Raw genomic sequence first — 284,319 nt, forward strand, 5'->3', positions numbered from 1 at the left:
CTGTAAGGCGTGGAAACATGGAAGTGCTGTTGGAAGGGGCCTCTGGAGGTCTCCAGTCTAACCTCCTGTTCCAAGTGGGTGAACTGTTGGCATTAGATCCCTGGGGCTCTGTCTGGCTGAGTCTTGAAAGCCTCAATTGACAGAGATTCATTCCTCCAGCTCTTCAGGTGACCTGGCGCTGCACAACCCTCCTTATGAAAAAGCTTCTTCCAAAGTCCTGACTGCACTTCCCAACCTGCATTTTATGCCATCAGCTCTAACTTCTGCTCTGGCTGTACAATTTTAGCCTCTTGTGCATTTCTTCCAGCTGTACCAGGCCAATGAGCTGCAGCTCCTTGAAAAAAAGACCCTCTGAAAAGTTGGGTCCTGGAGAATTTCTGCCTGTCCTGAAGGCCCAAAGCAGTGGTGATGGGCAAATGTCAACAGATACAAGAAGGGTAGGAGTCCATAAGAGCCCAGAAGGCTTGGACCTGACTCAGTGTTTGCCATGACTGCAGAAAGCTGCGTCAGCTGTTGCCTGGTGAGTACTGTTCTTAATTTGTTTTGCACATGTCTGGGCTTTAGGCTGGGCAGAAAGGGACACTAACATAGAGCTTGTTTAGGTTTCCTTTGTGAGATGCGGTGGATGTTCCCAATGTGACACAAAGCTGTGTGACTGCAGGCTTTTGCAGTGGGAGCTGGTGGCATCTCTTGGAACAGGCTAAGGTCTCATAAAACATAGCAGGGCTGCCAGGAGAGAGAGGGCATTTCAGGTCAGTAGGAGACTGTGCTGTAGCCAGAAGCGTACCTGCAGAATTTTTTTATTTTTATTTTTTTTTCTCCTCAAAGGACAGCAGTATTCAGCCTTCTTGGAGAATCTTTGGTTTAATCCTTCTTGCTCAGGTGTGGCAGCTACACAGACTTGCTCTGTCTTTAACAAGAGAGCAAACAAGCAGGACGGTAGCGTTGCCAACCCAGCGAAGCTCCTTTCATACACAAATGGCTCTAATAGCTCCTAGCTGGTGGTTACAAGCAATCCCTGCTGCTCATCACCCTGCACACCTTGCTCTTTGCCTAGCTGGCTGCTGCCATCATGCGGCCAGCTCATTCCTTCACAGTCACAGAAATATTTTCCCTCATTTCTTCTTTGGCTTCTCTTCTTTGCTCCTACAGGGTTTTCTTCCCCCATGTGGTGTCTGCTAACACAGAAAGCACCAGGATGGCTCTAGCATCTTGCTGGAAAGAAAGGTCTCCCTACCCGTAGGCCAGGAGCAGTATCTCACGTTTGGGTTTGCTCTGGTTGAAGAGCCTGATCCTTATGATGAGTTTGGAAAGCTCAGGATGTTCTGCTGCAGGTAAGAGACCCCATGAGGGGGTCAAGGAGGAATAAGAATACAACAGGCTTGAGGGCGTGGGAGCACCCAACTCGTGCATCTGGACTTGCCTCTCTAGAAATGTCCCCGTGTGTGTCTGAACAAGCGAGCAGGTGGCTCCTGTGCAACCACTAGCCCTGGTCAGGCTGCCCATTGGGAAATGGAAAGCTTTTGCCAGCAAAATGCTGCCACTTTTGCAAATGCAAAACTGATTATAAATAGTTAATGTTTCAGTCTGCAAGGAGCTGGGACAACCAGGATGCCAGGGGTGGAAGGAACATGAGTGCACGCTCTGGCCTCCTTGAAAGCTGCAGAACAGTCTGGCAAGGATCACTTGTCCCCACATAATTCAAGCAAGTAGACATAAAAATAAGCCATTTTCTTTAATTACTTTCTTTATTCTTTCATTACTTTTGTCAAAAGATACAGAAATTGTGCATCACACATTGCCACAATACTGCTACTGTCTACAGAAGCTGAGATGTACTCATGTACTCTTAGGATAACGCTGTCCTGTCCCAGCTGAAAGGGCCGTTTTCCCAATTGGTTTTGTTTTGTTTTTCCTGCAGACGAAGCAAATGCCTACCACAGTGAGCTGTAACAACACCCCCAACAAAGAATATTTTCAGGTTTCACAAGCTCAAGGCGCATTCACCAAGGATCGGCCAGGAATTCCTGATGGCACTGGGGATGCTCGCAGGGAAACTGAACGGTCAGAGTCAACAGCCTGAAACCCTGCTGAGCCTTCGGTTAGCCCAGCTCCCTTCTCCCACCCTGTTTTCAACAAGCTTTGTGAACTGCTTGCTGTGGGGGTGCTGTGCTTTGTGATCGGCAGTGAGGATAATGGAGCAACTTTTGAACTGACACCTGTGAAGTGACCTGTGTGGGGCCGTGACCGTACGATGGAATGGCTGGGGTTGGAAGGGACCTCAGAGATCATGAAGTTCCATGGGCAGGGACAAGATGCCCGGGGGCTTCCTCCTCCACCATCCTCCATTGCCCCCACAGGAGTTGCCCTCAGCGGGCAGCTTCCTGAGGGGACGGAGGAAGCCATGACAGAGACAGAAGAGCCCTAGGGAGGTGTGCGACGTGTATTGTGCGACACAACCCCTTGAGGGGGTTGGTTTCCTCATGCCCCCCTTCTCGGGGTGGTTTCCTCATGGGCAGCGCACTGCCACCCCGAGGGGCATCTCGGCGCCATGCCCCCCTCAGGCCGCCATAACAACGGGAGCCTCCCCCCTCCCTCCCCGCTGTGCGCTTGCGCGCGGCCCCGCGCACCTCGTCGGGGGCGCGCCCCGCCCTTTCCCCTCCCCTTCCCTCTGCCGAGCGCGGTCTCGGCGCGCACCCGCGGCGGGCACGCGCGGCCGTGGCCGCCATGAGGCGCGGCGAGCGCCGAGGCCCCGGCGGGGCGCTGGGCAAGGCCGCCCTGGAGGAGCAGCCCGACGGCCCCGGCCCCCGCCGCAGCACCGAGTCCGAGGTGTACGACGACGGCACCAACACTTTCTTCTGGTGAGGAGACAAAAAGCGGGGGGGATGTCGCGATAGGGGGGTGCCCGCTGCAGCCCTGCGGGTGCTGAGGAGGGCGTTTTGGGGCAGCAAGGAGCCGGGCACAGCCCCTGTGGAGGGTTTGGCTCTGGCATTGGGGAGCAGCGGGAGGAGGACGCTTGGCTCTGCCCCTGCCAATCTGGGCAGCAGCAGGGCTGTGGGGGGTGGATCTCGGTGAAGCCGCCGAGACCTTGAGGTATTTCTGCGAGCAGGAGCCGCTGAGAGCCTGCAGCACCTCGGGGAGGGCTCTTCAGGGGCTGATCTGTGAGCACAGCGGAGGGACAGCCTCGCCTCAAGGACGGCAGGAACTTTCTTGCAGAGCACAGGAGGGCTGAGTGCATGAGGGAGCCGCTGGAGCCCGCCGAGGTCTGCAGGAGTGCCTCCTGATAAATGGAAAATGGGTAAAACGCCGCCGCTTTTGCATCGTCTTCCTAACAGAGTTCTTTTCTGGGGTCTTGTGATGCCTACAGAACACCTGATGCTGTTGTGTAATCTCGCCTTCCTGCACCTTTTTGTTGTGTGGGGGGGCAGCACGTAGTCTGCCGCTTTTATGGATTCATTACCCAAAAATACTCTATCTGCAGTTCATTTGCCTAGGTGAACTTTTCCCTTGGACGTGCAAATGTGCAAACCCTTTAAGGCTTCTGCTTTACCAGCTAGTTCTTTCCAGGAGGAAAGTAGGGACAAGTGTACCAGCGTCTTATAAAAAGGTGTAACTTACCTATTTTCAGGTGACTTTATTTTTTTATTACCCAATTCTGCACGTTGCTTGCGCTGGTATCCAGGAGTGTAAATGCTTGTAAAAGTTGATAAGTTTTCCCTTCTGTTACTTTTGCCCCATGCGCGATGGCATTGCGTGTCTGAGCGTCATTTACCAAAAGACAAGCTAAATTTTCTATTGTGTGCAAGAAGAAAAATTATTCAGAGGAGCTGTTTTCTTCCCGTGGCCCTTGACAGTGCTCTTGTGCTGGTTACAGAAAATATAAACCTAAAAGAGTAGGTGCCTGCTGCCTTTGCCCATGTGAGCTACACAGAGAGTACCTTTTCTCCTTGAAGTTCAGAAGCTGTTGGATAAGGTTACTGACATGGCCCGCTCGGTTTGGAAATGTTAAATAACACGGGACTTGTGGACACAGGCAGGAATCAGTCTAAAGTAGTTCAGTTTGCAAAGGTAACTTTACTGCTGTAAATATAATGCTTTGGAAAGGTGGTAGTTCTTAGCCGTAGTCTCTTTTTAAATCTTTTAAAAACGTTGAAGAACAAGTTTAGGTGCTGTATAATTGCCCGTATTCTTATTCAGTCCTAATGATTTTAACCTGGAAAATACAGTATTTTAATTACATCCTGGGAACCTGCTTGGTCAGTACCTCGACAGCTCTTTTTGCCACTGGGAAATGTCAAGGAAAGGAAATGGGAAGGAGCTTTATGAAGCAGATTGGCTGGATCTCTTATCCCTGAACTAATTTCAGAACACCTACTGCTACCGAGTGCTGGAAATATTCAGGCCTGCCTGGCAAGCTGCTGTCCTAGGAAACGTGTTTGCGCTTCTTTCCAGTACCTGTGACTGTTTCTTGCCCGTCTGCTTACAGAATTAGCTCTCTGAATACAAACAAAGGACCCCTTTGTGGCTGAGGTTTTGACTTTTTGTTTTGTCTTGTTTTCTGTACAGTTCGAAGCACAGTAGATCTTACATTTGTATTGAGCTCGCCTGAAAAAAACAATTTATTTTTTCTTAATGTCCCCACGTGTATTCTGTGGCATCACTGTGGCTTCATTTCTGTGACCAGCAGAAGAGCAAATGCTGATGTGTCTTAGAGGTTTTTGGTAGCAGGGATTTTGTTGGTATTTGGTTGTTTTTTTTTTTGTTACCTGTGAGCAGGCAACAAAATCCAATGGAAGTTGGCTTTCTGTTACCTGTGGCAGATGCCTACTGATACTTGAAACTGGAAAAGAGGAGCAACATCTTTTTGTTGGGCAGCAGGGAAGCTTAGTAAAATACTGTAATTTATCTCCGCTGAGTGATCGATGTAGAGGTTTGCAGCAACTCTTTTGAAGAGGAAACCTTCCTCCAACCTTCCTCCCCTTCTGGTAGCCAGTGTGGTCGCTCTTTTCGTGCCAGTCCTTGCGTCTTGGATGCTCTTTGATTACCAGTTTGGGATCCTCTGGTTACATCTTATGTATAATTTTATCCTGAAAGTTCTGCGTGGTGTAAAAAGCATAGAAATTGCAGCTAAGAAAAGAAAGCCCGTCTGCTGCTTATTTTATTCTGAGGAAAACATTAAGAGAAATCTTTCCTGATGGCTGGCACACCAATCTTTCTTTGGAAAGGTAGATTTGTGTGGAAATGCAGCATTGTTATTCAAGCTAAAATATTACTTATCCGCTTGTACATAGTTCTTATCTCTTAAAAACTAAATTTACAGCAGCACGAGATTTCCTAACAGGCCATTTGGAGGAAGAGATGAGTGATTTATCTTGGGAATCTCTCAGATAAAAGAGCTGCAGATTGGGTTGAACCTTTCTGTCCCCTCTTGTGAGGTCTGACTTCAGTGCTTTCAAGGGAATGTTCTTCAAGCCTGTTGGAAACTTGACATTTGCTGGACTTTTTTTTTTTTTCTTATTCTTAAAAACTGGACGCTTTAAATTGGGCCCTGGTGAGGTTCTCTATTTGCTGATCGACGCTTCTGATTCTCTACCTGCCCAGAAGTTACCAAGTTTAATCCTATTGCATACGGAACTGATGCGTAGCTCAGCCTGTCTTTTTTTAATATTTAGGTATGCCCTGGCAGTGTCTGGCTGCTAGAACATCCAGGAGGTCGTTGTGCAATCTGACCAAGTCCTGCTGACTGCATTAACTCTTCTTGCAGCTGAGGGTATGCGCATTGACAGAGAGTTGCATTGTTATGGCTCTGGCCCTCCCCGAAAGGAAAGAGTCGCCTAGTTCCTGCAAGCAAGCTGGAGGAGCAGAAGAAAAATCTCTGTACAGAGACCTTGTGAGAGTTTAATGCCCCATGGAGGCTTTAAGTCTAGTATTAATTCCCTATATCAATTTATTTTTTTTGTAGATGTGCTCCAGCACTACTTGAGGAAGATGGGGAGAATTTGGGAGCCAACAGAGGGGTCCCCAGGGGTACTTTCCAGGGGAGAGAGTGCAAGGACAGGCCACTGTGCCACAAGCAATGCAGCATGCCAGGAGTGCACAGGATTAGCCTCATCCTGGGAAAACTGCTTTCCTTTTAGTGGTGTATCCTGTGCACAGCAAGACTTTGTGGTCGGAGCTCTCTGCGCAGAGCTTCCTCAATGCTCTTGTTTGAACTCATCAAAGCGCCATCATATGACTTGATTCCTAGAACAGTTTACAGAACAAATGATCAGCCCAAAGAACTAGCTCCGTGCTTCTATGCAGTTTCATTTGGCAGAAGGGCACCTCCCTCTCATTCCCTTCTGTTGTCCTTTTTAAAAACGTGCTTCTTAAAGTGTTTCTTGGGCTCCTACTTGAGTATTGCACCTTATCTGTCATGCAAAATGACACTGTCTCAGTGGAATAGCTTTAAACTAAAACCTGAAATGGAGATTTCAGGTTCTATTTATTTATCCTTAGACAGGTTTAAGAATAAAAATATTCAGTACTTGAAAATGAGTATTTTGGGAACCTTGATTAACTTGCTAGCTGTGTAGAAATGATGAATGGAGATTTTTTTTTTTTCTTTCTCATTCAGAGGCAAATGACTAATTTGCTGAAGCATGGTTTGCTTTTTAATCCATTGTTCTGGTTTCTCTATGGGAGTACGTGCTATTGTACTGCTCTTATCGGGTGATCTGATCGTTTTACGAGAGGCACTGACTTGTAAAAGCAGAAAGACTTAGGGAAGGAAAAGGGACGTTCCTGTTTAGTAGCACAAATACATACAGAAGTTTAACCAGCATCATTTACCTTTACAGATGTGCTGAAGACATGTTACTGGTCTAAGAATAGGTACTTCTTGATTATCTCTGAGTTTAAACACTTTAAAACAGGCTGCAGCTTAAAAGCCCCAGCTGTGTCCCTGTTACATTGCAGATGTGGGTGCGTGGAGCTTTCGGGCAGTGTCACAGGACAAAGTACGTCCTCTGGTTGCTGCCGATTATTTTTTGTGATCTGGGTGGATGAGAAAGGTCTCATGTCATCATGTCATGATCTTTTTTTTTTTTTTTTTTTTTTTTTTTTTTAAATGCTGAGGCCTGACCACTTCCTTTGGCCCTGTGCACCGTGAACATCTGAATTTCATGTCGCTCATTTTGGATGTCTAACCAAGTTACAACCAAAGGTTAAACTGTTGAAGGTTCCAAAAGCCTCTCTCTTTATCCAGATGGAATTGTTTCCCTCCTCGTTACAGTTTTGGTTTTGAATGTCAAAAGGTTGGTCAATGTTACATTGTGATTAATTTTTTCTTGTATGTTCCCATAACATATTCCTCATGGGAACTCACTGAAATGCTATACTGTTGCTGAAATACTGTTACTTGTCCTACTGTCCATTTGTCATGTTTCCTTGAAATTCACCTGTTGTGTAGCTATGAGGGAGGTGGAGAGCTTGGACATTGCTTCATCTTTTAAAATCACTTTCAGAAACGTTTTTAGGACTTCACCGTTAGTTGGAATAAAGGAAGAAAAATATTTGCAAAAAAGTTGATGGTAGGCTGAGTTGGGAATAGTTTCTGGTGGCATTCTTTGCCAGCAGTAACTATGAACATAACTTCTTACATTGGGGGCAAACCACGCAGCCTGTTCTTTGGAATTTTGTTCCAGCAGAGAGCTGACAAAAAGATTAACACATCGATCCTTGGCGTGTTCTCAGCGGTCGGTTTTAAGGCAGTTATTGCATCATTTCTGACAAACAAGAACATTAATGCAGAGAAATGGGTGCTAAGGGTGTGGTCGCGTACACTTAAGCCCCTTTTAGTTTGTGTTGGAGTTGGAAGGAGGTGATGCTGGGGTATTACTGCCTCCCTTCAGTCCTGGGAGCTGATCTGTCTGAACCTGCTGAAAGGAAGAGATTCGTACGGTTTTGTCTTACCTCATCCTTGTCATATACTTTATTTGGGAAAATAAAAGCTCTGGTAGTCGTTGTGTTGAAAAAACTAGTTTCTAAGTGTGACAGAAAAATGAGTTACTATGACAAAAGAACTTTGGGTTGAATGTATTTGCTGGCAAAGCTCCTACTTCATAAGATTCAGTGAGGGAGTGGTGTAGTTACTGATGCTGTCTGTTGGACTGACTTAATTGCCCTCGATTGGCATTTAGCTAAATTACGATGGGAAGTATTTTAATTGAAGTAGAACTGGAAATATTTCACCTAAATGCTTCCTTTAACTTAAATGGGGAAAGAGCTAGATGTAAGGTATGGAAAGGCAGAAAAATGCTAGTGCAGAAAAAATAAGCTCCGACTTTTTGGTAGTTGAATTCTCTTTGACCTTCCTGACCTTACATACTTTTGTGAGTCTGTCTTCTTAGGTACTGTTTTCTGAGATTTTTGGCATAAAACCTGGCACTGAAAGCAATCTGTACCCCTGCTTCTTACGTAGAGCCCAAACTCTTGTGTAATGCTGAGGGGAAGGCTTGCGGTCTGCTTAGCTTAGCTCTTTTCCTTCTCCAAAGGCTCTAGGCTAACTAGGAGAACATAAGCCTTTCTGCATAATTCCTGTAATGCTTACCTTGCTCTGGATGTTCTTAGCTGGGCTGTCTTCGTCTTGAAGAGTTATTTCAGAGCGTACGTGGAGACTTAATCCCTCTTTATGCCGGCTAAGTCATCTTGACTGATTCTTCACAAGCACTTCTGCGTGCTCTCCCTTTTACTGGCTGCCATAGATGCTTAACACTTTGTCTTGTTCCATGTGACTGGGTTTCTTTCTTTCTTTTTAACTTCCAGACTGGGAAGTTAAGGAAGCAAGCATAAATACATCCCTGAGCTTGTTTGATCAGGCAGGTAGGTTTGCAAGATGCCCTGCTACCTGTAGCAGCTGCTGTTGCTTTGTCACTACTGGCGATTTTTTGCTGGGAGCTGTCGACTTGCTCTTTCCAGAAGACAAACCAAGCCAGAAAGCCTTTCATCCAGGTCTTTGGATTTCCTGCTGGACTGAAAACATGTGTATGTGCTTATCCGTCTCTAAGATGTGCTACGAGACCATCTCGCTTCAGCTGGAAGTGAAGGCGCAGCTAAAAGGGGAGATGAGATAATACGAGGGATAGAGCTGCTTGTTCCGTGTTAAACACGGGGGCTTGTTGAAATTCAAGTTGGTGGTAGACCAAAATAAACCAAAGGCAGGGGGACACGGAGCTCTCAGCCACTGACCGTTTGCTTGGCTACAGACTCCCCGCAGGGCTGAATGAAACTAGATCTTTGTTTTTCTACTTGACGAGTTTCTAGGTGCATTTATCTAAATGAGGACTTGCTCACAGCTGATTTTTATATTTTTTTTTCAATTTTTGTGACACTGCACATTGGAAAAGTAACCAACTTCATATTCGTATTCAGACTGGGATGTGGTGAGATGACAGAAGACAGCGTTTAGAGATTTTTATATCCTCTTAGATACTCCTTTCAAAAATACGCAATAAAACCAGGCATAAAATATAATGCACAGCCTTGCAATTAAAGTAACTCTGTTGTGAACAAAATATAGGTTGTTTTTGTGTCAATTACATGCATGTATACGTGCAGTGACTGACACCGTGCTCCGGTGTGAATGAACTGGGGCGTTTCCTTCAGCCCCGCGCTGTCCTGTAGCCTTTGAGAAGGCTGTGTCTGGTTTTTTAAACTCGTGGAGGTTACAAAATAGGCCCCGAGTCACATGGCTGGTAAATGAATATTAATCTGTGGTGCCTGAATCACCTGTTAGGTGGCATCCTGCGAGACAACTTGCCGGGAAAATGCATCGGCTGTGCTGCTGTGGAGCCTTTGCGTGTTTATTTTGACATCTTGATGCCTTGCTAGTTTTGAAAATACTCCTACATCCTTCTTTTTTTTTTCTGGAGCTGGTTAATTTGTGTCCTCTGGACCGCAAGGAGGGATAGAGTTAAATACTGAACACCTTTCTAACAGTGGCAGAAGAGGATTTCATCTGCTTATGAGGTATTGCATGTTTTCCAGTGGGATTAAAAGGATGCTGTGAGAAGTGGCCGTGTTTTGGACTAGGATGAACTTCAGATTGTGGTTCAAAATAATGCTTGCCTTCACTTTTTAGAGCACTTGTAGGTTGGTTACTGGGTTTGGTGTTTAAAGGTAAGTCAATAGAGTTCTTGGAAATCTGTGGTGATCTCCAGTTTCTCATGCACTGTACAATATAAATATGTTTAACTTTGGTGATTTTTAATACAAAATGGAAATGTAACACTACAAAAAGAAAATGTAACATCCGAAGGTGCATATATATACATCAGATACAGTACTTCTCATTTACTGTTTCTCTCTTCTCTAAGCTTGATGTTTTACGTGATATTGTTTTAATGGTTTGTACTAGAAGACATTATTTTAGAGGACTGTACAACTTGTGTCTTTATGATTTGGTCTTAAATGGCTTCGCTTCCCATGCTTCTGCTTGCGAGCAAAGGTCAGAGAAGTTTGCCACTGAAAATAAGGAATGGCTTTTCATTAGGAAATGAATTTTTGACTTCAAAAAAAAAAAAAAAGCAGCATGCATTATGTAAGAATATTATGTGTGTTATACTCAGTAGGTATGTGGGTATACATGTCAACCAGCTCCACGCAGTTCTCTCAGCTGCTGGGTCTGCCCATGCTTAGCTCTTCTTTCTTTCACATATGAATTTCTTAATAAAATTTGGGTGGGAGGGTGGCCCTTTATGGAAGGGGAAGTGAACAGCGCATGAGCGGGATCTGCCTTTGCCAGTAGGTTACACCAGCCAGGTCGCATCTTTAGCAGTGCAAAAGAGCAGCCACCTGCCTTTGCTGGGCACCTTTGCTCGTCTAGTTATTCCAGCAGAAACTCCTCGCAGAGAGATGGCTGCGTGGGGTTTTGCGGGCATGAATCTCTGCTCCTCCTGTTCGCTGCTAAGATGAAACGAAACTGTGAGCATCACTAGAAATACGGCAGCCAGAGGGAGCATCGGAACTTGTACAGTTGCAGCTGTTCTCATCCAGAGATGCTGTTTTGTAATATATTTTTTTGTTTTTATGGGAGTTTTGTCTGGCTTGAGCACCCTTTGGTTTTGTCTTGAGTCTGTTTGATTAGCTGCTGTTTTTATTGCTGCTTTATTGACAGTGGTACAGCAGCACCAAGTGTGTACCTGACTAAGCAGGAGAGAAATCTGTTGTGTGTTTTTTTTTTTTTTTTTTTTTTTTTTCAGTAATGTTGGTATTAGCACAGTTGGTGCTATTTTTGTTCCAGCTACCGTTGTTCCCATAGGACAAGTTAGCCCAAACCTTCCTTAACTTGAAACGCCAAGGGAAAATGAGCAAGACCTGTTGTGGTGATAGGCTTCTCTTGCATGCTGATGCACAACAGCCTGGTGGCTGAATTCCATGCAAATGCTAAATTCCTTTTCCTGTGCAGTACAATGCAAAAAATTTCCTTCAGTAGAATTGACTGCTGTCGACACGTGAGCCTTACTGAGGGCTCACTCAAAGGCAGCAACTGGGGTTTTTCTGCTTTCTGATGTCAGTTTTCTCTCTTCTCGATTTTAGGAGAGCTCATACCCTAACAGTCTTGTTCATCCTCACGTGTGCGCTGGGATACGTAACCTTGCTTGAAGAAACACCGCAGGATACAGCTTACAATACAAAGAGGTAAATGTTTGAGAAAGCGTTTCTATCTGGCATGTATTCCTGGAGGGAAGCTGTGTGAACAAGTTGCCTTCCGTGCTTTAATCTTACGGATAAGATACCTCAAATGCTCTTTTGTATTAACTTGTTTGCATGGCCCAAATGCCCAAACCCTTAGCAAGTGACAAAAGCAAACATAACTCTCTAATTTCTGTTGGTGCTGGTCATTGAATTTAATTGCTAATCAGTTCGGTGTTGCTCCCTGTCATACCTGGTGGCTGCCCCTCGTGTATGATTTAAACCAAATCCCCAAACTCTTCTAAAGCCTCAAAGTATGCACTGTGTTCCTTTGGCAAGGATTTTGCTTTTTTCTTAAAATAACCTAACTTTCTGAACATGTGAACTGTGACTAAATTTCTCTCACTTAAGTACTTTTTTAATAAAATTATACTTGAGATTTTAATAGGTGCTCATTTGTTATTAAAAATAAACATGAGAACTTCTAGCCCAAAGGGAGACTCTTGGAAATTAAGGATGATTAAACCACAGTTTAAACTGACTATGTGTAGCTGAATTTCTCTTCTTTAAAAAAAAAAAAAAAAAAGAGAGAGAGAGAGAGAGAAAAGAAATACAGTAGGGAACAAAAAAAGGGTAAGTAAAGTGGTCTTTTAAAATCTGACTGTATTCTAAGAATTAAAGCAGTGCTTACAAATTGCAAAGCATCCTTGTTATAAGCATTAAAATCATTGTTTCCTGCCTGTCTGGCTTCTTAAATATAACACTTCGTTTCTCCCCTTTGCTATGAAAGGATTTCTTTCCTACTTTTTTTTTTTTTTTTTTCCATTTTCTATAGTGAATATGGATATGGCATTTGTTGTCATGGAGATGCAGGAATTGGGGTATTTCCTGAGACAGTTGTTATTCTATGTTACACAATAGTTGTAGTTAATGTGGTTCACGCTCACATGTGTGCAGAGCTGAGGGTTTGTATTTTTATGCGTGGGGGTGAAATGGAACAAGCTGGAACAGAGTGGCCCGTCTGGGTCTGGGAAAATTTCTGCAAGGCTCTGGTGTGAACAAATGCCACTTTACTCCCAGTTACAACAATGTGCGAGTTCAGCGAATGGATGGAGGTGGGACATCCTCTGGAAGGGTAGTTCAGAATAAAGAAGTGGAAAAGCTGAAAGAGAAGTGATGACACATGGTTAGGGGATAAGACAGACAGAAGGTGACTCAGTGGAATATCTTATTATTGAGATTAGAGCCCTTACTGCTTTAACAAAAACAAAACCAAAGAAGATTAATCATCAGATTAACCTTTCTTTCATGAAATAGATGTTGCTTTCTTCAAATTCAGTGCAGAGTAATGTTTGCAGTTGTTAAAAATCAACATAATAGTCCCAGACCAAGCAATGAGTAGGGAATGTTCTTTGATCACTTTCACATCTGTGTTTGTGGAGGACTGCCTGCAATGTCTAGCTGTAAAAATACTTGAAAACAAGCATCTGAGAATTATATAAGGTCTTTCAAATATTGTTTTTGAAGGATACCTCTCTGTTTCCAATCAGGCTTCATCCTTATGCTGTTACCATAGCCATGCCAGCTACATGCTGGATTCTGAGATTGCAGTTAACTCAGTCAAAGCGTTACTTTATGCTAAGCTAAAATTCAGCGCAGAAATGACATCAGCCCTATTGGGCCTTTCCAAAGCTTTTCTTCTGTTGCCTTGGACCTGATTTAAGGGATGGAAGTGAGTGTCTGTTGCATTGTGTCAGTTTTCTGTGAACTCCTATTTGGTCTCATAAATCTCTTTTCTAAGGTCTTTGAGGCAAGCGCTTTGCCAAATCTAGCACTGCTAAACACAAAGGGTTCAAGCTCAAATCATGTTCCTGACAGTGCTCTTAACCTCCTTTAGCCTCCGTGCACTTATTTGTGTTGTATTGTTCCTGGCCAGTTTTGTGTGGCTCTCCAGGGGCATACTTGAATAAAGAGAGGCAGGGGCGAGATGGGCACAACATACTCAGGTATATCCACATCCCCAGTTCTCACAGTTTCGTTTTACCTTCATAGCTTAAAATACTTCATCCTACCCTGAGAACTTTTTCAGTCTCCTTAAAGAGCTGCTATGTGTTCTGATCAAAAATTTTGGCCCGGCGTGAGACTGTCACTTTGCAAATATCTCGTAGGAGCACTTGCCTGCTTAATGAACAGTGGCAATTTTACTACCAGCAAGCAGTGGCTCTGGCTGTCATACTTTTTTATTTCCAACTGCTGCACAATGACAGTGGAGCAGTGTTTTTGTCCGGAGGTGCAAAGTCTAACTACGTGCTTGCAGACACTTAAATCTCTTTTGTTTTCAAGCTCATGCTAAGAGATGCCAGACTGCTTGCAAACCGCATTAGGGGCTGTGAGCAAACCATGAAATTGAAGCAAAGTACACAAATTGCTGTGCTGTCTGCTGTTGCTGTTTCCTGGACTGGGTAAAGCAGCAGGAAGTCGTGCGAAGCTCCCATATTTCTCCCTTGTAAAAGTGCTTCACCCAGGCACTTGCAGCAGCAGGTGAGGGCAGGGTGAGAGGTGGTAAGTCACGGGGAGAAATGAGGCACAAAATACGCCGTGGAGCATGAGCCTGTGAGATCATGGGGTGTGGTATCTGGAGCTGGGATTCATACTTGCATCTGTTTGTGTGCTGGTATTTGAGTGCCATTTGCCTTCCTGCTATGTGTTAGAGCAGTTAAAGGAGGATTTTATCTTTTTATTTGTACTGTAAGTTATGTAGGAATGTTTTATACATAAATCTAGTCAAAGTTCATTAGGATCATACACAAAGACATTGATATGCTCATGCAATATACATGATCAGATTGGCTAAGTAAAGTCTCAGCTCTCTTTACAATAGATACAAAGAGAGATTGCGTTGCAAAACCTGTCTGATCGATAAGGCTTTTTATTCACACAGTTCTTCCAGCATTCAGAGCGGCCTTGACACAGCCCGTCCCGCCTGGCAGCTGGCAGCTTCCCCTCTCCCGTTAAGCAGGAGCCGACAGGACCGCACTCCAGCTCTGATGAGGACAGCTAAATAAATCCTCAGCGGCCTCCTTCGTGTACCATGGCTGTGGAAGAAATCCACTAATGCTTTGAGTGCTGAGCAAGGGATCTTTAGGGGAAAAAAACCACACGTAAATGCATTCAGGTTTTAAAAATTCCTGCAGGCATCAGGGCTTTATATTGAATTTCAAGCTGTAAATCAGTCTCTCTTCTAAGATGCCCGTCTATGCTGGCTTCTGGCGTAACTGATCATTGCTCAGCCGTGGTAATGAGACTGGGGGTGTGTGTGTTTGCAAGCTGCTGATGAACACCTACCAAGAAAGCAAGGTAAGAGAGAGGCTAGGCCTCTGTCTGCCACTTCTTCATCTGGTCAGAGCCGTAAGGGGACTGTACCAGTCGTGCCAGGACAGAGAGCGGGAGCTGTCTGCTTAAACGCATGGAACAGAGGGTGGTACACAGCAACTCATAGGCTTCGTTGTCTTGTGTTTCTGAATTGACTCTTTTAAAACAACAGAAACAATAGCCTGTTTGTACTAATGAAGCTGTTGCTGTGTTTTCCCTTTCTTTTTTGGTTAAGCACTGAAACGATTTTTGTAGGCACTGCTATTTAGTGCCTTCCTGATCTGCTGCTCAGGGGAATTTATAAACTTTGTCCCTCTAGGCTACCTTCATGGATGTAGTTTGAGGCAAACCCTGTACCCCTCTTAAATGCTAGAGAAATTCTTACATGGAGCTGTGCTGAGCCAGGAGGAGAAGCTGCTGCTTAGGCTTTGAAAGCTTCGTAAGGAGGCAGTATGTTGATATGAATTTGGTCACTGAGGAAAAAAAGGTAATGGAGCTGGCATGGCTGTTACACAGATTTGTGATTTTTCTTTGAAACTTCCCATGGTGAACTTGAAGTAAAAAAAAAAAAAAAAATAAATAAAAATTGCACAGCTTATTTCGGTGCTGCTGCTGCATCTACTGTTTGGCTGAGGGTGGATTTTAGAAAGAAACATAACTAAGATCATGTGGTGATTTAGATTCAGGTTGTCTCCAGCTTTGGGAAAAATACCCTACAAGGCCTAAAAATCTTGGACATGGTGGTTCACGACTGAGCGTGATGATAGTGAGCAAAGCAGCGTGCATTGTTACATGCTACAGAATGCAAAAAATACAAATCTCTTCTTGGAGCCATGTGGCTGCTTTTAAAGCTTTGCATCTGCAATGGTTTAAGCTAGCAGTTCAGCCTCAAATGGGGGCTGCTGTGTTCCTTCCTTGTGTGAGGGGTGAGTTGACCCAACTTAAAACAAATTGTTCTGCTCCTAGGTTAGTTTTCAGCTGAACCAGTCTCATCCCTCTCCTTCTGCTGCCTCTTGGAAGGAGAAGGATGGCAGAGCCATGGCAGTCCTCCCTTAGGTCTTATGTTGCTGAGGATGAGAGAAAACCTTGTGCACTGCGGCTTGGGGTTTTGGGATAAGGTGGATCTTTGGTATACCTGGTTTTATGTTCTGATATAGTAACATTTCTATTGTGTTATGTAGGTTCTATATTATGGTTCCTGCTCTTGGAATAGCAACAGTGCTGGTTTAATTTTATAAGCTTCTCCTCGTCTTCAGTTGATGGAGAAAATGTTTTTGGAGTAGAGACAACCCAGGAAATGGCATTTCAGTGGTTCCTCATGAGCTTTCATTGAAATTTTACTGGAGTGAGGAGAAGATGCTCCTCAAAATTTGACAGGAAGAAATTTATCCAGTTAAGTGTCTTGCTGATGTAGTATGGGTGAAAGTCAGAGACATAGGGAAGCATTTGACTGTGCATGTCACGATCATTTAAAGCCTAAGACTCGTGTGGATCAAGGAATTGTTCTTTTTTGCTTTGTTATTGATCTCACTGAAAACTCATCCAGCAGACTCCTGGACTGCCTGAGGAACGGAAGCATGCAGTTAGTTGAGAGGAAGGGAGAAGGCTAGAAGGGTGGGCATGGGGATTTGAGACAGTCTTTTGTGAAACCACAAGTAAAATGTAGGAATTGGTACCTATTTCCTATACCTGTTACCTGTAGGCAGTCTTTGTAAGTCCTTTCTAAAACATTCTATACTATTTCCCTGAAACATTATTCTCCAAAAGGGATCTGTTTAATGGCTGACATATTTAGAGGTTAAGAAATAAAGACCAGATATTTTTGACATCTAAGAATACAATTTCCAACTTCATTGGGAAGATGCAGCAATATAAATAGTCTGTTCTGTTTTTTACTTTCAGAGGCATTGTTGCCAGTATTTTGGTTTTTCTATGTTTTGGAGTTACACAAGCTAAAGATGGACCATTCTCAAGACCTCATCCAGGTAACTTAAGTCATTTAAATTAAGCAAATATTTCTGAAAAAATGCATTTTATGATGAATGTAAGTACTTGTGTTACTTGCTGAGAAGGTAAGTCATAATTTAACTAATAATATAGGCACACTAATGCTGCATAGTTCTTATATAGCCTCCCAGCATCCTTCCAGCCTCCTCAAGTACCCAGGTATTCCAAACAGCACAGTGATCCTTCAGTGTAAGACTGTAAGTCTTGAGAGTGTTTGAGACCATAACATAAAACCTCTTCTTTGTACTGCTATATCGAGTGAAGAATTTTAACATGTTTGATCTCTTTGCCTATGTTTAGACGTTGTGAATCACTGAGAAACAGCTAAGGGAATTTATATAGGCTTACATAATGTCCGTGAAATATTTCTTATGCCAAAAAATTAACTTTTCAGTTTAGGAATCTTATTTCATATGAGAAATGGCAGACAGTTTAAAAACACTGATAAAAGCAGAAGTTGTTCTAGAGCAATGCACACAGCACATCTCTGTAAACTTAAGGTTTTGATAAGAAGTTGGTGTGTTTTGAGGTCTTTTTAATTAAAGTTGCAATTAATTCTTGTACCTTATGTAAGAGAAATTACTCCCTTTAAGTGATATTTGGCTGCTTTCCTGTCATAGCTTTCAGTTTGGGAACATCCAGTGGTTTTGTCTGGGAAAGCAGTCATTTTTATTCTCTAGAACAAAGTAGGACAAGTGGGATGGGGAATGTCCAAAGGTCGTAGATGTGTACAGCAAACTGCTAGTGTGGACTGTTCTGGGGTTTCTGAGACGGTAACATACACAGGTGGTAGATGGCACTTGGGGGAATGAGGATGATTATCTTCTGACAAGCAAATTTTTCATATATTCAGTCACTTTATTTACTGGGTTTAGAAATTTTATAGATAGATAAAATTTGGTATTAATTCACCTTTCTTGTAGCTTGTTAGATGAGGTGATCTTCTGAAGAGTGGTTTTCAAGGGCTATACCAGTTCACCAGATCAGCAGATACGTCCATGCTCGCAGCCAGACACCTGGGTGCCAGTTTAAATGAGAACAGTAATCTTGCAGGCAGCAGAGGCTTGGTGCTGCAGCCCCCGAGACGCCGTGTCAGCTCTCCCATTACGGAGGGCTGTGGAGGGTGTACTGGGAAGTGTCCCTCAGGCAGCTGAGTCTGACCTTAGCTTCACGGTGCTGTTCCAAGAGAAAGATCTCATCTCAAAGGAACTGGGAGTACAGGCTGCTGGTGTTCGCAGCTTCCATTTATAGGACAGAAGAAAGCCTGTGGGTCAGATTCAGGTCACTACGATCACATACAGCCCCATCAGACCTGTTACACCAAATCTCTGAGCTGTGTATGAGAAGAGGCTAGAGGTTATGGTAGCTGAGTGATTTTGGAGGCCTACTGCTCATTATGTCTGTACCTATTTACGGTCAGCTCGGAGGTGTTTTATATTTTGGTTTGGGTTTTGTGCCAGTGTTGCTTTTCTGTTTAAATAGCTCTTCTTACTCGGTGTTTATCCACCTGATTTATATATACACAGTTCATGCCATCTCACCATTGGTTTTGCTAAAGCAAACAAGTCTTGCCTTTAGTTTCCCCCTCAACATAAGCTTGTTTACCCCATAACATTTTAGTAGCCCTCTGTGTGTGTTTTGGGTTTTCCTCTTGGAAAACGGCTATCCAGACCTGGCAGTGCTCATGTTTTTCGTGACAGCATTAAAGCTTCACAGTATCTCTTTGGGAGCACGCTGATGGCAGACTTCATGCTACTTGTGCTTTTTTCACAGCTGTATTACAGTAGCAGCTCAGAGTCTGACAGGTGACACTAATCCTTCAGTTACTAAGCTGATGAGCTAACATCGTGTATGAAAATTTACTGGTTCCTAAGTGTGAAATTGTACTCTGAGTTCTTCTGTTACTCTGGTTTTTTTGAGGTCATCTCCTCTGAGGTCATCTGGTTTTTCTCCCTGCTGTTGCTGCCTTCCCTACTGCTGCTGTTTGTGTGTTTTGTGTTGTTAATCTACTTTCCACTAAGGTTATTAACAAAATTGATCTTAGCCACTATGTGAGCGTTTAAGATTTCCAGACTTAGCCACTTCTACGCTTAGCCTTCCAGACTGACTTTTTTCCCCTTTCAGCGTTACTGGCTATGTCAGTTCTAGTTGATTGCCCATTCAGCTTTACCATTCTTCTACTGATTTTTCTGCCCCATTTTCTCTAGGTAATAATTTGCCATGTGGACCCATACCAATTGTTTTAGCATAATTCAGAAATGTAGGGCTATTACACAAAGAAATATGTATGGTTATTTAGGGAAGGCTGATGTTCTTAACACTCTTCCCCCGCTTTTTATCCAATTTTCCATTTTGTTCCTGTAAACCATTAGCTTCAAAGCCTCCGTTTGGTTTGTAGTGCCTCTAGCATGCTCAACAAAATGCAAACCACTTCCAAGCCATCTAGCAAAAGATGAATATGTCCTTATCCCTAAGGAACAATATTTCACAGGGGTGAAATCTCTGCCTGCAGGTCCATTTATTGGTGGGTGAACACCTAAATGCGGAGAGCGTAATGCATTTCATGCTAAAATGATATGGATATGGGTCATGGATATAGGTCATCAGTATGCCGACTTCTTAGCATTTGCAGCTAAAAGATTTTCTTGATTCTTGTTGTCAATTCCCCTTATGGAGCCTTGAGCATACAAATGATGTAATGTTGCAAGGGTCCAGTGATGCTTTGTCGTCTTTGTTAAGACAACGTGCCCATATTGTAATTTTAATGCAACTTTCTGAGATGGTTATTACTGCCCCAAGGAAACACAGTATTCCCAACTTTTGTCAACAGTTACTTGATGTAATACATCGTTCCTAATGGCATAAGCAGTTTGGAGAGTTAACCATGATATTCCCACCTAAGCCGTAGGCTGAAGTAGCTAGAAAAATGAGCAGGCAAAAACTGGGTCTCTTCTGTACCCGTTGCAGGTGAGAAAGCACTGGCAGAGCAGGCTGCTGGTAAAACCAGGTGCAGCAGCTGGTTGCCTTGTAATTCTGCAGTGAAGAAATCCTTCTGTTAGAGAATAGTTTGTGATCTGCCCTTTTCTGACAGCTCCTTTACTAATTCAGGAATCTGGCTGCTCACTACTGTCTGTACATAAATTCATTGGACTGTTGGGATAGCTGTAGTTCCACTGACTGGGTGAAATAAATTACCCTGTATCTAGGGGATTGGACAAGCTGAGCTTTTAACTCCTACTTTTATATCCTAACTTAGCCACTTAATATTTTGAAGCCTTACATTTAGCAATGAAATACTGTGCACACTGAGCTAGGACTGCTCTGAAGGCTTGCGTTCCCTCTGCTGTTCCCTCGGTCACTCCATCACATTGCTGCTCTCAGGTCACGAGGTGGTGCTTCTGAACCTGAGCTCGCTATGGAAAACCTTGTGCTAAGTAATTTGAGCAGGCATGTGGCAGCCCAGAGCAGACACTTCTCCCTCTTCGTGTCCTGTGCAACTTCTGATTAGCGCTTATGAAGTGCTTCCACCCACTTAACAGCTCTAAGATAAGTGCCTTGTTCAGGCACATACCTTTTTTTTAATTATTATTATTTTTAAACTCAGCCTTTCAGGTTGCATAGGTTAAACTCAAACCTGTGATGGTAACTAGGGGTAAGTGGCCGGTTGTGCACTCGGCCAGGCAGCACTCCTGTTAAATATTCTCAAGTCTCCCAAGGATGACAGCAGTTCAGTGTTTGAGCATAGTAATCACTAAACCCTCAGGTATGTAAATGATTAGTTGAGACCTGTTTAATCAGGCAGATAATCCTAATTTGAGGGAGGTTCACGGTGACAGTGCATTTAAGGAAAACAAATAATAGGGGTATGCCAAAAATAACTTTATAGCTGAGGCTGGTCCAGGAAGAGAGAGAACACAATGTTTTCGTACCGCTTTGAAAACATCTTGTTTCTGCTGTGCTTGTACAGATAGAAAGTAGTCTTCAAAACCTCCTGGGTGCTTATGTCTGCTGGGGAGAAAGCACACTAAATTGCAACCAGATCTTAATCTTTTATTAATTATTTTGCTTTATTGAGCATTGCTGAGTGTATTCAGCAGCTGCAGTTCACCTGTTGCCAGAACTCTATGTACATAGGAGAAGAAAAGCTCAGCTGCAGGTTTAGATTTTTCTGCTATCTGAACATTGGTTTCAGAGTTAGTCTGCCACATTTATGGCTGCGAGGAGAATAAAATCTGTCATACAAGGCTTCGTAGGTCAGAAAAAAGCAGCATTGCCAAGGCTGGTAGTCTGAAGGTGATGTATAAAGGAAATAATTTTTGTAGAAATGTAAATGAAAACTTAATTCTTACTTATGGTGTGAACACGGGGTTTACTCTTCAAGGTTTGCAGTCATGGGAAGGGGTAGAAAATGTTATCAAACACAAAACACATTTTAAATATAAATATGGTGGTGTTTTTTTTCCCCTCCGTGAGATATCCTGCAGATTTGCTTGCAAAACCAGAAGTATTTTTCATTACAGTGGTGCTAGTGTGGGGAGAAGTTTGTCTCTCCCGAATACATCTTTGACCAGTGGACGTTTTTGTTTGTTTTCCCTAAGCAGCATTCTAGGAAAGACAAGAGGGTGCACACTCTCAGTCAGTCCTTCCAAGTGAAATTTGCCAATGGATTTTCAAGTTTATGAAATCTGGAAGGAGGGACAGAAGTATTAAATAACCATTTCTGCAATGTCTAGGTGAAGACAGCTGGCAGGAGGCACTAGTTGTTGCCTTTCAGAGAAGGCAGGCTGAACTCTGCTTTTGCTTCTCTTAAGGTGACCAAGGGACAAAAAAAAGTCATAAAACACCTCATAGCATATGCTAGAGTTGGTTTTGTATTGTTGTTTTTTTAACTGACGCCTAGGAAAAGGCTTCATATTATTGCGTAATTAAATAAGTACAATTATGTTTGTGAATTTCAAGTAAAAATCTTAAAAATTCAGGATTTCCAGTGAAATCTGTTGCAGAGTCCTAAACTTTCTGCTATCCATGCCTGCTTTTTTCTTTTCTTTTTTTTTTTTTTTTCTTTTTTCCTCTGAAAGTATAAAGTAAGCCATTTTGATTAATTTAAATTCAGCAGTTTTGCTGAAAAAAGGTCACGCCTTCTCACATTTCAATCTATTTTAATGATTGTGTCTTTAGCAGGCTGTCAGATAAGAGGCTTCTTTTTAAAATGTATATATACATTTTTTTTTGTATATATACATTTTTTGTATATATACAATTTTTTTTTTTGCTACTTATGATTCAACAGGGCAACGATGACATTTATTTTTGTTTCGGGGCAAACAAGCCTATAAAAAGTCCTGTCACACCACAGCTAGATGATTTGAGGTTCTGAGCTGATAAACAAATTTGCAAGCCTATACTTGATGTTGAGTTCTTGCATTATTTATGTCATGGTCCTGACTATGAAGCATTAACATACCTAAGTTCCCTTGGAGTTAATAGAGAGAAATGCCCAAATTGTGCCTGAAGGTGCTTGTTTGTTTTTTTTTTTTTATTTTATTTATTTCATGGTGAACCATGAACGTGGAGGTGGAATTGCTTGCTGTCTCTGCTCAACCTTACCAATGACTGTTTTGATTCCTCTTTGCCCCAGTCCAATTGTAACCATCACCTCTATGTAGCCATGGAAGGAGAGCTTGGTTTTGTAAGTGTAAACAGGAAACACCTGAAGGAAAGTCTATTAAAATCATTCCTAAGTGATTAGTACGTGACGTTACTGTGAGATTTAAATATCCACTTAGAATGAGTCAAGTTTTGCTGAACTACCTTGGATAAATTTTTGTATGTGATTAGGAAAAAACGCTGGAGTGCTCTGTCTGCACACATGCTGGTTCTGCATTAACCTGCTTCCTCCCTTGTAGGAGTTAACAAAAAGCTGGATGAGATTCCAGAGCCCAGAAATGACTGTACGGAATGGAGGCCAAAGCAGTCTTGTGGTTGGAGTAGGATGAATTAAGGGCATGAATGCAGCCCATGGACCACAAAGCTGGTATCCAAGACAGTCAGAGAGCCTGTTACGTGGGGAGTGAGTCTTACAGCAGAACAGAGGTGACAATGACAGAGCAGAAAGTGCACAAACACTTTAATTTATGTACCCTTTAGCTTCAGGTGTTGCTTCAGTCTGAGAAGAGCTGGAATCACACATCTTGTGAGGGTAAAAAATGACAGCAGGTTCTGAAACAGATGAGTTCTGCCTGACGTTTCTTATTATGGAGAGCATCAGATGATTTCATCGGTCTTGCATCTAGCACCTGCTGAGCCTTTCATACTTCTTTTTGTATTGACTTCCCAGTAAAAGTGAGAACATCTTTTGGTATTTTTGAAATGCTTCCTGCCTGTCAAGGAAAAAAACTTATCTTCAGAGAAGAAGATGGGCTTACAAACAAAAGCAGAGGTGTCCCCCCTGCTGTTGTTACTTTTGTCCGTTTTAGCAATAAATAGGTAGAAGTTGGCCAAGCTGCTTAGCCACGATAATGCTAGGAAAACCAAAGCTGGGCAGATCAGGTTATGTGACGTTGTGGAGGAAGAAATAAGATCAGTTCAGGATGGATACAGCTCCATTCCAAGGAGAGCTAGAAGCATTGTAAGTGGCAAATATTCCTTCTACTTCTTAAATATTTAGTTCATCAGGTTGAAGCGTTTTTGTTGATCCTGGTCATTGCCAGAGTAATCCTGGCATATTTGCATAGCAGCCTTTCTAGTAGTTGAACGAGCCTTTCTGGCTTTACCCTTCAGGAAGGACAGCAAATACTTTGAGTTATTATAATATCTTGGTGAGAGCATCTCTTCTTGAAATGTTAAGTTGCAACAGATGCATAATTGACAACAATTCTTGAAGCTTTTGCTGACATCCTGTTTGTCTGTTTCTGTAGCTTACTGGAGGTTCTGGCTGTGTGTCAGTGTTGTGTATGAACTCTTCCTCATCTTTATACTGTTCCAGGTAAGTACCTTAAACTGCTGTTTAGTAGCTAGATGTCTAACATGGGTGTAAAATCATTTGTGTTGTTTTTTTTTTGGGGATCCTCACTGATTGCAGAAGGTGCTCTACTTCATTCTTGTGTTCATTGCTTTATTTAATGAGACTTCTAGGTTGAAGAAAACTTAATTATATTCTCAAAATATTTCACCCTGTTGTCTCTCCTGATCTCCAGTTAATCTCAGCCCAGGTTAGACACCACAGTGAAGTGATCTTAAATGAGTTAATAAAAAAGTCAGTATTCTTGGTTACATCAAATGACCAGGAGTTAGTGCTTCTGACATCTAGTCTCTGCTTTGCTGGATTTGATTGCACTGATGAAGTTGCATAGCAGCTGTTAGTTTCTTAGACCCTACAGATTGTGGAGTGAATTCATCTTGTTTAATATCTTGAAATACTTTTTTTTTTTTTTAAAAAAAAAAAAAAGCAAAAAAAAGCTCTATGTTTTGAAGGAGACTTACCCTCTCCTCAGTTACACAATTCAGTTGTAGTCATCTCCTCAGGCAGCAGTATAACTTGAAGCCACAGCAAATGTAGAGATACTGGACAATGGGAGTTAAACATTCTGCTCTGTCAGACCTTGGCTGCGTTTTGGTGTTAAGCTTTGGAGTTGCCAGTGGATCTTTCTCAACCAGTACCTTCCTGCTGATGTCCCAACATCCCAGTAGCATTTGGTGCTCTGCATCTTAATAGGGTTGCGGAGTACCATTGTGTACTCATCAAGTAACATTAAACTGATCATTTTAGATAAGAAGATGATGAGGAACATATTTTAAAATACAATGTTTTGCCTCTAGAGGCCAAAGAGCTTTAAGAAGTGGGACTAGAATTCAGAAGGGTCACAACCTGTCAGCTGCCTTCGTGTTGGAGTAGGACATGTGCTTTGCAAACAAGTTCTTGATATTGATCAGACCCTTTCCGGTTAATCAAATATTTCCTTTGGCTTCAGCATTTCTTGTTCTTCTTGATCTTCCTGGAGTCTTCTCAAAAGTTGATGCCAAGTTCTTTTTAAGAGTGAAAAAGTCTGGTGTGGGTTTTTTGGTATGGTTTGGTTTTTGGCTGGCTTGTTGTGTCAGTGGGCAGCTGGAATGTGTCCGCAGTAGGTCAGTAAAGAACAAGATGTTTTTTCTGTCCTGTTGGCATAACTTGGGGGTTCAGTGTAAACCCTTATGCAGGGCCCTAATGTCTCATTAGGGTTTCTTTCAGGCTGCCTGTCCTGCTTGGAGGGAGTGGAGTTCTGACCCTTTCACAAGCATGAACAGGTCTGTCTTGCCTTTTTTGTTGTTATTCCTCAACACTGAGGAATATTTATTCAGTTCCAATTTATTCTTATGCTCTTACTGTTTGTTTCATGTCACCCTCTATTTTTTCCAGGCATCCTTGTAAATGATACTCATGACTAGCTGCAACCAAACTGAATAATGTGTTTCATTTTTATTTGATAGCACTGTTGGAGTTCTGAATTCTCAAAGGAAAGCCTAGAACTGCTTTGCTTTCCTCTGGCAGTATGTTGCGTTACCAGCCTTGTAGTTGTTAAGGACACTCACTAGCTGGTGCCCAGCTCCTTACTAAAAATACATTATGACTTCTGCGCAGGTTTAAGTAAGGTTAAAATTCTGCAGAGTCAGTCAGTGACTAAACTACTTGAAAAGTAAATACAAGTTCGCTCATAGTTGAAACTTGTCTTACAGTTAATCTGACTTTATTGGTTTCATTCTATAACTTCATTATTGTTACTAACTAATCTTGGTGTTGCTCAGTTTTTTAATATCTGCTAGCTCATTCGCCTGTCTGTCATTGATGATTCTGCTGTAAAACATTGACCACAGGAGTGATCGATTTCATTGGGAAATGCCCATTCAGTAAATGTTTGTGTGAGTGACCAGTAAATTAGTTCAGGTCGTGGTCACCTTCTATAACAAATAGTTGGGTAATTCTTCTCCTTGCAGTTTGCTTCAGGGTTTATTACCTGAGCTGCTAGTGGGACGCTATTGAAAATGGCTGTTTATTCAACAGGCAGTGCTAATTCTTTTCAGCCGTGAAACTTGGTGCAGGTCTCAATTTTCTGTAGCTGAACTGAGCTGAGCACACATGCAAGACAAATCCTGCTACCAGAGCATGTGATCTGCATGCTCCATCTACTGATGCTTGTATGTGCTGTATTTTGTTGGAGCTGCGTTTCCAGCAGCTGTATCTTTCCCATCCTAGGAAACCAGGAGGCCACTAGTGTAGGAGATGCAGACGTTAAATGAACCTTTCCTTGTTTGCTGACTGCTTTTTGTTTACCCTCATGAAGAGAGGAAGGGCAAAAGGATCAGAAAGAAGAAGGATGAATTGTGTATCAGTTCAAGTACTAAGCTTTTAGGGGAGGGGGGGCATAGAGGAGTAGCTTAGGAAACTTGAGTTAAAGATCTGTTGTTTTTTTTATATATTTAAGAAATCTTAAGTTCATATTTTAGTCATTTCTGTCTGCAGTACTAGGCATTAGAGGTCTGGAAACTCAGGTGTGTGTGCTATGTGATGCTCCGAGGTCTAGATGTATTTTAAAAATTGTTTTGCAACATGTTAAAAAACACCCATTTGAAGATAGGCTGTTGATATAAGTTATCCTTGTATTTTTCTGTCCATTAGCACTTACTAAGAGGAAAACCTGGGTTTTGTGTTCCTTTTGCAGACTGTACAAGATGGGAGACAATTTATGAAGTACATCGATCCAAATTTAGGTGTTCCTTTGCCAGAAAGAGACTACGGTGGCAACTGCCTTATTTATGATCCTGGCAATGAAACGGATCCGTTTCACAACATCTGGGTAAGAAACAAAGTTATTTGCTAGTGGGTCTGACTTTTTTTTTTTTGGTAACGGTTGCTTAATTAAAAACTTGGAAGTGCAGTCCTCAGTCTTTCTGAGCGCTGAATCAGAAAGCAGGTCATGACTGATTCAAGCTTCTCTGTTTCTCTTCCTTGCACTTCCCTGGCAGATGGAGATGTGCTTCTTTGTATCTTAATTACACTGCCCAAGAAAGGGGGTAAACTTGAACAATCCTTGTTTCTCAGATTACTGATGAAAACCTGTTTCCCCTAAGAGTCTGGATTTATTAGTGTGCCTAAGGAATCTTCTAATCCCAGTCACTTTGAGGCACAAAGTTCAAAAGTTGCATGTTGTAGGCAACCCCTAAGTTGGACTTTTCTGTATACCACAAACCGGCAGGTTATTGTTTCTTGCTGGCTACCAGAGAACTCGAAAATCAAGGGCAGTGGAATTGTGATTGCTTTCAACTCCACAACTGCAGAGCACTAAATTCTTTGGGTCTACCATATAAGTCTTCAGTGCAACAGGAAGCATAATAACTGAGAGCAATAATAGCTTTCCTCTCCTAGTGTTCCACTGGCAGTAGGTGGAGGAGAGCCACTCTTTGCCCATGCTTTTTGTTGTCAGGAATGGTAAGATGTAAGAAGCTTTCCTAGATACAAGATTGGGGTATGGTGAAGAAATGCATTTTCTGTATTATGTCTGGTTTGAATGCATCGTTCCTTCCCCTTGGAAGGCAAAGAACATGACATTTTGCATTAAGAAGGTAGTTTCTACTTTATCAGTAAACCTGATCCCAGTTTCTGCCCTTGAAGCTTCCTGACTTTGCTTTAAAGGTTTCTTGTATGTTCACTGTACTTGAGAACAAAGAATCTCTTAAAATGCGTCTAGAATGTGGAACAACTGAAGTTTATTGCTGCATCTTTTCCTGGAAAAATGTAAGCTTCAAAGTTGAGTAATTGTTTATAGTACAAAGTGACCTACACTCTCTTCTTGGTTTGTAGGACAAGCTGGATGGATTTGTTCCTGCTCACTTTTTTGGCTGGTACCTGAAAGTAAGAATGAACCTTCTGTTACATTTCTCTTACAGTACTATTCTTCTTTCATAGCTTGGCTGCTTCTGTTTCAGTGATGCCAGTCTTAATGATCAATTATATTAGGCAGTCATCTGTGAACTAGACCGTGTTTGTAAAACATGAAAGGCTTTTTTTCCTGTTCAGTCATCTCATTTCTTTCCAAAGTAACATTACACTGACAAGCTCCTTCCTTCTCTATAATTCATTCTGAGGTGAGATCAATGAAAGTAAAATCCTTTACTTCTGTAGCAAGATAAATCTTTGAATGACCTTTGAATGTAGAGTGTGGGGAAGAAGACCATATTCAGAAAAGGCAGCAAAAGTTTATTGTTATCCAAAATAGATGCATGGTGATACGCTAGGATTATTCCAAGACACGCTTTTCCCAGTGGCTTCCAAATCAGGAATTTCAATTTTAAGTGGGTAGGTGCTGTTTTAGTTCTTGTTGACGTTTACTATAAAGTAACCAACTGTCAAAGAAATTAAGTTTGTGCTTGTTTGTGCTTGTCTCTGGCAGAACACATTCAGCCCATCTTTTACTGAACACTTTGGTCTAAATATTACTTTTAAAAAAACACAACTGTGCAAGTGCAGACCTCCTCTTTTTTTGTCTGTTTTTGTTAGCTTTTGTTCCAATCTACGAGACCACCAGAAATAATAAGCTGAAAAAAGCTCAGTCTACTTTAAAAATAAGTTATAACTGCTGTGTTGTTTTTCATCTTCAGAAGTGCAGATGTATTGCTCTTCTTGTTTGTTTGTTTTTCCCCCCATAACCAAAAGATGAGAATGGTAGGCACGGGGAGACTTTGACCTCACATCAATGTGTCTGTGGCTTGTTCTGTTAGTATACAAAATCGTAAATATGGAGAAACTTGGATCTCTTTCGTCTGAGAGAATTCCATTAAAAGCTTAAATATCAAAATAACGTTTCAATTACAATCTGTATTTGTACCAATAATGTCATTCTGAGAACAAATGCCTAAATAGGCAGAACATGATTAAAAGACATAAGGGAGTAGTAACACATTCCTGAAGAACTTGTCTGGGATATAATTCAAGCTGCCTGTCTGCTCATTCAAGCTATTATCTGTCTTGGTCTGGAAGAAAGCTAGTTTTGATTAAAATGACTTGGGAGAACGTTTCTGCAGAAATGCTTGAGATGATATGTCAACTTGTCAGCCTGCAGGCTGATCTGGAGAGCTCAGCATGCCCCACGAGGTGTTCATTTCTCTGCTGCTAAGCCAGAAGGAAGCTGGCAGCTATAATTCTTATTTGTCAGTTAACATATTTTTCTATAAAAAGCTGGAAGTTGGGTGTGTTGTCTTCATAAACAGCAAGGAGCATGTGGTGTGTGTGTGTTGTTGTTTTCCTGTTCCCCCTGTTTTGAGTACCAGATTCTTAAGTTACCTCGTGAAGCACCAGAACAACAATACTGGAAACGAATGTACCTCATTCATCAGAAATTACTGGGGGCCTCATTTACTCTGGAGTCATTTAGATCATCTTTTCAGACTAATGCTTGATAATCCATATCTAAATCCTCATATTCCCTAAGTGATGAGTTTTGAAATTAGAAAATAACATAATTTGTCCGTACACCGTAGCAAAACTGTAAATCTAAGCAGCGTCTTTACGGTATTTCTGGAGTTCTTCTTTTAGATTTCTGAAGGACATCTGTGTAAGTGGTGTCTGGTACTGCTCAGTACAGTGTGCAAATATTTATTTTTGTAATGACTTTAGTATGTTGTACAACTGCTGTTGTTGATATTTGAAAGATTTCTCTCCCTTGTTGCAGACACTGATGATTCGAGACTGGTGGATGTGTATGATCATCAGTGTGATGTTTGAATTTCTGGAGTACAGTCTGGAGCACCAGCTTCCAAACTTCAGTGAATGTTGGTGGGATCACGTACGTACTGCATAAATCATTATACTTGTGTCTAAACTGAGGTATATATTTTAAAGGGAGGGGGCAGGAAATTGTGAAAACTAAATTACATGATGTGCACGACCACAAATGTATGTATGGCCACTGCAGCTCAGGAGCTTTGGCATGTCTCCATATTGAGCTTGTTATATGTTTGTCACAGTTTGTATAACTTTGAAGATTTTCAGACTTCTCTGTGGAATGGTAACTTTTATTTTGTGCGGTTAAATACTTGTTGTGATTCATTCCACACCAGAGAGAGACTAAGGCTTTAGCTGAGCGTTTTGAAATATTTGATGATGCAACAAACCACAGAGTCCAAAATTAAGAGAGAGGCAAAACTTTGTGTGTAGAGTTTCACGTGGCAATTTTTCTTGTCTGTTAAGAAAACAGGCTCAGTGCAATTTACGTCCAGCTCTTCCTTCAGCGTAGACCTATCTTTACTGTTTTCTGAAGAGAGTCAATATTGCTGTGTTTAGAAGTCCTGATATGGTATATAAAAAGCTGCTTGGAAAGAGAAAAGTTTGGCCTTACTGAAAAGCTTTATGGTTTTTATACTTTGTAGTGTATAACCATTCTTGTCCTAAAACACTGCTTGTGTGTGTTTTTTAAAGCCAGAGGGGCTAACTGCTATTATCTAGTTTCTCTATGGAAAAAGTAAGCTCTGTAGCTTAAAGTGTCATACTTTATTTTCTATTATATATTTTTCCTATTCCTGTGAAATGTAAATTGGCTACAGGAGCAATCAAAACTGTCTACGTTCAGGGCACACAGCTCTGGTTCTTACATTATTTCAGCTTGTACAGTCCAGGTTCTTTCCCAAGCTTGTGATGATTTGCTATGTGGTTCTGTTTATGAAAATAAATGCAGTTTGCATAAAGACATCAAGCAAAGGCATTTTGCCTTCAATAAACTTCTAATGAAATGAACACTGCGCTCTCCTTCTTCAAATGAAGAGGACAGCCAGTTTTTTTCTCAGCTCGAGAGCTCTGTCTCCAGAATGGGAGAGTAAGGCAGAGCATGAGGAGAAATCACAAGTTTAATTTCACATCCTGGAGATAAGTCATTTCTTTAGGAGGCAGTCTGAAGTCTAGACAGCATGTTAGGAACACATTCAGACTTATTTTGCTGTGTTTCAAGTTACCGCTTAACAGAGCAGAGATGAATAGTAAATAGGAAGAGATCTATTCTGTAGCAGAAGGAATACAGCAACAGAGGAGTTAAAGCACAAGTATTTTACAGCTGTTGGCTGTAGCAGACCTGGGCAGTTCAGATTCTCTTTCCTGATGGTTCATACACCACTCTTCTGGGGATGTCCAGTCCTTGTGACAGTGTCTGCACGTAAATGTATTTATAGTATTTTCCTTTTTTACAAGCTTTATGGTTTCTTCACCAGCATCACTGTTTTTTCTCCTTTCAGTGGATAATGGATGTGATCTTATGTAATGGATTAGGAATTTACTGTGGGATGAAGACTCTCTCTTGGCTTTCTTTGAAAACATACAAATGGCAAGGACTTTGGAACATTCCTACATACAAGTAAGTTGGTGTAGAAAGTTAACTCTGCAAGCAGTAGCACCGCACAAAGTTTGGGACCTTGCTTTAAGACCTTGCTTGCTGATGGATTATCCTGTTAATGTGATCTAAAGAATCCATGTGTGTTTAAATGATTCAGTTATCTAATAACTTTACACAGCATGGAAGCTTGTATATGATCATTTTATTTAACTTGCACACAAAATTGTTAGAAAACATACCTGTCTGTCATGAGCACTGCCTGATGTCTAGGAACTGAGGGTGTCTTGTGGAAATTAGGTTGTGTAATGAAATTGTAACTGGAGATTCAGGAAACCCAAGTCCAGGATCAGGCTTTCATTCACAGCAAAGATCTGTTCACAAATAATGTGTTCCCCAGTAATCAAAACTTCATAGTAATCGGGATGCTGAAACTTTTAATTGAATAAATCCCTTGTAGTGTTCTACCAGTAGGGAATTATTCTTGTCTGTAGTGTTTCCTTGCTTAGCAAAGCAGAACCGAGGAACTGCTCACAATGGGTGTGATCTATTAAAAGTTAAAATGATATTCCAATAAGGGGCTTCTCTTTAAAAGAAAGCTAACTTGAAATGTTAAATCCCATTAAGTAGGATTTTTAATGCAGTAAATGGAGGCATTTCACATACATGGATTGATGTCTGAAATAGAAATGTAGATGGATGTCTCTTATCTGCCCTTTCTTATAACAATGCGCTCTGTTTTCCTTTCAGAGGCAAAATGAAGAGAATTGTCTTCCAGTTCACCCCGTATAGCTGGGTTAAATTTGAGTGGAAGCCAGCATCCAGCTTACGCAGATGGCTAGCAGTTTGTGGCATTATCTTTGTAGTAAGGAAACATCTCTGTCTTGTCTTTTCTCTATTATCTGATTTGATGTTTTGTAACACTTGACTATGCAGAAGGTAACTTAGGCTGAAACACTGGCCTGGTGGTTTCTTTAGTTGAGGCCAGAAGAGATTGCTCCCGAATCCTGCAGAAAAGATTTCCATGTCTCTGATACAGCCTTACAGATTCATTACATAAACACTTTTTTTCTTGCTGAACATCACTGATTGGCAATGTGAATGATTTAAACTGTGATCTACACAATTCAGTGAGTAACTGTTGCTACCAAAGACATCGGTCTTGGATAAAAGGGGCTTGTTTCTCTCTGCCTCAAGCAGCTAACACATTCCAACTGGAGAGGGCTGTGGTCAAAATCTCAGGCTGCCGAATGTTAGCTCTGGGCAGTATGGCTCCTGATGCCTGCAGTTTTGCCTTGGATAATGCTTTTATACAGACTTAAATAATTCTGCTCTCCTATTTTTTCTGACGTTTCACTGCTAATGGTATCCAGCTTGACCAGTGCAGTTAAACTCACCCCATTTAGACAAAATAAAATATGTTTCTCCAGCAGTTGTAATACATTGGAAGTTTGCCTCCTTGATTTAGCCATCTGAGTGGCTACATTGTGGGAAAGCATCATCTTGAGTTCATACCTTCCATTTCACAGTCATAGGTGTAGCACGTGGAGGAAAAATTTGGCATTTTTAAATGCTTTTTCCCCACTCCTGCCTCTTCTCAGTTAGGAGACTTTGGGCTTTGTGGTGTCCATGGGATGTCAGTCGGCTCAGTTTTGAGCAACTTGAGTTTATTTCAATTCAGTAACTGTCAAGTTTAACTTAATAACAAAAAGCCCTTTGTGGTACTTTTAGTGATTCCAAAGACAATGGGCGTTAACTGGCTTCTGCTATGGTACAGGATATAACTGGTCATGGTACAGGATATAACTGGTCTGTGTATTTTGTAACAGTTGCTAGCACAGCATATTTAATCATCCTGAAATATGTGTAATATGAAGTTCAGTGGTGGCTTATTTTGGGGTGAAGTTCCTTATCCCAGCTTGCTGAGTGGCACACAGCTCATAAGCCACCACCTCTGTCTCACTTTATGTTAACATCACGTTGCAGATTGAGTGTGCTGCAGGAGCAATATGCTGTCTGCAACAAAGCGAGCAACATAAAGCAGTGGCAGCAGGGATGCATCAGGCAGTTTGCAAACCCAGTTGAAAAGAACTTCAAATCACCTATTTCTGCTACATAAAACATTTGCCCAGTTAGCATAGCATAACAGACTTGCTGAGGTTTCCATAGCTGATGGGAGAATTAACGTGAATGTGCCTGTATAAATAACATTTGTGTTTGCTTTAATGGTTACTGGGTGCATACTCCATTTTTTTTTTGCACTCTGAAGAAATCATTTTTAGGTGCAGGAGTAGATTCTGCAGCTGAGAGGTTCCACTGAGTTTATACTAGTTTTTGGTATAATAATGTTTCTTGTAGCAAAACATAGCTGCTGCTGATTTCCAGTTTATAAACAGCTTCACGTATTGGCATATACTTCTGTATTAAGCAACACTTAATGCCTTTTAATATGATTTCTTCTGAAATGAGAAACCTGTGTCTACTTGCTCACTTAATCGCTTTGTTAGGGCAGCTCACTTGAGAACATTTGCTATAAATGTGTAACCAGTGCTCCTAAGTTGGCTTTGGCAGTGGTGTTTGCACAACTGTTTAAAAAAAAAAAAAAAAAAAAGGGAGGGGGGCAAAAAAAGGCAAGTGAAAACACCAACCGGGATTCATTGCTACCGCATCTTGTCATTTTGGGTTCCCTTGGTGAGATTTTTAAATACTTGAAAGGAGAAGCTTTTTGCTTTTAGGATTTGCTATTAGTAGTTCTGAAGGTACTTCAAACTCCTGATAAACTTGCAATGCTTGGCCAGGTTTCTTTTGTGTCCTGTGCTATGCACAAACATGTACATGTTTTTTTCAACCTCTTCCAACGCACTCAGCAACTGGGGGGGATGTCAAAAACTAAAAATAAAACAACCCACCGCGTGTTCTTGGTCATTATTGCAGCCGATGATGGTGGGTTTAGTGATAACACAGGACATTGTGGAGTCAGTGAATAATTGGGCGGGGGTAGGGGTGGTCATGCATGGGTGCAGGGAGATTCCAGGCTTCATTCAGTGAAGTCTTCTGAATGTAATTAAAATGTCCTTTTTCTCAGTTTTTATTGGCAGAGCTGAACACATTTTACTTGAAGTTTGTCCTTTGGATGCCACCAGAACACTACTTGGTCCTGTTACGACTTGTCTTTTTTGTTAATGTGGGAGGTGTGGCTATGAGGGAGATCTACGACTTCATGGATGACCCGTAAGCCAGTCCTCTTGTGTATATTACCATGTCAAGCTTCACTTGCTTTATTCTGTATTTGCTCCAGTTTGCTCCAGCTCGTTGGCATCCATCTCAGCTTGCTGGGGACAACATGATCTAACCCCAGAGCATCTGCTTTGTTTTCTTTTGGTTTGGAAGTAAAATTCTCACTGCATCTGGATGGAGAACAGCTGTTAAGGGCATTCCATGTGCACTGTTTTGAACCTCAGATTTTAATAAATGATCACTCTTTTGAGCATGTAACGTGTAAATTAGCTGGAGTGCCACTGGCTTGTGGGCAGGGGAGTACTTAACTCCATTTTCAGATCGATAGCCAGGAACTATAGTCCTTAGTAGTACCTTCTAAGGACAACAGGGCCCAAACTAAAAAATCTGTTTCTTAAAGGTGCTTCTTTTCTTGACCTGTCTTCGAACTGGTTCCTGGTCCCCTGAAGCTCTCATGGCACCCTCTTGCACATCAGCAGACCCTGCAGTAAAGTATACTGAAGGCAAAGTGCACCTATACACAACAGTGCATGTACTTTCAGACTGTTCCTACTTAAGCATCATATTTGTCCTTGCTGCTTTTGTTTCTGCAGACCATGTAAGATCAGAGAATGCTTTGTTCTCAAAATCGCGTTTTCTTTTAAGTTTTAGTAGTAATGTCACAAATTGCCTGAGCCCACATCTTAAGTCTAAGACAACGCCTGGCTTCAGGGGGTGCTCATTGTCTGTCACTGACCAACGCGAAAAGTGTCTGTGTTCAGAATTTAGGGTTCCACCATTCTCTGAAGATCAGTTTCCATTGCAAGGCTTTGACTCCTAGAGCTGGGAAGAAGGGCCAGCCCACAGTGCTTAGGCGGATTGCAGGACATTCAGCAGTGGCAGGCTGCCCCTGCCTTTGGTGTCGGACCTACTGGTTTGGGACGTGCCTCCAACTCAAAGGTAAGAAGAGGTCTCTACCTCTCACTGGTGAGCTCCTCTCCTTAGCACCACTCCCCCATCTTCTGGTCCTTTTGTTTGGGTTAGAAAAAAACCAGCTCCTTTGCCCCTCTGTTCAACCACATGGCATGACATTGAAATTTAGGAGAATCATCAGTCACCAGCGCCTCACTGCTAATTCTTTCCATTCTTTCAATGAGCTGGAGAACTTCATCAAGCAAGCAGAGACTCTCATCCTGAACTGCATGTCTTCATCACTGCCACCACCACCTACTGGTCTGTTTCTCTTGGTGGGTAAGGTGATTAACTCCCTTTCTTCTGAGGTTCATGGCTCTGCTTGATGCACCACAGACCTGACCTCACCAGATTGTTCATGAAAAATGGTGGAACCTAGCATCTGGTCTTACCTGACACCTGCTCTGTAAAGATTCTTGCAACTGGATTTTGATTCCTTCATGCATTTCATGTCATCCAAGCAGAGATCATCTGTCCCCATTTGGGTGTATTTTCAATTGCACATCATTTTGAGGCAAGGAACTTAGTGGAGTTCCTTGATGGGTTCTTCCTGTTGTGTTCAACATTTTTTGTCATTCAACAACTTTATGGACAAAGGTTGGAGTATTCCACTGACCTTCCTCGTCAGAATCGTGGCACAATGCCTTGTCTGTTACTGATGGGATTGTCTGAGATAAACTGATTAGGTCTCTTCAGCTAACGTTTCTACTTTCTGGACTAAATGTTGTGAAGTTCAAATACGAAAACTTTTTTCTCATTCACAATTCTTAGTATCAGCAGAGAGTTGTAGGACTACTTGCAGGAACTTGGTCTGAGCATGGTGACAAAAAAGTAACTAGAAGGGAATAGTCCAAGAGAGAGGTGGTTCTTGAAGTTGTTCTCCAACTCTTAGATATTCTGTGCTCCTATTCCAGCTGATATGCTCTGCCTCTGGAGTTCTTGAGGACTGGCTAATGAAATGTTCCTGACCAGAAATGCCATAATGTAAGAGGACCTGTAGCAGCTGACCTTGCCATGCCTTCCTGGTTTCTAGTCTTCATGTCTCTTCCGAGGGGTCTGCATTAAGGCCATGAATTTTAAACTCATTCATCAAATTAAAAAAAAAAAAAAAAAAAAAAAACAGGATTTTCTTTAAAACCTTTCATGAGAGAAGAACCAACTCTCTTCTTTGGCAGCCTTAGGGTCTGTGCAGCTCTCTGTTGGGGTTACCTTGATTCTTCTGTCAGTGTGCTCTCATAAGCTAGTGAAAGAAAATGGCAAATCAGGATGCAGATCAGCAAAGCAGAAAGCTGACCCAGTCATCTGAACAGCTTGAGTTCACAGTGAGAGATGTTTCTTTTTAATCTGTCCATGTGTTATGGCTCGTTTGTGCCTTGTTGATCTCAGGTAAATCACCTGGAGCAGTTTCTGAAGTCCTTTCACCATGAGTTGGTCTAGGCAGAATATTTTTTAAAGTGGAATGCACTCATCCCATCTGCATCAGCAATAATCCACACTTGGTTTCCTGTATCATATTTTTTCCAGTGTATTTGGTCAATGTTGTGTAGTTTGAACTTATGTATTGGTGTTAAATATGGCTCTCGGGCCTCTTGTTAAAGAAAATGTGTGTTTTGTGTGCTTGACTTGCTGTGACTCCCCTAGATTCAGGAAAGCATCACAGGAGAGTGAAGAGAAGCTCTGTTTGCTTCCCATGCTTAGATCTTTTTCCAGATACAGAGACTCCAAGGGGATTCGATGGAGTATGTATTCCATGTGTATGAGCAGCAGCAAAATGCCTGCTAAAGGAAGGCTGCTCTCAATGCAGCTGCTGGCAACAGATGAAAAGAAGGGAAGAGAAGTTGGGAGCAAATGTGCAGTCGCAGCTCCCTCTCCCCGGCACTACTGGGGATGCCTGGGGGTCTGTTCTGACGTGAGCAAGCTGGGCATTATATTAGCTGGAGGTGGCAGGCTTGTTTCTCTGCCTCACAGAGAGAAGCATTAGCTGAGCAGCCCCTCTCCAAGGGTAATCCTAACCAGGGATTTGTTAGGTGGCTTCTCTTTTGTCTGTTTTGTGGCAAAACTGGGAAGGAAATACAGCCCCAAGGTTTTACGTGGCCGCTGAGTATTGCAGCATTTACTAAGCCAGTGCCTAAGCCATAGTGTACAGGCCCAGCAAGCATTTCCTGTTGCTGCAATGCTTTAGAAGTACTGCAGAGGTCATCTTAACGTGTCCATTTCTCTCTTCCTAGCCCACTGAAGGTTGTTAAAACACTTTGCTCCCCATCTCCTTTGTCCTGCCCTGGTAATTCTGCCACTTTACACTGAGGTCCTCCTGGATGTGATTCACTCCGCATCTTACGCTGCGGTAGGAGCGGAGTAATGCAGTAAGCTGGACAAAAGAGAAATGGCCTGGTAGGAAAATCTCTGTCAGAACATGTTATGATAAGTGAGAGGGCAAGGTCCCTCTGCAGACAAGATTCAGAGGGTTGGTGATAGAAGAACAAAGCTTTAGTCTACCAAGTGGAAGTCACCAACTTGGCTGTGCTGTTGGGCAGCAAATGTGCATGTACCAGTGGTGCTGCGGTGGGCAGGATGCCAGTGCAACCCTGGGCAGAGAAAAGGTCTTGTGCTGCCCAAACAGCTATATGAATCAGCTGGTCTGACAGGTTAGTAAAAGGGAAAAATGTCAAGTCTAGAAATGACGTTAACAGACAGGATCAAGAAATGCAGGATCTGGCTAGTTGAGATCAAGCAACTTACAGTCAGACTGTTGCTAGAAACCTGGGTGAGGATACTGATGTTTCTTGAAGGGCAGTCAATAGGTATTTTATTTTTATGTATTTCCCATGCAGGAGTAGGTGGCCCAAAAGATAGCTTATCTCCAATCTCTCGTTCTGCCAGTAGAGCCTCTAAATAGATGTCTTGGTTGTACTGCAGTTTAATTCCTAGCAGTAGTGATTGATTAGTACACTCCTTCGCTAGGCTTGTACAGAACAGTGCAGTTTCTAAATTGCTTGTCCGCTCCTGCTTAAAAACAAACCCTGGGGATTAAATATTAAGCGTGTTTTTGCTTAAAGTTTGTCTTAGAAGTAGAACACCCTGTGTCTCCCAGTGACTTACCCTGTTGTTATTAAGCTTTCTTCTTTTAAAATCCCTTTAGAGGTCATTAGTGACAGCTCACTGAACACCTACTTGGGAAGAGTAAATTTCAGAATGCTATTAATGATCTAGGTGTTAAATACAGGTATGGCAGTGTGACTTGGTATTTGCAGGAGTAATCTAGGAGTAGTGCTCCTGCTCCATACCTTACCCTGAACCTCAGCTAATCTCAAGCTGGTTGAATAATTATTTTTTACTTGGATTTACTAATACTCTGAAAGTAGAGGTACTTCCTTGCATCATGAAATGTTGGAGTTTAACTTCTGAAGTGTTTTCAGGGTCTCTGAGAGGAAATTAATACCAATGCAGAAGTTGTCAGCCCGCATGTGTGTGTGTAATCCAGACCAGACTTAGAGAATTGTGCAAAGCTAAATGAAATTATTACCCCAGCTGTCTTTTTATGAATGAATATTTCTCCAAATGCTTAGTTTGGTAGTAATGGCTTTGCTTTATCTCTGCATTTGTTTTGCAGGAAGTTCCATAAGAAGTTGGGTCAGCAGGCCTGGCTGGTTGCTGCTATTACTGCCACAGAGTTCCTGATCGTCGTGAAGTATGATCCCTACACGCTCACCCTGTCGCTTCCTTTCTACATTACCCAGTGCTGGATCTTGGGGATTATACTTGTGCTCACCTGGACAGCCTGGCGTTTCTTCATTCGGTGAGAAGGGGTTGTGCTATGTCCAGATCTGGTCTGGATCTTAGGGGTGGACTGTTCCAGGCTTCTGTTCAACAGCGTGTTGAATGTCAGATGTATGCTTCAGTGCCTCCTGAAGAGGGACTACAGCTCTTTTAAATGCTGTGATTTAGACAAGACTAAGATGTTTACAGCTTCACTGCAAGAGCCGTACTGCACTGCAATTGTCCAAGCTGTCCTAGTGTTAGCAACAAGTGAGGCAACTTAAATCCCTTGGGTTTTGATGCTGCTCTGTGCAGGTTTAAAAAAAAAAAATAGCAGCAATACAAGGCTGACAGAATTACAGTGTTATCTGTGGAGCAGGTCCTGTGCAACAGGTTGCTGTTGAACTTGCTGTTGTGTTATGCTTCTGAAAAGAAGTGAAAACAGCCAGACTACTAGCAAGAAACACAAATCTCAAATGAATTAATGCCATCAGCAATTTCAGAAATTTCCAGCCAAAATACTCGGATGGGTTAAGTTATCCCAAGGGCGCTTGCATTCAGAACAGAACTGGTTTATTGTTTTTATTGTATATTGAAACTGTTTATTCACATCACTGGTATACATCTGTTTGTTTTTCTTTTTAGCGACATCACCTTGAGGTATAAAGAAATACGAAGACAGAAGCAAGAACATAAATATGAAAAGGACAAGTGCTTGAGCAATGGTGATGGACATTCTTCAATACTGGATGAACAAAATGGGAACAAACTAAGGGAAAGGAAACTTTGAGCAACGGACAAAGGGCTAAAAAGAACTCGTTGTGCTCAAGTTGGCCTGGTGGACAGTTTCAACCTTATCCTACCTAACTTGTTTCGTTGTTAGTTTTCCACCGTGTGAAAGTCCTCTTGGGGGAAAAGATGTCGCATTGACATGCGCGCCCTTTCTCCTCGTGTACACCTAGTCAGAGTCAGAGAAAGTCTGTGTAGAGGGAAGTCAGAACCAACACCATTGCAACGAGGTGGGATCTTCGTCCAAGCGTGTTGTATGTCTTCCTTGCAAACAAGGTTTGGAGACAAGGGGCTTTAAAACAAAGCCCAAAGGGAATCTAGCTGACCTATTTCCAGTAAACTGTGAGATCTTGATTTTGACATTTGGGCATTAGGAGCACTTGTTTTGGAGTGTGCAGATACTGGCACAGGAAATGAATTTTGTTTCTTCTGCTTGAAAATACCTTGAGGTGTGGAGTCAGATCGTGTAACGTGTTCAGCCACCAATTAACAGAAGTGCAGCGAGATAAAACATAGATAAGCTGAAGCTTGTGAACAAGTTGCGTAACTTGCACAGAATGTGATACAGTACACTACTGTTACAGCCCCTGTAATGCAGGGGTTATTGCCTTTCTCTAAACTGACTTTCAATATCCTGGAATAGCTTACAATAATTTTATGTTATGTCACAGCTCTGGGGAGACAGAAGGACGTTTTTTAATCTCAGTCATCTCTTAAATGTAAGAGAGGGTTAAATAAGAAAGGTCAGCCCGCCTTTCATTTGCTTCATGGAGTGAAATCTATTACAAACAGAAAACTGGGAGTTACTCCATCAATCTTAAGTTATTTGCCTTATTCTCAGCTCTTTTACTTTGCTTGCCAAGAGGATTTAATTCTTGGTGTCTGCTGTACAAGGCATGTCCTGTTCTGCCACCTTCTCCTCCCAAGGTAGCTCCAGGCTGAGCAATCTCCCTCCTGAGTCCAACTGGAAGAGGTGTTCTCTGCAATCACGCACAAAATAGCTGTTACCATGCTGCCATCCCTGCCAAAACGAACAAGCGGGAGGAACACGCGTTGTTCTCACTGAGCAGTGCGTAGTGGAGGTTTGCAGGCCAAACTAAACAGCTTTTTTTTTTTTTTTTTTTTTTGCTCATGACTCAGCATCTAGGAAAATAAATTAGAAACCTGGGCTGCGTTTTTTCAGGTCGTTATTCCAAAATGTAAGTGCTACAACTAAGCATCAATTTGGTAAACCCAGCTCTAAGCCTTTGCATTGGCCCCTGAGGCACTGATGTAACCGTATCACTTTTTAGATACAATGATCTAATCTGGCTCTTAAAGGATATTTTTCAGGGAAGTGTTTATCCAGAAGAAAAGTACATAAACAACCCCAGTAACATTTAAAGAGCACAGCCCCAAACTTTTGAAGTGGCAGGAGACTTGCAGAGCTGCTGGCTAGCAAACATCCTCATTTCTGAGCGGTTTTGGTCCTGTGCATGAACCAACCAAATTCTGCATTTCTCTAGGTTTACAGGGTGACCCAAATATTTTCCACCCCTAAAGAATGGACAGCTAGCAGTAGGGCGCTCTTCAAGTAATGGAGCATTAATTAATTAACGGGTTGCATCAGAAGAGCTCAACAAATGAAGCAGAGTTTGAGGGCCCTGGGGCCTGCCCCAGTCGCTTAGCAGACAGCGAGGAGGATGACCAGTGTGAGAGGTAGCATCCATCTTCTTCCTCGAGTACATACAACGTACTGTGGCTCAGTGGCTGCTTTAGATCCTAGTCTTTTGCTGCTCTGAGGTAGTGAGGAATAAATGGCTGTGCAGCTAGATGCTGGCAAGTTTGTAAACGGGCAGACGGTGCTGAGTTGAGCGAGTATTTATTTCCATGCCTTTCCACCCCGAGTCGTTCTAATTTCCAGCTTTCTACCAGTCCTAAGAACTGTTAACTGATCGTTTGGTAGCTCGTACCAGTGCGTTGTGCTTGTGTAGTCCCAGCTGAGCGAGGCTCAGGTCGGTGTATCTCCATTCCGTCTGTGCTGGTTATCACTGTGCTGCCCTGCTGATCTCTGCCCTACAACCACCTCGAGGCTGTCTCAGGAGCTGGGTGGTAGCAGGCACACCTGGGAGGGGTCTCTCGCTGCACCTCCCTCCTCCCTGCCCCGCCGAAGGGCCACACGTGTACATCTGAAGCAGCTGGTGAAGCGTACCCCTTCCCAGTAACAGTTCTGGAGCTTCGACCTCGTACGTAAGACACTGACTTGTGTTTGTCTACATCCATCTACATGGCTCTTATGGTTAGTCTGGATAACTGAACCGGTGTAATAAAGTGATGTTTGCTGGTGTGTCCTTTGGTACAACGTGTCTGTGCTCCCTGTTTGTCTTCCTCATCACCTCAGAAGTGCTTTGAATTGCTTTGAATTCCCCTTGCTGCGAAAACTGCCAAATGCATCAGTGCCGTTTGTGACGGGTCTTGGGCCTTAAGATAATCACCGTGTCCCGATTTTCAGGGAAATGGATGGTACAAGCCCTTGGTCAGCTGTTGCAATTCAGAAACTTCTTGCAGGACGTTTACACGGGTGATCTTTGCACGGTCAAGTGGACGTGAGCGGTGCACACAACGCATTGAGTAGCGTTGCAGTCTCGGTTCTTCCTTTCTAGATTCCATGTCCAGCGTTGCAGGTGGGCTCTAATCATTGAAATCTTGCCTGGTTTTAGAAATCCTTTTGTCATCATCTTTGATAAGCAGGCAAAGCAACCTCATATGGAGATGATGAAAGGACGGCTGAGAAGCTTTACTTAAATGTTATTTGCAGTGGCATAAGATGAGACCACCGCTGTGGAGATGAGAGGTGACTCTCCCACGTCCATGCGCATCCTTCTCTTACTGCACACTTCCTTAGGTCACCTTCCTTCTCAAAACTGGAACGAGGTAGCTTCCTCATGTGGGTACGCCCTAATATCTGTAGTGAAGTTCACCAATGGTAAGTTTTTGGGTTTAAAAAGGGAAAATGCAGGGAGATTGTTCAGGTGAGTGAAAACATACTCAGCTAATGCTGAATCACCTCCTGCATGGGCTCTGGTCAATGAGAATGGATCCCCCAAAGTCCGATACCCCAAAATACCAGCAATGAGCACACGCATCTCGTGCCAGACCCGGTGACAGTGGCATTGACTCCTCACTGCCAGTCTGTGCTGTGACGGGGCAGGAGACCACTGAGCAGCCACCAGGCTCTGGCTGTGAAAGCAGGGAAGTCCCAGAGGGTTCCTCTTGGTGTGTTCAGTGCAGTACCTACACATGGGATGGGATTTTTTTTCCCAGATGGGAAAGCAATAGGGATACCCTCGCTTTTGAAGCTTTTGAAGCTCTGAGTCTCATCCGCCTCTGTCATTAACAGCTTCTGACACAGCTACTGCCTTATTTTATATATATATTTTTAAGCTGGATTTTAAAGAAGCAGGCAATGGCCCATTCCCCCCTGCATGGGTCTGCCAGGTGAAGGAGCAGCAGCCATTTAGTTCCTGCAAGGAGGCAAGCCTGGGGAGGACACATCTCTTGGTGCTCTTCTGCAGTGCTCCATCCTCTGAGGTACCTCCATGTGCTGGTGGGAGCCTTCAGCGGGCAGAGATTTTGGGTGCTGGCCTTCCAGAACGCTTTTTGCCTTCTGTTCATCCATCCCTGCCTGTTTGTCCTTTAGGCTCAAGCATGTTCATTGCGTGCGTGGTGGTGGTTTGCTTGTGTGTTTGTGTAGGTATTTATTTCTTAAAAGGCTAAGTGGTCTATTATTATTATTATTAGACTTAAAACTCTGCAGAGCACTGCTCTGGGTGGTATTTCCTATGGGAATTCAGATGGGGCAGGGGTGAATGAATAAGGTAAATCGGCAGAGGCTGAAGAAGCACATAAAGGGTGAGGCCCTCCGGAGGTGAAGGTGTAAGAACAGCAGCACAGGGGGGTGGGTGATGGTTTAACCACCTGGAAAATGCCTGACATACGGCTGGCTGCTGCTGGAGGGCTTTTCCAGGAGGGTTTTGACCAGAAATAAAGAGCTCTTTACTTCCCAGCGAGCTGGCTGAGCATGCTGCTGCAAGCAGAAGCTGCTTGAGCTACCTTGGCTGTGTCCCCGTGGCATTAAAAAATGTTTTTATAGGGCCGCTTGGGTGCCTTACATTGCTCTCTGATGGCCGTGAAATATTGGCCAAACCGAATTTGGCTAAACCCAGCTTTCTGGGGGTCAGCTGTGGACAGGGCTGAGCCCAAGGAGGCCCCACAAGAGGGTGCTGGTGTCCGGGGCTGAGGAGATGGATGGCTGCCGGCCCCTGGGAACACTTCTCTCCTAGGTTTGGGATCTGTGGAGGGAAGAAGCCCTGGCCAGCTCCATTTCCAGCTGCCTTTTGTACGTCTGGAGGAAGGGCTGCTTTTGGTGGAACCCGCGCTCCTGGAGAAGGCTCTCAGCTGGGGGATGAGGCTCAGCTCCCACCCAAAATGGGTCTGCAGTCAAAATTCAGTCTATTGTTGAGTTTTGTTTCTTTTTTAACTATGAGAAAGTTAAAACCCATCTCTCCCTAAAGATGAGTTCTCCGACAGGAAGGATTTGGTGGGTTTTCCTGGGAAGCAAAGCTCCTGGAGCATCGCGCTGCTGTGCACCAGGTGAGCTGGCATTTTCCTTGGGGCAAAAGGTTTTCTTTCCTCCCCAAATTGCGTTTATTATTTTTTTTCCTAATTTGAGCAAATTGAATCTTTCTGTTTGGAATTACTTCTCACTCCTACGGAGCGGTGGCCTGGCATTCGGGGTAGGAAAGAGGCTGACCACGGGGCTCTGAGGCTCTCCATCCCCACCCCACAGGAGCACCTGGGGGAGGTTTGGCTGCTGACCAGTTCCTTTGCCACAGCAGATGGCGCCTGCCAGGGGGTGCTGAGCTTTTGCTCTCCGATCAAAGGGCTTTTTGGGGACAAATCCCACGGAATTGGCGCTTTCAGGATGAGCCTTTGACTTGTGCTGTGTTGAGGGAGAGGAGGACCGGTTTTGTGGCCGAAGGGGTAGAGTCCAGGGGTGAAAAGGGGACGAGGATCGTGGTGGTTTCTGTCCTGCAGTGTTGGGAAGGTACAAGAAGCCCCGGAGCCTGCATTAAGGACAGGAGAGGAGCCAAACCTTTGGCTCTGGGGTAATGATTTCAAGCCGAAGCCCGTAAAAAGCCTTATGGAGGAGAGCATCACCCCTGCGGGAGGGAAGAGGAGGGGATACGGCTCCTGAAGCAGCAGAAGGATGAGCTGAAGGATGTGACAAGAGGGGAGCAGAGGGCTGGGGATGGAGCTGGGGGTCCCTGGGGGGCAGAAGGGGGGGCGGGAGGATTTGGGTTTTCACTGCATCTCTCTCATCCCATCCCTTATCTAACGCAGGACCCCAGGGCTGAAGGATGCCGGGGGAAACCCAAACCCGGGGAAGGGGCTTTGGGGGTGGGGGGAGCAGCTGATCCCAAACCCGGCCGGCGGGGCCGGGGGCTGCAGGGGGCGGGCGGCGGCTGGGGCCGCACCTGGGGGGCGGGAGGGGGCGGCCCCTCCCGCAGTCCCCGCTCCAGCCGCCCGCTGCCAGCACCCCCCCGGCCGCAAAATGAGCTTTTTCTCCCTTTTCTCCCCAAAGGAGCGGTGAGTCCGAGACGCGGGGTTGCTGGTGGTGGTGGTGGTGATAGGGGGGAGAGGGGGGAAGCAGGGGGGGAAAACCCCCGTCGGGTCCGTGCCACCCCCCCCCACAGGCAGGGGGTGCGACCTCTGCAGAGCATCTTCTCGCCCCCTTGCAGTGTTTTGGGGTGGCAGTTTTATTTTTCATTTATTTTTTTTTTTTTTACTGATTTATTTATTTTGGGGGGTTCGCCGGTGCAGCTCTCTGAGCTTATTGCAATGCGCGTCGCCTCCTGCACACGGGTCCTGAAGCAGAAAAATACCTTGGGGGGGGGCAAAGGCAGAGCCGAAAGGTGCTACGAGGGGGGAGCAGAGGGTGCTGGGGGGACCTAGGGGTCCCTGGGCGGCAGGAGGGGGCGATTTTGGGGTACCCCGGGGCTGAGCGATGCCCTGGCTGTGGTGCCGCGGGGATGAACCAGGAGGGCAACGCTTTTCCAGAGAAACCCTACAGAAACGTGGCGTGACTGGGGCCCCTGCTCCCCGGTCGGGGATTTGGGCTGCTTTAGGGCCAAACCTTTAGGGCAAAAAACCTCCTGGCGCTGGGTGATGCGGGGCAGAGGCTGCCCAGCTCGTTGCACTTGTGAGCAGGCGCTGCGCCCCGCAGCCGGCGCGAGGAGCCCAGGCTGGCATCGCGCTGGGAATTCCTGCTGGGGAAGGAGCTCAGCCTGGCACCCCTCGGAGGAGCTGGGGGCTGCTTCGACCCCAAAGCCACCTCCTGGGCTCAGCATCGTCCCCTGGGCTCAGCACCGGCTTCCCCGGCTCGCTGGGCTGGGCACTGCTGCATTCCCAGGCACTGCCGGGGATGCAAACGCTGCTGCTGCCCTGCTAAGGATGGAGGTGAGGAGGGTCCCGAGGATTTCCTTCTTCCCTGCTTTTAAAGCAAAATAAAAATTAAAAAAAAATACCCAGCAATTGGTGTTGGGACAGATCCAGGCCTGTGCCCGCTGTGGCTCCGTAGTCCCTCGGAGCGCCGGTGCCACCGAGTGCGGCCTTGGGGCTGCGGGAGGCGTGGGGTGCTGCAGGGTCCTCTTTGGGTGAAAAAACGGGGAGATAGGGGCATGGTTTGGTGCCTGGAGTGGGGTCTGCCGCGGAGGTGGCTGCTGCCCTCACCTCCTGCAGCAGTAACTGTGGGAGGGGGAGCACGGTGGGATCGCGTTCAAGGCTCAGGATGGTGAGGGGCAGAGGCCAACCTCTTGGGTCAGGTCTTGGATTTATTTATTTATTTATTTATTTATTTATTAACAAACTCACCATTAGCAACCTCCATCCTACTTTTCTGCCTTGTGGATCGAGGCTTTCACCTTCTGGCAGGAGGCTGGGGATGGACTGGGGGGGATGGAGAAGCCCCGCTCCCAGCCCAGGATGTGGGGTTGGTGCTGGAGGGTGAAGGGGACAGAGCTCGCCCATGCTGGGTGACCAGGGGCAGCAGACAAGGTTTGCACAGAGATCACTGCTGCCATTTATAACTTGGGTTATGACTTTTGGGGGCTGCAGCTTGCTCTGGGGGGCGTCCTAGATTTACCCACGGTGCTTGATACGTGCTGGGACCACAACGACCCCTTGTGCAAGTGTCTTCTAGCCTCGGCTGGGCACAGCAGTGAGGGCCAGCGGGGTGTCAGCCCTCTTAATTTTGAGGGAATTGCCCCCCCTCTCCCAGCAGACACGTGGCTTCAGTGCCAGGTCTCCCCCTTTGAGCCGTTTTATCCCCCCGAGCAGGAGCTGCCCCACATCCCATCGCAGCAGCTCTGAAGGAGCGCAGAGCTGCCCTGAACCTATTGCAATACCTGGATCCTGATTGTCCCACCAAGCAAAAAAAAAAAAAAAAAAACCAAACAACAAACCAAACAAACAAACAAAAAAAAACAGGTGGGGAAAGCCTGGCTTGACACAGAAAGCTGTAAATCTCCTGAGCTCTGGTTGCACCTTCGTTTGCGTGCCCAGAAAAGGCTGATGTCGTCTCGCTGCTGGGGGAAATACCAGCTCGTTTAATTCCTCCGCTGAACGCTGCAGTCAGCCGGCGGCTCTCTTGGGGATGCCTCGGAAAGCTGCTGGAGCTGCTGCCTGTCCTCACAGCTCCTCAGAAAAGGCTGTCACGGGGGGCACGGCTTTGAAGGAAATAGAGCATTTTGACGGGGGATATTTGCGCTTTTGCAGGGAAACTCATTCCTCTAAACTTATTTTATTTGCATAGTTTCAAAAAGCCAGAAAGGGAAACCTTTTAGGAGGTGGTTTTCCAGCAGATAAAAGGGGCTGCTTTGGGTGAGCCCCTGTGGTGCTCAGCCCGGGGGTGACACGAGGTCCCCATTCTCAGCCAAGCATGAGGTGGGGACAAGGTGGGCATCTCTGAGCCCTGCTGCTGTTTCGGGATGCTTTGTGACTCTGTTACTTTCAGAAAACCCTTCTGCTGGACCCTGTTGCCCTTAGCGGAGGTCTGCCAGCCACATCAGGCTACCAGGGCCTGATACCCAAATTGATCGATAGCCCAGCTGAGCTGGAAGGTGGTGCCCACACTTTCAGCCACCAGGCAAATCCAGCTCTTCCTCCCTGGCCATGAGCGTGGTTCAGGTCTAGTTTGGAAAATTGCTCGTGTTTAAGCTGTCTCTCACGTAGAATTCACCTGGGGAAACCCCTCTGGGTGAGGAAGGTAAGAGGGAAAAGTCACCAAGTGGCTATTCAGCATCCCTGCTTAGAAAAAAATAAAAAAATATATATATTTTTTCCTCTTACCCTAACTGCTTTTCCCTGTGCCCTGCAGGCTGTCCCGCTAGCGGGGAGTGCTTGCCATGGACAGTGACCACGCGGGCAGGTACCGCCTGAGCGGTGAGTGCTTTAAGGAGCTCGGGGAAGGGATTTGGGGGACGGGCTGGGCCCTCGGTGCTGGCACACACAGCCCCACAGGAGGGCTGCTGGTCCCTGCTGCTTTCAGCAGCAGCCCCTCAGTGTCGCACGTGAGCATGGAGTTAAATCTTCTGACTTTTTTTTTTAATTGAAAAAGGAAAATGAGTAAACTTTGCAATATTAGGCACTCTGCCCTAAAAAACGGGCAGGTACTGGTAGGAAGTGGGTTTAGAGCACAGCTGGGTTTGTATGTGGAGTTATTCAGAAGCAGGAGGCAGAAAGGGTTGGGTTTTGCCCTGGGCTATAGTGGGATGTTGTGGATTTGTCGAGGCTGGCTGCCACTGAGCACCTCTGTGCTTGGGGGTGTGCCAGGAAGAGGGGAGCCACAGCGCTTCCCCCAGCGCCATCACCCCTGGGGATGCAGGGGGATGCACCGCAGCCCTCCACAAACATAAACCCTGTTTGGGTGGGGATGGAGGAAGCCGGACCTGGCTCCTGCCCTTAGCTTTTATCCCCCGAAGTCCCTCTGGGCTGCTCGTGGTCCTTTCCAGGGACCAGAATTCACTGCTTGGGTTACAGACAGCCCTCCTGCCAGAGCAGGTCGGGGGCACAAAGCTGCAGTGGGACGCAGGCACCAGCCTGGCTTCAGCTCCTGCCTCCGAAGCCGCCGCCGAAGGCAGGAGCACGGCGGCGTGACGCAGGAGGCAGCGCTGGGGAGCCCCCGGCAGCGCTCAGTAATCACAAATCTCTTCCCCCCCTCTCTCAGCTCCCCTCCTGTTCTTCTTGTTAGGCTGAGCCACCGGCGCTGCTCGAATCGCTCGGGCGATGGAGGCTGCTGCAATGCAGCACCGACGGCTCCTGTGCCATCGCAGCCGACCCAGTTCGCAGCCTCCAGCCGGGCTTTTTCCTCTGCATCCCCCATCACTTACCCTTAGGGTTCTTTTTCCCCCGTTTCCATTTTTTTTTCCCATTCCTATTTTTTTTTCCTTTTCTTTTTTTTGGCATCCCGAGCAGTTCCCTTCAGCATGAAGGCGATGCGGGACTGCTGCGAGCTGCCAGGGGCTCCCTGCGTCCTGGGGGTGCTGCAGCCACTCCCCGACATTACCTGTGGGGAGCGGGGCAGATATTCACCCGCACCTCACCTCCCAGGGGCTGCCTGGCCAAAACTCTGCCACTTTAGGCTTGCCCACCACCCTTTTTCAACCCGCGGGCAGCCTCAATTAATTCCCAGCCTCTATAGCTGATCCTATATCAAGGGGATGAGGAGCTCCTGGCGGGGACGTGGCCGAAGCCCCCTGCATAGGTGGCTCACGGTGCCTCTGTCCCCTTGCAGTGGCCGCCAGCCCGCCGCGCTGGGAGGTCGGCATCTACGCCGCGGGCGCGCTGGCGCTGCTGGGGATCGCGGCCCTCAACCTGTGGAAGCTCTGGCGCTCCGGCAGCTACCCGGCACCGTCCCCCTTCCCCAACTATGACTACCGCTACCTGGAGCAGAAATACGGGGCGGCGTGCTCGGATGTCAAGCACAAGGTAAAAAATGAATAAATTGGGGGTGGAGAGCCGGGCTCAGCGCTGCTCCTGAGGTGAACTCGGACCAAGTGGTGGTGATCGCTTCTCCTTCGCAGCGTGGGGTCACCATGGGCTCACAGCGGGGGCTGGAGAAGATGTCGCCCGTCCGCCAAGCCAGCCTGCGGGCGGCTGACACCTTTGAGAGCATCAACGAGCTGGGGAGCCTGGAGCTGATGAGCAAAGACCTGGGGCTGGCCCCCTACGGCCCCTTGAAGAAATCTATCTCGGCCGACTCGCTCAGCTCCATCTCCTCCATCGGGAACAACTTCGGGCAGGACGTCACCGTGGGGCAGGTGGAGGTGTCCATGGAGTACGACGGGAAGGCGGCCACCTTGCACGTGACGCTGCTGCAGGGCAAGGACCTGCTGGAGAAGGAGGACACGCGCTTTGAGTCCTGCTTCATGCGCATCAGCCTGCTGCCGGCCGAGCAGATCGTCGGCATCTCCCGGGTGAGCGGTTTCTTCCCCAAAAACCCCGCACGGGCAATATGGGTGTGTAGGGTGGTGACGGGTCCTGGGGTGGAAAGGGGTCCGGGCTCACCTGTGCTGAGTTTGGGGCTGGTTGTGGGGTTTTTGGGTGGTGGGGGTCCCGGATGGGGTACTGGAGGGGAAAGAGTCCTGGAGTCCCTCTCTGCATGTGATGGGGTGGCCAAAAATTTTGCACAGACAGATAAAAAAAAAAGCAACGGGGCTGCCTTGGCGTTCCTGCCTCCTTCTTGCAGGCATGATCAGAGCTGGTTTTGGGGGAAAAAAACCTCCTTTATTATTTTTTTTTTAGAACACCCCAGAAGGTGCTCTGGGAAAGCAGGAGCCCCCAGTTGCCTCTTGGTAACTTGGCTTTTTGCAGAGGGATTTTGGAAAGCCTCTGAGTCCGCCAGCTTGATTTTATCAGGCTGTTCCAGAAAGGAGCAGAAATCTCCATCCCACCGAAGAACCCCAATTCCCTGGGGGTGGAGGCGCACAAAAAGACAGCGAAATATTTTCCCAGTGCTCGTTTAAGCCCATTTTTCCATCCTAAGATCAGGTTCTGTATTTACGCTCCGGAGATATTTATTATTTAGCATCATTATTCATAATTTACCAGCCCTATTTACCCTCTTTTGCAATCCTGAGACAAGTCATAAAGTCTTTTTTTTCCCTTTAATGCTCTGCAGTACCTGCTTTTTTGTTGTTTTTGCTTTACTTTTAAATGATGGCTACAATATCTTACAGTAGCTTTCATCCAGACGTCCCTCAAATACAACGTAGGCTGCAGACCGAGAGCGATCAGTGCTATAAAGCCAATTTTCTGCAGCTCTGCCTTTCCCTCAGAGGCACTTCAATCCCCTGGGGACTGCAGAGGTTGGGCAGAGCTGATGGGGGAGCGCGGGGAAGTCTCCTTAGGAGGTCTCGGGGGCGGTGAGGTGGGCAGAGGGGATGGTGGTGGTGGTATGGGGGGCTCCTCTCCATCCAGTCCCTCGGCTCTCCCCGTGGCAGATCCAGCGGAGCGCCTACGCCGTGGCCTTCGACGAGCGCTTCTCCATCCCGCTGGACCCGGCGGCGCTGGAGGAGAACAGCCTGCGCTTCTCTGTCTTCGGCATCGACGAGGACGAGAGGAACGTCAGCACCGGTGTGGCTGAGCTCAAGCTCTCCGACCTGGACCTGGCCCTGCGCCCCTTCAACGCCTGGCTCTACCTGCAGGACATGAACAAGGTGAGCAGGGTGGCGGCGAGGCTCTGCGTGCCCGGGTTTGGGGTGTTTCGGGGTTTTTGTGTCCCTCTCCTGGAGGGCTGGTGTGTCCCGCAGGCGGTGGACACGGTGGGGGAGATCCTGCTGTCGCTGAGCTACCTGCCCACAGCCGAGCGGCTGACGGTGGTGGTGGTCAAAGCCAAAAACCTGGTGTGGTCCAACGGCAAAGTGACCGCAGGTGAGCAGGGTGCTCATCCCCGTGTGTCCCCGTGCTCCCTCGGGGTGGCAGAGCCACCCAGGGAGGTCGCTGGCTCCACGTTGAGGCTGTTCTCTCCTGAGCAGATCCCTTCGTCAAGGTCTACCTGCTGCAGGACGGGAGGAAGATCAGCAAGAAGAAGACGGCGGTGAAGAGGGACGACAACAACCCCGTGTTCAACGAGGCCATGATCTTCTCGGTGCCGGCCATCGTGCTCCAGGTCCGTCCCAGCCTGGGGGTCCTGCTCCACGGGGCCCCAAATCCCTGTGCTAGGAGGGGAGAGGGAATCGTAGGGGGTGTGGGGTGGGTGTATGGTTCAGCAGGGAGCGTATGGATGGGGTGGGGGTACAGATGTGCAGGAATCGGGTGAGGTTGTGTGTGTAGGGATGGGCATTTATGATTTTGGGGTGGGGGGGGATGTGTATGGATGGGGTATGGCTGTAGGAGGGCACGTGTACGCGCAGGGTATGGCTGCTGGTGGGATGTGTTGTGTGGGGTGTGTGGGGTAGGGAATTCATATAGGTTGTAGGTGGGTGCATTTATGGGTTCAGGGGGTGTGGGGTGAGGTAAGGTGATGAGTACATGTGGGGTGGGAGGTATTGGGGGTATGTAAAGGGTAAGGCTGTGTGTGGGGATGGGCACACGTGGTTTCCCAGCATGTATGGGGGAGGATGTAGGGATATGTGCACGAGGGGGGCGGGGGTGTAGGGGAATGCACGGGGCTTGGGTGGATGTACATTTATGGGGTGGGATGTATATGGGATGGTATTGGGGGGGGCACATTTCTACCTGCACGTGTGGTTGGTGGTGTGGGGATACGTACACACGGCGGGTTCTGCCCCCCCCCCAGGACCTGTCCCTGCGGGTGACGGTGGCGGAGAGCGGCGAGGACGGCCGCGCCGACAACACGGGCCACGTCCTCATCGGCCCGGCGGCCAGCGGCATGGGCATCACCCACTGGAACCAGATGCTGGCCACGCTGAGGAAGCCCGTGTCCATGTGGCACCCGCTGCGGAGGAACTAAAGCTGCCGGCGGGGGGGAGCCCCGCGTGCCCCCGGGACCCTGCGCCCCGACGGCGGCTGAGGGCCATGCCCAGAGGTCTGGGGCTGGCCCCAAAGGGCAGAGCTGCCGGCACGCCTCGGCCCCAGCATCCCGCTGCCGAAAGCCTGGACGGGGAGGAGGATGGAGAAACTCCTGTCCGCGTCTCTCTCGCCATCCGCATGCGCTGGGAGCTGCCAAGGGACCCGCCGAGGAAGGACCAAAACCAGCAAAATCCTCCCCAAACTGCTGCCCGGCTGCCTGCCAGGCTCCCGAGCATCCTGCATGCCCTCCCCCCCCAGCCGGGCTCCTCGGACCGGTGGGGACCCCAAACGTGGCCTCTGGGGACCGCTGGGGGGAACGCGACGGGCTGCTTCGGAAGGCGCTTTTGGGGCAAGCGAGGGGAAAATGCCGAGGGGGGCGACCAAGGCCGGCACCGCGCGGTTTCTCTCGGCACGTGGGGACTTTCTGTTGGATTTTGGAGGGGTTTCGGTGCACTGCGCCAGGGCTGAACCACTTCAAATTGCAAGGAAGAAGGGAGAAATAACAGCAGAAAAAAAAAAAAACACCACGCGGTTGTTATCTATCTTTTCTTTCCTTCCATCGCCTTTCCAGCAGCATAAATCAAGGCAGATGCTGCTGAGGGGTGTCAGGACTTGACGAGTGGTCTTTAAACCCCTTGGGTTTGAGGTCGAGTCCAGCCTGAGTCACCCCCTGAAGGTTAAATGTGAGCAGGGGCACCTGTCCCCACCCCAGCCCTTTTCCCAGCTGAGATAACCCCTGAGCTGCCCCTACAGCAGGGCCAAGTTCAGCAGGCACCAGAGACCCCTCCCCAGTTCCTAATTTTTAAGCCCATCTCCTGTTTCAGGGAGAAAAGAGGGGAAAAATCCTCTTTGGGCACTGTCTGCTTGTGGGCTCCTGTCCCCAGCAAGGTCCCCTGCGTGAAGTTAGCTTTTTTGGGGAGCTGATTCCCCCCCTGTTTTTTGGAGGCTGACAGATGGAGGGAGCTGGCAGGCAGAGGATGCTCTGGGGACGCGTCCCATGCTCGCAGCAGAGCCTCGGCTGGTCTCTGCCTGCAGAAAACCAGGCAGGGAAACCTGTGTGTGTGTGTTGGGGGGGCTGTTTGCCACGGAGCTGCCTCTACAGGGTGGGCTAGGTGAGGGATTGGGTTGCTTGAATGATTTGAGCTGGGAAAAAAAAAAGAATATAAAAGTGTGAATGAGCCATTTCGCCCTGATTAAAGATAATACCACGGTGGTACCCTGAGCTGGCAGTGATCTTTGCTCCTCTCTCTTCCCTGTCTGCCCGCTGTTTTGGCACGAGGCTGCGATTTCTCTCCCCCACGCAACCCCTCGCGTGCGCTGCGCTGGCTCCTTCCCCCGTGCGCACCCAGCGCTGCTCGCAGAGGCACAGATTTTCTCTCTCCCACGCTCTCCCTCCTCCCCACCTCTCCCCCCAGGAGTCCTCCCGGTCCCATCTGCTGCCACCACGCCGCTGCCACGTGAGCCGGCGCCGTCCCTCAGCGAGCTGACACATGGCTGGCCCTGGGGACCGGGGCACGAGCCAAGGGATGCTCAGCATCACTTCTTGTTGTGTTTATTTTCACGTAGCCGGTACTGACAGGCAGCGAGATTTGAGGGGAAAAACGTGCTTATTAGCTACTTTGCCTAGTGTTTGGGAAGAAAGAAAGAGAAAGGTTTGCCTAATGTGCAGCCCCTGCAAATTGCTGAGCTTCTTTTTTTTTTGGGTCAGGATGAGATGAGTGCCTTCCCCAGGTGTTCAGTGAGGCTGAAATCGCCGGTGGGCAAGAGCTGCAAAGCTCTGAAATGCCAAGGCATGTATGGTTTGGTGGTTTTGCTGCTCCTCTTCCAGGCCCTCCTCTGTGCAGGCTTCTCAGCAGCTCTCCCTTCCTCCTAGAATGACTTGTTTGCTGCCCTGGGGACAGTAAGTGGCTTTCTGAGCCACTTCTTGGGGGTGGTTCAAGAACTGTGGTTCATCAGGACCTCCTTGAGCCATCGAGGAGAGGGGCCAACGGCGCTGGGGGCTGTGGAGGAGATGCTACGGAGCTGAGGCTCAGCAGGCAGCAAGTGGGGTGGGGGATGGATTATTTCGGGGGGTACAGGGCCAGGTAATGGGTCCAGGAGGAACAGGAGCTGGGAGGGCAGAGCTGGAAGCATCCATTTCCTTAGTCATCCTCCCGAGAGGAAAGGAGAGGGTCACCCGGGGCCTTTCAGTTCCCCCCCCCCCCACTGCCCACAGGCATTTATCTTTTTGCTGGAGCAGGAGAAATGTCACAGTGACAGCTGATTGCTTTAGGTGTTTTAATATCCCTCTTTATTGGCACGCTGCAGCCTCTCTGTGTACATCCATTACTTTGTCAATAAGGGTAGCTGGGGCAAAGGAAAGTGCTCTCCTTCCTCCGTAGCAGCTCCGGGGTTTCCAGAGGCCCGGTGACTCTTTATTCAGCAGTCTATGGCACGCTGGCTCCAAGCTGTCTGCCACCCAGAACGAGCTCCCCTTTCCCTCTGGGGCTCAGCACCACCCTTTAGTGCATCTTTGGTGTTCGTAGCCTGAGCTGTTAACCCAAGAAAAGACCTCGGTTGCTGGAGAGAAGTAACCAGCACCTTCATTTCTCCTTGTCTTTCTTTTTGCTCTTTCTCTGGCTGGTCAGCTCGCTGAGCTTCTTGTCCAGGCGGCGCTGGAGGTGGGCCCTCTTGATGGGGTCCAGGGATTTGTCTTTGGAGCCACTCCCAGGGTAGAGAACCCCTTCCCTGCTGATCCTCTGCCGTGCGTGCGCCTTGGCCTTCTCCCCGCAGCCGTGAACCTGGGGAGAGAGAGGAGGGACACGGGTGGGAAATAGGGCACGTGTGGGAGCCTGGTGTTTCTGTGGCTGGAGCCTCGAGGTGCTCTCCCACCTGCTTTGTGCTCCCTGAGACCGCTTCCTATTTATTTATAGCTCCCCTAACAAGAAACAAAAAGGAAAAGGTGATTTCTTTCCTTGCGGGATCGGCACAGCAGGGAAATCGCCCTTTTGGCCAGCTGAAGTATGGCTTTCACGAAACTCCCAATGTTTGGGGGAGACTCCTGCTCATCACGTGAGGAGCTGGATCTTTTATGGTTCCTACGTGAGAGTTGGGAACAAAACTGAGCTCCCGTTCCCTGATGTTCTCAGTACAGGAAAAGGAGTGAAGCAGGACAGGTGACTTGGGAAATGAGAAGAGCTCTTTTCAGCCACGTTATGTGCCTCGCTAGGGTAGTTTGGGCTGTGCGATGATAGAAAAGGCATCAGAAGGCTCGCTCTGTGCAGGTGAACCTTTTACAAAACCGGCCTGCACTGAAGCACAGGATGTGTTTAAGGTGACCCAACCACGTGTTAAGCTCAACACCAGCTTGAATCACCTCCACCGGGTCTAAATTGGCTCTGAAAAGTTCATCCCTTCTGCTCAGTCGACCCCCAAATCATTTGATGTTTTCGGGAACACAGACAGAAGACAGCAGCTGGTTCTCTCTGTGTCCTGATAAAAGATTTCTGGCCCTGCTGCTGGGGCAGGTCAGTGGTAGAGAAGAGCTGTGGGCAGTGCCTGGCAAGCTGCTCCTGACCCTGCTGATCCCCCCCGAGGGTCAGGCATGGGTAGAAGGTCCCAGGCTATTTGCCAGACGACCTCTAGAAAAAGGGCTGAGCTTTGAAAGGGAAGAAAAACTCACTGAAGGGGATTTTATCCTTCCAATTGTTTCTCACTGGAGTTCTCATTACAATTCAACAGGAAGAGGCGATTCTGCAAGAAATAAATTCCCATCCCACCCGGATTGTGAATGACCATAAATACAACTACTCTTTGCCATGGAAACAGATAGCAGTTGACAAGGGGAAAATCTCTGCTGATGATTTATAGGTCGGCTTGCTGAATGTTGCTAAGCCCTGGGAGGCTCCACGTGGCCAAGAGCTACGCTTGGGTGGTGCAGGAGGGGAGCACAAGGCTGTGGATGAATGGAAAATCATCACCTCTCAGCCCCAGTACTTCTCACAGCCTCCAACCAGCCACATCAGCTCTGCCTCAGGGGCTCAAAGCCCAGGGCTGGCTGATCACAAAGCATCACGCTGCCAGCCCTGGAGGTTTAAACCTACCTGTCTGCCTCGGCACCAAAACTAAAAGATAAAGCCTGATAACGGTTTAAGCTTTGTCTTCTTCCTTTCTTTCTACCCAGATCTGAGGAGGAAGGGGCTTTCAAGCAGCTGTGGAAGTACGGCAAGGAAGAAGACTAAAGAAGGTCAGAGGTTAGGAGGAAATTCTTCACTCAGAGGGGGGTGAGGCACTGGCACAGGCTGCCCAGAGAGGTTGTGGGTGCCCCATCCCTGGAGGTGTTCAAGGCCTGGCTAAACCTGGGCAACCTGGGCTGGTGGGTGGCATCCCTGCCGTGGCAGGGGGTTGGAGTTGGATGATCTTTGATCTTTGGCCATCACCAGCCTACTCTTGAGCTGGTTCTGCTTTAACCTCCCTGCAAGGAAATCTTTCCTGGGGAGCTTAACAGGGACGACCCTCTGGTTGAAGCCGTGCTGCTGGGCACGTCCTACTCTGCTCAAGGCTCTGGGCAGCTGCCCGGCCCCAGGCGTACCTCGGGGACGTGATGGCTGAGGCAGTAGCGCCTGTTGCAGTAGAGGCAGAGCTGGCCCAGGGTTGTAACGCTGGCTTTGCAGCGGGGGAAGCCACAGGTGTTGTCAGCTTTAATGGCAGCAGAAATCAGAGCATCAATATCTTCTTCCGTTGCGCCCTCCGCCCCGGTTTTGACTGCTGGCTTTCCTACAGACAGGGCAGAAGAGACACGGGGAGTTAGGCACCCACTTGGAAGCAGAGAACAAACCCCAAAAAAACCCTTGTGATGCAGCTGCTATGAAGCAGCACAGCTCCGGGGAGCCCCTTTTGCAGATTTCCAGGAGCCACATCCCAAGCGCCCCACGCACGTGAGGTCTGGAGGCAAAGCCAAGGGGCTTAAGCAGCAAGACCCAGCCAAGCAGGATCATAAATGGTGCTGGTTGTGAAGCAAGGACCTACCTTTGGCCTCACTCTTGTCTTTCTTCTTGCTGCCGCCTTGAAGGCCAGCACCGGGCTCCTGAAGCTTCCTTGCCATCTCCTCCCGTCTTGCTTTCTCCCTTTGAACTCTCTCCAGGTGCAGGCTTTTCAGGTCCACTTTTCCCGAGCCCTCGCTGCTTCCTCCTGTCTTGACAGGGGCAGGACCTTCCCCAGGAGGTTCCTGCAGCTGAGGAAGGGGACGCTGAAGGCTGGGGGTGGCAGCTGAGGGGGCTGGAGGCTGCCCAGGCTCTTTCTTACGGACAGTAATGTATCGCTCCTTGCCTTCCCCGCTGCTCCCGTGCTGCAGCCCGTGCTCCTCCGCCAGGAGGTGCACCAGCATCCGATCGTGCGAACTGAGGGACGGGGGGAAATCCAGCTGGGCCTCGCTGCTCTCCAGGAAGGCCAGTAGCATGCTTTTAAACGTGTTTGTAGCATCTTTTGTCCTTGGGCTCTCTCCCCCAGGCCCACTGGTGCTTGGGGAGAAAGGCGTTTCTCGCTTCCGCGGAGCTGCTTTGGCAGCTGCTGCTGCTTTGGGCTTCCTCCCTGTGGCCGGCCGCGCCTCGGGGGGCTTCGTGCCCTGCCGCCGCTCGCCCTGGCTCTCGTGGGAGTAGTTCTCGGGCACGAGGCCGTCGAGGTACTCGAAGGCCGTGCGCACCTCCCCGTGCTGGCTGAAGTAGGCCACGAGGCGCTGCAGGAAGCCGTGGCTGCTGACGGTGTGCGTGTCGCAGATGACGGCCACGTGGCGCCGGGCGCGGGTCACCGCCACGTTTATCCGCCGGTCCTCGGCCAGGAAGCCCACCTCACCTGGCAGGGAGAAAGCAAAAGGCCCCCCCAGGTCACTCACCAGGTGTCTGCTCAGCACTGTCCGTGGGTGCAGGGCTCCTGACTCTGGTCTGTGGCCTGAAAGCCACACCCTGGGGTCCCTGCTCCTCCCCTGGGGTGGGGAGAGGGCTGGGTGACACCCGTAGCACACGGGGAGGAGAAATATCTCCTGGGTAGCCCAGGATGTGAGCTCAGGCTGGGATGAGGAAGGAAACGCCTAGGGAGTGATGTGGAAGAGGCTCCCCTTGCACCAGGAGAGCTGCAGGTGAAGAAATCCGAAATTCACCACCCCAGAGGAGCTCCCCCTGCCTGCCCCCAGGCACGCGGTGCACGCAGGGCTGACAGCGCCAGGCGTTTAGGCAGCTCTGCAAAATTTGGGTCTGCTGTCTGGCTACTTTGTCGGAGAGAAGTGAAGAGCTGGCAAACACCAGGATGACTCAGTGAGGATCTGCTAGGGAGAAGGGCAGCGTGGGCAGCTCTCGAGTTCCCAGCTCCTGAGGATGAAGAGGAGGCCGGCAGGGAAGTTTTTCCCTGACTACAGGGGCAAGGTCAGCCCCTCTGATCCAGCACGAGGGCTTCCTGCTGGCTCCGGGATGGCCACGCAGGGATGGGCACTGCTGGGCACCGTGCCTGGCTTCCCCTGAGCTGAGAAACATGGTCACAAAATAGGGGAGCTTTTCTCCCCTGGGTCTCACAGGGTGCTAACGGCATCTCTCACGTCCCGTGCAGACCAGAGCCATGCCCAGACACCACGAAAAGCTGCTCGTGCCCCTGGAAAGGGACTGGGCTGAGCTTTGTCCGCTCGCTGTGCACCAGAATGGGGCTGGGGGCCACATCCTTGGGAGAGGACACCAGCTCCCGCTGAGCCACTAAGCAAAGGCGAGGTGAGTCACTCGTGAATAGAGACTATTCTTAGTCCTGCACCCCACCTCCATCCTCCCCCCGGTGCTGCTTTTCTTGCTCCAGGCTTTCTTTAAAAACACCAAACCACCTCCCCCTTCCATGCAGCCTTTCCCCTTTTTTTCCTTCCAGACATCAGCCCCCCGCAGCACACGCTGGCTGTCTCGGCGTCAGCAGCATTAGCAGCCAAGTCAGTGCAGTGAGGGCTGTGCCTTGTTTGGGGTTTGAAAAGGGCAGCAAACCCCTCGGGGGAGAGAGGTGGCTCAGGGGGCGATCCTACACGTGCTCTCTGCTTGAGCTGGCTGCCACAAAACTCCGTGGCACGGGCTGATGGCTCTGCACAGGAGCCTGGTGGCTCCGGGGCTGCGGCTTTTTTCCAGCTATTAACTTCCCCTGCAGCCACCCATAAGAAGAACTCGATTTTCCGCTCCAGATTTCGCTTCCAAAAGGAGCATTTTCTGTGCGTGACTTGCGATGCCAGCTCCTACTTTCTTCGAGCGAGCGACCTGAAGCGGTCTCCAAGCCCCACGGATTTCCACCTTCTGCATGAAGCACTCAGCACTCCAGCAAGCGTGGTGCTAACCTGATAGGTGCCACAGCTGGGACTCCAGTTTAATCATTTCTGAGGCCTCGATTCTGGAAAACTAAGCAGTCCTGGCTGCCTTTTTACCTGCTGCCTGGCATGGGAGCCTTCCTCTACAATTGTGACAGCAAATGTGTTCATTTAAAAAAAAAAAAAAAAAAAAAAGCCGAAATGGAAGCTTCTTGCCAGTAAACTGGTGCAGAGCGAAGTGCTAGAGACAGAATTGAAATTAAACCACAGCACTTGGCAACGAGACCGGTGACCTTTCAGCAATCACAGTTCCCATTTCTTCCCCGTTCCCCACGGAGTTGCTCTCCAGCAGCAAACTCTTACCCTTCCTGTTGGATCTCACGAACGACAGGATCACTGCCTCCTTCTCTCTCCCTTGGAAACCATCAACTGATTTAATTTCCAGCTCTGGGTACCTGTGGCAAAGGTGTTCTCTTAGCATGTCCACCTGGAAAAGACAAGATACATCACGTTTAAAGAAAAGCCTCGGGTGAAAGGCATTAAAATGACGTTGCTCTGGAGAAGTGCCTTCCTCTCAAATCCACAAGGACGAGTGCTTGCATCTCCCAAGTGCTGGCTTTTGATGCTGGGAGTGGAAAATAACCCAGCTCTCTGACAACACCTCCGTGGCCTTGAGTTGCTTAAATTTTGAGAAGTTGGCCATAAAAGCCTATTATGAAATTTGGCTTCTGCTTCTGACTTCCACCTTCCTCCCTCTGAGGATATTTTGGGATCCCTCCTCGAAGTGTCAAGGTTTGAATCCAGTACGGTGCACGTGGGGAAAGAAAGCATCATCTCACCTGGAGGTTGTAGGGAGCTACAACAGCGATGTCTCGTGCCTTCACACCAGCTTCCACCAGAGCCTGGATGTGCAAACCGGCCAGCTGCACCTCTCCTAGGGCACAAAGCAGAAGGGACAGTGACGGGAATGGTTTCAGGCTGCTGAAACCAACAGCTTGGGAGTGCTGTGGCTTGGAGAAGCTTGCCCACCTCCTCTTAAACAGGGAGGAAAGACCAAGACAAGAATTGCCTGGGGTTCAGCACTGCATGGGAGCAACAATTCCCAGCCTGGCCTGCTTGGACAGATGGTGATGTGCTACGCAGCCCCACTCCTGGAGCTGCACCCTGTCTGCTTCTTGCCTTGCCAAGCCACCAGCTGTCTATGCTTATGCTTAGGAAGAGAGCTTTCTGAACAGCCCCTGGCTTTCCTGGCCCTCCTGCCTTAATCCAAGAGATAACAATAATCCAGGCAGGGGCTTAGTCTCCCTCTGAAGTGGACCTCACTGCAAATTCACGTCTCTAGTCTGTGGCTGAAAGAAGCCCAGCTTTGTTTTATTTTAGTTTTCAGCTCCTGCATTTCTCACACCCCCGTGGTCACAGAAACAACCCTCGTGCTCAGACCTGTGGGCTCAGAGCTTCCAGACTCTGCAGACAGCCTGCCACAAACAGCTGACTACTCAGGCTGGTGGCTGCCTCAGAGAGATCTAACAAGGCCAAGCTAAATATGAGTGTAAGCTACTTCACTCTTTTATCTGCCAGCCTGCCTTTTTTACCATCTTTTGCAGCAAAACACGTCTAAAAATCCAGCACCTGCAGTCTGCCAAATTTTGGGAGACTTGCATTTAATCCCCTGCTTAGAATGCTTGAACAATCCCGCAGAAGTTTTTCTAGATCTCCGTTTGGGGGCAAGAGCCTTTCTCTGTCTCAGTGGGGCCATGGGAATTGGTGCATGGGAAAACGAGAGGCACTGAAACCAGTGGATTTTCATGAGAAAGATAATCAAACTGGTAATAATCTGCCTTTGTATTTTACAGTTTGTTTTCCATGTCTTGTCGGAGAGGGACTTGGAGCCTCAGAAATCTGTCACTGGTGTTAGGTCTGCACCAGCAGGGAAACCAAATGAATCCCTGAAGCACGCAGCAGTGTTGCCAAATGCTCTCTTTGGCCACATGAGAGGGACTGGCCAGAGAAGCCTGTGGCTCAGCCACTGGGGGAAAAGTTTGTCGTGTGGTGGGCAGGGGTGGCCAAGGCCCTCCACGAGCCTCTTAAGCACTATCAAGCCAGACTAAGCGTAGAGGAGCACGAGCAGCATCCCCGAAGAGCAGATCACATCCATTCAGCCTGCTGTGAATGCAGGGACGCAAAGGAGGCAGCATCTTCATTTTCATATTTTCTCCTGCTTTATGAGAATGGCTATGGAGCCCGACTTCACACTCAATCTTTATAATGAAACCTATTTTTTAAGCCAGAAAAACACATGGAGCTCGGTGTCTCGGGAAGATTCATGGAGAACAGCCACGTGGGACTTTATGAAAGCAGCTGATGAATGGGAGGCAATTCTGAGCCACATCCACAGCCTCTCTGAAACAGCCTCGTGCCGTGCTCAGTATTATTTCTCTTGTGTGAGGTATCTGCTGCAGGGATTCCCCACCCTGCCCTAGCCCTCAGCTCTGCCTCCAGTGCCTGGCTCCTTGGGGACCCTACCTGCATCTCAGGGGGAGCATCTCAGCACCGTGACTGAGCCGTGAGGCTGAGGACCTCGATGAATTCTTGCAATTTGCCCAGAACAGTGGTACCTGGATTGCCCTTGGACTGTTCGTCTTCCACTTCCAGCTCAAGCAGGCCACAGCCGGCGGTGTCGATGAGCAGTAAGGGGATCGTGGTCTCTTCCGTGGAGGTGACTCCCGGTAGGTCCCTGCAAAAAAAGGGTGTTGGGAAAGGGCCAGCTGACAGCACTGAAATTGGGCCAGAAGGGCCCTCGTTTGTCTGGTCGCTTACTCCTCTCAGCAACACAGCAAGGGCAAAGGGGGAAAACACAGCTGGGTATTGCTTTCCAGGGACAAGGCTGTGGGGCAACCACAGCCATCTGAGAACTGAGATCCCCCCACTTTGAGTCTCTCCAAACTCTGGTCCTTTTAGTGCTGGCAGTGATGCTACCAAAAAGCCTACCACGTACAGTGATAACTGGGCAGGGCCCTTTAGCTCTGGGGGGAGTCTCGGGCTTTTATCTCCAGACTTCCTGGGTTCAGTGCCAGGACTGCAACCACAGCCACCAGCAGAGGAAGTCCCAAAGCCCCAGGGAAGTCTGGCAATGCCAGGAAGCCACAGCTGAGGAGCCTTTATCGCTCTGCGCTGGGGGATCGTGCTTTAAATTACTCCCTGAACGAGGAGCTGGGTCAGCCAGCAGCACTGCGAGCTTTCTCAGTGCCTCTGCTGCACAGCCCAGCTGCTGTAGGCAGGGGTGTGTGTGGGTGGCAGCATCTCACTCAAATGACCTCAAACAGGAAAGCTACGCAGGCCTAGGGAGACGTGGCAGCTGCTCTCAGAGGGAAAAGAAGCATTACTGGAAATTTGACAGCAGTGCTGTTGGGCAAGACAAGAAAGTGCAGCCCAGGGAGCCACAGAGGAATTGGATTTTCACATCCTTTCTACATCTAAAGCTTCTGCATTCACAAGAAAATAATGAAATTTAATAAGCCGCGTTTTATTATTCGAGAAAGCTGCTTGCTGAATTCACAGCCTAGGAAGAGGACTGGGGATGGAGGGCAGGAAGAGAAAGCCCAGAGATGGCAAGAGAGCTCTGAAACAAGGTGTTATGGTGCTTCACGTGCTAGTCAAGGAGAGTTGTGCCTCTGGAGAGCCTTGCAAATAAGAATGGCAGACAGCAAGCCATCGAAGAGGAGGATTACCTCCAAATGACAGGCAGGGAAGTGAAGGCAAAGCCAGTTTGCAGTTCCACCTGCAGCCTCTCCTCCTGAGGACTCCCAGCACTGCATTTGTATGCCTCCGACTGCCCCGTTTCCCATGGACTCCGGACATTATTCATTGCAGTGACAACAAGAGTCTCCTCTCCTGACTGAAACTCATTTTTCTGCTGTCTCGAAGCTAGTGCTGTTGTGATGCATGGCTGGGAAGTACAGAGACCAGCACAGCTATGCTGGGGAGCCAAAGCCCTGCAAAAGTACCCGGGGTGCACGCTCCCCACTCCTACAGTGAGCAGAAAGTTGAGGTCTCCACATAGAAAATCCTGGTTCTTTATCTGCTTGTAGTGGCCACAGGAAGACCTCGTAGCATCTCTCGATGCCAGGAACAACCTCAACCCTGGGAATGCTGCTTCAGAGGACTAACTACCTGCATAAATCTTGCAGGGGAGAGAAGAATTGACTCTTTTTTAAGAGATTGCAGCAGAGCCAGCTGTTACCTTGGAGAAAAGATCTCTGGTGCTGTTGTGGTTTAACCCAGGGATGGATTTTTGCTCCTGGAGGGACTCTTGCCCTCCAAGGATAAACTCAGTCATCCATGCAGCCAGACACTTGGTCCAGGCTCAGTGTGCTGCCCTGGGGCATCTGGGGACCCAGTGCTTTGTCTGGGAGGAGCTGGTCCCAGCTGGGTGAGTTGGGGCACTCTGGCTTCTGAGGGTCCTACTAGGAGGGGTTCCCCCATTTTCCCCATCAGTGAGAGGGTGCTGGCCCCCAAAAATGTGCTAAGAGAAAGGACACCCAGCGCTTTAAAAAACTGACAGCAGAAGCTGCTGGTGATTTTCAAACCAGTTCCTCACAGATTGAGTCACAAATGTTTTGAATGTTGGAAAATACTGCTTGCAGTCTCTTGGACTTTATTCCGGAGATGTGTGGGGGTTTCTGATGTGCTTTGTCACCCATTTCAGAAGGAAGGGGGATGTGGGAAGAAGGTTTTGCTCCCTTGGAAATATTCCTCCCCCCCTCAAAAAGACACTGCAGGAAAACAAAGTTCCCTTCTGTGAGAAAAGATGGTGCTGGAGAAATCCCTAGCAGATGGCAGACAAAGTGCCTCTGAAGTCAGAGCAGAAGTTGGTAAGGAAATAGGAAGCCATTCAGAGCAGAGCTGCAGGTCTTTCAAAGCCTCGTGTCTGTGTTTCAGGTAGAGGAGACGAGACTTGCATCAACGATGCTCTTCAGAGAAAGGCCACGGTGATTATGGTCTAGATCACCTCGGATCTTTCTTCAAAGGAATACCTCAAAATGTGTTTGGCAGAGATGGGAACCCAGCTCTTCGCACCGTGTTTCAGGACTGCTCAGGTTCCTCAAGCATTGGCCACCAGCCCTTAGGAAGGAGGTAACAAAAAGCCCCAAAGCCAGAGTTTGGGTAAAGGCTATTGCAGCTGCAGTCCGGGGTTTGACTGCTCTTCAGCAGGAGCAGGTAACTCCTGTGGGCACTCCTGAGCCTTCCCTAGGATGCTTCTGCTTGTAAGAGAGGTTTTCTGTGAACTACCCGAGTCAAAAAACTTGCTTATTTCTCACTCAGGCACTGCATTAAGCAAATCATTTGGCCTAAGTCAACAAAAGACACGAGGTGGTCACAAATATCATGAAAGAATTTGTACTAGCAACCCAAATATAAGAGGATTGTGGTCCAGTATCAAGGCCCTGCCTTATCTGTCTTCTACAAAAGCACAGAAATAATTTTATGTGCTCTAGTGCCTGAGCTGAAGACTGCTGTATTCATGCGATATGTCAGCAGGGCTGTGGGCTGGCAGATTTGATTACAGGTTTAGACATCGATATCTGCAGGAAAGGGCCCTGAGCAGGGACAAAGCTGTCCTGTGGGCTGAAAAGAAAGACATTCACTCCTTTATCAACCATAAAAATTAGCCAGCTCATCAGAATAACAGTCCGCTAACTTCAACTTTTCAATTAGCTCCTATTTTAACGGTTTCAAACCATTTTGCCTGGGGTTTCTCATTAGCTGCTATTTTTAATTTGTGAAGCTAAACGGGAAAATCGGCATGTCAAGGAACAAGAACAACTGAGAAGTGCATTTTGTATGGCACCAGTCCTGGAATTAGATCCTTGTGGCTAAAACATTGCTGAATGAGTCCTGTCCATCTCAGCTGAGCTCCTGGCAGAGATGAACCATCAGAAAGAAGCCTTTTTACTTAAAGACCTCACTGCACAACACCTATATAATTACATATATATATATATATACATACAAAATATATATAAACCATGACATTATTCAGCATAGCTTCTCTGCTGTAAGTAGAGCTGAAGCCCTGCTGCAGAGCATGCTGACACATGCAGAAATCCCCACGCTGGCTGCAGCAGATGAAGATGGGGGTGTCGGGGCTGTCTCAAACACAAAGCTTGTTCTTCTTGTCTGGGCACAGGTTCCTATCTCACAGCATTGTTCACATTGTTCACAAGTAAGATAATTATGAAACGAGCACAACAAGATGGCCTCTCCAGCTGTCTCTGTCCAAAACTACTCCTGCTATCTCTTTCTATTTCCACTGTGAGATGAAGAGATTCTAGGGGAATTTCAATTTTTCTAACTCCTACATATCTGCATTAAAAAAAAAGCATTGCTAAAAATACAAAAGCACAATGCAGACAGGCACTGTGGTATTTTGTGCTTCTCCAAGTCCAACAGAGAGAATTAATGTTTTCCCATTCACCTCCCAAGAATTCTGCTGAGTGCAGTTTTAAAAAGCACCAATTATTGACAGTCACAGCATGTGTTGGCAAACAATTGCTGGTCCCAGGATGCAATGGAAAAGAAACGCTAGTCATTTCCTCTGAATTACCAAAGGAATGGTAAAATGTTGCAGACAAGGAGTGTTGCAGACAAGGATCTGATGCTGTTGGACCTGCCTCAGGTGCTGGCTTGGCAGTAAAACTATCCAAGCCAGAAAGGGAATCTTGCTTTCTCATCTTTCTGATGTCAATTCTGGGACATGGTGGTCCACATAATTGCTTGGACATGTGGAAAAACAGTAAAAGTCAGCATCTGGCCCTACCCCCAGTGAAAGCCTGAGGCAGAGAAACGCTGCTTGGGGTCATCCCACTGCAGGTCAGGTCTTTGTATTTTGTCAGCAGGTGCAAGAGGATTTTATTTAACCATTTATCATACCAATGATAATAATCATTTATCATACCAACGGAGGAAATGGAAGATAACTCTGCATAGCTTCTTGTTACAAAGAATGTTTCCTCAGTGAAATACAGGACGAAAGAGAAATGCCATCACAGGGAGGAATGGAAAACTCCATCACAGGGAAAGGGACAAACCCCACATGCACTGGGATAAAAAAGACATCTCTGCTCAGTTACACCACCAAGGAATAAGTCACTTACTTGAGCAAATGCTGGGCTACTGATGGGTGAGCAGTGAGCCGGCCGCTGTACATCTCTGAGGAAGCCCACTGCATGATGGCCTCGTGCATCCGGTACTGCACCGTCAGCATCTTCATGATCTTCTCCCCGTACCTCTCGATAAGACGCTCCATCAAACTGAGTGAAAGGCCGCTGGCAGCAGCCCTGCAAGGGAAAAGCAAGTCAGAAGTGGAGTCTAGATGTCTGTATGAATCTAACCCTGTTTGCACTAAAGAATCAATAAGCGTCTTCTTGGTACGGACACGGCTGTGGTAGTGATGCAGCTGGAACTGAACACAGTGCCCAGCAGTGCTAAAAGTGTGAGGCAGAAATGCTGTCAGAGTACCCTGGATGCATGTTCTAGACCCTGCTGAGCACCCTTGTGTGTCTCTGCCCCTTGCTGTGATGGTTTTACCTCCCTGGCCTTCCTCGTGTGTTCCACTTGGGTCCCAGTGGGGAGTGGAGAGGGAGCAGAAGAAGGCTACAGCATCCCCAGCATGAGGTCCCCAGCAGGATGAAGCCCTCAGGGATAGACTTTCACAGATACCAGATCGGTCTGAATGTGTCGGGATGGAGAGATGCCTGCTTCCCTTTCCCACAGGGCAATGTCTGCTGGCATTGCCACCATCATGTGGGAGACACAAATGGTTTAGGAGCCATCCCTGCCTGGAGCAGCCACTTCTCACACCCAGATTCACTCTGCGTGGTTTGAGTAAGAGGAGTCAGGATGCCCAGCATGGGTAAACAACTCCAGAACAAAATACTCTTAACCTGTAAGCTCATCTCCTCAACATCCTTGAGCTCCTCATACAAGCTGTGTGTAGCACATCGGTCAGCCTAACGCTGTACTTACATTACCCCTAGCTCAGCAGTGGCATCAAGATCACCTCATGCATTATTACTACAGCTTGACCCTACAAGCATCTTAAAACACTTGGTGTCAGCACAGCCAGATCTTACTGGTGTTTTATGGAGACACTTGACATGCAAGCGTTCTCATTACCCCTTGGCTGCTCAACCCAGACCAAGGTTGCTTTATGGCCCATCAAGAAAACCAACACTCCCTCACTTATGGCAGAGTTCCCGGCGACACAAATTAATAAACCTGCTAATGAAGTAAGCCTTCCAGGAGCCTTATTGCTTTCTCTTTGCCGTACAGAAAGGGTTTGTCAGACACATCTCATCGCAGCGCTGTCTGAGGAAGGAGGAGAGGAATCGCGGTGTGAGAGTTACTCGTTTTGAGCATTTTGAGCCTTGTCCTGGACTCGTCGTTGCTCCCAGAACACACAGAACAAGCACGGCAATGGTGAAATGATGACAGGGAACAGCTCGAGAAAATTGTTTCTGTTGAGGCCGAGGGGCACAGCATGCATCCAATTACTGCTGTGGGGAAGCGCGGCAACAATACGCGGCCCCATGGCGAGCGCCGTGTTTGCTGCGCTGGCCAGCTCTGTCACGTTAATGGTCAGCTTGGTAAATGTATCAAGAGACTGCAAATTCATTAAAACTGCAGAAGGGAAAATTGAGGGGAGATTTTTCTGAGGAGAGAAGTCGAGTCTCATTAGCCCTCCTCCTTGCGAGATTGCAGAATGCAGTACACAGGGGGTAAAAAAAAAAAAAAAAAAAGGATCATAAGCTGCAAACGGTCACGGCTGCAGGATTTTGGAGACAGCGCTGCTTTTTCAAAGGCTGTTTTAACATAATGAGCACTAAACAGCGTACACAGCCACAGAGGCCAGGAGAAGGGCTGGCAGGGGTGCAGTGAGGATATTCGGGGTTATGTGACAGCAGCTTCCAGCTGTGTTGTGTGTTCTGCTGCTGACCATGGCCCCTGCTGAGGGTGGCCGTGAATCCTTTACAGCTTCCCAGCCCCTGGGCTGCTCCTGAAACATGGCAATTTAGGAAGCAGTGCGGCTCTCCTGCTGTCCCCCAGCAGGAAAGCAAGGAAAAGCACTGGCACAGAGCTGCGAGCTGCCTTCACTTCCTACTGAGTTATGTCCTGTCTCTGCCGGCTGGACGAACCTTGTAGGTCACTTGGATCCCGTGTTTTTTTGCTGGATGGATGCTGGACCTGTGTTGTGGCCTTGTGTCCAGCCTACATGCTGATAGGACTCCCTGCAGAGACCCCAGACTTCGTTCATCCCACGCTGGTATCTCCCCAGGTATCTCCCCTTTGCTTTTATCCTTTACTCTCCTCCCCTGGCTCACAAGTTCTTGCAGGTCTAAAGCTGACTATTCTGCAGAACCAGCAGGAAAAAAAAAAAAGCAGTGGTTTTTAACAACAAACGTTCTGAAGGGTGTCTTCTAATGATATACAATAATGCATGGGGGAGGCATTAAAATCTCACAGTAAGCCCTGGAAATAGCACTCTTCTATACACTAACAGCACAGGTTTCACCGCAGGGATCTACATGAGGTTATATGTTGAATTAATAATGAGGATATTAAGCTGCTCACGAATATTTCACCTGTTAATAAGTTTCCTATTATTTACAGCTCAGTTAATTCCTGCAACGGTTGCTCCCTATGCCAACAAAATAATGCAGCACAGAGCAAAAGCTTTTAAGTGTTGCTTAAGATATGAAACTGGGATAGGAAGGTGGAGAGACGGAACCATATTCTCGATGCTCAGAAAACATCTGCTTTAAAATACATTAAGATAGAAACACCAAGATTACCCAAACAAGCCCACAGAAGCCAGTGTTTGCTCTTAACCTGGTTTTGCCTTGGTTCATATGCAGGAAAAGGCTGCACTTGGCTTGAATATGCCTTCGTGTGGGTACCTGGATGGATCCCAAAGAGGAAGGATGAGGCCCTGGTGCTGTGTGCTGCTCTTTACAGGTAAGGCTAACAGTGACAGCTGCAGCCAAGTGGAACCAAGTAGTTCAAAGGCTCTTGTGCCCACCGTGGTGTGAAATATCCTTTATGGGCTGGGCGTGAGGAGCCAGCCTGCCACATCGATGTAAAGAATGATCTTTATCGGGGGAGTAAATGGGAAGTGTTTCCCACGGGGGGATGGAGCTGTACCTTCAGTCATGTTAGATCATTCCTTATTCACTCTCTGGGTAGTTGGTCTCCTGTGTAAGACACTCTGATTCCCAGCGTATATCACCAAGTTCAGACAGCGAAGTCTGGAGAAGGATAAATAACAGGATTTTATTGTGTGTGCCTACCTCAAGAGCTCTAGGATGTCAAAAACAGGCCGAGGCTGCTGTGGACATGCAGAGTATTAGCTGTCCTCTGGTTTGTGCCCTGAGATTTTCTATCGTGGTATAGATTTAAGAGGTTTCACAAACAGAAGTAAAGTAGTAGTAGTAAGTGAGGCTGTTCAGAACTCCCCTTTTCTCTGGATATTGTGGATTTCTTTTTTTTTTTTTTTTTTAATCCTTGCAAATACGAGGGAGCAGGGTAGCTTGTTATTTCCAGCTGCAGAGGCTAGCAAAGAAAACCTAGGCCTGACATTTGCTCTTCTGTGAGAAATTGAAAGCAAATCCATTTTGACCTTGATGTGCAATTCAGCAAAGTTATTCCGAAGGTCTAGCACAGGGGTTTTGGATGGTGGAGGCACCCAGGCTGACTGCTAACAAACACGAAAGCAAAATATCCCTGGGCTTGTCTAAGACACTAGCTGAGAACAAGAGGTCTGATAAGTATCTGCAGGTATCTGAAGAGAGTAAAAACAAATAAATAAGTCAAAGCCCTGACATGGAGACAAATTAACTAGGATGTCAGAAAAGGAAGGAATGAGGACTAAAATGAAAACAAGGAAAACAAATGTTCCTGCCAGACAGCAGAAAGTGTCTAGAAATTGAGATGCACCCTGGGACCAGGCCAAAAAAACGGTGTGAGGCCTGAAGCTGTCGTCAGTGAGCTTTGAGGAAGGCTGCTGAGAGGGGGACAGGCAGGGATGGGTATTTGCCATTGCTGGGAGCCCTCTCAGAGGAAATACATCCAACGTGGACAAGATCTAGGTATAAGGTTTGTAAAGTGTGAGTGGGGGAGACAAGACAACCCAACAGGAGCAAAACATCTCCTGCTCTGCATCCTGAGCTACCTCAAAAAGCATGAAAGAAGCGCATCCCACAGACCCCCCACCGAAAATCCCTTCTCCTCAAATGGAAAAAAATTAATAATAATTGAATGAATGATAAACATGTGGAAGAAAAAGCAGGTAATAAAAAAGTAGTTGCACCGGACAGGGCCCAGCTCCCAGCGCTGAGCACAAGCTGGGGGGCAGCCTGCTCATCTGCTCGTGCTTGCAGTATGGCATCTAGAAAGTCTAAAAGCCCTCCTGTTTCACAGAGACTTCCCACTTGGGCAGGACTGACTTCACACCCGGTAGTAACAGATGATCCTTCTGGCAGCCCAGATTCATCCCGGCTAACTTTAGACCCTGCATTGAGGCCCCGAAAATAGGAGTCCACCCACTGCGGGTCTACTGTCATCAATGGAGGAGAAGAGGAAGGTAGGTGGAAGGATTTGAGTCCTCGGCATGAATCATCCCTGGAAACAGCTTATCTATTTCCATTAACCAAAGGGGGAGCTGGCGGATGATTGGGCTCCTTAATTAATCCTTGGAAATACCCAACAGCATGGAGGTAGAAGGGAGCCGCCTTCGTGCTGCGTCTCGCAGCCTGCAGGGGCCACAGCTGGGAAAAGCACAAAGCGATGCTCTCCAGCCTCTGCTTTGTTCGGGTTGGGAAGGGGCTGTGCTGCAAAGAGGAGAGCTGTAATCCGCACCCTGGTCAATAAAGCAAATGCTTTCACTCAGGCAGCAATTAAAAACAAGGCTGGAGTTCAGATGCATAAAGGAAAAGAGCTGCTCATTTTTAAAGGCGTTTGTTTGAAAAGTAATTGGATTTCTCAAAGTAAGTTGTTCTAATTGATCAAGATTTGTTAGCTTTTGCATTTCACAAGGAGGTTCACAGAGTGCAGCCAAATTCTGTCATCTGCTCCAGCTGGACTTCACTGCACATCCTCTCCATCACAGGCTTGTTGGGGGCTTTCAGGACACAACAGAGCTTGAAAGAAAAACTCCTTTCGCTGAGCATTACACAGCTTTGCTTTCCACCAGCATGACATGTGCCATCCCATGTTGTTTTTTGTGTTTTTTTGTCCACAGGACAAATACTCTATACCACGCTATTTAAACCCTCTGCAGATTCAGTCTGTCCAAGAGCCCTCTGTTCTACAGAGACCGCAGAGATGAAGGACGTGATGGTACTCTGGGTAGAAAAGAGGCAAATTTTGCTGTTTCCAAGCAGTGGCAAGGTCTGGAAGGAAGGCTGCAGATCAGTGCCTGCCTGAGGAGCACCCACTCTGATTTCTATATGGAAGCTGATACCTACGAGTGTACCCATCTGCAATTAATATCTATGGAGTTGCTACCAGGGGCTCCCACTGAGATGAAAGGTAAAGCCATAAATAGTTCAGAAAGCTTTATTTTCCAGTTGAAATTCATTTTCCACTTATTTTTCTGCATTCTCAGTCTTCCCAGTTGATCATCTGATCAACGATCAAAGCTTTAAAATGCCCAATTTAAAATCATTTTATTTAATGAGATGCCAGCTTTTAGCAGTGAGGGGAAGGGCAGGAAAGACACACAGACAAATGCCAGGCTGGGGCTCAAGAGACCTTGCTCAGGTCTTGAAGCCATCACAGATTTCCTGTATCAAGTGGGGAAAATAATTCTTCTTGTCCCTTTAAACTGTTTCTTCACATCATAACACGGGCTGTCTTTCATTATATACCATGCCTGACACAGTGGAATATTAGCTGGAGTCCTTCAATACTTAAATTAATGTCCTAAAAAGTAATTAATACAGGAAGCTGAACAAGCAGCTTAATTCAGAAAGCTGTGTTTCCTCTGGCTCACTCCTGTACGGTTTCTCTTGTGGCCAACTACTCTGGTTGAGTTCATATGATGGCTTTCCTCAGGGTGCAGGCATAAACCCAGGTTTCAGCTTTGCTACCTACTTGTACAGAGCTGAAGATCTCCAGGACTTCCACGCCTTGATGGATTTCCTTCACATTAGCTAAAGGATTTCAGGAGTTATTTGGAAAACTGAGAGAAGACTGGCTTGCACTGCCAGCAGCGCTGCAGCAGCTTTGCCTTTTAACCTAAGCACAGAGAGGCTTGCCTGGAGCGTGGCAGCATTTACAAGCCCAGCCTGTATTTCTTCTGTGTAAGCTGAAGTCAGCTTGGCTTTTTGCACTTTATCTTCCAAAATACAACTGTCTACAAGGCTGAGCTGGGGACTGGTGTCATGTCTGAGCAGCACTTGGGTCATGGACGTGCCGATGCCCTGCGCAATAATGTTTTCTGCATAGCAAGTTTTTCAGATCATAATTCATTGGTAAGTCAGGCTGAAATACAGAACTGCTAACGCTGTTGACTCAGACCCACGGTCTCTCTGTCCTATTTTATTTTAAATCTATTTAACTTAGGTAGGGCACAGAGCGACAGTGTCTAAACATCGCTGAGGTCCAAAAGGGATTACTCCACGAGATGGGAGCTGACCTAACAACTGGCTTCCCTGCACAGTTGTTAACCTTGACAAGGTTGAAAAGCCAGAAGATCTGACTTCTGCCAGCACCCTCTCTTAATTTTACAAATACCAGTTCTTTGTGCAGCTGGGGTTTAAAAATACAGAAGGAAAGCAAAACCTTTAAGCTCTTCTTAAAGAACAAGAACGGGAACAGCAAGGTTAAACAGCATGGTCTAAGTCGTAACCGTAGGATCGAAGGGGCAAAACAGTTTCTGATGGAGAAAAGAGGACGTTAAGCTCACTTGTGAATGCAGGAGAGATGCAAACTAGTGGCAGCTTTCCACTGCACAGTCAAATGAACTCAAAATTGAGTTAAAGAAAAGTGCAGCAGATCTGCAGCAGATGGGTCCTACCAAACACAAGAGCTCCCTGCTGTCAGTTCCATGAAGCAGCACCAGCAAAGGCTCCTGACATCAGCCATTGTGAGTGAGAGGCCAGAAGAAAGCAGCTGGGCAGGTGGTATAATGTTTTCTGAGCTTTTCTGAAAAAAATCTGCTTCGTTTCAAAGAGCAGGCAAAACTGTCATCAGTCAAGTGCTAGAGACACTCAGCCGCAGCAGCAGGATTGGTATTTCTACTACATTTTGCCTCACTCTTGGGGAAGAAAGTCTCTAGGCTCTGTTCCTGGGGCTGGGCAGCCCTGTCTGCTTCACTAGCACATGGCAATTCCAATAGCTGTTGCTTTGGGACCACAGTGAGTGTTTGGTAATTGTTTTCATCCAATTCAAACTTCTGATTTAATAAATAAGCATTACTGTGGCAGGAGCACTGGGCCCAGAACAAGTGAACACAGCACTTAAAAACAACAATCAAAAAAAACAACATCCACCCCTCTAAGAAAAACAACAAAAAGCCAACAACAAAAAAAACCACTGAAATTGGAAGGACCAAACTGTAAATTTCTTCTTCTTAGTAAATAGAAACTTCCTCCAAGCAGTACCTTGTACATTATACAGGGAGCTCTTCTCTGCTGGGCATGGTTTTGTTATCTGATTCCAAAGAAACCAAATCCCTCCTCCAGCAAGCAAGCAAGGATCTACCAGGAGCTAAGCTTGCACTAGCCTTCATCTAGTCCATGACTATTAACCTCTTTTCAAGATGAGGTTAAGAACAACTCAGTTCACTCAGCACAGACTGCAGCCTTCCTGCAGCTCCCTGGCCTTGGCCAGCCATTTGGCTGCTGCTTGTTCCCAGCTTACAGATGGGGAAAACCTGGGCTCGGAGAGACAGCCTGCAAAGCCACAGCAAATAAACACCAAACCAAGAAGGTTAGGGGGTACCAGACGGGCATTTTTGTGCAGATCACCAACCTAGATAACTCTGCTAGACTGTGTAGGAGTGTGCTTATCACTTGCAAAGATTTAAAAACATTGAGCATTTGTGCATCACGTAAAAACCAGGCCTTTGTCTCCAGATTGATACAGCTCCTTATCATTATTTGCACTGTCTCTCAGGCACCTGCTGAGCTGTTGCCTCCTGTGGATGTTTCATTTCTCTTGTTCAAAATTCAAGTGAGGTTATAGATACGTATCTGGCTAATTATTTTTTGGAAGCAGGAGAAAGTTTATGAAGTCAGAACTATTTCTCTGCTTGTGCACAAAGCCAGTTCAGTAATTCCAGATCTAGAGCAAGATAAACATGCCTGCATTTATATTTTAAACTACCAGAAAGCTCCCAAGTACTGCTCAGAGTATCCCCCTCAAAGCACAGGCAATTTACAGTAGCCACAGATCTTTTCCACAAACTACTTGTTCTTAATGTGTGTGTTATACATATTGCAGTTTTATAATCAGTGTGGTGCGTGTGATAATGTGGTGCAGCATCTCAGCGGGCCAAGTCCCACATTAATATGTTAAATGAATAAATGCAGAACCATAGAGGCAGAATTTAATAAAGGAAAGAGAAGACTTGGATTAATCTGAGCAGGAGCCTAAATTCACTCTACAGAGCCTGTAGTCAGCAAAGAGAAGGTAAACTAGGCCACCCTTCTTGCCAGGTGGAAGAAAACCTCACACAGAAAAACAGATTATTTTTCTTAAAAACAATCATTTGAAAATCTACAAATTTTTGGCTTTTATTCACCTTCTGTTTGCTGACCATTTTACTAACTTCAGTGGCTGACATGCAGTATTTTAAACTCTTTTTTAAACAACTTTTCCAACCAGTCTGAAAATTTCAGTGCAAAACAGAGAAAACCAAGAATTCAAACACAGTGCTCATAAACAAGCAGAATCAAAAAAAAAAAAACTCAACTAATGACACATCTCTCAGGAAAAACATCTATTAATGTATACACAATTTTGAGTAATCCTGTATTAGCACAGTACTCCTTCTCACTAAAGGCAAAAACTAAATCAAATAATGCAAGCTCAACACCTTTAATTCTTCAGAGCTGGGGGACGTTTCAGCTGGCTGATGGAAGGATGCAGATAAGCATGCTTGAAGGCACCATCAGTTCCCTAGCAGTACCAGTCAGGACAGTATCCTCTCATCTCATGCTCTTTATCTCACAAGTACCTGCCCCTTGTACAAATGCCCTCATTGCATTCATCCTCCCTGTCTGCCTTGCTTTTTGCATGGAGGATCCTCTCTTGTGGATACACAAGCTTTAATTGCATGCAGAACATGGACAAACAGCAATCTCAGAGAAGGCAGGCAATCTAGCAGCCAGATCATGCCCCTGCAGCTTAGAAGCCCTATGCAGAATGGGCACGGCAGTATTTCAAAAGCTCACATGTCCCTGTCACTCTGTGACAACTACATTCCCACTACAAACAGCTGGATCTGGCACAGAATTGCCTTCAGTTTCTCAGGTTTCCTTTAGTGCCTCTACCAGGGCAACCCTCCTATGCTCAAGCCTAAAAACTTGATCTGGTATGCAGGCTCCTGTAAGCCACATCTCAGCTCCTGCACATCTGAGAGCCTCGTGGGCAAGGTGCTCGCGCCTTGGAGAACTCACAAAAGCTCCTGAGCGGGGCCAAAGGCTGCCTGTCAAATCGCTCTCCCTGTCTGCAATCTCAAAACCCTTACAAGCCCTTGAGCAGTTGCCCAGCATGCAATTATCAGCACAAAAGGAGGCTCTCCAGCGCCATGCTGACTACCAATGCTGTGCTATTATGTGAGTCAGCAGCAGGTAACACAACTGTCACGTCCTTGTGCTGTAAGAAAGCCTGCTCAGATGGAGGTGCATTAAACTTTAAGCAGTGGCTCTGGGTAGAACAGGTCTGATGTAATTCTGGCTGTGTGACCAAGCCCAGCCAATGGAGGACACTGCTAAATAATTGCATTAATGAAATGTGTTGAAACTTGAGGTGTCCAGAAGCACAAACAACAGAACCTGTGGCCACAAACTGCTCCTTACTTGTGAGAGATGATGGTGGGGGGAAGCTGCTTGTGATCCCCAGCCAGGATGCACTTGGGAGCTTTCAGCAGAGGTATCCAGCAGCTGGCTTCCACAGCCTGTGCACACTCGTCTATCACCACAAGATCAAAGTGATCTTCAGGAAGCAGCTTCAGTGGACCATCCGAGGAAGCACCTAGTGAAAGGACAAGGTGCACAGCTTAGCAGGGAAAAACAGAAGGGCAAACAACATGTTTTTAAAGCAAAGCCTACATGCTTTAATTGTGATTGAGGGAGGTAGAATGATGTTTCTCTGCAGAGATTTAGAGATTCAGCTCTGCAGTCGATGACAAATAAATATACATTTACATGTATGTGTCAGAGTTGTTTTTGCCAATTTCTGTTTGTCCTTTTTTGCCCTGGCATCTGGGGCCAAAAGCTTCCAAAGCATCTTTGAAAACAGCAGTGAAACACAGCTGATAAACAGAACAATATGCTCGAATACTTCACCAGAGCAAAAGTAGAGCAAAAGCAGTAATGAACACCCACTTTCCTTCTGCCCTCAAATGCAAACAAAAGTTCTCACCAACCAGAACTGGAAGGATGACAGATTTGAGATTGCTTAGTATACTGAGGGATACCCCAAAGGGGAAAGATCAGTTGAGACCCAGACTCCTCGACCCTGCTGACCCTGGCTATGCTCCCCTGTCTTTCCTCATGAGAGGAGGAGAAGGAAAACACAAGAGACTGTAGTCAGCCAGGGCATGAGCTGTTTTTTATGTCAGACATTCATTTTGTATTGTCAACCACATAACCCTCACCCGGGTCCTGCTATAATCCAGACATGAAACGATATTGATCCATGCATCAATCAGAACAGTGAGTTTCCCAGGCATCAAAATACCACTGCAATTCAAAAGAAAAAGAAGATGCAAAAGGAGCAAAGAATGATGAAGAAGCCAGGGTGCTAGACAAGGAGATTTTAGTCACAGCGTTTACAGAAATGTTTTTCAAAAGCTCCTGTGCTATTGCAATGTAGCACTAAAAGCAACTGATTAGGAATGATTTTGCTTTGACACTGCAAACCCTGCTGCCTCTACGGCTCTGTATCACATCTGATGTTACAGTTTGTCAACTGAGATGCTGTGTTTTCCTTAAAAAAATAAAATAAAATCCAGCCTATGTCAGTCCATGCTGATAACAAGGGGCATACAGTTGGAACTTGACTTTTGCAGTTTTACCACGCTGCAGGTGGAAGGAAAAGAAAAATAACCAGAAAGGTTCTGTCTAAAACTGTCCCTATGTGGTGTGCAGCTGTGCAGATGGTTTCCTTCCCCTCCAGTGTTGCAGCTCAACTTATTGAACTCCCATTAACTAAAGGTCACTGCTGTCCCTCTGTGTTGCCATGATTAAATTCCCCGTCCGCTGAACCTAGCAACAGCAGTTTGGCTTGCATAAATAATTCCCATCAAACTAGATGGTATGAGACAAATACCAAGATTACTTAACCGAGGAAAAGAAAGTTCAAACCCTTTGTTTTTCCATTGCCTTTCACTGAAACAGAATTGCATAGACCTCCAAACAGGCTAGCAAGCCCCAGGAGATAATCAAATCTGATCATCGCAATGCCTAGTACAAAATAACAGTTTTATTGAAAAAAAGAAAGCTTCCCCCATTTTTTTTTACACAAAGCTACAAGAAGTGAAAGCTCAATTCCCAGCAAATAATTACTGGAAAGAATTTTCTTCCATTTTACCTTCATGTTAGTAACTTGTGAATACCCCATGAGGTTCTTTTTTATAACCTAAAATTACTGATATTTTCCTTCAGCAAGTAATCTCTGAGCAACCAAATTTGAAGATTATAAGTGGGCTCTGGAGCATTACACATCTGATCTAGAAAAGCACTTGTTAAAAGTATGTTTTAAAGTATGTGTTAAATTTAAACACCGTGTTTCCCTTTGATTTCAAGGGATTTTGTAGATGTGCCTACATGTGCTGCCTGACCAACACCTGGAACAGTTCCCTAAATCACATGTGGTTTATTCCACTTGGGTGATTTACAAAACTAACCAAACACACAGACTGAGACCAGGCTACAGAAACACATGTTGTATTTCATCAGCCATGGAAATTATCCAAGCAGGAAAGCAAATCCATGTGATTTATGAAATCAATTAGCAGACTGCACACTTCCAATAGCCCTTGTTTACTCGCTAGAAGCTGTGCTCCTACTCAGAACTGACAGAGATGGGCCACGCTAGCTCCCACCAAAGACTCTTCTAAGTTCCATACTCTAGATCCACGAGGTGGTCTACACCTTCTCTTCATTGCAGAGTGGAACAATGTGCCAGGGTGTAAGCAGTGGGGATCCCACTGGGGAGGGGTTTGACAGCATGCAGCAAACTTGACTGAACTCCCAGGAGCAGGAAATCTAAGCCTCCCTCCTATCCTGGCAAGATGCAGCATTGCATGGCACGTGGTTTATGTCAGTCTTGCCAAGTGAGGCACAATATTGCAAACAAAGAGGATCTTGCACCTGTATTTGTAGCAAGGACAACACTGGCGCGAGTAAGGGCTGCAGTCATGGCAGTTTCTTCTCGTTGCTTCAGCTCCTTTTTCAGTGCCTTAATCTCACTGAGAAAATGGCTCCGTTCGCCCTTGTCTTGGGCCTTTTTGGTTTTTGCCTGTAAAATAAAAAACCCAGATAGACCAAACAGGGTTATATTCAGCTTCTCAGATGACCAAAGCAGTCAAATTCAACACGGCTCCTCTATGTTCACCACGGTCCACTGGCTTATCAGAATCAGCTCCATAAAACTTTGGTTTCTCTTCCCTCTCCCTGCCAGCAAGCCCCTTCTGCAATCAGCACTGCCTGAAACATAACAAGGATGTCTGTCTGTGCAAAAGATGAACTGGATCAATACAACCCCAGGCTTGGTGCGTGGAGCAGCAAAATGAGAACATCACTCACTGCCTATCCGACCGTCTGGGAGCATCAGCACTAGCACCATCACTCATGCTCCAGACAGTGATTTCCCAGACTTAGCTGGTCCATACTTAAAAACCCTCTTAAAAACGTCCTTAATTATGAGCATGAAGGATTGTTAAAGAGTAACTCCCTGACCTTAAATCCTCTGTTCAGCCCTCCTGCTCTGCCCTGTACTTTCCCTGTGCCCCGAAGATCAGCAGAAGGTCAGATGCTTGAGTCCAGCCAACAGCCAACTCTGTGCATAAGCAGAAGCACCTTAGCACATGGAGGGGTGTAATATGTAGTGGTGTTTAGGCTTGCTGGGAAGAGTTCTGTGCCTTTACTGGGTGAGGAACATCACAAATGCTCTCCCAGTCTCAGCCTGCTCCCTTGCTCAGGGGAAGCAGGGACCCTTGGGCTCCAAGCGCCCTGGAAGCAGGAGGGCTCCCTGCGCCATGGCCAGCCACAGCAGCAGCTCTGCATTTTTAAAGAGGCGTCTCTGAGTTGTTGTAAATGATTCACAGCAATATCTAGACAGGCTCGTGGCTTTTTTTAGCAACGCCTATTAAATATATCTAAAACATCAACTCATCACCACTGGTTGCTGGCGCTTCCCCGGCTGCAGGCCGGCAGCTACAAGACAACGGGCAAGCTGTCGCTCACTGCAGGTCACCTTGAGAAAGCTGCCCGGGCTCTCAAGCTGAAATTTGGGCTGTTTCCTTGGAGGGAAGGCTAATGACACGAGAAACCTGAAAAGGCTACAAACATGGGCTTTCAAAAGCAGCCAAGCCAATAAGAGTTGATGGTTCCTATAGGCATCTTCTGCATGGATGGGTTGTCTGGTGTGTAAGGCCATACCACAGCTCGTACCACAGCATTTCCGCCAGGAACATTTCCCCTTGTGTCTCTCTCATCTCCCCAGCCACCTGTTTTTGTTAAGCTTCTAGGTATTTAATATCTGTGAGGCCTCTATATGTCTGTCAAACATAGTCAAATAGGTGGATGGGTTTGGAAGTTACAGGGGAGGGATCACATAGGAGGGATCATCTTTTCCTGAGCTAAAAGGACAGAAGATCTTTTCCTTGGCCTAAAGGGAGAGAGTGAGTGCTGTTACTGGTACTCATTTAGTTGAAGGAACAAAACAGACTAGTGTCAACTTCCCCTCCACCTGAAACATGGGAAAATTAGAGAGCAAAATTGCTGGTGCCAGTACTACAAGTTTCATGTCTGTTTTGCAAAAAAAGATCTAGTTACTGAATTAACAACAGCGACTGGCTGATGACATTAAGACCCAAACATCTGGCTGAATGTCAAATCTGAAAGCAGCTGAGGGAGCAGGGAGCCCAGCCCAGCCCTAACAGCACAGTCAGCCCCAAGGATATTGATTGGCACAGAGACCACTCCTCGTTAGGGCTTCACGGATGCCAGCAGGCTCTAGTTACCCTAATCTGCCTTGTTTGGGTCCCCACCCATGTGCCCTTCACCCCTGGCTCTGGGAAATGCATTTAAGGCCAGACCTTGCTCCCTTACCCTTTTATGAACCCTGGGGGGGGGGGGGGCTTGCACCAAACTCAGTTGGGTTCTGCTTTTTTCTTGGGCTGTCTGCAGCCTTGTTTCATTGCTTGTTTGGTGATGTGGATGCATAGCTGACCTTTTTTTGATGTTCCTGGACCTATCTGCCTTTCTTGCTTGGGTGCCATGGAATTGCACTTTTGTTGGTGCAAACAAGATCCAGAAGATGATGTCCTGGAAAGCTCCCAGCCTAAACAGGTGTGTGTGTGTTTGGGGGGGGGGGGGGGAATTGGGTAGAAAAATGTGTGCAAAGAACATGGATTTTCATTTACTAGTCCTTCTATGACTGAAGGTAGTGGTAAAGGGGAGAGTGAAGAGTCAAAATAGAAGTGAATGAAGGAAGAAATAATTAAAAGGGCAATTAGGGGACAGTGAGAGGGAGGCCAGGACCTCAGAGGTGAGCTCTCTGCAGCCCAGAGAGAGAAAGGGAGGTAATAGGAGTTGTACTCAACGATCCTTATGGGTCCCTTCCAACTCAGGATATTCTATGATAAGAAGTCAGGTGCATCTTTTGTGAAAGAGCTAGTCATAGGCATCTCAAAGCACTGCCATGCGAGCTGAATTGCAGCAGTATGTTAGATAGTGTTTTTTCTCTGGTGTTATGAAGTGGAACAAGCTCTGGTGGCTAGTCCGTATCTCCCATTCCCTTGTACCCTTTTCTCTAGGGAAGAAGCAGATGGAGATCTTAGTACTGAAGACTGCTTTCTTCCATTTTCTCCCACTTTTCCCAGGTGAAATCTCTTCCCACCTTTCAAAGTGCTTCCCAAGAAGAGGGCAGGGCAAAAAATGAGCCATTAGTGAGGAAGATGCAAAATATATTCAGTAAAAAAGACTTGGTATCTAGCTGTGATTATAACTGGGTCCTGCTTCTGGGGGAAAAAATGAAGCTGCTGCCACAGCAGTAGTTGCAGACTGATGTTCATGGTGCTGAACTCCACATTCAGCCTGCATCATTCAAAAAAGTAAATGTGTGGTGCCCTACCAAAGGGCATGGCAGTGTACTTGGGCAAGTATGATGCAACGTGCAGGGGTATGAAGATGCTTTCCTGTGTCTTCTACTGAGACACAGCAAATCTTGCCTACGTTGGACACATCTGCAGAATGGCTTTTGGACAATGCAGTTACCAGAAGGGGGAGGAAAAAAGTTCTAATTATCATCAAAATCTATTATCTCAAGTAGAAGAGCTACTCAGTAAATTAAGTTTAAAAAATTAAGTTGTGAAAAGAAATTAAGGATGCATTTTTATGGTGTACTCTGCTTTCTACTTGAGGTGGCTGAGAGTGGGAGGGAGTGTTAGGACAGCCAGATATCTCATTAGGAAGTGAATTAATGATGTGAATGTTTCCCTTCCCCTCTGGTGAAGAGGACTGCATGAACAATGCCAGACAGAAAATCTGGAGAGCAGGGCACTGCAGCATCTCCCCCCTGCACAGCAGTAATGACTATGATTTTTCTCTCTTCAGAGAGGAATTTGTCTAGGAGGGGTTTTGCCCTCAGCTGCCTCTACAGCAGATGAAGATGAGTAGTGCTGGCAAATGTATTTGGCTCAGGCATACCCTAGTAGAGAGGCTGTCTCTCTGTAAGATGCTGCTTCAGGCTGGAAGCTTCCCCCATTTTTGATGACCAGGCTTGCACCCCAATTCCTCTCCTCCAAGTTAAATGATCTCCAGGCAGAGGGATGAATGCAGGCTATGTACACCTCCAGCTGTCACTGTGAGACTTTTCAGCTATGCTTTTTTTTAACCTTTCCCCTCTCCTAAAGTGACCTTCTGCTGATTCCCTCCACATGAAGAGGCCAGTGGTTCAGAGCTAGTCACTGGGACTTGCTTCCAGCCACTCTTCATAGGGCAACCCACAGCACCTGCCTGAAGTCATTGCTTTCCTTGGATACCCCTAAATATCCAAGAAGTGGTGGAATTACTCCTCACTTACAGAGTAACTTGGCTAACAGATTGGGTGCTGCTAACAGAGAGCTGGCGTTCAGGCTACCCACGTGGGGCCTGTTGCAGGGACACGTACGAAGGCCTGGTCGATGTCCTTCCTGATATCTGCCACGATCTGAGCGCTGTCGCTGCAGGCCAGGACCGCGTCCAAGGAATGCCGCTGGATGGGCTCCAGCAGGCGAGCAGGGTGCCCCAGCCGTAGGATGTGGGCTTTGTAGCCAGCCAGCCTCTCCACCAGGTTATCCACTGCGATGTTGGAAGGGGCACAGCACAGGACCTGTGAGGGGAGAAAGCAAGTGCTTGTCATTGCTGATTGTGAGACTGCCAAGGCCAGCAAAGCACTGGAGCAATGGGGTCTGAGCAACAGGAGGGCACTCAGCAGAGCAGAGAGGAGGATATCAGCTGTTAGGAATAAACCACTGACACCTCCATAGCCTCCAGACACCAAAGACAACTCAAATTCTCTTCCTGCTTTCAAGCACCAGGGCAGGATCTTCTATAGTTAGCAAATCTGAGCTTTGAAGCTCCTATTTGCACCTCATTTCGGCTGGTAGGGGAAACTGCCCAGCCTGTGCAAGTCAAGCCAGGCTCTACTGTGTAACACAGCTGCTGCTGGATCTGCTCCAGCTGCCATGAACCCCAGTGACTTTGCAAAACAAATCAGCATGCTTGCTGCCACTACAGTCCTGTCACTGATTACTCACTTTCAGGCCTTGCTGTACAGCTTGCAGGATGATCTCTACTATCGTCGTGGTCTTCCCTGTGCCAGGTGGTCCATGGATGATGGCAAGCTCCCTCTGTGCCAGTGAGAAGGAGACGGCCTCCCTCTGTGATGTGTCCAGCGAGTCATTGTAAAACTTTAAAGGCTCTGGGGAGACAGCAAGAGATTTCTCAGCCCTAACTTGGGTTCTTGCTGAGAAACAAATCCATGAATATAAACCAGATGCTCCCAGTGGCTGGGCCATGTATATTAGATAATGAGAGTAACTTGACTGGGGAGTGAGGCATGCTGTTTCCCACCTAGGTGGCTGAGAGACCACAAACTGGTAAAAGTAAGGATTTTTGTACTTCTAGAACAAACAGGCTACCTGTGCTGCATCAGTCTCTCCCCCCCACCTGGTGATATTTCCAAAGGAGCCAGCATTCAGGTGTGAATACAGCTAGTCTATATATGGACACTTTACAGTGTTTGAAGAGGCATCTGCTTGCCACAATAAAAAACATTTAGGACAGGGATGATGCTTTGGGGATATTTTGGAGGTGAGCCAGCATATTTAGTAAGCATTCAGTGAAAAGAGGGAAGAAAATCATAGAACGGCTTGGGTTGGAAGGGACCTTAAAGATCATCCAGTTCTAATCCCCCTGCCAGGGGCAGGGATGCCACCCACCAGATCAGGTTGTCCAGGGCCTCATCCAGCCTGGTTCTGAACATCTCCAGGGATGGGACATCCACAGCTTCCCTGAGCAGCCTGTGCCAGTGCCTTGCTGCCCTCTTAGTGAAGAATTTTCCTCCTAACCTTTGAAATCTCCCATCTTCTAGTTTAAAACCTTTCCCCCTTGTCCTGTCATTATCTGTATGAGCAAAATGTTGCTCTCCATTTTTATTTTTTTTTTTTTATAAGCCACCTTTAAGTATAGAAAAGCTGCAATGAGTTCTCCCTGGGGCCTTCTCCAGGCTGAAGATCCCCAGCTTTCTCAGCCTTTCTCCATAGGAGAGGTGCTCCAGCCCTCTGAGCATCTCTGTGGCCAGAGCAGAGTGAGACAATCCCCTCCCTGCCCTGCTGCCACCCCTCTGGTGATGCAGCCCAGGAAAAATATAAAAGCAGCCCATATAAATGATGAGAACTGTTAGTTTGGATTTTAATCATCAGAAAGGAGAGAAGAGTGTTTAAATTGTGTTATAAGAGGATTGGTTTCACTGCAGAAGATAGAATTCTCACAAGCTACTCTTTACCTCCCAGATTTATCTAATTTAAACCCATTATTTATTCTCATCCCACTTAATCCTGCTGCTAATCTCCTTGTTCATTATGGAAGTTAATTACAGCAGAGATGATGACTCATCTGAGGTTTACCGAAAATAATGTTCCCACGAAAGCTTATATAAGGCAAATCTCTGGGCATCATTCCCTGCAGGGCATCATCAGTTTTATCTCTACCTTTGCATTAAGGTAGGGATGCATCAAAGGCATAAAAGTTTCCTCTGGCCTCATAGAAGTGAACTTCTGTGCAACTCCCAGGCAACCTGTGGCACTGACTTTTGAAGCAGCACAAGCAAGTGAGGCACCCAGGTTAAACAAAGAGCATAGTGAGGTTAAAAAGGCTTGGTGGGGAAGTCGTGGTGATTTTTCCTACTAGCCTGCCTCTTGCTTTGTTTATTTTTGAGTTAGTATGGCAGTGACTAAGAACAGCAAGCTTCCATGGGCCAGGGAAAAATAAAGAATAGCTTAAAAACTGAAAGCGACTTCCCACAACGAGGAACAAGTCAGGGTGGAGGAGTCATTGATATTTCCTTGCTCAAAGAATGAGATCAGAAACAGTCTTCTCCACACACACGCACACCCTCTTCGCTTTTAATCACATGCTGCCAAGAGTTGCTGTGGGGGCAGGCTGGGAAATGTGCCTCTCTTTTGGGCTGGGCTCATCAGCAAAGTTTGAGGAGCAGGACAGAGCCTCTTAAGAGGCTCCTCTGATTTTCCATTTATCAGCTGGGCTCTGAGCAGGCTCACCTGAAGAAATGCTGCTTATCTACTCCAGCAGGATTGGCCCGAGTCCTCTCTAAAAGCAATCAGTTTAGGATTTGCACAGATAGTCCCAAAAGAGGGCCATTAACTCCAAAAACTTTTGCAGGAACCAAGGCCCTTTTCTGCACAGTATCAGCAGTTCAGGGAGCAGGAGTGGGCTGGAAGGTGATGTTCAAGTCCAGGACAGGGATCTTTGTTCCCATCTCTGTTGGGTGCATACCTATGAAGGAACAGTCTCTTCAGGGAGGAAGAAATCCAGTTTTCTAGAGCTGGAGGGTTCTTGCACTTCAATGTACCTTCCAAGGTATGCTCCTCGCCTCCTGTGTGTATGGGTACCAAGAACAAGCCAGATCCCACAATCAGCACCTCTGCAGCCAAACAGTGCTAGACAAAACCCAGGTGGGTAATTCAGCCTGAAACAGGGAACTTCCGCTGCCCTCTTCCTTAGGTATTTGGCAGCTGAGTTGTCCACACTGCTTAGTTTTCCTCATAAATTTCAGGGCCCTCTTCCTGGCCTCTGTGTTGACAGGAGGCTCACAGCAGAGGGACAAGGAGCATTTAAGGTTTTCAAGTGACGCAGCACAAGCCCAATGCACGGGGCAAGAAGCAGAGGAAACTTTGGTATAAATGCCTGGTGTTTCCCCAGTCCTTTGTCTGCTGGGTCAACTTTTTACTGCTTGCACCCCTACCTTTTAAATAGGCTTTTTTCTTCCTTGTTTATCTTTTCAAGTATCTTTTTAGTGCAATAAGCAGAATTAGATATAAGCAATGCCTTTTGCACTCCACGTGGCCAGGGAAGCCAGCACTGGCTGACTGTATCTAGACCCAGATTAATACCCCCTCACTTTTTCTTGACCTGCTCCAGGATTAACAGCTACTAGCTCTCTCCTGTCATGATCTGCACTGGGTTAGGCCTGCAACAGGGAGTTCTCTGAAAGAAAAGAGATGGTGTGCACCCAGCCTGGCTGGCCCTGAGGTGCACAGCAAGCAGAGAAATGCTGGCCTCTGCTGGCTAGCAAAGCCTCTCTGTACATCCACCACAACGTACGGGTACAGGAATCCCTGCATATGTGCTTTGAGACAGCAGCTGTGAGCAGGGAAGGCTTTCTTACAGGAGGCTTCCAGCAGGGAAGCCCTAAATGCTCTGGGTTACAGGCGCAGGTTAAAGTGGAGGAGAGCCAAGCAAAGTATTTCTCATAGATGGGCTTCTGGATTTTGTTTTTCATCAAGTCTGGTGAACAGAAACCCTGTTCTGCTCAAAGTTTGCCTTTTGGAAAGCCTGTTTTTCTGCTTGGTACTTTTCTGGAGGTAACAAGATAAGGGTTGGAAATGTTTTGTGGTTGGGAGCAGTCCCAGTCTTAGCTGCAAATCATGTCTACCCATAGGTTTTACTTTCATTTGCTCTATGGGTTGTTTTTTCCTGAAGCTTGTCTAGTGTTTTTGTGTTACTCCAAGATATGTATTCAGAGTTAGTTTTTAATGTTTTGCAAGGACTTGGACTCCATCATGCACTCCCATGGAAGGGGCTTGTGAGTGTGCCCTAGCATTCTGTTAGCTTCAAGAGCATTGCAGCTTTGCCCTTCATGCAGAGGAGACAGCTTCCAACATATCCCCACCACTTAGCATCAGACAGGGAGCCACCAGCTTTCTGAATGGAACCTGAAGCCCCTAGCTGTCTCTCACAGTTCAGATCTCCAAACATACTCCTGGCTAGATGCTGAAGGGCAACCCAAGCATCTCACAGTAGCAGTGGTGTGAGAGCTTTGAGACTGTTGCCTGTAAAGATCATGGGGTGAGAAGGCTGGTACAAATTAATTTTAGGCTTCTCAGGGTCAAAAGCCTGGCATCTTTCTCCTGAGTTACTGACAACCATCTTATACAAACCCGATCCCAAAACAAACATGCTCCAGAGCCATTTTCCCAGTGGGAGTCATGCCTACACCCATTACTAGCGGGAAGGACTCATCCCCAGGTAGTGAGCAGGATTTTCCACATATGGTGGGAAATAGCTGCATGCAAATTAGCAACTCTGGGGGTCATCAGCAGTTGGGTAAAAAGGCATTAATTTGTGTTTTTTTTTGTCATTATTACCCTTCTGTGCATACTGGTGCTTTTTTAGCAGGCATATATCATGCACTGGTCAGATGCCAGCAGCCATTAACTACTTTAAAAACATGTTTCAATTGGCTTTATCTGACTCCTTGTCCATCTAATCAGTCAGTGCCTGGATTTAGATACCCTCCTGGGATGCCACAGGCTTTAATATAGATCCTCCAGGCACAGTGTTTGGCAGCACACTCTGCCATAATAAGGCAGCTGTGATCCATTCATGAATAAATCACAACACAGGAGAGTAAAACAACAACAACAACAAACAAGCATCTCGAAATTATTTACCAGATAGGCCATAATATGCCACCAGGCTGGTGCAACTCTATTAGAGTATGCCCTAAAGAAACCCTTTATGACCAACCTTTTTGAAAAAAGGTTGCTTTTCCCTCCAGGCTGAGAGGCTCCATGTCACTAAACACCAGAAAGCACCAACGAAGCACAGGATGGCATTAGTACTCTGCCAAGCTTTGCTGCAGGAATGGAGAACTACAAAGCAGCTGACAAATTTCAAACCAAGCTGGCATGAAGTCCCTATGTGTTTTATGAAAATGGACAGTGGTGTTAGACCTCTTATAACCCAGCTAATAGACCCAAGACTCCTATCCTTGAGAAATTAGTTTTCTAATCTACTCCCCACCATCACGTGCATCTTAAAAAATTAGAACATTCTTGAATATCTATCTGGGCACAGAGATGGGTGCTTATTCTCCCCAGTGACCCTTCTACTTCTCTATTTCCTTGTAATTTGGTTTATATCTTGTCAGAGAAGACAATGACAAAGGCTGTCCCTCTGGGCACAGGCCTAATCTACTCTTTTCCTAGACTAGTGTCGGTTTTAGTTTTTCCTTGGGATGGGTATTTATATGGTCTTATTCCTACTGCTGGCTTTCTGAGCTTCTGATTGAAGTGGAGTGTAAATTGCATCCCAGAGTGGTGTTAACATAGATCACAGAAGGCTTGGATTGGAAGGGATCTTAAAGATCACCTAATTCCACCCCCCCCGCCAGGGCAACCCACTAGATCAGGTTCCTCAGGGCCCTATCCTACCTGGCCTGTAGAGACATCCAGTTCTATGAGCTGTACAGAACTTATTAACTCTGGGACTCCTGACGGGTTTGTTTGAAATCAGATAACGGATGGGATGAGACAGATGCAGAGAAACATTCCTTTAAGAAACCAGACTAAAAGATGTTTGATCGTGAAAGGAGGTGCTGTGCCATAGAAGAGAAACAGCCTGAAATGCTGGGAGCTTTTTCTATCCTTCCATGTCAGATCACGCACCTGGGTAATACTTCTTGCCTTTGGCAGATAATCCACACATTGCATGTTTCTATGCTATTTGCAGAAACCCATCTATATATGAACTCTATGGGACACCTGGGGAACTGTGTGTGCCATCTTAGAGGTGTAAGAGAGAGGATTGACCCAGCTAGCTGCTGAGTGCCCTCCCATTGAACTCATTGGAGGCTGGGAGTTGAAGGCACCTTGCAGGACCTATTTAAACTTAAGAGTTGTTATTATTTAATGCCTGGCTAGTATCACATCTTCCTAGCTGGCATGAAAGGAGCTATACAGTGAAAATGTGAACAGAAGGCCATTCTACCCTGCCACAGTGTTTTGATGTTCTCAGGTGATATGCTGACTTCTTGTATTGCATCTCCTGTCTATTGTGACTGAATGTTTCCATCAATCCATATTCTCAGTGCTGGGGAGATGTAAAATTCATTTCTGTACTTAGTTCACATCTAGTTCACATGTAATAGTTCACATCTGAGCTATTCAGTGAAAAGGAATTTTTTTCTTTATTAGGGAGGCAGTTCTGCCACCATGGGGAAAAGGCACAGTTGAAGCTGCTAAGAAAGTGAGTTCATTAAAATTTAATTTTTATCTAATATTAAAAACCTGAGTACACCAAAGTCCCCGGGTAGCCAAAAGGCTAAGAGGTTTAACTCAGGCTAAGCTCAGTGCTCAGAACTACAGAGGTCTGACTCACACTAGCATTAACTCTTCATCTCTGATATATCAGAAACCTAGCCTGAATGTAATAGAAGTGTGCATGTGAAAAAAGGGAACCACTGTGGACAACTAAATGCAGTAATCAAGGTAACAGGAAAAAAAACCTGCAACAGCAAGCACTGAGCACAGCCCTGGCCAGCAAGGAGACCAGGGATGGATGGCATAATGTGTGATATGCTGCTGACAGGTGAGCCTGGGCCTCAGGAGAGAGCTAAGATAGACTGCTTGCCCAATCCTCTTAGGCAACTTAATCTACCTTCTGCCTTTCTTCCCTGACTTTTGCAGCCCAGATGATATTTCCCTTCTGTTAACGGATGCCCGGCCCTCATATTCTGCTGATCAGGGGCTTTGGTTTCTTCACGGTTGCTCTTAAAGGGTAATTTCATCTTTAGTTTCCCAAAAATTCAAATCAAGAAAGATCAGTATAAAAGGGGATTCTACTTGCACGCATTTTCTTGGACAGCTGTTGATAAAACCTAGTTGTGATGTTTTAAGTATTTGATGAAAAGCAGTCTGCATATCTCCAACTTGACTAAACATAATCAGAAGGCTGTAAAAATAAAAATACAAGCCAATAGAATACACCCCATGCTGTTTCAAACTGCAGTAGTTCCACAGTAACTTAACTCCCATGAAGGCTGAGTTACTGGATTTTCAGTACAGAAACAGAGCTGGTAGTTTCTTATCTTTGAAGTTTATGGATGGGTTTGGGGCAGGATGCAAGTAAGAAATGCCTCATAGTCTAAACTGAATTTCAGAATCATGAATGTGTGCAAAGAAATTCCCCCATAATGGATCCTGTTTGTTTTATGCCACAATTCAGCTTTCCTTGGTACACCCTGAGGAAAGTGAGTATTAGCTAACTGAACAGTCTGGGTAATTCTGGCTCTTTTTCAGCAATGACAAGGGTTTTTACACCAGGTTAGCATGTCCAGTGACCCATTAACCAGTAAGAAAAGTAGGTGTTTAATGTTGCCAGCTGCAACAGCACCTATTACTGATATTCAGCTGAGATCCTTCCTAGAGCAAAGTGAGCTGCACTTTTGGCATGGCCCAGAACTGCACAAAGATCTGAGTCTGAGTAATTTGTTCCTATCGGCAGTTTCAAAGAACAAGTAATGAACTGACAGACCATAAGCACTCTTCTCAGAGGGTCAGCCCCAGAGATGTATCTTGGTGGACTGGAAGAGGAGTAATAGCAGCATAGTGTGTGGAAAAACCTGTACAACCCTCACTTAGGACTCCAACTCTGTCAGATTTAATGGGGCATCTGAAGATGTGAAAATCCTCATAACTGGTGCAGAGCCTGTGGATAGGAAACTTCAGGCTTCACTGACTGCTCTGGAGACTGAAGATTTTACCTCCTTCCCCACAATAACTTACCGTAATCTTTGCTTATAACCTGTGTGAGTAGCAACATCTGCTTTTACTGATACATTCAAAAGAGCTCTCCACCTGCCTAGCTCTCAGCCCTGCATACCAAGGCAGATCAAACACAGCAGCAGTCTCAGTGTACACACTGGGCTGTAAAGTGCTAGGGGCTCTCACCCTGAGGGTCCAGAAAATTCATTTAGAGAGACCAGCCCAGCACTTGCCATCAGGATGATATGAAGTCTTAGAAAGAAAGGTCCTTACTTGTTTCACTGAATGAGGTTGGATCAGACGAAAAGAAGAGGACATCGATCAGACCAGAGGCTGGACCACCACGATATTGCTTTAGTGTGTTTAAAGCTCTGCCAAAGAAGAAAACACGGGTTATATGCACAGCATAAATTCCTCCAGAGATTCCCAGTGCAAATTAGGGACCAGGGCAATGTACCCCAGTGAAAGACGTCTGTGGGCACAACAGGCTAATTCTAATTGCTGCATCTCCTACCCCTCATGTACTCATATCCCCTGTACGTTTCTCCTTTCTACTATTGCTTTGGTTTGATGCATTCAGACCCTGTGCTGAGCCTTTTCAGTGCATTAATTCATCAAATTGCTACTCCGTTCTACTGCCTGGATGGAAAAGGTGCTACACAGAATCCAGTGGGCACCAGAGCTGGCGCAGTGTGGGACCAAAACAGATAACTGAGTGTGGAATGTGGGGCAGGGGACAAACGAGCAGGACTGCACCAGCCAGCTGGTAAATAAATTTAGGCTGTTGTGATGTTTCAATGTAAGATACCCAGTTGAGTTATCTCATTAAGGAGTACAGGTTCCCTCAGTAGTCAACAGAAAGAGAAAGGCACATCCTGAAGGTGGATACCTCTCCTAAGTGCAGCTGCCATAGGAGTAAGAGGAGTAAGATGGGAAGGAAGAGAAGCTGAGACTAGTGAAGCAGACTGAGATCAGTCACAGAAGAGTTCTCCCAAAATAAGCCTGGCAATTTTCAATTGGCCGTTGCACTCCTGAGCAGTGATCCCAGGCGAACTGCACCCTCACAGCCCTTACTTTTTTAGCCTGTTGTAGGTGACATCGTTGGCTAATTTCAGCAGGCGGTAAGAGCTCTCACGGTCCAAGCTCAGCATGCCATCTCGAGATTCCTCAAAGGCAACGGTGATTGCTTTGGAGGTGACACGTGTTACAATGCCGGTGGAGAGTGGATCGCCCTGGCCGACTGAATCATAAAGCCCCAAAATGTCACCTGCAAAGACAAGTTAAAGACAGAGTAAAGTGGAGTAAATATTTTGAAAAGCAGTTTTTTGGAGGAGACCAGCATGGCCCACTGGACACTGGGCTCACCTACATCAGCCACAGGACTAGTTCCATGTTATCTGCCAAGGTCAGAATTTGTACCAAGCCTAAAAAGGAGGAAAATATCCTTCTCTTTCATAGTAGTGCATGCAGCAAGAGGCAAGGGAAAAAACTATTAGCAGTGAGAAGACACCAGGTAACAACTAACCAGCTGCCTTTTGATCTCCATGCACCACATGACTTGGAGAGGACACCAACAGTGCTCCCCAAGATGCTTTCACATGGACCTTGGAAAGACCTAACTTCTCCAAACTTTCGAACTGTTTTAAGTTCATTTTATCATTCAGTAATAGCTAAGGAGGCTGCACAACGTGTGCCTCCCAGATGACTGCTCTACACCAGTCAGCAGAACTAAGAAAGATGAGATCCATAAGGACTCACTGTGGCCTTTCTGTTCTTCACAGTCACATTGAGATGGGACCAGTCAAATTATGCAGTGCAGCGGTCAAATGGAGATTTTAAGCAGGATGTCTGACAAGTGGATACCTTAGCTGAGGCTCACACTCATCGAGGACTAAATGTCAGATTTGCAAAATAAGGGAAGCTTGCCTCAGTAGTCTCCATCAGCTCTTACATTAAAATGTTTGTCTCTGAGAACAATTTAGTGCTACAGTAATGTTATTTCTATTTGAAGAGCCCTGAGAGATGCTGTTTCTTAGACCTCAAGGTTGAGACCCCGACCTGCAATGAGTCATTTTAATTTCACAGGTCAGCAGCTTGGAGGCCTGGCTGGCAAAGAATGCATCAACAAATTGAACTGTGACACTTCGAAACAGTACCACAGATGAGAAACAGTCCAGTTCCAATGCATCTGCTTAGCAAACTAATTGATCGAGCAAACAAAACCAAGTAAAGGACTAAGCTAAACCAGCAAACTATCTGGTGCACCCAGCTTCACTCTTGTAGACCAGTTTTGGAGAGTGCAAGGCAATATCATTATTGCATAAGGAAAAGAGAAAAAAGGTCTCTGCAGGAGGAAAAAAAAAAAAAAAAAAGCAGAGGGCTTTCCCTGCGGAGTCACTTGGAACTATTTCAAGGTCAAACTCAACTTTTTTCAAGGGATAAGTCTGTGTAGCTGGCCCCAGCATGGCAGACTGGGTCCTTACTTTCCTCAGATACTGGCAGGAGCTCAGATCTTTTCAAGGAAATGATGGCAGAAGGTGAGACAAGTCAAAAGGGCACTGGCTGATGTGCTGGTGAGTCAGTATTTCTCTATTTTATTTCTCTATATTTTATTCCTAACAGAAATCCAGGCGCATCAACTAATACACGTGGCACACTTCATCTCTTTTTGACCAAAAATAACAGTACAGGGAAGGGAGAAAATATGGCAGCTCAGGAAGGAAAAGGAAAATCCACTTTGCGTTTTGAAATTAAAATGTAAATAACAGAAGCTCCTTACCTACCCCAAGATGTAAGCTCATACAAAGAGTGCCACAACATCTTTAATGACAGGAGACCAGGGCTTTATTTTTAAGGATTCAGAATGAGGAAAGCCAACTCTTTAATCACTGTCACTCTTCCCTGTTGCAACATACATGCTTATAAAAAACTGAGGGAGAAAGAAGACATTTTTCTTTAGATTCATCTTCTAGCCATAGCCTTTTTCTCCCTTTTTGCATCAATTGCTCAGTCTTCACAAGTGTCACATTAGAAAGATGTTACGAAGAATACATTGGTCATCTCTCACCTTACCTACTTCCCATGAAGAGGAATAGCACTTACCAGGCCCAAAACTGTTATAGGGCAGCTCAGCATCTGAATCATATTTTCTAGGCTGAAAGGTCACGAGCAGCCGCCCGTAGAGGCCAGTCCTCTGGTTGGTAGCTTGGAGCTTTAGCAAGCAGACACCTCTGCGCTGCAGTTCCTTTAGGGAGACGTTTTCCTGCCAGGCCCTGGAAACCACACACAGGCATGAACACCATTTGCCAGACTGAGGCAAATTCAAGGCTTCAGAAGACAAAACAGAAAAAGACAAAGGGATGGAAAAAGAGGATGACAGCAAAAGATACGTTAGCTTCCTGAAGTGTTGGCTTACGTGACCGCTTGGTAGTGATTTAACTGGATTGGCTTCTGCATTATTTTGGGCAATGGGATGATGCTCACTGATCTTGAAGAAGAGGTTTATATGATTTTCCTCTCTCCTGTCTGGGTGTGAAAAGGAAGCTGCTGCCCAGTTAACCCAGTCCTATGAGCCACGAGAGAATAACCCAAGTTTTCTCCTACTACATATAAACTCTAAAATGGAAGATTTGCTCTTTTTCACATGAAGCTCTGCTAATCCCCAACAAATACTTCACATGTGCAGCTGCACAGGGAAAAGGAGTGGATATCTTGTGCTGATGTGCAGGCTACAAGCAACTAAGACACAAAATATGGGCAGCAGCTTTGCAGCCTGCTGTCCTTTGGGCCCAACGCCTGCCACAGCAGCGGGGTTCACCCCGCAGTCTTACTTGGGGGCCTTGGTGGGTTCTTTACTTTTGTATGGATTGACACAAAAAATAAAATCCTGCAAATTTATCCCCTTCAGTATCCCAATTTGTTTCGTTGTGCAGGGAATTTTAAGCATCTGGGCAGGGCAGCGTGGGGGTCATGGGACCACTGGGTCCCAGCGGCTGCTAGGGTCTGGGGAAGAGAAGAGGAGCCCCAAGATGTTGCTGGAGCTAGCTTTGATCCTATAGATGACAGCAAGCCCTAAAGGGTGAGTCTAACAAGGATCTATAAGAGTGAGCTAGTGGTATGGGTGAATCCTATATGTGAGAGCAGCTGCTATAGGGTGATTGTAGCAGGGTTTCCCATTAAGAGGGCTGTACATAGTGAGTACAGCAGCATTTCCTATAAGTGCCTGTAAGACCACTGCCAGCCAGGCTTCCCATAGAAGACAAGAGACCCTATAGGAACCAGCAGGGTTTTCTATATGTGGCAGCAAGTCCTACAGAGGTAAGTCTGGCAGGGATCCCCATGGGTGCCAGCAGACCCTATAGGGGTGACTCCAGCTCATTTTCCTATGGGGTGAGTCTTTCCTAGGGGTGCCAGCAGAACCTATAGGGGCAAGCACAGCAGGGTTTCCTATCGAGACAAGTCTTTCCTGGACGTGCCAGCAGACCTTACAGGGGTGACTCCAGCTCGGTCCCCTATATGGACGGCTCAAGAAGGTTTCGTAGGGATGCCAACAGACCCTATAAGAGCGACCCCAGCTCGGTTTCCTATGGGGTGAGTCTTCCCTAGGGCTGCCAGCAGACCCTATAGGGCCGATCCCAGCAGAGATTCCCCACGAGCGACGGCAGGGCTCGGGGACCAGCGATGGGGCCGGTGCTACCTGCTCTCGGCGAGCTCTGCCTCCCGCTCGTCCCGCAGCAGCTCCAACTGCCGCTCCGCCGCCGCCTCCACCGCGGCCGCCGCCATCATGGCTCCGCGGCCGCCCCTTCCGCTACCGGGGCAGGAGCCGGGGGGGGGCAGCGAGATGGCGGCGGCGGCAGCTGCCCGGCGGAGGGCGGCAGGTGAGGGGCAACGGGGACGGGATCAGCCACAGCGGATCCCGGCTTCTCGACCCATCGCAGGGCGGCTGCTGCCCCCCGGGGGTGCTCGGCTGAGGGGTGGGAAGGAGGAGCCGGGGCGGGTTTGTAGGCAGGTGGTGGTGGGGTTTGGTATATAGGGGTTGTGCGGTGGGCTGCTGGTGCACTCGTCCTGTGGAGGGTTGTTGTCTCGGGTTATTCGTGTGCTCGCGAATTTTATAACCTCATTAAACGCTGCCTTTGCTCGTGGGTCCACGTGCGTTTGGATTTAAGAGGTCTTCCCAAGCCCCTCTGCCATGCGTGTGGTGGCTGGGGGGTGAGAAAGCTGATGTTCCCGCAGAGTGTGCATGGGCTGGTGTTGCATTTAATTAAACAAATTGTGCCAAAAAGCGTGTTGTTACCCCTGAGGTGACATGGGGACGAATCCCTGAGTCTGTGTTTCTAGGCCTCCATCTCTTTTTGTGAATTAACAGGGTGTAGACAGGTCGATCTCCTTTCCAAAAATGCAGAAGCTGCACTTAAAGTGCAACTTAAGTTGTGTTAAACCACCAATTCTTTCAATATTTGTGTTCTGACAGCAGTACCAACTTTACTGTTTAGGTGAACACTACTAACTCATATATACATAGCTCTGAAAAGCATGAATAAATCTTCTTAAATTCATCTCCTGTTGTTCTTCCATAGCTCGCTCATTTCTTTCTGGAATAAAAAGCCTGTCAGGGACAGTGAAAATCCAGGTGTGGGAGCAGTAAACCCAAACCTGTCGCACCTTCCAGGTTTCCCTCAGTGTTGTGGCATCTGCATGGAGGCCACGTGGCTACTGAGCTCCTGGCAGAACACCTCCTGCGTGTTTTTGGATGGAAACTTTCTAAGGCTCAGTAAGAGTTGCTGAGAATCACCTGATAAATGCCATGCAACAGTTTCTCTCCATGTTTTTCGGGCTGAGGGGGCCAAGAAGGATCCTTTTAGCAACACCAGTTAGCACTCAGAATTAAGGGAGTGCAGTGCAGGGTTCAGACCACCTGCTCCCGTGCCTTTTGGTCAAACTGTCCTTTAAAAGAGGTGGAGTGCTCGGAGTGTGTCTTTGTGAAATTATTGTGTCCAGCTGGATGTGTCACTTGCAGGAGGAGACCTTTCCCCTGCTGTCATACAATGCTACACACAACTGACAAGTCCTTTGTTTGTGTATTTTCTTTTTCCTTCCATCTATCTTTGCTTGTTGTGATAAAACTGAAAAAAGATTACAGGCAGAAAATGGTGCCAGCACTGTGATGTTGCCTTTGACGTTGCTCTGCTGTTTCTCACTAAGGCCTAAGAATCCAACAGATGCTGCTTGTTTTTAATTCTTTCTCTCTCTCCTTTTCAGCTTTCTTGTTTTCATCTGCAGTTCGGCACCAGAGTTCCCAGAGCACGGCAGCGCAGGAAGGGTAATGTCAAATGACTCTCTGCTTGGATTTTTGCCCCCTGAAATGCTGACCTTCTGTGGGACAGTGGGGAAATGGGGCAGGAAGGGCTGGGGGGCAGCTTATTTTTCCTTTGAAAGAGAGACTATTCAGGTCCCATTGTCTGTCTGTCACTTCCTGGAAAGGTTTAGACACTCTGCCTACCCTCAGTCATCTTTTCTGGAAGGCCAGTTCTATTGATTCGTGAAATTAAGCAGCTGAGTAGAGAGACAGGTAACTAAATCCTCCATTTAGCAAAGGGCTGCATTGTGGCTTAGTCCATAATAAACAGCAGGGAAGCTGCTCAAGTCAGGACATTGCAGACTCCTCAGCTGCAGAAGGGGCCTCAGCTGCCACTCATCTTTTTTGGTACAGGTGGTCTATTACTCAGGCAAGGTTTATCTCCTGGCCAGTCTTTTCAGTATCTGATAAATATTGAACTTTCACTGCACTCTTTATGAATTGTAATTAAGAGAAGTTTCTGTAAGATACCAAACCAGAAAACTTTAGGCTTCATTAATTTCAGCGCTTTTAGAACTGCTTGTTTGTATCTTTATTTTATTTCTTCTGCTGGAATCTAACACCAAAATACCTGGATAGAGCTGCAGGCTGTGCTGCTTCTTGCTTTAACCAGAAGGGGACACTGCAGAAATAAAGAAATCATGTAAGCAGCATTTGGGAGAAATGACACGATTCATTGCCACTCACTCTGCCCTGATAAAGAGTGCAGGGGGTGGTCTCTTCCCGCTGGTCCTCAGTGTGTGGGAACACAGTTTGGATCTCTGCCTCTGTGACACAGCATACAATGTTATTACTAAACTCTGCAACAAACCCACAAAGCCTTGGGACTAGCAATTTTTTATATAGAAAGTGCGGATCTCAGCCCACAGGAAATTCCCAGCTTTCCATTTGTGTTGGAGATGGTATTTACTGAGCGACACCTTTCTCTTCAAACTACAGAAACCAGGAGCTCTCTGATCATCTCAATGAAATCCAGGGTGAATCTTCCTGCCACTGACTAAATCTGAGATTGGCTCCACGGTATCGTAGGTCCTTGCCTAAAAAAGAACTATAATCTGGTGCCTTTCAGCCGTGTGTCCTGTTCTGAGTAAAGGCATTTGGCACCTCTCAGGATAATCTGTAAATGTAGCTGTATTGGCACCGTGCCTCCTTTCCCTGCCCACTGAGGTGTATGCCACGGTTCTGATGAAAGCACTGCATGTGCAAAGTGCTGTCCCTGGTTAGAGCGATGCTTTTCTCTCCAGTGTTTCTTTGGGAACAAATCAATAGTTTTTGGAACTGGCTCTAATGCAGAGAAGTAAACAGTTGCCTCTGGTGCTCCTCCTTGCTGCTCCTTGTCCTAGAGATCTTGAAAAACAACTAATTGCAAGCAAGGGCTATTCGCATTTTTTTCTGCTCTCACTCACGCTGTGAGTTTCATGTAGCATTTTATTTTTCAATTAACACCCTGTGGCACATTTGAGCAGAGTTGATTGTTGTTCAGCTCTGACATTTTAAACAGGGTTCTCATGATTTAGTGCTACCTGTGCTGCAGTCGAGAAAGGCAGCATATGCACACGAATACTTGTAGTACTGATGGTACAGGGCTTGAGGCAGCGAAGAATTAGTTCAGTTTTCAGACAGGGGATCCCTCCCAGTGATAATCTTGAGGAAAGCAGAAAGAATCCAGAATGACGGCTAATGGGAATGTGTTGCTGGCTGCTAGCTGAAATACCCCTGGCTGTTTTCAGTCTTAAATTCTGTGTCAATGCCATGGCCTGCTTGCTTTCAAGCTCCCAGTTTATTTTCTAAACTGGAGGTGTCTCATGCTGTGACAGCCATAAACCATTTTCAGTAAGTAAAAGAGCAACAGGCAGGTGCAGAAAGTAGAGCAGGCTCTAAGTAAGATCTCTTGCTGGGGCGGCTTGAGCTGTGATTGATCCCTTAATTGTGGCAGTGCTGAAAGATCCTAAAAGGGTCATGTTTGTAATGCTCAGGACTCCCCTGGGTGATCCCCAGGAAGGCTTTCAGGGACAAAAGTGAAGGCTTGAAATTGTGAGGTTCTTGTCTTAGCAGTATGGTTGCAGAGACATTATTAAAGCTATTTTTTAGTAACAACAGTGGAAGATAATGTTTAAAAAAATAATAAAAAAGGATTTAATTTGCATCTTTTAGCAAAATATGTTGAGAAATGATGTTTGTGCTTGGCTGGCTGGATTTGAGACTGCACATGCTCCCACTCACTTTTGTGGTCCGCCTGAACCAAGTTAGGCATGGGTCTAAGAAGTCTTGTTAGATCCCTCTGCTAGTCCCTTCCCAGTGTGGTATAGGTTGTTGACAGACATCATGATAGCACAGAAGAGGCTTTTGGGCTAAATGTTTGTTGTATTGAATGCTGAATTGCACCTGGGGTGGGAGAAGCCATTCAGGGTACACAGCTGAACGCGACAAAGGAAGAGCAGCCTCATAACTCTCCTGTATAGAACCCAGCTGTGGTCTTAAGACCCTCTCAAAACTATTTAACAGAAGAGCATTACAAATAGAGGAAAAAAGGATGCATGAGTCATTCGTGTGTAGTGCTTGAGGCTGATTTAAGGATGCTCATTAGCCCTTTCTCCCTGTCAAAGGCACGTTGCCTCCTCCCGGATACTCTCTGCTACTGGATAACTGCAGGGCTTTGTGCTTGGTACTGAAGTGGGATGAGGAGCATTTACGTGTTCAGCCTGTCAGCTGTGGTGGAGGTAATTTGTACATATATACCTAGGAAAGCTTAAGTGCCTTTTGTCTAAAACTCAAGTGCAAGCAAGGCTTTGGGTAGGTCTGATCCCACTGGAGTTTGTGATAAAATCCCAGTCTGTAGAAACGAGGCAGTGGGAAGTAACTGGTGGTCCCTGAGCTTAATCGTCGCTAGCACATCTAGCTGTAGATGTCTGAACACCAGGGACAAGCAATAACCCAGCTTAGGTGAATTTTGGGTTAATTTTCAGTTGGTTTCTTTCTGAACTCTTTGTTTCACACTATTTCAAATAACACTGTGAAATGGAAAGTAAAACTAAAATCCATTTCCCCCATACTGAATTTAATGATAGATGGGTGTAAAACAAACCAGCAACTGAGACATTTATTGCTTTTACTTAAAGCTTGCTGCTATTCATGGTGGACCTGAATGACATTAAGCCCTGGGTGCAGTGACTGTGTGTGACAGGGAGTTTGCAGGCTGAACTCAGAAATGAGGCCAACTGTTTTCTGCATGTTTGTGAACAGTCTTCTGAGCTGGGCTGCACCTTCAGCTCCTTTGTAGCATTTCTTGTGGAAGGTCTGGGGACTTTGCCTTATCCAGTGTCCTCCATTGGATTAAGCCATAGGGAAGTAACATTGCTTTTGTGTTGCCTGACACCCTCTGTCCATAAGGCTTAAGACCTGAATACAATCCTTCACTTTGTTCGTGAGCTGCTACGAAGTGAAATGTGGTCTGTGGGAAATTGCCTTCTGGTGTGAGGGTGTTTTGGGGTGAGTCTTTCATACTGACAAGTCGTCAACTCTCCTGCACAACTTCTGCTCCCGTTGTGGAAAACCACTTTCTGCTCCATCTCCAGCTTCCTTTACCTTCCCTCCTCTCTTTGTGGGTACATTCCTTGGCAATATCTGTTTGCTACAGGTGAATCTTATCTTATTGTTCACAGACTTGTTGCCAAAACATCTCTAACTTCACCACCGTGGCCTGAAGTGAAACTGCCAGATCCAACAGAAGAAGCAAAGTATCATGCAGGTAAAGGTCTCAAGGCTCCAAGTGAAGACTAATGCTCTGGTACTGCTGTTCGTGGCTCGAGTGAGCACAAATCACTGTCTTTGATGATTCGAGCTACTTGTTCTTTTAATTTTTGTCTTCTTTCTGGCATATTTTAGTGTCACTGGCCTCATGCTCCAACTGCTGGTATTAGAGAGCTGGGTAGATCATGAAGCCTCTCTAGTGCGTGACAGCCTGACAGGTCATAACACTGCCAAAGGAATCTTACCTGTTGTGATGTGTTGCCACGTAAAGTGTGAAACATGCATTTTGGGCAGGAGGAAACAACTATTTTTCCTTTAGTGGATAAAGCAAAATGCTAAAGCCAGCACAAGCAGTTGGATAGTGGGCACATCAAAGAGCTGGTATTTTGTAGCAAACAAAACAGAGCGCTAGAGCCAGCATAAGCAGTTGGGTAGTGGGCACACGACAGAGCTGCAGAGGTGTGACATAAGGCAACGAGCAGGTGGTAAGTGACACTGCTTGGTGAATGTATTCTTGTCCTCACATCTAGTCAGGACTGTTGAACGCAGCCAGTGGTCCTCCCGAAAGGAGCCCCTGGGCTGCTTTTTGGGAGGCTGACTCCTGAGCAGTTAGCCTCCCAAATCAGCAAGTGAAGTGAAAATCGAGTACAGAGATGTGCCTAGCCTTGTATTGCCCAGGTGGGGCTGTTGTCAGCCAGACTGTTTTAGAGGTGGTAGCAGGGAAGCCATCACAGGCACAGGATAGTTCTCAGAACTGGGGAATAATGAGCCCCAGTGGGTGAATTTCCCTTACCGTGGTGGTGGTGGGCAATTAGCAGTTGCCTGCTTTATGCAGGAAATTAGCTGTGTTTGTTAACAGGCTTCCTACTGTATTGTTCCATTAGCCTCTGGGACATCTACGAAAGGCACCTGAAAGGACATCTCTAAAGGCTCTAGACTGGAGAGACCCAAGAAGTGAAGGAGAGTAGTTATTGTACGAAGAGACAATGACAGAAGAAAAGCAGAGCCGCGTCTGTATTTTTGCAGATAGTCTCCCATGACATAGCTAGAATATGTTGTTAACTCTGCAAGTGATGTGCTTTGGAGAGAGCCTCTTGCTCCAGGTTCCCTCTCTGGCTTTTTTATCCTGCTTTTCATTTCCTCTGTGCTCTTGGGATTGCTTAAGTGACGGATGAGTGTTCTGTCCCAGAGCATGATTTGACCCAGCAGTGAACCATAAACTGCTCGGTTTGATTTGCTGACGCCCTGTGGTGAGCAGGGTCCCACGTTCCTCTGACTGCTTCACACAGGATCCTTGGGGCCATTGTGATTTCTGTGCCTCGTAACCTCCTACTGTTTATGAGCTTGCATCATTATCTCCTGGCTGTGCTTATCCAAAGCATACAACAGCCAGAGCATTTGAATTCTGCCTTATATTCTCCTGCTGTCTGTGGAAACAGCCATGGATATTTTAGGAAGGGTCGCTCCACATGGTGCTAAGATACAAGCCGTACTAACAATCAAACATACAATGTACAAGCATCCAATGTTTCCTGTCTAGGGATATTTGGAAGAGTTAGCAGCAGCTTCAGAGCCCAAGTACATTGAAGAACATGTACCTTTTTCTGTTACAAAAAGATGAGAGAGCCCTGTGGGTAGAAAGTTGAAATTTGACAAGGAAATAACCCTTGTTAGAGCATGACTACGTGTCTTTTTCTGGCTAGGGGGAAACTGTAGGTCAGCACTTTGAAATTTTGGTTTTGAAATGCTGGCTACAGGACTGTTCATATACCTGGATCAGCAATTTGGAGCCGGAAGAAATTTATCATATCCCATTGTGCATTGGGGATGTAACAAAGAGAAGGGGATAGTACTTTTCTGTGCACTTTTGGTAGTGGACCACTCTGAGTCAGAGAAGAGCACACAGTGGTCTTTTTTTCTGGAATGGCAATTGCTGAAACACAGAGGCTAAGCTCTTCATCTGAGTGAGGACTGCAGTAACTACTGTCTTGCACAATCATTTCTATTTTCACCTCTACCTATAATAGTTTGCTTCTGCTGAGTTGAAACTTGGACACTTAGAGTGTTCCTGTAAGGGCTGGGTTTGGTTTGGTTGCTAAATTCTTGTCTGTCCCAAACGGTCATTATGTTGTGTTTACATTCCAAGAAAAAAAAGATTCAGCCACTTTTGAGGACAATGAAGAAAACCTTTTCCAGTTATAGCAAAGTTACTCTTTTTGTGAACAGCTCGAGAGGGTGGAAGGCTGCTATTTGGCAGGGGAATGGCACTCATTAAGAAATACCTTTTGATGTTCCCATAAAACTTGGTTTTGGCTTCACTGCACAGGAAGCTGATCACAGAAATCTGAGTTAAGTGCATGTGCTGTGCAGGACCTCGTCCCTGGAATTTGTGCTGCTCCTGGCAAAAGGTCTAGGTGTGTTTGCATGTATAGGAAGAGCTTTTCTGGCAGTCTCTCCTGATTTGCTGCAGGTACAAGTTCTCAGGCCAGGCTTTGTTAATATGCCTGGAGCGCTTTTCTCTGCATACTTTGCAGGACTCTTCCTGATGCTCCAGGGTGCCTTACAAAGTATTTAGGGTCCTAGTCCTAGTATTACTCGGGAATTGAGGATAGCTCCCTTCCAGATGTAGGTTGAATGTTGACGAGCACTGTGTTCTGGAACACTTTGTGTTTGAATACAGTGCCTTTTAGGATGCCTAAGGTACAAGCTGAGAAATGAACACCCTTGGATTGACTGCACAATATACACATAGGTGTTTACTTCTGCATGTTTTTTTTCCAGTGACTAAAAGGCAAATACCTTTATGAAAGGATGGCTCACACCCTGTAGAAAACAATATCGCTGTTGAGCCTTGCTTAGAGGTTCCCAGAAGATAACAGTTTTAGGGGGAGAGCAGTGTGGCTGAATTAATTTTGATTGGCTCTTCACACCTTGTTGGGTTTTCTGCTCTGATTTCTTCCCTGATGTTTGCCAACAGAAGTGGTACAAAAGGTGAACAATATGATTGCAGCAGGGCAGTACGGAAGGCTCTTTGCCGTGGTCCACTTTGCCAGCAAGCAGTGGAAAATAACCAGTGAAGACTTGATTATGATGGACAACGTGCTGGAGGCTGAATGTGGAGACCGAATCCGGATGGAAAAGGTAACGTGCCTTGCCCACAGTGCCTGTGATCACACATGCTGTGCGTGGGGCTGGAGCAAATGGCATGCAAACATTCTGTGAGACAAAACCAAGAACCAGTTTTAGAAAAGTCCTGAAGAGCTCCTGTTGGATCTCCTGCTCTTACTCCAGCTGTTTGCCTTAAGTTTTGTTCCAGTCTCAGTTAAGCTGTTATCACTAATGCGATTTCTGTCGAATGTGGCTGGAATGAGTTGTGCCACACTCTGTTAGGAGACAGGTTTCTGTTACACTACATCCAAAAAAAAAGAGAAAATTTACAGTTGTTTTTAGAGACGGCAGCTGAAGATAGTGTTTACCTTGAGACTGTAACACCCAAAACACTGACAGTGCTCCCAGAGGAACTGTCACTGCTCCATGCTTTGCGAGATCCTTATCGTGCTGAGTGTCTTGGGTGGAGGGAGGGATGGTACATGCAGGGGAAAATTGCCAACATGCAATTCAATATAGTTATCCTTAGCCATGCTTAACTAGCAGGAGCTTGTAGAGGCTCATTAATCCAAATCTTAAATGAAAGACTGAAGTGGGATTTGCTTGCCTTAATACCTAGTTGTTAGAGCCAAGCAAGTGGTTAAGGAGAGACGGGCGGTTTTTCTACTTCATCCATTGCTTTGAAATTCCTGTTTAGAGGCAACTTTTTCAGCCGTGTCTTTGGCAGGTGGTTGAAATGTCCTGAAACAAAATGGTTAGTCCCTTGGTGGTAAATTCATGCCAGATGTTCATTTCTTTATTGCCCATCTTGGGGCCTCATGGAGGAGAATGATGAAAGGGTTTCTGTAGATATGTTGCAATTGGTATAAAGAAATGATTTTAGTAGCTGCCATTCATTCAGATCCCACGCAAAGGCATATTATTCTTCCCTATATTGCTTTTCATAGCTTTTACAACTGTTGGTGAGCCAGAACAGAGAAGTTCAGTGTGTTCTGATCACTGTGAAAGATACTTGTAAAATATGTTTTAGTAGAATCAAGTTCTCCTGGAAGACTGTCTGTTTTATGAATCTGTTTCTAGCCTGTTAGCTGCCTTTTCCCACTGTTACTCTCTAGTAACAGTGTCAGGTTTGAAACACGCATTTTTAAGCATTTTGGCTTCCTTACGGTGACTGCAGAATTTGGAAAATGTTGTTTGCATTTATTCCGGGGTAATGAACCACTGACATGTCTGATTAAGTTATTTTCCACAGGTTTTGCTGGTTGGTGCTGATGATTTCACGCTTATTGGAAGGCCGCTCCTAGGGTAAGAGGTCTCACACAAGAATTATCCTCTGAACTGAAGAGAAACATGAATTTATGAATTTATCAGCACTAGGTCTTTTCCTAGCCCCATGGGTTTTGAAAGAATCAGCCATAAAATAGGCTCATCAGCCTCTGCTGACCTCACCCATTACCTCAGTGCCAGGATAGAGCAGCAGTACCAATTCCTAAGGTAACTGTAGGATATTCACCTCTCTTGGGTTGGTTCTTTTTCCTCATTGTAAAAGCCTTGCACAAACTAGCAGTAAATCTTGCTCTTCAGCATCTTTACTCCCTAACCATAATTGCAGCGATAGCCATCTTAGAATAACTTAGAAATCCTTGCCCATCCCTTAATCTCATAATTTGAGTTGTTGTGTGTTGTTGTTTTTTTTTTTTTTAAACCCACTTCCTTTTACCCATGTCTTAACTCAGCAGGTCTTAATTTAAGAGTTTCCAGTTTTCCCTTCCTCCTAGTTGCATGACTCCAGCCCCAGCTCCGTCTTAATGCTGTTGGACTTGCTGTACAAACTGTCAGAACATCTGGTTCCTCAGCCTTTGCTTTACCAGAAGGAAGTGGTATGTGGACTAGGTGTTGCTGTTTCAGCTCTTAGCACTGACTGGAAGCAAAGTCATCAATGGTATGTGGTTTTCCCCAGAACAGGAGGTTTTAGTGGTAAAGTACAAGTCAAGATAATGTGGCTTGCAAGTGCTTTAAGCATCTGGAAGCCCTGGCTGTGGTCTGCTTGCAGGCTATCCCATGTGTTTGTGTTAGCTTGAATTGAAGCAACTTTGGCAGAGGATGGCCAGAAGAGGAGGAGCTTGCAAATCTGAGAAATATTTCCTGGTGGCTTGTAGATTTGAGTTAGAAATACCATGTGTTTTCAGGTGGGTTTGGCTTCTGAGCTTTTTTTTTTTTTAATGTTACCCTGAGGTTATCCATATCTAAGAGGTATTGATAACACATTTGCATATTTGTTAACGTGACTTCAGCTGTGCTGGTTGTACCTGCCTCAGGTTCCCTGTGTTAGGCAGGATTACAAGAGCTGGGAGCCCTTTGAGCAGTGCTGCAAAGAGATCTGGAATAGCAGATCCTCAGGAGCCTTTGAATTACTGCCAGACACTGTTAGACTTGTGGAAAAAATTTAGGAAGGGGAAATACCATTTTTAGGACTAGAAATATCATCTTCCAGATACTCAAATAAGAGCCTATGTTCTGCAGACAGGGATATGGCACCTCAGGCAGGATAGGAGCACCGTCCTTTGCCTGGTTCTCTTAACTGGTGGCACTGGAGTGGTTTGTTACAGCTCTCCGAGTGCTGCACTTGGCAAGTGCCCCAAAAGCCAGGAGCTCCAGGACAGGAAGAAAACCATCTGTTTGGTTCCTGCAAGTGCTCTGAGCGTGCGGAAAGCCTTGTCAGTTGCTCGAGGCAGACCGAGCTGCACATCTGCCGGCACTGGACTGAACTCCAGTAACTTTGGCAGAGGGTGATGGGTGCGTGGAGGAGGCTGACCAGGCAGAGCGAAGGGCTGCTGGGGAGATGCTGTCCTCCCCGTGAGCCGTGGGTTCCCCAGCTCTCCGCTACGGGCTGGGGAAAGCAGAACCCCATGTGTCACAGGCAGTTCTTTCACATAGCTCCCCGTTGTGCCGAAACCACAAACATTTTGGAGGGGAGATAAGAGCTTGGATGCGAACAAAGGCATTTTTGTTTTTCTGTTGTTTTAAAAATAAACACATCAGTGAGTGCTTGCACCAGCGTCTGCGTAAGACAGTTCGTTACAGCTGCACTCCCTGTTCTGACTTGGAGACGGGTAGGAACTTGTCCTGTTTTGGGCAGATGGTCATGTTTTAATTTTCTATAGCAGATACCTCCCAAGATGACACTTCTCTAAAGCCTTAAAAAAAAAAAAAATCACAACAGTGCAACAAAACATATCTGCGTGGCAGAGGCTATTTTGGGAACTTTTAGCTGGCTTCTACTCTGGAATCTTGGGTTTTGGTTTTGTTCAAGTTAACTTGCTGTCTGGTCAGTTGGCACAGGGGTATCAAGCAGTATGTGGTTGTACTTTGTTTAGCTGTAAAATGCAAAAATTGTTGTGCGTTCTTAAATCCGTGATGGGAAGCGAGCATAACTTTGGGCAGGTTTGTATTTCAAACCATCAGCTGAGTCCTCTCATCTGTTTTAAACCCAAATGAAGTGAGTGGTGCCTCTGAGCCAAAAAGTTGTGTTTGTTTCTATACAAAGTACAGCTGATGAGATTTTTTTTTTCCTTTTAATGATCCCTACTTTTTCTCCTGCCACCAGACCGTTTTTGCAATGGCTTCAGTAGCAACAAGAAAGTGCCTTAGGCTCTTCCAGACAGCCAGGCTAGGATTCAGTTACCTTCTGCAGGGACAGAGAGGGCTCATTGACTTGGGTTAAGTTGTTAGCCTCTAAGATTTGTGATCCTTTTTGTAGGGATCAGGGCTGTAGTTGGCCTGGATCACTTGCACAGCTCACTGACAATACCTTTCAGTCCAACGTAGATCTCTGACGTTTCAGTATGAATCTTTCTGGCCTCCTGCTAAAATCTGGTAGATGTCCTTTTTCATGAAATATTTTCCCTCTGAGAGCAAGCAGTAGGCTTGACTATCTCAGACTCTGGGAAATGTGTGACCCCCTTCTTATTTTTATGGGCATTCCAGGCATACCTAAAACACTCAAAGATTTTTATTTTTTTTTTTCTTGGGCTCTATTTTGCTGAGAACTTTTATGTTTGTGTGCACTTCACCAGCAAGCAGGCTTCTGCCCTGCTTCAGCCTTTCAGCCAGCAGGTCTTGGTGTTTAGGCCAGCAGAGAGGGGGACTCACCAGGGCCCATGGCCCTTGAACCTTGACTTGCAGAGTGAAGCTACTGCCTTAATACTGAGCTGTGCTCAACAACACCCTGAAAGATTTACTGGAAAGCAAGTCGATGTCCATAAGCAGCGTCAGGGTAGATGGTTATCTGCAGATGTGTCAGTGTTTCTCCCCTCAGCTGAATGCTACTTGAGGCTTAGGGCAGCTAGTGTGGTCCGGCAGTGAGAGCTGTACCGGGGCAGCTTGGCTGTGCTGCTGCAAACTCTGATTCTCTTGAGAGCAGCACGGAGATTTCAGTGACTGGCTCCTTTTATCTGGCCTGGCTGCTGTCCAGTTTGTCCATGTGATCATCATTAGTGAGTTTCTTACATGCCTTTATCGTCCAAGCCTGTGAGAAGTCAGTGGGAGTTTAGATTTCCCTTTGCCTTCAGTGGACAGAAGTTAGACCCAGAAAATAAAGCTCCCTAATCAGAGTAGCAAAACACAGCCACCCCCTGGAGTGCAGTCTGTTTTTTTGGTTTCTTTCCTAGTCTTGCTGTGCTTGCTGTGTATTTCAGTAGTGCTGTTGGTCCTGTCGTTGAATCTGGATAACACCCTTTAGCTGGGATGTCAGGGTCACCCAGTGGTCTCTTAAAATCTAGATGATCTTATATCTGTTTTCCTCGGGGCTAGTCAGTAAATGTAAATTAATCAGTTTTTTTTCCTCTGGCTGTCTTTCTCTCCTCCCTTAAGGATTTAACCTCTGATATATATGACACCCCAGAGGGTAAATGTTAAGAGAGATGCTAAATGTCTCAAAGCCTTTGGCCTCTTAGTGACCTTGTTGGAACAGTGAGGCTAGATGGGCTTCCCTCCTCTGCCCCTGAAGTGCAGAGTCGTTTGTCAAGAAAATGTTCTTTAACTGTTTCTGGCAGCCAAGTGAGCATGCTAATCAGTTTTTAATGGCATTTTGCAGTGATGCTGCATGAAAGAGTGTCTCTTCCTTCTCCACTGTGGCTGTTGATTGAAATTAAACTTCCCAAAGCTCTTGTCTGGAGGCTTTTACCTTCTCAGAGAGGAGGCGTTGTGCAGACAGGTAGCTGGACCTTCAGCACATACCTCAGATCCCCTTGTTTTCCACCTCTGGTGTTCTTCAAGTGGCAGCTAGAATCCCCAGTGCTCTTTTTTTCTAACTTCAGCAGGACTGCTCCTGGTGCTCTGCAGATTCCCTGGCCAGACAGAAAGTGTTTATTTGTGTGTGTCAGTAAGGTAATGCAGAGGGACAAATTACTCTGATTTCAGTCAAGTGTGAAGGAAGTGCGGGCTGTATTCTTCTCTTCTTCTCCATCCTAGGGGAGGAAGGATGTTTACTTGCTGAGAATTCTCGTGTGTGGTAGTGAGATTTAGAAACGATTTGAGTCTTTGAGTGGTCTCACCACTCAACCTGAACTCCCCTGGTTGCAGTGAAAGCTGTGCGTGAAATCCTCAGTGAATCCCTGTCCTCTCTTCCAATCTGGGGTAAACAAGCAGGGCCGACCAAGAGTGGGAGGCAGAAGAGAACCATGTGGGAGAAGAAGTGACTTGCTCCAGCAGCCAATTAGCTGTGCTTCCTGCTAGAAACCGTGGGCCAAATGTTTTTGCTTAGCCTTTGCCAGAACTTAATCAGGTGAGAAAGGTGTGAAGATTTTATTCCAGCTGTCTGGGGTGCTGTACAGAAGAAGGAAGAAATTCTGTGTTGACCAGCAGAGCACGGGAGAAGGGACCGTGTTTAATCTGTACATTAAGCAAAGTAGAAGGATCATGTGAACATGCCAGGAGAATTTACCCTACTGTAATCCTACAAGTTCCTGCAGGATTCTCTTACTACTGCATTCTTGGCTGTTTCTGGTCTCAGCTCTCACATGACAGAGAGGTACTGCCCTGCAGAATAGCACATCACTTGGCTGATTCATGGACAGCACCTCGAGGCTTTTGTTTTTGCACCACAAAGTCAGCAACCTGACAGATTTCCCTCCTCCTTCCCTGGTGACTTTGTAGTTCCTCCATATCTGCGCTTTGTAAGGCAGGGTGTGGTACCTGGGTGTCATTTTTCTCCCCAGAAACCTACTCGCTAACAGGCAGAGAATGTAAATAATTGAAAGGTGGTACCTTATTTTTTTTGTTTATTTTCAAGGAAAGAACTCGTCCGTGTGGAGGCTACTGTGATTGAAAAGACGGAGTCGTGGCCAAAAATTAACATGCGTTTCTGGAAAAGGCACAATTATCAAAGGAAGAAAAGTAAGATGTAAAGAGTACAGAGCTTTCTTCCCTCCTGTGCTGTGGCTGGGTCTGGGAGAGGAACATACCACGGCGTAGGGGCAATACCTGGGGAGGGAGATTTGCTCAATGTACCCTAGGCCTCCTCATGGCACAGCACCTTTTTCCCAGCCTGCTCGCCGAGGTGTGCATGCTGCATTCAGAGCACAGCGACTTTATTCCTTCTGTCCAGCACCCTTTGTTGAATAGCTTTGGAAAAGACCTTTCTGGGGAAAAAAAAAAAAAAAAAAAAAGAGTTCCAGGGCAGAAAAGCAATTTTGTTCTCCTTCCAAAGCCTTAAATACTGGATATTTAATCACAGATACTAACAAGCTTTAACAGTATCACGTGGCAGGCTTTTTGATTAACAGCTGACTGCCCCTTCTCAGATATGACTGAGGGAGAAAAATTATGACTGCTTTTTGCAGAACAGACACTAAAACGTTGAGCAATCTGACGCGGTCCCATAGGAGCTCTGCCTTGTGCCATACCAATGGTATGTAGCTGTCCTGCCAACATGACACTGTCTGCCAGCATACCCCCTCCTAGGCATTGTCATGCCTTGGCATGCCTTAGACTGATGTAGCTAAGCCTTCTGAAAGGTATGTAACAGTTTTTTTGTGCTATCATCTGATCTTTTTTTTTTTTTCTCTTTCCATTCTTTTTCAGTCATCACAAACCCGCAGACCGTCCTCCGGATAAACACCATAGAAATTTTCCCCTGTTTGTCATGATTGATTGATCGGGTGTTGTGTGGCTTAGGCTGATTCTTGCTTTAGGCAATTACGGAAATAAAACTGCTTCATCACTGGAAACTTCTGGACTTCTTGCTATTGTCTACAATGGAAATCTATATGTAATTTCTTTTTTTTTAAAAAAAAAAGCAAAATGAAATGGTTTTGTTAACTATTATTTCAACCTTGGTGTGTGTTTGTTCGGCGTCCTAACCAACCCAGGATCCTTGCTAGCTGCCAGGCTGTTCCATGCTGATAGGGTCTCCCTTTTCCTGCACACCTCTCGGAGTTCTTTAGTTTATCAGTGTCTCAGCTGAGTCTTAAAAATACCTGGGGCTTCACTGGCTGCGGAAGAAGATGGCCATTGTCCTCTGCAGTCCCCGAGATGAGGCTCTGATCCTGGAAGGCAGGACCTAAGTCTGTGATCAGTCAATTTAAAGAGCCTGCTGCTGTGCTTAGTTGCTCACGTCCTTGCAAGTTTCCCTATCCTGGGACTGTGAGTGCTCTTAAGGCTAGCAGAGAGGAAGGCATGTTTAGGTGAGCTGATCTGTCCTCTGGAAACACTTGGTGCTCTCCACAGACTGCAGTTACATAGCTACAGAAAGGCGAGATGTTTTTGAGAGTGTTAAGTGAGGGGTTTTTTTTTGTTTATTTTTGCCTGTTTTTCTCTCCTGACATAATTCTGTCTGCTCTGTTAATAAAATGTTGTCATTGGGTGACTTCAGGGAATACCCCGTGGCACACTGTGGCCCACAGCAAGCATGGGGCTGAAGAGAGCAGTGAAACAAGATGACTGCAGGATCCCAAATTTACTCCCAGATCATGCTAAGCACTGGAAATCCATAAGCATTAACAACAGGAGATGCAGCTGGGAAATTCACCTCCTAAAGGTGAGCCAAGATGTTGCATAGCAATAAATAGTCGGTGTGTGCATCTTACCATCAAAATAACAGATACCAGTGGCGCAGGAGTGATTTTGTGCCTGACCTCTAGAGTACTTTTCTAATCTCTGGGTCTCGGTATTTTCCTTCCTCTCTTCACTTTGCAAATTGGACAGAGTCACTTACTGAGCAGCATGTGCCAGGCCAGGTTCAGCAGGTGTATTCAGCAGAGGTCCCCGTGTGTTTGTTGGACAGTAATGAAATCAGGAAGCGTTTCCTTGAGCTTTCAGCAGGATCTCCGGGGAGTTTTCATATTTCCTACAGCGATGGTGAGAACTGGCAAACGGGCTCTGACTTTACCATGTCTGCAGGTAGTATCTTACTCCAAACGGGTCAGGGGGAAAGTCCCCATATGGGGTGTCCTTACACACCCTCCCTGTGACTCCCTCACAGGACTAAGGGTGCCCACAGCCTTGTACTGAAGGAAATGCTGTTTTTGAATGTAACTATGTTGGGGTATTGTCCTGGCTTTCAAGTCTTGCAAGTAATTATAAGCCTTCAGGAGATCCCTCGAGGTGCCATGAGCAGCAAGCTTAGTGCTTTGGGCTGCTTTTCATCTCACCTGACTTCCACCAGAGAAAGATCCAGGTGCAGTTGGGTTAAGCTAGTTCTCTAGTCACAGAAGAGAGATGGTCGACTCATCTCCCTTTGGATAGCCTGGCACGGACAGCACCTGGAAGATGCTGTTGGTTCTCCAACTGTACAGGGAGGTTGGGCACCTAAATTTTTATTTGAAGGCAGGGCCCTTTCTGCAACCTGCTTCAACCATTCCATCTTCTCTTTCCAACCTCTTCCAAATGGAAGGCAGGGAGGGAACTCTTCTCTTAAAAAAAAAAAAAAAAACACCTCCTGCTGGTGCCACCACCTTTTCCCCCTTTCCCAAAGGTGCCTCTGTTCCTTCTCTGGGACCACAGATCCCAGCAGGAGCAGTTAATTGCAATCTGTGGTGGCAGCGGGCTGGCACGAAGAGCACGCTGCTGCTGGCTCTGCAGTGCCTCTCTTCCAGTTACAGGCTGTTCACGGTCCGTGGCGGAAACAGCTCTGCCAGCTGAAGCAGTTTGAGGGGAGACATCACAATTCCTGCGCGTTTCTTGAGGTCTGTGAGCGCTGGGGCTAAGGAACAGCATGCGTGTCTTGGCTCCAGGAGGAATTTTCTAGCCTTCCTGGGGAAACGGTTGAAAATAATGAGAGATTTCAAGGCTCGGAAGCTGGAAAAAAGAACCCGATGCTTATCCAAAAAGAAAAATCAAATGCTTTCAGTCCATCTGTAAAATTGGTCCCACCCAAAAAAAAAGCCCTTGGGAAAAGCAACTCTAATCCAGATGAGATACTATATGAAACTAGAGTGACTTCTGCTTGCTGTTTTTGTTTTCTTTTCCTTTTTTTTTTTTTTTTTTTTTTTTTTTTTTTTTTGAGAAGAACGCAGGAAGGGAAAATTCAGCCAATATCAGGAAGTCCTGGTTTTGATTTGAAAATGTAATTACATAAAGTCAGAGCGAAATATTGAGGTTTTATTGAAAGGATGCATTCAGACCGAGGCGTAACGGGGCTACTTCTGGCATCTACTTTGGAGGAAGTGAAAGCTCCTTGCTCTTCCAAATGGAAATAGAAATCTCTAGTTACCTGGAGTGAAGCTGCAGGTCTCTTTGGCTTCACATGTTAGGGGTGGCCACTTGAGATTTTCTTTTTTCACTGCTAAATGCGATTTGCCACACTTAAATAGTTTAAGCAAGAGCAGGAATTCCTCTGCAAAACAGATTTCTTTCTTTCTTTCTTTCTTTTTTTTTTTGTTAGCTCTGATTCATAGTGGAAATTTATCCGTTAGGACAAAACATCTTTTTGGACAGCACTTTGAATCAGGATGGAATTTGAGTGATGCTTTGCCCGGTCTCTAACGATTAGGCATCCACGTGGGTGAGACGAGATCCAGACCTGAGCTCCTGCCATCCAGCTTCTCTAAAGCAAGGCTGCCGAGTTTGTCCCCCCCCCTAATCTCCCTTAGAGCTGTTTGACTTTGTGTAAATAAGTATTCACTGCCCGGAGCGTGGAGGGCATCTGTCTGCTCTGAGTCAGACACAAATTCCAGCGCCTGCTCCCTGCTCGCTGGCCACAAAGCCGCTGGCTGTTCTGCTTTCCCTCTCGTGCTTTCGAAGAATGCCGATGGGGCTCTGCTTCATTCCCCAGCAGAAGGACAACGGGCTTTGCAACGCTGACATTTTCCCACTACAAGGGAGCCTTGTTTTCTCACCAGCCGGGCTGCCGAGAGGTTTGCCCAGAAAGTTGCCGTTGCGTCTCTGCCAGCTCTGCTCTGGCCTCACGCTGCTCTCGTCTTCTCCGGTTTGGGGTATGAATGCCTGCGTGTAGCAGACGGGATTCCCGGCTGTGCTGCTTTCTGGATCCCAGATGAATCGTACAGCCCCCTCAGGGCACCCCTTGCTCCCCTGTTCCCTCTCTGAAGGAGGAAAAGGAAGCATTTAGCAAAGTGCTAATGAAGCATGAGCCCAGCAGCCGGCAGGACGTGGTGGTGCACAAGAGATCGATGAACTGCTGGCCTGGCTGAATGTCAGCACCAGCCCTGCCCTCATCCCATGTCCTTTTAAGAGCAACGGAGCGTGGCACCTTAATTCATTTGTGGCTTTGCTTTTTCTTCTTCCCTTCAGATGAATGCTTTCAAGAGTTCGATTTTGAAATGAAGTTTCAATAATTTAAAAGGCTAATGCTGTTCTCTTCCTCCCCTGGCAGGACGTTATGGTCATGGCTGCTCGGATGCACAGTCTGCAATGTCAAGGTGCTTGTATTTGGGTTTTGCATTCTGACCAAAGTGAGGTCATCATCGTGATTGAAGTAGAAACAGCCTGTGCTGGTCATCCGACAGGATAACTTTCTGTGGCGTGTCTCCAGAGCTCTGTCTGGGCAAGTTTTAAATTACCTACCTTATGGGGTTCCTCTTCCATCCCTTGGCGAGTTGTTCTGTGCTCTAAAATAAGCACCACAAACGAAGCTGTTTTTCGCAGTGTGAAGCCTTCCTGTTGTGAGGATGCGTTATCCGTGCAGCATAACCAAGTGTGATTACGTGGTGAGCATCCACGGCCCTTCATTTCGACAGCCAGCCTCTGCAGAAGAACAGAAGTGCCCCAAACTCTGACTTTGGGACCCAAGGGGCAGCAGAAGGACTCAGCATCTTGGTTGAGATGTGTGGCCCTGCTCAACATTCACGCTCTGTACCACTCCACAAGCTGCAAGTCTTCGTCCTGGTGAAGTGGCAAAGCGGCTTGAAAAGTTCTTAGGGCACCTCGTTCAGGCCGCCGGGATGGAAGGGAAATACTGTTAATACGCCCCTTTGGTGGTGTTTTCTTCTTTCCTTTTTTCTTTTTTTCCCCTGCCAGCTTTGCAAAGCCGTCTTTGAACTCTTACGTGCAGGCAGATTTATTTTCTCAGCATGATCCGGACACATTTTGGCTGCGCGTCACAGTACGCCTCAGCGGTTAGAAATCAGCAACAGACAGAATGTAACACCAGGAAACCGTGTTGGTTTGATTTCTCTTGCACTAGAGGCTTTCTTTCCTCTTTTGTGACCCCCAAAAAAACAGCCTCTATATTAAGAAAAGGGATGCTTCGCCGCCAGGTCCATACAAAGCCTTTATGGAGAAATCCGACAGCGGCCAGCAGGCCTCGACGTGAGCGAGCAGGGGGACTAGGTGCCTTTCATCTATTTTCTCTCTCCCTATTTATAGAAGCTGGGAGAAGCGATAGGGATCCGTGTCCTTGTTCTGCTGTGTCTCTGCCTGGCTGCTAATGCAACATTTGCACGGCCGAAGCAAAGTCAGGTTTCAATTCTGGTAGGAGGCTGCACCAGCACTGAGAAAGGAGCGGGCTCTGTGTGCTCCCGGAAGTCTGAGAGCACTTTTTAATTGCATGCTGTCTTTGCTATAGCAACTAAAAATATGTTTATTGACAGCGTGGCTTCAGATATATTCTTGGAGAGGAGTCCCCTGATGGCCCTGTCCAACATTAACTCTTGAGAGGCGTGTGAGTAGCAAAGCTTGCTGCATGCTTGGTGTCTCAACAGGAATGATGTTTGTGCAGTCATTAATGAGAGGCAATTAAGGGTAATACTTGAGCTGGAAGCGTGGCATTTGGGCCCTTTGAGTGGGTGCTCAGGAGATGAGCTAACCACTGATGGGACCGAAGCTTTGAAACACCTTGGTCGTTATTAAAAACAGGGTGCAGGCTCTGAAGTCAGCTTGATATTGAGTTGTTTTCTGCATGGATCCTGCATCTCCAGGTCATTTAATGGAGTGAAAAAGGACTGGCTCATATTTTGTCTTCCTTTTCTAAATATAAACAAACACACCACTTCTTTCAGATCCAGCAAAGCGTTTTTTTGTTTTTGTTTTTTAATTTTTCTTTCTTCTCTTCTCAAAATAACCAGTGGTAGCCAGGGATTTAGTTTAGACCATGTTATAGGAATACCGTGCTCTGGGGCTTGAGGTGATTTCGTTTGGTCTGCTTTAGGATAACTTTTTACTTCTGGATTTTTGTTTGCAGGGACATGATTCATGAATGAATTTGGCCTCTTTCCCAGTGCAAACTCTCTGTCTTTAAAAAAAAAAACAAACAACAAACAAACACAACAAAACTGCAAATGTGGACTAACCTGGTCCCAAATATTTCAACAGAAAGCAATATCCACCCCACCTACCCCATGTGGCTTTGCTGCAGGTGCTTTGTTATGCCGTTGGTGGTTTATTCAGTGATCAGGTGATAAGGCCTTGTTTCCATCGTCATCCATCCAAAAAGTCTCCAGCAAACACAGGACCGTGGGAGTGTTTTCTCCCCAAGAGGTGCTTTCTGCTTCTTGTCTTTCCAGGAGGGTCTGGACCTGGATGTGGCCATCGACCAGTCCTCCAGGCCAGTCTAGGCATACTGTTGGGTTTACTGGTACGAGTTAAATATATGTTAGAGATTTAGAAAATTAGGCTGTTGAGGGTCAGAGGACTGAAGTTTGGTCATTGCCTAGGGCTCTGTTTCATGAGTTTGATGGACTTTGCATCTGGCCACCCCAGAGCTGAAAGGTGCCTTCTCAAAGCTGAGACCATCTGCCATGATCTCCTGTGTGGTTTCTTCTGTGTAAAGCAGGGCTGAGCTTACCCTGCAGCCTTCCCTGCCTTCAGTCTGCTTCTGAGAAACCTTTTCAGGGTTTACAAAGGCCTTTAAGTTAAATGTGTGTTGGCTTATCCAACCCATGCAAAGAGAGGACCTGGATGGGTGCCAGAAGAAACCAGCCTGAAAGACGTGTTGAAGTCCAACCTAGGATCTCATCCCTTGCTGGACATTGTAGTAGACCCATGTAGATTTTCCTTGAGGGTAGGTCTTGGAGTAAAAAGACATGACAGCATCATTTACTCTGGCATTGCTGGGCATACATCAGGTCTTTTGGTGGAGCAGCTCTGCAAGTGGGAAGGTTTTTTTTTAACATTCTTACTGTTTTTCCATTTGATCTTCCAAATATGTGCACCTAGAAACATCTCTGACAGTTTTTTTGAGGGAGGAGGAGGGGAGCTCCAGTGTCTTAGCTGGACTCTGCCAGCCTGTTCCCCCTGACACTCTCTGACCTCTGCAGCTGAGCACAGCTCTACGGATCACCTTTGGTCCTACCCAGGGCTATGAATCTATCACCGGGCAGGGAACTGAAGCTGTGACAAACCCAGGACTGGCTCTACAAAACACTGCAGCAGTATGATGCAACACAGCTGGTGAAAGCTCATCAATTCCAATTTGTTGGGGAGGAAAAAAAAAAAAACAAAAAAAAAAAACAATTGGAAGGCGTAACCTCTTGCAGACTTTGTGCTTGGAGACTGGTATCTCTCATCAGGGCTGTTACACCATTCTCCTGCTGTTACAGCCTGAGGAAGGATGGGCGCAGAGGTGGTTGACTAGCATCTTCCACCAGGAGAGCTCGCCAGACACCAGCCTGCAAGGAAATTGCCCAGGCCTGGGTTATCTGCAGAGCTGATGGAAGAGCAGGGACCCAGCCTCGACCCACCTGGCTGTTAGTGGCACTTTATCTGAGCTTCAGCTGAGCAGAGCTGGCAGTGGGTGTACTGTCAGGAGCAAAGGGGAGTTTTAAGCACCTGCCAAGAGCGAGGAGGCTCCTGGATGCCATGAGTTGGGATAAATGCACGTAAAAATATATCTGGGATTTACCCAGAGCACACAGTGCTGTCAGATTTGGCTGAAGTCAGCCAATCTACTCAACAACTGCACTGAACAGGGACAGGCGAGAGAGGGTTTGATTGCAGGCATCTCATTTCCTTAGGAAATGGGACTAAAAATAGGAGAGGGACATAAGGAAGCCTTCTTTTTCTTGACGCCCCCCCTCTCCAGCTGGGTAGAAGCTTTTGTCCTGAAATCTGAGGTTTGGAGCTCTTGCCGTTGTCTTCTGGGCTCCAGATGTAGTCAGGCTGCAGATGTGTTTCTTGTCAGCCTTGGGGAAGTGGTGCACGAGCATGGGGATCGTGAGGGGCTGGTGCCACAGAAAGAATTGTGAAGTCCTCCTGTTCCTTTCCTGGGCTCGCTCTGAAGATGCTATTTGTTTTATCCAGCGCCCTCTTCCCAGGGAGGGCTTTGGTGGTTCCACTGGTGGCAGGAATGCTTCGGATGACCCTCCTCTCCATCTGAGGTCATGTCCTGTGCAGGCATCAGTGGCGTTTATCTTTGACTTGAGGTACAGGTTGTAAATTCAGGCCATAAATACTGGGTGAGGTGACTGTCACCGTTAGCACAGGCCAAGGTGATCTGTGTGCTGCTGCAAGTGAAGTCACTGGAGCTTGTCAGGCAAACTGCCCCGTCACCAAGGAATGACTGAAGCCTTCCAAAAGGAGGCTGGAGCCCTAGCAGGGCCGTTCAGCTGCTCTGCAGCCTTGGTTGAGTCTCTCCTGTGGGATTTTGGGGTGCAGGTGTCAGCCGTGCATCTGCACCACGCGTGCAAGCGTCGTCCTAGAGCCTGCTGAAGGTGGTCGAGATGCTGCAGGTCTTTTCCCTTCATCCCAGCACCCTGCTGCCTTTGGGGCTGGGTGTGCACCCACCGTGTACATCCTCACCTGCTCCAGCTGCTGCTCTGTGTGGCTGCACCTCACCTGTGCCCACAGTTATCCGTGCTCTCACGCCCCTTGCTCACAGATATGCCCATGCCCTGTTACTGAAGTCTCTCACAGTGCTGCCACACCAAAGCACAGGCAAGATGTGGTTCCAGACCTGGCAGAAAGTCTTCTTAAAACCAACAACTTAGCCACCGTTTCCTGCAGAAGTCCCATTCCCTTTCCCTAGGACCTCTGGAGGCTACGGCCTCCCGCTGCAAAACGGGGCGCGGGGCAAAGCCGAGCTGATGGAGAGGTGCCAAGAGGCGAGGAGGGGAGGAAGAGAGGGAGGAGGAGGAGGAGGAGGTGGTGAGCATCCCCTCGCCAGCCTCCCAGCCCTGCCCGGCCCCCGGGGCGGAGCCGCCGGTGCGCGGCCGGCGGAGCGCGGAGCCCCGGAGCTTGGGATCCTCGGAGCTCGGGAGCCCCGGAGCCTCGGAGCCCCGGAGTTTGGGAGCCCCGGAGCCCCGGCATGAGCTTCCCGAGGCCCCTGCGGCGCTCGGTGAGCCTGAGCCCTGCCCGCACCCTGCGGCTGGTCGTGCTGGGGCAGAGCGCGGTGGGCAAGACAGGTAGGAAAGAGGGGGGTCCCGGCCGGGGCGGTGGGATGGGGAGCGTGTCCCCAGGGGAACCCCTCGTTCCTCAGCCCCCCTTCTTTGATTTTTTTGGAAGAGGGTCGCCGCTCGGCTTTGGGGTTTGCAGCTGGGCAGCTCTACAAGCAGGGCGCTGGCTTGGGGTGTCCTGTTGGAGCTGCGGGGGCCGCTCGCCCGGCTGAGGTTTGGGGGTCTCTGGGTGTCTGTAGGGAAATAGTGGGGTCTGCGGAGCCCCTCGCAGAAGAGAGCAATTTACTTTCCCTCCTGGCAAACTCTCTCTCCCTGCACTCTTCATCTGTAGCTGACGGGTGGGGGATTTTGGGGTGCGGAGCTGGGGGCACCCAACTCTCCCCTTTGCCCCCTGCAGGGCTGGCAGCTGCCCCTGCACCCTTCCTGCAGCACCCAAGGGTGCCAGTCACTGACAGGGGAAGTCCTGGCAGCACCGGGGCTGGGGACAGTGCTGCCACGTCCTTGGGAACAGGGCAACTCCACCAAAGGCACAACCTTGAACGGGGGCCGTGGCGGTGGCACCTCCGCCAGGCTTGCTGCCAGCAGCTTTAGCTGTCGGTGCCGTCCACGTTGCGTTTCCATATACAGTAACCGTCCAGCCTCTTGCCTTCCTCTTTCCCGGGGTTAGGGGAAAAAAATAAATTTGCTGTTTTGCCCCGCTTGCTGGAACAGAGGTGCCGCCGTGGTCCCGGTTAGAGAGCAGGAGCTCACGCTCCAGAAATCAAAGTGAATATTGAGGCTAAATGCCTAAATAAGGACTCCCTAGGCCCGGTGCTCTCAGAGGAGAATTAAAAGCAGAAGTCTGCTGTGATTAAAAACTGGGCAAAACTCAGCAGCAGCGCACCTGCCTTTCTCCAGGCAGGTAAATTCGAGCTGTGGGAATATTTTCTGCCGAATTCACCTGGAGGAGCAGCCATGCAGCCCAGCTGGGAACAGGAACGGGGGGGTTGTTCAGCCTTGGCCGAAATCCTTGCCAGCAGGAGGAGCAGAGGGGGCCCTGGGTGCTGGTTGCAGGGACCAGGGCAGAGGGAGGTGATCGATGCCTGGCTTGTTCCAGGCAGGGAGGGACCGGGAGCATCCACAGGGACGTGTCGGCAGCATCCTGCCCTTGCTGCCGAATTTCCAAAGGAGGGATGTCACAGCACCTCAACACAGGGATCTCCCCACCTCTGTCCCCATGAGTGCTGTGCTGTGCATTGGGGAGAGCGTGGCACCATCACATCGATGCCCTGGTAATGGGCCTTGAGCCTGAAAAGACCCTGTGTTGGGATGGAGCCTGGAGAGGGAGGAGTGAGAAGGGCAGGGGTGCCCCGTTTTGGGAAAGGGGATCGGGGGAATCGAAGCGGACTTTCAGCTGGCGTTTCGTCCCACTTGCAGCCCAGGCATTTTGCTCTGGACTGACTTCAAGGCTCAAGGATCTGCTTGCGGAAGGTTTGGTCAGGGTGAGAGGGATTTGTTGTTCATGTGGGGTTGAAGGCCAGGTCTCAGGAGCCCATCCTGCAGCCATGAAGCTGCCGGTGCTGACAGACAGGAGGCCCTGGGCTGCAGCACCATGCGGGCGAGCTGCTTGCATCCCCCTGGCAGCGGGACAGAGGGCACCAAGGGCTGCCAGGGCTTTAAGGAAAGAGCCTCATGGCTGGGTTTGGATGCAGAAACCAGGTTTAGGGGCTGAAGGGGCCATGGCCTGCGACTTGTTTCTAATCTAAAGAGCAATTAAAATCTGGACAGCTACAAAAGGGGGGAAAGAAGCTCGCTTTGACTCTCTGGGGCAGTTTGGAAAACTTCAAATCCAGCCTCCCAGGGAGGCATCTAAGCAGCCCCACGTAAGTGGGACAAAGCGACCTGAGGTCCTGAATCCTCTGAGCAGGGATGAGCTTGGGGACAGGCCTGTGGCTGAACCCCATCAGTAGCCGTGAGATCCAGGCTGCATAAATCACCTGCGGGGGGCTGTAAATCCAGCCCTTCTCCGGCGTTATCTCCTGCCTTCTGCTGCTGATCCTAGCCAGTGTAAACTTTGCTGCACTTCAGAGGGAAGCTCTGCTTACGAAACACGGCCCAAAGATGAATTGATGTTGTAAGCTGCTCCGCTCACAAGAGGGATGTGCTATGCAGCAGCATAAACAGCTCAGCACGTGGGCGCACAGGGCACCGGGCAGCCGCCGAGGTGGCCAGCCAGTCCTTGCAACGTGGCTTAGCTGGGCATCACAGCATCCCCTTAACCATGTAGAGAGACCAAATTAACCTTATCTGCACCAGGGTTCTCCAAAGAGAGCCCTCTCCGAGGTTATTTATGTTCAAGATGGGGGAAAAAAAAACTCCATATATGGCTGCTTGGACGTGCTCGTGCCTTGCTGCCTTCATCCCCTTCTCCTGACTGGCAGCTTTGCCCAAATGCTTGCACCCGAGCCAATTTTTAATGATTTTAATTGGCTCCTCCTCTCATACAACACCATGCACACCAGCTTCGGATGGCTGCTGAACATGCGACATGGGATTAGGTGCTTTCTAGAAATCAGGACTGACCTGCCTCCCTCTCCCCCTGACAATTTGGGTCCCTCTTTAAGGATGCTGCTGCATGCCTCCTGCAGGGTCCTTGGCTATCTCTGCAGAGCAATTTTGCTAAATGACATGTTTATGTCATCAAATCCTTTCTCTGACAGGCAGGGTTTGAAACTCAGGGGCTGCTTGGAAGGTGGAAGGACGCTGAATCCCCAAAGCAGGAGCCAGGCACGTGCATAAGATGTGGGACAACATTCAACACGACGAATGGCTGGGACAAACTCTTCCTGAGCTTGTGGGCAAAAAGCAAATGTCTCCTTGGCGTGGGAGCACACCAGTCCTGCTGTCTGGGAGCTTTTTGTCGGCTTCTTGTAACCAGGAGGGTTTAATGCCATGTCCTAGGTTCGGTGTGTTTTGTTCTTCCTTTGCGCTCCTGGCTCTGTTTCCTCCTCCTGCTGTGCTGGTGCCCTGCACTCAGCCTCCTCATCCTACCTTTCCTGGGGCTCTGAGCTCCTGACTTGTTCTGTTTTTTTTTTTTTTTTTTTTTTTTTTTTTTTTTTTTTTGGTGCCCTCTATTCCTACTCATTTTCCACCAATTTCACTTTTTGCTCCTATTGCCTCTCTTTCCAAGCCATCTCTCAGCCTCTCTGCTGCCTTTCGCTCCCGTCCATAACCATTACCATCACAACCACCTTCAAGGGCTTAAGCATCACTTACATTAGCTGTGCTCCATCCAGCCTCCAGACCCTTTCTCTGTCTGCACCAAAAATCACACCGAGGCACCAACAGAGCATTTTCACAGCAGCTGCACTGAGAAGATGTTGCCTACAAGATGCTGCGCGGACCATTTTTCTTTGAACATCTGTGGCCGTGGGCGCATGGATCGGCTCCTAAGGACTGAAAAGATGTCCAGAGAGTGAGCGTGGAAAGGAAGCCAAGTGCAAAAATAACACTTTGGGTTTGTCTTTTTTTTTTTTTTTGGCCAGACAAAGGGCTCTTGCAGGAGCTCACCCATGGCTGGCTCTGTCTGAGACGGTCCGATGCTCCTGCTGATAGGAAGGCACAGCTCCATGATGGTTTCTGAGCAGGGCACTGAAACACATTGGGAACTCCCCCTTGCTGGGTCAGCCCCACAGCTTTGTTGTATTGCTGTTGAAGACTATGCTCCCTAGTTACCCCCATCAGCCAGAGCTGTGGGGTTTCTCATCAGTCTTGGCACACACACAAGTCCCTGGCCAGGTCTCCACCAAACCACCTCCAGCCCTTGACCCTGGGGCCCTGGCACTTATCCCATCCTGGATTAGAGGGGCCACTTTAATGAGTTAATGTCCCCCGGTGACACTTGCTCTCTGCAGTCACAGGCTCTGTGCCAGGGCTTTCCCCTGCTGGAGGAAGAAAGTTTCTAGCCCCGGGGGCAAGTTCTCAGTTCCTGCTAAATGGACGCCAGCTGAGCATTGGGGCTTGCATGTTCTGCTCATCCTTGGGTCTCTAGTGTCTCCCAGAGCATCTCAACCTCCTCACAGCTTTTTGTGGGGTGGTGGAGGCTGTGGGTATGAAGTGAGTATGGAAAATCCCCCCCAGAAGCCAGAGGTTGTCTCCTCCATTGGAGCTCTGTTAGCAGCGACAAGTAAGTTCTGGCTGCCTACCTGCCCCTTGCAGGCCAGCGGGTGTTTGGTACCTCCAGCTTGTGCCTGTGCTCAAAGAGCTGTTGCTTTTTTTCCTGTTTCCTGTTCCTGGCTATTCACCAGCACTATCTGCTATCCCTGCTGCTGGAAACACCCCAGCTAGAGGCTCTGCACGAAGGGAAAGCTTTTGCCATACCTTATTTCCCTTTCAGGAATCTCTTCATTGAGGTGTTTTTTGGTTTCTTGGTTTTGTTTTTTGCAGAGCTCACCCTGAACAAGCCCTTGCTTGGGCTTGAGCATCTGTGGGTGCTCTGGAGCTGAGCTCTGTCTCACTCAATCTGGCTAGATGGAAAGAGGTGACAAGAGGCATGACTTTTGCCTAATTTTTTTCCAGCCCTTGCCGTGTTTGGATGGTCAAGCCTGCAGCACCAGCAGACCTCCACCCTGGCCAGCCACTAGAGTGTAATTTGGGCTTTGCATCTCCCTGTCTGTGTTGCAGGGAGGTCTGGTAATCGGATAAGAGCAGTTTAATTGCACGCACTGCCTTTCCAGAGCTTGTTTTGCTGCAGCACGTTGCTGCCGTAAAGAAGACCCCACTCAGAGTTGCTCAGTACATCCCTCCCGGCTTGCCATGCCCTGCAACACCCCTTTTGAGACAAATTTCACCAGATTTGGTGCCAATGGCTTTAATTCCTCCCTGCAATATGCCTGGGTCAGGTTAAACAAACAGGGCTGAGATTCGTGAGACCCATCCAGGCAGTCAGACCGCCAGCGGTGGTGATGTAGAGGGGGAGCCTGGCCCTGCGGTGGCTCGCCAACGCACTGAGCTCACATTTGGAAAGCACTTGGCTGGAGGCCACCGAGGGCATCACTCACCCAGCATAAAGCTCAGCACGTGCATAAATCTCTGTAGGATTCAGGGCCAGAAGGAGCAGTTTATCAAAACTGACTGTAAGCTGCACGCAAAAGGCAGGGGTTGTGGGGTTGGGTTTCCCTGGCTTGCACTTTGCTCCCGGCCACCAGGCAGGAGCCACTTTTCATCCACGTGCCCCGAGGGGACGTTTCTGACAGCAGCAGTGTGGAAGAGGCTGCTGAGCTCTGGCCAGGCAAGAGATTGGGTTAGCAGAGTCCCAAGGGGCTGCTGCTGCTTTCCAAGGCTGTGATGCTGAGTTGTGTTGACGTGGAGGGCGTTTTCACAGCTGATGTCTGATGTGGGCACAGACTTCATCCTCTGCCTGGAGCATCTCAGCAGTGTCCCCTCTGCTGGGGAGAGCACTAAATGTCCTGGGTCAGCCCCACCTGCTCTGTATTGGCCCTTGTATAAGGCAGATGAATTCCCATCAGCATGGTGCTGGGTCCTCTGGAAGTATTTTAGCTGGGATATCGCCTCCTGGTCCCCGCTGAGGCAGATCTTTGCTCCTCCTGCCTCCCTCAGCCAATATTTCTCCACAGTTTGCTCTGACAATCATAACTGGGTTTGTTGTTTTGTCTTTTTATTAACAGCACTGACCGTAAGATTCATCACCAAGAGGTTCATTGGAGACTATGACCCAACGCTAGGTAGGTGAAGTCCTTTTCCTCGCTGCTGGTGCTGCTGCTGCTCGCTCAGTGGCACCACCCTCAAACCCACCACCTTCGCTTGCTCCTCCTCAACCTGGTCAGAGCCACTGGTCCTCGTGGCAGCTCTTGTGTCCCTCCTCTTTATTTTGGTGTTTTGTTAAGGCAAAAGCTGCTGGGGCAGGACATCAGCATTGCACAAGCATGCAGGTAGCTGGGAAGAGGTATCTCCTGGATCAGTGGCCAGTGCTTTGCTGTCCTCTAGTTGTGTTTTGTTTTGCGTTGGATTTGAGTTTTTGGGGTACTTAAGTCAGATCCCAGCAGAAATGTTCCAGAAAGAGTGGTTGTGTGCTATGATGAACAACATTTTTCTCCCCAAAAAAGTGAAATCTGTTTTTCCTCTCTGGAACTCCTTTCTGCCTGCTGCTCAGTCCCACCGTGGGGCTCAATGCACTCAGCCACGCACTGAAATAAAATTGGCAGCAATCTGGGCTTTGCCAGGCTCAAACAGCAGCAGCTCAAGGGCAATGACACAATGAGGAATATGAAGCTTGGGGTGTTTCATGGCATGTTTTTTGCTGGAAGAGACAGGGCCAGGGCAAGAGCTGCATTAGAGCTGGAGGCCATGTAGGCTGTGGGTTACAGTAGGTGAAAATGGACTTCTCCAGCAGGGTTTGCATCAAGGCAGCCTTGGTTGTTGTTTGCCACCTGAGGGCTTCTCACCCCTGTGCTTTTCTGTCTGTCCTCCTCCAGAAATGATTTACAGGCACATGGCTGTCATCGATGGGGAGATGGTGCACTTTGAGATCCTTGACACGGCGGGGCAGGTGAGCTCACACCGCTGGCTGACCCCGGCAAACATTGACGGGGCAACCTCACTTGCCATCGGAGGACACTCCTGCTCTTCCACTAGCCTTAATCTGTCGTGTTTGAAATATCGATTGAGTTGTTTGTCTCAGAAAAATGACATTTTGGAGAGTTTACCTCCAAAATGATTGTAGGGAATGGAGAGTCCTGTGCTGACTTCCCATGCAGCCCTGCAACCGTGGTGGCCCTCATCCTCCCCTTGTCCACATCAGATGTGTTTGGTTGCAGCCTCCACCCATCGCTTTGTCCAGTCCAACAAATTTCCCTTCTGATCTTGCTTGCAAGTCCCTGCCATGTGCAATCCCAGCATCAAAAACCCTTCAGGAATAAAGGTGGTGGGCCCTCACGGGAGGTTTCAGTGGTTGCAGTTGGCGATGTGTGTATTGAGAAGATGTTGGGGTCTTCTCGTGCTAACGGGGGCTTGTTTGCCACTCCAGGAGGAAGACTCCCTGCAGATAGAGGAGAAGATCAAGTGGGGAGATGGCTTTGCGGTGGTCTACTCGGTGACAGACCGGTGCAGCTTTGACGAGGTCGTGCGGCTCTGCTTCCTCATCAACCACATCCACGCCAGCCCCAAGCGGAGCGGTGGGAGCGAGCAGCCCCCCGTGGTCATCGTGGGCAACAAGAAGGACTTGCAGTTTGACAGGATGGTGTCCACGGAGGACGGCGAAAACCTCTCCAAAACCTTGAAGCTTCCTTTCTATGAGATCTCCACCCGGGACAGCTATGAAGAGACCGTGGTGGTGTTCAACACCCTCTACCAGGAGCTCATGAGGCAGGGGCACTTCTCCCCAGGCTCCTTCAAGAGGAGGACAGTGTCAAAGGTGATGGAGAAGATCCCCAAGATGCAAGCCAGCTCCACCTTGAACTCGGCGGGCCGGAGCCTCAGCTTTAACTCCTTCAGGGACTACATCCCCGAGTGAGCATCCCCAGGGCAGAGGCAGGAGTGATGGACAAGCCGGGACCAGGGGACGGGTCCTCCTGCCGGGGCACCCGCAGGGGAGTGAGGAGCTACCTTCCTCGGGGGCTGGAGGGCAGCTTGTGGGCCAGGGCTGAGCTCCTGGGAGGGGAAAGTTAAGAGGTGGGGCGGGTGGGATTGGTGCTGAGCAGCCTCCAAAAGCCTGTAGGTTTCCACAAACAGGCTTTGCATCGGCAGGGAGGATGCTCTTCCTCTGTCCCACCCCTTTGCTCCCTTCTCCTCCTCCTCCATAGCTGAAGTCAGCAACAAAGATCATCCCTGTTGGCTTCAGCGGTGTTGGGTCAACACTTGTAGGCACCAATTTGCTTCGTTGAGTACCAGACCCATCTCCGACACCTCCCTGTGGATCTCCTGCTCCCCACCTGAGGCTCGCTGGGTTTGCTCGTGTCCCTTGGGCTCTGCTGGAGCCCTTCTCCTCCTCGCTCACGGGCTGGCAGCACGGGCATGTTCTGAAGGAAAGCAGAGATCTGTTTACAGCGGGGGGAAAAAAGCCTGCTAACCTCTGGCTTTTCTCAAAAACTGTGTTTTTCAACATCTGAAGCTCCTTATCACTCTCTCCTTTAACACCACTGTAAATAAAAGCCCGGGCAATGGGCTCCTGGCTGAGGCTGCCCCTTGCTCTCCGTCTCCGCCTCACTCGGGGCTGCTGGCCTCTGTGGGGAGGCCAAGCAGGCTGCACTGCTGATGTACGCTGCAACCTCGGGCTGAGATCGTGCTTCTCCATCCCAGGGGAATATTGTTCCTGATGCAACTTCTAGTGATGCCCTCACCCTGCAGCTCAGCTCAGCATTGACAGTGTGTCTCAGAGAGTCCCCAGGGTGCAAATCATGGGACATGGTGCAACGGAGCAGAGAGTGGGAGGTGCAAATGGTTCTTGGTCCCTCACCTGCTTATTAGTTGCCCCATCCCAAATGGGAAATTGCTGTGGCCAGAGAATTTGGGTGTGCTGCTGCATCGTCAGCACCGGGGCACATCCTCCCGCTGAGCTGCTCCTGCCTGATTTCTCTTCCTCCCACCCTCCCAATGCAGAGTGCTGCTTTGCCATCCAAAAAGTGCATTTTTTGGGAGACCCACGGCGTGCCATGTGTGTGTCCTCTGAGAAGTAACTGTGTGCTGCTGCGTCCTGTGACAATAAAAGCTCAGACAGTGATTTTGTGCGGTGCTCTCTCATTCAGACGTTTCCCTGCCAGGGAGAAAACAGCCTTCAGGGTGGGCTACAAAGCCTTTAAATTCAGGTCTCCAGGCTCCCCCCAGCTCTGCCAGGGTGCTGCAAGAGGGAAGGAGTGGGTGGAGATGCTCACCAGGGGCCCTACAGTGCATCACACACTGCACAGACACCCCTCGCTCCCTTAAGGCTCCCCGAGGTGCTTTCTGGGGCTGCTTGCATTCAACCAAGAGCTTTCTTGCCCAGAATTTAACTAAATCCCACTAAATCAGCACTTCTGGCATAGACCTGCGTCCCTCCTGTGGAGCGAAGATGAACCCCGTCGAGGGTCCGGGACAATTTGGGACTGTTTGTTCCCGGTATCTTAATTAATCTGTGAAGTGGCAGCAGTGGGAAACGTCACTGGGAGCTGCTGGTTTGCTCACAGCCAGGCCTCTGTGTACGGCGAGAGCAAAATCTGGGGCTTAAAGCCCTAGGGAGCTGGCTAAGGGGAAGCAAATGTTGGGATTTTTGTTTTAATTTTAGAGGTTTTTTTATTATTATTATTTATTTTGATGGCATTCCCAAGTGAGCTGGGCTTGGGGCTTTGTGGTCTGGCAACCTGAGAGGATGTTTGCTGTTTGGGGCTGGCTGCTTTTCAGGAGAGACCCACATCAGCCAAAAGCCAGCCGACCATGAAGCTGCCGGGATGGGGAGGGAAGAAGGAACTTGGGGCTGTGAGGATGCAGCCTTCAGCCTCGCTCACCGACCCCAAGCACTGGGGGCTGCAAACCCAGGCTGCCCCAAAACCCCTTTCGGATGTGGGCACACACCTGGCCCTCACCCCGTGCCCCCGAGGGACCCCTTTTCCTTGCCAGCTTGTGCTCCAGGTCTGTGCGGAGCCGGGAGGAGCAGAAACACACATTTTTCAGCATAAATTATCCAAAGCGAGGGAAGGGAGAGAGGCTGGCAGCTGGTGGGGCCAGCACACGCTTCTGCTCCCCCGGGGGTGGAGCGCAGTGGGGATCGCTGTCCCGAGCCAACCCCAGTGCTTTTCTACACCATCAGGAATTCAGAAAGGGTTTTTTGGCCAAAACCCTGGTGTATTTTCTGCCCGTGTTTCAGCCCCCTCTTGCTTGGCCCTGCTCGCCTGCTATAATTAGCAAACCTCATTTGTTCAGCTGCTCTCCGGGAGGCCAAGGGGAGCTCATCAGGGCTAATTGCTGAAAGCCTTTAGAGGCTCTCCACGAGCTTGAGGCATCCTCATGTGTTCCTGGCTGCTGTTGGAGGAGTTTCCTTTCTTGAGCACAGCATTTTGAGGGTGCCACAACAAGTAGGAGTGGGAAAAGTGTTGGTGGGGAGGGTGGTCCTCTCCTGGGGGACCTAGGGATTGGGGGTAATGCAATGGGGCAGCCCCCAAAATCCTAAACTCCTCTGCAGGGGCTCAGGTGAGGAGAGGGAGGAAGGTCTCTGCCTTCCTTGGAGCAGGTCCTACAGCTTGCAGGGCTCAGGGAGGAGGATTAAACCCATGAATGCAGAGAGGAGGTGCCCAGACCCCCACGTTACAGCCCTTTGGAGGTGCCTGGCTGTGTAGGAATGCTCAGCCTGCAGCCCCCTTCTTGCAGTAATGGGCAGTGCCATTGCAATAATATGTAAGGTAATTTTGGGGGTGTAACCCTTAAGCATGGGGAGTGAAGGTTGCTACTTGACTTGCCTTGGAGTCCCCCCAAAAAGGGGTGGGGGCAGGCTTCAGGGCTGCTTGATAACGCAGCTTAATGGAGCAGGGGCGTCCCGTGCTGATGCTCTGGACAAATGTTCCCAAGCTTTGCTGCACTGTTGGAAAATGCCAGCCCTCAGGAGACATGGGGGGGGGTCTGGAGGGCTGTCCTGCACCTGGGGGCCGTCAGTCCTTCCAGCCTGATGGCAGGGCTGTGATGGGAAGCCGATGGCTGGGCCCTGTAGAGAAGAGCTGGAGAGTTTCAGCCTAATCATCCAAAAGGCATCTCCAGGGCAGTGATTCAATTTTGCAAGTGTGTAGGCTGCAAATCTGCTTACCAGATTTCTGGGAAGCTTGGAAGAGGCGAATAACACAGAAACATCCTTCCCAAAAGCTCCTCGCATGCTGGTCACCGGCAGCACCTCCCAGGCACGCTGAGCCCCTTCAACATCCCTTTTGCACCTTCTGCAAATCCTTCCACTGAAGAAGTAATGTGTGCGTGTGTGTGTACCACCTGGGCAGAGACCCTAAAGCACTTTTTTTCCCCCTACGTTGTGCTTGGGTTGAGCAAGATGAGTTGTGTTTTTTTGTTTGTTTGTTTGTGTTTTTTTTGTTTTGTTTTGTTTTGTTTTTGCATTGATGCTCTCAGTCTTGTGGTACCTGCTCCTCCACCCGCACACCCTGTGTGGTTTGGGGGAGTTTTCTGAAACATTAAGGAAACCAAAGGGCCCGAGGCTCAGCTTCAGCAGCCAAAGCCTTGCTTGGAAGGGTAAAACCATGCTTACATGGGGATGTGAAGTCTGATTGCAGCAGCAGGTGTGATCACCCCTTAGCAAGAGGCACAGAGTAAGCCCATGGAGGGGGGAGCTGCTTTCAGTTCATTGCATGCTCTTCATCATCATCAACCTCATACTTTAAAAAAAAGGTTTGGATTTACTTTATGAAGTCTTTGAGAAATTAAGTGTTTGGCCATGTAGCTTTGCCTGGAGAGCTGTGTGCATCTGGCCTCATGGCATCCCCAGATACACATAAGGGAGTGTGAAGCTGGTGGTGGCATCTTCCAAGCAGGTGCTGGCTTTAGGCACCTGAAATAAATGCAGACTCTCTAATCTGTAATATTAATTTAAGTTCAGAGCAAACTGCAAGAGGCTGGGTCTTACAAAGTTCCCTGGCTTGAAGAGGCTTGGTCTGAATGCTTGGGTGCTGTTGGGTGCTGGAGCCTGGGGAGCAGGAAGACGAGCCCCCAGGAGGGTGGTTTCTCTCCCAGTTCAGGCAGACACAATGGAAAGGGATAAGTAAAAAAATAAAACAGAAACAATAGTCCAGAGCCATCCTTTCAAAACTCTGCCGCTATTTATATGTCCGTGTTCTCACTGTGGGTTCTGCTGCTTGTTTTATTGCCATTACGAACTGCTGCCAAGTCGCCTGGGAGTTCGGGGAAATTCAGGACTGGTCTCCAGGGTCAAAACTTAGAGTTTCCGGTCATCAAAGGAGCTATATCAGCCTTTATTTCTTTTGTTTCCTTTATTCCTTTTAAACTGTTTGGTAGTTCTGAGTACTTTCTCCAGCTGAGCACAAGCCTCTGCAAGATGTGGAGACGCTCAGCACAGCCGAAGGCTTTTGCTGGCACTGAAAGGAAGGTCTGGGAACTGCAAGGGTGAAGAAAAGCCAAAAGAAAACACCCAGCACAGAGCATCAGCTCACATGTACCTGCCTGTGGTTTTACAGCATTTCTCCCAGGTCAGGAAAAGCAGATAAACCAGGGAGAGGTACTGAGGGGAGGGCAGGAGGATGGCTACAGATGTACTGTCCAGGTTTGCCTCCTTGTGCTCATCCCTATGCCTCTTATGTATAACTTTGGGGGAAAACGGGTGGGTTTTGGGGTGTAGGGTTTCAGTAGGATACATCTCTGTGATGAGTGTGGTTGGAGCCTGGGGCATGCAGCTGCTCTCGCCCAGGGAAAATCACAGAGAGACACTGAGTCCTGGAGGTGCTCCACTGCTCCCACCCTTCTTTTGTTCTAGGTAAACCCATGCATCTACTTCTATAGTTTTTCTTTAAAAAAAAATAAAAATAAAAAAAATCTCCCATATAGACTGGGCGTGCTCCTGGGAAGCTTTGGCTGTGATTGCTGGCACTCTGAAGCTGCAGGAAAATATTGATAGTAAGGGCTGGTCCTCACAAAGGACAAGCCTGTGCTCCTTACCCCATGAGCAAAGTCCCCACAGCTCCTCACGCTCTGTTTTCTGAGCCTGAAACATAACCATACGACTTTAGATTGCCTGCAGCACCCCTTTCTATGGGACACACTGCAGGAAAGGACACTCTTATGGGGCGCTGATATGAAACATTAGTAGGAATAAACCTTATTCCCTGATTTTTTTTTTTTTTTTTGTTTGTTTTCCCAATTTATTTTCACCAGAAAGCATCATTGATTTTTTATTTTTTTTTATTTTTTTGAGCTGTCCTTATTGGTGCTGCTGCTGGGTTGAATATGTTTCCCACCTCATCCCTTTCCTGGGCATCAGCAGCTGGAGGAGCCACATTCCCACCCTAAAGGCATTGTCAATCAAAGTTCTCAAGGTGGCACATATTAATCAGAGCCTTTGGGAAGCCCCCCATTAAAACAGCAAATTGGTGGTTTCCCAATATTTAAGCTTTTTTTTTTTTTTTTTTTTTTTCTTTAAACCCACCATATACCTCCAAGCCTGTGCAAATTTGGTTGAGAGTAATAAGCAGCAACAGGATGAACTGGGCATGGCCTCAGGCGTTCTACCTCATTGGATGCAAAATGGGAAATTTAAAACCTTTTCAAAATCTACAAAGTTAGGAAAAGTGGGGAAAAATACCTCATTCTACAGAGGGGACATAAAGCTTCATAAAACCATACATCTCACTAACTGCATCCCACGGACTCGATCTGCCTGAGTTTCTCTAATCCCCCCTTGGAGTGATTTGCTGTCCTGCAGCTACCAGGATTTAATCGTTTGCCAAGTGAGAGAGCTTTTCCCAGAGCTTGTCTCACTGCCAACAGCATCACGGGTCACCCCCAGCACCTTGGGCACTGGGAAGCTGGGAATGGCTGATACCTGCCACGATTTTCTGAAATTTTGGGGTTCCTACTGTGTCCCCATCCTTTTGGCTGAGGAGTTCAGAGGCAAGAGCATCAGGGATCATGGACCTGTCCTAAAGATAATTTTTAACTTCTCTGTCCTGTTTCTTTTTTTTTTTTTTTTTTTTTTTTTTTAGCTAAACAGTGCTTTTATTAGGGCAGAGGGATTTATAAAGACAAAATATTAATAATAATAATAATAAATGACAAATCCTATCCTAATAATTCAGCCAGCCCTGGTTTAGATTGTGACTGAACGACTCTGAATTGCCATCAGATTTTATTAACTTCCACTTGCTGCCTTTCTTCCAGCTTGAGGGGCAGCATGAGCAGCATAAGCCCAGTGATCTCAGTCTTAATGTCTTTGGTGGAAAAAGAACCTTTTCCCTTTATTTAAACTAGCTTGGTCCATAACCTTGATTTATTTTATTTTTATTTTATTTTTATTTTATTTTTATTTTATTGTCCTAATTCTCCCCATCTCCTTCCAGAAATCCCAACAAACTCCAGCTGGGAGAGCCGTGCCCTCTTCCTGTAGTGCTTGGTACCCAGCCCCACATCCATCACCCATCGCTTTGTTCCCACCCTCCTAATCTCAGGACCAGAGAGAGCAGATCCAGAATCTTGTCAGGGTGGACACCACTGCCTTGGATCTTCGGGTAAGCCCCCCTCCTTCGTTTCTCCTCATCCTGGATCTGAACCTCCTTCCACCCCTAGGAGCCCAAGCCAGCAGCAGGGAGATGCTCGTCCTGGTGTCACCGACCAGTTTATCCCCACCTCCCACAGTGGTACTGCCCAAAGTGAAAAGAAAAAATAATTTTGGAGTCTGTGAGTTGGGAGATGCATCTCCAAGGGTTTTTTTTTGGGTTGCAATGAAGGATTTTCCCAGGGGATTTGGCCACCTTGAGACCCTCCTTAAGAGCAACATTTCCTGGGGTGAGTAGTGCTGTTGTCTTTGGACCCGGTGCTTGGCGTTGGGTTTTTGGTGTTTTTTTCTTTTTTTCCTCAGACCTGAGAGGACTTAAGGGGATGCCAAGCATCTCATTTAGCATGAGAAATGGGGAGAAAACTCCAGTAACAGTAAAATCAATCAACAGAATGAGCAGCCTTAGCACTGGCATGGTTCATTTACGCATGGATCTGCAGGTACGTACTAAGAGCTCATCCAGAGCCACCTCAATAACTGCTTAAAAAGGAAAAAGAGGGGAAAAAAAAGTTATTGCTGTATAAGCAAATGCTTGTTGAAAATATTTGTAAGACTTTCCCAGCTCCATTTCTTATGTAAAAAAACCTGCAGGGGCCCGGGGTGGGAAGCAGAGCAACATCTTGTCTTAGATAACACTGCTGGCTTTGCTTGGATCAAGTTGCCTGGGCTATAAAGGTCTCTGACGTGGCTGCAGGGCTGGGAGGAAAATTCCCTCTCGGGAAAGAGGAGCAAACCCTATAGCACCACAGAGAAATATCCGGGTGAAGCGCTCGGTCAGAGACGGTCGCCCCTGGGTACCGCCAGAGCATCCTTTAACCTGCCTTTAGGTAAAATAAAAATGTGTGCTTTTCGGGGGGGGTGGGGGCTGGCAGGGGGATGCAGTGGGTGGGTGTGCAGAGCCAGGGGAGGCAGCACGTGGTCCCCCGACAGGGACAGCAGCACCAAAATCTGCATTATTGGCCCCGAAACAGAGTGTATCAGCCAGGAGAGGCAGATGATGGGGACAAGCTGGTGCCACCCCACCAGGTTGTCACTGCTGGTGTCCCCATGCCCGCTTTGAGCATTGGGTGCCGGGTCTCTGAGCAAGGGCTCAGCCAGCACACCCAGATGGGTGGCTCTTCCCCTTGGGCTGTGCATTAATCAAATACTTTTCTAGACGAGGGGGAAGGAGAATGGAAAACCGGTGTCCTGTTACGGGGTCACTTTTCAGTCCTCCTCCCTGCTCCAAGCACCCCTGCAATATTTTTTCAGCCCCCCCGGATATTTACAGCAGCTTTGCGAGACAAGGGGAGCTGCATGGCAAGGCAGAACCCTGAGCCCTGCGGAGCCCCAGCCCTGTCCCCCTCCCCTCCGGTGGCTGAATTTCGGTGCTGCAGAGCACTGGGAGGCTGCGGGAGGGATTTCTCTTACCTTCGGGGTCACTGCGAAGCCTTGCAGCTTAATTTTAACTCTTCACATTCTTTCAGAGCCATCCAAGAGGATTTTCCTTCTTACAAGGGAGAGGAAGCAGCATCCCTCGCACCATGCCCATCGCTCGCCCTGCTGGCCAAATCCCCGATGCCGCCTGGACCTCGGGCTTGAGGGAGATGACGGAGCCCTGGAAAGGTGCCTTGGGCTGCCTCGGCGTGGCCGTCTTCTTCGCCATGACCATCGGCATCATCTCCTGGCAGGCCCTGGAGCAGTCACCGGAGGAGTGGGTGCTGCGGGGCCGGGCGGGAGGGGTGCTGTGGGAGCGCCGCCGGGGTGCCCTGCTCCTACGGGCACTGCCTGAGGGGCAGCCGGTGGCCGTGATCGCCGTGGGTGGAGTGCCTGCGGCTGAGCCACCCCCTCCACGGGACCGGTGCTGGCAGGACGGAGGCCAGTTCTGCTACGCATGGGAGGAGGAGGCCGAGCTCCGTCTCTCCCTCGAGCCCCCGCCGGCCCCTGGCACCGAGTGCTACGGCGTCCACTGGACCCCGCTGCGCCCCGACGTGATGCTGAAGGTACCGGGGATCCCCCACTCCACACCCTATTTCTTCACCAAACTAGCCCAAATATCAAGGATTTGGCCCAAATTGTAATATTTCCCTAGCGCAGCTTGTGGGGTTATCCCTCATCTTGCATGGCTGGAGAGTGCTGGGTGGGAAAAAGTCCCCCTCCAGAAGTCTCGTGCTCCGATGCTGACCACCCAAAGTACCGAAGGGGCTGCCACCACCTCCTCCCAGTGCTATGTGTGTATGGATACCAAATAAGTAATTGCTGGAGTGAGAAGTGGCGAAGCGAGATGGGGAAAGCTCGGGAAGCTCCCTGCCAACCCCAGGAACAATGCGGCATCTCACGGCGCCCGTGCTCCTGCTGGGATGACAATTTATGGAGAGTTTTCATTCACATGTTTTTTCCTTTTTGGCGCTAAATGGCCTTATTTCGTGCTGGCGGACGGTGCCTGAGTGCAACCAATCGTCCTGTGCTAACATCAGCTTGTGTTCGTTTGGGAGGTCTCGAGGGGATGAGCAAGAATAGATTTTCTTCCCCCATTAAAAAAAAAAAATAAAATAATAACAAAACTATTGGAAAATATGATGTGGGGAATGTTAAGTGTTAAGAACAGCTTTCCCCCCCCCACCCCACCTCCCAGCTGGTGTAACTGGTTCAGCTGACACCCATGCAGCTATTCTGGGCCTCCAGCGTTTCCACTTTAATAATTTACATCTCCCCTCCCTGCCCCTTGTCAAGACGTTAACCTCTCTCTGCCCCCACAGCAGGAGCAAGCTCTGGGAGTATCCTTGGTGGTGGGGGGGTGGGAAGTGGTACCAGGGCCAGGTCAGGCATGGGGGCCATCTCTGCTCACCCAAAACCCCTCCAGGTTTCAGGGGGACCCGTCCCTGCACGCGGAGTCACATGGGAGGCTAAGTCCTGCTGATCCCCTGCTCTGGCAGAGAAGGGAAACCCTCAGGGGCTTTGGAGCACTGGGCAGCACGCAACAGCAGACCTGGGGGAAGGTTTCCTTCCCTCCCTCCCTCCACAAGCTGGAGAAGTGGGCCCCTTGAACCTAACTACGTTTAACAAGGCCAAGTGCAAGGTGCTGCACCTGGGTTGGGGCAATCCCAGACAGGAGCACAGGCTGGGAGAAAAACTCACTGAGAGCAGCCCTGCAGAGAAGGACCTGGGGTGCTGGTGGACAAAAAGCTCAGCAGGACCCAGCGGTGTGTGCCTGCAGCCCAGGCGGCCACCTGCATCCTGGGCTGCATCACCAGAGGGGTGGCAGCAGGGCAGGGAGGGGATTGTCCCCCTCTGCTCTGGCCACGAAGATGCTTGGAGGGCTGGAGCACCTCTCCTATGCAGAAAGGCTGTGAGAGCTGGGGATCTTCAGCCTGGAGAAGAGAGAGCTCTGGGGTGACCTCACTGCAGCTTTTAAATACTTGCAGGGGGCTTATAAAAGTGGAGAGCAACTTTTTGCTCATTCATATAGTGATAGGACAAGGGGGAATGGTTTTAAACTAAAAGAGGGGAGATTTAGATTAGAGGTTAGGAGAAAATGTATTACTCAGAGGGTGGTGAGGCACTGGCACAGGCTGCCCAGGGAAGCTGTGGATGCCCCATCCCTGGAGGTGTTTAAGGCCAGGCTGGATGAGGCGCTGGGCAACCCGTGAAAGGAGGAGGGAAACCCACTACCTTTGGCTTTAAATGAGAAAGTTAAAACTTTTGTGGTCTTCAAAGTGAACAAAATATGTAACTTCCACTCTTGATTTTGTAATTTCTTTTCTCTTCCTTCTCTCACACCACTCAATAACTAATCAACCTGCAGGTTGCAAAAGAGTATTTATGCAGAATTTCAGCATTTTTTTTTTTTTTTTTCATACCTAAAAGCCCAGCTCTTTTCTTGTGGAGGAAAAGCTTAAAGCCAAATATCTTCTAGCAGGTCAGATGCAGAAAGCAAAAACCAAGCAGCTACCAATTCATGCAGAAAACCCCTAAATCTCAGGTTTTGGGCGTTTTTCTTCCTGGAAGATGGTGCTGTGCCAATGCTGCAATAGCAGGCAGGGGTTTGCATCTTATAATGCAACACGTTCATGTATTTGTCCCCAGGCTGAGACATTTCTCTCTCCCTGCTGCAGGATTGCTTCTCCATGGCCAATATCTCCTGGTACGGAGGGGCGAGCATCCGTGACCAGCGCTGGCCATTCAACAGTGTTGATAGCCCAGCACAGCCCTTTGTCAGCGGAGATTTTGGCAAAAACCCCACTGGATATGGCCCTGTGCTAGAAAGATACTTCCTAGGATCAACAGGTATCTGCCTCATTTCCCATTTTTCCCAATTTCCTATGGCTTTAATCACTGCCTCTACCTATCCCTCCCCTCATCTACAAGGCTGTTAAAGAGCAGGGTAGATAACTTGGAGATTATAATATATTTTATAAATGGGATAACAGCTACCATGAGTAGATGAGGGATGGATCCCAAACCACCCTATCTCTGTGGGAAAAGCCAGTGTGTTGAACCTTGGCTGCATTTTACAACTCAGTGCCTTCCTCTCTGGAAAATGGGGTTTTACCCAGGTTACCCCAGGGAAATCCCTTGCTCTTGGCATGTCTTTTTTGGGCAAATTCATCTCCCCCTTCTAGTGAGATTAGAAATCTCTACTGAGATGGAGCAGGATGGGTGCAGCTCCCTCACTGCCTGCTCCCTGGCTGGCACCATATAAAGAACACACAACTTTTGGCATCCAAATTTCAAGCCTAGAAGTAAGAAGCTGAGGTGTGGCATAGTCCAGAATAATTTTGTCAATGATGTCCCAAACTTGAGCAGGATTTTACACACCTGTCTACCACAGGTGTAAATTCCTCTTGGGTGGCTTCACACTGAGCTCACGGGTCCCCAGTACTGCTGTGGGATGCTGGAATGAATCAAACTGCCATTGATTTCCACTTTAGGGTGGATATTTGGATTATTTCCCAGCGTGCCAAACTCCAGATATTTCCTCCAAATCATCAGTTGTCCTGAAAATCCCCTGTGGCTATGTTTTTGGAAAGAAACTGAAGCTGCTGTCTGAGCTGAATACAGAGCTAAAAGGCAAGAAATGGTGCAAATCAAAAGGGCTTTTAAGGGCTGGAGGCTAAAAAGGAGTAGTGGAAGTGAAGAGCTGGATATTCTTGCATGGTCGGGGCAATCCAGGGGAATTTTTTTTTCCAGGGAGTGGAAAAAATTCCAGGGAGTAGCTGGACTCTGCCTGCGCGTCCTCATGGCCACCAGCACGAGGACATGGAGGCATCAGGAGCCAGCCATCGCTTTTTCCCTTCTTTTCACCCCAAAGGAGTGACAGTAACGGTGGCACCCGATGTGCCCTTCGTCCTTTCGCTGGAGAGCAACCAGCATTTCTGCCTGGGTAGTGCTGGGGGCCCCCTGCAATACCTCCTCTGCATCAGTTCCGACGTGGCCACCGCGCACCGGCACGTGGGCACTCAACTGGTGGAGCCGACACGGGTGCTGCCAGACATGGCCCTCCTGGGGTAAGCTGCTCCCTCCATCCCTGGTGCCACATTGCTTTCCAAGCCCTAATTAGTTAAAAATAAATAAATAATAATAATAATATTAAAAAAATATCTTGCTCCTTTATCTCATCTGCTGCCATAGGTAGGGCAGTGATGCTTTTTGCTTGCCTGTCTCCATCCTCTTGTGCTGAATGTCTTGTGTCAGAGCGAGATGCAAACTCTTCCCCCCATTTTCTCCATCACACAGGTCTCCCATCTGGCACTATTATGGCCCAGTGGGCTCAGCTGCCAAAATTAAGCGGGGTTTGAGGTCGCTCACCAGGAGACTGAAGCGGCACCGGCTTCAGGAGGGGATCCTGGCCCTGGGAGAGCGCAGCACTGCCACTCTCGCTGCCATGGTACGTCCCTTCCTGCCAGCCCCTGTGCTCAAAATGCAAGCCAAGAGCACCCTTAAACCCCTCTAAATGGGGGGTTAATTAGATTTCTTAAAAGTGCAAACACACCTGTTCTGTGGGGTGGGGAGTTTATTGAGCATCCCTTCCCTGGGACAGGATGCTTGGTTTGGGGTTTTGCCTGTGGATCTGGTGACACTGAGCTCAGAGGCTTTACCACTCCCATTAAACACATTTTTCCACCTTGCTTCCTTGCAGGAATACGTGTCCATGGAGCAGAGGAGGAGGCGCAGCTCAGCCCATGCCTGGGACCCTGCATTGATCAACCCCCTGCAGCTCTCCATCACACTGTCCCCCTACACCAGCATTGCCTCCCCGCTCTTCCTGCGCTCGCTGAGGGACAACGAGGCCAGCTACTGGCTGAGCCTGCAGCCTCGCTTCGGGGGCTGCTTGGTATGGGACATGGCCCCCCACCTGCACATTAACCCCGTTTGTGAAATTAAAGCTGAATAAATACTCCCCGCCCACAGCATGGGACAGCCCCATCCCCTGCTTGGGGCAAACCCTGTGGCTGTAGGGCAAAGTGTAGGGGAGGAGCTTTCCTCCTGCTCTGCAAAGAAGCAGCTTTTGAATTTCCACTGCTGAAAGATGTTTCAAAAAGTCACCAGCTTGCAGAAAGTAGCTCAATGCTTTATGTTCCCCCCCCCCCCTTTTTTATAGTCATTTGATGATCCACCAGTTTGCCACCCACTGGGGGATTCTTGGGGAGCGGAGTGTTTTCACTTTCACACATTGCAAACTGCGGCGCCATCCACCCTCCAGCCTAGGGGGTTGGCAGGATATTTGAAGGGTCTGACCCATGTTTTCCACCCTTTTCTGCAGGTCCCACTGCTGACCACATGGAAGGGACGCCTTTGCGCCCGCCTCAATGTCACCAGTGAGGTGGCGCTCAGCTGGTACCTGGCCCGTGCCCGGGCCCTGCGGCGGGCACTAGGGGCCGCGTATGTGGTCTTTGAAGGTGCCGAGGGCAATGCCTTCCTGGAGCAAGCCATGTCCCCTCCTGCTGAGCTGGCTGGTGACCAATATGCTGGGGCACTGGCAGCAGCACTGGCCACACTGGGGAATGCCACGGTCATCAGCGCTGGTGCCAGGTGGGTTGCAGTGAGAAGATGCTTGGGATGATGCTTTAAATGTGCCCTCAGGATGCTGCATGTGTGTGGAGATGTTGCTCTCATGTCTTCTCTTCTGGCATGTTATTTTTTCAATATTCTAGAGCATAAAAATGCTGAAATGAAATGATGTTTAACTGTATTAATGCCAGATGCAATAAAAATGCATCTCATGGTTCATGGGCATTCAAGCTTCAGGATGCTGCCTCTGCTGCAGGATGGAGGTGAGCCCTGCAGTCATGACCAAATCCTCATGTTGGCAGTGGCTTATGGTGCCAAATGGCTGCAAAATTTCTGACTTTTCATGCTTGCATAGCCCATAGCAGTGTTAATAGTTGAAATTATGCCTTGAGACTTTTTTTCCCCCCACTGTTGTGATGGTTAGCAGATGGGAAGGCTAACTTTGCAAAAGGCTTTCTGCAAAATGGAAAGCAAGGCTAATAGGAAATGGCTATTTCCATGTTTTGTGCAAAGAATTTATGGTGAACTGCATGAGAAAGCAATTTCAAGTTAGTTAATTTTCAGAGAGAAAGGGGGGTTTCATGTGCTGAGGCACTGACAGGCCAGCAGCTGCTGGGGATGTGGATGGCTCCTGCTCAACCATCTGCGAGTCAGTGGTGCAAAGAGGCACTTCTCTAAGCATTTTTAGCCCATCTGGGACCGTACCTTTCCTGGTGGGCAGTTTTCATACCAGAAGTGTTTCATAAACCCTCATGTCAGCCTGTCTCCTAAGATGAAAGCGGACATTTTTGGGGAGTCAGCAAAATGGGCACGAGGTCAATGAAGAATCCAAGCTGTGGGAGCAGATGGACGCAGGGCTAAACTCTCCTTGGCTAGATGAGCTCCAGACTATTTTTAAGCCAAGGCTTGTCATGAAGGTTTGGACGTGACCCTTTTTGGCTGCCAGAAATGCAGTGGCAGGGGGCTGCTTCCAATATTAGGCTGCTCAGGGGCATGACCCACCGCACCACCAAGGAAACCCTAGGCATAGAAATGCTACTTAGAAAAAAAAAATAAAAATGAAATAATAATTTAAAAAAATGGGGGGGGGGAAAAAAGAAAAATGATGTTTTCCTATGGCAGATGGACAAAAGCGGTCAAGAATGACAGCCGCTCAATGCAAAACAGATGATCATGAGTGAAAGCCAAGAGGAGAAATCCTCCCTGCAGGATGCATCTCAGTGGGGTTTATGCTTTGGATTTGGGGCCCTGCATGGGCCAAGGCTGAGGGTGCTGTTGGGATACCTTGGTTGATGTCTTGGCTATGTTTGTGGGGAGTGTTTTCCCATCAGGATTGGTGTAGCCACGTGTAGAGTAGAAAGGGAAAGTTTACAGCCCATGGCTGCAAGGTGGGTCACCAAATGTGGATCTCATGGGGTCAAGCCAGGAGAAGGAAATCTTTGAATCTGGGGATTTGGGAAAAGGTTACAGAGGAAGGAGGTGGACTGGGGTGGCCAAATGAGACGGGGCAGGCTCAGTGGGTAGGAGTCTCAGTGGGGAGCACTGATCTCCCTTCCACAGAGGTCCCTGGTGGTCAAGGAACCCACATCTGACCACAGAGTCTGCCGAGACAGCCGGAAATCTTAACATTTCCGCTCCGATCCTTCTAAAAACAGCAGGTTTGTGCTTGTTTCCCCACAGATCTAGTCACCTACCACTCTTCGTCCAGATGAGCCCACGGTGCTCGGACTGGAGCCACGCGGGCCTGAAGGGGGTTATCCCCTCTGTGCTGCACTACAGCCTGCTGGGCTACAACTTCTTCATCCCCGATGCAGTGGGTGAGGACTTCTTTCCTTCTTTGCTCCCCGTTGCTGTCTTTGCTCTGTTTTTTTTTTTTTTTTTTTTTTTTTTTTTTTTTTTTTTTAGCACTTTTTCAGGCAAGAGGAGCACAGGCTTTAGGGTGCTATAGGGACGCTTCAAACGTTTTGTTCCCAGGATCCAGTTTTGATTTGATTGAGGGTTACTAGGGGAATCGACCGGGGAACTGAAAACAAAAAAACACATTGTAAATCTTAACAGGCAGCCAGCTCTCTGGGGATGCCCTTCGTGAAGCTCCTTAACTGCGTGTGGAGGGCAGCCCACTGCCTCTTGCAGCTTTTCTTGGGCTAAAACTGTGACAAAAGCGAGGAAGGAGCCAACCGCTGGCAAACAGCGTGCCTGGGCTCTCAGATGGGGAAATAAATATTCCTAAAATGCCAGCAGCCACAATCAAAGTTTATATTTCTGCTCCAGAGTATGATGGCATGAGATATCCTTCAACAACAACAGGAAAAAAAAAATAGAAGTTGAGAAACACTCGTGTAATGAGGGCTGATGAGTGGCTCGTTTTGCCTCTCTTCTTGGAGGTGGCCGTGTTATTTGTTTGAACCTTGCCACAAGCACACGAGTCATCGCAGGGGCTCCACATGGAGGTGATCAAAGCCAGCAGAGCTGCAGACAGCCCTGAAAAAAAAAAAAGTGGTGTTGAGCAATTTTCAATTTGCTATTTTTAGCTGGTTTTCCTTAGAAAACAAGGCTTGGGCAATCATGGCATGTCACTGCTGCCCTGAGGAGATGTTGAGTCTGTTGGCTTTTGTCAATGGGACAAAGGATGAGAGAGCAGGGCTCCATCCCTGCAAGGGATGTCTTTGGGCCTCGTTTCATGGGATACCAACAGCATCGTCTCTTTCTTCCCATTTGGGGACAAATTCACTTTGTGCCTTTCTGAGGACTGTTGGATTTTTCCAACCTGCCCTTCCCTGTTGGTACTGGCTGTGTTTTGGTGAAGCAAATTTTTAGGGTTTCTTACTGTCTCCCCTCTACCTGTTTCGTTCATTTAGGTTATCCTATCAAATCTTACCTGACTAGCATCCTTTGCTTGGGTATAATGGCATCACCTACGCTTTAGTGATCCCGGTTTAATCCTAGCATGGGATCTGGGCGCAATATTGTACTGCCTGCTTTTCCCCTTGAATATCACATTGTGACAGCCTCAAGAGACTGGAGTATTTTTCCATGATGCACATCAAAGAGGCAGAAAAATCCATTATATTCCCAACACTTTTATTTGCAAGAGGAGAAAGCCCTTTTTACGATGTTCTGCTAAAATTTAGAAACTGTCTCCTGGTACATCATCCCCAGCATGAGCCCTATCATACATCCATCTCCAGCCATTTCAGGATGTTTAATTGTGGAACAAAGGAAGAAAAAACACATGGGTGGGGATCCAGCTTCTCTTGCATTGGGGTTGTGTGTCCTGCTTGTATCAAGAGCAGATGGCTTTGAGCTGTCCAGCTGTCCTGTGAGGGGGTGTCCCCAAGAGGCTTTTCTCTGCTCCTTGTCCCTGGCAGGAGGCAGCCTGGCTGGTGATGCCCCAGGGGACCAGGAGCTGTACGTGAGGTGGCTGCAGATCGTGACCTTCCTCCCCGTGATGGCCTTCAGCACCCAACCCTGGCTCTGCTGCGACACCTGGGTATGTATCCCCCTGTCTTGCGGAGGAGGAGGAGGGTACATCCATCCTTTAGGGGATAACCCCCCTCCCAAATCCACTAAAATTCCCATGGGGGAAACCTGGGGCTAAAATCCACTGCCCTACTTGTGCCACCCACAAAATCCTGCTCTGTGCCCCCAGCGACCTCATCGCTGTCCACTCTCAACATTTTTTTTGCTACAAAATTCTTGTGAATTGATGCAGCTTTGTGCTTGGGCTATGTGCAATGGCATGGCTGGTACCTACAGCACCTCTGGGTATGACAGTGATTGTCACATGTGTCCCTGCTTCCCTTTAGCTGATGGAATTGCTTAATTATAGTATGATCAAATAGTTTATATGATATGCGAATGAAGCCTGTAGATTTGCCATAAAGACCTGTTTCAGTGGTTGAAAGCATTTTCCTGGGGATGTCTCCTTTAGGGCATTAAAGGAAGAAGGTGATTCCTTAAAAAATCATGAGGAAGGATGTGGGGAATGCCATCGTATCTCTTTACTAGCAGCAAAAGAGTTGTTTGTTTTGGTTAAGGATATCAGCACTCTGGAGGATATCACCCACCAGCTGATGTCCTCAGCTTTTATATTGAAATGGGTAAAAATCAACCATATCAACCACCTTTGGCTGCCATGAGGATCTTGCAGTTCAGCGACTTCTCTCCCTAAGGAAATGCATGTATTGTTTTTCCGTATTTTTGGGGTGAAGGGATTGCCATGTATCTCTCATGCAGGTCCTGAACCTTACCCGGCAGTGCATACAGAGGCACCGGGACTTGGTGGTGCCACTCATCCTAAAATACAGCGAGGAGTGGCTGCGTTTGGGGTACCCCATCTTCCGCCCGGTGTGGTGGCTCAGCCCAACAGACCCAACCGCTTTCACCATCGAGGATGAATTTCTCATTGGAGATGAGGTGGGGAATGTGGAGACAATTCTCCCAAAGGGGGTAACATGGGGGGGAGCATAATCCTCTGTGAATTGCAGCAACACTTTGTGCTGCTTTCGCATAGGGATGCGGCCAAGGAGGGGACACAGTCTTCTAAAAAATATCCAAAACTCAAAATCGAAGTTCATCAGCAGTGAGTTTGTAGTTTTAACATCAGGGCAGCTTGTGTTGCAGAGTTATCTTCTCAGGTCCTGCTTGCCGCCTCCGGTAGATACTGTGATATAGGATTTCCAAGCTTGAGTTTCTTAACACAGATTCTTCAGGTTCATTGTATATGTTGTTTTGTGGATGTTTATTTTTTTAAGGAAACTTTCCCTCACTGCAGGAAATTGTTAAAATATCTTTCTGTTTCTCTTTTAAAGTAAAAATCAAAATCAGGTAGGATGTTTTAAAACATATAAATCCTTAGCATAAGTGAATTTGAGTGGCATTGTGCAGAAGAGACATTTCTGTCCTGATGCCCTGTAGGGTGCATATCCAGGTTGTAACTGCAAGCAAGCTAAAGCTTAGCTACTTCCCCCAAAATCACTCAAAATGAAGAATCCCTGATGTAATCAAAATGGTCTGGTCTGTGTTAGCCTGTGTTAGATTTCCAGTAAAATACTGCAAAATCATCTCTCCCTGGAGATGCCGAACTATGGTTTGGCTGAAAGCTCCTGAAATACGGTAAAACATCAGGTCTGCTCCGTCAGTATTGCAGGGCCAAGCACTTCTGATAAAGTGTCATGTGAGGCCAGCAAAATCTTGTCTGATTTCACTTCAAAAGGAGCCTGAGCTGGCAGGGGAAGAATCCAGATGGGGATGTTTTGACTTCCAGTATGTCTTGGGAAGTTGGAAGAATGGAAACGTGCTCCAAAACCTGCCTGGTGCCATTTGGAGTGCCACTAATAATTAATTACTGGAAGGTGGTGGTTATTACATAAGGTGGTTCTGTCCTGGCGTGGTTTGAGGCAAGGCTAAGCATGAGGATGCTGGGATAAACCTTTTGAGCATTGATCTGGATGTAAGCATCTGCTGCAGGGAGCTCAGAAACATGGCTTTGTGCTATCACCATCATATTCTGGCATCTGAGCTGTCTCCCACACCTTTTTGAGGAGTAACTCTGAGGTGGGAGGATAGCCCTGCTTTGAAATCCACGTGTGTTTTTTTTTTTCAGGTGGATTTGTACATTACAGCCAGATCTCTGTAGTCCACATGTCTTGGCAGCATACTTAACAACCTGTTGAATCCTTTCAGCACAAGATGTTGAAATGTAATGGCAAGGAGACAAGTGGCACTCGGTCAGCAAAAAATTATCAGCACATGCAGCATCACTTCCCATCAGTGCTGTCTGCCTGGCAAAACTGGATATTGCAAGAGACTGGGAAGCCAGGTCATGCTCCAAACACATCTATAAAGGCCACAAGGGTCCAAAACTGTCCCCTAAAGTGAGCTAAACACCACATTACCTCCTTTGGGGTAATGCTGCTCAAGGAGCATTGATGTACAGTGTGGGGATTGACCAAGACCTCAAAAAGCAGATTTAAGAATGAATGATGCATAAATTTCTTACACTATTTCTGCTTTTTATCCTTTATTTTTTCCATTATTGGCTTTCCTGGAGTTTTATTTTTATCCTTTCATTCTCTCTTTCTTCACCATGTGCATTCAGTACAGCACAAATGCAAACAGCAGCTTTAAATTTAAGCCAAAGTGGCTGATTTATTCCCCCCCCCCCTTTTTTTGTTCATTTTTCCTTTTCAGAAAGCCTGTGTTTTCCTTGAAAAAGGCTTAATTTAGGGCTCTGAAAACCTCTTTCAGTTTCTGAAGTGAAATAATTTATCAAGTATAAATATCCTCAGAATACTGAGACCTTTGTTTGTTTGTTTGTTTGTTTTTTGCTTTTTTTGTTTGTTTGTTTCAGTAAAGGGTGAAAAAGCCCTCACAAACCCCTTCTTCCTGTATAGAGGACTCCAGCAATGGGACGGTCTTTCCCACAATTTGAAAGGGAAAAAAATCTGTAAAGTTCATTGGGGACTGTATTACCCTGACTAAGCCACTGTAGAGGAGCAAACAGAACACGCTTCTCCTTATGACACATCTCCAAATGGGACTCACTGATTTGTGACACAAAAGGACATTTTAAATGCTTTTACTTTTTTTTTTTTTTTTTTTTTAATGCTTTTTATGCAATTGCCCATGTACTAAGGCCACCAGCCAGGACTTCCATGAGCACTTCTGGGCGCTGAGCAGCTACATCTCTTGCATCTCCAAAGGAGCCTCGAGTCCACAGAATGATGAATGAAAAGTGAACCTGTTGCTTGAGAATCAATAACTTGTATTATGTGTATTGAGCACAAGTTGTTCCTAGAGCTTATCTAACCTGAATCCAGACCAGATCTCCTGGAGAGGAGCCCTAGGCAGAGAGCTTTTGAAGCCCAGCTTTATGGCAGCCCACATCTAAAGCTCCCATAGCATGATCATTTCTAATTAAAATACAAGTTTCTGCTTGTCTCGCTGCCAGGTAGTGTTTGACTTCATTTATTAACTCACAATGAAGGGTTTGTCCAAATCAGATTACCCCCAAGCAATGGGTGACGAGAAAAGAGAAATTCATGCCCCAGTCACAAATCTACGTGGCATGGGGATGTCTCTCCCTTGACTCTGTGCCACCAATTCCCACCACAGCTCCATAAAACCTCCTCAAAAGCTGCTTCATATGAGCCTGAGCCCACTCACAGCCTCCCTGCATCCATCCTGTCCTGCTCAACCTGGAAGCAGGAGCTTTGTTTTGAACAAACACCCTATTTCTGATTGTGGTGTTTATTTTTTTTCAGTTTGGGTCTTTTAAAAAATATGAGCTGGGTGGATCCTGGAGGCTTTTTCTTGCAAGACATGCATTAGATGGACTCCAGAGGTGATTTTTCTCACAAAATACAGGCTGGACAGACTCTCAAGGCTCAGTCCAACAAAGGCCATTGCATCACTTCTCACGGCAATTGTGGAAGCCTTGACCACAGTGGCTGTGGCTTCTGCTGCTTGCACACAAGGACAATCTCATTTGCAGCTATTAGACAAAGGTTCTGACTTTCTCTGCAATGACCCAGCTAACCCTCCATCTGCAAAATTATTTTTTTCTTTCTCTCTTTTTCACTGCAGGTCTTGGTGGCCCCAATAACAGAAAAAGGGCAAACGTGGCGAGATATCTACCTGCCCGGAGAAGGGCACCAGTGGATGGACACCAACACTGCCCGTGTGTTTGATGGAGGCACCATCCTCAGGAATTACTCTGCCAGCCTTGAAGAGGTGCCAGTTTTTGTAAAGACTTCCTAAATATGGATTGTTGTGGCTTTTAGGCAGTTGCCCTCCTTCAGAGCAGCACTGGCCAAATGTGGTCACTTTTCCTTAAGATAATTTCTTGCATTTTTCTAAGAATGTGTTTTTTACTTTTATTATTTCAGCAGAAATTGTTCAAATTGTCTATTATTGCTGCTATTCTAAAATAGCAACAGTACAACAGTACAGATTGGGCACAAATACACATCCACACCACGTTGACCTCCATCTTTTTGAGGTTTCCCAGGGATGTATTTGTGTGCCCATGCTGTGTTCTGGTGGGCACATCCGATGCTCCCAGGTCCCTGCCACCCCAGTCAAAGATGCTGCCTTGGCCCGAGAGTGGATTTTCCAGAATCTGATATAAACAAACATCACCTGTCATGATTGGATTTATGCATTTAAAGAATAAGATGTATATACAGGGAAATGTAAATACAGTAGCTCTATACATGTGCCTGGACATCACGTGCTAAATGCTACATGCTTCTCTCATCTGATGCTGCATCTAGTCCACCAGGAGAGAGGACTCGGGGGAAATGGAGCACAGGTCTCTGTACAGAGATTAAATCACTGCATAGCCCAGGTGGTACCAGCATCTTCCTCCAGACCTTGCCCGAAGTCAAACTGAAGATAGAATCAGTTTTTGCTATTCTTCACCTATCGGAAAGTCACCAACTTTTTAGTTAGGTTTAGTGCCTGGCTGAAGAAAAAAAAATAACCACCATGTTCATGCATGGTGCATCTTTTACATGCTGTAAAAGTTCTCAAGCAGCCAATTTCTTTGTGTTTGTTAATAAGATACACCTCATTTCTGCAGTGAATTTGCTTTAAATTGAGTTTTCTGCTTTGTTGCTGCTGTGTCAGGGTTTGTGCTGGTGTCACTTGGCAGTTTCTGAGTTATAAAGGGTAACGTTGCATCACTGACAGCTAAAAGAATATTGTTAATGCATTTTCTATCTTGAGAACATTTGGATATTAAAGACTGCATTTGGAGTCACCGTAAGGTTAATGAAGTGTTCATTAATGTAAACTTGATTTAAAGACTTGGCCTGCCTTGCCGTCAGTGTCTCTGGGCACTGACTGATCTGTTCTCTGCCTTGTGTCTTCCTCTTGGCAATCCATGTGGAAGAGGCACAAACGTTTCCCCTCACATGTTTTCTATCTTTCTATCTTATTCTTTTCACTATCTTAAGCTAATGCTCCTGTTTTTCTGAAAGGGAGACTTAGGCATGTTTAAGATGTATGGAAGTGGACGGGACATCAGTGGATGCTTAAGAGATTTCCTGAAATGAGGGCTCTGTGACTATAAACTGGTAAATGCTTGCAATATTAACTAGCTAAAATAACATAGTAAAAACAAAAATACAATAAGCACAAGCTCTTCTTTTAACAATTTTTTTGCTTTAAGCACTTTATTTTACTCCACTTTGTGTTTTTTTCTTTTACCTGTGCAGCAGATGTGCATGCCTGCCTATTTTCTGGATGTATTTCTAAATCTTCCTGATTGGTATGAGCAGGAATGAGTGGTTTGGGTAGATCTTATAAGGCAGAGATTGTGACAATGTTTATGGATGATGCACTCTTATCACCACTTGGATTAACAGTTCTTTTTTTTTCCTCTGTCAGAGACTTTTAAAACCTTTTGCATACCTGAGAGATGGGCTCATCAACCGTTTGGCTTTTTCACTATATTTTTGCTGCTGTGCTGTCCTGTGAGAAAACTTTGTCCTTTGTTAACAGTTTTGTGGGTTAACATCCAAGATGTGGTGCTGAACTAGTTAAAGCACTGCTGGGGTGATGTTATGGGCTGCATATCTGCATAGGGATCACCAAAATACCCAACAGGTACAGAGAGGGTAGTTGAGGAAAGGCATCAGGCCACAGGCTGTCCCTGGTAAGGCAGAGACTTCTTTGTACATTTTGTGTGTTACCTATAAATATGGATAACTTTATATAAATATATAGTGTTCTTAAAGTTGACTCTAAGACTACCTTTAGAGTGTCATGTAGACTTTCCTATCTCAGCTTCAAGACTTTCCTAAACCAACTTGATGCATTCCTTGAAGTCTCTAGCAGACTTCAGGATTTTTCTAAAGTCGACTTTAAGACTTAGTCCTCAGCAGACTTAGGCAGATCTCTGGAGATACTCAAAACCAGGCTGGATGTAGGTGACCCTGCTTGAACAGGGGGCTTTTGGACTAGGTGATCTCCATAGGTCCCTTCCAACCTCAACCATTCTGTGATTCTGGGATTTCTGAAATCTCCAGCCAACTTCGGCATTCCCAAAGGCCATCTTTCTGAGTATAGTAGTCTTGATCAGACTTCAGGAGTTTCTTAAAGACAACTCTAAAGTTTTAAACTCTTAAAAGTCACTCTGAGATTCTCTTTTATTACAGCAGTGTACAACGGGCAACCCCAAACCAACTGGAGGAAGCCAGTCCTCCATGCCCCTTGGCCTAAGTGAGTCGTGTGGGGACAAAAAAGCCCTGCAGCATTTCTACCCCATCCAGTGGTTTGGGCTGAAACAACTGATGAAACAACTGAAGCCCAGGCATCAACCTGCAACACTGCAGACCCTGAAACCCAAATCCCCCCAGAGGGGCAGCGCAGCTGCTGCTTTAACCCCTGGTCAAGGACATGGTGAAACCTGGGACGGAATTAAGGAGCAACTTTCAGCCCACAACCAGTGCCAATGGGCTTGGGTGCACCTGGCATCCAGTTACCAAAGTCATCAGTCAGCACCTTGTTTGTGCTGAAAAGCAGGGTTCAATGGGGTACTTGTTTCTCCCAGGAAATTCTCCCTGAAAATAACTGCAGAGAAAGCAAAGCAAAGGTAATAACATGGTTTGGGCTGAGGAGTACTGAGAGGTCAAGAGCTGAGGTCGGGATCTGAGAAGCACTTCCAGTCCTTGCCTGGTCCAGAGGTGCACAATGGGACCTGAGGTCACCCAGAGAAACACCCAGGGTTCTGTTACAAACCACCCATGAAGGTTTCTGAGACACCTCCAAAGGCACGTGGAGAAACCTATGCAGCATGCGATGGTTCACAGATGAGCTCAGGGAGCAGAAGAAGGGACATGGAGCTGAGGAACACAGAAGGCTCTGCAGAGGCTCATGGGGACCTCTGAAAGGCTCATGGAGGACCCTGGGATGCTCATGGAGGACCCTGGGATGACCATCTGCAGGTAGTTTTCCTTGTAGGTCAATTCTGGTGAGGGTAATTTCTGGAGTCCCAAAAGGGGCTGTTTTTAGTTTGTTGCTTTAATATTTTTAGCCTTGTCAAATCCAGCTTCACAGTAAATACAGAGATGAAAAACATATTTGAAAGAACAGCCTAGAAAAACACGTTGTTTTGGTTGATTATTGGACTTTCATTAGGAACAAGGAGGGGGTTGTATGACATCTATCAATTATGGTTCACTTGACTTTTATGGGTTTTTGTGTCTTTCAGTTCCATCAATATCTTGTTCTCTTACTTCAGAAGAGATGGTATCACATCTCATCAGGTGTGTGTTTCATTTCTCTGTTTACAAAGGGGAAATTCTACATGTAGTATCCTCAGAATGATTTCTCTTTCTCTTGCAGACCAGTGCTCTGCCCTCCTTTCCTGAGATGGTGAGTAACCACCCTTTTTTCATTTTTTTTTTCTTCCAACATCAGTATTTCACATGCATATGCTTTTCCAGCAGTTGCTTCTTTCCTAAATGGTACCATTCCCCCTTTCTGTGTTGCATTCAAGATCTGCTGTCAAATGTCTGTCTTCATTCTGTTCTCTTCCATCTGTAACAAGGATGCTTTTTGGTCATTATGAGGCAGGGCTCAATTTGCCCAGCTTCAGGTTTTTCCATTAGTGGCAACAAGTGATTTCTGAGGACAGATTGCTCTCACTTGAATTCAGGGGGCTACGGTTTGGTATCCTGGCTGCCTTTTAAGTCAGTAAGTAGAAACGAGTACCTTTCAAAATCAGAAACAAGCATCTTCAGAGAGCCTTCTCCCACATGGGCAGAATAAATGTCCCACTAATCATGCCCCATGAACTATGGGAAGAGTGTAAACAGCTACATAAGACTTAGACGAGTAACTTTCACGTGGATGAATAGTATCTCAGGTTAATTCTACCCTGATAATAATTTCAGTTGTGTCATTTAATTTATAAAAAGACAAAGCCCCTTCAAACCTAGGAATTCATGGGGGAAAACCTTAATATAGATCATCTGTGGCTCACAAATGAGGAGACAATTAAAATTCCTCCTAAAAACAAACCCAAACCATTCAAAACTCAGTTTCAAGCAGCTGGACTTCCACATTATGACTGTCACCCTCTTCACCAAAATCAGGAACAGCTGTGCAGTAAATTGCACTGTACAGATGTCAGTTCTGTGCCCAAGAAAGGAGAAAATAGCAAGAGCTTAGCTGTCCTTTCTCCATGAGGTAATAAAGCTGAAGATGCAACAGGGAACGTGTCCCTGGTGTCTCACTGGCACTGTGATAAATCCTTCCCATCGCCTACAAAAACAGCTTTTTTGCAAGGATGTCCTCATACCGCCCACAGGTAGGTCTGACCTGGGTTTGGTGTTTAACGGGGAAGAACAAATATCAGTGTTTGACTGGGGCATCGCTTCAGCCTTCCATGGCTGGTTCCTTCAGCTACTGGAAAAAATAGCAATTATTGCCACTTCTTAATACCATTAAGGTCCCTTTCCATGAAAAAGCTTAATGTGTTTTGCAGAGTGTAGATGAAGTTTCCATTATATTTCTGTTCAAATGACTAACCAAGATGATGCTACAGGTGGTGGAAAAGTGGAGGGAGGAGAGGACCATATGCTTCTCCTGACTCTTGATCTCCCTTTTTCTTCTTCTTCCTCCAGCCAAAACTTGAATTGAGAGAGTTAATAATTATTTCTGGTATGGTGGTGGTTGTTCTTATTGCTCCTAAGAAATCTCACCAAAGACTCAGGAAAACACAGCATTAGAGACTTGTAGCCATACACCCTTTGAGTGTTTAACGTGATGGAAGTGACAATATAAATAGTGAGGAAACTGAGTGCTTTTCAATAGCATATCTGAAATCCCTGTACAGGGCTGGTGTATCACTCTCCACATTTGAATGGTTGGACAAAAGAAGAACGAATTTTCCTGCGCTGAATGTGAAAGAAGCAGACACAACTGTCTGAGGTAGGCTGGATGAATTGGTGTCTAGGAATGCCTCTTTTCCCTGACTTTGGGTGATGAGGTGGACACAGAGTTGTAGCATGGCCAGCGTGTTACTCACCAGTGGCAGATGTTGGGAAGAGAACCTCCTGCAGAAATGACTGGTACCACAGGCATGCTGGTAGAAGACTTCAAAAGAAAGTGACTATTTTCTGTATATTTTAAAAGGTTTATTTTGAAGTGAAGCAGTAGGAAAAGATTCAACCTTCAAAGGGCTGTGAATAAAAACTCCACATTCTCACATATCCAGTGTAGCTGAATGAACTGTATTTCATGCACAGACTGCCTCAAGGGAGGTGAGATGTGAACAACATGTGTATAAATTGTCATGTTTGAAAAAAAAAAAAAAAAAGGGACTATTGCTGTGGTCCCCTCAACATCCTTGTTTTGTACCATCCATCCAGCAAGGCTGGCAACTAACTCTTTTTCATTTTAAGGTGAAGTTTGCCTGGCTTGCGAAAGGGATTACGCACTGTGGTTAGCCATAAGGCATGGGGATGGTGCTTATTTGTTCCTTGCTATCTAGGTTCCTGCTTTGAGGAAATAATCTCTGCTTTCTGACAGCATTTTTAACTTCTTCTAAAACTCCAGGAATGGCTGTGTGTCACCCCTCATCAGGACCAGAAATCAGGGGGTGTAAATGACAACCTTAAACACTCTAGGTTCTTACAGAATGAAGGAAGACACAAGTGCAGAAGGTGATTCAGATGCTAGATAAGACGATTCAGAGGTAACCTTTTAATTTGTCCTCTTTCCCCTGACAGTAGAAGAGTCTTGGAAGAGAAGACCCCATTGATATGTTCAGGGTGAGATTCAGCTTACTCAGGTTTGCTTATCAGAAAGCCTGGTGATGAATTTGTGCTGGTCAACCAGGCTTCCTTCCCTGGCAGTAAACCAAGGAAAGAAGTGATTATAAATGATCTTATGATTACACACGGACTTGAGATGACTCAAACCGACATTTAGGCAGCTAAATGGGTGTGCAAATTCTTCCATCTGCAGGGTCTGGAAACACAATTGGGAAGAGAATCTGCTTTTCTGTATGCCCACATCAAGCCTAACTTATTGCATAGTTTATTTACTATATATAGTAAAAGATTTATTTTTGAAGTGCATTTGGTTGCTTATCCTGAAGGGTTCATAGATTTTTCTTGCTGTTGTTTTTGTTTGGGGGTTTTTGGAGGGATGTTGACATTTCTGTTTTCATGGTATTTTTTTTTTGTCTGCACAGCATTGAAATCTGCAGTTATTTCAGTGACTTCTACCAGCATATCCTTTATTACATCTCCTTTTTAAGTAAAAATGTGAACAAAAAAATCTATCCTTACTTAAGTTTATGTTGATAGAAGCAGAAATCAGTCTTTACGTTTGCATGGTAAAGTTAAACTCATAATTTCTATTCCAAATGTGAAACTAGCACCCAAACCTGATTATCTGGAGAATGTATTTGAAGGATTGTGTTCTGAGGGATACCTTTGACAGCATAATTTAAGTTCAGTATATAGCTTCAACAACAGTAGCAACAGCAAAGTATGTGAGTTTTTTTAAAGGTTCAATATTAAAAATATTACTTTTTTTTTTTTCCCCATTTTGATGACTTAATGTAGTTCTAAATTTGACCTATGTCAAAGAAGAGGCTCCATCCCCCAAATCTCATAGTTACGTTAAGCATTTAGAAAGAAAGAAAATATGAGGAACAATATTCAACAGGAAAGCAAAAACGAACATTACTAACCCTAAATTGTGGCTGAACCCTATGCTTCACTCACCCAAATATCTAATGCTTATTTCATGTAGGAAGTAATGTGTTGTTGTTGTTGGTTTTTTTTTTTTTTTTTTTTTTTTTTTTTTTAGCAATGCAACATATAAAACACTCATTGATATACTATTTTGGCTTTAAGTATTTCAAAATACCCATCTAAGAATGTCTATGTCATGCACATGTCATTGAATCTATCTGCTATAAGAGGAAGAACTTCTCATGGAATTGTTTCCTAATTTCTCTTTGAATGTCCTCCTCAGGTTTTACGTCTGAGTATGCTTTACATCACCACTTTCTCCTTTTGATATTGTGTGTAAAATAATTGTGCCACCTTTAAGTCTCTTGAGCAGACAGGGACGAGCCCTGCTTGATTATGGCTCAAGCGTTAGGACCAACCAATGATCCCTTGGACAACGCTTACCAAAAGGGCAGATGTGAAGGAAGGAAATGCCTGAAGAAAACTACACTGCAGTGACCGAGTTCATTCTCTTGGGTTTCATTGACCGCTTGGAGGTGGAATTACCTTTGTTTGGGCTCTTCCTGCTCATCTATATCACCACGCTGGCGGGCAACGCTGGCATCATTGTGCTTGTCTGGCTCAATGCCTGTCTTCATAGCCCCATGTACTATTTCCTAAGCAATTTATCTTTCTTAGACCTCAGCTATTCATCTGATATTGCTCCCAAGATGCTGTTGAATCTGTTAGCACAGCGGAAGACCATTTCTTTCTTTGGTTGTGCAACACAGATGTTTCTCTTCGCTGCCCTTGCTGATGCTGAGTGCCTCATTTTGGCTGTGATGGCCTATGACCACTACATGGCCATATGTCATCCTCTTCTCTACACCATTACCATGTCCCACCAGGCCTGCGACTTCATGGTAGCTGGGGCTTATCTCAGTGAGGTCAGAACCCCACTGGTCCACACGAGCTTTGTGTTCACCCTGTCATTCTGTGGCTCCAACACCATCAACCCTTTTTTCCTGTGACATTCCCCCACTGCTGGAGCTCTCCTGCTCCAAAACACAGGTCAATGAGGTCCTCCTCTTCAACATGTGTGGCTTTATACAAACCAGCACCTTCTTGATCATCATCATCTCCTGTGCCTGCATCCTTGGCGCCAGCCTCTAGTGTGCCGCCTCTAGTGTGCCGCCTCTAGTGTGCCGCCTCTAGTGTGCCGCCTCTAGTGTGCCGCCTCTAGTGTGCCGCCTCTAGTGTGCCGCCTCTAGTGTGCCGCCTCTAGTGTGCCGCCTCTAGTGTGCCGCCTCTAGTGTGCCGCCTCTAGTGTGCCGCCTCTAGTGTGCCGCCTCTAGTGTGCCGCCTCTAGTGTGCCGCCTCTAGTGTGCCGCCTCTAGTGTGCCGCCTCTAGTGTGCCGCCTCTAGTGTGCCGCCTCTAGTGTGCCGCCTCTAGTGTGCCGCCTCTAGTGTGCCGCCTCTAGTGTGCCGCCTCTAGTGTGCCGCCTCTAGTGTGCCGCCTCTAGTGTGCCGCCTCTAGTGTGCCGCCTCTAGTGTGCCGCCTCTAGTGTGCCGCCTCTAGTGTGCCGCCTCTAGTGTGCCGCCTCTAGTGTGCCGCCTCTAGTGTGCCGCCTCTAGTGTGCCGCCTCTAGTGTGCCGCCTCTAGTGTGCCGCCTCTAGTGTGCCGCCTCTAGTGTGCCGCCTCTAGTGTGCCGCCTCTAGTGTGCCGCCTCTAGTGTGCCGCCTCTAGTGTGCCGCCTCTAGTGTCTTTCTTGCACAGAACGTGTCTTACCTCTGATAGCTGAGACTCTTTTTCATAGAGCTTGAGGGCATGTTCCATTTTCTTGAAGTTGCTGTAGCTGTTCAGGAAGCAGTCACAGCTGAGACCCAGGCCTGAAGGGAAGGTAACAGACTTTCTTCATACTGTTTTTGACCTGCATATTGTGGAAACAGTGTTTCTTTTATGACAAACAGCGCATTCTCACAATTTCCACTTAGTCAAAGTAGCTATCTTTCCACCAGTATTCATCCCAACCAATTTCTATTTACCACTGTCGTTGTTTGCAGTCCGCCCCCCTTCCCCCGGCTAGCCACCCCTATATATTTTTTAACATGACGTCAGATGGTATGGAATACCCCTTTGGCTAGTTTGGGTCACCTGTCCTGGGTCTGTCTCCTCCCAGCCTGCCTGTTGGCAGGACAGAGCAAAAGGCTGAGGTGTCCTTGGCTTGGTATAAGCACTGCTCTGCAACGATTAAAACATCGGGGTGTTATCAGCACTCTTCTCATCCTAAGCCAAAACACAGCATTCCACCAGCTACCAGGAAGAAAATTCATTCTGTTCGAACTGAAACCAGGACAGCCACAAGGCAAATCTGCATTCACATTAAGGTACCTTTTTCACACAGCCCATTTTTCAGCCTTCCAAATACTTAAGAACCTTCTTCAACGTCAGGCTGACCTGTGTGTACTTGGGCTTCTGAGGCCTTTTTTTTTTTTCTTCTTCTTTTCCTCCCGTGCTTGGAAGGGAGCTTAGAATCCACTTAAGTAATTTCACAGTAAACAGACAAGGTGAAGCTAGTACTCACACTCCTCAACAGTAACAACCGCAGAACCCAGGAACACTTACCTGCTGTCTTCTGAGCTTGAGTCACTTCCAAAGTGCTTCGCAGTGAAATAGTTCCACCAGGGTTTTTCTGAAGAAGGCACCACCAACGTAACTAACTCCTAGATTCTCTAAAACTATTTCACAGAGAGGGCAGAAAACATGAAGGAAAAGCAGCCTCGTAGGGAACACTGAGCCTGATTCACCACGAGAGAAAAACACCCTAGGCTACCCAAGCCTCAGTCTCTCCTGGGGAGGCAATTCTCCCACAAGTCTTCAGGCTTCCTATATAGCAAAGGTCAAATGACCCACACCTGGCAGGTTTCACTTAACAAGGGTGGAGCCAAGAGACCTTGTGGAATAAGCTCATCTACCTGGCTTCAAAATTTTAAGGTCTATTGCTCCTTATCACTTAGTAGAAATAACCTGCCAAGGGGCTTAGTGGTTACAGTTGACCTAATGAATTTTGTGCACAAAAGGTGCACAAGGGTCATATTTCTGTTAGTCATTCTGTGAGCAAAATTAGTACAGAGCCTGTTAAAAAAATCAATACAAATAAATAAAAGAAATGAATAAAAAAGAAAATGACCTTAAAGGCAAACTTGCCATCATAGATTTTCATCTCTCTAGTCATTACAGATAAAGAATTTAGCAATCAGAATTCCTTTTCTTGATATTAATGTTATTTACATTTTCTTCTCTGAGATCCCTTCTTTATGCAGGACTTTTCTAAATCTAGCCCCATGACCTCTGACTACTCTATTTATAGAATCATAGAATATCCTGAGCTGGAAGGGACCCATGAGGATCATCAAGTCCAACTCCTGGCACCGCACAGGTCTACCCAAAAGTTTAGACCAGGTGACTAAGTGCACAGTCCAATCGCTTCTTAAATTCAGACAGGCTTGGTGCAGTGACTCTGCCCCTGGGGAGCCTGTTCCAGTGTGCAACCACTCTCCTCTCGGTGAAGAACCTCTTGCTGATGTCCAGCCTAAACCTTCCCTGCCTCAGCTTAACACCGTTCCCATGGGTCCTATCACTGGTGATTACGGAGAATAGGTCAGCACCTGCCTCTGCACTCCCCCACGTGAGGAAGTTGTACGCTGCAATAAGGTCCCCCCTCAGTCTCCCCTTTCCCAGGCTGAAGAGGACCAGTGACCTCAGCCGCTCCTCATACGGCTTCCCCTCTAGGCCCTTCACCATCTTCATTACCCTCCTCTCGACACTCTCCAGCAGTTTAATGTCCTTCTTGTACTGTGGTGCCCAGAACTTCATGCAGTACTCGAAGTGAGGCCGCACCAACGCAGAGTAGAGCAGGACAATCACTTCCCTCGATTGACCAGCAATGCCGTGCTTGATGCACCCCAGGGTATGGTTGGCCCTCCTGGCTGCCAGGGCACACTGCTGGCTCATGTTCAACTTGCTGTCAACCACCGCCCCCGGATCCCTCTCTGCGGGGCTGCTCTCCAGCATCTCGTCACCCAGTCAGTACGTATAGCCAGGGTTGCCCCGTCCCAGGTGCAGGACCTGGCACTTGCTCTTGTTAATCTTCATGCGGTTGGTGATCGCCCAGCTCTCCAATCTGCCCAGATCTCTCTGCAAGGCCTTTCCACCCTCATCTGAGTCTACAACTCCTCCAAGTTTGGTGCCATCAGCAAATTTGCTCAAAACACCTTCTAGTCCTACATCTAAATCGTTTATAAAAACATTGAAGAGGACTGGCCCTAAAATGGAGCCTTGAGGGACCCCACTAGTGACCATGCGCCAGCCTGATGTGGCCCCATTTACCACAAGCCCTTGAGCCCTGCCTGTCAGCCAATTGCTCACCCACCATATGATGTGTTTGTTAAGTTGTATGCTGGACATTTTGTCCAGTAGGATCCCACGGGAAACCATGTCAAAAGCTTTGCTCAAGTCCAAAAAGTTCACGTCAGCTGGTTTCCCTTGATCAACTAGATGGGTGATCTTATCATAAAAGGAATTCAGATTTGTTAGGCAGGACCTACCCCTCATGAACCCATGTTGGCTGGGACCAATGACTGGTTTGTCCCCCAGGTGCGCTTCAAGAACTTCAAGGATCATCTTCTGTAGAATTTTACCAGGCGCTGATGTGAGACTGACAGGCCTGTAGTTGCCACGGTCTATTTTCTTGCCCTTCTTGAAAATTAGTACGACATTTGCCAGCTTCCAGTCCACTGGGACCTCTCCAGATTCACAAGATCATTGAAAAATAATTGAGAGAGGTCCCACGATGGCATCAGCCAGCTCCTTAAGCACCCTGGGATGAATCCCACCCGGTCCCACGGACCTGTATAGATCCAGGTGGAGCAGCAAATCCCGCACACGTTCAGGGTCGGTTGGGAGTTGATCATTCCCACCATCATGGTCCTCCAGCTTAGGGCACCCGGGGTGTATTTACTTCGGCTGCGTAGAAGCTATCACGCATAAATGCCAGGCTCCAGATCCTCACTCACTATTCAGGTCAAGGACTGGGCTGCAAGTTTTGGCTTTAATTTGTTTACGTGCCTACATTGCTGTTTCCTGGCAGGTCATGGGAAGAAGGTTGGCTGGCTTGCGGCAGCTTACGTGCATGTGGCTTTTAGGCTGCAGTCAAAGTGTTCCTCTAGATCTGGAAGTTTGTAGATGGTTGGAAAAGCCATCTGAGTGGTTAGAATGCTGCCTGGCAGAGAAGGACCTGGGAGTACTGGTGGCTAGTCAACTGAATACGAGCCAGCAATGTGCTCAGGTGGCCCAGATGGCCAACAGCATCCTGGCTCGTACAAGAAACGGCGTGGCCAGCAGGACTAAGGAAGCCATTGTGCCCCTGTACTTGTCTCTGGTGAGGCCACACCCCAAGTACTATGTTCAGTTCTGGGCCCCTCGCTACAAGAAGGATATTGAGGGGCTCCAGTGAGTCCAGGGAAGGGCAACAAAGCTGGTGAGGGATCTGGAGAACAAGTCTTATGAGGAGCAGCTGAGGGAGCTGGGATTGTTCGGTCTGGAGAAGAGGAGGCTCAGGGGCAACCTTATCGCACTCTACAGATACTTTAAAGGAGGCTGTAGCGAGGTGGGGGTTGGTCTGTTCTCACATGTGCCTGGTGATAGGACGAGGGGGAATGGGCTAAAGTTGCACCAGGGGAGGTGTAGGCTGGATGTTAGGAAGAACTTCTTCACCAAAAGGGTCGTTAGGCATTGGAATGGGCTGCCCAGGGGAGTGGTCGAGTCACCATCCCTGGAGGTCTTTAAAAGATGTTTAGGTGTGGAGCTTAGGGATACGGCTTAGTGGAGGACTGGTTAGTGTTACATCAGAGGTTGGACTACATGATTTTGGAGGTCTCTTCCAACCTAGGTGATTCTGTCTTGCGGTCTCCAAGCTGGGATACAACCACCTGTTAGTTCGGCATAACTGAATTTTGTGTTCCTTGCACTAGCTGTTCCTTCACCTCCTCTTCAGAGACAAGGACATGCATCTCTTTCACGCTCCTTCATTAGTAAACAAACCAGGATAGATTAAAGCCCCTTTCTTCACGTCAGTAAGATACCTGCCTTTGGTTTCAGTGAAGATTCAGGCCCTAGCACCTGAAGTTTCTTCTGGATGGTGTTTCTTCTGTATAGGGTAATTTCATTTCCCTGTTGAAGACTTACAAGGATGTAGTAACAAAAGCAAAGGCATAAAACGGTCCAGGAGGCTTAGGCTGCTTTTGAGCCTGCAGCAGACTATAGGTATGGTATTATCATTTCAGACAAATACAGTCTACGTAATGTGAACAGTTTCAGCACGCTTGCACTCTGCCAAAAGCCAGAAAATGGGACCTTCATTTTATGACCAGATGGAAAAGAAAAACAACAATGACAAAAATTAAGAGAAGGAACTTTTCCTTCACCTAAATTTTATTATTTTGCAACTCCTTCAGGTGTCCACAAGGAATTATCAACACCCTCCTCTCGCCTCCCCACCCCCCCCCCCCACCAAAAAAAAAAATAAAAATAGAGGGACATTGTGGCATAGGGGTATAATTTCAGTTCACACCAGAAGACATTCTTCTCACTGAAGTACAGCTAAGCCCCACAAAGCATCAAAACAAAACAAAAAAAGCCAAAAAGAGATGTATTTATGAGTTAGTTTTACGTGCCGGCATTATTTCCTTGTCTGGTGTCGCATTCAGGGCAAGATCTATTTGGGGGGAACGTGTAATGCCGTGCAAGGTTGTTTGGTGGTATGAGCGACAAAAAGACTTTAAAATTTTGAGCTGTTTGTATAGAAGCAAAGTACAGAAGAGTACACTATCCCTGAGGGCAACGTAGAAACTACCTGTTGCTTCTCAGGTTTAAAAGTTAAAAGGTGTAAGCAGCTGTTTGAGTACCATACTGACATATACATGAACATTTTCCTCTCCAATGTCCAAGTTGGAGTGCAACATTTTTCATCGTGCTCTCAGATCACAATCCTGATCTGAGAGCACGATGAAAAATGTTGCACTCCAACTTGGACATTGGAGAGGAAAATGTTCTCAGATCACAATCCTGATCTGAGAGCACAATGAGAGAACAATGGTTCCTAGTGCAAATTTCCAGAGAAGGGGGAAGCAAACCAGTCCTGACTGCTTTGAATGAGATGGAGAGAGCAAACAAACGTAGACGAAGAAGACAAACCTGTAGGAATGTTTTCAGATAATTGCCACTGTCCAAAAGCTTTAGAGTGGTTGAATCCTTCAAAGTTCATTACTGAAAACTCCGGCAGCATCACTGAATTTGAAGGAGTAAGATAGACTTGCACCATCTCAGAGCCTCAGCCACAGTTTACATGGGCACTGCCTCTAACTTCACAAGAATGAAAGAGAAGAGGTCATCTTTCTACCTTGTCAGCTACTGGCAGACCTAGAGAAAGAGAAAACAAGAGTTGTTAACATTAGGATGTAATGCTTTTTTTAGGACATCTCACCAAAAGTGTAATATTGAGTAGTAACCCGACAACAAATGAAAGGGAAGAAGAAGGAGTAGAAGGTACTTGCATGGCCTTAATTTCTGTGGCAATTGACAACCACCACAATCCGCAATGATTTCTAAGTGCCTTACACCATTGACCCTTGAGGCACAAAAACGGGATTCCCACATTAGGTAAGGGGAGTACAATCCCTCTCAAAACACGAGAGTCTGGGGACCGCAACTGAGTACTGAAAATCTTAAGGCTAGGATGTTCACGTACCAGAAAGGAAACTCACATTTTAGCACTAAACAACTACCTTTCGAGGCAGGCTGGGAACCGGTTCTTTTTAACCCAGGGTCCATTTCAGCATCTTCAAAGCTAAAGAAATGGTTGACTGCTCTGTTGAATTGTGCTCCAGGCAGAAAGACTCACGTTCCTATTAACAGAAAGAGCTTACTACCTTGCTTCTATCCTAAAGATGAGTTTTGGATTCAAACATACCCCGTCCAAGATGAACAACTACCTTAACTTTGTGGGGTTTATATTCTGCATAAGAGATTTGTAACATCAAGCTTCACAGCTTCTCCTCTGGATGCAGGAAGGAGGCTACAGATGTAGAAAAGGCAAGACAACTTCCAAAACTAAATTGCATTGCCACAAAACTAACGTAACATATCCCTGCAAGCACAGAAACTCCTTTGCAAACCACCACAGATTAGACATTAGGGTTAAAGAGTGCGGAAAGGATAGTTTAACATCTGTATGCATACTGCCAACTTTATGAGCCAGTCAAACGGAGATGAGAGCTTGAGATACCAACTGTGGCTTGGATATGCTGTGCACCATGGAACTTCCTCCACAGAAGACGTCTTGTTTGGAAGCTCCTCTATTCTGCGCCTCTATTCTGCGCCTCTATTCTGCGCCTCTATTCTGCACCTCTATTCTGCGCCTCTGTCCTGGTTTCAGTTCGAACAGAATGAATTTTCTTCCTGGTAGCTGGTGGAATGCTGTGTTTTGGCTTAGGATGAGAAGAGTGCTGATAACACCCCGATGTTTTAATCGTTGCAGAGCAGTGCTTATACCAAGCCAAGGACACCTCAGCCTTTTGCTCTGTCCTGCCAACAGGCAGGCTGGGGGTGCAGTAAGAGCTGGGAGGGGACAGACCCAGGACAGGTGACCCAAACTAGCCAAAGGGGTATTCCATACCATCTGACATCATGCTAAACAATATATAGGGGTGGCTAGCCGGGGGAGGGGGCCGGACTGCTCGGGGTTAGGCTGGGCATCGGTCAGCGGGTGGTGAGCAATTGCATTGTGCATCACTTGTTTGTACATATTATTAGTAGTAGTACTGTTATCATCATTGTATTATTATTATTATTATTATTATTATTATTATTATTATTTTCCTGTCTTATTAAACTGTCTTTATCTCAACTCATGGGCTTCACTTTCCATTTCTCTCCCCCGTCCCAGAGAGGGACGGGGGAGGGTGAGCGAACGGCTGCGTGGTGTTTAGCTGCTGGCTGGGTTAAACCACGACAGCCTCTATTCTGCGCCTCTATTCTGCGCCTCTATTCTGCAATGGATCCAGACTGGTCATATTTATGTTTGTGTTATAGGATGTTTTATATCCACACATGTTGACTGACTAGCGCAGCCATAGCCTTCTTTTGCCACCTGGTACAGCCACTGTCAATTCAAATACTAATGGCAGCAGCAGTTTGCTAGTTATGAATATAAAATAAAAATTTGGGAAAGAATGCCCTTTAAAATCTTTTACCTTTCTTTCTCCTCTCCCCTCCCCCCCCCCCCTTTTTTTTTAAATACATGCATACATAATTCTGGTTATGTAGGTGCGGCCATGTGGTACAGGATCTATCCTGTCATGGTTTCCCATAATTCTGGAAAGGAAATCAGAGATACATTTTTTTGGCAGTGGTGATTTTCTGCAATAACATCTTCCAGCAGTCTTAGGTGTTTGTGACTGTCAACATATACCTGAATGCATGCTGCTCCCCAGACAAACACATGCAGTGTGTCACTCCTCAAGGAGAAGTGATACTGATACAAGAACAGAGCAAACCAACCTTCTAGGTTGATCGTGTGATAGGAAATGGGAGAATCAATGGACATAGTGACTCTGGTCCAGCAGATAAGCCTGTACTTTAATGAAGATTCCTGTATGTGGCTTAGTATGAATGACAGGCAAAACTATTGCTAATGCTAATTACGTAAACAGACAGCTCTGCACAGGATTAGACCTGTACGTTCCTTTAGTATCTGTTTTGTTTGATCATGTTCCCACAAGACCAGAAATTTCAGATACCTCTCTTATTGACAAAACTTTCTGACATGTATTTTCTCATTCTGTCTTAAATGGCACAGAGTGAGACTGACAGGGATGTCTGTTTTTCTTTGGGTGAATTATACATCCATTTGTTCTTCATATAGAACACACATTTGAAAGAACATTGTCTGAGTGGGAAATTATAATAATAACAACAATAACAACAACAATAATAATGATAATAGTGTTGGTGGGAGCTGTTGAGAACATTGCCAAAACACACTTCTGAGTTTAAACACTAAACCTGGCTCAGACACTTCAAAAGTCTTTTAGTTACAGAAACTGAATCTAAAATCATATTTTCTTGCCTTGAATTTATATTCCCAGAAGCTGACCGTACTTCTGATCCTCCTGACCCATTATTGATCAGTTCTATTTTTGCTGCTGATAAGTGTTGTTGCCACTGTTTATAATTACAAACCATCATAGAGTCAATACTAATTGAGGAGAGAACATGCATCCTCCCTGTCTTCAGCTCTGGCACAAATTACTCTTGCTAGATTGCAAAAGCGAAAGATGAAGGAGATTTATCAAGGTTTTTGAAAGGCAAGTATAAATAGAAGTACTCAAAAAGCCTCCATTTCCTTGTTTTAATTCCTGATTTCCTTATTTTGTCTGATAATGTGAAAATGGGTTTAGTTTGTGGGTAAGAATGACAAAGCCATTAAACAAATTAGTGTGCTTTTTTAAAACAAAACAAAACAAAACAAAAACAAACAAACAAACAAAAAACCAACAATGGCATGCTTTATGGAAAGCACAGATACACAGGAGGAGGAGATGTTTTAAAATAATATGAGGACACACAAATATACAGGTTACTGAACTATGGGTTATAATGGATGACTGCTTTCTCTTTTTTCTTGTTTACTGTATTGTAAAGGAACTACTGAGTTTCAAGATTTTTATTTTCAGAAGACTTTGGTGACTTAATTAAATCAAAGAAAGCTTCAGGTAGAAGTATAGCAGCCTATAGAGCTAGAGCTGACACATCTTTCATCTCTGCCACCTATGTCTCTTGTCACCAAAGGACAGGTTCCATAATGGCTCAGATGAGTTCTGTCACAACTTGGTGTCTGCAATCATACTGTGGAAACAGAACAGGTTAGTGGCAGATGCCACTGGTATGTTGACAGATAAAACACCCTCAGAAAGAGCAGCTACTAAGCATTTCAAAGCTCTCTGTGAATGCCCTCACTACTCACCCTAGGAAGTTTTTCAGTTAGAGGTGTGCAGCCAGTGTTCACGTATCCTTCCCATGCCAGCCTGTAACTGTGGGTCTGTGGCGAGTTTTATGTACAGGTTAAGGAAGCAATATTATGCTGACTTCTGAGAAAGCTGTAAAGGCTTTTTGTGGATCTCATCAACTTCCACAGCTCAGACAATTTTTAATTGGGTATAGTTAACTTAATCCTTTGAGCACCTTGTTACAATGCTTTCATACCTATGAAGGGATTTAAAAGCAAATAAACACATTTAATTATTTCATCATTGCTATTAATATCTGAGAATATGAAGAAAAATTCTCAACAGTGAAAGTGGATTATGTATTAGCCAACTTAATGATAGAAATTTCTTAACTTGGGATTTTTGAAGTGAAACTAATGAAAAGATGGTGGAGAATATTTCTGTAGCAGAAGGGAATGACAGATTCCTCCTTATTATAATTTATATCAATTTACATGGTGTATGACATCTCGGGTCCCTGCTGAGAGGAATTCCAATAAATGTAACTTTATGGAGCATTACAGATGACCACTTATCATGACATTATTAGTACTATTGTAACACAAGTTATGAAATGTGGATATTTACTTCTGTTTTTAAGGGTATAAATATAGGTTTCATACTTATGTGTTAGAAAAGCGACATTGACTCCTGAATTTGATTTTCAATCAATCAATGGCTTTTATTGACAGTAATTTACCTCATGAATAACTAGCACTGCTATCTCTACAGACTGATTCATTCAGTTTCTAAAACATAGTTACATTTGGTATTGTACCTTTTATTACATTTCTTTTGCCTTAACTATCACTGCAGTGATGAATATATTAAAAACAGCTCATGAATTATATATCAGTCTCCTCTGATTCAACAAGAGTAGGGGAAGATTCTCACCCCAAGACAATTACACTAAAATCAGTACATGGTGCAGGACAAAGAAACTGCCAAAAAAAAAAAAAAGTTTTTGAACTATCACATACCCATCTCATTTTTTGGCAATTCTTTTTTCTGCCTTTCATTGCACATAGGAAAAAGCTTCCTGTTTTAAATAGGTAGTTATTTCTGACCAACGTAGCACCCTGCAGGTATTTGTACTGTGCTTATTCCCATATAATTATTGCTATGATGTAAGGGCTCAGCAAGATTCTTCTCATTATCTTTCCCAAATGAGAGCAAAATAAACTAGCAGTGAGCTACCAAAGAGCTATAGCAGTATGTGAGAGAGCAGTATGGTGCTAAAAGGTTAAGGATCTGTGCTGCTGCCACCTGAGTATGCATACAACAATTTTCCAGAGTGTGCACCAAGCAGAGTGCTGAGTGACAACTAGCATTTGAAAGCCTGAAGTTTTTCTGAAAACAACAACACAAAACTACCCCCTGTCCTGAGCTGATTGGAAGAGCCAGAGTTCCTCATAGCAGCAACAGGAGGCTAGCTCCATAATGTAATACTCTCCAACCCTACTGACTTAGGAGGAGTTTGTTTTTTTACATGCTCAAAATTCATAAAAATTCATCTGTTCCTGACTGCACAGTGTAGTCAAATCCAAGTCCATTTCCTATCAATCAGTTATGGAGCTGATTTCTCCAAGGGCATTTTTATACAGGTTATTCATTTATATGTTCATTTCTACCTGAGTTCCACCAGGTAGAAACAAAGGAGCACAGTCAACACATTGGCCAAAAATTAAGTGGTAACTCTTAAGGATGTCAAAACATTGATAACTTACTGTTGAGCCTTGTCTACTATGAAATTGATGACCAGATTAACCACTTAGGAACTTGTGATTGCTGTGTTTAATATAGATAAATATTTAACTAAATAAACAGTGGTCATCTTCCCAGTTCCCAAGAGCAATAATTCTGTCCAAAAATCACTCTTATTCTGACATACATTTGATCTTATGTAGGTATAATATGACCTCCAAAGGAGATATTTCAAAATAAATAACAACAGAATAATCTAATAGAATAATTATGCCAGAACTGTGAAGTATTGCTGGTCAAACATCCACTTAGTGTGTTGCTTTCACATGCATTTTGAAAAGCCTAAAATACAGTCTTTCAGAATCAGGTTACAAATCTCATTTCATACTACACAGATTGGCATAATTCTATCAAAGAACATTTATAATGTTTTCCTTTTGGAACTTGTGAACTACTTAGACCAGAATACAAATACTTAAAACTAATGTTTTTCATTGTATTGTGTAAATAACTCCTCAAAAAAAAATATTGTTAATATTCAACATTATGTTAATCACATTTGTACTGTATGGATGACTGGATTAAATTTTCTATAGGCTTGTAGATGTGACAGACTGTAAAACAAGAAGCTACACTCTGGGCTTACGTAAAGTGTCCTTTCTTCTGAATATAGATTGTTTTGCCATTTTTTGGAAACATCATAGTCTGAGCTACAATGAAAATACAGTTAAACTCCCCCAAATAACAAAGAGCACTGTAGTCATTCTGTTTTAGATTTTAGGCTTTTGGCTTTTGGTATCATTACGGAAAAGGAAAATCTGATCATGAAGAGAAAAAGAATTCTCTATCCAAGTGAAGGATCATCAAGGGAGAACTGTGAAACCTCTTGCCAGATTTCAGCAAGAGGGGTATGAAATAGTGCAACACAGTGCACTAGTAGTGTTAGTGCAGCAGTACAGTCAAAGATGTACTGGAGAACATCTAGATCCTTGCTGGATGTGGACTCAGAAATTTCATAAGCCATTTATTTAATTGCATTACACGTTTAGAAAATATACTGATATGTTTTTAACAGTGTGTTCAAACTGCCCAGTTACTGCACAGGATAATACCAAATGATTGGAATTTAAGTAATAAACTCCTATGAAAATAACTTCTCTTTATGCTCAAGATTATTTATTTTAATTTAAATAAGAAAGCAGACTGACAGCTTTAGGTGTTTTCTCCTCTGGCTGACAACAAAACCTTTTTTTCTAGTTAAACAGAAAAGCAAAACATTGACCTCAATGTTTTGTGTGACTCAAACTGAAATGTTTCATTATGTCTTCAAGTTTTAAAATAGTAAAGCCTCCAAAATATGAATTCGTAGATGTGTTTGAACTGTTTTTTTGTTTGTTTGTTTATTTGTTTTTAATATATATATATAAATTGCCTATCTCCCCCCCCCCCCCAAAAAAAAAAAGAAAAAAAAAAGGGGGGGGAACAGGTAAGAAACACAATAAACAGCCATAAATGATCTTTTTTTTTTTTTTTTCCATATGTGCATTTATGCTATATTCTGCATAGTATTTCTCTTTAATCTGGAGGTTGGGAGGTTGGAGACCGGTCAAATGGTGAATGTAAGACTGGTTCATCATGTGAAACATTATACTAGCCCAAAAGCAGTGAGACTTAGGCACGTGCAGGGATGTAAAAGGAAGACCTGGTGTGAAGGTCATGCATCCACAGTCTGCCATGGTCTTTATGTCATAAAAATACTGTTGTTTGCATGTCCACCTGGGACAAGAGTTGGGAACTGCATAGGTTGTAGATCTTGTCACCATGGTTCTGAATTGAAGGCTGATAAAAGCGCATTTTACAGGATTAGTGAGCCAGGACAGCCAAAAGGACCAACCATATCCTGGGGTGCATCAAGCATGGTATCGCTAGCCTGTTGAGGGAAGGGATTGTCCCACTCTGCTCTGTGTTGGTGGAGCCTCACTTTGAGCATTGTATGCAGTTCTGAGCACCACAGTATAAGAAAGACATAAAACTGCTAAGAGAGTGTCCAAAGACCTCATGGCAGCCTGCAGCTTGCTCATGAGGGGAGCAGAGGGGCAGGCACTGAGCTCTGCTCTCTGGGGACAGCAACAGGACCCGAGGGAACGGCATGGAGCTGGGACAGGGGAGGGTCAGGCTGGGGGTTAGGGAAAGGTTCTGCACCCAGAGGGTGGCCAGGCACAGGGTCAGGCTCCATTCAGAGCTTTTCCATTCAGAGAAACAGCTTTTCAGTCAGAGATGAAACCACTGACTTTCTGAAAAAGTGCCTCTGAAGTTAAACAGATGCAGGTGGACATGGCTACAGGACATAGTGACAATCCCAAGCATGAGAAGATCTTGCCAGAAGAAGAAGAAATAGCTATCTTTCCTTCACTGGTGAGGTGAAAATTTAAAAAGAGATAAAACCAGACAAGCTGATCTCTTAGGAGAATTATTGGAAAAACAGAAGGAAGTTTTTATTTTTATTCACTGTATCAACAGTTACTCATTTCACCATGCACCATTTCAAGATTTTGAAAGTGAAATTTAATTTAACCTAGAGATCTGAAACAGTGTTTAAAGTTATGGCCCCAGAAGTCTCCAGAGCAGCTTCTGTTGGCTGGGGTAACAGCTTGTGCTGCACTCAGCGATCAGGCTTCAGCATGGTCTGGATATCTCCTCTTACAGGTCTCTCAGAAACCACTCAGAATCAAATTAGTATTATGCCTGTAATCTTTTACTTCTCTGAGGAAATCAGGTTATATCAATTTACTGAAATTCAACATGAATTTAGGTTGTGGTCATTGTATTCAAAGTTAAAGATGTAAATTTTAGTCTAATAAACAACTTTAAAGGTCAAAACCACATTTTCCAAGTTACTTCAGCTTTATATTAAGTTCTTCAGACAAGTATATAATAAGGATAAAAATAACCCAAATAACAGGAAGCATAAAAAAAAATAATAAAAAAAAAATTGCCTGCTCTGGTACAAAAGAGGAACCTTTCCCATGTGACATCATGTTCGTCTTGTTATTGCAGGCATGTGAGACTTCATGATGGTCAGTTTTAGAGATCAACCTCTGATAAAGCTTCCTTCAGTCCTGCTTGTGGATGTCATTGTGGTAAATGTGTCCTTTCTGACCCAGACAAAATATTAATGTCTAGCGAGCTTTTTTGTTTGCTTACGTTTTTCACCTTTCTCCCCTTTCACCCCCAGATTTGACATTTCCCTGAGTCAGTTGCTCAAGGTTACTTAGGCTAGCAACAGATTTGTGAGGAAGTGAGTAGAGATTATTTTAAAACTGTAATGGATATATAAGGAAGAAAGGTAGAGCAATATAGAAGAATGAACTTGGGGAAAAGATAAAAGGAAAGAAAGAAGGGAATGGATATCAAGGACTATTGAAATGGGTGTAGAAGGACAACAACTAATGGGACCCTAATGCATCATATTGGATGGACTTGTACAACCTAAAATGTAAGTTATTTCTTTGTTAAATTAAAAATGTAAATATATATGATTGGACTAGCAAAAGACGAGTTGATAGAGTACTTCAAGTCATTATTTATGTTTCAGTGGCCAGGGTGTACTAGCCTAATTTCTTGTTTTAGTTGCAGATATTTGGAATTATTTCAGAATAACACATTATTGAAATGTCTTTTTTTTTTTTTTTTTTTTTTTTTTTTTTTTCCTCCATATGAATAATATAGCCTAGAATAAAAACACAAAGAAATAAAGCTAATAAATGCTGGGAATTTAATTAATTCCATACTGCTTCCTGAAACACATAAATCGCTTTGAAATGAAGACCAGAATTGTTTAAAAAGCTAGCTAATTAATGAATATTTTCTCTTTCTGGGTTGAGAAGATTCATAATTGTCACTGAAGTAATGAAAGAGGCTTGTGTAATTGTTCTGTCTGCTCCTCATACAGAGGAAAAAAAGAAAATCACGAATATGGCAAAAGATAAAGGAATATTGATTGTAGTTACAGGGAGAAGAAGGTACTACCATTGAGTAGAAGCATAATGGAACTGGTGATCCACCTAATAAAAGGAGCAGGCCTAATCCTTCTGGGATGCAGGTGTGGGGAATATGGAGCACCTGCAAATCTTTATTCTAATGTGAGCTCCTGGGGAAAGTAGGAAAGAACTGATACTGCTCTGGATATGAAGTTGGGTCCTACAGAGACTGAGGGGATTTTTCGGAAAGATGTGACTCTACTGCAACAATTGGAAGGTCTGATCACTGAGGAAATACACAGAAAAATTTTGTTTATTGTACTTCAGCAAAGAGAACATCTACAAATAAACAGCTGTAATATGGGTAAAGTGTGAATCTGTTTTAGGGGGTCATTCAGTAATGCAAAACCCATTAGTGCAGTTTGAGGCTAACAGTAAGAGAGTTGCTGCCTTACAAACTCATCTGTTATGAACTCATCTCCTCTGCCTGAGGAGAGGAGCTGGCTGATCACAGGGTGGGTATGAATGTCTAGGGAAATGTTTTATACACGTTTCAGCAGATTTAGGGAAGCATTACAGCTCTGATGGAGCATGCTCTGATGGAGCATTGGAACTGGTGCCAGCCCCAGGAGCAGAGCTCATCTAGGGCAGCTGAAAAAAAATAAGCGGGTGGAATGAGTATGGGAATGAGGTGTCCATCAGGCTACAGAGTGTAAGAGCTTGATTTGCTTAGCGATACAGATGCCTACTGTCTGTATATGTGTGCACAGATGTATATTGCAATAAATATCAGAGAGAAAGGAGACAGAACTAAATAAAACTTTATTACAAAGAAAAAGAAGTACAAACAAGCTGTTAATAAATCTAGGCTGGCATAAAGCTCATAACGTGCAGTGATAGCCTTTTTTTTTTTTTTTTTTTAACTTCTGGTTCCGGGGTCTGATGAGTCACAGCCTGACACTTTGCAGCAGCTCAAGGCAGAGACTGAAAGAAACACAACAGCTCACTCCTTCTTCACGTAAAGTCAGCTCTGTTCTCAGACTCCCTTTTCTTATATGTAAGAAGCACATCTTTAAACTAGGATTTTTTCTGTTCTTCTCTAAGGCCTGACTAAGCAGACCGAAATCGCCACCTAGTGAGGATAGTCTCTCAGATCACTCATTCCAGACTTTTGCAAGTACAAGTGAGAGAATTGTCTCTGCATAATTTTTTGCAATGTTTCTTTGACTGAAAATCCTACATAATTTGTTCTGTGCAAGAACAAATTGAGTTTGCTGAGGTGCCAGGAAAATTGGCATTTTCTAGAAAGTATGTATCCAACCACAGGGATTACGAACACCTGTCTGTGCAGTCACGGGCTAATTACATGAATATCTTTGCAGCATATTTACAGACATCTTGAGTGAAAAGACACACTCAGTGCCTATCTTGGATGTCTTAACGCTTCCTGCACAGGTTGTGCTTCAAAGGGTCTCTGAGTTCTTGGTCCTAGTTTCTCTGAATGAAATACTAAAAATGAGTAAACTGCAAAATTGGATAAAACTAGCAAGTTAGCAATTTTTTTTTGCAAAGTCTTCCAGTTAAATCTACCTTGGTGAATTCTTGATGCTCATACTTCTGAGCCCTCTCTCTTTTTTGTTATTTTTATTCTGATGCCCTTTGTGGGTTACTTCCTGTTATTGCACAGAAATAAACTGAACACCAAGCTTCGAGACAAAACTCATAGCAAATCAGGCTCATCAAAGTTGCAAGATGTTATCAAGAATAATGATGTTTAAAACACAGCTATTTTGGACACCACCACCACCAGTATATTTAGGCATTTAAAATTAATATTTTCAAGACCCTACATGCAGTGATAAACATAAAACACAAGAAAAGGTAAGGGAAAATGCACATAGACCTCCAGATAAAAGAGCTATGACTTTCAAATAACCACATGAAAAACTTCTGTGGAAATCATGAGTCTAAATAGTGGTGAGACAAGAATAAATATATATATTTTTTTAATAAATTTATTGCCCTTTACTTCCCTTGGCAGAGTCAGAGTTATGATGGCCTCTGCTGACAAATAGTCCTGGATCTTTCTGAAATTGCTACGCCAGGCCTATCTAAAGTCAAATTCTGAATCTGCTAGTGATGTATTAAGGATCAAAAAAATCTTCAGAACTGAAATTTTCCTTTCCAAAAGGACCTAATTTTAAACTACTAAATGGTACTGCCTAAATTTATTTCCTGCTTTTCACAGAAATAAATCTTCTAAGTGTGAATGCTAGACTTTGTGAAGAAATGTGTTACTCAAACAGAACATTACAGGGGAATTAACAGCAGCTGCAGATTTCAGCACAACCTTAAATGTTGACTCACCAGGAATACCTTCAGTATATGTTGCAGTATTTTACTACTTTCCTTATATTATGAGTTCCCATAGCAATATGTGGACTGGACTGACACACTACATTATGCACTAACAGCCATGCAGATGGGTAAGGAGGGTTGGCACTGCTCTTGTCAAAATAGGTGAATAGGAAATAGTCAACTTTATTTCACACATTTCCAGCACTAACACTGCAACAGATATGAATGTGAATGCAATATTGATTTACTGTACAACTTCTTGGTATGCAGCTTTCAGTTAGGTTGGTTATGCTACACAGAAGCTGTATGTTCTGAGCTGCCAGACAGTGATGTGTGCACATACATGCTGTGTCAGGAAAGAGAGATAATTTTTGCCTGCATGGAGTTTCCATGAGCATATCAGCAGTCATTGTTTGACCTTTTCTGAGTTCTGAGGAGAAGCAGAAAATTTAGTTTGCTGGAGATATTTATTGTGTTGTAGACCATCAGGATAAGCAAAGAAGTTGGGTGAAGCTATGTCTTTATTTTGTCATTCAATATTAATCTTAGGAATTGCTTCATAAATACTTGGAGATTCTGTTGCACTCTAAGTCTTAGAGTTTTTTACTTTCCTTCTCATTCAAGAGTTCTTGGGTCTTCTAAGGTGAAAAGCTACCTCAGAAGATGAGTTTACTGTAAACTAGACTGCTTTGTGAGATCCTGGAGCTCTCATACATGAGAGCTTTGTGAGATACCTGGTGCTTCAGGCTAGGATACATGCAGGAACAGTGAGCTGTCAAGGGAAGAAAAGGGAAACAGGGAAAGAGCTGTGTCCCAAGGTCATTGGCTATGTACCCTTACACCCAGTACACCTGTAGTATGTCTGGGTGGGCTGCAGAAAGCTGAATGTGAAGAGCCCATAAGAGCTGTTGAACCAGGAGGGTGACCTGATGTGCATGTTGTACTGCTGTGGCTCAGTTTTGCATCTGGCATCAGTAGTCTGGTCAAGGGAATAGGAGGGAAAGGGTATTTTTAACTGGAGTTGTCATTTTCCAGGCCAGCCTTTTTTCTTTATTCCCATTGGCGTGAAGCTGCTAATACATATAAGTTTGCCAGGAAAGATAATCTCATCAGTCAAGCCTGCTTGGCCTCAAAAGTTCATCTGCTTTTAAGGATGTGAACCTAACCTACACATGTTGCCTTTACAGGAGAAACTGCATTGTCCTCACAGTGTTTTCTCACACATGTAGTTAACTATGTGAAACATAAGGCCATGTATGGACCTCTCCTTTAGAGGTCCTCTGGCTTTCTGGATGTAGAACTTGCCATCACACCTGCAAAGGTATCAAAAGAAGAAAACTGAGGGGACAATTTTTCCAATAGCTTGATGTATCTCTAGGATAGGGCTGGGATCTCATTGGACTGGGCACAAATAACTGTGACAAAGTGTTAGCAATTTAAAATTAAAATGTTCCTAGGTGCCATTTTTCATCTGGGGTGGGAAAAATAGCTATTACTTGCATGTCTACAAAAGTCATGGTTTTAAAAGTCAAAATAAAGCTTCAGCTGGGATTGAATATAGCACAGATTTGGGGATATTACCACCAGCCCTTGGAAAAAGACTGTGAAAGTCATTGCTTATGATAAATATCTCATATCAACATCTCATCTGAAAGACAATGAGTTGCATCTAGATGATTTAAAGAGCCATAGCAAAACAAAACAAAACAAAAACAAACAAACAAGAAACACAGGGAGGCACAAGCTGCACCTCTATTTTATTTAATTGTTATATGAACTGAATATAAAACTAAATGAAGTTTTTACTTGTATATTTATATGTGATTAGATATCAGTACAGTATCTGTGCGTGCTTTTACCCAATCTGTCACTATCTCAATTTTTCCTTCAGCAACAGACTTTGCATTTACCAGGGGGGTTAAAAAAAAAAAAAAAAAAAAAGTGAAAAAATAAAATAATCTGTTGTCCCTGGTATTGAACCACTAACCAAGAGGTTTCTATAGCAATAATATTTCCAAAAATTACTAAATTTAAAGTAACAGCTACCTCAGCTTTTGTAAAACATGGTCTTTTTTATTTTTCAGATTCTCGCGCACTCCGCTGGACATCTGTATCCTCTTTCACCAAAATATACAAAGTCATTTAAAAAAGGGGGGGAAGAGGGGGAGATAGGAAAGGGGTTGACCTATTTGTTTTTTTTTTAGTGTGTGTTTCATACCACCCACCATTCTAGCATTTCCATTTTACATTAGTTTTTATGATGAGATCATTATACGTAAGTGTGCACTCTGACGTTCAGTGAGAGGTGCTACAGAGACACGTTGTAGCTCTGATGTGTACAGGCTGTAGTTCAGATGCAACACATGGTGGCTGAGCTGACCTGGCACAGGTGAGGATCTGATTATCTTGATGCAATCTGATACAGTATCTTCATTACTGTTTTCTGTTTTGTTTGTGTGTGTGTGTTTTGTTTGTTTATTTTTCTAAAAGCCTCATCTCAGAAAAAAAAAGTTTGTCTTTCTAGGATATTAAAAGATGGGAAATAGCTTGGTTACTTTTAATTCACTGTTGGACAGCCAAAAACTCCCTGTGCCAGCTTAGGCTAGTTTTTTATCAGTAACACAGACATTGTGGTGCAGCAATAGAAAAGGAAGAAAGAAACCTTTAGGATACACACCAGGAGTTTCCCTGCCATGCCCCACCCTCTTTATCAATGCCAGGCCATGGCTTATCAGATGTAAGTACAGTGGAGCAGGTGGCACCAGGCAGGGGCAAGATGCTGTCTTGCAGGGCTCTGGGACCATGAGGAGCTGCCATCTCATGGAAGAAGGAAAACCCTGGCCATTAGCAGCATCCATCCCCTGGGTGCAGCAGTTGCTCCAGGGCCCTGCTGCATGCAGGGCCACACTTCTCCTCCTTGCAGCCTTGTTCTGCAGAAGTAGCTGCTCTGCCTTTGAGGTCATGCTGGTCCCAAATGCCCTAGAGCTCCCTCCCACCCGTTTACCCCCCTCTGTGCTCAGTGGAGAGAGGCAGCAAACAAGATGCAGCTTTACCATGGTAGAAAATGGAGAAGTAGACCTATGACAACACTGATGATACTGGTAAGTAATGTGAGAAATGGCATGTGGCTGAACAATGGCATTTTACTCCTTTACTGGCATAGAAGTGAGAGTCTCTGAAGCTTGTCACTGGAGTAATTAGAATAATTTTAGCAACATTGTTCTCTGTAAATGGAAACAGGAAGTGGAATATTTTAATCTCATAGCTCAAATTCACACTTCCTTCAATTTTTCCAAGTTGCTCTGAAGTTAGACATGTTAAAGATGAGAAAAAAAAAAAAAAAGGAAAAAAAAAAAAAGACAAGAGTTTCTATTAGTCTTTGTTAGTCTACAACCATGTGAGTCAGGACTGACCCCAGTGACATTAAGAAAACAAAGCTGATGTGTAATTGCATGAGAAAAGAACAATGGTGTGCATCATGAGGCAGCTCATGGCTAATATTCCAGGAAACACAGGTCAAATGAAGTCTAAAACTCCACTGGCAAGGTCTCCACAGTTCACTGGAAACTTCCAAGCTTAAGAAGCTGAGCTATATCTTTGCTGGGAGATGGATTCTGCTTTAAGTGAATTATTGACATATAAACACACCTCTGTTGTTACTGTGCTGACAATATCATTTGGCACTGATATGTCATACCCTACAGATATTAAATAAGTTAACATCATGGCCTTTAATTAACCATATTCTTACAGTATAGATTGGGAAGTGAGATAGGAACTACAGTGTCACACTGAGGAATGCATTTCTTGCTATTAAGTAGATATTTGGATTTTTATAAACTCTCTCCTGTAACAAATGTTCTTGCTTTTTAAGTGGTTTCTGTGAATTTGCACCTGTTTTTTACCTGCAGAGCTTTTAGGAATTCTCCATGGAATATTTAGCAGTAATAATGCACAGTGCGTGCTGGAGCCTTCATGAAGACGTTTTTCACTGTGGAATTCTCTCCTATAATACTGTGTGATTCCAAAAACAATATAGATATCCATTTTCATACAGGAAATTTGGTCAAGCTGGGACAAACAAATTTGGAGAGAGAATGAAAAAGATTGCAAATTTTTAGCTATGTAAGAATAATGAGGTAAATACACCAATAACTGAAGTCCAGGACAATGCAATCTCAGTTTCCTCATTTTACCAGAGGGTTGTTATTTCAACAGATGAAGTGAGCATTTCAGAGCAGCCTAAGGGATTAGGTACTTATGTTTTATCTTTGTAAAGTAGACACCTAATTTATTAGAGTTCCTTTAAGAAGCCTAGAATATGGGCCAGCCATTGTCATTGCTTTCCTTTATCTCAAGTGGATCTTCAGTAAGGCAGGGACATACTACAAGAAATGATGCTACAAAAACCATCCACACATAAAAACAAAAGCTGACCCAAGCTAGGGGTTTCATGAGCAAAGGCAGAAAATTAAAATGTATTGAATCTCAGGGCCAAAATTTGTGGAAATAAAGCTCTTTACAGTGTCAGGGCCCTGAGTTTACCTACAGGCTTTGTAGCCTCTTCCCCTGCTGCCTTGGGTTTGGTTGCCTTTGTGGTGGCCAGTGCTTATGTTGTGCTGCCTTGCAACACAGAGCCAGGTGGGTGGGAGAGGAAGCTGGAATGATTCTTGGTGGTAATCTCTCCTCCTTGGCACAGGAGCTGCTTGTAAGCTCAGGCACTTGCCCTGTGCCCTCACTTTAGACACATCTCGGGAACATGGTGCTTTGCTGATCCTGATGATCCTGACCATGGCTTGCTGACTTGGCTTCCTGGCTCAACCTCAGACCTGCCTTGTCACTATGGCATGTCCATGCGATTTGTCTGATGATCAGACAGCTGTTGGCTGATGCTGGTTACTGTCACCAGATCTGCTCTACACACCTCACTTGGGTGCTGTGGGATTGCATGGCTTTTCGGTGAGGATACTGCCCTGCTGACCTTGCTGTCATCCTCAGCTCCCGGTTACCTTGCAGAGCAGCCAGCTCTCACGGCTTCCCGACACACAGGTTAAATTTGACTCAGTTTTGTTGTTTAGCTTTAGCTTTCATTATCACTTATAATAATAATAATAATAATAATAATAACACAAAAAGGAATTAACTTTCCAATCTTTCTGGCACATGAAAGGTTTAGAAATAAACCAAGTTATTTTTTTTCCCATTAAGTTAGTGAATCTTGGTTCTGCTTTTGTTCCAGTGCAGCAGTGAAATTTCACATTCTGTTGCAAAATACATTGTGTTCATAGGTCAGCACAGGGACACGTCTGTGGTGAAGTAGTTTGTGCTGCTGTTCACATATTTTTGCTTCATAATATATAAAATGGAATTACAGAAAAAAAAAAGAAGAAAAAAAAAAAAAAACAAAACACATGAAAATAAAATCCAGTAAAAGGATTAATGAAAACAAAGAAGGGAAGGGAACCTACTTTTTTAAAGAGGAAGGTAACAGCCAGAATAGTGACATACATATTTATAAAAGTTCATAGGATCACAGGAGAATTCTGATTGGCAGGGATTTCAGGAAGTCTCTAGTTCAACCTTCTACTCTAAGTAAGGTCCGCTATGAGGCCTGACCGGGTTTTTCAAGGGCTTTGTCCAGTTGGGTCTTGAAAACCTGCAAGGATGGAGGGTGCAAAACATCTTTGTGCACCTGCTCCACTGTTTGGAAGTCCTCAGAGTTCAAAAATTTTTGCATATATCGACTCTTATCCTTCTTGTTTTGAGTTTGTGTTTCTTGTCCTGCTTGGCTGTCTTCTCAACACTCTCCTTGCAGGTATTATAAGACTGATATTAGGACCCCCAAAGTCTTCTCTTCTCTAGGCTGAACAACTCCAATTTCTTCCGCCTCTCAAGTTCCCTTCTCAGAATGTGAAATTAACTGAAAGTATAAATAGACACAACCAGGAACTCATGAAAACAGTGAAAGTGGCTTTTTGTAATGGAGAAATTAATAATTTCCATGCAAAAATTTCAGTGCTGATTGTGATCATTGTGTGCTGGTCCTCCAAGTATAATGTCAATCCTAGCATTGTGTGGAAAATTGCTGGTCCAAATTCTTTAAACCACAGACTTGCAGAGGGGGGTATTTTTGATGGAAAGATTTTTTTTTTTTCCCTATGAAACTGGAAAACCACCAAAATCAAACATTCTTCCTGGAAACTGACCTTATGAGGAGTCAAAGAAAAACGCACAGTCTTTTGATTGTCTTTTCACAGGGACAGGTGCACACCACTACCAGGGAATCACAGCGATTGAAGGGAGTCTACATGTGACCAGATCCCTGTGTTAACAGCTCTGCTTTTCATTTGCGGTAATTTCAGCCCTTTTATAATTTAGGATCCTTTGCTGCCATTCTTATTAGCTATTGGTCCATTTTTGTTCATTGCTGTTTTTTTAGTATAGTTGGTTTGTTTGAATTTTTGTAAAACTGGCTGACTGAGAGCTTGGTCAGTAACTCTAGCTGAAACTCCATCTGCAGTCAAATAGGTGGATATAGACCTCCTTGCTCTGTTGACTCCATAAAAACAAACAAGCACTCCAGATTACAGTCAAAATAAGCAAGACTAAAGACTAGTCTTTTGCGTTGTAGAGATGTGAAACCTCACCTTCCATTCCTTTCCTTTCCTCCTTGTACATATTAGGAAAAAATTAATCTGACTTAAACCATCAGTGGCTAGAATCTGGTTCCATATATACACTCTAAGTAATGAATCTTCAACTATCTGAAATCCAACACTCATATTGTAATGAAAAGACATGACATATAATTATACATGAGGACATTTTCCAAAGAAGATCAAAGTTAAGTCTCTGTCTACATGAGGTAAACAATTTGAAGAAGTGGCTAATCGGAGGAGTATGCTGAAGGAGAACTTGAGCCATTACTGAAAGAAAGGAATCTTCATAGCACCATCATACCAGAGAAAAGATTGAACATCCTCTCTCTGTCTGCTCCTTTGCCAATCATTGGAATGATCTGTGTTTGTGTGTGTTTTTTACTCATTTCTATCACAGATTTAAAAACAATCCTACATAAGGCTCCTTCACAGCTAAGCTTCAGGTTTTTATTAAAACTGGAAAACAAATGACTGGTTAAGAGGACCTCAGCCTTCCTCCAGCTCAGCTCAGAGTACATTAAACATGTATGCCCAGCACATGGACTTGCTAGCAATCTGAGACAGGAGGCAGTTGGGTGGGGAATCCTCAGTAATTTTTTCAGCATGTCATGTTCACCTTTCTTGACTGTATGTTTGTTTCTTGATTTATGTACAACATCTGTTTTAAAGATACATGATGATGCTCCCTCAATTTCACTGACCCTGTAATAAGTTCTCATTAGTTCCAGCTACTGGTTTCACTTAGATTAGTATACTTCTGGAGTATTTCCTAGGTATAGATGACAGAATAGTTCTCCTTTCTTTTCCCTTTATGTTACCCACTTTTTCTTTGACTATGCTCTTGCAGCCATTTTTGAGAGAGTCTCAGTTTCACAGCAAGTTCTGTAGGTGATATTGCTCTTTGTAGTAGAACTGCACAGAGTATGTGCTTCCATTTGGTTTCCCTCAGGTTTTCGCAGGTATAAGCAACTCCTGAGCAAATTCAGAATGTCTGTTTGTGCAGTTTCACTCACAAAGCAGTAAAGAATTGGATCGGCAATGCAATTCAAACTTGTTAAGGCTTGTGTGATTCTGTAGATCTTATACATCAACAGCAAAAACTGGGGGTTAGTGGAGTATGGTTCCTTGATGCTACGAATAAACAATACAACATGATAAGGCGTGAAGCAAAGAATGAAAGTAACTGTAATATTCAATATAAGTTTCCTGATTTTTTTCTTTTCTTCATCTACTGTGGCTTGATTACACCTCACTGCTTGGTAGATTTTATGATAGCAAAACACAATGATTATCAAAGGAACCAGGTACCCTGAGCATATCCGGAGTAAATTTATCTGTGCCTGCCACGGTTCCAAGGGGTATTTATCATAACATAACGTATGATTAGTGGAATTGCAAAGATCACTGAATATTTCTTTCTTCATCAGTATGACAGAATTCATGATGCCTTCCAGAAGCCAAACAATTATGCTGACAATCAGTGAAAACCTTCTTGTGCGCAAGTGCTGGAGCTTCAAGGGGTGAACTAATGCCAGGTACCTGTTGACAGAGATGCAAGCGAGGAATGCAGTGCTAGTGTAGAAATTCATATACATAAGGAAGGCAGAAATCTGACAAAGCATGTCAGGGAGCCTCCAGTTATCTCCATTCCAGGCATAATCAATCCACAGAGGCAGAATCACAGAGTACAAAAGGTCAGCCAGGGACAGACTGAAGAGGTAGACTGCTAACTCATTCTTTTTCCTCACTTGAATGCAAGACACATAGAGGGATATGCAGTTGATGGGAATACTGATGACTATCACAATGCTGTACACAACTGGAAACAAATACTTATCCAGGGTGTGATCATCGTGGCACATAGCAGTGTTGTTCATTGTCCACCCTGAGGAATTTTGTGCTAATTCCAGCCCAGAAGCAATAAAAACCCCTCTGTAGTCTGATAGGTGGTCATCTGTCAGTTCTTCAGGACCTGGTTGGTAAGATTCCATCCTTCTGTTGTCAAAAAGGAAAAATATCAGCTATAATAACATTTTTGACTTATTGGTGGTATTGTTTTTTTGAAGAAATAAATTGTCTTTGTAGGAGATCAAAAGTTTTAAACACTCCTGGATGGACACATGCAGAGGAGGAACCCCAATGTCTAAGAAGGTCAAGGTCAGTCATATGCAAGCTTATACAGCAGAAGCAGTATGAGACACTTCCAGAGGGATACGATGCTAGAATCAAAGGTCTCTCTTGTGAGAAAGTCAAAGAAGATCAGAAAGTGCACCACAAATAATAAACAGGAGTGAAATAGGGTGCTGGCCATATGGCCGATTTCTTATCCCCAGTGCTCTCCTCCTCTTTAAAACAATGGAGAAACAAAGACAGGGATTCAGGTACTTCCACATGTTGGGATATGCTCAGAAGAGAAGAACATGGCTGATATGCATTCCTGTTACTAATCACTCTTGTGACACCTGCACATTTCCCTAGTTCCCCACCCCTCCTTTGTATGTGATCCCCCAAGAGCTTGCAATCAATATTGCTATTCCAGCAAAGGTTACAGCGTGTAACCTTCATGTGAAACGTGGCAACTACTGGATTCTTGCACGCACAGGAGAATCTGCCAGGCTTAATTCTCAAATCAGATGGAGACTCTCTGAATACAATTTTTTATTTACAATTCTTTCCTCTACAAAATTGTGGTTGCCTTGCATGAGTTTGTAAAATCATCAGCAATTAAGCTAGTCTTAAGCACTACAACAGCCATGCTGTCAACAGCTTCAACATGAAAATATCAGTAAAATGGCAGCCCTGAGTAAGAAATGGGACTGGAGGAGTTGGCTGCCTAAGTTTTAGAAGCACTTAGAAAAGCTGACCTTTCAGTAAGAAAGGGCGTACTACCATAGCTATGAGACAATTGGTACTCACTGGTTACATCACAGCTCTGACATTCAGTAATTCCCTTCTTCAGAGATCTAACCAAAAAATTCAGGAAACACAAGCATGGAGAATACTTGCTGTGGTCCAGCTCTATTGCCAAATACACTGCTTCAGAGATCACCTCTAACAATTTATCTGTGGTTTGAGTCTAGACTGCCAGCAGAGGAGGTGAAGCAGTTGTAGAATGAGTAGGTTGCAAGATAGAACTGTCTACAACTGTTCTTTTACAAAGGAAGCAGCTCAAACTGAAAACAATTTATGGTACAGGGATTTTCCTATGTGGTAGGCAAACTCATTCTGCCCTTTATGGGTCTGATGCATCTGTGTGGAGGTTTGTGGGTTTGTCAGAGAAACCCATGTAGGTTTATTTACTGTTCAGAAGCTATTACATGGATCTCTCTTTTCTATAGAAAAACTTTCACTGATATTCAGGAAAGAAAAAGGAGCAATGACACAAACAGTCAGGAAGCACACACTTTTTACCAGCCACTGATTTATTTGACTGAATTGGCTCACTTTTCGCAGTTAGTCCTAAATTCGTTCACGTGCTTGAAAGATAGTGAAAATTCTTGAGAAAGACTTCTCAGTTTGTTCCACTGAGGAGCTTTACTTATAATGATGACTAGTTGAAAAAAGCAGTGCCTATACCTAAGACATACATAAGAAATATGCTTTTCAGTGTGGTTTATTAAAACCGCACAGTATATAGGGCATCATAGGCTCACCAATATAGGTAAGTATCACACATTAAACATCTAGCTCTAGAAATTGGATCCCAGGGTTTTGCTGGCCCATTTCTTACCAAAAGCAAAGCACATGTACGCAGACTGATAAATAACAGATAAAATACATACATGTTCTTTATATAATTTTTAGCATCTTTTTTCCTATAACAGGTCTAACAGGGCAATGTGCCTTTTCAGAAGCATGTATGTAATGCAGTAAGTGGATGAGGCAGTGTTTATACTAGGCGCATGACTGAGAAATTGGAATTCCTTCTCCTCCCCCACAAACTCTTTCTCCATTGTTAATTGACTTGCTATATTATAGACTCATCCTCCTTACAAGCTCCCGACTTGTCTTCATGTTACACACCACAGATCCTCCCACAGCTAGCTAAATCAGCTCTTTCAAACCTAGGCATTGACCAACTAACTTACCTTTAACCTTCTCTTTTTAACCCACTGTTTCTAAAAGTTTTCCTCTCTCGATCTTACTGATTATAGGTAAACCGCCTGTCTTTATATTGTAGTCATCTGAATAAACTGCATGTTCTTTAAGGCAAGACCTTGCTTTGCTCTTCTGCCACCTGCCTTAAGGAACTAACATTTTAAGCTCTAACTGGATTATGGCAGGCTGGAACACTGAAGATAGGGTTCAAAAAGAGAGCTAAGATGACGTGAAAGTTACCACCTCAGCAATTTTTTCTGTCCATGTTCACAGGTCTTTCTTTTATGACACCCCATGTCTTTCTTTTATGTTCAACTACTATTGTCAACAGTTTCTATGAACAAAGCTCAGAAGGCAGTTTGTAATTCCTCAGGTAATCCATGTCCTAGCTTTGATGACACATTGATGCTACTTATAGAAGGATATTCTTTCAGTGACAACAATAACAAAAAGTGTGTCATTCTGGCATGTATTGACCTATACTGAAGTGTGTCAAAGAGCCAGCAAATGAAGTAGATCACAATGTATGTTGTAGTTTCTTGAACAGAAATATAAAAGCACAAAGCACTGTTTTGCATCTGATTATAACACATTTCACTACAGTTATTTGGGGTCTTGTCTCAGAGGAACCTGTCCATACCATTCTTCCTTACACAGCACTTTTCTGATAATTAGGACTATGTAATGCAAAATTATTTTTCTTACCTGAAAGCATGATCTGAAGCATTCCCATGTTTTTTCTCAGCTCCTGAGCATACCTGATAGTTTTGTTCAGAAAGATGGTATTGGCTTACAGGCACCCTGAAACACAGTGGTTGGTAATTTTTCTCATTTACTGTTAGAATTTTTCTAAAAATCTATCAAGGAATTTCTGTTTAAAGATAGTGTTTAATGGTTTGTCTTTTGTGATTCAAACTGTCTGTGACTCAAAATGTCTCACCTTATTTAGTAGACTTGTTTTAGTATCAGATGTGTACCAATGGAAAAAAAAAATCTATGTATATAATTCTCAACACCAATTCTCTCTTTTAGACAGATTATTCAATGATTATCATTTTCCCAATCTCTTTATCATTTTGCTATAGAAAACGTGCTGTTAAGAGAACTCTGAGAAAATAAAATAACAAGACATAAAATTTAAGAAGTGGACTAGCAAATGTTTTACTTCAAGTAATATATGCAAACAAACCCGTAAATGAACCCTGTGAATGTTACATATTGTATTTGTATTGATGCATTTCCACAGTATCTAATTTGGATTCAAAGAGAACTTTACACGGTCTCTGCATTTATGATATTTTGTAAGTAACAAAGTAAGCAAGCAACTATCCTTTCATAAGCACAAATACACAATGCATATTCCGTGCTCTTTTCTGTAAACAACTTTCTAAGGAGAGAACGGGGGAGGCTTTTTTATTTTTAGAATACAAAATTCCTACTACTGTTTGGGAAATTAGGAAATATGGAGAAGACTGTAAAGATTTTGTGTTACTAACAGATTTCAGTCACTAATTAGAAATATATAGAGATTAGCTAGAATCACCAGCTTAATCTTGGAAACATCCACAACCAATACATTTCCATTATATGTCCTCTATTTAAAATTCAAGTTCATAAAGGAGAAGTTGCTGTAAGCAATACTCATTACAATATAGTGTATTTTTTCATGTACTTTGCCTAATAGGTAAGATTCAGGGGAAGAAAACGTCTGCTAGATCTGCAGAGTAGCTGCTGTGCCAGTGCTATTGTGTATGGAAGGACAGACGTGTTTTTGATTTTTTTGATTTTTTTTGTTTCTCTAAACAATTTCAACAACAGATTGGTTTGTGTTCTTAAAATAAGTTATACAGCCAAGTTGATTTCCTCAAGTAGAGGGACCACCCATAGCTGGATGTTTTCTATAATGAGAAGATATTAAAACTTAATTCTGAAAACCTTTACAGTTTAGGAGAGTTGAAATATGTCCTTCAGTAACATGGTCTTTTTTGCTTAAAATGAACAGCACTTTTTCATATAATACACTAAATTTTGCTTACAGCTCTCAAAGATTCTGTAAAAAACTCAAGCAGGTCTAAAAGAGTTCAGCCTTTGAGATACACGTTATGGATATGTTAAAGAGCATAAACAAATTCATTGACATGAGCAAATAGAATTATTCTTCTTATTATTTTTTTAAGGATGTAGACCACACAGGTGAATGTTATTTTGCTATATCTTTCTGTGCCTCATGTTTTCCTCTAGGCATACAGAAAGATGCTGTACAAAATATTTTCATATACGTGACACTTGGTATTCTAAGAATCTATTTTTAGAACAGCTTATTTTTCTGCTAAGTTTTAAGGATTGTGTATATACACACAAATAACGCTGAGTACCTTATTAATGCAATAAGTTATTAAAAAAACAATACTAGAAGAGCTAGAAGAAGAATGCTCTGTGAGGTCTGAGGCAATTTTACAATGAGGACAGGACAGCTCAGAATCCTGAAAACTCATACTCAAATACTTTTCTTCTCCATCCTTCCTCCCCTCTCCTAAGCAATAGGTATTATGATCAAGGCGATACCATTAAAACAATAAAACAAGCTGGCGTGTCTTTTCTAATTAATCCTTTCAATGTTGTTCGCCCTCTTGCCTCATGTTTCACATATTCTGGGGGTGAAATACTTGTCCCAGAGCAGTCTTTTCCAGCCTGTTTTGTGTCCCTTCTCCTTGTTGCATGATGTTAGCATCACACTAATGGAGAGATAGGATAAAACCTGTAGCACAACATTAGTAGTCTACCTGCTAACTTACTGTATTTTATACTCTTACCTAGACAGACATGTGCTCCAGCGTAGCAGTTTTGCAACCAGACTCTGGTTCTGAGAAGAGAAACCACTTCATCAGATAAAGGAAAAGGAAGCTGCTCTTAGAGACACAAATGAAGCAACTGCTTACAAGCTTCTTAATTTTTTTTTCACTTCCCTCCTTTTTTTTAAAAAAAAAAAACAACAAAACAAAATAAAACAAAAAAACACACCTGCTAATTTAACCTTAGCCCTGGGAAAAAGACAACTCACTTATTAGGAAGTATAAAAAATATAAAACAATATAAAAATAATATGAATATAAATATAAATCATAAAACAATATAAAAAATGATCAGGAAATCTATCTATATTTTCAGTAAATTTACATAGTTTTACTGAAAATATTGTCAAATTACAAAATTAAATGAGTGGAGTATATTACAAACCTCTTATTTAGGATACAATGCATCCTGAAGAGAAACCATTCCACAGAAATGGAACAGCTTTATTTGTATGTGTTTAAAACATAGAAGCTTTTTTTGACCAGAAGACTTGGCACTTTCCCTTTCCAACAAATCTATCACAGAATCAAAGAAAAAACGACTAGAGAAAAACCCATAAAAATACATCATAAGGATTTTAGGAGTTTGTTCCAAAAGAGTTTAATTATTTTCAGGATCTCTGTTACTGGTTTTTTCTGTTTGCCTACTGATGGGAGCAAGTTTGTGCACAGTGTTAGTTAACAGGGGATACCATAATTTCATGCACTTCAACAGTTTGCACATTTGTATATTTTTATATAAACTGAATGTGAGATTGTATGCTGCTTTCATGGGGGTGTTTCTTTTAACAGATAATTCCATTAGGGGAAAAAATGTTACCTAGGCCCAGTTTCTTCTTTACCTCTGTGATCAGAATAATTTATTTTGTGCTCTGATTCGTCCATAAATATTGTTTAGAATGATTGATGTCTGCTTCTAAGAAACTGGGTACAATTTCACTTTAAATATACATCTATTGTGTAATACAAAAACTGGACTATTTGATGATTCAGATGCTAAGGAGAAATGAAACAGATGGGCAAATTTAAAACCTCTCAAATCCTGACTTCTCTGAGATCAGTACTAAACAGCTCTATAATATTTAACTACTGGATGCAGAGATTTGGTTCCTTTTTTTTTTTTTTTTTTTTTTTTTTTTTTTTTTTTTTTTTCCCCAAACAGAGCATGACTTTTTTATCCACATTTTTTTTCTACTGATTATCAAGTCATGCTATACTTGCAGTCATTCCTTAACTGGTAACATAGCGCCCTCCAGCTTGGTGAAAATTAGGCTTTTCAGCACATAAGGCTGATGATATGTTAGGTTAATTTCTAAAATAAATGTCAGTCAAGCCTTTATTTTCACTGAAAGAAAAGTCATCAGAAAAAGACCTGTTCCCTCACTTTTCACCTGTCTTTCCCTAACATGGCATCTGCTAAGAACAATGTCTGATGGCCAGGCTCTGCTCCTCTGTTGAGGGTTCCTGTACTTCACTGAAGAAAAAGCAACTTTTATCATTATTAGAAATTGAGAAATCTAGGTGAATTATTTCTAAATGCCTTTACTGAACAGTCAATAGTGGGAATGAGGAATCAAATGAAACAAGAATGGAGACAATGTATTTTATACATTTCTGGAAGTAAAGATATATGCAAAACAGCAACTCTTGGCAATCCAATTTTTGATACAAACAGCACATTTTTTTCTTTTTTCTTTTTTCTTTTTTTTCTTTTGAGATCTGCATATACACAGTATCTCAAATCAGTCATCTCAGAACTTCAGAACAGGTGTTGGTTGGCAGAGATTGAAGTGCTACTAAAAAAGAACAACTGAAATAGAAAAGCATCAACAGTGGAAAATTGTCTTATCTACAGAAGAAACGATGAATATTTTGTTTAAGTCCTCAATAATTTTATTGCTTGTATTTGAGCTTACAAAAGGTTCAGATCACACATCCCTGTATTTTTTGATACAAGCAGCACGTCCTTGTATGATGGACAAAGATGTAAAGAAAAAAAAAAAAAGCACAGAATTTACAGGTAAAAGCCAGGTTGAGATTCCTAAACCTTAATAAAAGTCTTTATAGTCCCATCATCATCTTCTCACCAAAACGGATTTCAAATATATTACCCATCACCAGATGAAAAGGGGAGGTGTTCAGCACATCATAGGATGGAAGTATGAGTTTGGAAAGCTGACTATTTTGGGCTCCTAGGAGTGAGCAAGAGAATGAATTGCACTTCAAGATCCTTCTGTCAAGAATAAATTAATGTACCATTTTTTAAAAAATCACCAAAATTAAAGTTAATTTGTCATGATGGCAATACTTTCTGTATTTGCACACTCCAGAAGGGCAAAGCTGCATTGTCTGACAGAACAAATGCAAATTAGGACTATGAGCATAATTCTACCTCTGCCACTGACTCACTATAGCCTTGAGGAAGTCACTCTGTCCTTCTGCACGTAATAATGACATTGTATAGCTCATTTGGGTGTGAGCAGGTTCATTAGTTAATGCTTGATACTGCTGTAAAGTGCAAAATGTTATGTGAGTGTTTGGTATTGTTATTAAAAAAAGAAATAAACAGGAAACATTAGTCAGGTAATGTCATCACTGAGACATTAGATTCCTCAATGACACGGACAATAGAGGCAGTGGCTCAACTAACAGCATTCTTTGTGGACAGAAACATGAAAAACCTGGGATTTCCCACAGCTCTAACACACCAGGTGCATGACGTCAGCCACTGCATCTCCCAGTGCTTCATTCCTCCTGAAACACACAGAACATCTGCCCTGCAAAGCACCAAGGTCAATGGTCAGAAAGCTCTACTTTCATTTTTAAATAATAATCAAACAGATCTCCAGTCTCTTGACTACTTTCCGTCTGAGTAGAATGCTTTTTTGATCTGGATTCCGATTGAAAACCCTGGCTTATCCTCATGGAAACTTTTGACGTATGTTATGTCACTATTTCAACTCTTCGCCTGTCAGCATCTGCCACAAATGCTGTAAAACAGAAAGGGGTGCTCAGCTCTGCTCCTAGGAGTCAAAATGCAGTTTCAGCAGAGCCCCTCAGGGGTCCTGCTGTGGATCTAACTAGGGCCAACTAGGATTCCCAGGGAAAACTCCAGGGTTGCCAGCACCCCTCCTCAGGGCATGACCTCTCCCTGTGTGCTCTGCACCCCGGAGCCACTCCCAGCCATGCCACTTGTTCTCATGCAAAAGACCAAAGGTCTTTCTTGTGCATCGCAGGAGTTTTCTCCTGTAAAGTGCTTATGTTGCCTACGGTATAAGGGATGTGGTGGCAGCCTGAAGATGGGCTGAGGGCTGCACAAAGGCAGTCACAGCTACTGGTGGCCAGAAGCTGGTGATGGCCTGGCAGTGAGAGATGTACAGAGATGCACTGGAGAAAGGATCCACTTGGTAGTGGATGAGGGGCACTTTGGCGTACATCTTGCAACTGGGCTGCACAAAGTGCAATTTCACTGTGTTTTCCCAGGAAGACCCCCCAGTCCTGTTATCACAACGCATCCTGAAGTCCCCGTGTCCGTTCCCACACCCAAAATGGCTCCTCAATGGCTTCACTCATACTCAGCGCCCACACCCAGCCTGGCAGCCCGCCGCCACACCGCGTGGGACCCTCCGTGCCCTCTTCCAAAATGGCAGCCACCAACTTCAACCGGTACGGGCTGGAAACCCTTCCCCCTCCCTTTCCCTTTAGCAAAATGGCGGCGAAGCGCGCTCACGCCCCGCCCTCCGTAGGTGATTGCCAGGTTGCGCGGTCACGCGGTGGGCGGGGGCGAGTCGCCGGGGGGCCGGGGCGGGGCGGGGCGGGGCGGGGAGACGAGACCGGGATGGGGACGGAAGGGATGGGGCGAAAGGGGCTGGGACCGGCTGGGATGGGAGCAGCCGCGATGGGAGCAGCCGCGCTTCCACCTCGCCCTGCGGCTCTGCTTTGCGTTTGGCTTCTGCTCGGCTCCAGCTGGGGCCCGGGTCCCCCTGGGGTCGGTGCCGTTCCGCGTCCAACGGCCACCTACGTGCTGGACGCCGGCAGCGGGCTGGGCAGGCAGTTCGACGGCATCGGCGCGGTCAGCGGCGGAGGGGTGAGTGCTGCCCCGGGACCCTGGCGTGGGGGGACGGGGGAGACCGGAGGGAGGCTGCGGGGCCGGGAGTGGGGGGTCCGAGGTGCTCCCGGTGCGTTTGGTACGGGGTGAGGCGAGGCGGGGGGCTCGGGGAGAGCATGAGTGATGCCGCTGGGGGGCTGCGCTTTGCTTGTGGTAAAGCTGCGTCCCTGTTCTCTAAACTTTCTTCTTTGAAGTGTCTCAGAGCAGCAGGCGCTTAAAGTCTGCAGAAATATACAAGTGAAGGGTTAGAAAAAGCTTGTTGTTTGTGCTTAGCAGAGCTCCTGATGCTACGTTTACTTTGGTAGTTTTATTAACTACATGAAAGTGCCCAGGCTGAAAAATTGGGATATACTTCTGTATTTGAAAGCTAAGGTGTTCATATTTTCACCTTCTTTCTGTTTTAGGCCACATCTAGACTCCTCGTGAACTACCAAGAACCTTATCGCTCGCAGATTTTAGATTATCTGTTCAAGGTAAAGCCTGTTTCACTGCTATTCTGCATGAAATTTGGCATTATTATTTTTTATTGTTGAATGTTGGGACTTTATGGAGTAGTCAGTATTACTTAGGATTAGACAAACTCCTTATAAATCATTCACTTAAAAGTTGATTTTTTGACTTAACACCTGAACATTGTAGTAGAATAGAAAAAGTAATAGGTTGTGTTAGTAACTGCAAGTTGTAGATGGCTGCGTAGCTAAGAGTGGAATGGTCTATCTCAGAGAGAGATTAGATCTGTTAGTGCTAGGTTGTATGCTAATTCACAGTGTAGGGAAACATTCAGCCTTCTTTTTTGAAAAGGTTACTTAACTGTTTTCAAGATTAGTAATTAAGAATGCAATGTTTACATGTGTTACATATTTTTTTCAGTCTCTCTGACTTTATTTTTATTATGGTTTAACTCTGCGTGTATTGTTGTGGGATAAATAAATAAATTGTTCTCTCATAAAGAATGAGCTTCCTAGCGCTTCACAAGAGTTTTGATTCTGCTATGAAGAGCTAGAAGGCTCATTCTTCTGGGACAAGAATAGAACCAGTAAGAGTAGTTGGTAGTCTAGTGTGTGAGTTCCGAAACCAAAGGAACAAGTTGCCTTCCTTCAGAATATGACATCTGCCAATATTACATATCTGATAGGTGCTAACTGTACAAAAGTTATTTTTATCAGAATCTTAAATTTTAGTTGTTGTCCTTGACAGTCAGCATGTTGTTCAGGAGCTTATTTCTTCTAATTATTAAAATTACTCTTTTTTTGCCTGTTCCCAACATATTTTTATCATTAATTTGGGGCTAAATGAGGGCTAAATAATTCTGTGGCTACAATAAATGGCTTAGTTGTTTGTTATCATTGTAGGAAGTGGGTTGGACAGGTTTGATTTGAGTATGGATAGATTCACAAAATGTGAAAACTTATGCCTGGACTGCATCATTTCAATAGACTGTTCCAAACTAGTGTACTTCCAGTACAAGTGCAGTTACTGTAGAAGGAGTACAAATGTTACTGGTTTGTAAGCTGCTTTAGTTAGCAAGTGTAACCTGTGGAGTTACTCAACTTAATATATGGTAAGATTATTGCCCTGAACAGTAATAACTTGTTTTGCTTTTGGCACTGTAAATTACTCTGCTGAAAGAGGATGTCATGTCACTTTCAAGTAGTGTAATCCAGATGGCTGGAGGGGAATAGTTTACTGTGTAGTTTAAAATTGGTTACAAAGGGTAGAGTAAGGCATAATATCTGACTGGAGTTTGGAGACCAAAATTGTGTGCTACAACACACATTATGAGTTTTCTGAAGGAGTCAAAAGGATTGTGATAAAAGAAAATCTAGCTGAGAGGTTGTGATTTTCAAATTATTTTTGGTGTGTTCTTTCACCAAAACTTCTGAAAATGTCAGATAAGTGGGAAACAACTTTGCCTCATTCTCTTTATCTTTTAATGCCTGACTTACACAGTAGAGATGAAAAAGGGTATGTATTAGAAGTTTAAAATAACATATGGAGGACTCATGGTAAACTGGGAAACATTTGCTTCTTATTTAAAAAACAAAGCAACAACAAAAAACTGTATGCCAAGCAAATTATTGTCTGTGTACCTTTTTTCTTTTATTGAAGTGCATTCTTAAGTCTTGAAACTTTTTTTTAGTTGCCAAAATTATACTTTAGTAATTCCATGAAGGAAGCCAGCTCCATTAGTGCTTATTAATATAATGATTAGTTAGAGTTGCTCAAGCCAGAGCTTACAAAACCACCAATGGCTGAATGAACATACTAGGAATAGGATGACTTACATGTGCTTAAATTCTGTATTCTGTCTACTAGTCAGAGGCAAGGGAAACAGGATAGTGGACCAAGCGGATATTTGTTCTCCGTTATGGCACCTTTCCTTTTCTCATGCTTTCTGTCTGTAGGTTATTTCTGACTCCTTCACATAAGGAGTGTAATCCTTTAGACCAATGAACAAATTAATTACAAGGATAACAGCTCTGATTATTTTTTTTTTTAAGGAAATAATAAGCTTGACTTCTAATAACATTAGAAATACAGTTGTGTTCCTCATGTAGCTCATTCTGCATTAAGAACTCTTCAATAATTTCTTTAACAAAATCAATTTAAGATCTGCAGAGTGGGGGGAAGTATCATTAACTGTGCAAGAGTCAGTGAAACTGGCTAAAGGTAAATTTTTATTTCTCTTTACCAGTTTCCTTTGGAAGCAGAATTTCTTGTAATCTCACATTGCACCTGATATGGGTGTTTAATAAAAAAGTATTGAATTTCCAGTATCCTCAAAACTGTGCACTTATTTGTTTCACAGTTCTTTTCAATAGTCCGACTTCTCTGTTTCTTTCTCTTTTTCCTAGCCAAATTTTGGTGCTTCTTTGCATATTCTCAAAGTAGAGATTGGAGGCGATGGCCAGTCAACAGGTATGGATTTTACAGGGTTTAACTTCTCATTGCAATGTTCTGTTAGCGACATGTCCTGCATGCTGCACTTGAGTTAAAAAATGCAGGTATGTTGTGTAGTTCTACTGAAGTTGCACAAAAAGATCAGAGACAATGTCTGCCAACTTGTAGACGAGAAATTTACACTAAGTTCTTAATATAATATAATGGTTAATAGGTTGTGTTCTAGACTATGTAAGTTCTTTTTCCTTCCAAGGTTGGGGAAGCTTTCTGAATTGCAGAGCATTTCTCAAACACTAGTTTTGCAATACGAACGCTGTAAAACTTTTCTAGGGATAGGTAGTATATGTCTTAAAAACATGAAAATGCACAGACGGCTGATCAGAAGCAGTTAATGTTTCTTTGGTTTCATGGCTGCAACATTTCATTGGGGTGTCCTTGTCTGACTGACAGTATGCACTTTTTTTTTGCCTGGCCACAATTGCAGGTGAAAAAGTCTTGGTGCAGTTTGCCTAGTTCATTATATTTACATATAAGAGAAATGGAGTAATACATGTTTATTAACTGTTTGTTATTGAAAATTAAGAGTAACTAAATTACTGTTTATAATGTTTTTTTCTTCTTTGCCCCTCCCTCCTATATGTCAGCATTTAGACATAACCTGCTGATTATACCTTCTACCATGTTTTTTCCTTCTAACCTGTAACATTCGCAGTAGTTGTTAAGACCAAGATTATAATGCTAAATCTATATTTAGGATTATACCTGTGAATATAAAATGGTTCAATAGTTAACCAGATTCTGATGCAAAAAAAGAGGGCATAATCTTTTTTTTTTTTAAAAATACCAATCAAATGGAAATTTATGCTAAGTTAATATGCTAAGAATGAAGGGTGGCAAGTCTTGCATGTTCCCTTCCACTACTCATTTTGCTTTGAAGCAAAACAAAGAATGTGTGAACCGTATTGGAGTTGTGTGCCTGCATACTGTGGCAGTGAGCAATACAGAAAACTTGATAATGTGTAACAGCTTATGACACAGAAGATAATTGTAAACTACCTGTCTCTTTCCTTCCTAGATGGCACTGAGCCCTCCCATATGCACTATGAAAATGATGAGAACTACTTCCGGGGCTACGAATGGTGGCTGATGAAAGAAGCTAAAAAGAGGAACCCCCAAATTAAACTGATAGGTAAATTGTTGCATGCTTTAGGATTTATATGCTTTTTTTCTAAAAAATAAATATATATATATATATATATGCTTATATGCTTTTTTTTTTATGTTGCAGTAGGCAAAGTAGAGAATCTCTAGTGTTTGTTAATCTTGCATTGATAGTTCCCTTAAAAATACTATTTTTGCTTTGCTATAGTAGAATAACATTCTGAACAGTGAATCTCTAATAATTTGCTTGCATGAAGTAACATTAATGTTTAGATGTTATCACAGTGATGAATATAAATGATTTATTCTGATGGGTGAATTTCTGAATAATAAGTAGAGTAAAAAAAAAAAGGGGGAAGAATAAAGTAAACTTACAGGAAGTATGGATCTGTAAATCTTCCATGCACCAAGTTCAATTATATGTCCTTATTACAAACTTGTCACCTTCCCTCCCCATTACAATGCTTTCTGTCTTTGCTTTATAATTTGTTTGAGACATACATAGTTGAGCTATAAGAAGACTTAGCTGTTTCTCTGTTTTGATCATGGGTTGTGTATGTGCTGTGACAGTACGAATGTGTAACCATAGATTTTACATGAAACACTTTACAGAATGTATTTCACATGAAAGAAGGGATTTTTTTTTATTCTGCAAAAACAGTTTCAAAAATGAACATTGATATAAATAATTTGATTCTGTAGTGAGGTGCTAGATAGCATGTGTGTACTTCCTGAAACTGGAAGCAATCTTTCTTACTAATCATGATAGATCTTGATTCTGAAACAGAAAAGTCAGCACACATCTCTCAGTGCTGTTTTGAGCAAATATTTTTGTCTTTGTGAAACTATTAACACTGAACTAGTTATAAACTAAATGCTGGGCTCTTCCATGTGTGAAGGCCACCAGTATTCCCTGGTGAATTCTAAAATTATCTGATGGACTTGGCATTTCAAGATATTTGCATTTCTCTTAGCTTTTTGAAACAGTGAAATTGAACTTGATATTGAATACAAGTGCCTTTTGCTATTGATAATGCCTTCATATAGTATATGATTGCTTCCATTTTGTATGTGGTTGCAGAATGTATTATTATAATTCTTACCTTTGTAAGAGCAAGCCAGAAATCAGCAGTCTCTGCAGGGCAGAGAAACCTCATAATTCAAACAAAATACACTGCATCATTTGATTGTATACTTCTATCTCAATCTATCTTCGTTTTAGTCTGAATAATTATTAATGTGCAGCATAGCAACCAGACAAGGAAATAAATGTGGCTTGTGACTTGTTTCTGGTTTTTCATATAGTTTACTTGATTGTGTTGTACTCTTATAACAAAGTGACAATATGAATGACAATTTGTGAAGTCTTTTATGACTAAGTCATGCAAGAGACAAGTTCCCTCCAAAGTAAGTTATAACAAATGTGCACATCTGTAAGTAGTAAAAATATTTTGAAAGTAACCTTTAAAGTATTTCAAAGGCTTTACTTCCAGGAGCTTGAAAGGTTGTCAGTGATGTTTGTGTTCTTTCCCTGTGATAATTCTGTTCATATAATTTATCAATATATGTAAACTTCCTGCTTTTAGAGTATCTTCCTCTCTGTATCACCAGACAGATATCCTTTCTCAGTAGTCTAATGTGTTATTCCAGTTTCAACAACAGGATTATTCAGTCATCTGATGCTTCTTTTTATTTGATATTGCTTCAAATTTCAGTCAGCAAAATTTAAAAGGTGTTTTCAGATAAGAAAGTTGTATTTTGTCCTACAAAAAGAAGTGGGACCAAAACATAAAGATTACTTTAATTACTTGCAAGTCTCCAAAAATATGACAGTTTTGCTGGCACCAGCTGTTGTATGCTACCAGTTTACGTGTCTAATTACCCCTCATTCAGGCATCAGATTTTGCCTTATTCACCCCCAAGGCATGACTTGGTACAGGATTTGCCAATCAGGTTCTCTTAGACAAGCGCTGTGGTGAACAGTAAGCTTACAGTCTATGACTGATTATTAACAACTTCCTGTTATTGAACACTTGATTTGAGGAAAAAGGTAAGAGGATATGGCTTTGAATTTACCTGTGATGTCTTATACAGTGTCAGCTGAAAATGTAGGAGGATCTACTGAGGTTAATTTGTTATTCTTACCACAAGATCTAGAAAGCTGCTGACACTTGAAAATGCTTTTTCATGATCCTATTCTTTCGTCCTCTATTATGATCAGATCATCACTTGTTCTGGAATTCATACTCAGGAGACTAACAAATTTTGGTGTTTAGTATTGATCCTTTGTCTATAACTTTGTGAACTGTTATCCCAAAGTCTTCAGAATGTTAAGCCTGTTAGAACTAATGCTACACATAGCATATGCACATATACAGAAATATTGCATGTAGTCAGTTGCTCTGTAGTAATCATAGGATAATTTGGGTTGGAAGGAACCGTAAATGACATCAAATAACCCTCCCACCCCCCCACTGTGGGCAGGGGCACCTTTCATTAGATCAGGCTCCTCCCCTAAAGCCCCATCCGACCTGGCCTTGAATGCTTCCAGGCATGGGGCATCCACAGCTTCACAACCTGTTCCAGTGCTTCACCACCCTCTGAGTAAAGAATTTCTTCTTTATATCTAATCTAAATCTGCCCTCTTTTAGTTTAAAGCCATTCCCCTGCACTCCTTGATAAAGAGTCATTCCTGATCTTTCCTGTAGGCTTCCTTACAGTACTAGAAGGGATGGGTTCCTAGCTTTTTTCTTTTTTTAAAAAAAAATATATATTAACAGTTTTGATTGTTATTTATATTACAGCATATTCTGTTGTAAAATGAGTAGTGTTTTATTGTCTTCATTGAAACTATGTGAATCTGAAGGACATATCTGCTTCTATGATTTATGTAGTACAAATTACAGCTAGCTCTTGAATCTTGCTTAAGTGGACAGTCTACTTTACTCAGTATTTTATTCTTTTGTTTTTATTCTCTCTTCAGGATTACCCTGGACGTTTCCAGCATGGATAGGGAAAGGTGAAAACTGGCCCTATGACTATCCACATGTCACTGCTTACTATATTATTTCTTGGATATTAGGAGCTAAACAGTATCATGATCTGGACATTGACTATATCGGGGTCAGTAAAGCACAATTTCCAGTATATGTTGTCTATCTTCATTCCTAAGATTTTTGTTCTTTTCTCTTTGTTGATTACTGGGTGAAAGAGGGATGAGAAATAGTAATTGCAGTTTTGGGTTTTTCTGTTGCAGTGAGAAAGGAAGAAGTTATGCTAGTTTACAGTCTTTCTGCAATACTGGCCAATAATTCTGAAACAGTATAAAATGGCTAGATTCCTGCCTTCCCAATTCTAGAATGAAATTACCGGATAATTTGAGGATTTTGAAACCTGTTTGAAACTTGGTCTTGTAATTTCCTTCCTTGCTTGCTCTGCCTGGGTTTCAGAAGTAACTGCCTAACAAAAAAACATTAAGACTTGGAGTTTGAGAGTAATATAACACGGCTTCTTGACATACAATATGGTTACTATTTTTGCTGAAGGGCAACCCTCTACAACTTTTTCCATTTTTGCTTCCGTTATTTAGAGTAGGTTAAGGTGCACATGTTACAGTATAGTATAACTGCTCTGTTTTGTTACAGAGCAATAGATAGAAGTAGTAAGTGAGTATCTGAGAAAAATGTAACTTGGAGGTGAGAGGGAGAAGCCCACAACCTGGAAGAAACACTTCAAATTCATTATTTGACAGAGATCTAATGCTTTCTTTTTTTTTCTTCTGCTTAAGAAAATGTCTGGATAGGATTCCTTTAAAAGCACTGCACTTATTCTGGGCTTCTAAGTGTTTTGATATGAGAGTTGTTTAACTGCAGAAAAGCTGAAAATCAACAGTCCAGAGGGAGGCTCTCAAAGTTATAGTTTCCATCCCTCTAGAAAAGCCTGAGCTTTCTACTGTAATGTGGGAAGGTGCATATATATGATATGTCTCTCTTCTGGAATATGTCCCCTTTGTTGCTGGCTGACTTCATCTGTGTCAGTCTTGCATGCTGGGTAACACAGCAGTACTTCAGAAATTGAATTTGGGGAGGTGGAACATACCTTCTGCTCTAAAAGCACAGGAAGGTGAAAATTTAAAACCAGGTAAGTTCTGCAGATTAAATATTTGATGAATGTCTGGCTGCTGTACTGTTACTTGACGTTGCAATTGGCCTTTTGGGTTCTATATCTCTAAGGAAGAGGAAGTTGTGATTCTACAAGCAGCGTGCTGACAGTTCATGTTGTCTATTTTCTTGGTGAGTATTATATGAAAGAAACACAGGAAAGGAGTTAGGTCTGTGAAGGCTCAGAACCTGACAAAACAATTTTAATGCTGCTCTGATTCTACATTGTTTTCCTTCTGTTCTGGTTTGTAGCATGTGCTATATAATATACATAATTAGTTTTTTTATGGTGAGCCACACAGTAAGTAATTTTTTTGTAATTCAGAAATCAACTGATCATATTAACACTTGTGGAAAGATCTAGAAATATCCTTTAGGTGTTTTTGTCCTATAAAGAAACAAGCCTGCAAGTCTTCCTGAATTCTTCTCATTTATACAGAGTTTTCACTAGACAGAGGATACGCGTTGTGAGGACTTGCCTAGAACCAGCCAACAAGAAACACCAAGCTCTTGGCACATTTGAGTGGCAGGCTATGGTCAAAATCAAACAGTCATCTTCCAGTTGGATGAAACTGTCAGTTTGTAGATAGCTGGGTGACCTTCACCTACCGGGGCACACATAAGACCTTTACTGGTGAACATGAGTCATAGTGCTCATGTTGCAGGTCAGGAAAAGTAAGAAGGTTTTTGACTTGGCATTTTGTTGTCCCTGATATTTGGTAGAAAGGAACGCCTCCGTTCCTGCTCTTGAATTTTAGGCTGTGTTTAGCTTAAACACCCTTTCCATAAAACAGGGCAATCCAGAGCAATCTAAGTAAAGACACATAAAACAATATGATTTAAACTATACTGTGTTTCTCTTGTATTTAGCTATGGATATAGTCCTGTATAAATTATAAAGAATTCAAAGTTTCAAGGAATTATGTCCTGAAACTGTAGGCAATCATTCAATGAAGCAGTCATTTTCTCTCTCCATATTAGGGTATGGCAACAAGGGCCCGTTCTGTATGACCATGCCTTGAAGCCACAATGTTTTTTTTCGAGAGGAATTCTAACAAACTGTAGGCCCATAATGCTAATAATGTGTAATGTGGCAAACTGTTGTAGAGCTCCCACAGCATTAAAGCAAGAATACAGGCAGTAGGTCCAAAAGTTAGATAAAACAAGCAGCTGTTTGGAACTTTCATATCAGCTCTCCAGCGGAGAATTCTATAACAAAACCAACCAGAACACTTTCTTCTAGGAAACTAGAACGGTGGAGTTCATTAATGATTGTGTAATCTCATTTTATATAAATATATATATATAAATATAAATAAAATCTTTTGTTATCTGTCCTGACTTCTCTAAATGGCTTTTTACTTTTTGCTTTATAGATATGGAATGAAAGGGCATTTAATAGCAAATATATCAAGGTATGTATTTTTTTTTCCCTTCTCTAAAGTGAAATGTGCTTCTGAAGTTTGTCTTTATCCTATGTCAATGATTAGCTTTGCTGACTTTGCCTAGAAAAGAGACCTTAATCCTGCAACTGCTTCACTTACATGTAGTGGTAGCAGACAAAGAATGCTAATGGAGCCAGTTCTTTAGATTTTTTTTTTCTTCTGAAACTTATTTTGAACTTTGTGTGTCGGTGTATGGTAAATATGTGGAACACTTTAATGGAGGCTCCACCTGAATCATCCAAATTTGTTTTTTTACTGTCTTAGAGTTAACTATAAAATAAGTCGCAGATCTGCAATTGCTTAAAAATTCTCTAGTGAAGTTCAAGTGGGTATCATATCCTTAGATTATGGTTATAAAACTGCAAGTTCTTATATTTTCTGCTGTATTTCTCTGTTTTCTAATCTACTTTTATCATAATGTAAAGTTTCTTTATTTTAACTATGCAAAAGTCAATGCATCATGTTTGAAATGAATTGGAGAGAGACAGTATTTCACATAACTGACACTGAGGTGAGGTATCACTAAGCTATCACTGCTCCCCTTGCCACGTACACTTCTCTGGAAGCTTGCTTCTATTTATGTTGAAGTAGAAACTTAAGTTTAAGCTTCTGCTATATTCACTTCCTTGTTGCTGCTTCAAAGCTAAAAAGCAATTGCATTTCTGCTTTTTAAAAGCAAATAAAAGTTGAACTGAGTGTGTAGAAAATTGTCAAATTTCCTTACAGAACACAGCAGAGGTTGGATCCCATCTGCCTAATTATTCAGTTAGTGGCTATTAGAAAAGTTACAGTTCTTACAGTTTGTGTACACTGGGTAAGGTTAGTCATGTCGTTTGACCTTGGACCTTCTGTCATTATTTTATTCATTGATTAATTTCAATAGAATAGTACAGTAGAATGGTGTACAACAGTCAAACATGGTATTAAGGGTGGAGGGGGGGAAGCACACCCTTTCATAAGGCTGGGATATGAAATTCTGCCTGTTCATAAAAACTGGGTGTTCTCCTGTAAAACCTTTTTTCCTTCCTATTGTATAAGTAGATGAGTAGCTTTAGATATATTTCCTATGATTTGTAAGCTGCTTTGAGCGAGGGAGGTCAGGAAGCACTGGCAGAAAACTGTGCTGGCATTATACCTGGTAGAGACAAAGAGAAACACCTTATCCATTTTTATGAGTTTATTGTTAACAGATATGTTAATCAACTATGTATCGTAAACTGATTTATCTGGTTCACTGCCAGCACAGCAACTTAGTTTCTAAGACTGTAGTGGGTTTATGGTTATAACTTAGACCAACTTCTGCTAGTTATGCTTCGTTTCACTACTAATTGTATTAAAGTGATTTTGTAGCAGCCTGTGAAAGTTAGTCTAGACCATTGGTTCCTTTTGGACGCAGAGGTTTGGCAGTAGTTTTATTGACATACAAAATCCATGCCAGAGAAAATGCAAAAGCACTAAAGTGTGACATAAAACACCTTGGTATCTATGCCAAGTTGTCATGTTTCTTCATGCATGTCTAGTAGCAAAACTCTTGTGGATTTTGTTAGTGAAGCTGCTTAAATCCCTGTCCAAACTTGTTCAGTGGGTATGTTTAGAATCCTTTTAAAATATGTCATCCTGATGTGTGTTTAGTACAAGCCATAGGCTTTTTTTCTAATGTAGGAAAAGCGTTTGTAGGGCTGCCTCTATAACAAAACAAACCAAAACAACAGCAGGATGTAGAAACTAGACGTTTTCTGCCTTATTTAGTGCCAAGAAATTTAGGTGCTGGGATTTTCTTTCTTTGAAAGAGAAGTTATCCACTGATCAGGTATAGGCTAAAGGAAAAATCTGAGGATACTAATAGTCTCCTAAAGGATAATTACAATCATAAGTAATTTCTGCTGGTAGGAAGTAGAGGGAAACGCTCATGCCTGGGCTGTTTAAATAGAAATCCAATGTTGCTCAGTACCTATGTTATAAAAGCAAAACCAAACAGAACTGAAAACACTTGCTTACAGTCTGGAATAAGGCAATGCAAGTAGGATAGAAGATAGAGTAATGTGCTTTTTGAGCTGCAAGTTTTATTTGTTCACTACCTAGGTGATATGTTGCTAGGAAAGTTGATGAAACAAGCTTTTGTAAAAAATAAGTATTGGAGAGAAGGCAGATCTTATTATAAATAAAATACTCATTTTATTTCACTATATCACTGATTGAAACAGGTTCTTTTTTGCTTGGTCCTCTGCAGCGTCACCTGGATGTTTTCTAATCTGTTTGCCTTGGCTTCCAGATGTGAGGAGAATGTGGAGAACAACTCTAGAGCAGATGCATTCTACATGTTAGCTTTTTTAGCACAATTGAATTGGGACAACTTTTGGCTTTTAGAGCTATATTTTTAAAGTTTTACCCTAAAATCACCAAAACATTCATTGAAAAGTATCAACCTTCACCCGATTAATTGATATAATGTTTTATTTAACCCTTGTTTTATCATTTGTTCTCTTACTCTGTGCTGCCATGTGGCACATCTATTCTATAATCAATGATTCTGCTTGCAGTCAGCCATTTGAAAAAGACTTACTAAAATGTTCAGCAAACATATTCTATAACGACAAATACATGACACAGATCAGTTTAAATTCTTCGTTATTTTGCTAAATTTTTATTTATATGAAATTATTTTAGTTGCTTCATCCACTAAGGCTCCAGTTGTGTTTCTTATAAAGTAGAAGAAACAGAACAGGGAAGCAATGATTCTGTGGCTTGTATATTCTTCCAACTATATTTTTAAATACTGTCATATTAAATTGACCCTAAAATTTAATGAGTATCTTCATACAAATGCCTGTACTGGGGTTTGGGGTGGCTGGAATGACATCATTCTGCATATGTTACTGTGGAGTACATTGTGTGTCTACAATTCTGTGTCCTTGGTACTTACTTTCTTACATGGATGTTCTGCAACATTTCTAGTTATTTTGTTCTACTGAGCTATCTTTATGATTAGGCAGTTTTTCTGAATGTCTAACCTACTAAATCTTGCTGTATGTCCATTGGGTGTTACCTTTTGTCTTAGTTCTATCTGCTCCAGAGGGCTGCTAATGTCCTTCCTCTTTCAAAGACCACTTAGGTCTTTGAATATGGTCATGTCTTCCCTCAGTTTATTTTCTAGGTTAAACAGCACTGGTCATGACAATCTTCTTTGTAGGTCATACTTTGTCTTATCTGTCATCTCTGCTGTGGAATAGGTAGAAAGAATCCAAATCTAGAAATGCACAGTTCAGAAACAAGTACAACTTCCCTTTTCCCTCGCAATACACTGGCACTATTTCTCCTTTGGTGAACCACCATCATCCTCAGAACCATTTCATCAGACTTTCTGTTTACTTTGTGGTATACACCAGTTATTGGTGCAGCTTGTTGAACTAAAAGTCATTTATGAGTGAATAATTTCTGGACTATTCTAATTTGTCAAATTCCTGCTTGCTTTGGATCCTGCACAAATTTAAGGGATGTACTTTGTCCATGAAGTATTTTAATAAAAATAATTATATCTATGGAAGTTCTTTCTACATCCCAATTCAGAAGTCTTTGCAGGCTCATCCTGATCTGGTCCTTACTGCAAGTGGATAGATCGCTGTTACTTTTATTTTCTAGTAGTTTTCCTACTTGTAGTATGTTGTTTTAATTCTAGACATCAGTTAGGAAAGTATTGTGGGAAACATCTTCAAATGCCTCAGTTTCTTAAGATTTTTTGTTAGTTAACTAGTCTCTAAAAATATTTTCTTTTCAGGAGTGTCATTTTTGTCTACCTGTGTATCTTCTCCAATTTCTTTACCCCAATTGAGTCAAACATGTTTATAGACTTTGAAAGTGCTGTTATCATTGAACTGGCAATATCTTCTCTTCCAGTCAGGTGCTTAGTATTGTACAGTACTTAGGGCTAGAAATGGAAATTCTGCAGTCACATGTTGAAGAAAGTATCTGACAAATACTGGGGAGTAGACCTTGAGATTTAACATCTTACAGTGGTTTAGGTTGGCAAAATGATCTAGGCTCGTCTTCAGTTTTCTGAAATGTTTAGTGTGTTTTCCTCTGATCTCTTCTTGTTACTGAAGAATTCTGAAAACCATCACACTGATGGCTATCAGGAACAAAATTTAAATAGATAAAACTTCTCTGATGTGTTCACTCTTTAATCTGTGCCACGTTTGTAAGAGTAAGACTGGGTGCAGCCTGATGATTAAGTTGATACAAGGCTGTAGCATCGATCTAGCCTCACTGTGGTTTTGCTTTTATGAAAAAACCTGTACCAAACTAATGCTTATTAAAACCAATATCATTTGTAGAATTATATTGTTTAAATAGTGGAAAAGCTTTTTTTTTTTTTTTTTTTTTTTGCAAACAGCTTCTGACAGCATCTGATCTTAATATTGTCAGGGATACTCAATAAAATGTTTCATGCTATGAGTTTCAAATTACAGTGACTTTAATAATTATACCTTTACAAACTTTTTAGTAAGCTTCATGCTTTGAAGGCTTCAAGAACAGAACTTCACTGCTTGTCTCCTTGCTGAAAGGTTATTAACGAGCTTAGTATCCGTTAGATCTAGGCTTGCTTGTCACCAACACTTAAACTTTGTTTTGGGTCCTTGTCTTGACTGCACATCAAGACAGAAATGCTCTCTATTATCCTTCGTGTTGGTGGACATCTATTATAAGAAATTATAGAACCTAAGGATTCATACCTTCAAATACAGTCAAATCACTTGGAAAAAAATCTTCCTTATGTATGCATGCATACAGCACATACTACATAATCTCTGTATATCTAAGATTGAAGGAAGTATTTTAGGCTGTGGACTGATGTCCTTTCCCAGATGCAGTTGCAGGTGGAAGCCATTGGAAAAAAAAAATGTATTTTTAAATTGAGCGTTGAGTTTAAAAACATGTTTATAATACCAGCCTATTTCTGCGTGGCTATCTGACTGTCAGAGATAACCCTTCAGTGTTAAAAGTATTTATCAGTAACTTTATTGTGGTTGTTATTGTAGGAGAAGTGAAAACTTGTCTTCAGAGCAAGATCAATAACAGATGCTTCCACTGACTGCTCCTTCAGTTTTTGAATTGTTTACAGTCTTAAGTTTTCGTGTTGCATGTGTGATGAAAGGCTGCACTTTAAGTGGTGTTATCTGTTACTAAGGTACTTCGACAGTCTTTGGACAGACTGGGTCTAAGGAACATTGGCATCATCGCTGCGGATGGAGACTGGAACATTTCAAAGGAGATGGTAGTTGATCCCTATCTTAATGATGCTGTTCAGGTAGTCGGGTAAGTGTGGGAGAAGAGACACGTTACTTACCACTTAATTTCTTTAAAATCTTCACCTCCATTTTGAGAAGTCATTCTGTTTTTCTCCCAGCTTTCAATTTAGTGCATGTCTAAGTTGATCTTGTAATTCTTCCATCATTTGTTTCAAAAATTGAGTTAGGAGCTAGATCTTAGGCTTCTTGCCTTGTCACTAGCAAATGACAGAAGACTGCTAGCTAATCTCCGAGTGCATCTTCAAAGTCAGAAAAAACTTTAGGATAATGAGAAACTCTTGGTCTGGAATCTGTTTTAATTTCAGATGAGCTTGAACTTTTGCCAGTAAGTTACTTCTTACTGTTGCAGCATTCCCTGCAACACAAAGACTCTTTGCTTATGATTTTTCTGATCACATTGAAAGGGTAGAAGACTACTTGTTGCTTTCATCTGGTAACACCCAAAGGTGTTTTTTTTTTTTTTTTTTTTTATCTATACCACCCATCCCAATTTCAGCAGGTAGTAGTGCCCACTGTTGCAGTTCCGACAAATGGCAACTTGATTATTTGTTTGCACACTTGCTCCCTAATATGCTTTCTACCTTGCTTTTCTTGCTTGCTTTGATTTTTCAACGCTATTAGATTTTTTTCAAATCTATAGCATGTTTACAGTGGTAATCAACTCTACATGTATAAATTGTTCACTTGTGTTGTGTTTTGTCTTTCTTACATCTGTTACTAGCTTTACTGTGATAAGAATGTGCTTGTGGTCCCTAACGTACTGTTTGTCCTCGTTTATATGTAAGGATCTGTGATATACTCATAGTTATTTAAACTGATGTATGGTGCAAAGGTTACAGCAAGACAATTAAGCAGGGATTTCATAAAGAAACAGTTTTTGTATGTGCTGAGCTTATAAATGCTGATCACCTGGAAGTAGCTTCCAGAGAAGTAGCAATTACAATGCCAGTGTTGTATAGCTAACTTGGCTCAAAAAAAGAAAATAAAAATTGTATGTGTTTATTTCTGACTTGCCTAGAATAACCAAGACTTGAACTTCAGCAAGTTCATATTGCATTAGGAAGTGTTCTAGTTATGATTTCTATGCTAATGAAATGCTCCTTAAGATGACCATTCTTATTTGTTGAGATTTTTCTTGAACGTGATACATGTTTTTTGCTAAACTTCCCCACCCCCACTGACCAGAATGAAGAGTTAGAGGAATATTTTCAGTAGTGCTATCTATTATGAAATTCAGCTATATACAGAGGCAACAAAACAAGAACACCATGTTTTTCAGCCAGTACTGACTTTAAAGCACCAACTATCAAGCAGTTCTTGCTGACCTAGAAAAAGATAATAGTAGTTACACATCTGTCCTTTAAGTTCATAAACTCGGTAAAAGTACACTATATCTGTACGTCTTGTAGATATCTGTCTAGTTGCTTGCAAAATCTGCTATTCAATCTGTTTTCCTCAGTAGTATTGCACTCTTTTTTCTCTGAACTCCTTTCCCTGTATGTTGTTCTGTAATCTCTGCAAGTATAACCCTCTCAGTGACTTTGTCTTACAGTTCTATTTTGAAATGGAAATCTGGAATTAAAGTTACATTGTTTATTTAGACATTATTGGAATGATTGCTTTGGTATCCACCCATAAAAAGTATTTGATATTTACCTTTCTTTGTTTTTCCTTTCATGTTCTTTTCCTTTCTTTTCATCAGGTAGTTTTTAATCTGATAGTTTACAAATGGTATTTTAAGCAGGGAACAGTGCTAAGGTATATTAATGATAGGGTTCTGTTTTTTTTTTTTTTTTTTTTTTCCCTTTCATATTCAAGCTCTCTGCTGGCTTGGAATCTTGCTGAGTTTAAAAGATAGGGGACTTAATATTTTCTAATTAAAACAAAGGCTACCAAGGTGTTATTGTTCAGTGTGTTTCAATTTAATTGGTGGAGGGAGTAGTCTTAGCGAACATACTGCTTGCCATTATTTCATATAAACGAGGTGCAGCAGCTGCCATTGAAAAATAGGTGTTACTTTAGATGAAGGAAAAAAGCCTTTATCTGTTCCTAAGTCAAACTATGTACTTGGTACTCATAAAGTGCTTGGAAATAGAAGAAAAATGTAATTTAGTTAGCTTAAGTCTTAAATTGTGTTATGCTTCCTTATTTTGTTTGGAATACTGCCTTCGCTACTGTCTTCCTATGTTATTTTGATCAGTTCTTTTTCTGTGTGTAGTGTATCTTCCCACTACTTTCTCCCAGAATGTATTACTTAGAGCTTGGTGCCCCCTCTTCTGTGTTATATGTGGATTTGGTTTTCAGAGTTTAACAAAGCCTGGCTTTTTGGCAAGTTCTTTCTGAAAGGCTTGTATGATGGTATGCAAGTAGACTTGAATGTATTACAAATATTTTTTTCTGATCTTTATTTAGAAGTCAACAAAGTAAAATGTTTCTCTGTAGTTCTCATTGGTTTTAGTTATCTTTGACTTGTAAGTCATTATTAATGGGCAGCAATTGTTGGGGGGTGTTTTTAAATAATCTCCCTTCAGGTCAATATGTTTGCTGAGAGAAAAAATATTTTGTGTTGATGTATCATGAGTGTTTTCTAATACCGTGATCAAATAGCATAAACAATGGCTGCCATTTCAATTTTTTCCTCTCTCCTAGTGTCTGGCATTTAAAAAATAAGACTTGCCATGATTATTTAATTACTTAAAAGGAATGAGGAGGGGTGACAGGAGTTACTTTGTAAAGACTATAGCTTTTATGTAAGGGATGATTGTTTTGTTGATTGTTACAGTTAATGTAGTCACAGCTTTAAGAGAATTGTTAATCAAAAAAGCCATCAAGGAAGGCTTTTTCAGTCCATTAAGAAGAACAAGTTCAGTTCACTGTCATTTGCTTTCTCCGAGGTAGAAGACATTTTCTGTAAGAGAGATAAATTAACTTGTCCAAGAGTATGCGAAGCTGACAGGAGAATAAATATTAATTGTAGAAAATGCTGTCTTTAGGATTTGTTTTAAATAGGATTTTTGTTTTACATAGTTCAAAGCACAAGCTGGAAACAATTTCTTCATTCTGTTTTTACGTAACTGATCCCAAGACATAATTGGGACATAAAATCTACAGTACAAAATCGAGACAATTTACTTATAAAAGAACATTTTCTTTATGTGGTATAACTGGGATGTTATCTGTAATTAGATGGAATGCCTCCCTAGCCTCATAACGCTGAGGTTTCCTAGTTGAGTTTGAATATCTTCACAACTCGCTTGGGAAGCTTATTCTACGTTTTTGACTGTGCTCCTGTTCTTTTACCTTTTATCTCTTTTCCCCCTTACTTTTAATTTTTTATACCTACTTGAATCTTCCAATCTTCCATCAGTTGACAGCCTGTACTATTGCAGGGGATTATTCTGTCAAAGGTGCAGGACTTCTTGTTTGCATTTGTTGAGCTTGACAAGGTTCCCATCAGCCTGTTTTTCTTTTTTCTCTCAGTCTGTTTAGATCCTCATAAATAGCAGCCCTTCTTTTCAACATATAGCCTGTGAACTTCCTGATTTATTTATTTTTTTTTGTTATAAAGTTATCAAACAGTATTAGCCCTATATTAGCCTATGGGGACATAATGAGTAATCATTGCCTGGTTGGACTGCCCAGTTTGGTGGAAGACCTTAAAGACAAGCCGTAATGACATCCACTGATTTTGCCTTGGTCACACAAGTAGTCAGTTGTCTTGTCACAGAAAGCAGTCAGGTTTATCAGGTATCATTTGCCCTCGGTAAATCGTGCTGCTGTTCCCAGTCATCTCCTTGTCTTTCATGTGCTTGGAAATGGCTTTCAGGGTGATCCTCTCTAACATTCCTGGTGAGGATAGTTTGATAGGCCAGTAGTTTCTCAGATCCTCCTTCTTGAAGCTAGGATTCCAACTGCCTTTCTGTAGTTATCAGGAACATGCCCTAATTGCAAAATGCTTTAGCCTTGATATGTATGTTAAGTCTGCAAACCAAATATTGCCTTACTCTAATACAAGATATAACAGGAAAATACAGTGCAAATAAAACATTACCATTGAGTTCAGACAGCGTTCTTAAGAACCTTAAGGGGCAGGAAATCGTGATATTCCAGACTGAAGATAAGCTAGTTCACTTTCTCATCTATGCAAAATCTTGCAGCACTGTTTCCTGTAGGTAGAACAAGAATGTAGAACTGTTAGAGATGCTCCTGTGTGTGTTTCTACAATATATCAAGTTTGAGAGCCGTCAGGCATTTGAAGTTACTTGAATTGTAAGCACAACAAATGCTGTTTAGGGGCCTTCTGGATTTCAAGAAACTATGTTGTTAGCCTTGGCCTTATGTGACACTTTAGATTTTTTTTCAGTAATTTTCAAGGCCTTAAAATGTGTCTTGGGAAGTATACATTGTTTGCAATTATAAAGCTTGAGAATAAAATGCAGTTGAGTAATAAAGTGTGTTTGTCTGGGATTTTTCTCGTTTCTTCTGCTGGTTGTATTTAGGAAGAGCTGATCTCACTTGTGTGTTGCTTCACCGTTAAACTGAAACAGTGGATTAGAAGGGAGGAAAGGCGGAATCAGCTCTGTTTAATTAAACGTTTGCTTTGCTTTCGCAAACCTTTGACAGTTAACATTCAGATGTCCTTGCCCTGCTGTACGTGGTTCTCATAGCTTAACCCTCTGCATTGTAATGTTGAAGTGGCTGTTCTGCAAGTAGATTATCTTGCATGAAATGTGCTAGGCTTTGTCTGCCTCTAACTTCATCTGCAGTTTTGTGTGTGAGAAAACAAGAACCAAATGTTTTTCACTTTGCCTTTTTTCATGTACTTTGGGGTTTGGCATGGCAGAAGAAATGTCCTCCTTTGAAGGCAGTCGGTGCTTGACAATCTGTTTGTTACGTTTTGTTTGGTGTAACAGTTGTTGCAACTGGGACAAAAACAAGAATTGAAACATGATACGGTTTTTCTGAAGTGTGTTCAAACAGTGCTGAAGGAGATGCTGCCTTTCCCAAGATAAACTTCTGACAATTTGAAAAACATTTTTTGTCCCTTCTCTGTTCTTTGCTCTCCTATTTTTTCTTTTTTTTCCAAGCTGTTGAGGTACACATTGGATAAACATGGCCTGCAGCAGGTGAGGATCATAGCCAGCGATAGACTGTGGGAGCCCATTTCCTTTGTCTTGCTGCTTGACTCTGAGCTCCACGACGTGGTCGATGTCATTGGGTAGGGGGTTCTCTTTTTTTGTTTCTTGGTGGTTTGTTTAAAGTTTGTCTTGTTGCTTCTTTTCGAATGGCATAACCAAAGCTTTACCTCTATGTACTCTTACCTGCGGTGAAAGGTTTGACACTGTAATCTTTCTTACTAACCCACATCATGTCAGATGAGCTGTTGTCCTGGTCGCAGCTTAAACTCTTTGAGTTAGGAGTCTCCTGTCATGTGCAAGACTCCAGTTGGCTGTGGCTGTGCATTTGATTACTTGAAGGGGTTTTGGAAAACCTTTTTTTTTCCTTAGAGTTGGTTTGGTTCGGTTCCTGTATTTGATGTGCAAAAAGTGCTTGAGCTTTATGACTTTAAAAACAACCTTGTATTACTGACTTGCACCACTCTGTTGTTAAAGAAACTGGAGTGTGTCAGAATTTAATTGGTGCTTTGATTATTTATAACAAAAAATACATAACTCTTCTCAGTTTTCTGTTTTGTTATGATGGGAGCCTTATTTCGGGAAGTATTAAATCAGCTGACTTGTTTCTCTAGTTCTGGGTTTCGTCACATGGTGGTAATATTTTATGAAGGCATTACGCTAAATTTGAAGCTGATTACTGACTTCTGAATATAAATATATATATAAGATTTGCTCATTAACTTCTTTTTCAGTGGCTCTAAATTTTAATCAGGTTCCATGGACTTGGCTGACCTAGCCACATGCTTCAGATGTGGCTGTTCCTGCTTCAACTATTCATTCATAGAATCACAGAATCTTCTAGGTTGGAAGACACCTCCAAGATCACCTAGTCCAACCTCTGACCTAACTCCGATAAGTCCTCCACTAAATCATATCACTAAGAAATGTTTAGATATTTTCATTTCTTGGTGGTTTGTTCAATGTTTGTCTTCATGTTTATATATTTGACCCACAGAGGCAGAGGAATGAAAGCTTTCCTTCTAAACATGGAGAAGTCTGTATTCCAGGAAAAAAAAAAAACAACCCCTCCTCTCACTCTGAACAATAAAAAACATCCTAACAGTTTCTTGCAGGTTGTTTTTTGGATCATGTGTGGGTCAATAAGCAAAAGCAATTATCAACTCACTCTGACCAGATACAAACTCACTGTAGTTATGATGATCGCAACATAGCGTGATTCCTTTCTGCTTTTCTTGGCAGATACAGTATGTACTTAATGTTAATTCCAGAAGCTCAACTATTTTCTTGCTATTTCAGTAAACTGTAGTTGTTTAATTCTGTGCAAGAAATATAAATTTTAAAGTCCTTACCCTGATTCAGTCATAAAAGGGAGCTGAAATAGACTCCTTTTGTGTGAAGGATAATCAGTTAGCTCCTGGGCATTCAGAAGTGCACATATCATCAAAGGATTTTTCAAAAATATTTTTTGGGTTTTTCTAATTTGAAGCTGCAAAAATATTTCAGTTAGCCAGTATTTGACATGAATATACAAAAAACAAATTTGGCTTTGTAACCTGATTTGTGATCTCTGAGATTTCCTGTCAGAGAAGCTGGAGGGAAAGTTAGTTAAAGCTACTGCTTTTGTTATTTTGCAATGAGGGGGAGCCCTGAAGAGATACTGTAAAAACCCTTAATAATGTTCACCCACAAAGGAATGACCCAGGTCACCAAAGCTCTTTAATGTGGTATTTCCAAACAGCTTTTCAGAGCTATTACAGCTGCATTAATTTTACCAGTGAAACGAAATAGAATGAATTAAACAAGTATTACTCATACAGATTTAAGTTACGTAGCAACTCCTGGAAAAAAATGTTTTTCAAAGATGGGCTTGCAAATTCTATGCTTATTCATAGTACTTTAGATGTGCTACTTGTTTGTAACACAATGTAAGCTGCTTACATTGTAATTTAAATTTAACTTAAACTACATCAACTTTAAATTAAAAAAAAAAAATTAAATTAAAATTAAAAATTTTTTAATCTAAAATTTAATTTTTTGTGTTGTACTGTTAGAGGCCAAGCTATTCTGACTCTCCATGTTGGAAAAAATATCCCCCTTTTTCATGCTGTTAATGGAAAGAAAACAGGAAGATTTTACAGAGTGTCAGTGAGTTCAAGAATAACAGATTTAATTTTTTTTTTACCTAATATTAATTCAGAATGTCATTAGGTGACAACTGAGTCTTTTTGGTTAGAATAATCAATGTTCTTAACTAGATCTGTTTTAAATAGGCATTTGGGTAAACGTAAGTGTCACAGAAAACTAAGCCTTTTAAAGAAGTTGGTCAAAACTAATTATGTACAAATTAACAAAAGTAATGTCACAACGTCTTGTTTTTCCACGATAGAATATATGATGTGTGCACTAGTACAAATTCAAACTGTCGCCCTGTTGCTTCCAGGCCTACAATCTGAGTAAGAAAGAGAACAAGGAATAACAAGTGATATTAGCTGACAAATTGTATTTTTTTTTTTTTCAAGAGATACTGAGAAATAGATTTTGAGGTTTTTGTAAGTAGTGCTTTTTTGCAAAGCTCTGTTGCAGTGATGGTGTTATGTAGTCTTTTTTTTTTAGGTTTAATTTTTACAACCTTGTACAGATATATAAGAAATACAGTGGGGGAAAAAAGCTGCTATTTCTAACTTGACTTTTTTTATTCCCTCCTCTACTTTGGTATATTGCTATGTGCAGGAAAATTGAGCTCTATAGACTTTGTTCCTGTGTAATTTTATATAAAGCTCTTAACCACCCTTCCCCACCCCCTGAATTTTGGTAAAATAATTTTTTTTGACTCTTTAATAAAGAGTTCTTCAGGACATGGAATGTAGGAATACAAATCTTTTCATTTTCTGCCTTATCTTTGCAAGCTACATGTTTTACACCATTAGAAAAAAAGTTTCTTGGTACTAAGGTAATACTTGTGCTTCCAAGCTAAAGCGAAAACGTTTGCTAATTTGTACAAGGATGTAGTTAAAATCTTTACTGTGTCTTATGTTATCATTAGTGAAGCAAGATATGAAAGACTACAACAATGGGAAATGGCCAATTGTCCAATAGGGAGAAAATACTTAAAAACCAACAATCAGTACAGAAAAAATATTATTGTCCCTGACCCACAAATTGATAAATTTGTCAAGTTTCAGCCTAGTAGTAAAGGAAATCTTTATGCTTTCCTTTCCAGTGCTGATAGTTTATTTTAGTATATGCATTTAGTGTGTTCAATGCGTGTCCTAACTGAGGGGAATGATCTTGATTTCTGCAATGTTTTATTTCAGCTAGGCTAATTTGCCATATTGAAATGATGCAATTGAATGTGATCAGTAGTCTTTATTTGGGAGAAAGTATATGTACTCTAAGAAAGGCTTTGCCAAGAAAATTAGCTTTGATCATGTTTCAGTTATTTTCAGTTTATGCCTCTTTAGCTCTTATAGCCCACACCGCCTGTTTGAAAGCTGCATTTGTTGAAAAGAATGAGCTAAGTTCATGTTCAGGTGCATTAAGGCATTAATGCCATTAAGTTTTTAGAATAATGCCTAGTACTGTATCTTGCTGTTGATTTATAATTAAAGTTTTGTCTAATGTAGTACAAAGTGTGTATTTCTCTTAGCATGATGCAAGTACTCATACAAGTTATCAAGCTTAATTTCAGGATAAAGCTTTGCTTTAGCTAGCTGCAGACATTACACGATGTATTTTAAGTTAGGCTTACTTATGAAGGTAACGTTTTAAAGGAGTAGTCTTGTACTGATGCAAATATGATAAGATGTATTACACATCTCTCTTGTTCCAAGTTTTTTATTCGATTAATATTATTCCAAAGAGAGTTTGTTTTTCAATTTAAGTTTGGAAGAGGGGAATTATTGCTGATGTTTGTACTTCCAGGCTTTGATTTTTCTTTTTCTGATAAGTGCTCTTTCTTTTTAAAACGCTGTATAGGGCTCACTATCCTGGAACGAAAACAGTGCCAAATGCCTTATTAACGCAGAAAAAACTGTGGTCTTCAGAAGATTATAGTACTTTCAACGATGAAGTAGGTGCAGGCTGTTGGGCTCGGATCCTAAACCAAAACTACGTGAATGGAAACATGACCTCGTAAGTGTTGTACGCTGTTGCTAGCTTTTGGAACTTCATATGTAAGAATTGTCTAAAGTACCATATAACACATCTACCTGCTATGTTAAGGGAGTAGGTAAACTGAAACTTTCTCCTCTGTCAGTCCCAGTTCAAATATACGAAGGTGTGAAGTCTACTGTCTTAATCTCTCTCTGGGTTAGAAGTCCCACAAATTTTAATGCATTCTTAGTCATCACAGTTCCATGTGTATCCATTGGTTTATGCAGTGGAGTTCATCTGTTTTTGAGATGCTGGTGATAGTTCTTAAAAACAGAATGTTCTTAAGAACTAACAACCTGAAAAACACAGGAGGAAAATAACATAATAAAGCTAATCTAGCTGCATGCTTCTTAGGGTCTTTATCAGGTTGTTTGTCTTCATTTAAAAGTAGTAGGAAAGTATTTTATTACTTCTTTTTTTTTTTCCATACAGCTACTTTCTGAGAAACCATTCTAAAACTTGCTGTGGTCTTTTGATATTTTTTTTTGTTCTGTACATCTTCATGCCAAACTGAAATCTGTAAGAAAATTATTGTTCTACTTAGCGGGTAATTATGTAAGTCAGTTTTAAAACAGAATGGGAGAAATATTTTTTTTTCCAGTGAAACAACTACTAATATTTGAAAAAAAAATAAAAAATAGTCTGATTAAAGAAAATGGAGGCATCAGGATCTAAGCAAAATCACTTCAAAACTTTTAGCTTTTATGTAACTTATTTTTGGATTAATAAAGAGAAATGTTTTTTTCTGAAATGCTTGAAATGGAGCACAGCAGAAAGCACTTGCATGCTTCTAAAGAGAAACTTATTGAGTTGACTGTCTTCTGTGAATCTTGTTTCCCTCTGAGAGCTGAAAATTTCTACCACGTAACTATTTCCTCTGTGAATTCCTGACTTGTCTCTTGATTTTCATGTTCTTTAGTATTTCATTTAGGGATAAGTCTTTTCCTGTTGCATTTTCTTCTTTTTCCAAGCTCTTTGAGATTATATAAACCCCACTTGTTTCGCGATGTAGCAGCCAGAAATTATTCATAAATTATAGAACAGTTCTAAATCCATATAATCAATACTTCAATTATCTTGGCTTTTATATTGAGCCTTCCTGATGAAGGGAGGCTAATCTTTCTGAGCTTTCCTCTGAGCTTGAGTTCCCTACATTCTTGTTGCCTTGTGCTGCATCTTAGGCAAAATTTTACCGTGAGGAAGCTAAGTTTACATCTTGAGTTCTTTATTTTAAGAGTGTGTTTTTGGAGGACTTCAGTATCTATTCTGAAATGCGTATATCATGTGATAAATCTAAGGCGATGAGTTGAGAATATGAGCTCTATGCACTCATTTATATAAAAGCAAAATCACATACCAGCTTCTGTGTTCTCTGTAACTCCTTTATTAAATTGTATCTACATGCCTATGGCTGCACAGGTCTTAAGGTCATAGCAACAGATACTCACTGATATTCACAAATCAGAAGATGTTAGGAAAATTAACCTAGTCAATGTCCTGACAATTTTTTAAAGTAAATCCTGGATGATGGCTGGTTAGAGTTACTAACTAGAGTTACTGTCCTTTTATTTATGTGGATAAAAGGGGGATTATACTTCTTATCAGGGCTTAAAGAAACAAACGCCAAACCATCAAAACACTACCGCCACAAACAACAACCAGACAAACAAAAAAGCTAATAAAATTGTGAACTGTGATAACTTCATTTTTTTATTTTGAATTTTCTCTCAGCTGATGTGGTTAGCAAGTATGGAATCTCAGGTGCGCATTTCTTTTACTGTGCATCTTTTTATGGTGACAGAGATAGGAAATGTATCAGTGGTTTAGTATGAAGTTTTCAACTCTGGATGATGACTTATTTTCCTTTCCTGTGGGGTTATTGTAGTGTGTTTTTTCTCCCTCTCCTTTTGCTGTAATGATATATAAATACGATTTTTTTTTGTCTGGGAAACTTTTACTTTATTTTTTGGCTGGGATGTGAAGCTTTTTGAATGTGTACTGGAGGAAAAAAGAATAAATTCTTGTACTAATTTAATCTAATACAATCCATATGAGTAAACAAAACAAACCTATTTTTCCAGAACCATTGCGTGGAATTTAGTGGCTAGCTATTATGAAGACTTGCCCTTTGGTCGATGTGGATTAATGACAGCACAAGAGCCATGGAGTGGCCATTACAAAGTAGAAGCACCTATCTGGATTACAGGTAAAAGGCTTGTGTAATTGTATTGTATGAAGCCTTTATTTGTTTATTTTTTTTCTATGTGCATTTTTTTTTTTTTTTGCACCAAATTAAACCGACATTAAAGAAAAAAAGCTTCTTTCAAGAGAAACCAGGGATCTTAATAGCAAGGGAAATCTTAATGTTTGACTTGATCATGCAGAAATATATAAGCTACTGCCTTTTATTGCTATTAAAATCGTTTGATCTGAAATGCCTGTAAGGGTTAGTGTGCCTGTAGAGACTAGTGTATTTTCCTATTCTTTTTCACTCTTTTTTCATCCATAAGTAGACATTTATTACCTTACAATTTGAGAAAACAGAGCAAAGAACTTCTGTATTCTTGTACTGCCTGAGTTTCTTGATCTGTTAAACTCAGTGTTTTCTTGTGCATTAGGAAAGGGGAATACTTCTATGCTTTGTCTTATGAAAGCATGATTCACTGGTTACTCTGTAGTCCTGCTGTAATCTTTTGCTGCCTTTGCCACAGTTCGAGAAAGCTAGTGGCATATACAATGCTGTGAAGAAGGATCAAGACAAATGCTTTAATTTCTATTCTTTTGCTAGTTATGAGTATATGTAAAAATGTTAGGAAAAAATGGCTATACTGTCATGAACAGTTCAGAACAACTGAGCAGCTGTTCCTGTTTCCATGTTGTCTGGATTTTCATGATCTAGGTCATATGTCTTTGGTACTGCCTTGCATGCTGAAAATTCTGCCCAATGTAGTTATTCCTCAAGAGATGCCCTTGTGTACTTTCCCTGGCTTAACTGTTTACTGATTTTATTTTTTTTTTAAACAGAGATGGGGGGGGGGGAAATACGAACTGTGGTGAATATTCATATTACATATACATGATTGATTTATTTAGTGGCATATAGTGGGTGTTGATGAGAAGTGCAACATGACCCAGTAATGTGCGCTTGTAGCCCTGAAAACCAGCTGTATCCTGAGCTGCATCAAAAGCAGCACAGCCAGCAGGGTGAGGGAAGTGATTCTCCTGCTCTGCTCTGCTCTCATGAGACCCCACCTGGAGTGCTGTGTTCAGCTCTGGGGCTCACAGCACAAGAAGGATGTGGAAGTATTAGAATGAGGCCAGAGGAGAGCCATAAGGATGATCAAAGGGCTGGAGCACCTCTCCTGTGAAGATAGGTTGAGAGAGTTGGAGTTGTCCAGCCTGGAGAACAGAAGGCTCCGGGCTGACCTTACAGCAGCCTTCTAGTACATAAAAGAGGCTACGTAACAGGAGAGCTAGGGAGGGGCTTCTTGTCTGGGAGTGTAGTGATAGGGCACAAGGGGTAATGGTTTTAAACTAAAAGAGTAGATTTAGATTAGATACTAGGAAGAAACTCTTTATTCTGAGGTTGGTGAGGCACCAGAACAGGTTGCCCAGAGAAGTGGATACCCTATTCCTGGAAGCAATCAAGGCCAGGTTGGATGGGGCTTTGGACAACCTGGTCTAATGGGAGGTGTCCCTGCCCATGGCAGAAGGTTGGAATTAGATGATCTTTAAGGTCCCTTCCAACCCAAACCATTCTATGATAAGATTTTTTTTTTCTCCTTTTTAAAATAATTGCTAACATTTTGTTTTAACTGCTTTATCTGTCATAGAGCTGATGTTTTTAATTGTATTTTAGTACAAGTTCTTAATTTTCTTGTATGGGTAGAATTTTTTTTTGAAATTCCATTACTTCCTTCCCCAAATCACCTTTTTCTTGTGCAAGAAATTTAATTCAGATTAGAAATGGATGTTACATTTTATTAAGATTTGTTTTCTTCTGATTTTTGTTCTGTTTTGTCTTAGCGCACACAACACAATTTACTCAACCAGGCTGGTCATACTTGCAAGTTGATGGACACCTGGAAGGAGGTGGCAGTTTTGTAGCTCTGACAGATGGCCTAGGAAACCTTACCATCATAATTGAAACTATGGTAATGTGCATCAGCAATTACAATAAAGTAGGGTAGACAAAGGGAACATTTTATTAAAAAGAGCCTGTTTGGTTTTACATAGCTTAATACCTGTGGTTATGTTATATGATACTTTTGTAGCTTTGTTAGGCTACTACAAATCGTTTTTTCTATCTAAACTTTGTATATAACTTCTATATCACAAATTAGCCTTAATTTCATAACATACCATGGGAGAAAATTAAATCTGTGTAGTTTTCTTAAAGCAGTATTCCCAATAAAATTAAGTTTGTATAATAACAATCATCATTAAGTTAATGAAATAAATAGTTGCAAGTTGATCGTGTTGTTTTTTCTAATTTAAATCTATCCAGTTTTTCATGAGTATTGGCATTTGATGCATTCTAGTAATGTATGGTCCTTCTGTTATTTTTTCTTCAGACTCATAATCACTCTCAATGTATCAGGCCTCCACTGCCTCATTTCAATGTGTCACCTCAGAGAGCAACTTTCTACCTCAGAGGGTCTTTTGTAAGTAGATGTTGAATAACCTTTGTAACCTTTGTTTACTCTTGCAAGGTGAATAGCTATTGAGAGATAAATGCACGCAAGGTAATATAGTAGGGTAGCAAGAGATCAAAAGTCTTGACCTCCAGTACTATAGGCTGTTATATACCTGCCAAAGTTTTAAACATTATACTTCTGCTTTCACCATAACATGTAATATCATAGCTGAATTTGTACAGTTACTACCCTCCTGGTCTAATAATACGTATATTGAAGAAAAAATTCCCGGGAACAGATACACAGTTGGATTTTTCTTTAGGATTTATTTCAAGACTGAGTGCTTTGAGCTTCTGATATAGGTTGCCTGGCTAGCATGGTTATGATCTCATGACCTTTCTAGTTGTCATCAGTTCCTTTCCAGGAAAATAACTGCAGCTGACTGTATAATGTGGGTTTATCGACATAAAATCTACAAAAATATAAAGTACGTTATGGCTAGCAGAATAGAGGGGTGACTGCTAATGAGATCAACAGCTCTAAAATAACAGAAGTTATACACCCATAAAGGATTGATGTTTCTTGAGGTCAATATTGGAGTTGTGTGGTGTTTTTTTCTTAATTTTGTTACATTTCATTGTAGTATTTGGTGGAAACCCTTCAAGTGTGGTATTCAAGGCTTGATTTTGAATCTGCGAACTCTATTTTATTCAAGCAACTCCAACCTTTAGATGTAAGTTAATTAGTTTTATTAATCTTTTGTATTATTATGTTTAAGAAATGGAAGTGCAAAAAAGATGCTTTTTTTTGTTTTGCAATGTAGGATTATGAAGTAAAAAGAATCACATAAGGCAATCTAAGGTAACTTGTACTTGGCTCTTCAGAGAGAAGTTTGATGGTATTCAGTGTGTGTTCATAAAGATAATCGCTGAGTAGGCTGGTGATGCAGTTTGTTTTGTAGGGCTGAAACATTACTGCTTTCTTGTAGATATATACTTTGAAAGTAATGAAATTAAGTGATACCATTGTGATGCATGTGGATGTCCTTTTCCATTTTCTGGACTACCTTACTGAATTTTCAGCCTGTGGTTTTGAAATGCAATAAAATGTCAGTATAGTAGAACCGAGCGTCATTTGTTAAACCTAACTTTATTCATGCTCATACACTGGGTGTTAGCATTATTCCAGATATTCCAGCACTGAAGTTCCTGCTGTAGAAGGATTTGCAAGGTGGTAGTTGTAGTATTCCTCTGGCCTGAAGGTGATAACATTCTAATTTTTTGGCTTCTCCGCCCACATTCATTGTCGAACTTTTGGGATATGTGTGTTCACTGGGTGTATTTAGAAGAAATCTTTTTAAGAAAAGAGCCTCTGTTGGGATAACTTTTTGTACTACTCAAAGCATTAAGAATGTATTTGGGACATACATCGCAAACTTAATTTTTTTTTTTTTAAAGTACTTCCTCAAACTGGTTAATGTTAAAGTAACTTTTCTCAAAAACAGAGCACTGTGCCTAATACGACTTAAGTACTTCCCACAACAGGATGTTCCCAGCAGTTTCTCTGTAACTCCTGATGTTTTTCCCTCTTGCTGAAACTTCTTGCCTTTGATGCCTGAACTGTATAATTAAGCTCTGTTTGACTATAGCTTTACTAGCTGTATACAAACTTACTTCGAGGTAATGAGGAGTTTGGGGGAAGTAATTTTCAAAAATAATTTGGAGATATTAAACACCGAGGCAAGAAGATAAGATTTTTGCCTCAAATCAGCCTTTAGAGAATATCCTTTAACTCAGAAGCTTGGGTATTTTGTAATTTAGTTTTGATTTTTTGCAGCTTGAGCTTTATTTAATTTCAGGTCTGGAGGGGAAGCTTTTCTATAGACCTAGACGTGGATGAAGTCTATACTTTAACCACACTCAAGACAGGGCGGAAATGTAGTTGTCCAGAGCCTCCCCCACCTCAGCCCTTTCCTTCAAATTACAAAGATGATTTCAATATTCGTAAGTCAGAATTCTCTGTTGAAAAACTTCATTTATGCACAGGATACAGTCTCAATGTAGAAAGGCCATAACTGTGGTATTTGAGTTCTCTGGTCTGGGAGGTATGAAGTAATTTAAATGTGTTTTGTTTTTGCTTATTTATTCCAGTTTCTCTGTTAACTTACAGGTGTATACCTCACTTGTAAGGAAATATATTTAATTCTAGCTCTTAATTGGGTGGCTGCTACAGTTCTTTGATGCAAAAGATACAGCTCAAATATACTGAACTAGTTTTTGTGAAGAAAGATAGAAGGTAATTTACTTTGTTCATGTGATTATGAAAACTGGCCTACTTCCAAAACTTCAGTTTTTGGAGTCTGTACTTTGATAGAGTAAGAAGTCTGGAGAATATCTTCAGAGGAAACTTCTGAAAGCAAGAGTGAGTAGACAGAACAAAAATAATGTTTTGGTTTTCATATGCATTTTATTCTCTGAACAGGTAATCCACCTTTCAGCGAAGCTCCAAATTTTGCAGATCAGACAGGTGTATTTGAGTACTTCATAAATGGTTCTGACCCAGGAGATCATGTTTTCACACTCCGACAGGTGGTAGTTCAGAGACCCATCACTTGGGTTTCTGATGCAGACCAGACCATCAGTATCATAGGAAATTTTCATTGGTATGTAAACACTATTTTTGGTGATATCTGGGGAAAATGTCATCCTTACCAGTGTGGGTTATGATTAATCGATCTATTTCAAACTTAATTTCTCTTGCACAGCTAGTCTGTGCATTCAGGCTATCTGTAGATGTGTAGAAATGATAACTGACAGACTTTCTTAAGTCATTGAACCCTTCTCGGATCTCTTGCCAATGCTAATAGTTCAGGTCAACTTTATCTTTGTCTAAATAAGTCCTGAAAACATCCAAGGATGGATATTCCACCTCATCTCTAAGTAACATGGCCCAGTGCTCCACTATATTGGAGAAAATTTTTCCTAAACTCATGCTGGACATACTTGTTCATGCTGTTATTTGAGAAAAACGGACATGGGAAGACCAACTCAAAATATCAGTATCACACAAGCAGAATGCTAATTTTGAAGTGAGCACTAGTTTTTGTATGTTTTTCAAATAGGACAAAAAAATAATTCAGTGTAAATTACTTAATCTTATACTGTGCTGCTTGATTGTTAGTGACTTGATCAATTTCATGTCAGTGAGATAATTCAGGAGATAGTGCAGTTTTTAATTGTTGTAGACTGCCATCTTCTGAGCAGTTCCTAGAATTGTGTGGATTTGATTCACCTTCTGCTTAAAACGGTTTTGTTTCTGGGTAGATGCAACTGAGATTTCCCAGTCTCATAAGAGTATGATTATGATTACAGTTCTTTCTAGGAGCTATGATGGCAGTAATTTGTAATGGAACAGCATATTTTAGCATAATGTTAATTAAAATTAAAAAAATATTTGGGAAAGAGCCTGTTAGATAATTAGCTTAGTACTAGTGATAAACCTAATGCTTAAGATTTTTTTTGTTTAATTTGGAAGAGTCTAGCTTAAATTTTTGGTATGTTTTTTAAAATAGCCATTTTGTCTGTTCTTTCACTGTGGTGAGATCAGTGTTCAACCAAATGCTTTTTCATAACATACATCAAACTTACTTCTGACTGTGACAAGTGATCAAATCACTTTGCTCTGAAGCCTGAAAACATACCGCTATCTTGTAGCTGGAGATCTTTCATTTACTTTCTGCAGCCTTTTGTTAAGTAAAGCCTTGTATTCCCCTTATCAGCTCCCCCTCATTGAGTAGGTCATATTTAACGTACTCTTAAATTACTATACTGAAATCCCTAGGAATCTTCCTATTTTTTTTTTCATTCTGGTTCCACTTCTTTGAGTTCTTATCTTATTTTCAAAACAAACTTGCTTCTTGAATACTCACCAGGTTACTGAAGTTTTACACACCTGTGATGTTTTGTAATGAAAATCTTCAATTTCAGGCCCTTTGATTTGCTTGCTTTGTCTCCAGTTTAAGCCTGGGTAGATATTTTCAACCGTTATTGTACACTATAAAAATAAATATTGAACTAATCTTGCTCTGAATTTCTCTATGGGAAGATGTTTGACTTCAGTCATCAATAGCAGTTTATTATGATTAAAGTTGAGGATTCTTTAGTTTTAGTTTAGATTTTAATCTTGTGCTTGTGAAAGTTCTGTATTTCTACTCCTAAATTTAAATTTTGCTCTTGTTATGCTGAGCCTAGCTATATCCTATAAATATTACTATTTAACTCTCACTGATTCCAATATTATAATATCTTGAGCAGGATGTAGGAGTCTTTTGTTTAATACATAGGGAGGCAAGAAAGAAATCTCACACAGTTTGTGTAATGAATGTCTATCCAAGAACCTGATACTTTTAATAACATTGTATTAGAATGAAATATGAGACTCTTATGTAAGATCTGAGAAGACGACTTCCTGATATAGGTATCCTTAATGATTTCTGTCAGCTGAGCTGAGGACATTGAGTGTTTTTCTATGTTTAGTAAATAACTGAATAATTGGAAACTTCCTAAATACATGACTTTGTAGCTGTATCTATATTCACAACAGTTTATTGGAAGTCGATTCAGATATGGGATGTAGAAATGTAACTTGCTGAACGTTCATTAATAGACATAATTTTTTTACTTCTAAGAAGCTAGTGCTGCAACTCGGGTAAATTTTCTAAGTGCTATTTGATTGTTCTGGTATTCCTTTGCTTAATGGTAGATACTTTTTTTTTCCTTTGCAGCTGTCATTACATGTAAAACCTGATGCTTTACAGTTGAGATGAAGTATTGGCTCAGGAAAAAAATCAAGTAATTTCAACCTATCTGAACTTTCTGTTTTAAAAAAAAAGGTTCTGCATGTTGAGCAAGAGGTCTGAGTTTCCTAAGACCTGGCCTATATGTTAAAAATGTTAGAGAAATTAAGTTAAAATTCTAACAGAATGTGGTAGTATTGCCTTGAAACTTGGGTTTGATTGGTATCTAAAAGCAACTTCCATTTTTGTAAGCCCGAAAGCTTTACTGTGGACAACACAAACCTTTTGTGTAACAGATTTTAACATGTTGGCAATACACTTAGGTTTGTTGTTGGTCTATTAGAAGAAATATTCATACTGAGAAAATTTGTGAACTCACAGGTGGAAACAACCAGTCCTGACAAGTCATCAGTGAAGATGAATCTGTGTCTCTCACACCCTTAGGTCCCAATTAGGATGCCTAAATCTTTTCTCAAGAAGGTTGCTGTACTATGTAGGGAGTACTCTATCTACTGCCTGCTCAAAAAAAATCCATTTTTCTCATTTAAAAAAAAAAAAAAAAACACACTTAACTGCTCTTACAGGGTGAATCTGACAGTCACTTGTGACATCTACATAGAAAAGCAAGATGATGGGGGTGTGTTTATTGCTGGAAGAGTTGACAATGGTGGGATATACGTTCGTCGTACGAAAGGAGTTTTCTTCTGGGTTTATGCAGATGGCACCTACAGAGTCACTGGTGACTTAGGTAAGCAGCCATTTAGTAAAAGCAGATGCTGATGTATGGACATCGACTGTGCTTAATGTTTTTATTAAGGTAATCATTCAGTTTTTGTTACTCATCTGCCATCACTTGACCCACTGTGCTGTAATGATGGTCATATTTCTTATGCAAGCAAGAGCATCTGAACATTAATAGGCATTCCATTTCTTGTTCTCAGGTTTCATCAGCAGAAGATAGTCAGAAAGCTATTTTATAATAGCAAATGCAAATTATTTTGCTTTTCATAAATACTCTGATTCAGTGTTACAGAAAGGTTTGTTTTGTGTTCTTCTGCTATGCCTAGGAAGAAATAGTTTCTGACTCAAATGCAACTTCTAAATCTACAGTACATCTCATGCGAAGATAGCCTATAGTGATGAATTTCACACTGCACTAGGCCTTAAAAATATCTCCTATTCTATTTGATGGCTTTAGTTTTCCACTTCTTATTTTTTCTTCACCATGGTTAGGTATAGTATTGTAACATAGGCATTCTGTTACCTTCTCTTAACGCATTGTTGTTCCTTAGGGAAACTTTGCAATGTGTAACTGCACAACTTAAGTTCATCTCTGTGTAAAAACATGCTTGTGTTTAGAATGGGCTGTGGTCCGTTCTATTGTTAAGATATATCAGCATTACTTAAAGAATAGTTTTTCCTAGTTGAGGGGATTTTGATTAATGACCTAATTATTTCAGATGGGGACACTTATTAGGCCGTATAACTTTTTCTCCACATCTATTTTCAGCGATTTTTATATTTTTCTGGAAGGGAGCCTGAATATTAAATTAACTTGCAGCTAAAACTGTCTGTTGAATAATCGAAGATTCTACTTCTTGTGCTTAGGTTTGTTTTTTTCTAAGGTCTCTTAACCAGGTGTCAATCATGCCCGATTTCTTCTTAGTTTAAATTTTGGCCTAGAACTCCGCAATATGATGTGGCATCTCAAATCCTCTGAATTCATAAAGTTCTAGTATGTAAACAAGGAGATCTGTAGAACAAATAGAGCAATAATTACTCTCATACTTTGTCAACCTGTATTCTGAGTAGAGGGAGTCTGTATTTCAGGCCAAATAGCACTGGAGGTTTCAGAAGAGAAAAGGTCTTGCCAAAATGGGGGAATGCACAGACAGTACAGAGTCTAGGTTATATATTAAGCCCTCCATGCTGCAAATGAAATTTTTAGATTTTTGGTCCTGAACATCTCTGAAAATGAGGTTTTCTTTTTTGCTAGTTTGATATTTGTCTTGGCAAAAGGGTGAAATAGCACTTTGCTAACCTTAAGCATGTTCTTACAGCTGGAGAAGAAGTATTAATGAAGGGACTTTCTGGTGTCCGGGCCAATGCATGGCACACACTTACACTCAACATCCAGGTAAGGACATGGGCTAAAAAGCTAGAAAATCAGCAATGAAAATTCCAATACTAAATGGCTTAGACAAAACTATGCTCCTCTGCTGAGAGACTGTTTGCATTAGATTACTTATATAAAGCAACAAAAATATCTCTATTTGTTACTTTAAACCAATGTTGAAATACTATACCTCATTCTGCTGCATATATTTTTAGAGAGGTCTTGAGAAACTGGAGAGGGCATAGAAGAGAACCAGAATCATGAGTTGAAAGCTGGTGATAGGATGGCTAGAGGCAAATACTTTGCTTAATCTAATGAAAGGATCATGACCTGACTTCCTGTTCTAAAGACTCTACTAAACTAGTCTGCTTTATGAATCTGATTCCCATCAATTCTCTTTGAGTGCCAAGTCCTCATAGGTGGTGCCTCCTAAGGGCTTGGAACTGGGGAACTTGGTTGAGCAGCTATTCTTCTTTCCTGTACTGAGGAAGCATGGGTATTTTGCAGTAAAAATGGTCTGCAGTTGATTAGAAGCCTGTCTAAAGTATGTTTGTTTTTTTGGTGTGTGTGTTTACCTTTTTGACCATAGTTACTTGGTGAGAAAACTGATATCAAACTTTATTTAAAATATACCTGTGCAATTAGCTGGAATTGATGTTGTTGCAAGTAACTCAAAGGCTCTAAGCTCCTCTGCTGAGTGCCTAATTCCCTTGCCTAATATAACCTTCACAACTGCATGTGGCCTGAAATAATGAGGAAGTGTAAATCCTAGTTGAGGATATCTTGTACAGAAACAAACTGTCTTTGAGATTCAGTGTTAAGTCTTTCTCTCATGCTAAAATGTCAGTGAGTGTTAGAAGCTTTTTTTTTCCCTTTTATTCTTTTGTACTGGGAGACAAAGAGATGCTCTTATCTGAGACATTCATTGAAATAGAAGTAATTTAGTTTTGTTTTTGTACACCCACATTTATGACAGTGACTGCTATCTGTAAAATAGACTAAGGTGCTTACTAACCTGAATGTGGTACTAAAGATGAGAGTAAACTATGTAAAGCACAAAACAATGACATTTGTTAATCTTAAAATTACGATGCTACAGACTTCCATCTGCGCTGTTAAAATATTTTGTGCTAAACATGCCTTTGAGGCAATAACAGAATTGTAGAGGCCTCAATATTGATTGTGTGAGAGCTCTCATATTGCTTTTTAGAAAGTATTCTTTGGTTTTACCTGTGTCTGTAATTATCCCTCAGATTAAGAAATACAGGTAAAATAGAATGCTTTTTATTTTTTTTTCTAACAAGTTAGTGCAAGTTAACAAGTTATTGGCAAGTTAAAATTTAACTTTTACTGAAACTGTTCTTAATTTTAATGGTAACATTATACTTGAAAGTTCTCTAATTCCCTCCTTTAAACTTAATGACTAAAATGCATCATTCTTTTCTTCTTTTGACTTTTTGCCTAATTGTGCAGAGTCAATGCCAGGTGTATTATATCCACAAAAGAACTGCTTTGTAGTTCCAGGTAGCTCTAGCTTTGCTAAGCCCTTCAAAACAGCTGGCTGTTTTAAGGGAATATGACACCAACACAAGAAGAAAACCAGTGTACCTTTGAGATTCTGCGGTGAGTTTGCAAGCTGCGAGTTGGGGAAAGATGAACCTTCTATATATGAACTGTAAAGGCATTAGATGTGTTTCACAGAGCTGATAAGCACTGTATGGTTCTATGTGATTATTTAGAAGTACCTCCACGTGGAAAATGTGTGAAACGGAGTTGAGAGTTCACCTGACACCTTTCAGGCTTGTCTCATCTTCCTTACAGGCTGTCTCAGTGTCAACACATTTGATTGCTGGATTTTACAAAGCTAACTTTCTTTCTGTTTTCTGACAGGGCGCTTCTGCCTCAGGGCTGTTAAATGGTTATCCACTCTGGGAGAATGTCACCATTTCTAAACCAAGTAACGGATGGGCTGCTATTGGAACTCGCTCATTTGAGTTTGCTCAGTTTGACAACTTTCATGTTGAAGCTAGCTGAGGTGGCTTTTGCATTTGGAGAATGCAGTTCTCATCTTTCTTTGAAGAAGAGACAGCTTAAACTTTGGGGACAACACTGTGATTGATCTGATGGAAAAGAACCTGAATCCTCATCCTATTTGTTAAAAGTTTACTTGACTAGTTATAAACATGACTAACTTTATCCCCTGGTTGCTATGGGATTTTTGCTCTTAGATTTCTGGGGGTGAACTTTAGTTCAAGGTAACAATGAAAACAACTTTGTGGATTTAAATCCTTTGAATAACAAGATCTTAACTTTCCAGCTCATTTTAAGATAACTTTGGAAGTTCGTATATGATCAAGGCTTTTAAAGCTGCATTTTTAACACTAACATGATTGTGTCCATTCCTTTCACTCTTGAAGAATTAAATGCCAGTGGCCCCATACTGTTGTAGGTTTATCATTTTCAGATTTCATTTAGATGAAGAATGTAATTTTCTGTGTTAAGAAAAAAGATGCTTTGCCTGTGTTTCTACTACAGTCTGAGGCTAGACATTACAATAAATACTCCAAATGTATTTTATTACTTCTTCCAACTTACACTGCCAGCCTTAAAATATATCGTGTTTTCAGTGGAATGGAAATGTGCCGTACAAAGTGAACAGGCAATGCAGGATATGCCTTATTTCTCAACTACCTCCTTTGTCCAATGAAAGGATTGAAATAGATTAGAAGATACTGTAGTTTGCAGTTCGTTATTGAAAGCTTTGTGTTTTTGTTTGCCTGCTGCAAAGAATAAAAATCCAGAATCCTGGATGCTGGCATTCAATGTCAGGTCATATATCGAAAAATGTCTTTTTGTTCCTAGAAGCCTTGGCATCCATCTCTCATTTGTGATGATCTAAAGCTTAGAACATAAAATAATTCAAGTATAACAATATGTTATGGAGTTGATTATATTATTCTAGCACAGAGGAGGTATGGATACTATCATGTACTTGCATTAAAGGTAACAGGGAAAAAAACATCCTTGCCCATAAGACTTTGCAACCTGTTCATAAGGTAAGTGACAGCAGGTAGATACAGACAGAATTGCCTAGTGTGTCAGGCACTGGTGTTGACACAAGTGTCTGTTTTTAAACTTCGATGCATCAGGGAGTAAGATTCTGAAGGATCAGAAATGCAGTCTGAAAGGAGGGACTCTTTTTGATATTTCACATTTTTTTTCCAAGTTACTGTGCTACAGGAAAAAAATCATTGTGACTATAATGAGCTAGTGAATGGGATTTTCATCAGCTGGCTTGTGAAGTTTTCTGTTCATTATTTAGAATGAAAATCTCTGTTGCCATAACAAAACATGCCTCCTGTGTCTGCTTTTCACATTCACATCTTATTTAATTGGCAAGCAAGTACTTCTGCAAACATGATAGGCCACTTGTATCTGAATAAGGCTATCTGAAGCAGGCAGTGACTTTGAGAATCTTGGAGATTCTTTTGAGAAACAGATTTGCAATATACTTCAATTTATGCCGAATGTTACTTGGATCCATTCTATTTTGAAGGCTGTTTCCGGTAAGCATTGACTTTGGTCTTCAAAGCTGTCACCTAAGATAGAGTTAATGCAATAGAAATTATTACTATAATTTTTTTTAGAAGTTTTTCTTCCAAGTCAGGTTTTGAAGAAGGAAGGGGCCCCAATTTCATCTCTAGTAAGTGGAGATGAAATTTTTTAGTTTTGTAAGAATTATACAGCTGGTTATGAATCATTCATAAGCGCAAATTTCATATGTGCAAGTAACCTTAAACAATGGTCTAAAGCACTGAAGTTTGAAATTCTTGTAGAAGGCTTCCAAATATTGTTTCTTTAAATGGGTTGAAAAATAAAAAAAACTGTTTTCTACTTTAGTTTCATTCTAGTGGTTGAAGTGTGGATGCAAATCTGCTCATTACTTGCTTGATTTAAGAGGGGATGTCACTGGGAACTCCAGACATGAAGGAATCTAATTTTAGGTCCTTATATTCAAATAATAACGAATACAAGAGAAAAAGTTAGTAGAATAAACTTATTTTACTTGTGACAGATTTCCCTAATAGGAAAATCTTGTGTGGGCTGCAGGCAATGTTTATGTAAGATTAGCAACGAAGAAGTTATTCCAAAGGAGTTGTCCATTTTTTAGTACCTTTTAATGCACTAGTGTAATAAACTACTGTTGTTATTTTGTGTACTAAACACAGTGTATTTTGTCACTGGAAATGTTGATTATTTTTTCTAATCTTAATTTATTAATGTTAGAGGATTAAACTGTTATGAACAGAGTAAGTGATTTAATGGTGATATAATGTTATTCATCCTTATGTCTGTAATTCTTCACCCTTCAGCAGGCTGTAATATGCTTGGTAATAACAAGCTGTCAGGTCTTTCATTGAGGGGTAGATTTATGTTGTTGATTATAAATACTAATCATTCCAAATGGACAAATAAAGCACTTAAAAACCCTTTATTTGTGCAGAATGCTTCTGTAAATGGGTCTTGGTATCCTCCAGTAAGGAAGCTGACAGGTTTTTCATTGTAATTCCTGGTAAAGATGCTTGGCATTAGGTTAATTTGGTTGGAACAGTTTTTCTGATACTGAATAGCCAAACATTCCTCATTAACAAATAACCTCAAAATCCATATACATCAGGACTTACTTATAGTGCTCAATATACATTTTTCCTTATGTCTGTTGTGTGGATTTTTTCTGCTGATTTTTTTTCATTTAGTTAAGGGAATTAAATTGAATTTAAGGGCCGTTCATGCAAAACTGCTGAGTACTAAGGCATTGTGAACTTTAGCTGGAAGTCTCTTTATAGGTATAGAAGTAGACAGTGCTGTGCAGGTATATTTTAAAGTTTAAATGAGGCTTCTTTACCTTGAATTTTCTTTTTAATTTAACTTCAATTCCAGCTCTGTGCCATCCCCACCCCTCCACTTCCTTTAACTTAAGAGTTCAACTTTAAAAGGGGAGGACAATTCCATTGAGCTAGTCATGTTTTCCAGGCAATCATGCCAGTAGATATGAATTGCTATGGAAAATACTGTCTTCCAATAGCTAGTGTCAGTAACAAGTGTGCAGTCTCTCCTGTAGGAAAACCTAATTGCAGGCTACCATTTCAGTTACACAACACCGCATCAAAATTGATTCAGTCTCTTATTCTTTGCCATGCAACTTTGAGGTTACCTGCTATGACCAAAGTTTGTGGCATTTTCAAAGTTCTGCAAAACTTGTTTGCATCTCGTTTTGTGTCCATTTTGCTTCTCCTTACCATCCTCCAGCCATATTTGGCAATATGCAAGCCACTGCAATCAGTCTTCTAAAATCTCTTGTTTCTAGGACTCATTTAAGAAAAAAAAAAAAGTTGCACACACTTACTGTGAGTAGATTTGAAGCTGACAGTGTTAATTTCATAGAATCATTTAGGTTGGAAAAGACTTCTGAGATAATCAAGTCTGTTAATCTAGCATTACCAACTCTACCACTAAGCCACGACCCTAACCACCCCATCTACACATCTTTTGAATACCTACAGGCATGGTGACTTCACTTCCATGTGCATTCTGTTCCAATGCCTCACAACGCTTTCAGTGAAGAACTTATTCCCAATATCCACCCTAAACTTCTTCCAGTGCAACTTGAGGCCATTTCTTCCTGTCCTGTTGCTTGGGAGAAGAGACTGACCCTCGCCCTCCTACAACCTCCTTTGAGGCCAAATTAAAAAAAAAAAATAAATATTTGAATCTGCAGTTGGTGGATGATGGGGAACCTCCCTCATAAGCATAAACACAAAAAAGCAGGTAACTACAACTGACTCTGGTTTTCATAGTGACTAAGACAACATTAAAGAGGACTTTCTGTCTCTGAGGAACTGTATTTGGATGAGGTTAGAAACAGTTAAAGAACCTGAACGCCAATTTTGTCAGGGGCCAAAGTAACTTAGCGATTAGTGCATTAAACCTGCTCTCTACTTCTGTACACCACAGGCTAAACTTAGTTATATCTCTGAAGTGCTGACAAAATCACAGAATCACAGACTTTCTAGGTTGGAAGAGACCTCAAGATCATTGAGTCCAACCTCTAACCTAACACTAACAGTCCCCACTAAACCATATCCCTAAGCTCTACATCTAAACGTCTTTTAAAGACTTCCAGGGATGGTGACTCCACCACTTCCCTGGGCAGCCTGTTCCAATGCCTCACAACCCTTTCAGTGAAGAAGTTCTTCCTAACATCTAACCTAAAACTCCCCTGGCTCAACTTAAGCCCATTCCCCCTCGTCCTGTCACCAGGCACGTGGGAGAACAGACCAACACCCACCTTGCTGCAGCCTCCTTTAAGGTATATGTAAAGAGCAATATGGTTGCCCCTGAGCCTCCTTTTCTCCAGGTTGAACAAGCCCAGCTCCCTCAGCCGCTCCTCGTAGGACTTGTTCTCCAGGCCCCTCACCAGCTTTTTCGCCCTTCTCTGGACACGCTCAAGCACCTCCATGTCCTTCTTGTAGCAAGGGGCCCAAAACTGAACACAGTACTCGAGGTGCGGCCTCACCAGAGCCGAGTACAGGGGGACGATCACCTCCCTAGCCCTGCTGGAGTAGGGCTAAAAAAAGTAACCTACAAAAGCATTACAATGGTGAAATTTATTTATTTTTTTTAAACCATGGTATTCAGTGTAACTAGCTGAGTGTTAAAACTTCACTTAAGATCAGGAAAAGTCACTTTTGTTTTACTGTGCTTATGGATGCATCTCAAGCTGTAGAACTGTAGCACAGGCTGTCTTGGTGCAATGCAAACTCTAGGACCAGCAAGAGGAAATACAGCAAGAGGAAATACAAACCCAGTACACCAGACTAACACAGTGCAGCATTAGTCTGGGAACCTTTGGACTAAGATGGAGAAATGACCACCTAAATGATTATTTTAAAGAAACCAAGCTCTGCACGTGTTCCCAAACAGCATGAGGAAAAGCAAAGATCAGTCCAGGTTTAATTTGATTTTCTTTGTTCAGTTCATACTGGGAAGTAGTTAGATTCCTTGCTGTTTCTCATTAAAAAAAAAAAAAAAAAAAAGCAAAATGCGAATCTTATTAGACACTAATACACACTAATACTACTGTTTTCCAAGAACACTAGGTCTTGCAACTTCAATCTTCATGCTGCCTTTTTTTTTTTTTTTTTTTTTTTCATTAAAAGCTCTTACTTTATTTATTTTTGCAATAAAATTTGGCAACAGGTTGTGCTGATGAAATGGGTGTCTGTAATTATGAATCCTGGATGGATTCAGAAGTTCTGTTCCTCCTGGATGCAGGTCTATTCTCTCTATTAGCATAACAGCAGAGCTGTAAGAAAGAAGTGAGTGTTTTGCTTTTACTGCAGTGTTCCTTCCAAGGTGTTGGGAGGCTTCATGTGCGTCAGCTGTTCTGAGATTGTTCTGAGATCTCTGAGGAGCAGCTATATAGCCTCATAGCCTGATTACACAGAGTTACTTGAGTCATTTGAAAGAGCATGCAGCAATGACAAACAGCAAATCCTATTAAGGATGTCCATGTTCTCTTCTAATGTGATTGCTCTTGTAGTGGGAGCAATAAATAAATTCACTGCAAGAGACGGGGCAGGTTTTGTGCTGAGCTGAGGTGCACAATAACATCTCCACACAGAGATCTATAAAGCTGCATAGGGTTGCACAATGTCTTTGGCATAAGCTCCCTATTTCCTATTTGGTCCAAGATTGCCACTTAATGGTTCAACTTTAGGTTTTTCTTGCTGTTCAGCTGATATTTTATCCTAAAAACTGTTTTGCCAGCATTATAGGGAATTCACTCAGTACAGCAGGGCAAGTCCCTTTCAGGAGGAGGGCTCTGAGAAGGCCTTGTTGATCTGCTCTCCAAACAGTATTTCTCCCTTCTGTATGTATTTGGGCCTTCCTTTGAGTGCTGAGACAAAAGGGTGGGAGATTTCCCATTTATATTTCTGTTGGTGGTTATTCTACCATTGATTTTAAACAAACAGTTGTTCATTTTCTGTTCTGTGTAAGGAATAGAGGGAGATTAGTTTTTCTTCCCAATTTATGGTAAAAGCAAGGTTGGTGTTGCAAAATGTGTCCAACATTTATTGTGTTGCTGGTGAGCTGGGAATGGTAGATGATGATTGTTTCTTCCGTCTTTGCGCTTCTCAACCTCCTAGAAGTCAGGCAAGATTTTTGCTGTTCTTCTACAGTTGCATATTAGAATGTTAATAGTCTGAAGGATTTTCTTTCCTTTTAGTCCATGTTTCTGTTTATCATCCCTTTTTACCACCAAAACGTTCACACACCCTCCCCCCCCTCAAGCCTGATGCAGAAAGGGTGTTGGTTTTCTTTTATTACATCAAAACCTGATTACAGCTTTGGATTTGGATTCCACTAAGGTATGAGCTGACTATAAATGTGATGATGGTTATTTTATTCCCTGTGAGGTGTCAGCCGTGCATTGACTAACTGGAATGACTTTCTCTCCCTGTGCCTGCCTGTTTCAAAAGAATATGGACTGCATCACATCCCAGTTCTTTAATCCTGCAAGGAACTCAGCACCATGTAAATATCACCAGTGCTCTCTACTGCAGATAGAAATGATTTTTGCATGCCCTATGTTTTTGACAATCTGGAGATTCCTTACTTGGCTCAATTTTAGTTGGGGCAGTGCTCTGAGAGTAGAATATCATGAATTTTATTGATGAAGCTGTATTGATTTTTCAATATGTACAGTTTTCCTTTTAAGTGATTCGGGAGCACTGTGTACAGTCCCAGGCAGTCCTGGATTTTTTAATAATATTTATTAAATTTACTAACACTTAAAATGAGTGGTAGATGGAAATCTGGAGCATTCCAGTCAAAGGATACCGAACTCCAACTGCTGTTCAAAGTGCCTGTGCAAGCCAGTATGAATATGGGCACTTTGCGGATCTAAACAGCATGTCTCGGGTAATATAGTGTTTGTATTTATTGCTAACATGGTGTGTCCTGCATTCACTTCATGCCCCAGTTTCCTTAGTAGAAAATTGGAACAATTGGGGGATATAGTGGCACAACGCATTCTTGCTTAATAGAACTGAAATGCAGCTGCTGTGTTAACTGCCTTCCTACAAAGAATAAATGTGTTACAAGGGAAATGAACTGATTAGAAGCTCAGTGTCTCCTCCTATTGAAAGTGTAACCCATAAAGTGGCAGTGCAGGCCTCTCTCTGAGAGCAAGCCACTTGGCTGATGTGCTTCTGCTTGGCTGTTGTCTGCTCTGCATTACTGATGGTGAGGGACTGGGTATGGTTCCTTATTTCCTTTTGAATATGTCACTGAAGACACTACTTTATTATTAATGTCAGCTGCAGTGCTTGGGACACTGATCATGCTCTGCTTCTAATGATAATCATATAATGGGGTCTTTCACAGTTTTTGGAAGGGTATTCCATTGATACCATGTACTGTCAGTATGTTGGTGTCCTGGGGTTTCTTTGTCCAACAGACTCAGTAAAGAACAGCAGACAGAAGTGATGAAATTGGTGAGCTGAAGTGTAGGCACAGCACCACAGCTGACACTGCCTGCAAGGATTCTTCCAGAGAAGATATGGCAACGTGCTGTGCTTCACAGACTGTTTAGCCTAGTAGACCCAGTATAACGGAGACGAGTAGGATAGGATGGAAAAGGCCACATTTAACAAAGAAATACACAAGGAAAGCATCCATGGTTTCTGCATGCCTATAATGACTTAACAAGGTAGGAGGAGTTGTGTTAATACATCTAAAAAAAAAAACAAAACAAAACAAAAAAAAACAAAACAGGGTCCATGAAATGCCCTCAGAAATACAGGTCCCCCTTTTCATGGAGAAAATTGATGTAATTCTTACCCAGCAAAAGAGCAGAATGGTATGAGGAAAACTAAAGGCCTAGTCTACTTTCTGCATCTGTGCTCACCTATTTTTAATGTGTTCCTGAAGTTAATGAACACTGTTCACACAGTTGCTTAACTATAACTACTCCTTTTCCTCCTGAGACCTAATTCCCTATGGAAAAGTCTCTGAGTCCTAACCAAAAACATATAAACAGCAATGTCATTCTGGTTCACTGAGTGTGGCTAACACAAGATTTGAAAACACCACACAGCCAAGACAGAAGAGTGAGCTCATACTTCAGGCTACATCGAAAAAAGAAAAAAAAAAAAAAAAAAAAAAGAAAAAAAGAAACCTCATTACAGCAAGTCTGATCTGTACTCAGAAAAATCTATAGCGGTATCACAAAGATTGGTTTCCAAATGAAAAATTGAGGCTTGACATGAACCTTAGACTTTTTATCTTTTGTGACAAGTTCGTGGAGAGTAGCTTGCGTTTTGTGCCAGAGGCACTAGATGGCAGTGTAAGTATAAGGAAGAAAGCTGTCTTGCTGGGTTCAGGGCCAGCCTCTCTGAGCCATGAAAAGAGAACGAAGGCAGCTTTATTCGAGAAGATAACGTTGAGACTGTGGATGGCCTGTGCACAAAACCCATGGCATCCCTTACAAGGAATACTAATTCTTCTTTTAATAATTTTGCATCTGGTCTAAGCAGATTAACCTATAAAAACAAACACTTTGTAAAGCATCTATTACCTTACAGTGGTTTGTATGGATCAAAATCATTAAAACAGGAAAAAGCCCCAAATGTCCCATTGCTGCCAGTAACATAGCTTTTGTGTGACTCTCAGTAATCTTTAATTTGTGTGTTCATGTTTTGAAAGGACCTGCATTGGTTATTTTTAGTGCACAGTGAGTTTGCACTTCTCCCATGATTAAGCTGTTACAGCTCATATACTAAAAGAATTTTACATGCCAAACCCTGATTTTGGGAGGTAACCCCAGCAACCTGCATCCATGTACTGTTGTGTGCAGCTTTAGGTACCCAACTGAGGCTGTACAGGAAAGCTGCATGTCGGCACGGATGGGATCACAGCAGTAAACAACAGACAAGATGTGTCAATGGATGAGAATGGCATATAAAGAGCTTTCTACAGCATACAGCTGTAAGATTGCTATTTCCTGTCAATTTGAGGTTTCCTGAAGTGTGGAGCTCCTATCTTCTGCTTTAATTTTAAAATACCAAATCAATAGGCAGCTGCAGAAACACTTTGAGAGGAAAAAAAGAAGCATGTTTGCACAGGCTGAGAAATTAGCCTTGAAGAAGGCGGTTCTTAGTTCAAAGTAGTCTGGAGACAGGGAAATGCAGAGGCCCTGTAAGCTTGTGTGAAGGGAGGATACAAAGAGCAGGGTGGAAATGTTATATATGGAGTGGTAATTCGTGTCGAGAAAATGGTTGATATTAATAAAGATTTGGGAGTGTGGCCATGGGGGTTGGAAAGCCCCGTGGTTGGTGGTAACATTAGACTCTTAACGATGAGGCCATCAGGAATGTAAAAGAGCTTAGAGGGATATAAGAAGGGTGATTCAGGAGACTCCATGCAGTCTCCGGTTTCTTGTTCTCCAGCCCTTAAGGCATGGAAGTTGCTGGGTGTTTGCTGTTGTTGTTATATTCGAAGTTGTTTGACCAATGAAAAGTTGTTTTGAAAAGAACTGCTGTGGAGAGAAGGGTATAAGAGGGGAGCCTGCCATCAAGATAAAAAAAAGGGAACAGGATGAAGTTACATCATCAATAAAGAAGCAGAAAAAAGAAGTGAAGAGGAACAGGCTGGCAGAATGGAGACCAGGACGGAAATGGCACTTTGATTGCCTCATGAAGATGGGTTCGGCCAAATTCGGCAAACTGCTCAGAGAAGCTCATACAGAAAGTTGCTGGAAATAGGCGCACCGGAGCTGGGAAGAAGCTCGAGCTGAGAGAAGCGGACCTGTGCACACAACTGACAGTTGCTGGCAGTTGCGCATTATGGGGAATCATACGTTCTTAGGAACAAAGACTGTCCTGGTAACCTTACAGCTTATTCTCCTTACTAACAATCAGACAGCTTATGATCCTGAAATATGGGACCAAACTGAGGTCAAGGTGTGGGACTCTGCAACTAAAAATGACAAGGTTGCAGTGGGATTGCTCGGCACCTGGCGAGCAGTCTCTGAGGTCTTAAAGAGCTGTGTGGAGCCACAATCACAAATGCATGGTTTGCAAGACAGTGAGGGAGCTGCAGGCTCCTTTACTGATCCGACTGCTATGCCATTGGCCCCTCTGCTGCTACAGCCATCGGAGGCTTTTGCTGTTACGCCCCCTGTTGACCTGGACGTGCCTTTTGACCCAGGCTTATTGGCCTTGAGAAGGAGATGGATATGCTTTTCTTCGATCTGGGAAGAACGGGATACATAAGGCCTGAAGACCGAGTTGCTTGATAATATTGTTCAAAAGACATATTGTTGAAAAGGAATGGAAAATGGAGACTTGTTTGTAATCAAGAAAAGGAATGGAAAATGGAGACTGTTAAGTCATGGAACTTAAAGGATTGTTTGTTACCTTTTCTGAGTGTATAAATGTATAGGTGTACTTGCGTTTAGTATGTAAAAGCGATATTCTATATATTTAGAATGTTTGATGTTCGTGTGTGCATGTTGGTGGAGCGTAGACTCCCTGCACACCCAGCACTGTTTACTTGCCTTTTATACCTTTTATACCTTTTATATAAGTATAAATATTACTAAATTCAGATTGAGTTGAGACTTCATTTATAACAGAAACTAGAACTGTCTGACTTTGGGGTGATCAAGAAACTTATAAAATCAAAGGGTCAACAGTGTGAATGCAGAAAGGGAGGATGGGTTTTGCTATTACCAAGTGTCTCTGAACAGCATAATCAGAAATACGGGAGAGGTAAATGAGCAGTGATTACCGGGAAAGCAATTCACTCCCTCATGCCAGCTTTTCAAAAGCTTTACGTGCCTAGGTTAATAGTCAGAAATCTGCTTTCCCTTGAGACTTCCTGAGGTAATGTCCTTTCCTGTCCCTCAAAGGGACACGTCTGTGGCCACATTTGTGACCACTCAACACTGAACACAAGTGTGGGCCATGTTGGCCCAGATCCACCGGTAACACCTTGCTCAGGAAATCCTTGGCTGTGAGCTCACTGGTTCTCTCTGTGCCCTTTGCATTGCCCCAGGAGAGGCCTACCCAGACAGAGGCCCAGGAAACAGAAGCAGTTTGTGGAATTTAAATCCATGGTACAAGATTCTGACATGGAAAAGTATTGTTTTGTCTTGCTCCCTGGAAGGCAAAATGAGAAATGTTTTTGATTTTGGTGAAGATTACAGCAATACCCAGAGGACATGCAAAACTGAAGTGGGGGCTGTTCTTCTGGCCTGCTTTTATGCAAGTCATCCACAAGGTTTGCTTTTCTAAAGGGTTATGTGTTGTTTGTGTTGTGGCAGCGGAAGACAAAAGGTTGGGAACTTGGTGCTTGTTTGTCTTAAGTGGCTCTTATGTCCAGCATTTCATATGAGTTTCTGTGGAGGAGGAAGATAATGTTTTCTGTGGGAGTGTCATGCCCCTCTGCCTAATGAAAGAGATAGCTGTCTTTGAAGAACAACAGAAATTTGGCTTAGTGGTTTATGACCTTAATATTTTCAGTGTTTTTTTTTTTTTTTTTTTTTTTTTTTTTTTTTTTTATTGGTTAATTTTATAGCTCCTTAGACGCTCTGTGCAGTCTTGAGTCGTGTCTCTTTTCCTTATTGTTTGCTCTGACAGAATGTGATCTTTAGAAGGATTTCAGGTTTTCATTTTGCCTTTCCTTAGTATAATTTTAGCTTCCTGTGCAACCTTTCCATGAGGTGTTAAGAGACTAAAATACGATCATTAAACCTTAATAGGCTTTCCTTTTCTTTCACAATACTTTGAAGTCAAGCTGCTTACCAAAAAAATGCACTAAGATAAAAGTAAAGAATGTACAAGATAGTGGAAGAGACATCCCAAGGTATCATATGGCCTGTAGAGGACAGTAGTTATTTACAAGTGTCTCTGGAGCAGCTGAGTTATGTGGCCCTGTCTCAGCCAGTAAAATAGCAGGATGCTGCTTGTGGTGACTGTGTTTTGTGTGGATGCAGCTTGGAAGCATGTTAGCAATGTTTTGAATCATTTTGAGACATTCCTTCTGGATTATTTGATGGGGGAATTTACTTAAAACAGAGCTTTTAGCTCCTGAGAGAGAAGGAAGAGCCTGGATGATCTGCTGTTGTAAATCCACTCTTCCTGGTCATTGGCAAGTTCTGCTGTTTCTGGTTTTTCCCTTCTTAATGACAAACCACCTGTTTGGCCCCAGTGCTCCGGTGCTGGTGGGCGCTTGGGCTGCTTCATAGTGTAATATATAGCGCAGAGCAGTGAAGTTAATAACGAGGAGTTCTATTAACAGAACTGAGCTATAATTCAATGCCTCAGGGAGCCATACATAACGCTCAGCAGAGCACAGTCTTCTCCTGAGAGCTTTATGTGGAAAATACCACATCAAATGGAGCGCTCGTGCCAGTGTCCAAAAATAAGAGAATAAGGCAGGATGCCTGGGAATACCTAACTGAGGAGCAACCCTCCATTATTTAAAAAAAGGTTTAAGTGAGTGAATAGACCTAACTCCCAGAGAAAGTGAAGGCAGGGAATTTGGGTGACCTTCAGATGGAGCTCTGGATAGTTAGTCCTTCAGCAGGTCAGATTAGTGAGTATTTCTGGTTAAGGCTTCATTTGTGCAGTCTGTCCTTATTATTCTCTTGTTGAAAAGACAGGAAGGCTACTCAGATGATTAAGTTTAGGAGGTAGAACTTCACCTTCAGACCTACAGAATAAAATACTACCACCTTAATCTGCTACTGGCTTTTACTACTGCTAATACTCCTGTGGAGTCATAGGCCAAACAAAAAAGTGTCAGTCCATTGGTAAAGTTCTGTTATGGGAGATAAGAACTCCCTGTGTAACTGAAATTGGGATGTTTGTTAATTGCTGAAGAATTATCTAGTCTTGACACTAGTCCTGGAGTCAAGATTTGTAGTCTTTTGCCACTGATGTGAGTTTTTGTATGTGATTCCCTGTCTGTAAAATCTTATGCCAATGGGATGACTTCATTTTTCTAGTCTTGCAATCCATTCATAAAAATGCTGCTGCAAATGAAAAAGTATGGTTATCATTCTGACAAGAAATGGAAGAATTTCATACCCTTAAAAATTGACCTTTAAAATTACACACACATTCCTCCTGCCCTTTGAAATAATAGTTTTCATGATAGAAAGTCAGCATCATGTAATGGAGTTTACCCTGGAGAACTAGAATATTAAAACTTGGATTGTAGTTAGGAAACAGCAATCCAACAACTGAGAAATAAAAGATCAGTCGCTATGCATGCAAAAATGGTTTGCGCCTAGCTCTGGACTATGGGTCCTGCTTTTATTACAGTCAAAGAATAGTGGCCAAGATGTAAGAGGCATTTATCTGTTGTGCAGAGTATGGCTAAATATATAACTTTATTTGGATGAATGATAGGGCATCTTTTTCATATTTCATTTGTTCAACTTTTTTGTAACTGTCTTGGAAAAATAGAATCCCATCCTGTGCCAAAAGGTCTTTCTTTGGTGTGGGAAACAAATTAATCTTGGAAAATTCTGAGGAAAAATTTCACTTGTAGAGAACAATAACAACATGGTTTTGATTTCTTCCTAGATTCTCTCAGGGCAGACAGTTTTGTGGAAAAAATGAGACAGATGAGGAAATGAAAACCAGCTTTTCACATACAAATGATGGCACTTAAAAATGATGGCTCAAACACCTGGTGGAATAGCAATGTTTTCCTTGTGATGTGTTCAAAATTACCTTTAAAACAGCAGAGAAAAAAAACAGTTTGGCAATTTTCAAGGCCATCTCATTGCTGTAGCATCCTCTTGACCACAGCACAAGGTATCTGTCACCTGTGCATCTGGCTGGAATGGGAGAGGAAAGGAGAGAAAGTTCATGACACTTTTCTTCATGGTTATGAAGAAAAAGAATTGATCATCTGTAGCAAAATTGTAGCTTTGCTTGCTTCTTTCTTTTAGCTTCTAATGATTATACATAGATCAGGACTTTAACTCTAGGGGAATGCAGACTGGAAGGCAACACTAGATCTATTATGTTCACAAAAAAATGTGCAAAAGTTAGATAAGAGGTCTAATACCTTTCCTGGATTTGTTGCTTGATGAACATAAGACCTTCAGAAGAAGAGTCTTTTCCAGTATTGTCCCTTTTTGAATCCGCTTCATCTGGCAAGTTTCCCTGTCTTGGGTTCAACCAAAAGCACCAGAACAGATAACTTCAAGGCTTGACTTCAGTGCTTTCTATGCGTATTTTACAGACCTCCCTTTTGCTGATTTTAAAAATATATATTATCATTCCAGAGCTTATCAGGATTTTTCAAGGAAAGGACAGAAGAGTTCAGAATGCAGAGCAACACAGTCTGGCAGCCAGGTTGATGGTTCTGGATTTGAAAAAACGAAAAAGATTCAGACCTTTGTTCTCTCTGATTTAGTCCTGAAAATGAAGCTGGTAGTCTGTTTTTCTCTGATGTTGAAATTATTTGCTATTTTGTGTGTGTGTGATACATGAGAGTTCACTTGATTCAGATTCATCTTATGGTGGTTTACAATAGCTGTCAGATGAGTTATGCTATGTGAGCTGAGGCATTGTAAAAACATATGTATGTTCTTAGCTTGCAACAAATTTTAGTAATTTAATGATGCTTAAGACAGCTCCAGCAAAGAGAAGACACACTATTAAAAACTGTAAATCAAGCTCTGCAAGCATGGTAGCTGAATTGGAGTTTGAGCTATTCTATTGTTTCTAGATTCTGCTTCTTTCCTTTATATACACAGACATATAAAGTATTTGCATTTATAGTTCTGCAATTCAGTGTGTTGCTTACAGCCACAATACATTTGAAAAAGCACAGATTTTATGGTGTTCACAGCATTTGACCACCTATCAACAATTACACTATTTCTGCTTCATGTAATCCTCATCCATACGTTTCTTCTTGTCCAAACTGATTATCTTCATAGACCACAATTCAAAGCATCTTGTAGAAAGAATAAATATCTGAATAATGATAAAATTCATTTGCCATTTTCCACTGACAGTTTGGTGGGTGTAAATGAAGAAAAGAATGTAGGTATGTTGGGAGAGGTAAAACTATTTTTCCTGTTTCTGCACTGAATTATTCTAGTACTATCCATATCCCCATACAGAGGACAAAGGGGAAATCTCGGCAAAGGCACTGTGACATGAGAAATCATCCTGAACTGTGCTGAGCGCTAAATTCTAGATTCCTTTATGGACTACCAATGTTAAACACTGATTCTAGCTCAATCTGACAGGTTAGATTTAACTGATGAGTTTTGTGGATAAAAGATTGATACGCATATCATCTCTGACTTCAGAACATGCTCAGTACCTGTTTCTTCTCCTTACACTTTCAGCTTCTTGTATTCCCTGTGATTCAGACTACACACAAAGTCCTGATTTTTGCCTTTCAACCACTTTAGACAGCACTGCTTCAAATTCCAGAGGCCTGTTTTTCATATTCCATGAGCCTCTAGGAAGTCAATAAATGCCAAAGAAATGTTGGTTTATTTATGTGTTTGTTAGGTGTATGCTATGTTTCTGGGGAGGCCTTGTGGCATTTGGTCATCACATCCTTAGAAGATAAAACACAAGGTATCAGCACTGTAAATATATGAAAAGAATTTCAACATTCCCACAGTACTATAAATCTGTATTGTTTTTGGGATATCAGTGTGTTGAAAAAGTACTTCCCTCCTAGCCATTTCCTTTGCCAAATGATTTGCTCAGCTCTTTTTTTTTTTTTTTTTCTTCTTCTTCTTTTTTTTTTTTTTTATTAAATTTTTTTAAAGGATCCATAAGCAAATGTTTATTGCAAGAAAGATCCAGGCTGAACTTAGACTGTGTATTTCACACAGTCATTTTTCTCTGAATCAATTCCAGGTTGTGAGTGCTGTCTCATAACATATGCACAGAACACAATCTCATCAGATTGATACTTAAGCATCAATACCTTATGGCAGGATTCAGGTAAAGATTTATGACTGTAACATTGGTGATAGTGCCTTTCTAGTCTCACAGTTGGTGTCCTGTAATGAATTCTACTCCTTCTGATACTGTTTGACCAGGCATATTTTGTGTAGTTAAGGGTATGGTCAGCACCATCTACCCCACTGTGCTTCAATGAATTGGTGCAGACAGCCTCTCTCTCTTTAATCTGGATGTCCCACCCTTGGATGTGACAAGCACCCTATTGTCATGCCCTGCTGCGATCTCTCTGGAAGACATGCAGCCACAACAGTCTTTGAAATAAAAGTTATTTGTAGAGACTGGAGAACTCCACCCTGGTATGTCAGGGAGGGGGCTAGGGGCTCCACTCTCATCCTGCCCCCTTGTCCTGATCCTCATAACTTGAGTGTGCCCTTTGTTTTGACTGTGGGCTGTATTTTAGATTTCAACTGAATGTGGTTTATAGGTTGTCTTTCAATCCACATAAGAAAGACAGTTTCTCTGTGTTAGTGACGTTAGTTATGGTATAGTGTGGTAAATGGAATGTAAAGACAGAACCTACAGCTCGCATGTCTGTTTTCATGGTCTGCACTAAACTTTCAGATTAAACTGTCACAAGGACTGTGTAGAAACAGAGATATGCGGTATGTATAAAATAAAAAGCCACTCTCCACAGCTTTGCAATGAACAGAAAGATATGAATCATGCATAGCACATTTGTGCAGAGGACTTCAGAAGTTTGGTAAAGGACATTGTTGACTAATTCTTTTCCTTTAATCAGAAGCTAATACATGATTGCTAATATCCAGGCAAGGAAGACGGCTTTCTAAGTCTTATCTGCATTCAGTAAAATCCCTGAAATATGCAGCCTATCTTCCATAAAGGCAAAAATAGTTGTGCTAATGCCTGGACTCAAACTGGTAGTTCATAGGCACTCAAATACTTCAAAAACATTGTGCTTAGACTACTGAGGCCTGTTTTCTGAAATCCAGCATCTGTTGTGGTGTGATGGTTAAAGCTGGTAAACTGAAAATACTTATTTAATGAATTCTAATCACTACTCTTCATGACTAATCTGTCAATAGGCCCTATTTTCTCTATGCATTTGTCCATCGATCTGTTTACGTGAACAGCTTTCGTTATTTACAAATTATTCTCTGACTGTTGTTCTCCTTCTGGAATGTATTGACAGCTGAGTGGACAAGATGTTACTCTTGATCAGATAATCAATGACCAAATCATTTATGCTTAACAAGAAGTGCATCAAAGGCCTTTCTAAATGGTTGCATGGACGTTACTGGGCATTGGCATTTATAGTGGCATGTCTATTTTTCATAATCACTTGGGTGCACAACTACATCATTTGTGTCTACTTGTCAAAGTAATAGGAAAAATTAGCATCATGCTAGAAATGAATACATAGTAATGCTTTATTGCCCTTTTGCATTATTTTTAATGCTTCTAGACAGGTGTTGGTTGCTTTGTAGGCCAGATAGGCACAGAAGAACAGATTGCCTGGATGATTCTGCAATAATACATAATGTTTTAAGTAATATCTAGGGCAGGGAATTAGCAGTTACATATAAGATATTAGATTTAGGTAGGTCCACAGCTCGGTGGCTTTACTCACTTAGATGCAAATACATTCACCCAAGTGTGCATAAATTCTTATTACTCTTTTAATACATCAATTTAACACTAAGCACAAGAATCCTTAGATGAATTATTTGTATTTTTTTATTACTGTAGATAAATAAAATGGCTGACAATGTCATTGGGGTACTGTTTTACTGAGGATGAAGATGCATTGCTATAGGATCTGCAAGGGGGAGATAGTTTTTGGCAACACAGGTCTGCAGTCAACTGGGAAAGGAGTTTATTACTGACAGAATTTTTATTATGCTGGCTGTAAGTTTATTAAGCACTATACTGCATAATTTCTGTCAGCATATTGTATCATTTTCTGAGCCATATAATAATATTGCTTTGAACTTCTACAGTGTCTTCCATTTCTACAGCTTCCTAAAAAGTTATACCCACGTTAATTGTCACAGTACCTCAGAGCAGCAAAGAAATACTCTCATCCTGTTGCGATAATCATTATTACTTTTAGCAGTCAAAGTGAAGTGAAATGAAAGACTCAAAATCAAGCTGAAAGTATGTCAGGTGCTGGGATTAGCACATTCGTGATCTTGTGTTTTTGCTCGTACAGTGACAGGTCTCAAAGCAGCTGGTCTTGGCCATGGACTTCCTGCATGACAGTGGTCCAGTTTGTAAGTCCCTTTTGCCTCATTTCTTCAGATATGACTGTATTTCCTGCTTCTAGTCTTTGTCTTGCCTTCTCTATGAACAAATTCTTTGGGGCAGCGTGTTTTTTGGCATGTGCTTTGCTCAGTGAAAGCATCTGGATTTTTGGGCAGCTGTGTTAATGAACCCCCAAGCCCTCCCAAACCATTACTGCCGTGTTTACAACGCAATGCAGGCAGTGTGCTGGCCACAACTTGGACAGGAAAACTTCAAGAGAAACCCAGGATACTGCAATCCACTGGGCTGGGTATTTCAGCAAACTGTGACTCTTCTGCGTAGCCCATGTACCAGCTGAAGCTACAAAGTGATCCTTCTGAAGCACAGCAACAGCTCACCCATTTCAGCACAAAACAATCTCGCCTGCTCCTCATGGTGGGGCAGGTGAATGAGCGTAGGGAAAGAAAAACTCCCCCGGAGCAGCCCTCTTATCCTGTTGCCATAGCAGCTGTGTCCACAGCAGCCGGGGAGATTTCTGCAGAACGGCACTAGGTCTTTCCACTCCAGAGCTGTAGGCCTGTCAGACTCTGCCTCGACTCTCCCACACCAGTGTCCCGGCTCCCTGCCTGGGAAGCATGAATACAGCCGAGGGCTCTCAGCCTCATTGCCTGCCTCTCCCAGGTAAGCACTTCTGTTGCCTGCAGAGCCTTCTACTCCTGCTACAGAGACAAGAAATAAAAGAGGATTAGTATCTGACTTCTGTTCTGTTTACCATAGTATTCTTTAAACCACCACCCCCTGCTCACGCTGTAGACATAAATCCCAGAAAGCATGTATTCAGTTCTTCCTTCATCTGAAACCTTTCAGCCTTCGTAATGGGCTTACAGCTGTAAAGATGTCAGCGGGACCAGTTGTATGCAGGCCCAATTTGCTCTGAGCAGGTCAGCGGGGGACCATCTTATAAGAGGGTCACTGACACCATTGTGTCTATTATTTAGTCAGGACTGCAAGGGTGACCTGCAGACTCAGATTTATCCTCTTTTTTATATCTTTATCTAAGAGCAAAAGCAACCCAAAAGATTTTTGTGTAGAGAGAAAAAAGATTTTTTTTCCCCTCAATTTCTTTCCACCTCTGTCAGTGTGGGCAAATGTTAAGGTTAGTTTAGCTGGTTCAGCTGTAGACTTCCTTGGAGTGTTAAGGAAGTGATGAGCAGGGCTCCTCCTAATTGAAAAGGTTCTCTAATGAAGAGTTCTTCATTTTCAGGATGTTGACTTCCAAGATGCTTTCTTAAAAACTGTGTTGTTGACCTTGACCCCCCTTTTACATGAATGGAGTGGCCAGCAGCTGCTGACCTGCAGTGTGATTATCAGTGTCACGAGGAAACCTCTAGCAATTTGGAAAAGGTAAAGGTAAAATTTGATCCCTGAGCTATTAGTAGGACTAATCAGAAAGATAGGTTGATTACTCACAACTCAAGTTCACTAGAGGAAGAATTGTGGGGTGAACAGCACCTCCAAATCAGACCATGTGAAGCTTTAGCAATTATATTGTACCAGAATGTGTGTTTTTTTTTTTTTTTCTTTTTTCTACTTTAACTTGCCTATCCTACATCTCTCTCTCTCTCTCTCCCTCTTTTTCCTAAAGAGGACTATTTCAAATAACTTTGACTTTTGATAGGCTTTCTAAAAATAGTGCATGTTTCTAATACCACTACAGTAGAGAGAGGGAAAAGGCACTGGGACCTACTGTTTACCCAACAAAACAAAGAACAGAAGCAAATCCCAGTTAATAGTCCTGCTTTTATAAAAGGCAGAATTCAGAGCCCTAGCAAAGGGGGAAATACCTTAAGCAGATCATTGGTGAAATAAGTCAGTGAAAGAGACTGAAGTGAGCCTTGAGGGTGAAACACCTACACTGATGAGAAATAGGTTAAGTAATGCTCTGCTTTTCAATTATGTTAGAGCTGTAGGTGCTGAAGCCTGCTCATTAGCTGAGGCTGTAAAATGCCACATTTATTTTGTCATTATTCTTTCAAATATTTGCCTGATGGGCTTGTGAGATGTTTAGCTCTCTCTGCCTGAAATTCCCACTGGTTCTACCAAAGGAGGCTTCTCTGCCTGGCTCCATACTCAGAAATGTCAAATCCTCACTTGTTATCTCTACCTCTATTAAAACAGCACTTGGTACTAACTTTTATTGGCCTAATCCTTGTGAAGAGAAACATCATGTCCTACTCACCCGTCTGCTGACCATCACAACTGATCTTACTCTGTAGGTCCCCTTCTCGTGAGCCCTGCAGGTCAGTCTGTCCTAGTGTCTTACTCCTCATGCAGCTCTCCAGCCACCTGGGGCTGTTATCTCACTCAGTTCTCCTTCACAAAATGAGCATGTGGCAGCCTGGCTTTAGTTCAGGGCCTGACCTGCTCTTTTATTAATCAAGCAGTAACTGCCTTATATTAGGATTTAACCTAAATTAATCTCCCTCTTCCAGATCTTTTCTAATCCCAACTATCCTTGAAGCATCATTTTACTTTGTTAGTGGTGGGCATCAGGACTTCTTGTTCAGGTACTTGGGAAACTCAGACAACAGTAAGTCTCTTTACCAGTCTTTTACAAGTGAAGGTCCTTTGGTATCAACAGGTTGTTTTGCGGGTCTCATATTTGATTCAGCTTTTGAGATGTAATGATATGACTGTTGCTTTCTGTAAGTGCTCCCTTCAATTTTCTAAGAGCTTCCACCCAAATGAAAATGACATCGTTTCCATAACAACCTGACGGATGTGTTAACTTGCTATACAGCTTATGTGTATTGTACCTTCAGTATATTTCCAGTTCTATTAAAAACAGAAAATAATTTTAATAGCCAAGGTGCATTTTTCTTCCTGCTGATATTTTCACCTATTGAGTGGGTTGTGAATTAGCTGAATATTATCCTTCAGCCTTTAACAGTTGCCTTCTATTTGTAAGGTAATAACTGACTGGATTCCGAAAAGTCCATGAGGTATGAAACAAATGGATTTAAACATTGCAGTGTCCCCTACATCTCTCACCTGATATTTTTCCTGGTCTGATCATTATCTAATTCAGTAACAGAGAAATGGTCAGAGCTGTTGTGTATGGTTACTTGTGAATGTAATTTTGCATTTCATTTTTGGCGTGTCTTAAATATCTCCTGGCAATGGATATATGCATTTCACTCCTGTGATTTTTATTTTTTTGTTTCCTTGTGTTTGAAATAACTTCCAGTGCTCTTCGAAAAATGTGCTATGCAGCAATGCAATGCATTTTCCTAGTTTATTTTGGAGGTTTGATCTTTGTCTTTCCTTTATTCCTGGTATCAGACGGTCTGTTTAGAATTGTGTTGGGGCAGTACAAAGGAATTGGAAGAGTGATGAAGAAGTACACTGGCAGATGATTAGTAACTTACTAGGAATAAAGAATGTAGTTCAGTTGAGAATATCAACTAAAAATTACCTTCTCTTCAGGGATTAACTTGGAGAGCTTTTCTAATGTGTGTGCTTGTACATGCTCACAGTGAATTATTATTGCTAAATATAAAGAGAGGAGTAAAGCACTGAGGAGAAAACACAGGATTCCCCTGAATCCTCTGGATCTTTGCAAATATAAACAAGCTTGTAGGACAGACATTGCATACCACAAGAGGTGTCTGGAGATGTCTGTTTTTGATAGTTACAGTGCGTGCAATGCTTTCCTTGCAGAAGCTGTGTTAGTATGCAGGGCAAAATGTGTAGCTGGTTTCACTCATGTCGCCTCTGTGCTCTGAGCCAGGCAGTGCCTTCTGAAGAAAGGTTATGAACAGAGGAGGTGGTGACAGACTTACAAGGATCTAAATGTATCTTCAGGGAGGTTTGTATGCCAGGCCTGTGCCACTTTGGGTTCAGACAATGGGCTCCTTTATTTCCGGAGTGATGAGCCCACACATTGGGCCATGCAGACATCATGTGCTTAGGGGGTTGTTTCTTCTTGCAGATATATCTTCTATAATCCGTCTAAACTATGGGTACTGTTTGTCCTGTAATCTGGCTCTAAATTAAGTATTTCACAGGTTTGCTTCTTTTAAGAGTCCTCATGTCCCACTGCTTCAGATGAATTACTTTATAGAATAGTTCTAGAAACAATTCCAGAGAGGTCTGTAATGTATTGCTATACCTATTGATAGTGGAAACTATTCCTGCCCCTTTAACTTGCAGTCCAAGAAGCAACTTTTTTTTGAGAATTGTTCTCTTTCTTCAATTTGTAGATGTGGTCATTCCATCTACTGACTATATGTAGCATAAATAGTATTTTTACAGAGAAATTTGTGTTTCAAGTTTAAGTGGAGAGCAAAAGGAATAATCAACAGCCTAAAGAAACATAAACTATGAGGGAAAAAAAAAAAAAGAGAAAACGATATATGACTGTTTGATCTTCTAATACATATATGTTTGCTGCAAGAGGAAGGCAAAAAATACATTTTCCATGCCCCTGACACAAGTAGTAATAGTTTTAAGCTGCAATTCTGATTTCAGTTCACTCCAAGGCTAGTGAACCACTTGCATAAATGGATTAGGAAGATGGTAGGGTCACAGGAGGTCTCTGTTACTGCAGGTATTGAAGTTAAGCTGGATAGATGTCCTTGAGGGACAGTAACTAGTCAGGCTGCATTGCGCATTGCTTGGAAGAGGGGCTGGAAGAGGCCCTTGCAAGGTCACTTCAGCAGAATGGTTCTGAGACTCTGTATTCTTGCAGGTTTAGTTTAACTAAATTTTACTCAGCCAAAAAATCACCACCCTGAACATAACATTATAGGATAAATATTTTCCAGAATGGGATTAAGAGAGGGAATTGATGTTTTTCTGTGCTAAGAGAAATGTATTTAACTTTTTTATTGTTGTTTTGTTAGAAAACTATGCATTTTTCCATGATTTAATGATACCAGATTTGATACCTTTTTCTCAGGTGTGTAGCTTTTCTTGTTCCAGAAAGAAACAGAAATCCCAGACTCTCCAAAGCTGTCATCTCTCTGAGCATGCTCCATTGCCTTGTGCTTCTTTTACATAACAGATCAGTCACCTATTTTTTCATAAAATGTGCTATGCGGTGTGATTTCCCCCATGAACTCCCTGTGACTCTCCACAAGCAGCAGTGCTGTGGGGCAGCTCTCTGATTTAAATGCAGGTGGGGCAAAAATCCGATGTAGGTTGGGCAGGGAGCCTGGCAGCAGAGCTGGGGACAGGCTGGGGAAGGACCTTGGCTCCAGGAATGAAGGAAGAGACTGATATAGGAGAGGGCCAAATGTCAAGCTTTCACATAAAATCACAGTTGAGTTGTGCCTTTTTTCTGAGCCTGACTTCACCATCTTCCTTCTTTCTTCTTCATGACCTCGCTGATGCACATCATACGGGCTAACTCACAAGACCCTGACCATGACGTGTGTATTAGCCCCTTTCCATGGTCTCTAACAGGTCAGAAAACAGTTGGGTTATCTGCTCTGATAGTTAGTAATACAAATGTTATCTCTGAGTAAGGGAAACTTTAGGCTTATTTTTAATCTGTTGGACATCCTGCTTGGAAAGAGGATTAATTTTTCAGCTGCAGGAAAACCATGAAAAGGAAATCTTTTGTTGCTCTTTGACTGATTTTTACACTTATAAATGGAAACAATCAATTGAAGTTACCAGCCCAGAAATGTCTATCTTCAGTTTTTCCCACGTGAAAAATTTCCAGCCTAGAATGAGATCAACTTTATGAGGAAACTGAACTAGAATTCAGATGCTTGCACTAATAAGGTGGTATTTCTTCTTAGACCTCATCACTGTCACAGTGTGTTGGAAAGGCAGAAACTGAGTATTACTGTTAGGAAGTTTCTTTCTACTTCTTACAGCTTCCAAGACTTGTAATCAGAGCTGTCTGGATAATACTGATATCAATTTATATTTTTGAGTGTGACAGAATGAAGGAGTGAAGAGTATGTGTTGTTTCATGTAGTCATGTTTGCCAGTCCTGCAGTCATAATTTTGATTTATTTTGTTTTCCCTACAGTAATCAGTTAAAAAGGTGGAGTTTATGTTGGGTGTCTATTTAACAATCCTACTTGAACTCCTTCACTTTCATCTGGAAACATGATGTGGCAAAAAAAAAAAAAAAAAGATATGAAGGAAAGGGAGCCAATAAGCAATGACATACCCTAAAATACAGTATCTTCCATAACAATTATGCTGTCTGCTTAGTATGGAAAATACCCTCTTATACTGCTTTTTCCTCATCATAATGATACAGGTGCAGGTAGGGCTTCCTTGGCTGGGACTATTGCTCCCATTATGTTTCCTCTCCACACCATTCCCTGGATCTGTCCCACATGGCTCACATTCCTGTGTGTCTGGCACTGGGTGTGTGTCTGCTGCTCTCCCTCATCTCAGCCAAAGGGTTTGGTGGAAGGGGATGTCTGTTCTAAATTATCATTTCTTCTGCTTTATCCTTGATCTAAAAAAGAGGCTGTATTTGTTCAGATGCCAACAGGAACTTTTCCAGATGGGGAGGAATACCCAGACAGACTTTATAGCAGAAGGAACTAGATTGGTGTCTTAGCTCCTTTGTCACGTGGGACGTACTCAAATTTTTGAATTTACTGTTAGTCCTCGGTAACTTTGTCTGATCTTGTTATACAGATAATGCATCTCACCAAATTGTGATCATTATTGTTTTTTATGCTAGAAGTAACCAAAAGCTTGGTGCAGTCTGGTAGCTTGGCTGAGAGGCCAGGCTCCAGTCTTGACTGAAGCAGATCAAAAGCCTGTATACAGGAAGGGGAGAAAGCAAATACACATTCAGCATCCATATGATCATTATAATCAGGTTTTCAGGTTCTGCATGTAGATGATAAGGGATTTAAAGCATAGTCCAGAAGGATCCTGGGAGAAGGAATGCTTCAGTTATATACAAAATAGTCTCCTTGCAGCAGTCCTGTAGCTTCTAGTACTTCTGCTCTCTTGCTCTAACCTGCTTCTGTTATGGAGGGAAATGGCTCATTCTTTGGTTCCAATGGTAAACGAAGCTGATGAATGAAACCTGGATGCAGTTAGCTGAAATTAGTACCCAGTAAAAAAAAAAAAAAAAAAAAAAGATATGCACAAACAACTGTTTACTGCTGTTTATACTCATGCAGCACATCAAAAAATAAATTTTGGGAATTCCTTTGTGAACAGACAAACCTGCCACAAACCTAATCTAGAATGTGTGCCAAGACTGGTAATTTTTTCAAGATTTATAATAGTTTGGTTATCTTCTGTTTCGTCTTTTCCCAATTTGCATTTGCACTTAGTTCACACTGATGCAGAAAGCACCACCCTGTTGCAGGTGGAGGGAATTACGCAATTTTCATCCTCAGCAGAGGCAGTGAAAAGGAGAAGTCTCATAACAAAGCCTCCTTCCTGGAGAGTGAGAAATTGCCTCAAAGTGCTAAGGCAGGCATGAGCAGCTGTATGTACTTGCTCTAAGCACCACCCTGAGCAAAAAGAAGGCCCTGGAAAAAATTGCTTTGATGCTTTAGCTAAGGTGAGGAGGACTAAAGGAGCTTTCACTGGAGGCTGGGCGGTTCTTTTCAGGCACAGCTCTAGATAGTGAAGAAATGTGTGTCTCTGCTTGTTGGAGAGTTTCAGGGGGTTTTGTGACGCCAAGGCAAAGTACCTTCTGAAAAGAAAACATAAGCAGGGACAGGGCCAAAGTGCCTGTAACACTTTTCAGAATGTGGTTTTCTACTGTCCTAGAGCAGACAAGCCTGCACTGATGGGTAATGTGTGAGAAACAGCACCTTGTCTCTCGACACTACAGTTACCTTCCCATGTGCTTCACTTAAATGGTAAAGCAACTAGTCATCAAATCCAGCCTCACAAAATACTGATAATCCCCACAGAGATATGCAAAGAAAGGGAATCTCTGCTTCTTTGCAGCCCTGCCTACAGTAGCCCTAGAGGAATGTGTTTCAGTATTTGATTTTGTCCTTTTCTACCAGTAGAACAGTTCTTGGCCATTTTGTTTTTGGATGCACTGGGTCCATGTGAGAATGAACTCTCTGTATGGTTGTAGGCATTCTCTGACTACAAAACGTAGTTTTCCTTATGCCTGTTTTCACTCATGTCCAGAGTTGGAATGCTTTATTTGTGTACATTTTTTAAAAAGCAACTTCAATCAAATTAATATAAAGATTGGCACGAGTAAAAAATATAATTGTGGTCAGAGAACACCTACATACATGGGGCTGGTACTCCTTTATACTCACTGGGACTCGTGTGCTATACCAGAGCTACAATCACGTAAGGCTGTGGGGTGTGTGTGTGTGTGTAGAAATATCCTGTTGAGTTTCACCTCTGTTCTATCTAATTTGCTTGGTCTTCTGCAGCCTATATTATTTTTCTAAGTAAAAGGAAACAATTTGCTTGCTAACAATACAATGGCTTAAATAGACCTTCAGGTATAGATTTTCTATAAACCAAGAAACCAGCCCAGCTTATCTGTTGGCTTTTAATTCTGAAATTTATTAGCTTTCTGCATCCATTGCAGATACAAGCACGGTCTTAATTGCTCCATTTTTATTCTCACAGAAGATGCAGTAAATCTTAATGGTTGTGCTTCAAACGTTAAGAGGCAATGTAGTAGCTGTAGGAGAAAAGTATTCAAAACACATTAAATTAGTAAATGCTTAATAATGTTTTCAAGCTGTTCATCGGAATTTATTTTAAGTTTGAAAGAGAAAATGTCCCAAAAATTCTTAGAAGTGCCATCTGAATGGAATACTTTCCCCTACAACCTTGATAGTTCCTTAAAATATTTTCTCCCTTCCTCCTTCCCTTCCGAGATTTTCAGAACTGTGAAAACAATATTTTTTTACTTTAATTATAATCCTAGTTGAGAATGTGTTCTGTTGTTTTGGCTACATTACCAGCTCACACACTGTTTGTTTATAGCTCTCTGAAAAGCCATTTTAATAAGGTCAGATTTGCAATTTAAATTAACTTTAATATTTCTTGCAAACTCCAGCTCTGTTTGTTTATGCAAGGGGTAAACATACCAGGAATTTATTGTTTTAAAAATACATTCTTTTGTTTTATTTTCAAATTGGTACTCGTCAGGTAATAAACAATCTTGACTATATACTTTGCTGTGTGAAAAGCAAGAAAACTTTTTTTTGGGGGGTGGGGTGGGGAAGGGGGAAAAGAACATGGGTGAGTGAGAAAGAATGAAATCAGTCATTCAAAATGGGAATTTCAACCAGAGAAACAATTCACAATAAGCAATTTATTTTACAAATTAAAACCTTTTTCCTGCTGCGGAATTTCTTCTTGGGTACAATGAGCAATTTATTTTACAAATTAAACCCTTTTTCCTGTTGCAAAATTTCTTCTAGGGGACAATGAGCACTATATTTTACAAATTGAAACCTTTTTCCTATTGCAAAATGTCTTCTAGAGCACTGTAGCTTTAAATGAATTTTACTATTAGGATTTGTTAAATCTTTTGTATAAACAAATGTGTACCCTTGGATATCTTATGACTATTCATTGGGAATTTTTATTCCCATACTGGAACTGAATCTTAACATTGGACAGTCGGTCATCCACATTATAATACAGCTTCTTGTTTTTAAATTAGATGACCTGAACTTCTCTTTCATCAATAAAATTTCTTTCATCCCTATCTATATCAACTGTAGATGTTTTCAAAGCTTAGTATTTTAATAACTAATACTACGCTCTTCAGAAGACACTACTGTGAAGCCTGGACATTAAACAAAATTCAGTTTTGCTATTAACTGAATTTTCAAGTCAAGAATTTCTCTTCTTCAGACTTCCATATGAATGTATTTTATGTAACACAAATCATGTGGTAGGCTGCCAGCAAGAATGTGAACATCACCAGATGAATTTCTGATGAGAAGTTCCTGAAACAGTATGAAATAATTGCTTTCATTTTTTACTACCTTTGTTGAACAGTTTGATATTGCCTGTTTTATGTAAAACCCATGCAACTGTCTCACTGTAGATCATAGGCATGGTGTAATTCGCACCGCTTTGAGCTAGTGGAGTAATTGCATCAGCTCAGTGGTAACAAGAGTTGCTGAGTGGTTTGGGTGCTGGAAATAAATACAAAACACGTTCCTGTGTGGAAGCATAGTTTGCATGCAAAGACATAGATTTTCAGTTACTGCAAATTGATGCTGCTTACCTGATTTACTCCCGCTGGTGAAGGCTGCAACTTCTCCAGCTCTTCACATCCTTGCACAGGCACACGAGGTCCTCCCTACTTTTTTGTTTTCAGCTTAATGCTACTCCTGGTAGAAGTGGCAGTCAAATCTGCAGGGCTCAAAATTCTTGATCTTCAAAGACAGCCAGAGGCAAACTGGGGGGTTTTGTGCCTGTGGGCATTTATTAGCCAAAATTACCCTACACCTTGCTGGTAAGGAGGAAGGCTGTTTGCTAACAAAGCTAGCCGTGAAAAAAGGCTCTGCATTATGTTGCCTGAATTATTTCAGAGATGCTGGTTTAAGGCCCCTGGCCACCCCCCCTCCTTTTTTTTTTTTTTTTTTTTTTTTGTGTGTGTGTATTTGCCTTTTTTAAAATGAAGATAAACATGGACCCCCTTCTTGTGAGGTTAAATGAATAAAGGTGTGAAAAACATGGCAGCTTTTTTGGGTGTGAGGAGGGAAGAGAGGAGAAAGCTTGATGAAAATATCAAAGCGAGAGAACGCAGGATGCTGATAACAGAGACACAGAGGTGATATTCTGGATTTGTTTCCCTTAAAGCTAGCTCTGTTTTGTTGTTTTTAAGAAGAGAATTTCAACCTGCTTTGAAGAAATGCAGCTCTTGAAATCATTTGTCTCTGGCAGCAGCAGCAGGAAGAAGGAAACAAGGGCATGAGTGGGATTTTCAAAGTAGTGTTGGCTTCTGCCCTGCTTTGTCCCAATTTGTCTGGAAATGGCTATGGCAGAGACATGGATGTTGATGAGGGAGGGACAAGGCCTACGGATCTGTCTTGTACCTGCTGAGACTGAAGAGATTTTTGGGCCATGAGAAGACTGACCCAGACACATTCAGTGAGCTCAGTCTGAAATTAAATTTCTTCATAGAAATACATTAGTTTTCAGTAAATTCTTTCTAGGAATATTTCTGAGGTGGAATTAGGGTCAGACCACACTGGAACAGTGAAGCACCAGCCTTTGTTGGGGCAGCCAGAAGTTTGGTCCTTAGGACATAGGCCTAAAATCCGGAGTACTCACAAAGCCATCCAGCTGGCCTAAAGCATATGTTGTTGGACATTCCGGGGAAGTAGGCTGAAAAAAAAAAAATCCCATCTAAAATAATTGAAAATCCACAGCTTCTCTTGATGTGCAATGAAAACTCCTTTCAAAACCCTGGCTCTTTGACAGAAAAGAAGTATTGTTTTCTGATCAATCTGAAATACAAGCTGCCTCCACAGAGTTTCTTTCTGCTGTCGCAAGAGAGAAAAATTAGATGGGTAGGAAAGATAAATTTCCCAGCAGACTGTCCAGGAGTTTGACACGGGCATAAGGGAGAAGTGGATGATTTCTTCCCTGGGGCTTCTGCTCTTGAAAAAATACCACTCTGATGGTTTTCCTCTATTATACCCGGTGCATCAGAGCTTGCTGCCACATACCTGTGCATCTTCTTAATGGGGCATGGTAATTCTGTTTCTGGCTGAGTCTATTAATATATTTCATAATTATCCATGCCATTTTTCTCTTCTATTCCCTGTCTAGCTGTGCATTGCTTAGGGCTATGGCACCATAGTTTTCACCTGGTGGATTCTAACTGTTTGTTGCCTGTATCATTGTAGGATATATTTAATAATTTGTTCAGACCTTGGAGGTTGAAGGGAGAGGTTAATCGCATTTAAAATGTAACATCTGTCAAAGCATTTAAAATCCAATTTAACAGTTCCACTACCTGACTCTTTCCGTGTACACAAACAGAAAAAAATAGTTAAATTACACAAAATATCTTGATGAAACATTACCCATGCTACAATCCACCCTTAATAAATCAGTGGGAAGTGATGGGCTTGGCCTTGGAATGCTGTTACACTGTAAACATCATTAAGGGAATAAAATTGCTTCAAATGTTGTTAATGAAAGTTTTTGCAATGTGAAGAAATTAGAAATGATTAAAATTACTCCTTGGTCAGGTTAGAAATCAAAATGAACCATGCTACAAAATTCCAAACTACATCTAATCTCTTGAAAAATCTTAGGGTAAATGTTAAATGTTTCCAGATGGATCAGCCTGTTTCTGGGAGTAAGACAACATTTAGAAGAGTTCCCCCGCTTCTAGTATTGCATTTTTTATCAAAGCAGTTTTTGTTTCCTGACCTGTATTTCCTCCAGCCTGACTTCTTGAGTCTCTCATCTGTGCTGGCAAGAGGGAAAACTGAAGCTAACTGTGTATCTCTACTTCAGACGATCCTTCTTGAAAGCTCATGCTGTGGATATATGGGGAAAAATCGGTAAATCTCATCCTTCAGGATTCCTAGTTTAGGACCAATATCTTTAGTGACTTTCTATGTGTTTGTTCAGCTTATATTCTGACACTTTGTTTCCATCAATATCTTCTGTTTACATCCAGTTCTGAGTCTGTTTATGACTTTAATCTAAAATGGGGCTTAAAATTATCTGTAGTTGGAGGATTGAGTTTGAAAACTCAAACAAAAATGCACTGGAGAAATTTCAAGAATGTATGCCGTTCTCTGACTCAAAAATATGAGCTATTGCCAAATGCCAGTGAGAATTTCTCCATGGCTATGCTTATTATTATTATATATATATATTTAAGACAAACTGAATAATGGCCATTTTTGAGAGCAAAGTGCCAATCTTGATCAACAAGTAAAGCCATTCACCTGAGGAAATGCTGTCTCAATGTTCATCTGTTGAGTTATCCATTATTGCTCATATTTTTACATGTTCTTTCTCATAAAGGGTTGGATATAGGTTTTTTATTCTGCTTTTCCCTGTTCTCCCTTTCCACTAGTAAATCAACATCTCTAACTAATTACTCTTTTTACATCATTCTGCCTTATAAGATAGGAATGTTGATTGTGATTGTCTAACTGCATAATAAACAGTAGGGTTGTGTTCAAGAGGGACCAAGCAGAAACTCTGTCTTTTTTGCTCAACCATGCAATATCATCCCAGTGGAAAGAACACTGATATTCTGCCTTTTGAAATGTATTGCATAACCATATTTAAGCATCCCAAGCTGAATAATGCAAAGAGAGGAAAGAAGTGGTTATGATCTCTGAATTAGCTGTGGAGCAGAAGCAGGGAGTGACATAAACCATCTCTTCGACTGGAATGTGTCTATCAAGCTGCTCCAAACTTTGCTTGCAAGCAGAAGCCATAAGATGTCTTAACCCCTATCAGGTTAGAACCTCCTTATTGTCTTAAGGCCAGTGTCCCAGTGACAAGAGCACTGGCTGTAAAGTGGGGACCCTGGTATTGTACTCCAGAGTTTGCCACTGACTCTATTTGACCTTACTTCAGTTATTTAAATTCTCTGTCTTATATTACCTATAAAATGAAGATAATTTTACCCACTTTATATGGATGTTGAGATTTATGTCTATCTTTTTTGTTAATGTCAGTTCTGTGTGATCTGTAGCAACCAGGCTGCTTGTCATTATGCTCTTGTCCTATATTTCACAAGCCTTTGGTGATAAGCACTATTGTAATTAGTCTTAAACTGGGCATATTTTGGCATTCCTTTCCCAAAGACACTTCCTCATTCACTATTCATCCCCTTGTCATAGCACTGCATCAGTACACAATGATCAATCATTGCAAAGTAACATATGCCAGCTCCTAAAGAAGTTGAGCCAACAGCACTCAGAATAAGTGAGTTTCTTAACATAACACATGGCTGATAAAATGGGAAAGATAAATGAAGCCCATAATTCCTTCACTGTTTGCACTTTCTGGTAGTGAGGCATACCAAGTTGCTGAGTAGGATTTTAAATGAGCCCCCCTTACTATTTGTCATAAAAAATACTGGTTATATAAAATAAAGTGAAAGCAACCTTTAAAAATGAAGTGTAACCAAGTACTACAATTAAATGAGATCACTTTCCTCTTAGGTTTGTTGCTTTCTATCAGACCTTATGTAACGAGAATTGAAATTAAATTAAAAAATTCTCTGGAGCAGCAGAAAATATAAATGTAAAATGCTGTTAATGCTCTTTCACTACACAGTGGTTATCATCGTGGCTGTCATTGGGTTTGCTACTGGAGTTGTTAAAGAGCTGATTAGATGAAGCATTTTTTCCAGAAGGAGCATGCACATATTAATGTATTTTTGTCCATTTTTTCGTCAATCAATTTTGAATTCACTTAAGTATTGTAGGTTTGTCTCACAGGATCTCAGAATTTATTGGTTTTCTGCTTGAACACAGGTCAGCTATCATGAGAAAGAGCAGAAGGGGAATCAGAGTTGCAGACAGCATGAAAAACTGCTGATGGGATGGGATGTGCAAAAATTTGAGTATGACTCAACTGTGTCTAGAGAAAGATAGGTGAGGAGAATGGGAAAAGAGGCATTTCCACTATCCTATGCAGGAACTGTTTGTTCTTGCAAATTCTTTGGCTTTATTCTTCTGATACAGAATGCAGCCCTTGCAACGGCTTTAAGAGGATAATGTTTTAAAGGACAGTGTTTGAATTCACAGATGAGAGATTTTGAGGACTTTGTGTCATTTTCCAAATCCAGAGACAGTCTGAGAGATTTGTATGGTTTCAGAGTCAAGGAAGTGCCCCTTCTCTGCTTGTTATATCATTTAGAAAGAACAAATAATATACGTAGCTCAGTAAGCTGCAAACATCTGGTAGGAGCTGTGGTCTGGGAAATTTCACCTAGCAGCTTATTTTTTCATTTACTTTTTGTTGTATGTAGTGCAACATTAGGAGCCCTGAGTTATGAATATTGAAGATTAAGTTGGTAAAGAGAGAGATCTTATAAGGTGAATAAAATTTAAAAAATGAAGGGCATTTCTGGGCTTCTATACAGACATATCATTCTCTTAGAGTTATACTTTAAGACTTTGTTGAAAGATTTTGCATAACAGAAACTCATCTTAACACAACATCATAAAAGAGACAAGACAAAGTTTGATTAAAATCCAATTTTATTAAAAGCTAATAGATTTTTAAGGCCAGAAGGGATCATTATGATAATCTAATCTGATTTACAGCAGGCCATCAATTTTTGGCTAATATTTCCTATTTTAAGATGGATACCTGCACTTTATCAATACTGTTCTTTCCCTTTTTGTCTTTCTTTCTTCCACTTCCTTTTTCTTCTTCCTCCTCCTCCTCTTTTTTTCTTCTTCCTTTTTTTTTTTTTTCTTTTTTTCTTTTTTTCTTTTTTTTCCCTTTAACACAGGCAATCTCAATTTAATGTAACCAGGTAATGGAGATGTTGTTGCAGCCATTGATAACAATTTCAACATTGAAGAAGTTCTGTTAACAACAGCATGATTTGATGGGATCTTGACTGGTGTAACCAGTGGTGGAAGATTTCTTATGTTAGCAGTGGTTATCCTGAGTGATACGTGGGATGGGTTTTATATGTGTATATACTTGCTTTGGCCACGCATTGCTGCTAACCAAGCCTAGTCTTGATTTTCTGGACTTCTTGAGCTATAGTGCTATAAACAACATATTCTAGAGTGTTGGAATGCACATATATGCATATGTACATGAATACACAAACACACCAACCATGGTGGGTCACAAAGTGTCAAAGGTTTTCCTGAATGAAAGCCTTCTTTCTAAAATGGGTTTCTGTCAGTGAATTTAGTGTCAATTAGATGTTGAAGTCTGTTTACCTAAACAGACCATTTCCTTTAAGGGTAAATGCTTGTGTCTGCCCTTGGGAAGTAATACTTCTGGGGTTCCCACTCCAATTCCAAAAGTGTCTGCATTTATACCACCATGTTATCCAAGTATGATTTAGGTGGCTGTGAAATTGCTTTGGAAGAGGGCAGATTTTTTTTTAAACAAACAAGCAAAAAGATCGCCTAATTCATACAGAGCTTTACTGGGTAAGATGTAATTCAGGCTATGATTTTTTTTTTTACTAATTTTTGATGACTTACTGCTGGCTTCTTCCTGACACTTAAGGTCTTTCCATGCCAGCCTCTCCAGTTGTGATCTGTAGCGGTTCCCATGTCAGTGATTGAGCTTCACTCTATTGAACACAGCTGCACATACAGAGCAGCATCAAATCACTCTATTATATATGTCAAGTTGGGAAGGAAAAGGAAATATTTCCCTTGGCTTTTTACTTCTGATGTATGCCGCACAGATAACTCTCATACCAACGGTTTCACTTCTTTACTTTTTTCTTTCTTTCTTTTATTTATTTATATATATATATATATATATATATATATATATATATATATATATATATATATTTCCAGGCAGGATAAACTTGGGCTTTGAGGACCAGGTTGATAGGTTGATAAACACTTATAGTTCAGTGCAGCAACTAGGAAACCACTGAGTAAGTTTCTAGTTATTGTTATGTCACATGTTTGGAAGATTGTCATGATATTTAGTGCAGAATTCTCATATTTAATTTGCAAAAATGCAAGATTGCTCAATCTAGAAGAGATCTCCTACTAGGCCTTATTTAGCATAGGAAGTGTTTGCCCACCCATGTTTGTGGACGTGAATCTACCTTCCCTGCTTTGCAGAAACTTTCCAAGTAAGGCGTATCTGCATATGGATAGCTGCAGTGATGAAGCAGGTGAAGCAGGAGAGAAGGATTTTCTCTCTCTTCCTTCCAATCTCTCACAGGAGACGTGTGTTGCTCTATAAATTACTGAATTAGAAGATACCTGTGTTTGAGAATTACATCAAAGAATGTCAGAGCAGTTCCAATGGCTGAGTGAATATTGTAACCAGGACATCCTGTCAGGAATGAATTTGATTAAAGTACATTTTACTAATATTTCTGATGACTCTTTCTGAAAATCCATGTCACATAACTGAGCTGTAAATTCTAAATATACTCTTAATGTCGTTGTATAGAATCACAGAATATCCTGAGTTGGAAGGGACCCACAGTGGTCTTTGAGTCCAACTCCTGGGTCTGCACAGGACTACCTAAAAATTAAATGATATGTCCAAGAGTGTTGTCCAAAGGCTTCTTGAACTCCAGCATGCATGGTGCCGTGGCCACTTCCCTGGGAAGTCTGTCCCAGTGCCCGATCACTCTCTGGGTGCAGAACCTTTCCCTAACCCCCAGCCCGACCCTTCCGTGTCCCAGCTCCATGCCGTTCCCTCGGGTCCTGTCAATGTCCCCAGAGAGCAGAGCTCAGCGCCTGCCCCTCCACTCCCCTCGTGAGGGAGCTGCAGGCCACCATGAGGCCTCAGTCTCCTCTTGTAGGTAGCATATTCAGTGGAAGTGAGCAAAAAGCCCATCCTGAGGGATGCTTTGCTAAACAGATTTTAAAAATATTGTTATTTTACCATCCATGTCTTTTTGGCAAGAACTTTTCTTCACCTGCAATACCTTTTGCCCAGTTTCTGCTTCCTACACTGCTCTCAGAGCAGGTTTCTGAAGTCAGTGCAAAGTATCCTTTTGATGATAACAGGTTAAATCTCCAGTATGGTATGCTCTGAAGGATTATCATTACAGGAAGAAGTGAGATTGAATTGCTTCTGAAGCTGTTTGTGACCCTTTCTTTTGGCTTATTTTCTTCACAAACCCCAAGTCCTTTTCAATTGTTGCAGTACCATGAACAATATTTTTTCTTTCATGTACAGACTCCTAAAATATATTTTTCTCCCTTTTGCAGTTTTTTTTTTTTTTTTTTTTTTTTTTTGGCAAGCTGTACAGAATCCCTGTATTAAACTACTGATTTAAAAGCATGATATGCTTGTAAAGTTAGGCAGTCAGAACCAGGAGTCTTCAGATGCCATCTTTATGTGCATGGTTCTTAAAATATGTTTTTTAAATATGGAAGCGTACCATTTTTCATGTAGGAGCTCTGCCTCGTTATTGCCAGGGAGTGATGTTTGTTTCCTTTCTGAGGACTTTTCAGCCCAGGCTTTATTTCAGCTTAGCAAGGAGACCACATAACATCTCTTCCAGCGTTCCCTGCCTGACACCTCTTTCAGGTTCTGGCATGGGTTAGACAAGGCTTCTCACGTATCCCACACTACAGAGATGTTATTGATGCCTAGAATTTGAGTAATAAATGAGGTACGGTCCTGTAGAATAATAAAACAAATAATAAAACAAATAAAAGAATAATAAAACAAAACAAAAAGGAAAACCACAGTACTTTAAAGGTAATATTAAAACCCATAGAAATAGGAACCGGAACCTAGGTTCAAAAGACAAAAAGCAGGTAGTGTATGGTACAGGCATAGTAGTTGAAAATGACAGATAGGATAAAACTTAGCAAAAAGGAGTAATACTTTCTGGAGTTTATCGTTCTAGGGAACAATGGGTGGCCTAAAATACTGTATTCAAACTTTTCTCATACTTCCTACTACTTCAAACACTACATTCTGGGAAAATGTATGTTCAGCAGCAATTACAATCAAGGTATTGTAGCTTTAGGTAATTTTTCCCTATTGTTAATTCTGTTTCTTCAGGTGGTCAGGCTAGTTGTTGCATTTAGTCTAGGCTGGCTACAGAAGTGCATGTGCACACTAGATTGTGTGACCCATTGGGAATGCAATTGTGTTGTGTAGAGGAGTAGGGTGCAAGGACAGTTGCACTGTCAGCTGGCCTCCTCTGTAAATCTACCTTTGGTGAAACTGTGATTGTGCTGCTAGTACCAGGTTCTTTCTAAAACTGGAAACTATGTGACTAGCTGATAAAGCTGGGAAAAGAATAAAGAGGACGCTAACACAGAGGGAGGTGTTTTGATCTACACTTCTGCCATGAAGCTCCAGCCATGTTTTCATTCTCTTTTCCTTTCCTCAGAATGTGTCAGGAGAATATTCTGTTGTCTTGGTCTTAGAAAATATCCTCAGGGACATCACCAGCTAAGTTTCCATATGTAATCAAAAGCAGATATACAGAAGTCCCAAAGCCACTTATCAAGATTCTTTAATTCTTTGGAAACATAACTGCAAAACTTTTGATCATTTATTTAAAATGTGCCTGTAAGTTAAATACAATGACATCCCAGGAAAAGGAAAAAAAGAAGCAGTTGTTCAAACTTCCTTGATGTAGTGTTTTGTCCCTAAGCTTGACAGGACCTCCTTAAGGAATGAAAGCTTAGAGGAGGAAAGGATTGGTGTAACACAGGAAAATTGACTTGAATATGCTCTGTGCTTAGACAACATGAAAAACAAAAAACACAAAACCTCCCTGCTCTGAAAAGCTCACTGTCTAAATATGGAGAGAGGAATAAGCAGGATGATCTCTGATTATCTCTATCTGCTGTGGACAAAATAACATTCTCACTGAACCATTCACATGGGGCTTTGTAGATGGGCTCGTCTGCCTGTGTCCATGTGTGTGGACTGAGGCTACTTCAACATTGTTAAACCTTTGGGAATGAATGACGGGGTTATAAAAGAGCACTGGCATCCTCACTGTGACTCTGAAGTACATAAGAAGACAGGACAAGTTCTTAGGGAGGCCTGGAGGGTGAGACCACCAGGATCATAGTACCTCTTAGATGCAAGACAGACATGCAAAGTCATAGTTTCTGTCTTGCAGTGAAAAACAAACAAACAAAAAACCCACAAAAACTAGCCAAAGAACTTTTAGTATTTCATTTAATCATAAAAGAAATTAAATTTTTAACTAGTGAATTTTATTTTATTTTATTGCTTTGAATATGGAGAATATGCAAGCAAGACAAAGCTATGTGCTGATTTAACCAATGTGACCATGTTGCCTTTGTACACAGAATGATCACACTTTGGATATGTTAGAGCTTAGTAGCCCTAAATTAACACTGTGTAAATACAGTCAAATGACTTGAAGTCAGATTACAGATTCCCTTCCCTCATCCCCCAAATGCCTGTTACAAAGTGCTGAAATCTCACCTTAATGAACATTTCATCTCAAGCTGCATGTTCAGGGGATACAGCAGAGCTCCACAGAAATATATTCAGCACATCCCTTGGTCCTTCTTGTTTTTCTGTGTTTGCCTCCTTGCCATCTCCCACCCAATGCCTTCTATCACAGGGCACCATATGGTGATGCCTGACCCTTGGGCTAGGATGCAGATACACACTTCTGGAGTGACATATCTCATGAGCTAGCCAGGCCCTGGAGGCAGGTTAAGTTGTGGGCAATGTCATTTCATTTTCTCAACAGAAAATTTCAATTTTGCAGAAACAGTATTTTCTATTGAAAAATCATTTTAACAGCAATGTCCCAAAGAGCCTCACCAGTCAGCTTTATCTGAAGGAAAATGAAGTTAATAACAGGGCAAAGCTCATCTAGTAAACAGAGAAAGAAATGTAAGCAGTGCGGCTCAGGACAGACTACTGAGTATTGATGGTTTGGGTAAAGAAACAAATAATAATCATCTGTTAGCCACAAGGGGAATAAATAGGACGCTCTGTTTCTGTAAGGATGTCTCCTGGAGCTGAGACATAAAGCACAGAAACCTTACAAATGTCTGTCAAAGCAACTCAACAGAAATAAGATGTATCTCCTGATAGCAGCAGACTGTCAGTTATGTGAGAGGCTCTGAATAAATTGCTATTTTCCAAAGATTTCTTCACAAACAGGAACATAAAAGCAAAAGAGAATAATACAAACAAAAAAATCCTCCACATGCATCCCTTAACATCTCTGCCTAATTTTTAAGGGAGAAATACTATTTCTGAATAAGTATACTTCTGTATCTGAAGTCTCTTACAATCTCTGCCTTTATCATCAGTATCTTTGCAAGCACACTGAGCCCAACAGCAAAAGCTGTTGCTTTCCACTGCTCTCCACTCTTGGATAGGTGTCATTTCTTCTGGGTCAGCCACCAAATGGGGGAAAAAATAAATCAGTAACAGACTGAGCCCTGGAAGGAGGGGGAAGCTGACCTCATTCGTACAGAATTTCTTTCTTCACTAGACCTCCAACGTGGTTGAAAGGATGCATAAATTAAAAAGCTGTTGGCTCCCACATGAGGAAATACTGGAAGAAGAGCGATGTGGATGATTGTAACTCATGTTATCCCTGCTCCTGGTCTGTTTCTATACCCAGGCTCTTGCTTAGCCTTCCCCTCTTCCCTCATTTCCTACCTCCTCATCCAGTTGCTACTTATCCTCTGACTTGCTGTTGCACCCTACCCAATGGCATTTCTCAGGCACAAGCCTCAAACTCCTTTAGCAGTTTCACCTTCACCCATTTCCAACAAAAGGAAAAGTGTCTTGTCTTGAGGCTGTTGGTCAGCCAATGCATGCCTGAGAACTGGACCAAACCTCTTATTTCCCCTTTTTATCAACACTCACCCTGACCTCCTTGCTCAACCTTTTCCAGGCTCTTTCCCCTCATGCACTTCCTGGTCCCACTTTTCTTGTCACCCTCTGTTCCATTTGCAGATTCCCATACTGGATGCTGAATAGTAACATGGCAGGACTATGAGCTTGTAAAACCGTTCCTAGCGAACCATTTCCAGAGCTACTGTCACACATGTTGCAAGCAAAGAGGAGGACTTTCAACCACCTCCTCCAAACTCATTTTCCTTCCACTCTTGAGTTTTCTTCCAATGTTGATGGTGTGTGGACATAGAGCTATCCCTGAGCAACTCTGCTATCAAATGCAGTTTAATCAATTAACCAGAGTTTTCTGCCCTGATTTGTTAGCCCAGACATACTGCCAGAGGAATGGGGCTGTCCTGCTTCCAACAAGCTGAGTTTTCAAGAGCTAGCTCAGGTAGCCTCCAAAAGGGCTCAAATGGTTGCAGAGCTGCAGACCCTACTCAGGCTGCAACACCAACTCTCTGTCTTTGATCAGGGCAACCTGTTTCCCTTCCGTGACACCTGAAAAGGCTTTAAGCACAGCAGCAATCCTTGTTTCAGTTTCTGGTGTCCAGTCTGTATCACCCCAGAGCATCAGCTGAAGGGTAAATCTTCATCGTTTTCAGGCTGAATGCTGTCAGGAGGCCAAGAAATCCATCCTCGTCTCTGGCCTTTGTCTCCAAAGCTTATTGTTTTAAGCACAGCCTGTATTTTGCTCTGCAGCTGTGTGTGCTGGTTGTATGCAAATTTATCAATGGCAAGGTTAGTCTTTTGTCTTCTGACTTAAAGTTTGAGTGGCAATGCCACACCAATAATAAGTAAGACTGCTTTAGGTTCCCCAAATCCAGATGCCAAGCAAAATCACATCCATGCCTTGGTTTCTTCTACTTTGCAATGGAGCTAAGTATGCTTACAATTGTACCACTCCCTGGGAAACAGTACAGCTGAGCAATACTGAGATGGGTAAAAACAGCTCAGTGCAGGTATGTAAAATTCCTCCTGTCACTTACAACACAGAGACATTGAAAGGTGTTTGTGTTCTCCCTGTGTTTGGCTGTGATTAGGATCTGTAGTGAGGTAATATATAAGTAATTAGAATCAGCACTATGTGTATTGTCTGTCCTTGTTCTGGCTGGCACCTGTGAAAGTTGTACACCCGCTCTGAGCACAGGTGAAGCACCACAGACCTGTACAGTGGGATGTGAAATGCTTTAGAGAGCAAATGTGTGGTGGGATTCTGCTTTGTGTTTCTAATGGTTTTGGTGGCTGGAACCATCTGTGACTGCTGTTAGAATGACAACAAGAGGGGAAAAGGAGAGGAATAGGAATTCAGTGTAGGAACACTGAAGTGTTTGTCTGACATCCTCTCCATCATCTGTGTGCTACCAAGCAATGCCCTTGTACACCCTTCTCCATTGTTTTAAGCTGAATTCAATAGTGACAGTTGCTTTACTTTTCCTTTGTGCATGGACTCAGAAAGGGTGTTAGGACCTGTTAATGTGACTGTGGGATCACAGAGCTGGCCATCTGACTTGTGTGTGAGTGTGTGAGGGGGTTGAAAGTGGACAAGAAACAGTTTGGAAAGAGAAACCCCATCAGCAGTACTGTATTAGCTAAAAGCATTTTGGGATTAAGAGTATCTGACAAACTGTAGCATAAGTCTTTTCACCCTGATTTCTATTAGGATTGATGTCTGTCCTCAGCTTCTAAAATTAAATGTGTGCATTTCCTAAGGTTGTGTCCAAATTGTATTTCTTTATTTTTTTGGCACCGTGGCTTTATTGCCTATTTTATATGGGAAATAATGACAGACTGGCCTAAACTGTGATCAGTGGCAAGACTCCTAGTGATTTCAAGTTGCAACAGAATTTAGCTTAATGAATTCAATAACTTTTAGCATGTCTCAGATGTCCACTAGTGCTATTATTAATCAGTCTGCTGCCAGCTGCTTGGACAATAGCTCCTTGTTCTTTGCCTATTGCTTAATCAAGAAAGTATTGTTGCCTGAGAACTTGGCAAGGGCTTCAAGCCTGATTCAGATTTCATTTACTTCTGTGTGAACTTTGAGAAATGGTGTGGACATTAGTGGTGTTATTCTGTGTTTGCCTTTGTATAAATGTGATCAGTGTATAGCTCTTTATTTTTAAATTTGTCTCAACAGATTTGTCACATTCACAGGGAGCTTTTATAGCAAGTTTTTTAGAAGCAAAAAACTCTTTGCTGTGGGTGTGTGCATGTGTGTGGATATGCATGTGTTTATGCATGTTACATAGAGCATTAAATCTTACCCTTTTCATTTGCCTGGTCCCTGCAGGCCAACACAATACTAATTACCTTGGAAAATGATTGATGTTTGTGTTAAAGCCAACGTGCAGGTGGAATGTGTGTTATAATTTTCCATTCTTTAATTTATCTCCTGTTAACAGCTGATTGCTGCCTTGCACAGGGGACTGTGAAAAGCTTTACCAAAGGAAATATCTCAATACATACAAATTTAAATCACAATTGCATGATGGAAAGGTCTTTTATTTCATTCAGCTTTTTGTTTTTAAAAATTTCCCCATATGATTTGATTGTGTTTATGTCAGCCAATCTGAGAGGGACCTTTCAGAGAGCTGACAAGTGGATGCGAAAGGGCCATGAAAGTGCAACCAGGTGAAGAGGTGAATTAAGTCTGCTCAAACACTTAAAAGGGACTGGTGAAAAAGATAACTTCTCATTTAATACTTCATGCTAGTAAACAGACATCTCAGGTCAAATAATATTGAAAAAAAAAACGAAGTTCGTTACTCATACAAGAATGTATTATTTATGTCTCTAATATACAGCATAACTCTCTGTAGAGTTTTCATTTTAAATGTGGGATTTTGGCAATGGTCAATAACACCATCTCACTCTGTTCCTAATAGAAACTGAGAGAAATTAGTTAACAGAATTCTGTCTCCTTGGACTGCCAAGCTTTGCACAGTTCCCTTGCTATTGAACTCACTAGCTACCTGTTTCTTGACCCGCTTTTATTCTCTGTCAAGAGCTCTTCTAGAGCCTGTATGTTCAAATACAACGCTCCTTTTATCACAGATAAACAAAGAGAAACTGCATAGAAAAATTAGAAATATACCTGTCAGGAAACTTTGATTCATTCAAGTTCATGTCTCTGGAACTATCAGAAGATCCTTATCTACTCAGGCCATTGCTAGCAATAGTATTTAGCCCTGTTTTTACCAGGCAAGAGGGTTGTCAGGTCTGTGTGACAACAGAATCTTTCTGCTGAAGTAGAGCCTTGAAGCTATTTTGGCCTCCACTCAAAGAGACCTGGATCTTTCTGTCTAGTTATAAGTTACATGTTGTTTTGGTTGACAGCTCAGAAGACAAGGGCAAACAGCTAATATTTTCCTTTTAGTGTTTTTCAGAGTATCAACAGAGTAATTCATTAGTCCTCCAACATTTCTTTGAACAATTTGGAATCTCTTATCATTCTTCTTCTTCAAGTAAGTATATTGGCTCATAGAAAAAAGAATTAGAGATGACAAGGACAATGACCAAAGTGATCCAGAGGCTAGACTTCCATCCTTAACCCCAGTTCAGCCAACTGTAAATGGATTGTTCATGCAGAGGAATCAAATGTGTCCAAAATCCTGGATGCATCCTGTTGACTCCAGTAACTGATGGGGATTGCTGCACCTGCCCAGCAAGGCAGCTAGACTTGAACAACACACTGTGGATAAAATCAGTAGACTCCAGAGCTATCACTTCCACATCAAATGCACCTATAATTACTTTATAGTACAACAACATTAGAGAACAAATCTATTATTATTATCATCAGTAGTGTGTACTACACTTAAGCCATTGGACTGAATCCTGTAAATGTTCCACTTGAGAAAATCTCATTAGAATTAATAGCAGTCTTTTTGGTATAAGCATATTTACTACTCTCTTGTGGTTGTCATTTTTTAAAGTATTTCACTTCGTTTTTCTTATTCTTCCTGTAGCTCAGCAGTAAGAATCCTTTCCCAAAAGTTCTCTAGCGGGTGGCAGCAATGTGTATATGTACATGTACCCCAATGTTTCAAATAAAAGGTTTGCATAGAAACAGAATTAGAAGAATTAGAAAGAATTAATGAATTAAAAAAATGTAAATGGTGCCTGCTTTGTGGATTTAACAGCTAACCCAGTTAGGCTCGTAGATACTGTTGGAACCTCTTATTTTCCTTTAATCATACTTAAATCATACTTAATCATACTTAAAGTGTTTCCTTTCCCCATCCTGCATTTGGGTGTTTCTTCTGGGGTGTGTTGCAGAGTGTGTTGAAGACTTTCAGGACTGGTTCCATGCTTCTTATGCATCTGGAATATGGCTAACTGAGAATATTTTTTATCTTTGGAAAATGATGATTATTTCCACTGAAACTGCTCTTGAGGAAATAATGTTTTCATGATTTAACTGTCCTCATAAAAACAAAACAAAACAAACAAACAAAAAAAAACACCTTCTGAAGTGGTCCTACCTTCTTCTTCTTCTCTCTCTCTCTCTCTCTCTTTTTTTTTTTTTTTTTTTTTTTTAAATGAAGTTCTGGTCAAGATGGCATTTCTTCAAAATTTTCAGTTAATGTAAAAAATTGTAAATCTTAAAAATTCATGACTCAGTCAAAGCCTTTTTTTTTTTTTTTAGTTGAATTGATACAGTTTAATAGTATATCACATCTCCTACTAGCAAAACTAGTGTGGCTTTTCCAATTTTGGTGTGATAAAATAGAAAGTGTTTTTCATGAATTTTAGGAATATTAAAAACTAAATTTTGCCTAATTACTCCCAGTACTGTTGTTTGCTTTGACTGCATAAGAATTGCAGTGACAATCCTTCAATGCTTTCCCATTGCTTCTGTCTTTAAACAGTATTTTTGTTTCAGGAATTGTATAAGTCACAACTATTTGGCTTGCTTTCTCACACGAATCATGTTGTACTTTTCCCTACCTGGGTAATTAATAGGCAGTGTACCCCAGCGAATTTGTCTACTGCTAATGACTGAGGCTAAAGAGTTTATAATATCTGCAGAACAGATATTATATTACTCAATTCTAAAAACCGAGATGACTTCAGGAGGATAAGAAGGTAGGTGGGAAACATTTTTTCCACTAGATACAAAACCAAATATTTAAGTGGAACATGTACAAGGTCTCCTGAGAGATGTTTGTATTATAGCAGAAGGAGGAAAAGCAATAAAATGAACACTTTAGTAGTGTTGAAACAATTTGTCACAGACTAGACACAAGTATGTTGGCATACCTGCAGATAACTTTCCTGCATCCGCTTGTAGAATTCCCAGGAGCCTCCTCCTCTATGCTATTGATCTCTGTGCTATTTCTATGATAGGTACAGACCTCACATGATAATCTAACACTGCATGTTTGTAACCTTGTTGTTTAAACATGACAGGGTGTTATATTAATGGTGAGGGTGAAGGGAAAGGTAAATGTTTAATTATAGTGAATGGCATCCATCTCATGTCTGATAAATACCTTCCTTAATCCACACCATTCAATCATATTAGGGAGTCATTTCATAATTTTAACTGCATTTCTTCAATCTGTCCTTCTGTACAATAGAAAAGTATGTTTTCTTAGTCACTGTGTATCAACGTGTGATTTAACAATACTGTTCTTATTTCAGCTAACAACTTTTCACATCTACGTTTTTCAGCAGCTCATTAGACTAGAAACAAGAATGTAAAGCAGTTTTGGTACCTCGCATTTCTATGTGACTACTTTAAAAGATACTATGGCTTTTTTTTTTTTTTTTTTTTTTTTTTTTTTTTTTAAGTTTATGTAAATACGAAAAAGCATTTTCAGTTTGTGCTCTGCTAACATTAAAGACTTCAAGAGGGAGCAGGCAAATACTTAGATGTGGAGATTGTGCACTGTTCAGCTTCTACAGAGCAGAGTTAGTTTGGGATTTTTCTGGAGGACGAAAGAGTTGAAAACACATTTCTCTACAAACATCACAAAGAACATAAAAACCTCGGTATATGATGCAAAAAAGTATTCTTTTTTTCAAAGATCTAATTAAGTTGGTGTAAAAGCAGTTGCAGCCCAAATGATATTTTCTTGATTTTGCTGATAAAGAAGTTAAAGCAAATCAGATCCAAAGGGCTATACAGTTTAGGGTACATCTGTTTAAGTAGTAAACTTCAGCAAGAACAATCCAGGTTAGGTATTAGGTATTTATAAAAAGGTTAGCTATTAGATATTTACTAGGTTAGGTATTTGTAAAAGCAAAACAAATCCATTGTGCCAATAGTGAAGTATTGGAGTGGACTGTGTAAATATTTAGTGCTTGCTACCTTCCAGACCTTGATTAGGCAAACATCTGTCAGTAAGTAAGTATATACAATACCTCTCTGGAGGTATGATGATGAGAAGAGAAGATCTTTAAAGGGCTCATATAACCACATTTTTCCATGATCTATGGTAAGTATTGCTATTCCAAAATTTCAGGCACCTCAGAATACAAACTACAAAAACTAGTACACTGGGCATGAAGTCATCTAAAAAAACAGGGAGAGTTTTGTGTTTTGAAGCCCCAGTCTAGGCATCTAATATAGTTAATGGACGGAATTCACATCTGTAAGCCAAAATTATGGTTCTCAAATTTCTGCTTCAGCATTAGCCTGGCTGTACAGTATGTAACTGGACTAAGTGTATGATACTTATGGTCCCTATAGGACATCAGTTTTGACTGCTTTTCATGCTCAGACACTTCTCTGCATTGGTGGAGTGTGGCAGTATGGTGTCAGGTTGCCCCCAGTGCCTGCTGTGTGCCACATGCAGGGTGTTCCTCATTTATCAGGTGTGAACAGTGCTCTCATACTGCGCTTACCAGCTGAGACCCAGCACAAGGTATGGTGATGCATCCTTTTCTGTTTAAACCTGGACAGAGAAAAAGACATGTTGTTGCTCTGTTGAGAGAAACAACTAAAATATTTATGAGTCTGAATAGTATAGCAAAAACAGTCGTAGGTCAAGCTGCTGCTAGAAAAACTGTGAGAGGGGTCAGTTCTCTTGACATTCTTCTCGTGAAGGGTGATGTTCTGGACATCAGAGCGATACTAAGATACATGACTTGCTAGTGGTAAAACCAATGCCACTTTTCCTAGACAACAGTCAGAGGATCTGGCCATCCTTACCATTTGTTTTACACTCCCTGCTGAGAGGTTCTGCGTGGAGGTGGTGGCAGCTGCCAGAGAGGCTGGTGGGAGAGGTCTAACAGCTGGAGGAAGGGGAGCATGATGCTACCAGGCAGGCACAGGGCAGCAGGAGTAATTGCCAACACAGGAGAGATGTGAATGTAGTATGGGTTAGCAGTGTGAAAGGGAGATGTAATAGCAGAGGGAGAAACAGCCATATTCTGCAATGCTTCTTGCTGCAGCCCTTGACATTGGATATTCTTCTCACATCTGCCTAAATTAACAGAATAAGAGCACAAATTATCTTTTCTTTTTCTTTCTTTTTTCTTTCTTTCTTTTTTTTTTTTTTTTTTTTTTTTTCCCAACTGGAAGTTCTTCACAGAAGGAATACAATTTGTGTACTTAATGGATCAGAGTACCATCTTCTAACAGGACAGGTGCCTAATGACATCAGCACAGTGCAGCTGCAATGATTTGTTTTCTGCTAACTAGCTCCAACACCAAGAGCTGTGGTAACCTGGATCCAACGTGAACAACATTCCTGCAGGGCAAGTGGCTGGGCTTTTGCTAGTGCTGAGCTCCATGCTGTTACTGGTAAACTGCTGCCAATTCCTGAACTAACTAATTTAAGGCAAGCTCAGATACAGCTGCACAATGGCGCTAGTGCAGTGACTAGCATGAAGACATACACTGCAGGGCACATTCTCTTCGTGATGCCTTATTTTACTTTTCTTGCCCTTAAGGTGAAGCGTGTCATAGTGTTAATGATTCTTGACCAAATGAGAACAGAATCAATTGGCTGCTTGGTGGAAAACAAGTAAACGTTCTAACAACACATCCACTAAATACCTGTATTTATGTACTATATTTACCTCTCTAAACATTGAAATGGAAGTTATTAAATGCATTGAAGTTATTATAGGAAGTATTTATGTACATGGACAAGAGAAAGAAACAAGACAAAATTTCCCCCTCTGTTAAGAAAATCAAGTAATAATTTGAACTAATTTCTTACATAGTTAAAATCTCACTGACTTTGTAGGAGTTAGGTGAGTTATAGATACTAGAAGCTTTATTTTGTGAAAACTGCCCTCAGTTCCTGGCCTCTCCTACAAACATAGACAGTTAGCTCCTAAAACCTTCTGTCATTAGTCATCTCTTAATTACATATGGTTTTGGAGTCCATAATGTGCTTAGGATACCTTACTTTATCTGTCAGGCAGTAAATTTAATTTTGAAATTAACATAATGCATTAACATTAAAACTTGACCTTCTGTCTCAAAATGTGTGATGTCAAAAATCTGATTGCAGTAATATCTTTTAAGCACAGTGGATAGTTAAACATTTTTATTACCTTGTCCGTACATGCTTCATACTAACATATTAACACGTTACTGGTTTTATTGTTTTATTATCCTATTAATAAAACTATAAGACCTCTTTTATGTTTAAGTACCACATTTATTTCTGTTATATAAACCCACAAAGCTCTTAACAAGACAGGCCTTTCAGAAGCTAATTGCTCTTTACGTGCAGTGATAAGATTGGGATTCACATCCCCAGGCTTCTGGTCTTGGATTCAGCTCCTATTGTAGGCATTTAAAGCTTCTCTGTGCAGTCAAGTGCCTGTCAGTGATTTGGCATTTCTTTTACATGTTTGTATTCTGTATCCATCAGATTGTAAAAGGTTCCTAAATTTAAGTGGATTTTGTTCATGTCAGATTTTTCACACATGTCATGGCCATGCTTGTATGTCTATGCACTAACCCTTGCCCACCCCTCACTGCTGGATGGCTCTGTGTGCCAAATTCTCACCCTTGTCATCTGGCAGGCTCATATGTTCAGCCATCTCTGGACCATGACTATCTCATGTTTAACTCAAAGCACTGGAAGTGGGAACAAGGTTTCATCCCTGACAATAAAGTGCTAATCTCTGATGCACAATTTCCTTCTGAACCCTTGCCATTAGAAGAAAAATAGGAGTAAAGGACCTCAGAGGACTTTCACATTACTTCCATCATCTCCTGAATGTTAGAAATTAAATAAGGATCCTACTTGCTGCTGCCAGCACCTGCCTACTGACTAGCTTCTATGAGTTGAGGCCCTTCTGAATCTTTGATAAATGATTTGGTAAAACAGATGCTTCTTAAAGGATGCCAAATATTCACCAACTTCCTCATGAATTCAGAGCACTGAATGCCTGCTACTGTTCAGCTAGCAGTCTCAGGTTCAGATTTCCCACAGTAACGTCAACAGGAAGAAGTGGGCTGGTGCCACAAATATGCCTGATAAACATCTCTCTTAGGCTGTTCTTTACTGCTCTTTTGACGCTGAGATCAAAATATAAACCACCTTTGTCCTTTTCTCTTGTGGTTTATTTTTTAATGAAAATTAAGACTATCATCTCAGCCACTGATTCCTTACCCTCTTAGAGCACTTCCAGGTTGGCTGAGGAGTCCTGCATCTAGGGATGCTGCCAGGCCTTCCAGACAAGGGCAGCTCTTGGTGTATTAAATAGCACGAGATGGATGCCATTCACTACAATTAAATATTTACCTTTCCCTTCTCTGATTTTGCACTTTGCAGTGCTGAAGAGAAACAACACCCACCTTCCTTACAGCCTTCTGCTTTCTCTACAGTGTTTAGTACCTAGAAAGAGAGGTACTCTCTTTCCTCTCTCAGGAGGGAAAAATGTCTCATACCTTAGGTTACAAACCTAATCTTCAGCCAGCTTGGACTCCTAAAGCTGGTCAGAGACACCTAACATCCTCTACATCCAGATACCTTCAGAGCAAGCTGTCTTTTGGAAAGCAATCCACTGAATTTGGTTGACAGTATCCTAAAAGTTATCAGCCACGTTTCCAAAAAATTTAAAATGGTATCTAAACATATCTACAGCTTTGATTATACATAATAGCGTGTCTCTGTCATAAACATAAATATGGGCCTTTCATGAGAAATTTTAGGAAAGAATGGAATTATAGCACAAACTGATGATGAAATGAGGTGTCTCTACAGGCAGCCCAGGGAAATGGGGAGCACTTCAGATCTATGAACAATTATATTAAAATAATGATATGTATTTAAATGTTTCTCTTTAGTTTATTAAATGTTATTCTTTGTGTATGCCAATAATAACAAGTTATCTTGTTTACAATAAAAAATAAAAAAAATAAAAAAAATAGAAAATTAAAAAAATCTATTGTAAAGCAACAAGCAAAAAATGCAGGAGAGATTCATATTTTTTGATATGACTGCCTCTGTGGTGTGTTTTTGTAGAATTATTACAGAAAGGATTGGGTTACTCATTAGATGAATAGCTTTATATCCAGTGATTTTGTAAACCTATCAATTTATCTTTTGAATAATTACTATGTTTGTAATTATGCAGCAGGATTAATAAAATAAAAATTGGAGGGAAAAACAAGATACATCACAAAGATAAAACAACAAAAACCATATTTATAGTCCCTTTTAAGGAGGGGTTTCTGCCTAAAGATTTAATCTTTAATTAAATTTATGTATTTTATTTATAGTTTCTTTTATTATTTTTTCCAGAACATGCTGACACAGCAGTGGTTTTGCTAACAGAATCTATGGTATTGCTATAATAAATATTATGGCAAAAATCCCCTTTGGACTATTTCCCTAAGCGTTAGCATTTTGAGAGTGCATTAAGGTTTGGCCACCATGAATTCATGCATTGTATATTTGATTGTAAAATCATCGTTGTTAAAATATATGACCTTAATAGGTCCTGAACTGGCACAGAAAATCCAAAGGCAGAGCTAACAAACAGAGAGAACTCTAAGTATTTTGGCATAGAACAGAGCTGCAGCCAGCTGCTCACCAAACTTGTATTGTCCAGTGACTGAAATGATGTTTCTAAGGTTTTCTTTGGGTTAGTTAATTCCCTAGTTTGATTGCTAAAGCTATGTCAGATTTGTCTCCGGTAATTCAACCATTATTATGTCTTTTCTACCATCAGCAATGAAACTATCTAAGTGAAGCAATGTTCGAGGTTGAGATAGGTACAGGAAGAGGGTATGTTAACAAGAAAAAAAAAAGACAATGTTAACTTTCCTTTGTCTCTGAAAGGCCACTTGCTGAGGAAGAAACTCTCCCTTGATGCCAAATGATAGTCTGGGCTGAGACTCATACAGACCTTTAATGTTGTGTGACTGCCTCATTTAACAAATGCACATAAACAAAAGCAGATAGGCTAAGTAACATCCTCAGACTCCATCTAACTATTTTCTGCTGTAAGGAGCTTCCCTTGTAAGGTCCCAGACAACTGTTGTAACTGGATAGGACAAGGAGGGTGGCAGAATAGGGTACCTGAGCAGGATAAAGAGCAGATTTATCTTGTGTATATGTGGGATCCTCCTTACAGAACAAACGTTTTGCAGAAATAAAATGTAGGAGATGAAGACTAATGGCTGAAAACAAAGGAATGTTTTATAGAGTGATACTGAGAACAGAAAGGAATTTGGTAAAGGAAAGTTAAGATTGTACGTTTTTGAGAGTTTATTGCAGCAGGATAGAGGTAAGAGGCAATGTCTCAGACTGGAAGGAGTCCATGGAGCTTATTACTCAACTTCCCCTCTTCCTCTCCCAAAAATACAATTATCAAAGGATAATTTTGGAACAGAGCCCAAAATGAATTGGTAAGTAGTGAAATTGTATAGGGCTCTATGTAAATTTTTTGTACACAGGGAAGGAGGAGAGACAGTCTTATTTTGTCTTCACAGAATCGCAGAACTGTAGGGGTTGGAAGGGACCTCGAAAGATCATCGGGTCCAACCCCCCTGCCAAAGCAGGTTCCTCAGAGCAGGCTGCCCAGGTAGGCATCTAGACAGGCCTTGAATATCTCCAGAGAAGGAGACTTCACAACCTCCCTAGGCAATCTGTTCCAATGCTCCGTCACCCTCACCGTGAAGAAGTTCTTTCGCATCTCAGTGCGGAACTTCCTGTGCTCTAACTTGCAGCCAGTTTTGCTAGGATCAAGGCTGTAAAATCAAGAGTTTTAATGAGTAGGTTTTGAATACATTCAAAATACTGACACACTTCTCAGACTGCACAGCTTAAATGCAGGCTTCCTTCTTCTAGGTGGTAGCAAAAAGGAAAACTGCTTTGGATAAGTGATTTTTAAAATTATTTTTATACGTATATATATATTTTAAACCAAAAAGAATTCTTTCTATGACACTAACTTCCTTTTGTCTTCAAAAAAAGGTTTATTGACTGCCACTTCCACTTCTTTAGCCTGGACATCAGGAGTGTGGTAGAAAAATAATTTAATTTACAACTGACTTAGAGTACTAAAACTTGTATCATATCCCTGCACTTAGGGCAAGCAACTGTGAGTTTTCTTTAACAGCAATAGAGAGAAAGAGGGGAAAAACACAGCAAGTGAACAAATACTTTCATATCAACATGTGTTTCAGGTGACATGAAATT

General features: G+C 43.3%; 9 protein-coding genes and 4 long non-coding RNA genes across 25 annotated transcripts in view; 11 read left to right on the forward strand and 2 right to left on the reverse strand.

Moving 5' to 3' along the window:
* Positions 1-2,681: 2,681 nt before the first annotated feature.
* PTDSS2 (phosphatidylserine synthase 2) lies at positions 2,682-42,474 on the forward strand. 2 transcript variants are annotated; one of them, XM_084519571.1, is made up of 12 exons: positions 2,682-2,861; positions 11,578-11,679; positions 16,948-17,030; positions 23,970-24,037; positions 26,748-26,882; positions 27,887-27,937; positions 29,754-29,867; positions 31,306-31,424; positions 32,151-32,265; positions 34,486-34,631; positions 39,199-39,384; positions 39,990-42,474. In XM_084519571.1, exons 1-12 carry the CDS (start codon positions 2,728-2,730, stop codon positions 40,132-40,134), a joined length of 1,398 nt encoding a protein of 465 aa, XP_084375697.1. In that variant the 5' UTR covers positions 2,682-2,727; the 3' UTR covers positions 40,135-42,474. The 2 variants fall into 2 exon arrangements, with proteins under 2 accessions (XP_084375697.1, XP_084375698.1); XM_084519572.1 differs by lacking the exon at positions 2,682-2,861 and adding an exon at positions 3,153-3,298.
* A 1,985-nt stretch (positions 42,475-44,459) lies between these two features.
* Positions 44,460-54,426, forward strand: SYT12 (synaptotagmin 12). 5 transcript variants are annotated; one of them, XM_084519578.1, is made up of 9 exons: positions 46,186-46,631; positions 48,187-48,438; positions 48,550-48,614; positions 49,966-50,159; positions 50,255-50,647; positions 51,674-51,889; positions 51,983-52,103; positions 52,208-52,341; positions 52,972-54,426. In XM_084519578.1, exons 3-9 carry the CDS (start codon positions 48,578-48,580, stop codon positions 53,143-53,145), a joined length of 1,269 nt encoding a protein of 422 aa, XP_084375704.1. In that variant the 5' UTR covers positions 46,186-46,631; positions 48,187-48,438; positions 48,550-48,577; the 3' UTR covers positions 53,146-54,426. The 5 variants fall into 5 exon arrangements, with proteins under 5 accessions (XP_084375703.1, XP_084375705.1, XP_084375702.1 ...); XM_084519577.1 differs by lacking the exons at positions 46,186-46,631; positions 48,187-48,438 and adding an exon at positions 44,460-44,765; XM_084519579.1 differs by lacking the exons at positions 46,186-46,631; positions 48,187-48,438 and adding an exon at positions 45,009-45,409.
* A 1,041-nt stretch (positions 54,427-55,467) lies between these two features.
* Positions 55,468-97,100, reverse strand: IGHMBP2 (immunoglobulin mu DNA binding protein 2). The gene is made up of 15 exons (XM_084522226.1): positions 96,981-97,100; positions 95,387-95,556; positions 93,359-93,551; positions 92,558-92,655; positions 84,755-84,918; positions 84,127-84,327; positions 80,103-80,250; positions 77,586-77,760; positions 67,659-67,841; positions 63,120-63,238; positions 61,344-61,438; positions 60,868-60,991; positions 58,212-59,033; positions 57,775-57,959; positions 55,468-55,984 (listed from the first exon to the last, which is right to left on the reverse strand). Exons 1-15 carry the CDS (start codon positions 97,067-97,069, stop codon positions 55,787-55,789), a joined length of 2,964 nt encoding a protein of 987 aa, XP_084378352.1. The 5' UTR covers positions 97,070-97,100; the 3' UTR covers positions 55,468-55,786.
* On the forward strand, positions 68,696-73,144 carry LOC311438129. Its single transcript, XR_014693939.1, has 3 exons — positions 68,696-70,518; positions 71,980-72,142; positions 72,800-73,144. It is a non-coding gene; the product is annotated as an uncharacterized lncRNA (long non-coding RNA).
* Positions 82,067-94,719, forward strand: LOC311438128. The gene is made up of 2 exons (XR_014693938.1): positions 82,067-82,304; positions 92,025-94,719. It is a non-coding gene; the product is annotated as an uncharacterized lncRNA (long non-coding RNA).
* Positions 97,081-112,726, forward strand: MRPL21 (mitochondrial ribosomal protein L21). 2 transcript variants are annotated; one of them, XM_084522228.1, is made up of 8 exons: positions 97,081-97,161; positions 98,543-98,603; positions 102,302-102,387; positions 105,367-105,530; positions 106,750-106,802; positions 111,790-111,893; positions 112,340-112,407; positions 112,581-112,726. In XM_084522228.1, exons 1-7 carry the CDS (start codon positions 97,125-97,127, stop codon positions 112,357-112,359), a joined length of 525 nt encoding a protein of 174 aa, XP_084378354.1. In that variant the 5' UTR covers positions 97,081-97,124; the 3' UTR covers positions 112,360-112,407; positions 112,581-112,726. The 2 variants fall into 2 exon arrangements, with proteins under 2 accessions (XP_084378354.1, XP_084378353.1); XM_084522227.1 differs by lacking the exon at positions 112,340-112,407.
* Positions 112,727-121,093: 8,367 nt separating this feature from the next.
* LOC311438225 (ras-related and estrogen-regulated growth inhibitor-like) lies at positions 121,094-129,998 on the forward strand. Its single transcript, XM_084522386.1, has 4 exons — positions 121,094-121,291; positions 126,949-127,005; positions 127,756-127,829; positions 128,307-129,998. Exons 1-4 carry the CDS (start codon positions 121,195-121,197, stop codon positions 128,790-128,792), a joined length of 714 nt encoding a protein of 237 aa, XP_084378512.1. The 5' UTR covers positions 121,094-121,194; the 3' UTR covers positions 128,793-129,998.
* Positions 129,999-131,195: 1,197 nt separating this feature from the next.
* On the forward strand, positions 131,196-151,282 carry LOC311438184 (SITS-binding protein-like). 4 transcript variants are annotated; one of them, XM_084522298.1, is made up of 14 exons: positions 131,196-131,325; positions 135,313-135,480; positions 135,831-135,967; positions 136,222-136,354; positions 136,994-137,509; positions 139,622-139,793; positions 140,818-141,013; positions 141,243-141,393; positions 141,646-141,840; positions 142,270-142,538; positions 144,198-144,334; positions 145,886-146,007; positions 146,754-146,933; positions 150,105-151,282. In XM_084522298.1, exons 5-14 carry the CDS (start codon positions 137,051-137,053, stop codon positions 150,276-150,278), a joined length of 2,055 nt encoding a protein of 684 aa, XP_084378424.1. In that variant the 5' UTR covers positions 131,196-131,325; positions 135,313-135,480; positions 135,831-135,967; positions 136,222-136,354; positions 136,994-137,050; the 3' UTR covers positions 150,279-151,282. The 4 variants fall into 4 exon arrangements, with proteins under 4 accessions (XP_084378424.1, XP_084378421.1, XP_084378423.1 ...); XM_084522295.1 differs by lacking the exon at positions 136,222-136,354; XM_084522297.1 differs by lacking the exons at positions 131,196-131,325; positions 136,222-136,354 and adding an exon at positions 131,533-131,649.
* Positions 151,283-157,704: 6,422 nt separating this feature from the next.
* On the forward strand, positions 157,705-158,386 carry LOC311437674 (olfactory receptor 5AS1-like; the record flags this gene model as incomplete). Its single annotated transcript, XM_084521254.1, is given in 2 exon segments — positions 157,705-158,238; positions 158,240-158,386. Coding segments are annotated over 2 exon segments (681 nt in total).
* Positions 158,387-172,954: 14,568 nt separating this feature from the next.
* On the forward strand, positions 172,955-182,357 carry LOC311437332. Of its 2 annotated transcripts, none has more exons than XR_014693409.1 (2): positions 172,955-173,519; positions 178,446-182,357. It is a non-coding gene; the product is annotated as an uncharacterized lncRNA (long non-coding RNA). The 2 variants fall into 2 exon arrangements; XR_014693410.1 differs by lacking the exon at positions 172,955-173,519 and adding an exon at positions 174,870-176,489.
* A 183-nt stretch (positions 182,358-182,540) lies between these two features.
* Positions 182,541-190,049, reverse strand: GPR65 (G protein-coupled receptor 65). 2 transcript variants are annotated; one of them, XM_084520416.1, is made up of 4 exons: positions 189,932-190,049; positions 187,824-187,919; positions 184,329-185,015; positions 182,541-184,151 (listed from the first exon to the last, which is right to left on the reverse strand). In XM_084520416.1, the coding sequence occupies exons 3-4, from the start codon at positions 185,009-185,011 to the stop codon at positions 183,854-183,856; spliced, it is 981 nt and encodes a 326-aa protein (XP_084376542.1). In that variant the 5' UTR covers positions 185,012-185,015; positions 187,824-187,919; positions 189,932-190,049; the 3' UTR covers positions 182,541-183,853. The 2 variants fall into 2 exon arrangements, with proteins under 2 accessions (XP_084376542.1, XP_084376541.1); XM_084520415.1 differs by having other exon boundaries at positions 182,541-185,015.
* A 3,775-nt stretch (positions 190,050-193,824) lies between these two features.
* Positions 193,825-234,380, forward strand: GALC (galactosylceramidase). Of its 2 annotated transcripts, none has more exons than XM_084520068.1 (17): positions 193,825-194,057; positions 194,483-194,551; positions 196,934-196,997; positions 198,055-198,168; positions 201,124-201,263; positions 203,677-203,715; positions 208,931-209,058; positions 218,165-218,320; positions 220,423-220,547; positions 222,368-222,495; positions 222,916-223,005; positions 223,622-223,711; positions 224,837-224,981; positions 225,460-225,640; positions 228,358-228,521; positions 229,834-229,910; positions 231,780-234,380. In XM_084520068.1, exons 1-17 carry the CDS (start codon positions 193,854-193,856, stop codon positions 231,921-231,923), a joined length of 2,058 nt encoding a protein of 685 aa, XP_084376194.1. In that variant the 5' UTR covers positions 193,825-193,853; the 3' UTR covers positions 231,924-234,380. The 2 variants fall into 2 exon arrangements, with proteins under 2 accessions (XP_084376194.1, XP_084376193.1); XM_084520067.1 differs by lacking the exon at positions 208,931-209,058 and adding an exon at positions 214,139-214,269.
* Positions 234,381-242,937: 8,557 nt separating this feature from the next.
* Positions 242,938-284,319, forward strand: part of LOC311437158 — a 46,347-nt gene continuing 4,965 nt past the window's right edge. The window contains exon 1 of the long non-coding RNA XR_014693331.1: positions 242,938-243,072. This is a non-coding gene — a long non-coding RNA (uncharacterized lncRNA). The remainder of the gene's footprint in view (positions 243,073-284,319) is intronic.

Source organism: Aythya ferina (genome assembly GCF_964211825.1).
Source record: "Aythya ferina genome assembly, chromosome: 5".
NCBI lineage: Eukaryota > Metazoa > Chordata > Aves > Anseriformes > Anatidae > Aythya > Aythya ferina.

Excerpts from the sequence above, each read along its gene's own strand:
- GALC (XM_084520067.1), top strand. The coding sequence starts at position 193,854 with ATGGGAGCAGCCGCGATGGGAGCAGCCGCGCTTCCACCTCGCCCTGCG. Across the intron at positions 220,548-222,367 it reads AGCACCTATCTGGATTACAG|CGCACACAACACAATTTACT; the intron begins GTAAAAGGCTTG and ends GTTTTGTCTTAG. Across the intron at positions 224,982-225,459 it reads CAAAGATGATTTCAATATTC|GTAATCCACCTTTCAGCGAA; the intron begins GTAAGTCAGAAT and ends TTCTCTGAACAG.
- MRPL21 (XM_084522227.1), top strand. The coding sequence starts at position 97,125 with ATGGCGGCGGCGGCAGCTGCCCGGCGGAGGGCGGCAG. Across the intron at positions 97,162-98,542 it reads TGCCCGGCGGAGGGCGGCAG|CTTTCTTGTTTTCATCTGCA; the intron begins GTGAGGGGCAAC and ends TCTCCTTTTCAG. Across the intron at positions 102,388-105,366 it reads AGAAGCAAAGTATCATGCAG|AAGTGGTACAAAAGGTGAAC; the intron begins GTAAAGGTCTCA and ends GTTTGCCAACAG.
- GPR65 (XM_084520415.1), bottom strand. The coding sequence starts at position 185,011 with ATGGAATCTTACCAACCAGGTCCTGAAGAACTGACAGATGACCACCTA.
- LOC311438184 (XM_084522295.1), top strand. The coding sequence starts at position 135,851 with ATGCCAAGCATCTCATTTAGCATGAGAAATGGGGAGAAAACTCCAGTA. Across the intron at positions 135,968-136,993 it reads ATTTACGCATGGATCTGCAG|AGCCATCCAAGAGGATTTTC; the intron begins GTACGTACTAAG and ends ACATTCTTTCAG. Across the intron at positions 146,934-150,104 it reads AATTTCTCATTGGAGATGAG|GTCTTGGTGGCCCCAATAAC; the intron begins GTGGGGAATGTG and ends TTTTCACTGCAG.
- SYT12 (XM_084519577.1), top strand. The coding sequence starts at position 48,578 with ATGGACAGTGACCACGCGGGCAGGTACCGCCTGAGCG. Across the intron at positions 50,648-51,673 it reads AGATCGTCGGCATCTCCCGG|ATCCAGCGGAGCGCCTACGC; the intron begins GTGAGCGGTTTC and ends TCCCCGTGGCAG. Across the intron at positions 51,890-51,982 it reads ACCTGCAGGACATGAACAAG|GCGGTGGACACGGTGGGGGA; the intron begins GTGAGCAGGGTG and ends TGTGTCCCGCAG.
- LOC311438225 (XM_084522386.1), top strand. The coding sequence starts at position 121,195 with ATGAGCTTCCCGAGGCCCCTGCGGCGCTCGGTGAGCCTGAGCCCTGCC. Across the intron at positions 121,292-126,948 it reads GAGCGCGGTGGGCAAGACAG|CACTGACCGTAAGATTCATC; the intron begins GTAGGAAAGAGG and ends TTTTATTAACAG. Across the intron at positions 127,830-128,306 it reads TCCTTGACACGGCGGGGCAG|GAGGAAGACTCCCTGCAGAT; the intron begins GTGAGCTCACAC and ends TTGCCACTCCAG.
- IGHMBP2 (XM_084522226.1), bottom strand. The coding sequence starts at position 97,069 with ATGATGGCGGCGGCCGCGGTGGAGGCGGCGGCGGAGCGGCAGTTGGAG. Across the intron at positions 92,656-93,358 it reads ACCTACAACAGGCTAAAAAA|AGCTTTAAACACACTAAAGC; the intron begins GTAAGGGCTGTG and ends CTTCTTTGGCAG. Across the intron at positions 61,439-63,119 it reads ACAGTCCAAGGGCAATCCAG|GAGAGGTGCAGCTGGCCGGT; the intron begins GTACCACTGTTC and ends TTTGTGCCCTAG.
- PTDSS2 (XM_084519571.1), top strand. The coding sequence starts at position 2,728 with ATGAGGCGCGGCGAGCGCCGAGGCCCCGGCGGGGCGCTGGGCAAGGCC. Across the intron at positions 17,031-23,969 it reads ATTCTCAAGACCTCATCCAG|CTTACTGGAGGTTCTGGCTG; the intron begins GTAACTTAAGTC and ends CTGTTTCTGTAG. Across the intron at positions 32,266-34,485 it reads TTTGTGGCATTATCTTTGTA|TTTTTATTGGCAGAGCTGAA; the intron begins GTAAGGAAACAT and ends CCTTTTTCTCAG.